The sequence below is a fragment of the Furipterus horrens genome, unplaced genomic scaffold, assembly GCF_987537825.1.
Source record: "Furipterus horrens unplaced genomic scaffold, mFurHor1.1.pri manual_scaffold_6, whole genome shotgun sequence".
NCBI classification, from domain to species: Eukaryota; Metazoa; Chordata; class Mammalia; order Chiroptera; family Furipteridae; genus Furipterus; species Furipterus horrens.
The window spans coordinates 185353141-185596626 of NW_028327176.1; the positions used below are offsets into that span (position 1 = coordinate 185353141).

Genomic DNA, 243486 nt, shown 5'->3' on the forward strand with positions numbered 1-243486 from the left:
TCCCTACCAGGGTGCATGGCCTTCCTAGTCCTCACGTCCAGGCTGGATAACCCTCAAGGCCAAGTCCACCAGCAAGGCTGTCCTGCTCTGCCCAGCCAGGTGTCACGTCGTCCTTGTCTGAACTCCCCTGGGGGTGGGGGTGGGGGGCTGCTCCCTGACCCTCGGTGGTGCTCTGGTGGGTGTCATTTCTGGGCACGCTCTCCTGACACCAGCCTGCTCTCATGCTGCAGCTGTAGTAACTGCCTTGATCTCTTTGGAAATAGCTTCCCCGCATCTTCCAAACCTTTTTTAGGGTGTTGTAGTTTGTTCCATTACAGAGGTTGATGTTTCTCTTTAGGTCTGTTTTCTCTTCGCTCTTCAAGCTGGGTCCAAACTGGAACTTTCTCTAGTTTGATGACTCAGTGGTGTTGCTGCTGAAAAGCTCTGTTTCAGATAGGTTTACTGGGCTTTTTGTTCTGTATTTTGGTGGGGTTTTTTTTTCCTACCGAGGGAAGTTTCACAGCACCTTTTTGCTATCATCCCAGATACAGTTTATAATGTCTTTCGTCTTTTCCCCCCTAACTCCAGGCCCTTAGATAAGCCATGCTGTGCCTGACTCCTCCGTGGGTCATGCATTCTTAGCGCTCAGCAATGCACCTTGCTGTTATTGGGACTCGTTACTAGATGTATGAGGGGGGACCCCCCAAAAAACCCCGAATTTATTTATAAAGAATTTATTCTTATGTGTTTAACTTCAGTCACCTTCAAAGTACTCTGCATTTGATGCAATACACCTATTGACTTTTTCCCACTGCTCATAACAGTTTTTGAACTCATCAATTTTGATGCCTTTTAGTGCTTCTGTGGTTTTTTGTTTTACCTCTTCCACATGGGCAAAATGTTTCCCTTTTAGGACTTTCTTTTCATCCAGGGAAACAAACAAAAAAAATTGCTTGGGGTGAGATTGGGTGAATAGGGAGGGTGGGGCATGGGGGTCATGCCATTTTTGGTCAAATACTGCTGAACACTCAGTGAGGTGTGGGCAGGTGCACTTGTAAATCGCCCATCATGAAATACACAAATGCTTTGAAAGAGTCTTTAAAAAAATTCACTGAAGCCAAATGCAGCCTCTCACAACACCACCAGTCGGCAAACTGATCCAGATGGGTTCCTAGAACACTCACCAAGCCGGGGAAGCCTGTACTCCAAGGGGCCTGCCCTCCAGATGATAATTCCATTTTGGGTGGGCTCCTGCCTTCTAAAATGACTTCCATGTCAGCTGCAGTCAGTACAGCTGGAGATTCACATGGTCATAGTGTGAAACTCTGGGCTGCCTTTGTATGGATCCGAGCATTTGCTTCATTCAAAAAGTTCCTGATGTTGGTTTGCTTTTTGGCTCATTTTGATTTGCCCCCAGAATGGAAGGAAACAGCAGCGGCTGGTTGACCTCTGCAAACTCTCACATGTGCTTCTTCCTGCAAAATTAATTGTTGAACCGAAAACCAAAGCAGCCTCCTGGCAGGTGTTTTTCTCACCTTCCAGAAAGGTATCCCTATCGGGGCAGCGACTGCACTTTTGCATTTGCTCACCTTGTTCCAACCCCTCTCTCTCGTTCCCCTCCCATCCCATCGACCCAGGAATCACATGGACCTTCTCGGAGACCTGGTGCTTCTCTCCCGCGCTGTGCTCTGGGGCAGCGGGAGGACATCAGAGCATGTAGGAAGCAGCGTGTTTGCAGGAGAATTTACTACAAAATCTACACATTATTTTTAGAAATAAGATTGCCACATTTTGGAGGGTGGCAGGTGCATAACCACAGGTTGTCTCTTTCCTAACTATTTGACCTGAAGCAGAAGTTTAGGTAAAAGCAACACAGCATCTTTAAATGCCACGGATGGCATCTTTTAAGTTAACGTGACATTCATGTGCCACGTCATCTGCTGCACCTGACTGGCAACCCCGGCTTGGGATCGTGGGTTACACTGTCTTTCTAAGTGAACCCTCTGGAAAAGCCCCCCAGCTATCCCATGTTATGCCACTTCTCAGCAGCTGACTAGCCACGGAGGGAGGTCAAGTTACCCTTTGGAAAGTGCACCTGGCTCAGTCACCTGACCTCTGAGGCGAAGGTAGGAGGCCCCTCGAGGAATGATTTCCTGGGAACACCGAGACAGCTCAGGCAGGGGGTGGGTGCTGTCAGCCCTGCCTGGGAGCTTCAGGTTGCCTGGGAGCCATGCATGCCACACGTGTTTGTTGACGCTGCTCAGTGTGTGATTCCTTACAGGTGGTTCAGACGTATTTCCTGACACAGAAGGGGTGGATGAATTAATTTTATCCTTGCATTTGCAGGTGGCCCACAGATGTCTATTTCCTACTCTAAGGCCAACAGGTCCCCTCATATTTCCCTCTTTCACTGAAGGAGCATTTGGGACAGCTGCTGGGTGTGATGATGGGATGGTTTTGAGTGCTGAGAGGCCTGGAAGAGGGAGGAGAGCTGGGCGGGACCGTCCCCTGGCCCCACCCGGTTTTGAGCTGCTTATGGAGGAGGCGATGCCTGACTGTTCTCTGTAGACCTGGTATTGTGCTGCCCGTGGGGTGTGAGCCTCCCGATGCTGAATGCGTGTGAGCCTTGCTCAGTGGGTGCAGTGGTTTGGGACATGGTAAGGAATTATTATACATTGCAGTTTCTCTAATGAAGGAAGTCACTGCCCGCCCACCCCTGGTCATTCAATGAGTTCTGCCTGTCACCTGGATGAGGGTCTTCCCTCAGTCTGGACGCCACTACTCAGCGGTGGCTTTAAGGCACCAATGCTGACTCAATTTCTTTATTCTTGGCATAGAATGGGGTGGGATTGTTTGGAGTGTCTTCTCATGTGCTGGAAAATATGGCAGTAGGTGTCAGGTGGATATAGGGATCCAGGAAACCAATATGGTGCGTCATATATACCACCTCAGTGGTTCAGGTGCCCCAAGAATGCCAGGTGTGAATTCTTGGCCTTTTCTGATCTGGCCTCAGAAGTCCTGCAGTGTCACGTTGGCTGTATCCTTATAGGTTGAAGCAGATTCAGAGGGAGAGGGAGCATAGACTGACCCAGCCTCCTCCAGATGAGGCATGTTGATGATGATGTAGACATATTTTAAAACATTCATAGGATCCTAGCGGAGGAAGATCCATTCTGCTTTACCTGAGACCCTGAATACAATGAATTTTTGTGATGTGTGCATTACTCTGATCATATTTGGGTCTTACCTGGAGACTGGACTTGAGGCCACTCCTGTGAGCTTCCTCAGCATCTTACCCTTCTGGACCACATTGTCCCCACATGATGTTGTGACTGATGGCTTTACGGTCTGTGTGAGATGGTTAGCAGGCTCTTGGCTACCATCATATTCCCAACACTTAGCATAGTGCCTTGCACCCAACAGATAGACAGATGTTCACCAGATACTTCGTGACTTGAATTTAATGAACTTAGTAAATGCCCTGCACATTGTCTATACTGTGCCTACTTCTACATCTTGAGTTTTGTCCCTGGATACATGAACTTTGTGGGAACTCTAAGGAAGACTTAGCTTAGACAGAAGCCAGCCTAGGCAATACAGTGGCCCAGATGGATATGCCCCATCCTATTCCAGCTGGTCATTGATTGTTTTTGTGTGTGTGCTCCACATGAGCTGTTTTAGAAAGAGCAAGGCCCTTCCTGTGCCTTGGTTCATCGTGAGCAGTCAGTACTGTGTTCCCTGTGCGTAGAAGTCTGTCATTTGGGGAGGATAGACTGAAACTTCCTATTTTCATTGTAATTAGTCTTTTATCCCAATTGTCTGACATTCTATAGTCTACTGGGAGACTGACTGCACAGTCTCCTTTTGTTAAGGGTAGCATCCGATGGCATTAGTTCTTTGTGCAGGCCGGGCTGCTAGTCACGGTGAGCGGCAGGGGAAAGCTGTTCTGTAATGAAGGCATGTAGCACATGGTGATACTGTCTTACCCAGTGGCTGGGACTGGGGGTCCCAGATTGGTCTGTTCATTATGTGTGTGAAATCTCCCACACCTGAAAGGCTGAGGTAGTAAATATTCCACCTGTGAATGGCGACCCCAGAGGGAGGGGATCCGTCCGACGGTGCAGACCTGGGTCGCACGAGGGGTTAAAGGAGACAGGAGTCCTATTTCTGCTCCCAATCCCTTTCTGGCTCCTGGAAAACTTCCCACTTAGCGTATTGTTTTACTACAGACACTGAGTTGAGTCTCTGATTGATATGCTATCTAGTTGATAGCAATGCTACAGTAAACCCAGAAACCTTAAAGCATTTTTTTTTTCCCAGAGAGATGGGGGTAACAAAGGGAACTTAAATTGAAGAAGGGGTAGATGTTAGAAATGTCTTCGTGAGCCGTGAGTTCTTTCCACCTAGCTGGAACAAGGGGAACCTGTTGTAAGGGTGTGGGGTTCAGCTGGGTTCACCTCTCTCCTGCCCAGCAGGGTCTCCTCGGCCTGTGTTGGCAGTTGGGCTGAGCACTGCAGCTCTTCCACCATCTCCGGCAGTTCAAGTGCCATAAACGCCGAATGCTGTGACCCTGGCCCAGGGCTTGACCGTTGGCTTCTAGGCTGATCAATGTAGCGTTCTCTAGGTGTGGCCTTCCTTTTCTGAACTGTCACGTAGCAGGAGGTCCAATTACATTCAGCTTTTAGGGAAGGCGTGGGGGCCGAATCTTCAGCATTGTGAAATCACACAGCTTTTCATCACAAAACTCAGGGGAGAAAATGTGAGGTAGAGTCATCTTACATTAAAATGATATCCTGGTGGCAGACAAGCTCCGAGGCTCTGGCAATGGCTGATTTTTCAGGCCGAAGAGAGCAGGCGTGAAACCGTTGATGGATGACTCTGTCCCCACATGGTACCTGTGTGCTGTCATGGATACAAGCACACTCTGTATGACAACATAGAGTTGCTCGAGCTTCATCAGAGGTGTCGTTTCCCTACCACTGCCTTGACTCTCGTAGACATCAGTAGGCAGCAGGCCCTGTAAGACCCTTCTGCAGTCTTACCTGATGCCTTGAGTAACAGAATAGTTTACTAATAACGCAGCTGAGAGAGTTTCTACTTGCTTCAGATGGGTTATATATAGTTCATCAACAAGGTGAGAGTTCATGGTTCATGTGACCCTGGCATACATTATTCAAAGTGGAAAAGGTGGTGAAGTGGACCCTGGGATCCAAGGAAGAGGACTTTGGCAACCACTCATTTGTCACTGGGACAGAACCACTGCCATCTATTCTGGACCAAGGCTGGTGTAGTTGTTCAGTGATCTGATTTTAGTCCTCATTTTTTCCTGCTGTTGGTGCGGCTGGTCTCATTTGTTCTTTCTGAGCCTCGCTTTCTTCATCTACAAAACGGACGGGTTCAAATCAGTGTGCTTGAAACGTAAACATTCTGTGATCCTGCCCGAAATGGTTTCAATCCAAAGTGATGAATAGTTGTGGTCATCAGGATTCGCTAGAGAAGCAGAACCAGCAGGAGCCTGCCTGTCTGTCTGTCTGTCTGTTGACCTGTCAACTGAGAGATTTTAAGGACTTGTGTCACATTATAGTGGGCGCTGGTAAGTCTGAAGTCCACAGGGCAGGCTGGCACACCGGAAATTTTGGGGGACGTTGATATTGCAGCCTGGAGTTCGAGTTCCGCATGGCAGGAGGAAAGGCAGGTAAGGTTTCCGTGTTGCATCTGGAGGTAGAATTGCTTCTTCCGACATGAGAAAAATATCCTGAGAAACCTCAGTGTTTGCTATTAAGGTCTTTACCTGATTGGGTGAAGCCCACTCACAGATAGAAGGTAATCAGCGTCACTCAGAGGCTACTGATTTAAATGTTAATAGCATCTAACAAATACCTTCCACAGCAACATCTAGACGGGTGTCTGACCAAACAACTGTGTACTATAGCTCAACCAAGTGGGCACATACCATTAACTCTCCCCATAGGTAAGCTGTAACTTCTTTATTTGTACATAAGTCATGGTGTTTTATGCACTGTAAGTCATGTGATGGAAAAGCAGACTAGTCTAAAATGACGTCATGTTGTCTTAGCGATGTGATGCATCCGTTCTGCTGTTGAGCCATTCACCATACATTTATTAAACAACCATGTGTATGGCACTCTGCTAGATATCCGGGAACCCAAGATAAATCAGTTGAGCCCTTTACTTTCAAAGCCCTTAAAATCTAGTAAAGAGACAGACGCGTGAGAAAGAAATAGCTACAATGCAATTTCCTGTATTAGGCAGAGTGGTGGGGTGCAGGAGGGAGGGGAACCCCTTCATATCTCTTTGGGAGGAAGGTAGCAGGTCACGGAAGACTACAGGAGAGGAGACATGTAAACTGGGTCTCGAGGGATAAGTAGGAGTTCTCCTGGGAGACATTCCCAGCAGGGAATAGTATAGGCAAAGGCATGGAGAAGAAAAACCGTCACCCTCATGAAATGGTGAAGTGTTCAGAATGAATGGATGGAAAGTTTCTGTCACATAGTAGTTGCATGAGCCGCAATGTCTGTTACTCTCATTGGAAAAGTTAAAATGTGGCAGGTCTTATATTTTATAGCTTGTTGGTTAGTAAAGCACTATCAATCAGGCCATCAGCAAAATAGGACAATTCTTAGCTTTAAAAAATGGTCAGTATTAAGGGATTTGGATGGAGTCTACTGAAATTTGTTCAATTTTGCATTTTTACCATTTAAACGTATTTTCCTATCCATGCTGGGTTAATTACAAAGTGAATTAAAAATTGATGTCTGTATAGGATTTACCTTACAAGGCAGGCATTTTTGACCGACTATATCTAAAAATGTTCTCTGAACCAATTCTATCACTTTGGGCAAATCAGTCTACTTCTAGCTTTAAATTCTCACCTGTAGTGACAGGGAGTTGGGCTGGATTTTAAAGGTTAGTCTATGATTCTATAAATGAAAATTCTCTCTGCTGTGCCTACTTATATAGGTGCATTTCTATAGCATGTATTATTGTAATAAGCAAACAGTTCCCAATAGCATTTATTTACAATGAAAGTAATATACTACTACGTTGAGCATTTCATGAACACTATTATTTTATGTGCATTATGTACTAACTACTTAGAATAACCCTGAAAAGTAACTAATGTCATTTCCTTCTTATAGTTGAAGAAACCAGAGGCTCGGACCATTTACATCACCAGGCTAGACTCACGTGGTAATGGGGGTTGAACCTCAATCTTTTGGTTCTAAAGTCTCCCTTCTTTATAAAGGACTGGGGTCCACGGTACACAATTATGACCATAATGTCTCTTGTGTACATGTGTACATAGCAGAAGTGAAATAGTGTCTTATAAAAAGACAGGCCTTATTCTCTGAAAGCAATCTAACATTGGAAACAATTCTGGTATGTTGGCTAATGGGGCTATCTCTGATTGTTATTATATCACGGGACATCATACCAAACAGAGGAAGAAGGTACTATTCTTCACAGTAAGAGAGGACTCAGAAACCTCCTGCTTAATGAGTGACAGAACTGATCCTCCACCGAACTCACTTGCATTTGGATTCTGCCCCAACTTCTGTGATGACTATCCTTGAATGCTGGTTCTTATTAGCGTCCTGGCTGGTCCCTCTGCCAAGGAAACAGTGCTCCCTCAGTTAGGAATCATTTCCTCAACTTCGAGTGAGCATTCTGATCTCAGCCTACTCGCCATTTCCTGAGCTTCCGACTTATATTAGCCACTTGTCACGACCTCATCATTCTGACTCTGCATTGCAGATCAGTTTAGGATATTTTCTTATTTGCTTATTTACCTGTTTGTTTCAACTGCTTCTCCCATTTGAATGAAGCTCAGTGAGAGCAGAGATTTTTCTTATTCACTGCTCTGTGCCCACCTCTGGATTAGTGGCTTGATCAGGGTAGGCTCCGTTCATCCATCCGTCTATCATCCATCCATCCATCCATCTGTCTATCCATCCTTCTTTCCTTTTCTTCCTTCCTCCCTCTCTCCATGGATCTGTTGATGAATGGCTTGGCCATATGAAGTTATAGGATGAAGCAGTAAATCTACTCCAGTTAGGATGTGGGAAGACCCTCATATTTCCTCTATAGTTAATGGCTTAACCCTTGATTTTTCTTTCAGTTGCTCCCTCTTAGTGTCCAACACAAGACAGGGCAGAATGCTGAGAAACTGAACATGAATTACAAAATCCTAATTCCCAGATCTTGTTTCTCACCCCTCTGTGTTTCTGTTTTCTTTTGCCAGGGCTTTGTGCTTGAATTACAAAGATCCCTCTCTTGCCAGCTCATTCGGGATGAATGAATGGGTGCATGAGTGCCCTCCGCATGTCCTCTAGGGGTAAGTTCCAGGTACTTGTGCATCTCAGAGGTGTTAACACACGTCAGTCCGTATTCCTTGTGTGTCTGTTTCCCATGTAGCTCTGTTGGCTGTTCTTTGTGTGCGGGCCTGAGTGGGGAAAGCCAAAATAGGGTCCCGAGGTGCTGGGCACTGAGGTTCCTGCAGAGAATGGGCTGCCACGTCTGCGTGACTTATTATGAACGCAGTTGTATCTGGTGATGCTTGGCGAGCCTCACTATGTGTGAAATATGGAAAACTGTGTGCCCACCCTCTCTGGGAGTGCAGGTGAGAGGTAGCAGCCTGGGAAGGGTTCACTGCCATCTCTTATGTGTCAAACACCAATAGAGCCTGCGCTGGAACTGCAAACCAGCCAGCACCTCCCGCTGAAGAGCAGATCTAGTCCGTAATTTCTAGCTGGAGTTGTTAAGATCAGGTAAGCTCAGGAGACCTGAGCGCTAAGAAGCTGCCGAGGAAAGGCGTGGCTCCACCCGTGATGTTAAGGCTGTCTCATTCCAACCGCGACGTTTTACTGGTAGCACGCTGGTGTGGCAGGTTCAGTGCTGACGCAGGGAAGCTGACCAGTTTCCCCGCAGTGTTGGGAGTGGTTGCGCGGTCCTCCCCGGAGGTGGGTGCGGTGTCTGCTGCTCATGCCGACTTTGCTGACACACAGACATGAGCTTTCCCACGGCGATTCGACCTGTCTTTCGTGGGCTGCTTTGGGTCCTTCGCTTCCCAGCTCATGGGGCTGTCTCCGAGAGACCAGCTCGACCACATACAATCTAAAGTGGCCGTCCAACAACCTGCTCCCATGTCACTGTATTTTAATTCTCGGCAAGGGACTGGTTTCTCCTTTGCGTATGTGTCCGTGTGCGGCCGTCACTGGAGCAGATGTCCCGCAAGCGTGGGACGCTTGTCTGCCTCCTTCCTCACGTAGCTCCACAGCCCAGACCAGTGTGTGGGCACAACAGCATTTTTTGACTAAGTATATAGTGAGTTTAACAGTTAAATGGAGCTCACACAGTGAGAAATTTGTTCACATTGGAGGAGATACTGAAGATTATTATTTCTTTTAAAATGTGTTTCAGGATTTAAAATTTTCCTATTTGCATTTTGTCTGTTTACTGAGTTTTTAAAAATGTGAGTTGTTCCTTCATATAACATTTGTATTCCATGTAAAGAGGATGTTTTCTAACATTTCTGGGCTAATCTGAAAATATAGTGCACACTACAGTATGAACTTTTGATGGCAGTTGTAACCTTTGTGTTGACTGACCTCAATGTCACCTACATTAGAATATTCAAAAGGAATGTCTAGTTAACCTTGGAGGGGCATTCATTCATGCCTTAATGACGTTCAAAGACCATGACTGAAGAACACCTATTTGAAAAGCCTGAAGTTTAGCTTTTTCTGGAGTCCGACTGCCCAAGTTCATGGAGTCCTGTCTCTGACATTTCCTGGCTCAGTGACCTTGGGCAGGTTATTTAACCTTCAGTGCCTTCGTTTCTTCTTCTTCTGTAAAACAGGGTAATGAAAGCATTTCCCTCACAGAGTGATTGTGATTGTGTTTATATGCATGTTGCAGACATTTCTATTTTATTTGGTATATACTCAGATTTTGGTATAGCAAATACTTCAGCTAGGTTTAAAATAATGTATTAGAAACTGTTGGTAAAGTGGGGACACAGCTCTGAGGATCTGTTTTTGCATCACATGGAGGAAAGCAGCAGTCCACCCCTGAGATGACCAGAAGGAATAGACTGGCCTGTAATAATTTGTCGTTTTAATAAGTTGTAACGATAAAACATTGCAAATATGCCATTTCCATGTATATAGCAACATCCTTTGTCTCTTGGGTAGCAGGCAGACGTGGTTTGAGTTTTTCAGCTGCATGGCTTTGTGGCCTTCAGCAACCCTTGGCTTTGCTTAGCCTCAGTTTCTTCTTCTGTGAAGCAGCGGTATTAACACAAATCAGAGAGGATTGCCGTGAGAATTAAATGTGAAACTATATGTCCCTCTCCTTGCACAGCGCTTCATAATCCGGTTTCCTTCTTTCTTTCCTGCCAGACCTTAGATTTAAGAAGGATACCGATATCCAGAGGAATGTGGTCAAGGTTAGGAGCGTTTGGAAACATGTAGTATCCTTGATTATGATGAAGGGGACAGAATATTTAGCATAGAAAGTAGTAAGCTTAGTGGACGCTCTAATACCTGTCCTCGAGTGCCTGAGAGTAGTCACAGGTAAGGGGAACAGGGATCATAAGGTGAAGCATTAGGACCAATGAGTAGCAATAAAAGGAAGCCACTTTGCGTGACAGGGAGGGGAGTCGTAGGCACTGGGTGGCCCTGTGTGGTAGTGAACTTCCCACCGAGGTGGTTGTGTCTGGAGGCTGGCTGGCTGCAGATCAAGAGTTCTGTTTGAAGGGGTCCTCCATGCAGCAGGAAGGTGGTACTGTGGCCCCTTCTATAGCGACAGCCCCTCTCCAAAGTCCAGCCTGCACATCTGGTTATCTTGGCCACGTTTATTGTGTAGACGCATGTACCTAGGGACCCAAGATTTAGCCTTTATAAGTCAAGGAGTTGGGGCAGCTCATTATTTTCTTCTAGAATATTTTTTAGGATTTCAGATTTTCCTGTTTTATCGTTGACATCAGAAGTTGCAAACTGGTGGGCTTCTGGCTGGTTCTGGGCTGTGGAGAAGCTGGCTTGGGTCTCCAAAATGTGTTTCTTACAAGCGTTTTAAGGCCATCTAAACTAGCTGTCTACCTTTAATAATGGAAAATTTTACATCAAAGCAATATTTTCAGTGTTTCTTAAAAATAGTGGTTTATCTGGCGACATAGGGCTCTGCATTCCCAGGAGGAGTTGGGTGGCCTCTGGCCCCTGTGGATGGGTCACGCGTGGTCCAGTGGCTACAGCCCCAACCACTGCCTGCAGAGTCACTGACACGGAGATTTTTCCTTGGCCTGATTTGTGCTTCTTACAGTAGAATTAGGAGGAAATAGAAAAAGTTGTATCTACTTCTGAATTAATAGTGGAAAAACTAGATATTTCTGTAGAGTCTCATGTTTCAAGAAAAATAGAACTGCAAGGGTGTTGTGTGCTGAAGAATACTTGCACAAATTCAATTTGCAAACAAATGGTTTTCTTGTCTTACAAATATGGCACTCAGGCCTGCTTCGTTCACAGATTTTACATAGCCCCGAAGGTTTGGGAGCGTGACCCCCACTCTGGACAGTAAAATTTTCTATGTTCAGCGAAGTTCTTTTGTTTTTATTCTCGACCAGTTCCTCCCTTTCAGCACCCAAAACTCTCTCTGTCCCTCAGATCAATGGGAACAGTGTGTAATTTGCACACGCACGTGCACTCTTGAACTAGGTTCCGTTCTTCCTTCTCCAGTGGACCCCCAATGCTCCCTAGACTTTCTGGCACCAAATAGGTGGGGGGGGGGGTGTCACCTCATTTACTCTGAGTGGGAAATGCCAAGGGTGCTGTGCATTTAGCCTGCCGAGGCAGAGACCGAAGTCTTAGGACTCTGCATGTGCGGCGGACTTTGAGCGAAAAACGTCATCTGGTTTTGTGTGTTTATTCTGTTTGGCAGGGGTGGTTCTGCCTTCATTGTGAAGATAAACTGGAGGGGAGGGAGGGGCAGGGGAGAGCCAGGAAAGTGGTTCTGTTCTTTGTCGGGCGATTGGCTGCAAGAGAGGAGTGGATGTGCCTTGATAACATGGAAAGACTGGGCTTAATTAGCGGAATGATTTTAGGATGAGTGATTGGAAGTCCCTGATTGGAAGGAGTCCTCATCTGTCAGTTGGTTGACAATGGCATCTGCTCCCTGATGGAGCTGGGAACGTCCCATCGCTCAGGGTGTGCAGGTGGGTAAGGGTAGCGCATCTGTCAGGCTATTGGGGGAGGCCCTCCAATTAGGAGCAAGATTGGACTGGATAGGTGACCTCTGGTCTCTTCGAAAACTCAGATTTAATTACTCTATGAATTAAACCAATTAGGAACCTTTCAGCTTAAATAGGCTCACTTCAGTCTATTAAAAACAAAGGATATTGGGGATGGAGTGAGAGACTGACTATAACTCTTTTTAATTACATTCAGTTCTGGGCAAGTGACTTGTGCTTCCTTAAATGTTGTGATATAACCCTTCAAGAATGTTGTACACAGATATGTCCAGTGGTTTACAGGCCAAGATTTTACCAGCATATTTCCTAAACAATTTTTTTTCTACTGAAAATGTTCATTTTTAATCTTAGCTGAAACTCATTTTGTTGTTTTATTTTTGTTAGCATTATTTTTAACACTGATTTCATCATTTATGTAAAAATATTACTTTTAGTTATTATAAATCGTCCTATTTAATTTCAAAATTTAGGATTTTATACATTGTCAGTAATGGTCTATTGTCAAAACGTACCTAATTTAGATATAATGACCTACACAGAAAACAAGTTCCTTTAAAGGAAAAATTTTATTAAGAATTTGTTTTAAATCTTAATATTTGTGCCACTTAATATTTTCTCATTCTTGAAAAAGTAACGAACCGGTCATTTGGACCAATTATTGGGGCTTGCTTGTAATGTAATGCAATGTGTCACTTGGACCTTCTAATTATTTATGTCATAAAATCTCTCATTTTCATTACTTTTTTTATTTTTTTATTTTTTTAACGTGATGCCTCTGAGACACGTAGGAAGAGCTGGGTGCACGTGCTACGACCTTCCGGTCCGCTGTGGCCGTAGAGCTGCACGTGCGGGCCAGCGCTGCGTTTTGAATTCTATCAAACTCGCTGTTGACTCCAAAGCCGCTTGGGCACGGCCGTGCGGGCGTTTTCACAGCCTGAAATGGGAGACGCGGCTGCAGGAGGGTTTGAAGCAGAAACTGTGAAGCTTTTTCTCCATGGGCATGGGTAACACACGGGGTGGCTCGTTCTCAATGAAGGTGTTTTAGAGGCTCCGATGCTGAGATGGAGACCGTGGCCGCTGAGCGCTTACCCGCTCCGGGTCACCACCTCTGCCAACGCTGCTCTCCTCTCTCTCTCTCTCCCTCCCTCTCTCTCTCCCCTTCCCCCTCCCTCTCCCCTCCCTCTCCCCTCCCTCTCCCCTCCCTCTCCCCTCCCCCTCCCCCTCCCTCTCCCTCTCCCTCTCGCTCGCTCGCTCTCGCTCGCTCTCGCGCTCTCGCTCTCTCTCTTGCTCTCCCCCTCTCTCGCTCTCCAGATAGTTATTGGGTATTAACCATGTGCCAGATACTTTGCAAATTAGTAGGCTCCACGGTTGTCGCTTTCAACAAGCTCCCTGCCTTATGGCGTTTGCAGGCTCCGGCAGGCCTTGTGTTAAACAGTCTACGTGTCTCACGTTGTTATCCCCATTTTACGCATCAAGGCACTGAGGAACTCAGCGACGCATCCAATGTCATACAGCAGGGCCTGAGGTCAGGGCCGAGGGGCTCTCATGCCCTGGCCCTGAGCTGTTTTGCTGGGCCCTGAGAACAGGGATTGGGGGTGGGGAGGGGGGCATAGGAGTTGCATGTGGTCAGTCGCACGTTTGCATGAGGGGCTTCAGCGTCGCGCATGGGAGGCAAAACCCTCAAACGCGGACAGTTGGAGATATGGAGGCCCACCCCGCGCTCTCTGGGCTCCCTGGGAAGCCTCTGGCTGCAGAAACGCACGTGCTAGACCTGGGCGTTTTGCTGAAACACGGAGAGAAGCTCCTTCCCCGAGTTGTGTCTCTGTGGATTTTAGGAATTTCACATGAATATTTTTCGCGCTTCATTTTCTTCTAGGATTACCTTCCTCTAGAACAGCTTTCAATGGGATGGCTCTCAAGTTCCACGGTATTGGAAGGATTGCCTTCCCATCAAAAACACACTAAAGCCCCTTTCGGCACAGGCCTGTGCTGCCGAGGCCTTTGCTCCTCTGTGTGATTTCACCGAAGGTGGATGTTTATCTTGGTGCACGTTTATTTACTCTTCTGTAATCTTGTTTGGATAACAGTAATTTATATTTTTAACCTCCGTTTGTTATTACTATTTTATAGTTATTTATTTATTTTGCCCTTAGAATTGACTATCAATAAAGAATCATGTTTGGTGGGACATTTTGGTCTGTAACTTTGCGTGTTTGACCTCAACAGCGAAGAATATGGGGAGGAATTGAGTTTCCTGAATTTTAAGCAGAGCGATTATTTCCAACAGCGTATATTACTTCAACAATGGTCTTTTTAATGTCAGTTTTTCTTATGCCTTTTAGATTGCTACATTTTTATATTTTTGTTTGGGATAGGCATTATTATCATCAACCTCATTTTGCAATGAAGGCAATGGGGCGTGGAAGGCTCCGAAGTTACGGGGAGGGAAATTGCTAACCGAGGTCTGTTGGTTTTCAAGCCTGGAATATTTCCCCTAGGCTCTGTGGCCTAGTTTTTGAATTATGATTTGTTATAGTAGAGTGTAAGGTAAGATATCCATGTCCTTGATTACAGTCAGGTTAGCAATAATTTTTGCTTAGTTTTTACCAGGCATGTAGTAAAACACGGTGTTTTTTTAAAATCTAGCTTAATTGAGGTATAAAATAGACATTTTAAGTGTAAATCATGGAGATTTTATATATGTATATATGAGAACATTTAAGGTTTATCCTTTTAGCAAATTATATAATATATTTGGCAACTATACTTACCGTGTTTCACGTTAGATCTTTGGAATGTATTCATCTCACAGCTGAAAGTTTGTACCCTTTTACCAACCTGTCCTGATTTCGCCCACCCACCCCCCAGTCCCTGGCAACCAGTTTTCTACTCTCTTTCCATGAGGTTGATTGTGTGTGTGTGTGTGTGTGTGTGTGTGACGTATGTCAATTCCCCCAAATCTTTTTATTGAGAAAATTCGCAAACATACAGGAGAGTTGAAAGAATCATACAGTGAACAAAAAACTCACCACTTGAGTTCTATAATCGTTAACATTTTGCGATATTTGCTTTTATATGTGTCATTTTGCATCGTGTGTTTGAGGACAGGGTACTTCTTAAGTAGTAATTTATGTAATTCTCAGAGGAATTTAATTTTAGATGTTAACACATATGTCCCATGTTATTATCTCAGAATGAAGCATTAGATAAAGTCTAGTTTTATGATTTGGAAATACACTGGTTTTTGTAATTTTAGGATGGAATACTAAACTGAGAGTATTTTACTGCAGTTGGGCAAAGTCTAAAGAACTCGAAAAGTCTTACATAGTTTGAAACCCCAAGTGACTTTATAGACTCACAGAACCAAAATTATCCGGGTGACCCCAGTGAGAGAAAACGGAACCAGACAATGCTGACCCATTGGCAGTGTCTGAGGACTGTCGGAGGTAATTACAATTACAGGCGCTTCTGGTGTACAGAGATGTACATATAAAATGCATCAGAAGGTCAAAATTGCCTTAAAATCTGGAAGCAGGAATAGAACAGGGGCAGGCAGATATTTCCATGTAGCCAATTGTTCTGATAGGTTTTGTAACCTTAGAAGCCTATCTCTTTATGTTTCCTGCTTTATTCTGACATAAACCCTCTCCTCCCTGCAGATCAAGGAGTAGTTCATGTCTCAGGGTTACATGGAAGAAATATGCTTGTTTTATGCTGGCTGCTATTTTATTTTATTTTATTGTCAGTAACAGAAATGATGTTGCTGGAGGTAAAGGAATAGGAGCTCAAATATCTTGAGTGTTCTTTATTCTTCAGTATTTACCCAGCGTATTTTTTTAAAGATACACACAGACACACGCACGTCAGATTAACATTTTGGGAATTCCCATGTTTTCTGTTATGTGACTTGGCTTCCCTGGCAACCTTCTGACTTCAGTCCTGGGGTTGTGGTTACTTGGGTGGCACGTCTGGCTCTGCTGCCTGCTGCTGACCAGCTGTGTGACCTGGAGGAAGTCACCTAAGGTCTCTGGTTACTTATCCACCCATTGAGGGGACTGCGTTAGGCAGTTTTACAAGTCTGCTCTACCAGGACTAAAAATTCCTTGCTTCTGTGTTCACGCTAAAATTTTTGTGGAGATCAGGTTAGTTTTTATAACTAGTAGACTGATGATCGTATGGAATGTATCTTATTATTTGCCAATTAAGATTAGAAAGTGTATGTGGAATACTCTATGGAAAAAAATCTGTGTGCATACACACGTATGTGTGTATGTGTGTATGTGTGTGTAATGATTCATTGTCATCAAGATAAGGAGGTAAAAGCTTATACATCTAAAGTAGAACTGGTCTTTAACATTAAATAAAAATCTTGTCTGTTGCATATACAGATCCATTCACATTTTTAAAGTAATAAAAATATTACCTTAAAAAGTTGTTGTCATGTGTTTAGCCAGGACAACTTGAAAACTTCTGCTTCAACTTTTATCTAGAATAGAATTCACACATTTGAACACTATGAAGATACAATCCTTTTTTTCCATTCAGCACCTCTCCCCAATAACTAATATAACATAATTTGAAAACGTTGCTTTATCTTTTGAGTATACTTTACATTGAAGGTCTTTCATCAAAACATACAGCGAAACTTAAGAACACTTGAACCTCTGTTCTTTCACTTTGTAAAAGGCAACTTCATGCATATTTTTGATAAACTAGTGGCCTGTGGAGATGATAAAGGACATCCAAAGTAGGCCACTGTAGCTCAGCTAACTTAAAAATGAAATCACTCCAGCAAGGAACATAGAGTAAGTCCACACTTATGTATTTTGCAAATCACAAAATTATTTTAAAGGGCTGCTCTTGAGGCCAGGTTTTTATGACTGTAACATTCCAGCTGTGGTTTTGGAGACAGAATGTTTACTACCGTTTTAAACACGAGGATGGTAGGTGTGTATTCTTACTGCTCAAAGGCTTAAAAAAAGCAGCTGAGCTCCCTTCAAGTGAGTAAACCTTTATTCAGTAAACTTGGGAGCCGCGTTCCTATGGAGCTTTGGTGGTCATTCTGGAATGTGGTTCCAACAGCAGGGCAGTCATGGGCCAGCCTGGCGGCTCCGAGGCCCGGTGGCAGGCAGTCCTGGCTGCTCACTTCAGGCAGCCCATGGAAAACCACTTTCTGGTTAAGCCTGCATCATACCCTTCCACCAATGGAAAAAATTGAACATGATGAGGGTGTGTAGCTAGCAGACAAAAATACATCCAGCATTGCACAGGGTCTGTTTTTAGCTCTTAACGGCCGAGCATTTGAAGTGTTAGACGCTGTTTCCTGCCCGGCCATGGGCAGACAGAAGAGAGAATTCATGGATGTGTGTAGAGACTTGGACTTGGTGAGACTTTTTCTACTCATTAAAAGAGTTTGAGAAAAACTGGCTACCTCCAAAGGTTTGGCAAAGGTAAGGTTATGAATGTTTATTCCCCCACTCCTGGAGTTGAGACCAAATTTCATATGTGAGATATAAATGGTTCTTAACAGGCTTCCTTTGGCAGTATTTTGTTGTGCGCTGACTTCTCTTTGTTTTACATTATTTTGTACACGTTGATGTACATAAGGGAATATTACCTTGAAATCGGAGCGTCTATACGATTTTAAATACCTACTGCTGATTTATTGTAGTTGCTCAACCCAGTTTACTAATTCTCTGAAAGCTGATGGTATGTATTGTGTGCATTTATTTTTCCTGATAATCTCAAGAGAGTACCAACTCTCCATCTGATCATGCTAAGACATTAATGACTATTACCTTATCTTTACCAGGAACAAAAGGAAATTAAAAAGCTGACAGAGCTTGCATTTTGTAGTTTCCTGGTGGTTATGTAACTTTAGGTTTGAGTTGTGTGAGCTACTTGGTTGAAGAGTTTCTTTTCAGCCTTGTAATTTGAGGTTCACTGTTCGTTCATGTTTGCCCTTAACTTTTGTCTCGGACTTTCTGAAAAAAGCAGTGGAATCCCTTGTAACCTGAGTGTGGGGGTGGGGGGAACTTTGTTTAAGCAGGATGATTGATTCCTGTTCTCATCCCTCAGAGGCTCCTCATTCATTAGGCATTTGTCTCAACACAGAGTTTCAGAGCTTATCAGCGGGGATTGAAGAAGCTGGGCTTGGCATAGTACTTACTGCCTTTGCTTTACGTTAATTTGGCCAAGCTTGTAATTCTCAGAAAATTGGTAGGTGGAGAGACAGGAATAGGAAGCTTTATTGAAGTTGTTGTAAGTTGGAGGATTATTTATAGAATTGCTGGAAAGTAAGGGTATAGCCGAATAGCTGCTGGGGTTTCTCCTAACACGTTGAAGCATTTCACCGTGGCCCTAAAGTTTTCAACTCACTTGCAGTAGGATGAGGTTATGAGTTATTTTGGGGGCGGGCAGTGTGTGTTCCTCTCAGTGTCTTTGGGTGGATGTATCATGCACCCCCAAGTCCTTCGTTTCCTTTACAGAAATGTCTTTTCGGGGTGGAGGAGAGGCAAGTGCTGTCCAGGAAGGTTAGAATTAGCAGATACATTGGGAATGTTTTCTTTGTTACTTTTCCTGTTGATCTAGAATGGGTTGCTGTGACAGCCGGCAGCCCAGTCGAGTGGAGACAGGGCAAGCATTGCCTGCCTGCTTCACGAGTCAGATGATCACTTGTCAGCTACTTTGAGTTTTACCAGAGGTCTCAGACAGAGACTCAAGTCTGTTGAAGAACCTAACGTCTCCAGTCCATACCTACCGGACTGTAAATAGTGTTTTGAATGCAAAGAGATAGCACCTTCGTTTCAATAGTTTAGTGCAGAAGGAGTGATTCGCAAAGCCCCCTCCTGAGACCAGGCCCGTTCAAGGATGCCTGGATGTGCAAGATAGGGATCAGGCTCCTTGCCAAGAGATTATGCGTCAAAAGTGGTCCTCCACGTAACCACTGAGTCAAACAGATGATTCTGTCTGGGTGGTCCAAGATTGTGTTTGAGAAGAGCCACGTTCCTTTCTCAGAGATTTAAGGCTAGGGCAGGGTCTTTATTACTCCTTCCTACCGTAGACACCGAATGGATGTGACAAGACCATGGAAGGAAGCCAAGGAAAAGCCCATATGGCTTAACTACCTGATGGCCCACATTGCTGTGTCTGCACGTGCCTCCAGGTCTGGCCCACTTTGTATGATTCATTGACGTGGAGATAGTGAGCCATGTTAGCAAGATCACTGAACTCAACTGAGGGTTTCTTTCTTTCTTTTTTTTTTTTTTTTTTATGTCCTTTTTATGGAATATATAGAACAAGTCTTTTGGGCATTCAAAATAATTTTAAGTGATAATTTGTATTTTTTCATTTGAAATTAAGTGTATCTTAGATAAGAGCCATGGTAAAAATGGCTTTACTGGTAGGACTTAAAAAAAAAAAGATTAGGGTATGGAATTTTAAAAAACAGCAGCAATATTAGAGGCAGGAAAAAGTAACAATCGTGGCAGATAAACCTAAATTTCTGGCTGTTGACACACAAAAGAACTCAATGTGTTTATAGTAGTGACTTCTCATAATGATGGGCTGGTGTCTTTTGATTACTCAGTCCTATCTAAAACGGGCCTACAAATGTCAGGAGGCTTTCACGCCAGCATCCGGGGAGGAGAGTCTGTACTCAGTTTCCAGCTCTGGATCGACCATGGTATTGTCGAGCTGAAAAGGGGCGTTAGACAGCTTCTCAAACGGGGAAACTGAAAAACTTCCAAACTGAAGTGGCCTGTCCAAAGTGACTAAGACGGTCAGTTGTTAGTCAGGGCTGAGGTACCAGGTATCTGTTCGTCCTTTCCTCGTGCTACCTGTTTCTTTAATTGCAAATACTTCGGCACATCCTGACACCTCTTTGTAAATTGACAGAGACAGGTATGTGTATACAGATGCACGTATGTGTGTACATATGTACCTATATCTGTATGTACACATGCATCTATCCATTCTGTTTCTTTTTCTCCCCTCCCTCCTCCGGTCTTTCCTCCGCTTACCTCCCTACTTACCAGACCAGACAGATTTGACCCTCTAATCAGAGACAACAGAAAGACCTTCTGTTTTTCTTGGATCCTAATGAAGTTCAAAGCCGTGCACTCAGTTGGTGGCCATTGTTCCCATGGACTGTTGCCAGAGAGAATTTTAGGTGCACGTGTGTTACTCTAACCGATGGCGAGGAGACCACTTCGATTAGACTTTATCTGTTACTCTGTCCTTGTTTCAGCCTTAGATTAGGAGGTTTTTTTTTTTTTTTTTTTTTTTCATGATCCTGTTCCAACAGAAGACTCTTTAGTTTTGGGTAGTTCCCAGCTTCCTGATAAGTGACAGGCTATGGAAGAGAAGAGAAAAACAGCACACAGGCGCTCAGTTTTAGTGCCGAGGTAATGTAAGGTACTTCTGGAAAAATCAACTTCCCGTATAAAGTGAGAGGGTTATCATCTGAGTCGAGGAAAGGGGCGGGGTGGGTGCCATGGATGGTGTCACGAAGAAGTTGATCCAGGGCGTTCCTAGGGCTTAAATAAAGGTTTCCAAATCCTGGGTATCTTTAGGACAACATTGGAAAGCAAAAGTGATCCGTATCCTGTTTTGGTACTTGCCCATGACACATCTCTGTAGCTGCTGAATTGTTAGGGGAGGATTTGTAAAGCAGATTTGCAGAAGGACCAGAGAAGTATGGAGTGTACAGGCTGCGGAGGCTAAAAACCCATATGACTAAAGGCAGTTAAAGGAAACTCTGAATGGAGAGGATAAAAATAGATTTGTTTTAAAGCTATCTGTAGCCACTCCTGGAAAGTGGAAAAGGGCATCTTGAAGACAAATGAAAGGCAGCATTATATAGAGACAGCTATAAACCAGGAAAGCCCATGATACGAGGAGGACAGAGCTCTATGACAAGTGTACCCAAATTTATGGAATACACACTCACTCACATATATGTCTCTGCGTATATTTTATTGACCACTGACAGGATATTCACCAACAAATCAAAAATAACCACCCCAAATAAATACAACAATAGCAGAACCCCAGAAATAACTGGAACCTAGCAAAAAACCTGCACTTTCCTTTTTCTTTTCACATGTGACATACAGGGAAAAAATGGAAGTGATCAGAATACACAATAATAAGCAATTTACCGAAGACTTGCTCATTGGAATTGATACTCTCTGGTGCCCTCCCACATGTGTACGTTGTCAGTTATTGGCAAATGTTTCTCCTGAAGTCCCTCTAATAATACAGGGTGATTGCTCTTGGGACAGTTCCTCCTTGTGTGCGTGAGAGCCAGCCCCCTTGGGCTACTGAAGGGCAACGCTAGCAATTGCCCCTCTCCACTGCCATGGCTGACTTTCTCTCCAAGCATTCCCATTCGCGTGCTGGGACGTCTCCTGTAGGTTCACATACACAAGACAACCACCACCACCATTTAAAAAACCAAATTCCTTTATCCTTCTATCATTCTGATTCCCTTGTTCCCCTTTGTAGGAGAACCCCTTGCGCACATTGTCCCTGTTCATCATCTTCACTTTCATTGATCTCATCTTCACACTTACTCCCACCCAGCTTTCTCCACCCACGTTGCTCTGGCCCAATTCACCACCAACCTCCAGGGCTCTGTTCTTGGTCCTTGTTCTTTGAACTGTCAACAGCATTTGACTCTTGCTGACACTTTCCTCCCTAGACTGACTTTTTCGATTGGCTTTGAGGGCAGCGTGTTCTCTTGGTTAATTTTTCATTTAGTCGCTGACTGCTCCTTCTGCTTCCTTGTGTGTTGCTCCTTATTTCTTTGACTGCTTCATGTTGGGGGGCTGTAGGGCCTCTTTGCACCTCTTCTATTTTCTGCATTTACTTGCTCCCTTGGAGAGCTCATCTTGTGTATGTTTTAAATAGTATCTTTATGCGGATTATAGCAAGACTGTACCTGAGGCCCACCTCTGCCTTGAACTCTAGGCCCCTCTTCCTGACTGTCCACCCAACGCCGCCACTTTAATGTTGAACAGACAACTCAAACACCTGACATATGCAGGAACAAACTCCTTGTCTGCCTCCCAAGCCTGCTCTACTTTGTCTTCCCCATTCTTACAGTGGCTTAGACTGAAAATTGTGTCATTGTCCTTGGCCTGTCCCCACTCACCCCCATCCACGTGGGAATCCGGTTGGGTATCCTTTCAACTCTATCCAGGCTAAGACCGTTCCCTGCACTCCCACCTGACTCCCACTCATACCCTCTGTCACCTGAGTTAGCGGCTTCCTCTTTGCTGCGCGCAGTCGGTCTACAGGGCAGCTACAGCGAGCTTTTTAGAATATGCCCCATGACGCACGTTCTCTAGTCGTTACCCTCTAATCATGACTTTGAATCTCAATGTGAAAGCCAGAGTCCTTGAAATGTCCCTTTGGGCTTCATTCTCTGGCTCCCTGTGCCCTCTCTGACCCCAGCTGCTCCAGCCACCTGGCCTCCTGCCTGCTTCACCTCTCTGGTCATTTGTACACTCTGTCTTTGTTTTAAATGCACTTTCTCCGGAATCTACATGGTCTCCCCTCCTGCAAGGTCTTGCTTAAATGTTACCATTCTGCGAGGCCTTCCTCTAATTTCCTTTCTAAAATGACAGCAGCTTCTCACATTGCTCACTAACCCCTTCCCTCCTTTATTTTGTTGCTAAAGTCCTTACACTTTCTAATATATTTTCCTTGTTTACTGTTTCTCTCTCCCCACTATAATATAAGCTCCATGAGGTCAGGAACTTAAAAAAAAAAACAAAACAACTTTGTATTCCTGTATCCCCAGAACCTGGAACAATATATAGCACAGAGTAGTTACTCACTAAATGTTTGTTGCATTAATCAGTGAAAGTGTGTCCTACATAGGACACCCGATGATGTAGCCAGAGCATCCTAATGTAAATGCTAAGTATCATTGAGCTGCTATCTTAAACAGGGAAATTACGTATTTTGTAATATATGTTTATCAGGGAAGCAGTTTTTAAATTACTTAGCATTAGATGACAGTGAAGCTTCAGGAAGATGTCCCTTGGCTTTTCTGTGTGCTGAGCACCCCGTCCACTTGACCTTGGCCACCTTGGCCGACCCCCACAGCCTTTGGGAGGCATATTTAAGTTCCAATCGATATTTAGGGTAATGGCACGAAGCTTCAACTATCACAAAAACAGAACTCGCGTTTGGGCGATGTTCTTTGTAAAGGGAAAAAAGGAACACGTTTTAACTTGGAGCGCCTTAGTTAACTGAGAACTTCAGATTATTTCATTCTACGCCGCACCCTCTGCTGTGGAAGGATTTTGCTGTCTGGAAAAAAGGCACCTCAAGAGAAAAGACTTTTTCAATGCTTTATTTATGAAAGGGGCATAAATCACAACCCTTCTTCTAAAAGGGGAGCCTGAAAGTTATGCTTTAAAAAAAAAAAAACATATGGGATAATTTTAGATTAAAAAGCACAGAAAATTTTAAAATTATTTTGATGTAATGCATTTGTAAAAAAATACTAAGAAAGAATTCTAGGTTTGAATCCTACCTTTGCCTTTAGTGATCAGGGTTAAAGGTTCCTTTCCCACTCAAGAGGGGTGATTATGGAATCTGGGGGGTCCTTGTGGGCACGCAGCAGCTCAGAATAATATTTTCATTAAATAAATCCTTACTTTTTCCTCTGCACGGCCATTTATGTAAGGAAGGAAAACAATTTTTTAAAATTCCTGTAAATTATGAAATTTAAACTATATCTACTAATACTTTTCTTCTCCTGAATGTTTCTTTAAAGTTGCTAGCTAAAATCTGAATCCTGTTTGTTGTGAATAATCATGATGTATGAAAAAATTCAGCTGTGTTTAGTTTACTTTTAAAGGCAGACCCGAGAACAACTTTTACTGTAGCCTTAAGACATAGACATACAGAAATGAACTCTCAAATCAGGCTCCCAGCCAAGCTGAAGTAGAAAAGTTACACATTTAGGGGTGCGAGGAAAGCATCTATTTAAAACGAGGGGGAAAATGTGTGGCTTCAGCCAGTTCATTTTGTAACTTAAATGGAACAGTGTATAATGAAGAAACATTTTGCCAAGAATAACTTGGTACAATTACCAGGGTGCGTTGTGGTCACAGACTGTGAATGAGGTTTAGGAGTCGGGTCCTGGCCCGCGCCCTGCCTCCAGGCCTCCGCGTCCACGAGAGGCCGTGCGGTCGCAGCCTGCGATTCCCGTGCATGGCCTTCTGTGTTCGCTGCGGTGTGGCACTCGGGAAGTGCCTCTCCGTGCCCAGTCTCACTTTCTGTGGAATGGCCATGTTCCTAAAAGTTAAAAAAAGGGAGGTTATTTAGAAGTCATGTTGACCCCTTTGAATCTCACGTTCATAAAACTTACACAAGAAGCATATTTAAAAGTCATGCTAATCATTGTGAATCTTGCAAATCTCCGGCTCCTGCAGTCAAAGCAGTTCAAGGTCTACAGAGACCAGGACATTGGCCAAATTCTGGGTGAGACTTGAAGTGGATTTGGGAGACAAGGCAGAGTGGGACCGAACATTTGATATATTTAAAATAAAATGCTAGGAAGAGGGTGTATAATTATGTGCGAAATGAAGGCACTTTGAGCATTTCTAGAAGAAAAATAAAAGCGTTGTTATCTTTACTAGGGTTTAAAAATTCTAGACTATGCCCTGACCGGGTAGCTCAATTGGTTAGAGCATCATCGTGATATGCCAAGGTTGAGGGTTCGATCCCTGGTCAGGGCACATACAAGAATCAATCAATGAAGGTATAAATAAGTGGAACACAAGTAGATGTCTGTCTGTCTGTCTGTCTCTCTCCCTTCCTTTCTCTCTTAAAAAAGAATTGTAGGCCATAGTAACTGTAATTTTGGTGGAAAAGGTGATTTAAAAACAATCCCTGAAATATTTTCAGTTTCTGTGATAGCTCGGATATAGCTGGGCCTCTCCACTTACTGACATTCCAAAAACATACCAGTAATATTTGTGGGATTGTTGGTCTCACCGCCCTCATAAACTCAATCCTGCTCAAGTTGCCATAAACTCGCTATTGATTCTACAAACGTTTTGCGTTCATAATCGCTCCCCGCCTGCACAGGCCCATGCGCCCCTTGGGGAAGAGATCAGATCGTACATCCTTTTTGTTTTCTTGTAGAGCCCAGCACACAGGTAGAGGAGGGTCTCCAAAAAGTCAAGTTGGTCGGTGGAACTGATTTCACTTCAGTCTCCCAAGTTTCACGAAGAACATTTCCTTCTTAGTCAATGCCGCCTCATGTACTTATCCTTGAGCTGTTGGATACTGTGGCTTCTTTCCCAGATGGTATAGGAGGATAGGCAGATACCAGGACACAGGTCACACTGCGGTGCTTCTGAGGGCGCTGGGGTGGGGGTCATGGGCAAATGATTGTCCAGGTTCTCCCCGGCCTTCTCTCCCTCACTCTGCCTTCCCCTGACCTCCCACTCCCCTCTCTAAACTTTGTCTCTGACCCCCGAGCTCAGACCCTGCTGCCCTTATCACATTCCTGAATAAGTGGCGTTGGGGAGGGGTGGGGTGGCTCTCTGCATTTAGTTCTCTTGTTGATTCAGTCAGTTATGAATTCAGCAAGCAGTATGGAGCGCCGTGTCTTTGTATGTCCTGTCTTCTGTTCCCGGGAAGGTCTTGCTTCTCTTTCTTTTTCTAGTAGAATCCCACGCATCCTTCAAGACCCAGTTCTTTGGTTAACTTCTTTTGGGGGGGGGGTGTCATTTTTAACTTTCATAGGAAGAATGTGACTGTCCACGGATTGTTTCTCTTAAGCTGTAGAACGCAAAAGGGTGAGGACCTCAGGCCTGTGGTGGTGGGCAAGGAATTGCAAATGTTTTGAGACTTTCTAGGCTTTGGTTGTCTTTGGATCTTATTAAAAGGAATGTGCCCTTCTGGAAAAACTGCCACTTGTGATTTTATGTCATTGTTTTTCAAATTCTTCTCAGGACCATTTCTCAAGATACATACTTTTATTTCACAACCCAATATAAATAACAGATGAATGTATAAACACATATAAGAATTTAGTGTCATAAAACAATTTTTACCCTTGCTGGAATGCTCTCTTGTATTTTATCTCATTTTATTATATTCTCTGCTATTTTGATTCTGTTCTATTCACTTAAAAGTACCAGTAGCAAGTCTTTAAATGAATTTCATGACTCAACAGTGGGTCATGACCCAGAGCTGGACAAACACTTCTGTAAGCGATGCTGCAGGTGCAAGAATTCTTGATAAAACAGGTGTGCGTGCTGAGACCCTGCCTGTGACAAGCTGGCTTACTAAGGTGGTGAACCCTGCGGAAAGCTGGGCTATTGTCTCCGTGGAATTTATTGCTTCCCCCTTCGAATGCCAGCCATGCCTGCCGCCTGAGCTCCTGTCCCTGGGCCTTCCTTGCTGCTCATTGTTTTTTCCATTCATCTGATAATAAGCATTTGGAAGGGGCTCTGCTGGACTGAAATAGAGCCAGTGGAGCTCCACAGCGGGCGGGCGCCTCGCTCTTCAGGCCTGGCCGGCAGCTTGCTCTCTGCCCACTTCATTCACAAGGATTACCCTCCCTAAGCACTGTTCCTGTGGAGAACAGATGTTCTCTTTGCCTGCCTCTTTATACAAATCGGTTCGAGTTTTCTAATGATTAGCAATGCGCTCCTTCAAGTCTTTGTATTCAGGTCGTGGTTCTGAGTGCCGTTCATTGATGCGAGGTGAGAGAAGCAGGCGTGGGCCATGTTTATAGAGTTGTAAGTTGGATGCTTGATTTGAATGCTTTCGTTTTAGCGTTTTAGGCATATTTGTTCTGTACGTCAGTGTTTTTAATGAGAAGGGCAATGAAACTGAGCCAGGGTTTCTCAGCCTTAATCTTATTGACTGCGGGGCCAAGTGGTTATTTATTGTGGGGGTTGTCCCGTGGGTTATAGAGTTCATCCCTGAACTCTGCCCATGAGATGCCAGTAGCACGACCCCAGTTGTGACAACCAAAAATATCTATAGATAGCGCCCGATGTCCCCTGGGGGCCGGATCATCCTGGTTGAGAATGGCTGCATTAAGGTAATGCCAGCTGTTCAATTAGCACTTAGGTTATTTTTTTTACATTTTCGAACACAAGTATCTCATAATACAAGTACATGGCTGTGTCATTGTTTTTGTTGACATTTGACAGATGTCTGACAAGTTAGGTAGTTTGTATGACAGCAGTAATTTGGGAAATGGATCAACATCAAACAGGTGCTAACACTGGAACTTGGAAAATTCCAGATTTATATTCATACATACTTATATGTATAAATACAAACATACATGGGGACAAAAGTAGTTTTACAGTTGTGAGTACACAAAACCGTTTATTCTTGTATTATTATTTATTAATTATTGTATTATTTTCCATATGAACTGTAAACCTACTTTTGTTCCACCCTGTGTATATATAAACATACAATAATTAATGTAATAGTTAATAAAATATCTGAAACAGCAGATTATAAGCTCTGATATTATAGTACATAAGATGAAATTTATGGATAAAAATTAACAGCACTGTAAATTTGTTTTGCATTTCAGTTTTTTTTTTTCTTTTCCAGTTTCACATATATTTTCACATGTGATTCTCAATCTATAAGGTAGGTAGGGTAGATATTTTTATCCTCACATTGCAGATGTGGAAAATGAGATTCAGGTGATACAAATAATTTGCGCAAAGACTTACATGCTATTTAAGACATGGAAGCAGGTCTTAAACCCAAATTCTCTGACACAAACCAGACTAGGATTCTGAGACTTATCTCCTTAATGATTAAAGTTCCCTCCAGCCCCCCACCCGAAAATAAGGGGAACCTGGTAGATATTGTTACAGCTAATGATGGTTTATCCTATTCTTATCTCTTTCCGAGCTCTTATCACTACCCGAAATGTTTGCCTGGGACAATGATGAGGCTTCTACTTCAGTATAAAACTCTCCGGAATTATGTTAGAAACCTTGTTGGGGTCTCGTGATGTAGAACTTGAGCTTCCCTATCTGCCCTGCGCGGCCGCCAGTCTGCTTTTGTGCAGTGTCCCTGCGCCTCTGCTCCGCTCCCTGCCACTGTGAGCCCCCAGCCCTCCGTGCAGCGCCGTCTGGCCCACCGGGGGTTGCCCCTTGGCCCCCCGCAGAGTTGCTCCATCTGCACAGCTGGCCCAGGGCCCGAGACAAAGCAGAGCGGGAGGATTTTAGGGTCCTTTGCTAGAAACTCCGCTGGTGCAAGTGGAGATTTTGGGAACCTGATACATCAGTTCAAGGCAGCCCGAAGGCAAGTGAAGAAAAGGTAAACCTTGAATTTCCTCCTGAAAGCTGTTTTGCTCTGGGATTCAGTAAGTCGCAGTGGCTGCCGGGATTGCGATGACATATTTGCAGAATTCCTCCACGTTGCTCCATGTTTCCGGGGTGGGTAATTGATCACAATGAAAAAATGTTCCATTCTTGTTTATGATTTTAGCTTAAAAGCTACATAGTACATTCAAATGATGGGGATTAAAAGGGATTTAGGAAAAGGAAAGACGAGGTTTTTTTTTTTTTTTTTTTTAGGTTCATGAGATTCTGGTCAATATTTTAATATTCTAATATTTTCAATAATTTAAAAATAATTATAGAAAGTGTGTACACAGCATACAATTTTTGCCAAGTTCACACAGTCTTAGTGCCATATAATTATTTATTCCGGAGAGACTTCACTTAAATTATCTCTTGGTCAGCTCTGGGCCTCAGGGCACATTAGTATACTTGATAATGCACTGTTATTGCAGGTTGGTATACCTAATGTGTGTGTGTGTATATATTTATATATATTTCTTTTTTCTATTTAAAGACATAGGGGACTTTTAACTATTTCTTTTTTAAAAAGGGGGCTCACAGAAAGTCTGTTGTTTAGATCTTTTTAGGCCCCATCAACAAAAGAAGTTTTAACTTGAATACCATCAAATTCCCTTCGGAAATGAATCCAGGGAACAGGGGTGCTGAAAATTTGACCTATTCATTGTCTTGCTTCCAGACAAAAATCCCAGCTGAGGCAGGACAGATAAGTATCTGTTCAATTTGCCAAACTCCTCGGGGACACCAATTCCATGGTTTCCCTCGGAGATGATGCTTCCCGTTAGTCAAGTCCTTGTAAATATCGGATGCATTCTTCTTGCCACATTTCAAGGCTGCTTTTCTTCGGCAAGGTTGACTGGAGATATTGAACAGCTGGTCAGCATTACCTGTAGGTAACACGCACATTGTTATCACCCCTCGCTCACCCGCTTTGGCTTTTCTGGGGGCAGCGCTATATTAATTACTGAGACATTTCCCTGTGGTTTTGTACATTGATCTTCCGGGCAGACTCAGTCAGGAGTGATTCCTGCGTAGGTCTGTGCCCAAATCAACCTCCTCACACATGAAGTTGCTCTCATTTAGGTCAACAGGTATTTACTAAATGCTTATATGTGCTCCCAAGTTGCTAGCCTTGAGTGACCAGTGCCTTGTCAAGACAGGGTCCAGGACTATGTTTTTGAAGTAGAACATGATACAGTAAAAAAAAAAATCAAACTCTGTAGTAGTAGTACAATGAGTTTTGGTTATCACCTGCTGCTCGGGTGTAAGCTTCCAACCCAGAGCCATTCGGTGGCTCTGAATGGGGCCTTTGTGTGTCCTCGAGTGCTGAACGCTGACACAGTGGGCTGCCCAGGAGCTTCTCACCTTCAGCGTGACCCCGTCCCTTGGTCTGGGCTAAGTAACCGACACAAAACTCACTCCGATCAGCTCACAGCGAGGGGTCTCAGAGGCAGCAGCCAGGAGTGTCTGGCCACATTTATTCAGCTCCCTAAGTTCTAAAGTGTAGCTCGTGTAGCTGGGGTTCTTGGGGTCAAGTTGCCTTGTCAGAAATGTCATGGGGCCAGCTTTCAGAGACAACTCAGCCAGTGACTCTCCAGTCTTTTATTCTTTTATTTTTCCTTTTTATTGAGTTTATTGGGGTGACACTGGTTGATACGCTCATACAGGTTTCAGGTGCACGGTTCCGCAACACATCACCTGTCCACTGTATTGTGTGCTCACCCCGCAAGCCCAGCCAGCCTTCCAGATGTTTGTGAGGGCAGTCAGCAGCAGAGCGGGCAGCCCTCGGGCCTCATTCGGTAGAGGCTGGTGTCAGTCTTCATGACTCAAATGAGCTATTAGATCTCCTGCTGATGCCTGAGTGGGGAATCTTGTTGACATCTATTCTTTTTTCTTTTTCTTTTTTTTTAAATTTAAAATGTATGCGTGTGGATAGTCTCAGGCAGACTTGTACCTTTGGCCTTACTGGAGAAACTTGGGTCGTGAGCCAGTGTTTCCTTAACTTTACAAGTCACTGTTGACCCAAAGAATCTATGCAACCGGCTAACTGGCCATGAAAACATGTTCAGTATCACTGACCATTAGGGAAACGCAGAGCAAAACTATATTAAGATGTCATCTCATACCCGTAGGATGGCCACTATAAAAGAAGCAGCAACAGAAAATAACAAGCGCTGGTGAGGATGTAGAAAAATCAGAACCCTGTGTGCTGCCGATGGGAATGTAAAACGGTACAATGGCCAAGGAAAACAGTATGCTGGTGCCTCACGATATTAAAAATAGAACTACCATACGATGCAGCAATCCCACCTGCGGATATATGCTCAAAAGAAGTGAAAGCAGGTCCTCCAACAGGTGTTTGTACATCCATGTGTATAGCAGCATCAGTCACAACAGCCAAGAGCAGAAAGCCATCTAAGTGCCGACCGGCAGATGAGTGGATAAACAGCACGTGGTAGCTACACACAACGAACGGCACATCATTCAGCCTGTAAAAGCCAGGAGAGTCTGATACAGGCTACCGCAGGGATGAACCTTGAAGACATTATATACAAAGTGAAGTAGTCCAGTCACCGAAGGACACATGTATGATTCTACTTACATGAGGGACCAGAGCAGCCAAACCCATGGAGACAGAAAATAGGATGGTGCTTCCCAGGGGCTGGGGAGAAGGAGACACAGGGCTGGGGAATTGCTATTTAATGGAGATCTAGCTTTAGTTTTGCAAGATAAAATAAGTTTTTGAGACTGATTGCATAACAACATGAATGTGCTTAACAGTACTAACTGTACATTTCAAAACAACTGAGGTGGTAAGTTTTATGTGTATTTTACCACAATTACAAATACTTTTTTTTCAGTTTTATTGTGAAGTAATTGACGTACATCACTGTGTCAGTTTAACACAAACAGCATGATGGCTTGACTACGTATATCGTGAAATGATTACCACAATAGGTTCTACTAATGTGTCTTCTGAGATAGATACAATAAAAGGAAAACAGGGAAATTTCTCCTTGTGATGAGAACTCATAGGATTTACTCTCTTAACAGCTTTCCTATATATCATACAGCAGTGTTAGTTACAGTCATCACGTGGTGCTTTACCACCCCAGTACTTATTTACCTTATAACTTGAAGTTTGTGCCTTTTGACCATCTTTGTTCAATTTCCCCTCTCCTCACCCTCTGCCTCTGGAAATAAGTTTGGTCTTTACTGTGAGTTTGCTCTTTTTTTTTTTTTTTTTTTCAGATTCCACATATAAGTGAGATCATACAGTGTCTGTCTTTTTCTGACTTATTTCACTTAGCATATTGCTTTCGAGGTCCATCCATGTTGTTGCAAATGGTAGAGCTTCATTTTTTTTATGGCTGAGTAATGTTCCATTGCGTGTGTGTGTGCACATGATACTGCTTCTTTATCCCTTCATCTGTCGGGGGGCACTTAGGTTGTTTCCATTTCTTGTCTTTTGTAAATGATTCTGCTATGAACATGGCGGGGCAGATATCTTTTCAAGTCAGTGTCTTCATTTCCTCTGGAAATATGCCCAGAAGTGGAATTGCTGAATCATATGGTGATTCTATTGTTGAGTCTTGAGGCTCCTCCATACCGTTTTCCATAGCAGCTGCGTCAATTGGCAGTCTCACTAACAGTGCAGAAGGGTTTCCCTTACTCCACATCTGTGCTCATTGTGGTTTTAATTTGCATTTCTCTAATGACTAATGATGTTGGACATCTTCTGTGGATCTGGTGGACTTTCTTATGTCTTTTTGTGAAGTGTCCGTCCAGGTCTTTTGCCCATTTTTAAATTGGGTTATTTTGTGGGTTTTTCCCCCTCTATTTTGGATATTAACCCGTTTCCAGGAATATAGATTGCAAATCTTTTCCCCGTTCTGTAGGTTGTCTTTGCATTTTGTTGATGGTTTTTCTTGCTGTGCAGGAGTTTTTTAGTTTGATATAGTCTCACTTGTTTATTTTTTATTTTGCTGCTTGTGATTTCAGCGTCTATGAAAAAAAAATTATTGTCAAGATCAATGTTAAGGAGTGTACTACTTATGCTTTCTTCTAGGAGTTACATTTGAGTCTTTAATTTTGAGTTAGTTTTTGTGAGTGGTATAAGATATGGGCCCAATTTTATTCTTTTACATGTAAACGTTAATTAGTCCAGAACCATTTATTGAAAAGACTGTCTTTTCTCCATTGACTGTTCTTGACTACCTTGTCAAATATTAGTTGACCTTATATACTGGGCTCTTTATTCTGTTCCATTGATCTATTTGCCTTTTTATGCCAGTATTATACTGCTTTGATGACTGTAGCTTTACACTATAACTTGAAATCAGGAATTGTGATGCCTTCTACTCTGTTCTTCTTTATCAGGATTTCTCTGGCTATTTGGGGTAATTTTTTCTACTTCTATAAAAGATGCCATTAGAAATCTTGATAGGGATTGCGTTGAATCTATAGATAGCTTTTGGTAGTATTGACATTTTAATAATATTCTTTTAGTTCCTGAACACAGGATACCTTTTCATTTCTTTGTCTTCATCTATTTCTTTGATCAATGTCTTGTAGTTTTCAGAGTAGAGTTCTTTCACCTCTTTAGTGAAATTTATTCACAAGTATTTTATTGTTTTTGATGCTATTATAAATTGGATAGATTTCTTCATTTCTTTTTCAGAAAACTTATTAGTGTATAGAAACACAACAGATTGTTGTATGTTAATTTCATATACTACAATATCTAAGTTATTTGGTTTAGTCTTTAGGACTTTCTATATAAAAAATCATGTCATCTGCAAATAGAGACAATTTTACTTCTTCCTTTCCAATTCTGATACACCCTGTATTTGTTTTTCTTGCCTGATTGTTTAGCTGGAACTTCTAGCACTCTGCTGAATAGCAATGGTGAGAGTAGCACCCTTTTTTTGTTCCTGATCTTAAAGGAAAAGCTTTCAACCATTCACCATTGAGTATGATGTTAGCTGTGGGCTTGTCATATATGGCCTTGATTGTGCTGAGACACATCATTCCTTCTGTGCCTAACCTGTTGAAAGGTTTAGTAATGAACGGATGTTGAATTGTGTCAACCATTTTTTTCTGTGTCTATTGAGATGATCATATGATTTTTTTCTTTGATTCTTTTAATGCAATGTATCACCTTGATTGATTTGTATATGTTGAATCACCCTTGTATCCCAGAGATAAATTCCACTTGGACATGGTGTATGACCCTTTTAACGTGCTGCTGAGTTTTGTTTGCTAGGATTTTATTAGGAATTTTTGCCTCTATATTCATCAAGGATATTGGCCTGTAGTTTTCTTTTGTAGTTTTGGCTTTGGCATCAGGGTAATGCTGGCCTTGTAAAGTGAGTTTGGGAATATTCCCTTCTCTTTGACTTTTTTGGAGGAGTTTGGAAAGGATTGATGTTCCTTCTTTTTAAATGCTTGGTAAAATTCACTAGTGAAGCCATCTGGTCCCGGGTTTTTATTTGTTGGAAGATTTTTTTTCTTAAATGATTCAATCTTCTTACTAGTAATTGGTGTATTTAGATTTCCTATTTCTTCCAGATTCAATCTTGGTGAGTTGTATGTTTCTAAGAATTTTTCCATTTCTTCCAAGTTGTCCAGTTTGTTGGTGTATAGTTGTTCATAATTCTTTCTTTACTTTAAAGAACAAAAAAAATTCACTATTGACTCCTCACAGCTCTGCTTTCTGTCTGCAGAGAAAATAAAGGCTTTGTGTCCTGGCCATGATCATTGCCAGATGGCAGCACCCCCAGCCCCTCTTCTCTCCTCAATGGCGGGCCTCCTGCCCCTACTTCTTGTGCAGTGTGGCCCAAACATGTGCTTCAGGAAAATGGTTAATCTTATTTATGGGGTCAACTTCTGTGAGCCAAGTTATTCTGGCCAAGGACTATTCTGCTGTGTTTCAGCATTTTGGGTTTTGTTTTTACTGCCTAGCCAAACAGAGAACAATGAAGTTTCTTGTCATGTCAGGGTGATGCTCCTGCAGTGTTGTCAGTGTGGTGAGTCTGTGAGCTGTTTTCCTAGTAGCGGTGACAGATGAGGCATGACTCACTCCAGCGCTTTCACCTGTTCACCCCTGAAACAAAGGCATGCCTTTGACTGCAGACTGTGTGTTGAGTTAATGGCCTTTATAAGACTGGATGGGCGGCTCTGGCTTCCCTTACGTCTTCCAAACAACCCGATGAGTCAGGCAGTTCACAGACATTTCATCTATTATTTTGACAGTGAATCTGTATAGAGCAGTCGTTTCTTTAGATAATTTACATTAATGCTTTGTTTTTGTTTTGGGGGAACCCGATGTAAAATGCTTGACAGAGGTTCTCACATTTCTGTTTTTCAGGGTCATTTCATGGACTCACTTGCTGCGCGTGTTAACCATGCTGCCTTGCTCCCAGGAGCACGTAAAGCGCACTGACCATTAATCTCCCTCGGAGCACAAGCCGGACTGCAGGTAAATGCAGCTCACTGTCAAGTTGCATGACTGTGATGAAGGTAATAAGTAAAGGTTTCAGTATTTGGTCTAGTTATTTTTGTTTTAAAATGCATTTGATAACCACCACCATAGAAAAGAAAGTCCATTTGACGTTGGTTTTGTGGCTGTACATTTTTGATAGAAAAGAATTAGAATCCTACTGAATATATTTGGAAACATAGCTGGGAGCCTCACCTACAGCTTTACTAAAACTGAGGGGGGAAGTTTTGGATCAAATTTCACATTGAGTTTGGATATACTAATAGACTTATTGGGAAAATCTTTATGAAAGGTTTAGAGATTCATTTTATTAAAATGTTTTTCTGCCCTAAATGAGGACTCCTATTTATTCTCCTCTTTTTCATCTCAGCCTAGATTTTGAGGACTTCTAGCCTTTGTGTGTGTGTGTGTGTGTGTGTGTGATATTTCTACTCTGTGTGACATATGAAAGCTAGAGTTATGTTATAAATGTAGTTTTTTGAGTAGTAATCTCCTATATTGGTATGCAGTAGATGTATCGTGAAAATATATCTCTCTGGTCATTGAAAAATCACTGATAGAATAAAAATATTTCCCCTCAATTTTTCCCTTCAAGAATCATTGACTCAAAGCCTCCCAACACCAAGCCTAAAGGAAGTCTCTGGTCTATACTACTTTTTATGCCAGTTCAATTTCTGGATTAACTCATACAACAAATTATGTGTTTAACTAGCACATGAGCATGCAATATTGTCTCTCTGGCTAATGACTTGCTTGCACAAGGTAGAGAACCAGTTCGCTTATTAAGTCTTGTCCCTGCTTCTCTGAGTACTCTCAGGCAGAGAAAGAAGTTGCTTGGTTCCTTTGTAAGGTGAAGATCATCCTTCTATTTTTAGAAAGTTGTGTCATATGGCATGTGATTTAGGTCATGACTCTTACTGATGCTCCTGTTCTTAATTTAGGTTAAAATGGGGAACTCCGAGAGTCAGTATACATTTCAAGGATCTAAAAATCATAGCAATACTATTACTGGTGCTAAGCAAAAGCCTTGCTCCCTGAAAATCCGCAGCATTCATGCAAAGGATGACAAGTCATTGCACAGCTGGGGTCACGGAGGCGGCGGAGCGGGTTACAAGTCCAGGTCGCTGGCCCGAAGCTGCCTTTCTCACTTTAAGAGTAACCAGCCTTACGCCTCGAGACCCGGGGGGCCCGCGTGCAAAGTCCCCAAGGGCAATGCCTACTCCAAGAACAGGACCAATGGCCCGGCCAGCGACCTGCTGGGCAACCGCGCTGCATTCCCACCTGAGAACGGGTTCCACTGTGTCGGCCAGGAGCGCGCGGACAACCACGTGGCCTCGAAGGACTGCAGCGGCCACCTCCTCAACTGCTACGGGAGAGACGAGAGCATCGCCTCCACCCCGCCGGGCGAGGACCGGAAGAGCCCCAGGGTGCTCATCAAGACGCTGGGGAAGCTGGACGGCTGTCTGCGGGTGGAGTTCCACAGCGGCGGCGGGCACCACAGCAAGGTGGCCCCGGAGGCGGCGGGCGGGCCCGTGCGGCTGCTGCGGTACTCGCCCAGCCCGGGCCCCCGCGCCCAGGCGCCGCCCAGCCCGCGCCTCTCTCCTGCCGACGCGCGCCCGCGCTCCAGCAAGGGCAGCTCCCTGAGCTCAGAGTCCTCCTGGTACGACTCCCCCTGGGGCCACGCCTGCGAGAGCAGCGAGGCCGAGGGCCCCTTCCCCGCCCCCGGCTCCCTGGAGCCCAGCCTTCACGCGGGCTTCCCACCCGGGGACGCCCCGAAGCCTTTCAACCAAAGCTCTTCCCTGTCCTCCCTCCGGGGGCTCTACCCAGAGGCCACCCTGGGGAGCCTGGCCCCCTCCGGGATCCGGCTCTCGGATGAGTCCATTGGCGCCCCCGCCAGCCTCAGCCACCGCGTGTCCTTCGCCTCTGACATGGACGTGCCATCGCGAGTGGGGCCCAGGGACCCCGGCCAGTACGCGTCGTTCACCCTCCCCTGCAGGAAGTCCAAGGCCTTGACCGAGGATGCTGCGAAGAAGGACACCCTGAAAGCCAGGATGCGCCGCATCAGCGACTGGACAGGAAGCCTCTCCAGAAAGAAAAGGAAGCTCCAGGTGAGTCCGCCCGGCAGCCGCAGGGAAGACGCTCCTTGCGTTTCTCTCTGTGAGACGGGAATGCGGGCAAACGGGTCCCGAGGCTGCAGCGGGCCGGGCCCGGCAGTCCTGTTGGCAGTGGTGAGATTTTACGTCCCCTGTTGCTTCAGATGTGCGTTTTCACTCCTAACCCACACCTTCAGTCCCAGATTCTGCTCCATCTCACCCATGGGCTCTGGTAGGAGCTCCTCAGCCTCACCCCAGGGCGCGGCCACTGTGTTCTTAGAAAGCGCAGCGTGGGAGAGAATCCCACAATGAGCTGGTCATCCGACAATTTTCCTAGGGCTCATTCTTGAAGCCCGTCCAAAAAGGAGGGGGTGATATGGCTGTTATTTTGGGAGCGGTAGCCTTCCTGGACTTGATATGACTTTGAGAAAAGTAAAATTTCTATACTTAAGTTGGTACATCAAAAAAAAAAAGTTGATGATCTATCTATATGTATGTCTCAGCACCTCCTTACGGGGGCAGCTCACGGTTGGTTTGGGAAACATCTTGTCCCTGAGAACATGTAATGGCGATGATATGATAGTGATGCTAAAATAAGAATCACGATGGTAAGAACAATACTTTTAATGGTTTGTGAAGCTTGAAGAGCGAAAAGAGTGGCTTGACCACCAGAAAAGAAAGGGACAATTTGCCTCTTTAGCTAACTAGTGGTAAGAGCTAAGTTTTTAGTTTATTGCTGTTGTGTGTTTTGTTTTGACTTTCAATTATTTAGAGGAGGGAGAAACCTGTTTTTAAAAAGCTCACTCTATGTCATTATTGAAGGGAATTTGGTGGACATTTGGTCTCTAGTAGAATTGCATTTTAACCACCCTGGACAGAAACATGATTATAAAATTTTATACAGCTTTAGGGGAAGAAAATAATATCGCTGCCCTGAGCAGATGGTTTCAGATCTGTAACATTGGCCACCCTTATCAATAGTTACTTCCTTCTTGTGTATGAGGTGCGCCCCTCCCCCACCCCTCGAATAGTGCAGGTTGTTGCCCTTTTCTCCTCCTTTGCACAGAGATAACAGAACAGATGGTCACCGTCCTGTTACCAACTCTCCGTAACCCTGAATGGACTAGTTGGCTTACTCCTTCATCATCACCTCTTCACGCCAAGCCCCTTAATGGTGGAGATTTCTTTGACCTTTTTCTCTCCGCTCTCATTTTCCAAACAACTGCCAGCAGCTGAGCATAAGGGGAGAGACAGTGCCCACTTTCTCTGGGGCTTCAGTCCCACACAGACAGCCTTGGTGTCCTTTCGAGTCAAGTGTTACATTCGCTGAGTTAAGCTCAACTGTCATCTACTGTGACCCCTAATTGATAACTGGCATTCAGCCAGTGATGGCACATCTCTTATTTGCACGGAGTGTGTCTGTCATCTACGCTGTGGCCTGGCTTGCACATGGCTCTGCTGAGTCTCATTTAGCGTCAGTTTCAATTCAGTTCAAAAGCAGACCCGTTGCCAGTGTGTATCGACCCCGCTGGGTCCCATGCAGGCCCTCCCTTCCCGGCCCCCGCATGAGAAGGGAAACTCCGTCAGTTCTGTATCACCCCAAGACTTAACTCTGAGTGATTTGTAAGCCTGTTTTGAGCACAGGCTGGTTAAAATCAAAGACTCTGAATTTGAAAGCTAGAAAAGACTCCCCCTCATTTTAAAAACGAAGACGCTAAGGTTCAAGGTGTTTGCGGGTCCTTCCTGAAGACACATGGCTCGTGAGTGGAGAAGCTGGGGCCCATGCCATTTCTGCTTAACCTTAGACATGTGCTTTTCCCGCTTAGCCAACTAGGGTGTTGTGTTTTCTTTAATCCTCATCTGAGGATATGTTTATTGATTTTTAGAAAGAGAGGAAGGAGGAAGGAAGGGAAGGAGAGAGAGAGAAAGAAAGGTGAGAGAGAAACATTGGTTGCTTTCCATACGTGCCCCGACCAGGCATTGCACCCACAAGCTAGGCATATACCCTGACCAGGGACTGAACCCTCAACCTAGCTATGTGCCCTGACTGGGGATCAAGCTGCCATCTTTTGGTGTATGGGACGACACTCCAACCAACTCAGCCACCTGGCCAGTTGTCCTAATGACCAGTAGTAATCCTGTTAGGGTTGCTGAATACGAAGGTAATAAACTATTTTGGATTTTTAAAAATGTGACCTATGAAGACAGCTTTTTAGTTTTGCTTGTGTTCCCACAATTGATAAACGATAAGGGTGAACAATTTGAACTTCTGTTGGCTGTACCTTTGTTTTTCTTTCACAATTTGAGGTGAGAATCTGGATTAGATCCTTAGAAAAGTTAGTGCATTGGAGCGAAGTTTATAACAATGTACTATAGTAAAGCAGCCCCACCTCCCAAAATGCGTGGTCTCTTACATATAAACTCTGTCTGCCGGCAGGGCTAGGGTTCAGAACGTCTTACCGTGATGGATAGACACACTTTAATTTTTTTTTCAAATGATGAAAATAGAGCAACCATTTCTTTATAGGACTTTCCATTCCTCTGGGGAGCTGGATCCTGAAAGCAGATTAGTCAGTGAAAAAATGTACACAGCGTGGGCGGGGAGGGGGGCGGAGAAGAGAGGGAGAGAGAGGGAACTTGAACATGAGAGGACTATGTGTTGGGGCCACAAACTCTCTACCCCTGTCCTAGGGAGACCCAGGTCCGTCCATTAGGGCAGGCTCGGTCATGCTGAGCAACCAAAAGGGCCTCAAACCTCTGCGGCTTAGCACAAGCCAAGTTTATCTCTCCTTCATGCTGTGACCTTTGTCTTCACTGTCCCCAAGACCACAGGAGCGGTTACCATCTGGAACATGACCAGCCGTTGTGGCCAAGGGGGAAAGAAACCCATGTGTTCGCTCTTCAAGTTCCACTCTGAAGTGACAGGGATCACCTCTGTTCCTCCTGCTTACCTAAAGCAAGTGACGTGGCCATGCCTAACGTGGAGGGAGGGAGTAGGAAGCAGTCCTGCCATGTGCCCTAGGGAGGGACCGGAAGTAGTGGTGGATAGCAGGATGGCAGAGTTGACTGCAGAGGAGACTTAGGGTGCAGACCCTGACTAGGGCACCTCTTACGTGCAGACCCTCACTGCCCTATGAGGGCCGCAGTCACCAGGAAAGTCTGCAGAGGCTGGTGCTCCTTCCTCTGTAAGGAAGGAAACTGGTGTGTGAACAATGACGCGGTGACACTGATACTCTTGCCTAGAAGGGGAGGCACGGTGATCAGAGTTTTCCTTCAGCTCCCAAGGAGTTGAGTGACACCTGGAGTCCCTCTCTTCTTTGGGCTCTAGTGTGCTCTGGTCATCACGTTCTGCTTAGTGTATGTGTGTTACATGGCGCAGCAGTGTCACACCCAAAACACGTGATCAGAGAATTCAGCTGAGAGCAGATGTAGGGACTTTCATTCATTCATCCCTGCAGGCATGCATTCATCCATTTCTGTTGCCAAGAACCAGTCCCTGGCTATTAGGATTCCAGATGAAAAGATTTAGAAATGTATTAGAGACTGGGAAAATTTATGTCTGTGTATAAGAATCAGTTATAAATACTAAAATGTAATCAGTCCTTTCCCGTTTCTCAAAGAGAAAAATTTTATCTTTGGTCGAACATTTTAAGGTTAGCACTACAGCCTGAAGCCTCTTTTATTAGAAACATGGTCGAGAGTGTTTATAGGTCATGTTTAAGCTCGGCATTGGAGCGCCTTTCTGACAGGGCTTTGCTTGTTTTGAAACACCCCATTATAGTTCTTGCTGAATATTAGAGGCAGCCTTCGTGTTTTGGGGGCTATGAGTCAGAGAGTCATAGTCCTTGCTGAAATCATGTTAATATTGTACTAGCTAAAGGCGAAGTATTGCTTCACTTCCTAAGAGTTTTTGAAGAATAACAAAGTGACCATTTACAAAAAAATCTTAATGTCTTTTGAAAGTTTCCTAAATGACTCAGCATGGCCGGCTCCTTTGCTCCGCTCTTGCATCCACATCAGTGTGTAAACACTTAGGACGATGAGCCGCAGTGTCAACACGAGTGGAAATAATGTTTTCTTTAGTAGGAGCCGGGTTTGGGGCTCAGTCGTGTATTGCCCCTGGGTATTTGGAAGTGTTCTTCCGTTGATGCTTTTCCTACAGAAGAGGGCAGGTAATCATGCCTTTGCTGCTTGCTCTCTGGGTGGAATTTCGGAAAAGAAAACCCCTCCACACGGTGCTGTATTCAACACAGGGCCATGAATTTGTGGTTCTTGACTCAGTTTTCTTTCATTTTTATTGTAATGGATAAGGAACTATAATGGTAAGCCCCTCACCAGCAGCTGAGCACGAGAGGGTGCATAGCACCTCTGTGCAGTTGCCATAATCTGAGCTCTGAGTTTGGAAGATCAGTATCCTTTGAGTCACAAGTTAAACTCACTTTCTGATGAAGAATTTAGTTACTACTGCTTACCAATGAATGACCCATATGGAAAGTACTTTTCTTGAGTGACTAGACCTGTGATCTAGGCATGAGAGGATGCCTTCGTGTCCTCACCTCTGTGCTGGCCATGTTCAGTACATGTCAGTGCATGTAGGCCTCATAGCGGGTAGTGGTTATTCTAGAAATATTAGTTTTATTTACAGCTGCCTGCCTCTGATTTTGTGTTGAAATAAATAGGAAAGCTAAGAATCATGTCTGTTATCTCAAGTGCCCAGAATAAAATAGATATTTAAATAAAAGGGTGAGAGTGAATAGTGCAGTCTTTTCGTGAAAGAAATTCCCAAATTAAGCAAAAGATATTAATTATGAGGGGAAAAAAACTGCCAGTTGCTAGCCTCTATCCTGTGTGGATAAGAATTTTCGGGTGCATGGTTTCACTATCTGAAATGGGGAAATTAGATGCTAGGGGTCCCCAGCTCTAGACCCGGGCAGGTGACGAGAGGCTGGAGGCTGTGTGTACCACAGGGACAGGAAGAGAAGTTTGTGCATTGCAGCCCTGAGTGTCTGTGTCTCTGCCCCTTGACCCTGGAACTATGACTTTCCAATTTAGCTTTTAAAAGGGTTCAGGAAAAAAACAGACTGTAAGGGCATGAATTTTTCCCTCCAAGTCTCCAGTTCACAGTTAGCCAAAAACATCGGTCTAGAAGTCTTCACTGAAGTGTTTTAAATACACTAGTTAATTTCCTGATGCAAAGCCTAAGTTGGCTTGAGGAGTGTCTTCGGTATTTTTGTTTATATTTTGAAGTGTTGACTCCCCTGGCTATAAATTGGGTTGGGAAACACTGTTTCTACAGTTCTTTCTGGTTCAGAGACTTAATAATTAAAGATGCACTCTGGGTTCAAAGAGTTGCTTTGTGGCGACAGCAGTAGCAGCCAGCGGTAGCACATGCCTGCGGTGTTTGGGGAGGGGATGCTCTGGACAGCCGTGGCCTCTGACGGGTGCTCCTCTGCATTGCTCCCAGGAGCCGAGGTCCAAGGAGGGCAGCGACTACTTTGACAGCCGCTCCGATGGACTGAACGCGGACGTCCAGGGACCTTGCCAGACGTCTGCCTCCCTGTGGTCCGGGGGCTCAGCTCAGCTGCTGTCGCAGAGAAGCGAATCTTCTCACGCAGTTGGCAGCGACTGCCTCCAACAGAACATTTATGAAAATTTCATGCGCGAGCTGGAGATCAGCAGGACCCACACGGAGCAGCACCTGGACACGTCAACCGAAACGGCGGACTCCAGCAGCGAGTCCCTGAGCTCCTTGGAGCAGCTGGACCTGCTCTTTGAGAAGGAACAAGGTGTGGTCCGGAGAGCCGGCTGGCTCTTCTTCAAACCCCTCGTCACTCTGCAGAAGGAAAGGAAGCTGGAGCTGGTGGCTCGGAGGAAGTGGAAGCAGTACTGGGTCACCCTTAAAGGTAAGCGCCTTGCTGTCGGCCGCGGAGGGCCCCTGGGGTCCTTGCTCCGCTGTCCCCGTTCCTGGGAACGCCAGTGGGTCTGGCACTGCTTTCAGCGAACGGGACAGGAGCTGACATTGAAACACCAGCGGGTTTCCTGCAAACACTTTCTCAAGCCTGTTTAACATGGCTTATGTAATCGTCACATTTATGGTTCTATCTGAAAAGCGATTGGGTTTAATAGTTATTGCTTATTATTTTAGAGGCATTTCTGTACCATTCTTTAATACCCAAATGAGTAAGCACATGAAGGTTAGTTATTTGGAATGTGGATTCTGAATTTTACGTTCCGCTCGTGTTCGGAACCCCGAGTAGGTGCTGCCGTTTGTAGAACAAAGAGTTTCACTTGGATTATTGGACCTGTGTCGTCCCCCCTTTATGAACTAAGAGAGTCTCATTGTTGTCATCTCAAATTAACACGTTGTTTTTAATATAAAGGAAATAGGAGTAAGAATGTGTTAAGATGAGAAAAGCTTCTCCCCACGTGCCCTGCTCACTGCGGGCAGATAGATTTGAAGGGACCTCAATGTCCTGGGGAACAGCGAAGCTTGACATCAATACATCGTTGGTTTTTACAGATGGAAACAGGGAGAGCAGCTTCCCAGCCCCTGGGATTTCTGCTCCAGCACCCTGTGACTTGTTCAGGGGGTTCAGAGTCAAACCTCATTATTGGGCAACACCCTTCCTCATCACGGGGAAAGCAGGCCTGCGGATCACCTCTGCAGGCAGTGTGTGCAGAAGGCCTGTGCCTCCCCAGTGCCCCTTGCTGGCTTTCTTTTGCCCTGACTTAGAAATTTTGAGCCTTCCTCCCCAAGCCTTGGGGTGCTGATGTCATTTCATAATGACCCATAAGCCCCTCTGGGAAAAGTGCACCTGGAAAGGCATTACCTCTTAAGTACCTTCCCCTAGCAAACTGGAGAGGTTATAGAACCCAAACCCAGCGTCCTGCCAATAGCTCCTCCCCTCCAACTCTGGATTTGGATCCTGTGACATTCTGTGGCTGAGGAAAGCATAGGGCTCTCCTAGTTTTGGCATCTGGGGACGCAGGTTCTCATGCTGAAGGATGGAAGGGATTTGGCAAGTTGGAATGATGGGTTGAATCTAGCCAGATGAAATGTTAAAGGGATAAGTTATCCTTTAAGGCTTAATAATCACATAACTACCCTAGTACACAACAAACAGGGAGATGTGGCTGCAGAGTATGACACGGGAAGACAATTTTGGGGTTCGATTTACAGGCCAGCCATTGAATGAGTTTCCGCTGGGGTGAGGCCAAAGTAAAAGAAAGTGTGATTTCAAAGAGCGAATGTGATGTCTGGCCACATTGTTAGAGATGTCATGCAGCCTGCGGCCCTGTCCGTCTCTGCTTCCTCTGTCCGGCTGGTTCTGTCTTTGGGGTGGGGCTTGTTTGTAAAATGATTCTCAGAAAGATTCTACCTGGAGAGGAGAGTACATACATCCCCTCTGGGGAGCAAGCATCTGGAATTGTTTGTGAGTCACAGTCTGATGCTGCCTCTTACTTGCATATTTAGACTGGATGTACTGAGTTCCATAAGGGTCATGTACCTGTTTATTTTTAATGTGAAATTTGTTTGTTAACATTGAAGTTATTCCCTCTTTATGGCTTTGAACCCTCCCCCGCTCCAGTGCCTGTCCCAGGGTGGTGGTGCCCTGTGATGCGTATGCGTGCGTGAGTGCGTCCATATCCTACTGTGAGAAGCAGGGCCATGGGTGACACCCAAGGGATTTAGAGCCATGCCATGTGGAGGTGACAGAAGGATCTAGGACTATCAAGCCTGGAGGAAAGTAAGCAACAGTCTTGTACAAGAGGCAGTGAATTTAATTTTGTTCACCAGAGGTCAGGATGGGACTTACAGATGGAAGACAAACTGACTGAATTTAATGTAAAACAAACAAACTACAACAAGAACAGTGACTAGGACCGTGGGCAAGTGGAAGGTACCACCTTGCTACGTTCCCTGCTGCCGGAGACATAGGGACAGAGCCAGACTGTTGGAGGCTCGCTGGGGGAGACCAGGCAGGTGTCATCTCAGGGTTCTCGTACCCCATCCTGGGAGCTACGGCAGGAACCTCTGGCTCTGGCTCCAGGGGAAGGGATGCTCCGGGGCTGTCTGGGATGATTACAAGGTCTGCAGTCCGGCCTGGGCCTTGCTGCCTTAGGGCTCGCTTGGAAAACGCTGCAAGGCCTCCGGATGAAGGGTGCTTTGTAAGTGTGAATGTTATCAAGCACACATGCCTTCCTTTCCTTCCCAGCCTGGGAACGGCGGGTGATAAGGACGTTTTCCCCCAGCCTAACCTTTTCCGTGTGGCTTTCTATACCTCTTTCCTCTGGGAATTCAGTATGTCGAGTTCAGCTTTCTTGGCTTCGGAGCCCAGCTGTGATGTTTGGACTTAACTGTTTGGTTTAATCTTAAAGACACATATGTGTCTATATGCACATGTGTTCATTGAAGCAGAATTTTGAAATTATCCCTGAAGTGTCTGTGTAAATATATATTGGAAACAGTGTTCTGGCAGGAGAAGCTATTAGCAAACCATCTGGGTGGCTACCTACCTTGAACGTGGAGGCATGCTAAGGGTGTAACTGTTGTTTAGGACTTGCCGGGTGTAATCCATTTTTAACACGGATGATTCTACTTTCCATCTGTGTTTTCCATTGAGTGGACTTTCCTGCGGTTCACCTGGGACTTCCTGGGCAGCTCCGTTGGCAAGGGCATTGAAGCTAGCCCTCAGAATGCACAATAGATGCCCGACGTCCCCAGAGGGGCTCATGAAGCGATGTCAGGATGCTGGTGCTTCTGCCCCTCGATAGGTCTGAGATAGGAATGGGGGTGGCGGGGTGGGTTGAGAGGATATCAACGGAAGGTGGATGTAGGGAGAACTGAGAATAACTTCTCCCCTTCGAAGCACCAATAATTTTTCTACTAATAACACGTCTCCTCTTCTCGTATGTCCGATCTGTTTTCTCTTTCTGCCCCCACGGCGAGAGCTTCCAGGGACTGCATGGGGGGCTGAGAGCCACAGTGCTGGGGGGTGCCGGGACCTCACCAACCCGGCTGCGGCCCCTTCCTATCAGCCTCCGCGCCCTGCATTAGAGACCCAGATTGAGTTAAACGTGCTGTGCTAGATTTACGATTGGTTTCCCGTTCTTTAAATCCGATAGCAACAACACTCGGCATATTGTTTTATATCCTGGCCTGGCTCTGAAACGGAACGTCCTGTTTTGGTTTCAGGCTGCCGCGCTAGAGCTGCATTCTGTCGTCGGTGGGGGGTGAGGCTTGGCAACGGGTTGGCAGCTGCCCAAGGTTGTGTTCATTTCCTCTGGATGCAGGGCCTCCAGTCACAGCAGCTGGGAGCACAATGTCAGGGAAACTGGAAAGGCACCGTTAACGCATTGGAAAGAATTTGGACTTGGGGACGACCGGGGTTGCTCTGCCACCTCTGTTCTCGTTCCTGGGCCGCAAGGTCATGGCATGTCCTGGGCGCGGCAGTAGGATCAGACCCTGAGGGAGAGATTGGGGGAACCGGTTCTCTGCGATTCAGGGGCTGGAGGAAGAGACCGGCTGAGCCCTGCAGCAGCAGCTCTGGTCATAAACCACCTGCTGTTCCCCTTGTTCTCGGTGCCCCTCTCAGCTTTCGCTGGGTTGAGTTTTGTTTGTGGGAAGAGAAGCGGCTCACTGCTTCTTGAAATCAGAGAGCCCTGCGGAGGGAGAAAGGGACGCTGTTTCCGAAGGCAGGGCGAGGGCAGGCACCTTGCTCTCCTGCTTCTGTGCTGCGTTGTGTAAACACATTCAGATTTGTTTTTAAAGGAAGAAAGAAATGACACTGGCAAGGGTGGCAGTGTTTTTAACTAATAATAATTACAGGACATTCCTATCTTAATTATCAAAGCAGACCCTTTATAACGTCTACCTACAGGGCTCGATTAGCTGTATACTTGCAGGTATATGTGGCAGCATTGTTAGAGTAATATTTTAAAATGCAGGGCTATTTAGTTTTGTTTTTCTCTCAAGCTAAATGAGATGATAGGAATATATCCTGTTGCTGTGAGACAAAAGAATATACTGAAATTATTTTACATGGCCTTTGGTACATTGTCACAAATAGTAAAGGTCCCCAGGTCTACTCGGTTTCACGCTATCGCACATCCCAAGTGTGGAAGCTCCTGTCGTTAATGAGCTTGGGATTGTCTTCTGCCTCCTGCATTGAGCCGTCTCCAGGGCCGCATTGTGGGTAAGAGCGAGGTGTCTGGGGCCAGAGGGTCTGGGGCCAGCTGTGGAACCTGCGCAGGTGGTGTGGCCACAGGTTTCACAGCTGGGAAGTGGGTCAGGAACGCCTGCCTTCAGGGGCTACTGTGGGGACCGACGAGCCAGTGCATGTGGAGTTCTGAGAGGTATTCCCGATGGGAGTAAGCAGCAATAAATAACAGTAAATGTGTGACGTCACCCCCCTCTAACGCTAATACATTAAGGCACGCTTTGGAAATGGGAATTTTCTTTTGGGTGACATGGTTGTTGCATTGCATTTTTGGTTTTCTTTCTTTTTAGATGTATGCCTTCCCTTCTCACTGCTTCCCTAGATCCTGTGCCCAGCCCACGTTGGTTCTGCTTCTCTCTTCACAGGCTGCACCCTGCTGTTCTATGAGACCTACGGGAAGAACTCCCTGGATCAGACCAGCGCGCCTCGCTGCGCCCTGTTCGCGGAAGACAGCATCGTGCAGTCCGTCCCAGAACACCCCAAGAAGGAGAACGTGTTCTGCCTCAGCAACTCCTTCGGAGATGTCTACCTTTTCCAGGTACTGCTGAGCTCTCTACACATGGACTTGAGGAGACAGCTCATGCGCTGTGAGATAGTGAGGGACCGGACTAAGAGGCACAACTCAGCAATGAAACCAAGTCAGGGCTTGGTTAGGCTTTGGATTGGGGCTCAGCCAGGAGCCTTGGCCTCCATGCAGATCAGTCATTCCGACAGCGAGCATTTCTCGGGTGCCCGTGAAGTGCCGGGCTGTGGCCCACGGGGTGCTCTTTCTAGGAGGAGAAGTCATGATCCCTGTCCGGGAGCAGTTCGTGATCTAGTGAGTGCAAGGTCCGAAATTCCTGGAGTGGAGGCTTTTCAAACGAAGTCTAGAGAATACAGACGGGAGAGGTTGAGGTTCTTGCTAAGAACCCCAGCGGAAGTGCAAGAAGCGGCTTTTCAGGAAACCCTCCTCGACCAAGGCTGTAAGGTCTCGTCCCCCAAGGGGAGTGGTCTTGGGACATGAGGAGTCAGGTTGTCTGCTGCTAGGATTTTTAGCAACTTTCTAGCAAGTGAGAAGTCACAGCGTGTGGAGGGGCCACGTCACTGATGTTGGGGGCAGGCCCAGGGGTGAACCCTGGTGCGGTTGCTGAGTACCTTGGGCATCTTGGAGTACCTGCTGTACCTTTCTGAGCTTTGGACCCTTCAACCAGGAGGATAAACATAGCTTCTAGGATAGTTTTAGGAGTAAGTGATTGAATATGTGTATGTGCTAAGTGCTAAAGACTGTTATTATTATTATCTAACTATTATTACTGTTATTATTATTAACACAAAAAAGGTGGGGGTGATATCCAAGAAGTGAAGTGTGCTTCTTAAATGCCTCCCAACCTGCACCCAATGATGCATATAGACACAATCTGGGCCCTAGACTGTACCTGGCCAAAGGTTCGTGGAAAACCTCATAGGTCCTGGGTTTAAGTCTCTGATGCATTTGGTCCTAGATGCCCCCATGAGCTCTGCAGAATGACATAGTGTTCTCTCCCTGACTCTGGGAGTCTAGAATTCTGTGAAGCATTCCCTGAAGCAGTATTTCCCAGTACCAGTACCAGTACAAGGTAAATGCCTTGGTCCCCACCTGACTTACAAGGGTCAGGGCCTGAGATTTGATTTTCCTTCTCTTAATGGAAAAGTTGATTAACCTTTCCTCATTTTAAAGCAAAGTAATGAATTGATATTCTTCTGAATTGCAGGGAAGGTAAATATATCAGATTAAGTCTGCACGGACTTCTTAGGGGCAAGTGTGAAATGAATATTTTATTGTGTGATTCAGGCAAAATAGGAAATTAAGAAGTTGTCCCAATAGGTCCACATGTATGATCCCAGAGATCATTGGATGTTGGCCCCGTAGGTTGAATGAGTGGCGTTACTTCTTACATTAGGCACTGAATCTTTGTCCATTCTACTTTATTCAGACTTTTCTTCATTGTTTTTAAAGTGAAATATTTTTCTTACATGACAGTGTTATGGCCTTCGTGTCTGAAGGTACTGAAGGGTAGAGAAAGAAAAAATATTTTTCATTGACATTTTTCATAACTGGGTCCATACTGTAGACGAAATTGCATATACAGGTTTCAACAGGCAACATTTTACTCCTAATATTTTCTCATCCTCTTTAAAATTATGAACATAAGCCACCTAGAGAGAGCGGCATCGCGCTCACTGCCTGGCTGTGCCTGGTTTTCTTATTTCTCCCTGTTGTTGGCTTACAGCTGGGTTCTGGCCTGTCTTCCCGGCATATCTGGGGCTACACGGTTATTTCTGCCCGGCTCTCCATGTTCTCATGGGCCCTCTGGAGTCAAAGAAGCTTGGGCCTGAGTCGAGGGGTCATGGGTGTGTTTGAAATTAAACAGTTTTCTGAAGCGAAGATACCCCTTAGGTATCTTCACCGAGAACCCTCTGTGGTGAAACAATGCCAGTTAGTTTTTTTGTTTTTCTTTTCTTACCCTCGGGTGGTCAGGCCACGAGCCAGACAGATCTGGAAAACTGGACCACCGCCATACATTCCGCGTGCGCGTCCCTTTTTGCAAAGAAGCGTGGCAAAGAGGACACGGTCCGGCTACTGAAGAACCAGACCAAAAACCTTGTGCAGAAGATAGATATGGACAGCAAAATGAAGAAAATGGCAGAGCTGCAGCTGTCCGTGGTCAGCGACCCAAAGAACAGGAAAGCCATCGAAAACCAGGTACTGTTTATTCACACGAGCGTTTTCGGCCCTGGCTCACGCCACGCACGGCACACTGGGGTGGGGGCGGTCTGTCTTCCATCTCTGGGGGAAACAGTTTCTGTGGCTTCTCATTCCAAGTCCTCAGTGGCTGCAACTGCTGTGATGTGTGGGTGATGTGACATATTTCCAACCGTTGGTCGTGTGCATTTATCACGGAATGTTTTGTGCCAAAATCTTTTTTCCTGATATCGAGCAGCTCCTTCTTGCCTAGCTGATTCTCATATATTGTCTGAGTAAAATGTATGTCATAAAACCACTAGAAGATCAGACAGGTGAGGGTCTAATACAAAGGATGGCTTTGGAAAGAGCCGTCGGTATGACAGCTCTTCCTATGTCGGCGGGTCCCCAAAAAGCCAGCATTTAAAAAAACGTGTTACGGATGAAGTGCTAAGCAAAATGCTTTCTTTGGTCTAATTTCACATTCATTTAATAATGAAACAGGTAGTTTTCGTGCTGTGTGCCTTTTAGGGGAGAAGCAGCACCTTTTTGATAATTATTTTTCTTTGCTCGGACAGCCTAATACTTAGGTAGGAGTCAGTGACTGTGGTGATATCCCCGTGTCCGTGAACACAGGGAAAGCAGAGTCTTTGGCACATGACTCGGGCAGAGACTTGGGGAGCAGACTGACGTGGGGACGGTTACCGGGCGGCTGGAGGGTCACTGGACTGAGCGTGCCGTTATGAAGACCTGGTCCAGAGTAACATGACAGAAGCTTAACAGTTTATATGGAAAATGAATTTCAGAGTATTTTTCTCGTCTTGTCTTCTCTTCTTTGAAATCTTTCTATTGGGCTCAGAAGCCTGTTTTCCAAACATCTTGTCAGCGATGCAACCTGACTTGACACGCTCCTGAATTTTCACATGTCACAAAGGCTCAGTTACCCTTTAGTGTCTGCGACGATTCTGGGAGGGATACACCATCCCCCAGGAGGTCGGATATTTTAAAGGTTCTCTGAGTCCACAGTTTACTAACGACTAATATATAAAATACACTTCATCATAAGACTGATTATGTAGGTTAATATTAATAATAGTAATTATAATGACAGTGATACTTTCCTGAGGTGGCATTACTAAATATGCAAAATAAAAACATACCTTTGGATCCCGTGATTCTGGATTTAAATGAGATTCACTATTAAATACTTGTGTGATTTTTTCCCATATGACTTGAACCCAGAGTATATAATTTCTATAATTCTGTAGAATCTTAGAGACAGTGTCCTACATGCTTGAATTGAATTGTTCCTCAGACAGACTCTGTGTTTATTTCAAGAGAACCTGCTAGCAAACTACAAACTACAAAATGGCTGTAATGAGGCGCTCAACGGGAAGTGGGAACTGCCTGGGAGGATGAAGGGAGGAGGAGGGGTGTCTGGCGTTTGATGGGAGCACAGGTGCCGGAAGTGCTGCTCCACCTGCTTCTGACCTGGGAGCGTGCGGGTCCTGATCTCCTGCCTCCCTGTTTGTGTGAAATGTAGTGATCTGGTGCTAGGTCAAGGGCACATGACAACTGAAAAGCCTGAGAGGAAGGAGAAAGGGTCATCCCAGCGTTTTCTGGGTACCACGTCTCCCCCGTGGTCCAGAATTTCCGGGATCCAGTATCCTCACTCTGTGTATCACCGAGGGGCATCTCGTGGATCAGGAGTCTCGGAGTTCGCAGAGTACCCCAACCAAAAAAATCTCATAGAGACTGTGATGGGGGAAGAGTATGGACTTTGGCTTTTCCTGGCTCTCTCAAATTTATCTGCGAAGCCGCACATCAGTCCTCTGGAAGGGATGCCCAGCCTGGAGTTTTCAGACCCTTCTGTATTGGAAGTGTTTAGGTCCAGGGAGAGAAAAAGAAAATTTTGTGACATTGAATGACTCCTGGCTCATTTTTTTTTTCCCTTCCCCCCCCTTCCCCTCTTTATGGCCACAAAAAGTCCAAGCCAACGTTCTTAGAAATTTCATATTTTCATTAAATGTCACCTTATTCCCTTGCCATCGTTGATAAATGCTTAATTTATGAGGTCATGATTGGTGTTATTCTCCAAGTGGGAGGTCGAGGTTGATGTTCACATAAATCCCACCCAAACGCAGAGGTCTGGGATGGCTGCATGGCCCGAAGAGAAGCTCTTTGACAGAATCAGGGTAATTGTTACTTGTGGCCCATTGTCCGCTGTTTGACAGAATCATCACCTCAATGATTTTAAGCACATGGTCGAAATACAACTAATTTTTCATTTCAATTCTCCCCCCGCCCCCACTTTGCTTTCCTCGCCCCTTCCACACGCCCACCCACCACCGCATGTTAACACTTGTGAGTTTTTGGCAAGAAATAATTTGGAGTGATCTTCACAAATTCCACCTGAAAATATTCTCACCATGTTGGCAGTTTTTAAGGTTGTAATTTAGTCATGTTTTCCCAGAGGGCTTTGCAGCGGGTAACGGGAACTACGTTTTCTGTGCCCACTGTCCTTAATTTGTTTGCCAGATGGTTGTAAAGAAGCTGTTTGCTCTTTACTCGCAGACACAAAGTGTATGAAATGTTAAGGGGGAATAAACACATGTTTGGAATTACTTTTATGAGATGGTCTTTAGAGAATATTATGTGAAGCTACAAAGGCAAAGGAATTTACAAATCAAGACCAATAAGAACATGATGTCTTGAATATCCCATAAGTATTGTTTTCTCTAAGCTACCTTCCAAAAACTTCTTTAAAAGAGCAGTACTTTATCCACTTACAATTTAAAAATCTCAACTTCACTATATTTTCTTTTACACGAAAGAAAATATTATTTACATAGCGCTTTCCCCCAGTGGGTCCCAAGAACTTCAGAAAAAGTCATTTATGGACTCATCATGGCGGAACTTCCAGGGCACATTACATCATGCAAGATAAAGTCTCCACAACAGGTTTTCTTTGAAGCCCTTGGGTGGAAAAGATCATTGTCAATGGCTTTTCCAAATAAAAAGACACCATGACAATAATAACATCTGAACTTCATTCTGTTGTGTGATGACATGCTTTGCTTTAAAAAGACCCACCATAGGGTCTAGTCCCAGGGTCTCTGGGGTCTCCACAGGGCAGGGTGATGCAGCTTTCACTTGAGCGTATCCAGCATGGAGCCAACCACGCAATCAGTCCATGTACTGGCTTCCTTTCGAAGTTCTGAGGCAGGAAGAGCTGTAAATTCAGTCCAGTGAGGCCTTCATTTTCCTTTCTGTTTATTATTTTAAGCAAGTAAACAGGGACAAATCTCACCACCCTTAGGCGGTTGTGGCCTCCTCCCAGATGGCTTCCCCTGTCCTTTCCTTGCATCCTGACTCACTCTGTGCCTTTCCCACTTCCCGTGGGTAATTCGGCCAGAGAGGGAGAGGCCGTTGGAACAGGGCTGATGTAAGGAGAGCACACGCTCAGCTGGTGGGCTTGCGTCTGTTCTGGGTTTGTGACACATGGCTTTCATCTTAAATATTTACTTCAAGGTATAAAATCATAAAGAGGTTGGAGTGAATACCTTAAATATTTACTTCAAGGTATAAAATCATAAAGAGGTTGGATATTGGTGATGGGGACAAAATGAACAAAGCCTTGAGGGAAATACAATACGGGGTGTGGGTAGGAAGCAACTTGGGGAATGAGCGTTGGAGGGTCTGTGAAGGGGTTTGAGGGAGACAGGACCAGATGACGGAGGTGCCCGGATGGAACCCGGGCTTTGTGCAGGAGGCAGCGTGGAGGTGCTGGAAGGATTTGGGGCAGGAGGTGAGTATTCAGTTTAGTCTAGTGAGCGCTTATGAAGTGCAAACTCTGGGCCAGGCTGACAAGTGGGCACAGACTGGGGTCTCCGTCACTGCTCCCACCACATTGTTTTATAATTATCTCCTGGTGTCAAGGTCGCTCCTGGTATCGAGTATGACCTCTTGAAGGGTCTGTAACTTTCCAGGTCTGCCCCCCTAGTACTTGGCTTGAGGTGGTCAGTGAATATGCCTGGGTCCCCTTTCCTCTAGATTGCGCACTTGGAGTCCCTCTCTGTCTCCACCCCAGTCCTCACCAGCTCTTGGCCTCTTTCCTTGAGACCTTCCCTCCTTCATTCCCCAGCTAGTATAACATGTCCTCAGGTGGTGATCAGGTATGATTTCCCAGTAACTCCATGAGGTAGAGTTGTGTATTATCACCCATTTGATGGATGAGTCAGCAGACTCTGAGAGAGGTTAAGTATTGTATGTTTTCTAATGTCACGCAGCTGCTAAGTGGCAGAGCTGGGATTCGAACACAAGTCCATGCTCCTAACCAGAGGGCACCACTGTGTCTCAGTAAGACTTCTGTGGATCGGATTATGTTCCACTTGCTAATTAACCTGGTGATGGCTGGTTTTACATACAATAGAAATTAATCCTTAATTTACTTGTTTCCATAACTTGGAATTCTCAGCTCAATTTGATGGGAGGTTGTATTTATTATAAAACTGAATTTTATGGCATGCAAATTATAATGTCAAAGGGAAAAAAAGAACAACGGATTCCCTAAACCTTCGCTGGTTGTTCTAACTACGCGTTAGCTTCAGTGTGGTCTGTGTGTCACTGCTGGGGTCCCTCTGTGAAGGCAGGTTTTCGTGCTTGGAGAACATTGCATGGGGGTTTTTCAGCTTCTTCTGTCAGAAAGGAAACATGACTCATCTTTTAGGACAAAACTGGTAATGGACAAATGGCCAAGTGCTGTGATCAAAGGATGGAACAGTAGAAAATGTTTTCCTGGGAGTGCTGGGCGTGGTGTGCCTGCGCTTGTCACCTTGTTTATGTGTCATTATCCATCTGCTCTGTTCAGTGTGACCCTTCATCTCCTCCAATTCCCACTCTCCAGAGCAGACCATGACCTTCTGAGCTCGTGGAATGAATGCAGCTCTGTTAGCAAGAGAGAGGAAGCTTGTACATTGTCTTTGGGTCAGCGCTTAAAAATGGGACTGCTGCTCCTTACTTTTGTTAATTTTTCCATTTACAACAAAAGATAACGAAAACCCCCGTAGAGTGAGTTGTGTTCGCCCTTGTAATTTTTAGGTTTTGTGCATGGACGTTAAAAGAAATGAAAGCGTAATCTACGTAGAAGTCGAGTTTTTATTCTCCCGTCTTGAGATTTATCTTAAAAACGAAGAAATGTCTGGAGACAGTTATCAGTTTTTCAGGAAGTTTGAAAAAAGGAAAAAGAACAGTGTTGGTGTAGGATAATTGATGTTGGCATTTTAGTTTTTGATAATCTTAGGGAAAGATCTCCAGAAATCCCTTGATAACATTACTATTTTAGTCACAATGATGATTGACATGTCCTAAGGTAGAGTGTGTAAATAGCTACAAAGCTGTCTTTTGGTTTCTTGTTCTATTACAGTCGTCCCAATTTGTGCCCCGTTGCTCTCCACTGACCCCGCCCCCCCCCCCCCCCAACTGTCTTCTCCTTCTCCCTTTATTTTTAGAAAATGCTGGGTTGGCCAAAAAGTCCATTTAATTTTTTTCCGTAAAATGAAAGACATATGTCATTTTCACCAATAACTATCTCCCACGTGGCATTGCCTGGCGAGAAATCTCCAGCACAAAACTTCACAAATTACTTTTTACGCATTTGGTCAGTCACAGCACCTTGTCCCCATACTGCACAGATCTTTTCTTTATGTTTCAGTTGCGTTTTTACCTTTCTTGAAATAATAAAGCCTAATACACCAAAAATGTTGTGCATCTTCTTCCATCTCCAATATTAAAATGGCTACACAAAAATTCACCAACTTTGATAAGTTTTTTTTTTTTTTTTAATGCTTGCTGTTAGGACAGCTTTCACAATACAATTAATGAAATTGTTTTGAATGAAGTTAAAGACAAGTGCTACTAGAGCCGTCTTACAGAAAAAAAATGCACTTTTTGGCCAACCCAATATCTCTTTACCTCCTTCCCTACCTCATCTTTTGAGGGATAATCTTAACATATATTATAACATTATTTTAAGTTTGGGCTCCATTTGCATATGGCTGGTAAGAAATTGAAGTGGAAAATGTTCAATATGAGTAGGGCACCCAAGGGAGAGCAGAGGTAGTCTTATATCCTCTACAGATTAACAGGACACGTGGGAGGCTGTGAGGCAAAAACAAGCCAATGACTGGATGAAAATGTAACAGTTGCCGAAGTGGTTCTTGGGTGGCACACAGGTACCGACCCTGGGAGTGAGACGGCCTGGGACTCAGGTTGTGTCCTAAGTATTTGGTGGAGGTTGGTCCCCACATATTGTTCACATTGGAATCAGCTTTGGGCCTGGGCCCGTTTGGAAGGGCTGGTTTATTATGTGACGCTGGTCAAGTCACTTCCCTTCTGGGCCTCCGTCTCTCCTGCTGAGGAAAAAGGTGTCGTCGTCCTAATTCCCCAGCTAATTCTTTGCCTCTGTTGCCAGACTCTCTCACTATTACGAGGTCTGTTTTGAACTTGGGGTTTGGCCTTTTTGCTGCCCTCTTCCCTGCATGTAACCCAAGTCTCTGACTCGATGCCCTTCCTCACTGTACTTTTACCTGCATATTCTCCCCAGTCCTTCTCTACAACTTCAGTGAGTCCGTGGAAAGAAAAGCCAAATATTTCATTGTTTCTTATCCAACCACAAATCCTCATTTAACCTCCATGACTGATTCTCTCTATAAAAAACCATGACCTTAAAAACAAGATAATTACTGTCTTTAGACAGGGAATGGAAGTGTGACTAATGACGGCTTACTCTGCCACAGAGATCTAAGGGGATGAAGGATGTATTAGTCAGGGTTCTCCAGAGAGATGGAACTAATAGGATCTAGGAAAAAATATATATAAAGGGATTTATTATAAGGAATTGGTTCCCGTGATTATGGAGGCAGGCACATCCCAAGGCCTGCAGAGTGACTCAGCAAGTCGTAGACCCAGGAGAGCTGGTTCCCATCGGAAGACAGGCAGGCTCAAGACACAGGAAAAGCTGCTGTTTCAGTTCAAGTCCAAAGGCAGGAAAAAGCCAACGTCCCAATGTGAAGGCCATCAGGCAGGAGAGATTCTTTTCCTTGGAGGAAGACTCAGCCTTTTTGTTCTGTGAAGGCCTTCGGCTGATTGGATGAGGCCCGCCCACGTTAGGGAGAGCAATCTGCTTTACTCTGTATACCCATTTAAATGTTAATCTCACGCAAAAAGACCCTCACTGAAGCTCCCAGAATAATGTTTGACCACATAACTGGGCACCCCGTGGCCCAGTCAGATGACACACACAATTAACCTTTGCACAATCTCGGTCAGAATAAGGATAGGAAGCATTGTTGGAATGGAGAAGTCATGAGGTCCCATCTCGTTAGTAGTTTCTAATAAATTCTGTTTTAAAATTAGCACTACAATGTGCAGTATGGATTGAGAGAACTAGTTTCTTGAAATGTAATCACATGTGTTAGCCAACTTCTTGACCTTTCTAAGACCTGCTTTGGGCTGTTGGGGTCTCTCAGTCCTGTCTCCCTCCAACAAACCTACTAACCCTTGAATCCATGCTCTTCCCATGGATTCACCTGCATTTTGTCCCAGGTTTTGGGTGGCGAGGTCTAGGTGTGCTGCAGATTACCACAGTGTTTCTGCCAAAATTTTACAATTCACTGTTTAGGACGGAACTGTCTTTACCTTCCAGTGGTGTTTTGATAGAGTCACAAATAAATTAAATGACCTTTAGAAACACGTTGTAAACTGCAGAATTCAGTGAAAATAGAAGAGATTGTCATCTTCCCTGACTGGTAGCGATTGGCATAGACCTGAAATTTATTTTATATTTTTTGGTTTTTTCATCCACTGTGGATGGCAGGGGCTCATCTTCTGGTATCCAGTGACTTACTGGTTTTCCATCTCTCATGCTTCCACCCCCAACAGAACTCCTAGAAAGTATTTCAGAAACTCCTTCACAAGAAAGTATAAATGAGGGAGAAGCTTTAAGATACTACCCAATCTAGAAATAGCTACACAGTATCAGAAGACAAAAGAATGCATCTGTAATTGTGGATTTCCAGGAATCTGCTAGAGAAGATATTTGTGAGACAGACTGGGAGTATAGTTTTCCCTGTGCCTTATAGCTTCTGGTCAGTGCCAGTTTATGGTTACATAATATCCATCCGTTACTTCTAGAATCTAGAATTCTCTAATATTGGTGAGATCAAGCAGAAATTTGCAGTTGCATTTTGAAGGGTCTTGTTAGTCTAGAACCATGCTCCTCACTAAGACTATACACCAGAGTTGCTGGAGGTGATTTTGAAATGTAAACTTCCCTAGGCCTCACACCCAATGGGGAGAGTCTTCAGGCCTATGAACCAGGCATCTTCATTTTCAAAAGCCAATAGGTCATTCTGGTATTCATTCAAGGGTGACACCAATAGGCCATTACATCACTAATAATGGGGTTACAGAATCTTAAATGAGGTTAAAATCCCTATGGAGATTGAGATATTTTTCAGTACGCTCTGGAAATTTGTTATTTTGCTGACAAAAAAAACGATGAATCATCAAATTATTTGTTTAGATCTTGTAGCCATTCTATTTCTTCCATGTAGAAAATTTGTACAGTAACCTTCCTAAGAAATAGAGATGGAGAACTTGGATGGGATCTGGGGAAGACCTCCAACTGGTTCTGCTTTTCTCTGGGAAGAGACTGAAGGGAGCCATATTATTAAATGTTGGGGGTCATGTGTATGGATATCAACCTTATCCAGGACTAAGGATTGACCTGGAAAGTTTACTGTGAAAGGTGGGGATCTGATTAGGTGGTAAACATGGCAAAAGCGGAGACGCAATGTTGCAAATAAAAACGACGTGACTAGTACCGACTCTAACAAGCCTTTGCCGCAGACCTTCTCTTGCGTTTTGAGCTTGCCCTCAACACTGTTTGCAGTCCCACTTTCTGTTCGGCCCGTGATCCCTGCGCTGGCCACTTCCTAGGGCCTTCTTCGCCTGCTAGTTTATCTTTTAATGAAGGCAATACTTGTATGTTACTTTGACATCCTTGGAGAAAGGGAGACTAGTCACTAGAGCAGTGGTTCTCAACCTGCGGGTCGCGACCCCTTTGGAGGTTGAACGACCCTTTCACAGGGGTCGCCTAAGACCATCGGAAAACACATACATAATTACATATTGTTTTTGTGATTAATTGCTATGCTTTAGTTATGTTCAATTTGTAACCATGAAAATACATCCTGCATATCAGATATTTACATTATGATTCATAACAGTAGCAAAATTACAGTTATGAAGTAGAAATGAAAATAATTCTGTGATTGGGGGTCACCACAATATGAAAAACTGTATGAAAGGGTTGCGGCCTTAGGAAGGTTGAGAACCACTACACTAGACTTCGCCTGTGTCTTTACCAGCCCGCTCACTTTTGAAGAATAGAAATTTCTGTTGTGTGTTTTACTTTTATTCAGGTGTATAGATGGTGATTATTCTCTAAGCTTCTGAAAATAGGAATAAAAGCTTTATTTGTCCTGATCCCTGAAGTCCATTTGTTTCTTATTATTTTGAGTTATTTACTCAGACTGTACAGAAATGTAAAGTGAACGCCTCTATTTATCCAGCGTCTGTTTGGGTGCCGTTCAGTTAATCTGGTTTAAGATCAGAGGCTGTAACTGTGAAGGGAAATGAAACAAAGTGAAATAACTGACTTACTATTGTGCATCCTGCCTTCTTAGGTCAGTGAGTTTTATAGCATTGGCATTCTCCAAAGGTCGGGCGTTTGGGCAAGACACCATATCAGGACCACCGGCTGTGTTTTGCTGACAGTAGTTACCGTCTGACCCACTGTGCTTTGGCAGGAGGGTGCTCCCTGAAGGCTAACGTCAGCCATGCCACACCAGCAGAGATGATTTTTTCCTTGTAGTCCGTGAAAGGGACCGCATTTTCAAGTTGATCCGTGAACGCTTCTCATTTTTACTTCCGTTGCCCCTGTTCTTGTGTAAACAGATTCAGCAGTGGGAGCAGAACCTGGAGAGGTTTCACATGGATCTGTTCAGGATGCGCTGCTACCTGGCCAGCCTGCAAGGCGGGGAGTTGCCGAACCCCAAGAGCCTCCTGGCCGCCACCAGCCGCCCCTCCAAGCTGGCCCTGGGCAGACTGGGCATCTTGTCCGTTTCCTCCTTTCACGCCCTGGTAAGTGCTCCAGGGAGGACGGTGGCCCTCAGCTCTGCTGCGACTTAACCCAGTGACTGACCAGGGCCCCCAGGGGCCGAGCACCTGGCGATGGAGGGTTGAGATGCTGCATATTAGGAGTCCTGGCTTCCCTGCTGCTGCTGCTTCTAGGAATCCAGCTACTAGTAGACAGTTATTAAACATTCACGTCTGCATCTACCTTTCTGTCATTCCTTCCTGACCAGGTGGTCTCAATGGGGTGAAGAATTAAAGGGCTGGTTGGAGATTGTGTGATTGGACTTTCTGAAATCGCTCCTGCGTGGGTGGTACCAGCTCAGCCTGGGGGAGGGGCGGCTCGTGGATTGTTCTGCTGATGCTTCTGTCCTCCATGGAGAGGTCTGAATGTTGTCATGAGGCCCGTATTACCCAGATAAGTGATGTCTCTGTGGCGAATCCGTTGCTGGCATGTCAGACATGCTGCAGCCTTGGTCTGGGCAGAATGCGTTTCGAGCAGGCAGGGCTGACCTCCGTTAGGGCAATAGTTCATTCTCTCTGTCACCCAAATCATGTGCGCCAAGACTTTTGAAAACTGTGTTTTGAATTAGGTGTGTTCTAGAGATGACTCAGCTTTCCGGAAGAGGACACTGTCACTGACCCAGCGAGGAAGAAACAAGAAGGGCCTGTTTTCTTCACTAAAAGGGCTGGACACGCTGGCAAGGAAAGGGAAGGAGAAGAGGCCTTCTATAACTCAGGTGAGTTCCTCCACGTGGGAGGGACCACAGACCAAGCGGGAAACCCTTGGGTTTGCACCTGCTGCAAACCATAAATGTTCATTGTCCGTTAAGTATGAGATGAAAGTTGGCTCAGAGGGTTGCAGTCTCAGGGTGGACCTTTTTTCCCAAATGAAACACACAAGTTGCTCGGTCTCCTTTTGCCACCCCCAAAGAGGTATTGACAAGTTGCTCACTTCTGGGGTGCTTGGTAATACACAAGTAAGAATATTCAGAAAAGAATCCACACTTTTCATTGTCTTCAGTACTGATGTTTATTTTTCCTGTAGATTTCATGTTAAAATGTGTAAAATTAATAATCAGGGTAAGTGCAGCTAAATTCTGTTGATGGTGCGGGATGCTTTGCTCTTAATCTTTGTAGGCGTTTTGTCATTATGTCTTATAGACGAGCAGCCTGAGACCTGGAGAGGTGAGACCACCTCCTTATCCCTGTTCACAGAGCACCCGAGGGGCTGGGCTAGGACTTGGTCATCCTAGATGCAAAACCCTAAAACACTGGCCTGTTGCTGCTGCTGAATTTCTTTGAGGAAGAGCAGCTTTTAAAACATTTTTTCAAGTAAAAATAGCCGGAGCACTCATTGTTGAAATGTGGCCCACGTACAGTAAACTGTTTTCAGAACATTTTGAGTACTCGTATCCAAAGTACTTCCTAACACTGTGAATACAGTATATGGTATGAGTTTTATGTTGCTGATTGACATGTTTTAGGATTATTATTTTTTTCAGAGGCTATCGAAAAGATGAGTTATCATGATGTAAGTGAGTAGGGAAAATGTTTGTGATTAAGTCTGAAGAGATTCTTGTTTTTATTTTTAACAGGTGGTTATTATTTTGAATATGCTTTCAATATGACCTGGAAGAGAGGGACACATTTTATAGAACTTTAGTTTCTAATTTTTCTATAGGTATTTGATTATGTATAACAGGTTTGTGAATTAGTGAGTAACAGGGATCGTATCAACTTCTTTGGCCTGCTTATAACTTTGGAACAACAAAGGTGAAGGTGATAGGGAGCTGGTTGGTTGACTGAAAGGCGGTAGAAACCCATGAGTGCACTTGTATGTGGCCGCTGTTTTTGTACATTCATAGAAATTGAAAAAGAATACCACATTTTTAAATTGTGTTTCCACTTGCACTTTAATTGTAAAAAGTAACCATTTGTTAGTTATACATGAAAATGCATTTCTTCATTATAAATTGTAGTTAACTGAAAACCATTGGACCGCTGGCTAATGCTGGGCTTATATTTTAAAATTGAACTTCTGTCATGTTTAAGTAACGTCTCTGAGGCAAATTCTGATTTTAATCCAGGTAGTCAGTTTTACATAATTAAATGATAATGATAAATAATTCTATAACCTGCTTATTTTTCTTAGATGTTGACATTTAGCTAATGAGCTATGAGCCTAATACGGTCTTTACCCCATTGTGTGTGGCAAATGTTCCCAGCATAAGATTTCTCGATAAACAAAAGCATTTGGTTGAACATTTCTGTTTTTAAAAGATATGAAACTAATTATAGTGTCGGTATTTATACAACTGAATGAGGCTGATGTGTAGTAGGTAGGTATCTATAAGTGTTTAAATGGCCTATTCTTTAATGTTTATTATTCTGCTACAAAATATAGAAGATAGAAATCAGAAAAAAATAAAGGAAATTGTTCTTAGTTCAAGCACAATGAATTTTAATATTTAGCCATATTTCTTACCATTATTTATTTCATGCACATTTAAAAAACAGTTATAAGCTTGATTTTGGTAGTTTTGCCAAGTTGAATTTGAGCTCTGACCCACTTCTTTGGAAACATGTGCATATTGATTAAAAGCAACATCAAGAAGATCCAAGATGACTTGAATAATGACATCACAGAAAAGTAGACTATGTAACCATAGGGGAAGGAGAAAACCCAACTTTTTCAATGTGGTGGAGTGGAAAATAGAACAAATTGTGACTTGAACTCTTATACAATGTTGTAGAACTGAAACTTTGAAGTACTGAAAAGGGTAGCTGCCAGAAAGAACATTGCAGAGCGATTTTGTTGGTCTTTTTCCCCACTGTCCACTGGGTGTTTGATTCAAGTGGCAGCCGTGGGTTTTCTGGACCTCAGCTACCTCCAAACTCCCGTAACTCCAGTGAGGCAGACACTGCTGTAGACGGCAGTCCTTGCGTATTACACGGTGACACTGGGGTAAGCTAAGTGGGCGGTGCAAGTTCAGAATCTTTACATGAACTGGTTCACGATAAATTTAGAATTAAAATAGTCCCTGGTAGGTAAATAAGAGATAGTCTTGAAATGCCGATTTTTTTTTTTTTTTTTTTGCAGGTATCTGAATTCATGACAACTCTATCTTAAAAGTGTCATGAGTGAGGTCAAAGTAGGAGCTTTTGTTTCTTCTTCCCTGTTCTTCAGCAATACTTACCCTCATTTGAGAGTTTAGTGAATTCAAAATTGCATTTTCCTCTCAGGCTGGTCAGGGGTCATCCCACGGATCTGTGCTGCGGTTCACACCTGTGCTGCGGATCAGCAGCTTTGAGAAACTGTGCAGGTTTCCACATGGGAGCTGAGTCTTCTTTTTTTAATCTTCACCTGAGGACATTTTCTGGGGATTGAGCCCACAACCTAGGTGTGTGCCCTAACTGGGAATGGAATCAACAACCTTTTGGTGTATGAAATGATGCCGATTAAAGCCACACCAGCCAGGGACCATTGTGTCCTTGAAGCTGTGTTTCATGTCACTGATCTGCCACCCGATCTTCTTCATCAAATTATTGTATCTTGGGTTTTACATCCAACAAACCTCTACATTATTTGGTGAGGTCGAAACCTGATATTTCATATGCTTTAGCAGAAGCAGGCAGTGTTACCAATGAATTATTTGGGATAATTCAGTGAATTGGGAATTCAGTTTGAAAAACTGAGCAACGGTGAAGTGTTAGACACTCTGATAGGTCCTGGGTCAGGGGGTGAGGGTTGAGCGAGGGACTTTCTGGTGACCCTAAAACATACAACTAGATGGCCACCTATTCTGCGTTCTCATGAGGTTGGCTCTGACTCATGTGGAGTCAGGTGTTTATACAACTGAGTGAGGCTGATGGGTTGTAGGTAGGTTTCTATAAGTGTTGAAATGGCCTATTCTTTAATGTTTATTATTCTGCTACAAAATCTAGAAGATAAAAATCAGAAAAAGTAAAGGAAATTGAGCTACTCATGTGCCATGGTTGTTGAAAGCACCTCCAGGTGGTAGCGCTGCCCGAACTAGGGTAGAAAACCTCTGCTCAAGCCCTGCCCCCTCCACCTCCTGTCCTCAGAGGTCAGGGGCAGACAGCCCGGGTGATGACATATTCAGCTTGTTCCAGGAAGCCCTGTCTGTTCTTGGTTCTTGACCAGTCACCGGGGTAAGGGAACCAAATCCAAACCTTCTTTAGAAATCATGCCATCAAAATGGTAGACTTTTCATAATAATTTCCAGTCCCTGCCCCATTATTTCTATACACTCACAGAACCTATTGCAAAATCCAGATCAAATCCCATCTTTCTCCAGGGATTTTACTTAATTTTGTATTTAAAAAACATATATATAACTATTAGTTGCTTGGTTCTCATTCCATATTGCCTCTTCCTGTCAGTCATCCCAGCAAGTCCCTGCTACATCATGTTTCCCTGGGCAAGCTCGGAAGCAGGACCAGTGTTCAGGTTGCTTATGCAGATCCTATGATTATGTGTATATTCTCAATACATAACACACTGCCAAGGAAACAGTCTTGCTTAATACGTTTGCCTATTGTCTATGTTAGATGTAGTCCTTTAATGGTTGAGAATTGTTTGATCTGAAATAAAAACCCATACTTTTGCCCTGGTGGCTGTGGCTCAGTGGTCTGAGCACCAGTCTGCAAACTGAAAGGTCGCTGGTTCGATTCCCCGTCAGGGCACATGCCAGGGTTGTGGGCCAGGTTCCCCAAAAGGAAACTGATTGATGTTTCTCTCATACATCAGTGCTTCTCACCTTTTCTTTCTCCCACTCTTCCCCTCTAAAAATAAATAAAATCTTTAAAAAAAAACCCATAATTTAAAAATTGTATCTTCCAGCATTAAATAACTTAAAAGTCTTACTTTGAAAGTTAAGAAATTGCATAATCAAAGGACTTTCTATTAACAGAACTTACGTTGGACTTTGAAAATAATTTTTTCTATAATAGCCATTAATGGTTAGAATTAATTATATAAGTTGGGCTCAAGTTACCAAAAGGTCTTGTGATTTAATCGGCAAGTCCCACTGATGCCGTAATGGGCCAGAGAGAAGTATTACAGCATCTGTTTCTTAAAGCATATGTATTTAAACAGCTCTCCCTATTTATTTTAACTAACCATTGCTGCTGATACGGGGATGCTAAAGAAATACCTTTGCCTTATATAGGGCTGTTTTAATTGTGTATTTACATTTCTGTACTGCAGACTCAGATAACTAGGTTTAAATTGAGTTGCCGATTGAATTAAGGGCATTTGTTTTTCTATATCTCTGGGACTTAAAATTCTGCCTGTCGCTGGTTGAATAATTAATATTTCATTTCACTAGTGTTCCTCTGCTCATCATTCTTGGCGTATGTTTATAACATGCACACACCATGTATCTGTATACAGTCAGTATATTGTTAGTATGTCCATTAGTGTAACACAGAAAGGCAGTCATTCCCGAGAGATAGGAGGGAGAGGTTCACGGGCACTTTAAAATATTCTGCTCTGATTGGGGCCGCATGTAACTGTTCCACAGTGACTCACCCCAATTTGAAATCTTTATTCCACCCTGCTTGGAATAAAGCCCATCTTATTTGAGCATTTTTTTAGAGGACAGTTTGGCTAGCCCAGAATGAAAGCTTTTTATAGGGACCTCTTGATGAGTAATAATGAGTCTCAGTGAGTGTTCGCAGGGAGGTGTGTGTTATGGAGATCGTGGTGACAGACCCCCCACTGCTGCTCAGAATGGGCAGCTGCTCCAAAGGCCTCATTGCAGGGCCTGTGGCGCCCCTGGGCCTTGGCCCTCACTCCTGGAAACTTGGCTTGGGGTGTCCCAACAATCTGTGGCATCGAGTGAAGGAAGTATTGTCGCATTAGTCATTAGCTCCAAACTGGAAAAAAATTTGCTGATGTTTTTAAAATGGAAAATATGAATGAAACCACTTATTTGTGACTATAACGTAGGAGTTTGTTTAAAGTGAATGTTAGTATGGAACCCTACGTAACATGCATACATATATGGATCGATGGGTAGAAGGAAGGACAGAAGGAAAGAAAGGAAGAGAAAGAAAGCAGAGACACGGGCCATTTTCCTTTCATTTTAACTGATGTTTGGAGAAAGAAACACTTTCTCCTCTGGGCCCATTTCCTCTTGTGAAGAAAACCCAGAGGTGCCAGGCCTTCTGTTTTCTGCTCATCTCACTTCCTAACGGACTTCCCTTTTCTCGGCCACCTGTGTGGCGCCGGGCGCGTTTGTGACAGCCCGGCTGTGATTCTGCCGCTCCCTTCCCTGCCCTGATCCAAGTAGTAACTGCAGGCCCTTCGAGCCGGCGGCATCTGCCCTGCGAACATGCGGGGTCTCTATGTCCTCTCCTTGGAATACGCTGAGCAGAAGGAATCTGATGCGTGCTTTCAGGACCATCCATGTAATAATGATGATGACGATATAATATAATACTAATACTAATAATAAAATGCTCTCTGGAAGTTGTGCTTCAAGGGTGGCCACAGTGATTTGCAAACCTTAACTAGCCAGGGCTGCCAGTCAGTGATGTTCCCATTTCGTGGGCAGCCAGTCAGAGCTGACCTCTCGGGTATCTGCCGTCAGTGGTTGCCCCGGTCCCCCAAGGTGATTCGCATTCAGGTCTTTATAGGGGCCGTCACAGAAGCATAGAGGCTAAATTTATTACACTGTGATGCCACCCTCCAGACTGAGCTTCAAAAAATACTTTCACATGGTTGTGGTCTTTCGCACAAAAAGGCACGGTTTCTATACCTTCCAGTGCCATTCCTGACACCCATCCCTGACCCCACCCTGACCCCAGAGGCTGCCATTTTCAGCCCCCTTTAAAGGTGAAGAAACTGAGGCCCAGAGCGGTTAGAGAACCAGCCCTGCCAAGGCTGGGATTTGACCCAGATTGTCTGCTGTGTTTCTACCGTCTCTCTGTGTCTTCTCCAGGGCCTGGAAACCCAGAATGGGTTAATTGGAAACTAATTTTCAGGGGGACGGTGTGGGGGAGTAGGAGGCAGGCTGAATCTCAACAGTCTTGACCGAGGCAGCCAGCCGCGTGCTTCGGGGTGAGTCGTTCAAGATTGAACTGGGAAGAGGGTTTTCCCGATGGCTCCGTTTGTTGTGCTTATTTTCAAGATTGTTCCTTTTATGACAAAGAATGTAGGAGAATATTGTATCCGGCTTATTGAAAATAAAGCGTGTGTATTTCCAGCGCGGAGAGCATTGCCCCTTGAGGAAATTAATCTGGTTTTGTCCAAATGGGCCTAGGAGAGCTGTCTGTACCTAACAGCTTTTTCTTTTTCTAGTTCAGATTAATTAATTTCACATTCTTGACACTCCCTTTGAATAACCAGGTTTTACCACTGTAATTGCATATATACTTCTGGGGCGTGTGTGTGTGTATTACACACAGTAAAAAATTATATATTTTCATTGAGGGCTCTCTTGGGAGGGTCTGACTCTTCCTTGGGTTGATAGGCACCTTGTCTGCGGTCATGCACTCCATCTTAGGTCAAGGGTAGACTCTGGAAATGATTCCCTCAGAGCTCTTGTAGGCACAAGGCCCTGTTTAATTGAGTTGAGTATGAATATTTCTTCTGTCCTTCTTTCCATCTCTCTATTTCCCTGCACCTAGTCTCTTGTTGAGGACTTCCTCCCTGGTAATAATCTGTTCATTTCTCCTCTTGAACTTTTAGGGAAGATTAAGAAGTTGACACTGTATACACAGATTTTTTAAAAAGATTTTATTTATTTATTTTTAGAAGGGAAGGGAGGGAGAAAGGGAGGGAGAAAAACATCAATGTGTGGTTGCCTTTTGCACACCCCCAGCTGGGGATCTGGCCCACAACCCAGGCATGTGCCCTGACGGGGAATCGAACCACCAACCCTTTGGTTCACAGGCTGCCACTCAATCCACTGAGTCACACCAACTAGGGTTGAACAGATTTGAATAAGATACTGAGAATGGACAGCTTTTACTTTGCAGGCCTATGTATGATAGTGAATTTCTAGTTGCTTCCACGTTAACACCCATGCCTTGGCTGTGTTCTGGGGTGCAGGATGCACCGTTTTAAGGGCTGAAGGAGACCTAGCACCCTCTGCGATGTCACGCATCTTAGCACCTGGGGGCGCCAGAGCAGCCTGGAAATGATTGTCGGGGAGCTGGGCTTAGCTCAGTGCTATACCAGGGACACAGGAGAGCAGGCTCATCGAATTGCATGGAATTGGGGTAATGAGGGAAGCGAGCAGGAGAGGCTTCATGCGGTGGGGGTAGCGTTTGAAATAAGGCCGCAGGATACACGCGGTTTCAGCGCTGAAGCTGTGTGGGAGGCAGCGGAGTGAAATGAGGGTCCGGGAAGCAAAGACAGCGTTCGCTCCATGGTGGGGAATTGGCAGGTGAGCCATTTTGTTCAACCAGAACGTGGTGTGTGTGTTATTGATGGAAAGGAACTGGGAAAGTTAGGTGTGTCCTTCTTGTGGGGAGGTGACTGCCTGGCTGATATTTCTGTACAGTGTCGTGGTGGTGAGCACACGCTCACGCCAGGTTTCTAGGGTTCAAATCCTCACAGCATCGCAGTCACAGCTGCCTCTGTGCACAAGGTCCCGGGCTTTTCCATGCCTCATTTTCCTCACCTGTTACATAGAGGGTCATGATGGCGCTGTCCTCGAAGGGCTGTGAATGGCAGCACCTCAAAGTGGGTTCCCTTGGGTCTGCGTGGTGGCCTCTGTGAGGGACAGTGAGGACGGGACAGGAGGGCAGGAAGGGGTGGGTGTGAGTCTGCATCTCTCATGCCCCTCCCCCACCCGCCCATCCTCAGTTGGGATTTTCCTGTTCTGTTCTGGAAGTGCAGGACGAAACTGCTTTGCTGCAGGAATGGGGACTCTGATCGCCTCCTGGCCCGGCTGCCGGCGCGGTTTCTTACCCCACAGTGACCTCTGCTGGGCTTTTAGTTAGATGCCGGGGAAGCGCGGTCTGAGAGCGGCTCAGGGCCTTGAAGGCAGGCGTCGGCATGGCACTGCCTCACCTAGTTGACATCACTGCTCAGATGACAAGAAGTACCTGGGAGGTTTCCCAGGGAAGGAAGTGGGACCCGCTGAAATAAGGACCCTTCAGGAGAGAGGGGTGTCCTCGTTGGTTCCCTCTTCCTTGGCCCCAGGCACCTGCTCCTCTGCCCCCTTTTTTCCCCTCGTCTTGGCACATGGGGTTCATATTCATCCTGGGCTGCGATCCTCTCTGTCCAGGAAAATGTACAGAAGTGACGTATCCATGACGGACCCAGAAATGCCACTCAGGGGAGCAGCACATTTACAAATGACAACCCAGAAAGATGGGCCTTCCTTGCTTTGCCTAAACCTGGTTTAAAAAAAATTTCTTTACTATACCTATTTTTATTTTAAATCTTACATAAGATCTTTTACTTTTGTTAATGCCTAGAATTGAAACTGCGAGGGAGGGACCCTCAAAAATCAGAATTTATTTATAAAAACTTGTGTATGTATTCTTACGTGTTTAAACTTGAGTCACCTTCAAAGTATCTCCGTTTGATGCAATAACACACCTATGGAGAGTTTTCTCCACTGCTCGTGACAGGTTTTGAACTTGTCGGTTTTGATGCCTTTTAGTGCTTCTGTTGCTTTTTGTTCCACCTCTTCCACATCAGCAAAACGTTTCCCTTTGAGGACTTTTTTTTAATCCAGGGAAACAAAAAAAAAAAAAAAAAGTCACTTGGAGGGAGATCAGGTGAATAGGGAGGGTAGGGCATGGAGTCAGGCCGTTTTTGGTCAAAAACAGCAGCGTACTCAGTGTGGTGTGGGCAGGTGTGTTTGTATATCACATCATGAAATGGGTAAATGTGTTGAAAGTCTTAAAAAAAGATTCACTGAAGCCAAAAGCAGCCTCTCACAACAACACCAGCTGGTGCACTGGTCCAGATGGGTTCCTAGAACACTCACTTAACAGGGGAAGCCTGCACTCCAAGGGGCCTGCCCTCCAGAAGATAATTCTGCCTTTTTTGGGGTCCCCCCTCATATAATTGTCCATCAACGGTAACTTGAATGTGGGATGAGTGGGCTATAATACTGAGAGGTATTGAATCTGTACAGTTTCTTCTGTGCAAGTTGTTTTTACATATATGATCTCTTTTGCTCACAAAAATTAGAATTTTAAATTACCAACTTTAATTATATTAGTAGTATCCACTTTCACAGAGCAGGACACGAGGCTCAGCAAGGTCAGTGTCCTGTCCTAGGTCCCTCCTTGCTGGCTAAGCAGTAGAGTTTGGGACATGAGCATCAGGCCTTTCAGATCCCCGCATCTTTTCTTTACCGCCAGACTCACGTCCAAACTTGGCCAGAGGAAAACATTTCTGAGTGGCTTAGTAAATGTTAACTATTTTTGTTAACTAAGCATAGAAGTACAAATAAGCACGAGGTCATTGAATTATTGCGGTGATGAAGTTCAGGAAACTCAGCTTGTTTGGAAAACACGTTGGGGGTTGATTTTTAAAATAATATTTAGATGTGAAACAGAAAAAATTTTCCCCAGGAAGAAGGGTCCAAATCAGTTGGGAAGAAAAGCATGCTTGGTGTTCAGTGCAGTTCAGGGTTAGGATGCAGGCAGGCATTGGGGGCCATGGATGGCAACGTATCTAAACGTCACCGGCGTCATGGCCTAGATGTAGATTTCACGGGGCCTCTTCTCCATCTTCACCTGGAGAGCAGTAAAGGTGGATACAAAGCAGTCCTTACACTGACTGCCGTGCCTAACCTGGGCTGCGAGGCAGAATGGCATGGCGGCTAGACCATGGAACAGGGGCCACTTGACTGCTACTCAGCCTCCTCGGGCACTGGTGTCACGTGGGTAAAATGAATATGGACACGCTGGCCTTGTCTGCCCCAGGGGGTCATGAGAAGCCAGACATAGAAGGAGTATGAAAGAGTTTACTATAAAATATGCCTTAAATTAGGGGATATTATTTTAGTAGCTTTTCTCATTTAAAAAAATCAAATCTGTCTGCACTTTCTTTTGGAACCCAAAATCAGGTCGATGAACTTCTGCATATGTACGGTTCAGCAGCAGATGGCGTTCCCCGCAACCACACGTGGGAGATGCAGACTTACGTTCACTTCCAGGACAATCAGGGAGTTACTGTGACGATCAAGCCAGAGCACAGAGTGGAAGATGTTTTGACTTTGGCATGCAAGGTAATGGATTCTGCTGCAGAAATATAGTTCTGAAGAAAAAGAATCATGTTGCATTGCTATGCCAGGGAACCTATTAACTTGTTCATTAACATATTTATTAAGTGGTATTTTCCTTCTCCATCTTTAGGAAGTAGGCATTGTTGTTAGGGCATGGCCGGCCCTCTGCCGTCATGAAGAACCTGAGCTATTTTACTGAAATTCTATATCCACCTTTCTATCTAGAATAAGTCTGAAGGGTGCTGTTATTTAAGTTGCCTAGGGCTGGTGCCCTAGAAGAAGGTGGCATACATTTTGAAGTAGTTTGATTTAATACTAAATAGTTTTACCAAGTCTCTCTAGATTAAACAAGTCACTTGAGGACTTGGAGTTTCCTGGAGACTGTTACAAGATGTTTTACTTATTATTCAAATTGGGTTTTCTTTCTGAAAAGGTTGCTCGGAAGCCTTCGAGAGACCCCACTGAGGTGGACGAGACTCAGCACCACCAGATTACTATTTTAGACCACCAGATGGAGCAGTAGAGCTGAAATAGTTTTAAGTTTTCAGAGGAAGTACCATCAAATATATGAAATGGTTAACAAAAAGCAGGCATGTAGCGTTTGGTCGCTCTTTGCCACGGACACTTAGTGAATGTAGACAATCCTTCATTTCAGTTCTCCTTTGTCACTTGGAGTTAAGCCTTAGCATACCTGGCATTTATATACATAGCTCCTATTCTTCTTTATTTAATTTCTTTTACTCAGTTATGTAAGGTGTTTATTCAGGCTGTCAATATGTTGTTTTGTAGCAATGGTATCAATTATTAACTTGATGAAGTTTCTAAGTGATAGCGGATGTCAGAAGGAGTGGGTGCAGTAGACCCAGGTAGAACATAGACCTGACGTAATTTCTTATTCTTGAAAGTGAGAGAGAGAAAGAGAGAGAGTTTGGGGGCAGGGTGGGAGAGGGGAGGGAGAACACAAGTATATGAGTGTATTCATTTTCCTTTTGAAAACCTTTATAGTAGGAAATTCCTAATTCTGAAGTCTGTAGAGCATGAGATTGTTCACATTTCATAAATTTCTCTACTTTAGTGTAGTGGGAAACAAAATTAGGTACAGCCAATATGTGAAGAGATAGCATTTGCTGGGAATAGTATGATACAGGGGTGGCCAAAAGTAGGTTTACAGTTGTAATAGAAATAAGTAATACAATAATTAATAAATACTCAAACAAGAATAAGCCCTGTGTTTCATGTACTCACAACTACAAACCTCCTTTCGCTCACCCCTATATAGTCTCTTGTCAGATATATGCTCCCAAAACCTCCTTAAGACATCTCTTGCTTTTAGTGATCAGTAGTATTTAGAGAAGACCTGGAAAATCATTGTTTGTCTCTTCCTACCTTTTTTGCACATTGAAATTTAATCTTTTTTATATAGGTTTAAACTGAGCAACTTACATATGGCATCCTTTTTAGAAATGTCCCCTTTGATTTTTTTAATGAACCAATGATGAATTTAGAAAGAATCTTTAAAGCCTGAATAATTATTTTTTTCCTTACAGATGAAGCAGTTGGAACCCAGCCACTATGGCCTACAGCTTCGAAAACTAGCAGATGAAAACATCGAGTACTGCATCCCTGCGCCACACGAATACCTGCAGGAACAGGTGAGGGCGTCAGCCCCAGAAAGAGAAGTCTGAACCACATCCGTGGCCTCTTAATTTTGGAACTAAGTAATTTGGGGGCAGAGTTCTGCTTAAATTTGCCATCTAGTTTGGAAACAATCTAAGTAAATTTCCAAGACATCATGACAGCCGATCCCTGATTTCGTTGTTTTTACCTTTCGCAGGTTTATGATGAAATAGAAGTCTTTCCACTAAATGTTTATGACGTGCAGCTCACAAAGACGGAGAGCATGTCTGACTTTGGTGAGCATCAGAACGCCCTGGTCTGTCCTTCCCTCCTTGGCCACCGTACGTTCGGACCTCATTGTTTTTCTTTAAACGTACATTTTCAGGAACTCTGATAGTAGTTTCTGAGCTTCATCTTTCTTCATTTTTATTTATTTATAGTAGTAGGCTAAAAAGATATATTAATATTAGGGAAAGATGCCAAAGCGTTGAAAAGAAATATAAAAGGTGATGAGACATTTGAAAAGATGATGATAACACTTACAGTGAATTCACTTTGTGCCGGGTCCTGTTCTAAGCTGATTAATTCGTGATTCATATGCGTCATGATGCTCTTCCTCTCAGTGTCTTCTCTGCCTTGGCTCTCAGCTTACTTTCTCCCACCTGGAGCGCTGCCCTTCGCTGCTCCCGCCTCGTTCCTTGTCCCTCCTCCCTGATTGTGTCAATCAGACCTGCCCTTCAAGAACTAACTGGGAGTCTAACTTTCTTGAAGAAGCCTACGTGATTGCTTTAGCCTCAGTTCAACAATTAGGGTCAATACTACCCAAAGCACTTGGTGATATTTAATCCTTGCATTTCTGTTTATCTGTATTTAAACTTGTCTTTGAGCTCTTTATAGACTATGTTCATGTGTTAAAATTCATTTCTGTCTTTTACGATGTCAACTCAATAAGTAGATAATCATCAATGGATATTGCTAGAGAGAGACTATTTCGTATCTTGTTAAATATATTATTATTACAATTATTTTTCTTAAATGATTCAAGCTGATCAAATTCTACTGACTGTTTATTATGTTACGATCTCCTTTTTATGATATGTTCTTTGTTTCTTAATTTTTGTAATCTGTTAGACCCAAATGTTATGTTAGGTTTTCCTTGAAAGCCTTCTTAACATTCTGTCTGTACTTGGTTGGCCTTCACTTGACTTCCGTGGCCGCCCTATGAATCTCCTTTGCACTCGAATGACTGAAGGACTAATGGAAGACAATTGCAAAGACTCTTTCTGGTGACCACTGTCTGCCAGGCTTTGCCCGAGGCACAGAGCCAAGAGGGGGACATGCCATTCTTCCTGTCATCAAAGCGCCCCAGGGTCATGAGACCAGGACATGGCAACATGTTCTCCTGACTGCGGAGTCAGAGAGGAGGGTGACCTCCGGGTCGGGAAGATGTGATGTGTTTACTCGAGGCTCTGTGTGTCGTCTATTTAGGGTACGCCCTATCCATCCAGGTGTTTTTGTACCTGCTTAAAACGCTGAGCCCCATATAGGGCTGTTTCTTAACCAATATTTATTTTATTGAACTGAATTTGATTCAATTCAATAAGAGGGTTGTTTTTTTATTTTTTATTGTTGTCTTAACTTTAAAGAAATTTAAATTGTGGTGAAATACACATAACCAAGTTTGTCATAATTGAATGGTTAAGAATGCCGGGTTAGTGGCATTAGGTATGTTCACACTGTTGGGCAGCCGTCACCATCATTCATTTCCAGGCCTGTCTTCATCTTCCTGTTGGTGCCTGTTAAAGAGGAGCACCCATTCTTCTTCCCCCCACCCCTGGCAGCCTCTGTTCTACCCTCTGCCTCTATGTATTGACGGCTCTAGTTACCTCATACAGTATTTGTTCTTTTGTGCCTGGCTTATTTTCACAGAGTGTAATGTGTCAAGGTTTTTCCCTGTTATAGCATGTGTCAGAAGGTCCTTCCTTTTTGAAGAATGAATAATATTCCAGTGTATGGATATACCACAGTTTATTCACCCAATCCTCTGTGGATGGACAGTTGAGTGGCTTTGGCCTTTTGCCTGTTGTGAATAATGCCACGATGTGCATGGGTATGGCCTCCACTCTTCAGTAAGGTCATGTAATCATGTTTCTTCCACCTTTAGATCTGACATGTTTCTCTTTCTCGGACCCTGCTAGATATTTATGCCTTCAAAATAGTTATAACTGAGACATTGTCAACATACTGTACTTATAAGAATAGATGTTTGAGAAAATACTGCTGATCGAGTTGGGGAAGTTCGTCAGTGTGACAAATTTAGACTTGCGTTTCCCTTTTATTTTTATTCCCAGGGTTTGCAGTGACAGCACAGGTGGATGAGCACCAACACCTCAGCCGAATATTTATCAGCGATGTTCTCCCTGATGGCTTGGCCTATGGGGAAGGTCCGTGGGGCAGAGAATCTCTCTTCCCTTTTAATCCAAAACTATGGAATGCAGTCTGGCTAGTGAAATGTCCTTCTTACAATTTTGTCAGAAAATGGGTTCTTCACAAATGTTAAAGGAAGTAAACTTAATAGTTTAATTCAAAATACATATACGTGTGTCTGCGTGTGTGTGTGTGTGTGTGTGTGTGTGTGTCTGTAGTGGGGGAGAGACTGTGTTTTGGAAGAGAGTGTATGTACATACACACAGAGAATACACATGCATATTTTACAGACAGGCAGGCAGACAGAGATAAAGCAAGTGTCATTTTCCAGGGCACTCAGATAAATAGAAGGACAATTAATTTCAATTGCTCTCAAATTGTTTCCTTTTCAAACTCTTGCTTCTAATCCCAGCCTTGAGAGAGCAGACGTTGGTTTTGCTGTCATTGGCATCTAAGTACATTCTGGCACTTTCTCTGACGAGAGCAACTGAGCAGCCCTAAGAATACACAGTTTGAGTTTGCAGCTTTCTTTCATCATGAGATATTTCAGTCATCTGTCTCCTTTTGTCTTCCTCTGTTTCCCCTTCCTTGTTTCAGGGCTGAGAAAGGGCAATGAAATCATGACCTTGAATGGGGAGGCTGTGTCTGATCTTGACCTTAAGCGGATGGAGGCGCTGTTTTCTGAGAAGAGTGTTGGGCTCACTCTGATTGCCCGGCCGCCAGACACAAAGGGAACCCTGTGCACTTCGTGGTCAGACAGTGACCTGTTCTCAAGGGACCAGAAGGGTCTGCTGCCTCCTCCTAACCAGTCCCAACTTCTGGAGGAATTCCTGGATAACTTTAAAAAGAATACGGCAAATGGTAAGCTTGGTTCTTTCTGCCTTCTTCACTGCTGGTAACCACAGCTAACATTTTTAGGCTGTTTTTTTTGCTTACAAATTTAGATTATTTAAGGTGTTCGGAAGATACGTGCTCATTTATAGGAGAAGAACACAAATGTCAACCAAGTAGATTTGGTCAAAATGCCATGTGTTTTAGTGTAATACATCATAACACTTCCATGGAAATAGAAAAGAGTTAATTTTGTACAAACTAACATTCTTTAAAATAGCTGAATCTTTTTCCAGTCACTCATGATATTTAGTATTGTAATTGCTTTGTGATTCAAGGTAGATGAAAGCCAAAGTAAATGCCAAGGTTGATTTTTCTATTCAGTTGAATCAAAGGCAAAAACATTTTGTGGAAATCCACTGGGTTCTTAGAATTGTTGATGCAATTCACTTCTTTACCTCTTTTGTTAAGTACTCTTTTCTCAGTAAACAGCAAACTTTCAATGCAGGTCATGAATTTTAAAATTTTGTATAGACCTAAAAATGAAAAATTGTTTGCCAGGTTATTTTTCTGAAGGTAAAATTTCCATATGAGGCGGTCATGTGAAGGTTTGGATTTCTGAGCTTATCATGTATGCATATTTCATATATTGTAGTCAACTAAATGAGGAGCTCCAGCTAATACTGAAAACCTGCAGCCTCCCTCTGTACCCCTGGAGGAGGCTGGTCAAGCCCCCACAGGAGACCGAGCTTAGGGTTTTACCCAGCAAGCCCACGATGTAATTTTTATACTTAATTACGATCTCCGCGTGATTGCCAAAAATGAATGAAGAACACAAATGAGAACTTGTTAGGATAGATTTAATTAAAGAGGAAGTTTATTAGCTCAATTTTTGAATTAGAAACTCAGGTAGTAAGATGTATGAATCAGTAAGGTGTACAGTGCTTTCTTCTCCTCTCTCGAGGCTTCACGGCAACTTAAAATACCATCAAATCGACTGTTGGCGTAGAAAAGTGAGTTTCATAAGCCAAAAATGATGGTGGAACTAATTAATTGCTTGGATCAGTGAGGGCCACATTCAGCTTCCTGGGGCTGCGCTGTAGGCTGAGAGTTCCCCAGAATACACACGCATGTCCCCTCTCTGGATTCATTATTCCTGAGGGATACGTTCCCTGCCTGTTATATCTCTGTGCATTCTGTCATCACACGAAATCATTACAATCATACCCCTTTTGGTTCGTGCGGGAATGAGTTCCTGTGGAAAGCGGCAAAAGCAGTACGTTTACCCTTTTATTTACCTGGGAAAGATCAAGCAGGTCAGTGAAGCTCATTTACCACTTTTTTTTTTTTCTAAGAAAGCAGAATAGAGCAGAGGTCCTGCATGTGTTCGCTCTGGCGTGGCTCATCCTAGGGAGCCGCACTGATGTCTCAACCTAGTCCGAGTGGGGCGGTGCTTGTCCATGGCTGCCCTTGTGACAGGTCCCTCGGCAGCTGCGGTGTCCCTCCCTTCCCCGGACGGTGCTTCCCCACCAGCCCGGCCAGAGCCGCTGACGGCTCCAGGGTCCCGGCCAGACCGCGTGCTCCGCGGGCCCGCTGCCGCCCTCTGCCCGGCTCTGACCGCGCCCTTCACCGTTCCGGAGTCGTGCGCTTGTGCTGGCCACCGAAGGCCACGCGGACTGCTTCCCCCAGCGCTCTGCCCGGGCGGCGTTAGGGTGTTTCCTTTTGGAAGTGATGGCGTAGCTCGTGAAGGAAGTGAAAGCCTCGTGGGAGTGGGCATCTCGGGAGGCCGTCTGTCCATTTCTAAGGCTGGGGAAAAGGCAGGCAGGGGTGGGCAGGTGAGAAAATGGGAGAGAAAGAGAGAAGTAAGAGTGAGGCTCTCATTTGTGCATGATACCGCAATTACATGAAAAGCCTGAGTGTGTCGTCACTGATGGAGGGCATGAGGTGGTGACAAGCATGCAGGATTTCCTTGGCCTGCCCTTTCCAGGCTGTGTGACTTTGGGGACACCCCTCAGCCAGGGAGGTATGGGCGTGGGTAATGCCACCCCAGTGTCCTGTCCTCTGTTGGACAATTCTTTAGGTGGCCCATGGAATTGAGCCCCATTTTCACGTGACAGCTTTGCTTTCACTCCTTTTATGGGCTTCCTACCCTTCAGGTCTTACCTTCCCTACTCCCTTGCTTGGACTTCTCAGGGTCACCTTCCAGGTAAACTTCTGTATGCACGTCCTGGACTCAGACTCTGCTTCTGGGGTGCCCAGATGAAGACACCGAGCCCTGGTTCTTCACCCAAAAGACAAGGCTCCCACCCCTGCTCTAGCAGGTCACCCTGAGGCTGAGGGGTTGGTGTCTGTGCGTGCCCAACCCAGCTCTTTGCACGGCAGGAAGTCTGCAAATCTGACTCTCCCCTTCCCTCCCCTGTGCTGCTGAATGTTTCATAAAAAATGACTTGAATTTACTTTGGCAATGAAGTAGAAAACAGCAATTTCATTGTATTGCTAAAAAATAAAAATTACACAAGTAAAATAATTTAAATGACTTTGAAAAACAATTTTTCGGCCCTGGCTGGTGTGGCTCAGTGGATTGAGCACTGGCCTGCAAACCAAAGGGTCACCAGTTCGATACCCAGTCAGGGCACATGCCTGGGTTATGGGCCAGGTCCCCAGTTGAAGGCATGTGAGAGGCAACCGTACATTGATGTTTCTCTCCCTCTTTCTCCTTCCCTTCCCCTCTCTCTAAAAATAAATAAATCTTAAAAAAGAAAATAAAAAAAATTTTCATACAACTTTGAATTATACTCAGGAGTGATCATTTCTGAGTCTGCTTTCATTAAATGTCAAGTACCCTGGGCATCCACTACCACAAGGCCACCTGGTATAGCTGTCCCTCTGTGTCCGTGAGGACTTGGTTCCAGGACCCCTGTGGATACCAAAACCCATGGGTCTTCCAGCCCCTCCTATAAAATGGTGTAATATTTGCAAATAACCTACACACATCCCCCCGTATACTTTAAGTCATCTGTATATTACTTACAATGCCTAATACAATATAAATAGTTATACTGTATTATTTAGGGAGTAACACTAAGAAAAAAATCTGTACATGTTCAGTACAGAGGCAGCCATCGAAGCCTTAACCACACAGTATGTGTCAGCAATAACATGACTTTTTTTCCCCTCAATATTTTCAGTCCAGGGCTGATAAAATCTGCAGATGCAGAACCCACAGATATGGAGGGCCAACTATACTTGAAAAGAAGGAATATTTTCCCATTTTGTTTTCCTGAGAAGCTAATCCTCTGCCTGTTAATAGACACCAAACAGTTGGCTCTCTGACAGGAAAGCCCTGGTGTTTATACACACACTGTAAGCATATCAGCTGAGGAAGCAGAAGCCTCAAGCAGTTGTTTTGAGTGTATCAGTCTCTTGACTATCCAAGCCGAGTATTTATTGAGGCCCTGGAAAGAAGCTACATGGAGTTCAAGGCTCTTGATCTACTTTTGGCTTTGGACAGGTATCCAGAAATTTGTATTTGTTAGCAATAGTCTCTTAGGTGTGACAAAAAACAACAGCGACACCCCTCTTCTTACTGGTGTCTGACTAAAACAAGTCTCTTGGCCACAGTGGCAGGTCCCAAGGAGCCAGGGGACTGATTATGAGCTGTGTTCAGGTTCTGCGCTTTTTCTAGAAAAGGAGCATCCTCCTGGCATTGGGGCAATGGTTCTCACACTTCACAGTGCCCATGACTCCGACTCCGCTGAGCTTGTGAAAATGCAGATTCCTGGATCCTGCAAGCTCTGGTTCAGTCGAGCTTATTTGTACGGCCCTGGGGCCATTGAGTCCAAGGCGGTGGGTCTGAACTGAAGCATAGGACCTATGATCTTCTGAACGCTTCTGTGCGAAGGTTTTGAGGATTAAATGGGACGGTATGTGTAAAGTTCTCAGTCATCACGTCTGTGGTGCCAGTGTGTTGCTGTTCTCTGCATTAGGGCTTGTATGCCCCCGAGGTCCACCACTGACCGGCCCGCTGACTTGTCAGCTCTTCTCTTTTGTGCCTTAGGAGACGCTGTCCCTTCAGCACGTTGAGTGCCCTGAGGAACAAAGCGCTTCCAGCCGTCACGGCTTTGCTGTGAGACTTTCATGATACTCCATGTAGAGCGGGACAAAAAATACAAAGGAACTGACGGGTGTTCAATATTAGGTTCCTCTGTTTCCCTAGGAGTGAATGACCATTTGACTCTCGTGAATGTCTGCCTTGGTGATCCCCAGCAGAAAGAGAGGAAATGACCATAGGCTGTAGTTGACTTGAGCGAATTATTTTTACCCCTGGAATTCCCTAAAGAGCCTGGTGTTATTTTTAAGCCAACAAGGCAACCATTGAAGGGATCGGACACACCAGCCCTGTTTATACTGGGCTCCTATTAATGCTGTTTTTGTGATTTCAGTAGGAAAATCCCTTTTCTAGTGTATGCCCTCTTTTGAAAAATTCCAACAGCTTTTAAGTGAGTTTCACTGGGCACGGAGTTCCCGAACAAAGTCTTTCTGTAAGCACTGAACTTGTCACGGCGTGCATACGTTTTCTGTCTGTAAACGGCTATTCGCATTACCATTGTTAAGACGGGGGGGTTATTTAACAGGAGACCAAATAGAAAAGGCCTCTGAGTTCCTTCTCCCATTTAGACACTATCCACCCAGCAAACGCTTCTGAGATGATGAAGGTAATTGCAGCCTGAGGTTCGTTTTTTAATCCGTCACTCCACTTTGAATCACTCCCTTTTTAAATTGATGTATGAGTCGTGTGGAGTCTCGAGCTACCAGAAGCCACTTAGATGCAAATTCGCTCTTTGGAATAAACTGCTCCGGAACGTACGTGTCTGTTACATACCTTTTCACCAGAGGAAGACTTACAGAGCCAGCTCTGATGTGGCAAACCCGCTCACTTCCTGTTTATGAGAGCTAGGGCATCTGCCTTCCACAGCCAGGTTGGGGATGACTAACAACATTTAGCTCAGCAAATGCTTTATTTGTGTATAAAATGGTTATTACTGAGTCTGTCTGGCTGACACCCCAGATCTCCAGATGTAAAAACGTGTTAGTGTTCCTAAAGATGGTGGGTGTACTTTTTTAAAAAAATTAAAAATCTGATTGGGAAATACTGGTTTTACCAGAACACAGAGAACTTTGGCCTCAGAATGCAGAGTCTCTTATAATTGCACTGAAGGGCGTTTTCAGTCTCAGCTGTGAATGTGGTCTTTTAAAAAAAAATTTATTTTTTAAAGCAGTCTTTTTTTTTTTTTTAACAATTTTATTTATTTATTTATTTACTTATTTATTTATAGGGAGAGGGGAAAGGAGAAAGAGAGGGAGAGAAACATCACTGTGTGGTTGCCTCTCACGCGCCCCCAAATGGGGGCCTGATGTGCAACCTAGTCATGTGCCCTGACTGGGAATCGAACCAGCGACCCTTGGTTGCCAGGCCGATGCTCAATCCACTGAGCCACAGCAGCCAGGGCTTTGGATGTGGTCTTATTAGCAAGGGAGGGATTAAGGTCTCTGGATCCCAATTCCCTTACAAAACTTAGTGTTGTTAGAGAATTTGATTTCCTTTTTCTCATTCCCACTCATTCATTTATTTACTTGTTTAATAAAATAACCAATAACATTTTGTTCAATGTCGCAGGCTCATAAAGATGAATTAGACATCATTTTCCAGAAGCTTATAGTCTAGAAGGAGCAGTGAAACACTTGTACGTAGTAATTCATGATGTACAAACACAACTTTGCAGTACAAAGACTAAGAGGTCCAACACAGAGGTAGAATTCCACTGATCTTTGTGTTTATTTTGAGCGACAGGGGCCAGAAGAGAGGTGTGAGAATCAGAGAGAGGTCTCTGGAAAAGTCAGATGAAGAGCATTTGATCTAAGCTGCAAATGGACAGGTTATAGGTCAGGAAGTGTGTGGTGGGGGATCAACTGGGGACAAAGGCCAGAAGGCAGTCACCTGGCTTGTGTGGGAAGATAAAATGGGGAAAAAATGGGGAGTCTGTTGGGGTCACATTGTGGAAAATTCTGACTTCCTGGAACTTATAATAGATCATGGCAGGTACCTGAAAACAACTAGTGAGTACTGCATTATTTCCCCTCACCTTACATGAAATACAGAAGATTTGTCTGGTCCTTTCATGACCACTTAAGTGTGGCTTGAGACGCTTGCAGGTAGATATGGTACCCCTGCTTATCAGCTCTGTCATTCCACTGCTCCAGTCTTCCTTTGGGACTTAAGGCTTGCTGTTTTTTATGACAAGAAGTATCGTGTAAAATAAATACTCAGATAAATGTTGGGGGGGGGGGGGAGAAGAAATTCCTGCAGGTGCCTTAGAAAACCCACATGCTCCTCAGCATTGTGAAGCCCTACCTGTTAATGGTGCGGTTGATCCTCACAAGTCCCCTGTAGGTGTAGCCAGCCCTGCTGGCTGGTGGTAGGGACAGCTGGTGGGGAGACACACCCTGTAGCAAAGAAGACGTGGCAATGTGGGAGCTGAGCAAGAAGCTGATAAATGCAGTTTGCCAGCATTCTGAGTTAAAACGAGTGCTCTATTATCTCTCCTACATTAATTGCAAATACATCTTCCAGGTAAGAATCTGCAGAATCTCTCCGAAGCACGCTGTGTGAAATTTCTATTGGCTCTGTCACTTCTAATAGCCCTCCGAGAGTTCAGGGTGCCTGGATCACAGGCAGCCACCTGGGCCTGCAGAAGGAGCGAGAGCCCTGGGAAGCAGCAGTTCTCTGAAGCTGTGGTCGCCGTCGGGAAGAAGACACTTTATGGCCTGTTCCGTAAAAGGGGGGAAACCAAGACATGACTATTCCTGTGGATGTTAGGGTACTGGTTGTCCAGTGATGCTTGTCTGCATTTCCATTTCTGTTCCCTTCTTTTGTAATGGGCTGAGAAATGAATCACATTCCTGGCTCATTTCTCTCTATGAAGGAATTGAGACCATCAGGAAGGATCAAGTGTGGACATCTCTTTGTTAACTCTTCCCTCTAGAGACAGCTCTCTTGTGACTGTGTCTTTAATTTTTGGGGTTGGTAATATAAGGTTGGTGCGAAAATAATGTCTGATTTCGAGGTCTATTTTAAAAATGAAAAAGCCCATGATTATGAAAATATTTATTCGTTAACATAACCTCCTTTGCTTTCTAGAATCTCATTCCATCCATCAACTAGCTTATAAATGCCACGCTTAAAAAGTTCTTTAGGTTTTGAAGCAAAATATGAATCTAGCTCATTTTCAACCTCTTCTCTTGATGTCAATCAACCTAAGACCATCCAAATGGTTCTGTAGTCCCCGAAACAAGTGATAAGCAGAAGGAGCAAGGTCAGGAGAATATGGAGGATGAAGCAATGTTTCCCAACCAAGCTCTTTCAAGAAATTTTTGGTGAGTCGAGCTGTGTGAGGACAAGCATTATTGTGATGGAAGATGACACCCTTCCTGTTGACTAAGGAGGATCGCTTTTGGTTCAAAGCTGCTTTCAAACAACGAAGTTGTTCACAGCAAAGATTAGCAGTAATTGTTTGATTATTGTCTAAGAGTCCGTAATGGACAATTCCTTCCATATCCCATCACATACTCAACATGATCTTCTCTGGATGAAGCCCTCCTCTTGGTTGTTGAACTCTCCTTCCTCCTCGACTGATCCATGATCAGTGGCGTTAACGTTATGGTAAAGGATCCACTTCTCAGCGCCTGTAACAAGCCGACCTAAAAATGGTGCCCAAAGGTGTCGTGAAAGCAGTGATTCACAACAAGCAACACGGTGTCTCAGAGTCTCTGGAGACGGCTCGTGTGGGACCCATTTCCCAACCACTGAAACCTTTCTGGTCCTTTTCAGTTGGCATAGCACAGTTGTATGGGCTCCGTTACATTGTTCTGCAAGGTCCCTAGAGGTAACGATGGGATTTTCTGTGACAACAGCTCCCAACACTTCGGAATCAAGTTTTTTTGGACGACCCTCTTTTGGCTTGTTTTTCAAACTGAAATCCCCACTTCGGAAATAGGAAAACCACTTCCTGCAACTTCTTTCAGTCACTGCATCGTCCCCATAAGTGCTCTGAATAGACTTTGCTGCTGTAGTTGCATTGGCACCTTTATGGAACTCATAGAGTAAAACATTTGTAATGTGACCTTTAGATGGGACGACCATGGGTACAAATATTGCGGACGATTATGAACAATACTTAGATAATCTGAAAATATAAGGTATAAATTAATCACTGTGACATCAAAAAATTATAAGAGGCACAAATTTAATAAATACTATCTAAAACGTTCTTTTAAAAAAGCCAGACATTACTTTTGCACCAACCTGTACTATACATGTGCATAGTACAAAAATTAGCAGCGTAAGAGGTTAAACAGTGACAGGTAAGTCCTGCTAAGCTATATAGTGAAGTGATTAAGAGTATGAACACTAACCAGACAACCTGGGTTCAAGTTTGGCTCCAGGTTTGCCCACTTAGCTGTGTGACATTGGATGGACAAGTCACTTGAGCTCTCTGTTCCTAGTTTTTGCAACTGTAAAGAGGCCTAGGTTTTTATGGAAAGACTAGATACTTCCTGGGACAGAGTAGAGGCCACATAAGTGTTTCATAAATAAAATAGGTAAATTTTTCTCACCCTGTCCTTAGCCGCCCAGTTTCTCAGAGGTAATCATTGTTCCTAGTTTCTTTCTCATCATGACCTGGAGACTTAAATTTTAGGGAAAATGGTGGGTTACTTTTCTACTTTTATTTTTACTGCATTATCCTAGTACATGGCTGTGGTAGGCAAAATAATGCCACCCCTCCCTTTGCCCCACCTAAGAGTGTCCACACTCCTAATCCCAGGACCTGTGAATATGGCCAAAGGGACTTAAAAGATGTGATTCCATTAAGGATCTTGAGATGGGGAGATTGTGCTGGCCTGCCTGGCTGGGTACAAGGCAGTCACAGAGGTCTTTATAAGAGGGAGGCAGGAAAGTCAGAATCAGAGATGTCACGATTGAAGCAGAGGTCCAAGTGATGCAAGCCCGTGAACCAAGGAAAGCAGGCGGGCGGCCTTGAGAAGCTGGAAAAGGCGTGGAAATGGTTTCTCCCTTAGAGCCTCCTGTGGGAGTGCAGCCCTGATAACTTAGTCTTCTACCCCTTCCCCCACCCCTAAACTGTAAGATAATACATTTGTGTTCATGTCAAGCACCGTGTTTGATGGCAGAGAAACAAAAATGAAAATCCCCATCTTTAGGGTGCTATAGTATGTGTGTGTTGGGGGGGGGGTGGCTAGACGTTTGAACAGACAAGAATCACAATCCATCATCCTTGTTGCTGTAGTTTGCAGTTCCTAAACATGTTGGCCTCCAGATTCTTTATTGTTAAAAATGATCAGAGCTGTAGTTATGTGGGTTATATTTATCAGTATTTACTATATTATAAATTTAACTGAAGTTTTAAAAGTATTTAACTTATTTTGAAGTAACAATAATGGATCTGCTTTGTGTTAGTACAATAAGCATATTTTTTAGAATACTAGTTCTGCAAACAAACAAAAAAACCTAGTGAGAAGAGTAGTATTGTTTTACACTTTTTTGCACATCCCTTTAATGTGCATTTAATAGAACAACTGGATTTTTATTATCAGCTTCTGCATTCAGTCTATTGTAATCAACTGTTTTGGCAGAAGTAATTTGAGGAAAATCCAAGCTCACATAGATATACAAGGTCTGTCCAGAAGGTTCCAGCCATGTAATATGAAAAAAACAGATATTTGTTGAAGAAGATACAAGAAACATTGTACATAGGACAGGATGCCTCAGTCCCCTCCAAAGCAGGTGCCTGGGGACCTCACACAGTTCTAGTCACCACTACCTGCCCCGTTATATTTTCCTGAATCTCACCAATGGCCTGAAATCTCTTCCCTTTCAAAGGTCATTTTAGTTTTGGGAAAAGCCAGAAGTCACAGGGCGCCCTGTCTCGGCCATAGCAGGGATGAGTCACCTGGGTGATGTGATGTTTCACCAAAAAACTCTGCATGAGACATGATGCATGAGTGGGTGTGTTGCTGTGATGAAGCTGCCAATCACCAGTTGCTCATAGTGGCAGCCTTCTGAGTCATCCAAATAGATTCTGTGGAGGCATGTTCAAGCTTAATGCAAAATTTGATACAAATTTGTTGCTCTCCTCGCTCATTTTGAATGTGACAGCCACACAGTACACATGCTCACTCAACAGCGTCTACCACCCTCACTGACTAGCACAGTGAAGTCGTCATTGTCATGCATGCGCATTCCAGTCCCCTCTCCTTGGCTGCCAGGTTACGTCGATGTCACGCAAACCGTTCTCATTATATTAACAATGGCTGGACTTTTTCCAGACAGACCTTGTATAGTTGGAAAGGGAGGAGTATTATATTCTTTAATATTGTACCAAAACTCAACAAATGCTATTTCCTTCAAGGTTAGTTGCAATGTGGAATCTGAAACATTATTGGTGGACTTCGCTTGGTAACATTGAAATCCATTAGCCTATCTTGCCCCTTGCATGGGTCTTTTTGTTGTGTATAATCTTGTAACATGCAGTAATTATTTGGAAATACAAGGTCACGAAGTCATGCCAAGTAGAGAGGGGTCAAATTTCAGTTGTAAATGGGGCAGCAGCGGTGGCTGTCAGTGAGCATGAGACATTGAAACAAAGGCTTGAAGGAGGAGAGGGACAGGCCACGCAGACGTCTGGAAGCAAAGCCTTCCAGGCAGAGGGCACAATCACAGGAGCCCTGAGATGGAGACAGAAGTGGCAAGTTTAAGGCTCAGCAAAGAGCCCGGCCTGCCTGGGGAGGCGCAAGGGTACCAGGAATCTGTGGGGAGCAGGCCCGAGAGGATGAGTGAGGATAGAGCAGGGAGGGCTTTACGGGCTATTCAGAGTCTGATGTTGACGCTGAGGGCAGCGAGGACCGTATCCTGCATTGGAGCAGAGAAGTGGCTTGAACTGACCGGTGTTGTAAAAACGTGGCTGTTGAGAACAGGCCAAGGTTGGGACCGAGGCTTTCACAGTGAGGGAGCTGGGCGTGAGGTGAGGCTGGCTTTGCTTTGGGTGGAGGCAGCGCCTGCAGGACTTGCTCAGAAGTTGGTGCAGCTCTGGGGAGACGGGGAGCAAGGATGACTCGCAGGTTTGGCTGAACAAGCGGAAGGATGGAGTTGCCATCAACTGTGTGTGTGTGCTTTGGGGGGAGCTGTCTGTGGGCAGCGCTGGGGGGAGACCAGGAGTTCATTCTGGGACATTCTGTGTTAGACTTCTGTATGTATAGAGAATATTCCACCTGCTTCCAAAATGGCTTTAAAATGGCTTATACTGAAAGCGCATTCACAAAATCCCACAAAATCCATCAAAATTAACAACATAAAGGAAAAGGGAGGAGAGCTGAATGACAAATTGCCTACTTGAAAGATTTCCACTCAGAGTGTAAGGCAAAAACATGTTTGTTTATAGGAGAAATCAATAATGTTTGAAATACAAGTACAGCAAATCAATGGCTTTCATTTCAGACCTTTCAGTTATGATTTGTTGCATCTTATAAATTTATTTCTGATCCTTCAGGACTCAGCTCTGATTAGCCATTTATAAATTGTCCATTCCCATATAAAGCCTTTTATGTTTTATTCCTTTTTTATTTTTTGGCCATTAACGTCTTTAACATGTTATGGGAGGTGACCGAGTTCAAATTATCCAGTTTTCTTACTTGTGAGTAGCTCTGGGAAGACGTATTTGGAAAGAGACGTATGGAATTGCTAGCAGAGTTGTTTTGTGTCTTGTGCAAGGAGACTGACAGTGGCCCCTCGAGGGTGGGCGGACGTTGGACCACGTGGAGCAGTTTCTAGAATGGCCTACCTTCCCGAGCCTCCCAGCGGGCTTCCCATGGGCTCTGGAATTCCCAGGGAAGCACTCAGAAGCTTCTAAACAGAAGGACATGCAGTTCTCCACCTTCCTACACTTACCTTCCCAACACCAGTTCTTTACTCCTAACGCACCACTTGTGACTCTAATTCTGGCTTTCATGTTTCAGCTGACAAATGGCCCCATCACGCTTCTGTGAAGTTTGGGCATCTTTGCATATCAGTATTAGCAAAATGACTGTTTGCTGAATTTCATCAGTATTATTTTATAAAGTGATTGAGGAAGATCGCAAGATGTCGATTCAACACGGGAGGAGACAGATACCGTGTCACTCCCGAGTCGGACTGCACAGCCATTCTCGGCGGTGCAGATAGACTCTTAAGAAGCTACACCATCGTCTCTCGAGACGGACGGCTGCCGACGATGATTGAGCAAGAAAGCGGGGGAGTTGACAATGTTAATGAGAGGCCTAGGTTTCATAAGTGACCTCAAGATGCCAGTCATCAGGTGAGCCCAGCCAGGGAGCCTGTCGCCCCATGAGGCTGCTCTTTGATCTTTAGCAGGCCCATATGCGTTCACTGGGGAAGGAGGAAGAGAAGATTGAGACTACCAGGTGTGTTTAAAACAGGAGTAGGTAGGAATTTTACAATGTGCTTAGGTCTCTGGGGTTAGAAGTCTTCACAGAGGCTATGAACTGAATTTGCGTACCTGTACCTCTGTTAGGACCGTATTACAAAAGAAGGAGGGGGCTGCCTGCATGTCACCTTGGAGTGATTGTGGGTTCTACCTCTTTTGAACTGAAAATATTTTGTTTGTATACCTGATATAGTTAAGACTTATTGCCTTGCACGATCACTATGGCTTTTGTCATAATTTATCTGCTAGGTTGACAATCCCTTGAAAAACAGGGACTTTGAGGAATACAAAGATGGATAAGACAGCAGCTAACACAATTCTTGGTAACAGCAGGAGTTTCACTCAAATATCTACTAAACGGAAGGGAAGTTGTTAGGAGTCACCGAACTCAAGAGTTCAAGTGGTGTTCTTGGGAGTGAATTCTGGGGTAAAAAAAAATCCTTGGAGCTTCCAGATCCCGTTTGATAACTCTGGTTGCAGACGAACTGGGCTGAGACCAGCACACGTGTGTAGGGGACTCTGGGTTGGCCCCTGACTCTGCTGGGATGAGAACCGTTCAGCCCAGCTCCAGGGTCTGGCAGGTGTCCTGGGAGAACACGGAGCCCAGCCCTGTCCCTTATCTGTGTTGCTTTCCAGCTCTCATGGGCCGGCTGACCATGGCCTAGGGTTACTGTGGCTGATCGATCCAACCCACAATGGAAAGAGGGCAGTAGTTTCTGTATCTGTCATCAGGGTAGGTCAGTGCGGATCTGAGACGTGTGTTACGTTTCACTGGAGAGACGTAATGGCAATGTCTGTGGATTTGGAGGAAGGGGATCTGGATTCTGGCTCCGGGGCCTCATGCTTGACCTTGGGCAGGTTTCTCAAACTCTTATTTCTTTAACTGTTCAAATGAAGGATTAGACAAAACAGGTTTGCATTCTCTCTCTCTCTCTCTGAAATGCAGTTATTTAACCAAAGCAGCAATTTATATGGCTATAGGAATGTGCATTTCTTACAAAAGTTTGTGGGGAAAAAAGGAGTGGGGCGCGCTTTATTTTGTAACAAATCACATTGCCTCTTTAAAGGAAATCAGGGGCTGACTGCCCGAGGGCAGAGTGAGTTAAGACTTCTTGATAATAGCAGGCTGTCTCCAACAGAAAGATCCCTGAGAGCCTTAAAAAACATTAATTACCCCTTACATCACCCTGATGGAGCAGAGATGTTATTAGCATTTGACTTACACAGCTGGGTAAATCAAGGCACAGCGATGCATTTAGGTGCTAGAAACCTGGACAAGGTCATGGGGATGTGGGTGGGCCTAGAACTACGCTGCCTTGTCTTTCCCTCTATGCAGGGGGCAGGGTCTGGATTTTAACCACTTCTTTTTTTCCTTTTAAAGATTTCTCTATTAACACACCTAGAGTAAAGTCCAGTAATCATGTGCCCTGCAGTGCAGCAGGATCAGATGTAACTCGTTTGGTGACGGCTCTCCTCTTATCTGGGGGCTGGGGTGGCTACCGGGAACGGGGGCCTTGCGAGCATCTGGGGCTTCCTCAGTTGAGGGAAAGGTGACTTGCTTAGCATGGGCTCAGCGCCTTAGTCATATTTCACACAGATTTTCATTAACCTTGCAGTAATGTGAACATATATTTTGTGTTATTGGTTCTTTGGAACCTACTTATGGTGGATTTTAACTGTAACTCTTTGAAGTATACAATTACCATTTTTAGTATATTCACAAGGTTGTACAACCATCACCACTATCTAATTCCAGAACATTTTCTTCACCTCAAAAAGAAACGCTGTCCTCGTTACCAGTCACTCTGAATCCCACAACCCCCCAGTCGCTGACAAATGACCTACTAGGCCCTCCTGTGGATTGGCCTAATCTGGATATTTCATGTGTGCAAATGGAATCACACGATGTAGCCTTTTGCGTCTGGCTTCTTTCGTTCACGTTGACGTCTTCTAGGCTCATCAGGGTGGTAGTGTGAATCAGTACTTCATTCCTCTTTCAATTGAATAATATTTTGTTTTAGCTTCTTTGAATCCCAAAGGACAACAGTGCTTCCTGAAAGGAGGAGTTAAAAGTTACCCTGGTTTTCTTTTCCTGTAGCATAGAATGCTTTCAGGTACTCTTTTAAGAGATTTTTTTCTCAGGGTCTTTGCACAGAATTGCAGCTAAGCAGTTTGTAAAGGTTTTGAACTTCAGTTGCACTTTATTAAAGTTCTTTAAGTCTCTCAAACACCATGGTGTCTGTTATATGCCCTTGCATGTAATTAAGAGCGGCATCTGGGTGGTCCTCCTAACTGGGGGTGGGGGGGTTAGTTTCTGCTCCACCCAAACCTTGACTAAAGATCCCTTTTACCGTGGACCTTGTATTTTTCATCAGGGACCTTGATAATGTGCAACGGGAGGCCCTTCACCGTCTGCCCGTGGTCCAAGCTCATGCCTCTGTCACAGAATTGTCCCTGCTAGATAAGGAGAATGTGGGCTCCGCTCATTTCCCTTCTCCCTCCTTCTAGGAAGGCCTCTTCCTCCACTAGGTTGTCATCAACAGGGAGGTGGCCTGCAACACTTTCCTACGCTGAAAGTAACTGCCATATTCCTGTCCCACTGAGCATCCTTTCCGAGCCTGAGGGTGTTTCTCACAAGATAATTGAGTCAGACCACAGCAGCATGCTATGAGGAAACATTTACTGCGGGTATTTGCACCTCTCTGTTTGTCACCGGAGATACTTCATTGTCCAGAACGTCCCCAGTCGGCTGTCACCTCAGGTTAAGTGGACATGGAAGACTTATGAAATTTACATTCTTCTGGTACAGTATTTGTGCTATTGGAGAGTTTACTTCTCTGCAAACTTTTAATAGTGACATTCAAACTACTGCCTTCAATTTCCCTGGCACAAGAATAATAACAATAAAGAAAAGGAGGTTGGTTTTTTTTTTTTTTTTTTTTTTTTTTAATACCAGAAGCCACATAATATTAATGGTGGTCTCTTTGTGAACGGTGCAGTTTGGACTTGACTCGCCTTTGAATGAGGTCGACTCAAAGTTATTTTTTTTCTCTTTTCCATCTATGTCTAGGATTTCATTTAACTGGTTTTATTTTTATTGTGTTTCACTGACTGGTGAAGGGTAATATTTACCTGGATGACAGAGCATAGCCCGTGTGCTTAATGAAAGATATCACAAACCATGACATTTTATCTAAAAGCCTGAGAAAAATTTAGGGCAATCAGAATTAATTATAAATGGTCATTGTTATACAAAGTTAGCAAATTCCCATTTTTAAATTTGGAGGTTTTAACCTCTGCTGTGCAAATCAGTTCCATGCTCCAAGTGCTCTTGGCGCCTGGATAAGCCACTCTGTGAGCATTAATGCAGAATTTCATACTGAAGGGGAGCTTGAGGAACTGAAAAAAATCCCAATTTTGCATTTACAAAATGCCGAGTCCTAGCCTTGGCACCTTTGCCTTACAAAAATCTTTCCCTTTCCTAACAATTGCGTTCACAATTTTTAAAAAACAAGTAAGAAGGAATTGAATTGGATAATTTCTAACTTGCTTTTCAGGTCTAAAATTCATTGATTCTCTATAAGCTGTTCATTAATGGAATTGCACAGGGAAGATTCTGAGAAAATGAACAGATAAATGGAATCAATCGAACAGGTTAAGAACATAATTTACACACACTATGTTATATGAATGTAAATAGGTCTAAAACTATTCAGTGTCAAACATGTACAATTCTAAAGCCACAGGTGATTATTAGATTTTTTTTTCTCTTCTTCATAGAAGACTTCTGTAGTTTTCACCTTGGGGGCTGGGGTCCTAGGGTCAATGATTTAATCAACTAAAACATTTCTGAACCCGAGATGACAGTCTCAGTTAAATACGCTGTGTTGTGTGTCTGAATGCTCTCTTTCTACATGCTGTAGTGAGCAAATTTCATTGTCTTCTGGAAGTGAGGGAGCTAGTAGTTCCTTTGCGCTTGCTCTGGGCTGTGTGTTTTTTGGTGCATTTTGTACCCTCTGACGTCACTCCACCCCCCACCCCCCACCCCCGCCCCCGTAAAGTTGAGGTCCTGGCCATGGACCGAGGCAGAGATGGCTCCCAGCAGCAGGGGCACCACCCAGCAGTGATATTTTGGAAGTTTATGGGTCTGTTTTTGATTTTCAAAATGAATTTGGGGAAAGTGGCATTTAGTGGTCAGGGACATGGTTACAGGATGTCCTGCTGGCTCAAGGGAATCCCTCACACCACATAATTGTTCTGCTGGACATTTGTGTAGGTGGAAAACACAAAGTAGAGCCCCAAACTAAGTCCTTTGTAAGAATAAACCCCCCCCCCTCCCCACAGCTGTGGGCTACTTAGAATCTTCTGGGAATGCAACAACCCAGTCCCTCTATGGGAGCTTTTTTTCTTCATTTTGTTCAGAACTTCGTTAAGAGTTTTTGTCCTTTTGGAAAATCACGGTACTGGTGGCGAGACCCCGGATCTCCACCAAGACGCCCCACAGCGGTCTGTGCTCCGGCTGAGACGTCGATCCTGTTCTCTGCAGCGCGGCCCTCGGAGGGCTTCCCACGGCTTCGGCAGTGACTGTGCCCAAGCATTTCTGTACTGAATCATATTTCTTTTAAACTACCAATTATTTTTTATTTATTTTTCTTTGTGTGTTGCTATTATTGCTTTTTGTGAAATTACATACGGAGGCAGATTACACTAGAAGTAGATTTTATTTCAGGATCGGAGAGCACTGCGGATCTGTGTGCTTACCGTGTATGCTCTGAAGCACAGAAAGCATAGTTAAAAAAATTTTTTTCCATCCTCCTTGTCTTCCTTTTGACTTCAAAGGAATCCTCAGCCTGCAAACGGAAGTCGTGTCTCCTGATGCTGTGACTACCGTCATTAATTTCTCAAAGTCACTCTTACTGCCCCTCAGAGGGGAAAACAAATGTTCCCTCTTTTAGGCTTCTTGATGCGGGCCTTCGTATTGATATGATCTTAGATTTTAACTCAGTTCCTCTTATAGTCGCTGTTTGTGAGACCACAGCCGGCAGTCTCAAGCCTTGGCAGGGGTTCTGGAAGCTTCTTTTCTAGGAACCAATTGTTTGCGCTCTGGAGGGAGGTTGGCACCTCCTCCAGGCAGACCCCTTAGTCCGAGTTCCTGGTGACCCAGCTGCCTGATGATGCCTCCAGGCCCCGCTGGCAGCCACCTGGGTGGTGTCCAGGGCCTGGGAAGAACTTGCTGCCTCCTCTCCTGCTACCTGGTGGAGTGAGGAGGAGGCAGCAGCGTGACTTCCTGCTGAGCAAGAGAGAGTCCCTGAGGCATAAGGAGCAGGCTGGAGACTGGCAGGGGTACCACCGCGTGCCTGAGCCCTCTCCCAGGCTCTCCTGTGCCCCCCACTTCCAAAGAATCCCCCTCGTGCACATGAAAGTAACACCTCGATATGCCATGCTGCGGGGTGGGGTGGGGTGGGGTGGGTGGCAAAGCCCGCGCTCCTGCGTGCTCACTAGGCGCAGTTGGACTTGGAAGTGATGGAGTTCTCGTTAGGAGCTGCGTAGGCAAGGCGACCTGAACTTCAGCATTTCCTGATGTTTCTATTTTTAAGCTGAAACCCAGGATGTTACTGGAACACAGGTTTTGCCCTTTACTTGTGGAGGATTTGGGGCTGCAGCCTGCTCGGCTGTGAGTGACGTGAGTGGGATCTGCGCTGGCGCTGACGTGCAGAACAGGAAGGCGCTGCCTTAGTAGGTGACGCCCCCCTGCTCCCTCGTGTCTCGCTAAGCTGTCCTTCGGAGCTGGGAGGAGTGTGGCAGCACAGGACACAGTCATCCTCCCCAGCAGCCTTCCTGGTGTGTCCTCACGCTCCAAAAACAGTGTTGGAGTTAAAGGAGAAAGCTGTCTGAGCCTGGTGGCATGGGTGGGCACCTGACGTGGTACCTGGCTGGTGGGTGCGCAGTGCTCAGCACCCATCTGAGGACAGAATAAATAATTGAATGAGTTTGCCCACAGGCAGGAACTGAGCAGAAGCTCTTGTGGGCTACCTGAGATGTTCGATGTTGCAGATTGCTGCCCCTCACCCCAAATCGTTAATTTCCCCAGAATAAGATGAGACAGCCCAGAGGGTGTATTTGTTAGACATGAATAGATGTCTTGACTTGATCTTGTAGTTGTCTTTTTTTTTTCCTTCATTATTTGCCATCAGATTGGCTGCAGACGCCTGAGGCAGCCTGGACATCCGCAGTGTGCGGGACGAGCGTGGGGCGAGTGGGAAGCACATGCTTTTCGTGGCCTGACGGCTAACATGGTCTGTCACATGTCCCAGGGAACACGTCTGCCCCGGGAGCTCTCCCAAGGTGGGAAGCCAGTTTTCCAGCTGGCCGGGGGAAGGATATATTTACTCACCTTAGCAGCTGGTGCTCAGGATGTGGGCAGAGTATGGGGGGGCACTGTATATAGGACAGCCTGTCAGCACCTGAATTTTACCAGCCCCCACCGTTTAAAGGTGCTTTGCTATTCTCCTGTAACCCACACTGTTCTCATTTCTCCTCTGGAAAGAATGCTAAGGGTACACTCCTGTTCACGGGGACATGGGTCCTGGGGAAGTTCGGGGCTCCAGGAACTGGGGTCCATGGCCGTGGACAGCGTCAGGCTCGGCTTATCCTGGGCTCTGCCGCCAGTGCATTGCTGGGGGCAGCCGGACAAGGAGGTGGTCCCCACGGAGACCGTGTGTCCAGACCGCCTTTGGCCTCTGTGGGCTTGGGCGCTGAAACAGCTCTGAGGACTCCCAGCTTGGCAGGGCTGAGGAGTGAAGCACCCCGAGCTGCCTCCTTCTCTCAGACCCCCAGAGCCCTCGGCCTCTCCGGGAGTCGGTTCCTGTGGCCCACTCTGTCCCAGTGAGCGCCTCTGAGAGGATCCAGGCCACACCTAAGGGCCGCTGAAGGCCCCCCGGGAGCATCTGTAAGCCACAGCGAAGCCTTTCCTCACAGGGTGGCAGGATTTTGGACAGGAAGGGCATGCGGGTACACATTTTGCCTTTGTAAGAAGGAAAAAGTGGTTTGGGGAGTTTTCAGCATTGGAGTTCCAAAGTTTTGTGAATGCGCGGAATAGATGATGCCGAATTCACGTGACGCCTGCTCTGGACTCACTGGGATGTTTTCCTGCGGCTCCATCCAAGTTCGTCCAGGTTCCCAGGCTCCCGATGCCCGAGTCGTCTCTGAGACCTCCAGGGGACTCGAGGTCCCCTTCAGCTTTGTGTCGCCACAGCTTAGTACCTACCTCACCTGTAGCAGGTGCTGTAGGAATCTTCACCATGAACACGTGTCCACGTGGGTCCCGTTTCCTGTGCTTGACCCGCTCTGCAGAAGTACAGGAGCTTTTAATTCACAAGGAGGCTCAGGCAGCGGCGGTGCAAATACGATCCTGTCTCCTAGGTGACATACCTTTCCTTGCAAGTATGGCTTCTGTGACATTGCTCTCCCTTGATTTCCTTACACTTCTCTGACGTCACTCCTCTGTGAAGAGAGAGGTGCCTCCCCTAAGCGCCCCTCCTTCCCATACCCTGTGCCTTGGTGATTCCAGGGTCCCCTTCATGGGTCGCTCTGTGCATTCTCCCTGGGGCGCCATCTGTCCCTGTGGCTTTCCTGCCAGGTGTCCTGTGAAGGCTCCACATCCATGTCCCTGTGTGCACCTGGGCTGCCGGGCTCCTGGCTGTATCCCCTCGGACGGCTCACGTGCACCTCAGACTCAGATTGCCAGAGCTAAGTGTGACGCCCGCCCCTTCCTGTCCCCCATCTACCCTGTCACCTAAAGCAGAAAACCCAGGCATCTGCCTTCTGACTGCTCTTCTCTGTATCTCCTTACGTGTAATAGGTGGCAAAGTGGGGACCTGTGGCATCTCACTTAGGTGCTCTGTGTTCTTTGCTGTTACTCTAGGCTGTGTGGGTTTGGGTCCTACACCTTGTACTGCAGTGTTCCTGTGACTTTGTGTCCTGATTTTCTGCCAGGGTCTTGATCTCCATCCATTGCTCCATCCTCGGACACCCTTCCCTCGCTGCCCGCTCCTGCTGCTGCGGCCACACTCAGCAAGGCCCCAGGTCATGCTGATCCTTCCTGTGATTCCGCTGCCTCCCTCCAGGAATTTCCTGTACCCGCTGTGCATCCTGCCTGGTCACCTTCAGCTTGAATGGCAAATAAATCCCCCTCAGATATAAAGACTTGGCTCAAGCATCTCCCTTTGCTGTGCAGACTTTCAGGGCCCCAGGGAGAACGATCCTCCTTCCTGAGGGTCCCCACATGTGGACTTTTCTCACATCATCTGTGACACTTGGTTGTCTCATGTGTCTGTCCCTCTCTCCCTCACCAGTCAGCTGGCCCCCGGACTGGACTCTCACTTGGCGAGCGGGACTGTGTCTTGTTCATCTTTGCGTCCCTAGCACCTAGCGCAGTGCCAGGAACACAGCCAGTGCTCAGGAGGCACCTGTCAAAGGGATGGCTGGAGGGGTGCGTTTGTGCTGAATGCACCGGGAGTGCGGGCTGTCTTTGGTGAATCCTGTCGTTAGGTGTCCCTTGAACAGAGGTGCACTCAGCAGTTTCAGGAGCAGTGAGGGGAGATCTCTGCAGGTTTAGGATCTCATCTTGCTTTCTATGCAGTTCACCTGCTGGAGAGCGGACTGCCTCTGTGGTGGGGGGTTTGGGGCCTGGGAGGGGTGAGTCCAGTATGCCCACCTGTCACTGCTTCCCAAAATTTGCCCTGGGGTAGCTCATGCTTTTGTGATCAGCACCGCCTTAACCGGGCTAACTTACTCTCCAACCAGCAACAAGGATGCGTACCTTGGGTTGCCTGGCTCTTTTCTGGGCGAGGCTAGGGTGTGGGAAGAAGTAAAAGGAAGCAGAAAATTGGCACTCCAGAATTCTGCAGACCATTAAGATGCTTTCTTTAGGTGCCCTCTGGTATGGAGGGCAAGAGCCTGTGTAAGGATTGGTAAGATCGGCATGGATCACAGACCGGTATTTCTGTCCATGAACCCCTCAGCTTCCTAGGGTTCCCACGGCCTCTGAAGGTCTCCTAGAGGGCACTGTCCTTGCCCGCACCAAGTGAAGAGTTCGTCAGTGTCACGCCATGGCTTTTCAGCCTAGATCGACTCAGGCAGGTATGAGCCTGTTGGCTTTCTGTCGTAGTTGCCTGGGGTCCCACACCACCTGGTTTCACCTAGTGGAGGGGACATTCTACCACATACAGGAGTCAGAATGAAAACTCGTGTTATGGTTTGATAGAGGATTGTCTTTCCATCCTTCTTGAATTTCTTACTTTGAGAACCACTGGAAAGGATTGTTGAAATGGCTCATAGTTATAGGTTGGAAATTCATGTGCTCTACTTATCTGTAATTATTATTTCTCAGTTCTTATGCTGAAAGTTAACAAAGTTTGCTGTTCCTCTTGGGACTTTCAATTTAAGAAGAAATTGTGTCAATGCCAGAAAAAGAAAAATTATACTTGTAAATGAGCATGTTGTGGGTTGAAATAAGAATCTATGACATGGCATCGTTGGTTTTCCAAGATGCCCTTGGTGATTTTGCCCTCACTTAGCCCAAAACAGGGAAGTGCCAATAGTGGTCGCTGCTGTTTGATTCTTGGTCCAAATAAATTCTGTGAGATCAGAGTTTAGTGAAGTACAGTTTGCACACAAATGATAAAGAGTGATGAGGTGTTTAAGCTTTTGTTTGGATTGGCCATTGACCTCCTTTGACCAAAACAGGCAGATGTTGCTTCTTCAGTTAGCGGGAGCCCAGTTCTGTTTTCGCCTCGCTCTGTGCGTATTGTCACTTCAGGGTTGGAAAGGCCACTGTGGTCTGCCTTCTAGGTGGCAAATTGCTTTTTTCCCTTTTCTTTTTCTGAGCCTTTCAGCCGGTCGTTACTGTTCCCTGCAGATGGCCAAACTCACAGATGTTTTTGTCACTTTTCCTACAGATTTCAGCAACGTCCCTGACATCACAACTGGCCTGAAAAGGAGTCGGACCGATGGCACGCTAGACCAGGTGTCCCACAGGGAGAAAATGGAGCAGACGTTCAGGGTAAGATGCGGTCCCAAATCTCGAACAAGGACCCAGCGGGCAAGCATTAATTCCCACCTTTACCTGAGGTGGGGAAAAAGATGGAGTTATCCCATTTCTAGGTCCAGCAGTTGTTACAAACATATTTTCCCCAAAGGAAACCATCTCCTTATTTGTTTGAAATGAAGTACTAATAGGGACCATCGACCATAGCCAGACTTCCTTCTGACTTCTGGTGGGCTACCAGGGAGCCCCGGACATGACCATCCCCATGTTAGGATGGTTTTGACATGAAAATCCAAGCTCTCAGGTATTTTGAAAGCCATGTTAAATTACTATTCTATTCCTTTCCTACATTACTTTTTTTGGCCAAAGATAAATTATTTTTGGAGTGTTGTCATTTTGTTGTGGTAAAATGTATAAAGTCTAACCTTTGCCATCTTAACCATTTTGAGTGTTCACTGCAGTGACGTCAGGTACAGTCACAATACCGTGCAACAATGACCACTGTCCATTTCCAGGACTTTTTCATCATGACAGTCAGAAACTTTTTACCCCTTGGACAATAACTCCACATTTCACCCCAGCCCCCCAGCCCCCTGGTAACTTCTGTTAGATGTTCTGTCTCACTTGCCTATTCTAGATACCTCCTATAAGTGGGATCATACGATATTTGTCCATTTGCTTCTGGATTATTTCACTTGGCATAATAGTTTCAAGGTTCATCCATGTGAAAGTGTGTCAGAACTTGACTCCTTTTTATGGCTGAGTAATATTCCATTGTATGGATGTACCACACTTGTTTATCCATTCATCTGTTGGTAGACATCTGGATTGTTTCCACTATGTGGCTGTTGTGAGTAATGCTTTAGTGAACATATGCATACAAATATCTGTTTGAATTCTTGTTTTCAATTTTTGGGGGTGTGCTGCTAGGGGTGGAATTGCTGGATCATATGGTAATTCTGTGTTTAGCTTTTCAAGGAATAGCCTGACAGTTTTCTACAGCATCGCTCCATATTACATCCCACCAAAATGTGTGCGTGTTCCAGGCTATCTGCATCCTCTCCTCACCAGCAGTCATCGCATCCCATTCTTTTCCTGCATTTTTTAATAAAGATTTTATTTATTTTTAGAGAGAGGGTGAGGGAGTGAGAAAGAGGGAAAGAAACATCTGTGTGTAGTTGCCTCTCACGTGCCCACAACTGGGGACCTGGCCCACAACCCAGGCATGTGCCCTGACTGGGAATTGAACCGGCGACCCTTTGGTGTGCAGGCCAGCGCTCGGTCCACTGAGCCACTCTTATTGACATGATTGATTTTAACTCACAGTCCAGTTTTAACTGATTTCGAAATGGTAACTGTTTTGTATTTCTTGCTTTTGTCTTAAATACAAAATAAGAAGGGAGGGGATATAAGCAATGGCAGCTATTTAAATAAAATTTATAGCAACACCATGCCCCAGTTGGGTTTAGACTCGTCCTACCAGGGGCCAGCCCCTGGGTGAGTGGCCATGTGGTACACCCCTTGGGGACTGGTGACATTCACTGTAAGGAGGATGGATCAGGTCGGAGCCTGCCAGCTTCAGGGTGGGTGCTGGCAGCCGCTGGCCCCTGGCCTCCCCTCTGCTCGGCTGTTCCCTCTCTCACCCCCTGTCTGCCTCTCCATGCCCTGTCCACCTCCTCCAAAACCTCCCTTCTCTTTCCAATTCCTCAAACCAAGCCAGCACTCAGCAGCCGTCACTGGTCTGGTTAGAGCCCCCAGGAGACAGTTTCTTTTACTAAACTGAAATCCTTGGTATTTTTAGCCTTACTACTCGGTTCTATCTCTGGTGAGTTATTTACTTTTGGAAACCTAATATTGGAGCTTGTATTCATCATTTGGTTTTGTTTTGTTTTGAAGTAATAGATGCTGGAGCGTGGAACAGATGTGCTTTGAGATTGCTTTGTCTTACAATTTTTATAAAAAGCAAACATGCCTGAAACACTCTAGAAGCCAGTCTGTCTATTTAAAGGAAGTGTGCCCGTGGGTACGGCACAGTGGGGCTATTTGGGGACATCACGTAACATCATTAGGGATAATCATTTCCTCTGTGTTATAATTGGTTTAAGTGACACATTAAAGCTCATAAGAAAAAAATTAAATTCCGAATTTTATTTTAAGGCTCAATAAAATATGCAGAAATCTACCATGGTAAGGCCATTTCCAACTCTTATTTAACAATACCTATCATAACGAAACATTCACAAAATGAACATTGAAGCATGCGTTAGAAGTTTAGGAGAGGCGTGAAAGCTGTGGTTCAGCTTGAAACGGGGACTGTCTGAACTTTAATTTTCATTGTTAAAACGATTAAAGGAGAAAATAAGTAAATACCAAAGAACATGTTAAAAAATACCTGAAGAGCCCTGGCCGGGTGGCTCAGTTGGTTGGAAGGTCGTGCCACACACCAAAAGGTCGCAGGTTTGATTCTCTGGCAGGGCCTGCAGCTAGGCGGCTGGGTCAGTCCTCTCTCGGGCATCCATGTAAGGCAGCTGAACAGTGTTTCTCTCTCACGTCCATGTTTCTCTCTCTCTCTTTCTCTTTTCCTCTCTCCATAGAAACAATGAACAAATCCTTGGGTGAGGATTAAAAAAAAAAATTTTTTTTGAACAGTGAAAGAGATTAGCATGTTAAGCATTTGCTGTCAAATTCCTGTCAACCCTAAAGTGGTTACCTTTTTCAAATTTGAAGATATCTATCTGTAATAATGGATTTCTGTACATTAAAAAAAAAAAAAATCCTCGTGACATGCCTAGCAGTCACTCAGTTCACATGTTCTTTGTTCCTAAGGAAAAAACATCAGTGACCTTCATAAGTAATCATTGTGACAGATAATAGTGAAAACAAAATTTTGAATTTAAGAATTAAGAATAATTTTCTGTTCTGTATTACCATTATTACTATTAGCATCCTAGAAACATGAGATTTTATATAAAAGCAATCCTTTTCTGTTTTCAAAAGGGTGATTTGGGAGCTTTATCCTGTGCGCCCCGCGTGTGCCGGGTGTGGATCTTTCGGGATCCCTCCCGTGCCATCTCGTGACACCTGCAGAGGGTGGTCACCCGGCAGAAAACACCTGCCTCTGTTTCCTGGGCTTCCTGCTCTGGCCCATCAGGTCTACTCAGGGGTCATTAACTTCTTTTCAGATCAGACCCTGCTTGAACCTGCGCTGTTTGGGATATTCAATGAACACTATTCTAGACTGAGAATAGGGAACAATTTTCCTTGGAAATCAGACACAGCCTGGCTTGACGCGGCACAGCTGTAAGCGGGGCTTTGACAGCCCCACAATTTCTGCAAATGGTTCATAATTGATTGCCTTCTTTCTCTTCAAGGGTGCCTATTACTGTCACGGCCTTTTGTGCGCCCCGTCAACCACTTCTGTGCGGGGGAGGCTTTTTTTTTCTTTTCTCGGTATTGTTAGCAATTAGCTTGCACTACTGTTTGGATTTTGAAAGGAATAAACAATTTCTCTTCGGTGAGGGGGTGGAAAGAGTTTCTGGTGTGTCCTGAAAACTTGAGCTGTGTTAAGCAGTCATCCCAGAAAGGCTGCTTGCGTTCCGTTTCCTGCTCTCCGAGCTGGCCGTGAAGATGTGGCTCCTAGCAGCTCTGTCATTTCTGCCTGTGCCCTAACCTGGTGCCCTCCCCGAGCGGTGTAGGGGAGAGGTCCAGAGGGAGGGGGTGAGCCTCCCCACCCCCGGGCGCTGCCTGGGAGGAAGAGCTGGGTGGCGCTAGGCTAGGACGTCCTTGTGAATGTGACTTGGAAGAACGTTTGGGATTTTTTTCATCGCCTGGGGATGAGAGTGAGGGAGAGCGCGCATCTTACTCATCCCCCAGCAGACGACTGGGGATGTAACCATTTCTGCCTGAGGGAGCAGGTGTCTGAACTTTTCCTCCTTCCGTGCAGCATGTAAGTAAACGAGGGTGCTCATTATGACCCCCACGGAGGTACGCTTGCATGGCTCTCTTTTCTCTGTCTTGAAAGTTGACTGTTATGCCGCTGAGAAGATATGCCTTTCTTCCCTGACAGTGATTCTGAAGCACCTTTGGCGGCTGAGGCTGAGAGAATTTCTTTGGGATATGGGTTATTCAGCGGCATGTTCAACTTTTCCTTTCTCCTTGCAAGGATGCATAGGTCTTTCCACTGATCTCTGATATCCTTTTGTCCTTTGAAATATCAAGAGCTACCAGAAAGCCCTAGGGAAATTTCAAAGATTGACTCTGGAGCATGTGTGAAAAGAGAGGGGAATAATTTGAAGACCATAAATAATTTGATGCTTTGTAAAATTTTCCTTGGAGTGCAGCACATACTTGTGTTGGGCTTAATGCTGTGAAGAAAATGCACAAGAATGAGATAGTTTTCTACAAGGTAAGCAGCATTTTTATGTAGCTCTGTCTGATTAAATACTTCTCAGCTTTTCAGAAGAATTTTATGTAATTAACTAGCGGAGCTTCGGCAGTGATTATTTTTATAGTTCGTGGGTGTTGTGTTGATGGAACGGAGAGCACTGGGAATCTGCAGAGGCAGCGTGGCCGCTGTGTGTTGTGCCCTTTGCAATTTCAGCACATTTAAGATCCATTTTGTCTTGTTTATTTATTTTTTTTAAGGTAGAATGAAGGGATATGCAGTAATCAGTTATGTGTTAGTACAAAGCACAAACGTAACTTGCATTTAATATTTGACGTCTGCTCACCCACTTCGCTTAACCTTTGGAGTTTTTCACATGAACTGCTTTAAGAGAGCTTGTGGAGCTAAGAAGCTAAAGGGGAAGAAAAAGATGATTGGGCATTTTTTACCCCAGCAGTCTCAAATTATAGATCTTTCTTACCTTTCTTCGAGTCTCCTGCATTATTTCAAGATCTGTTTAGCTTTAAGATTTTTTTTTGGTGGAGATATAATTTATTTATAAGGAGAAGCCTTTCTACCTGCTGTTCAACAGACTAATACGATTGGGATTTTTTAAAGGAAAAACTAAACATACTTATTTTTAGATGCACGTTATCTGACATAATCCCTACGTGAATGAACAGAGCGTTCCTCCTCCAAGCAGACCCCTGGCCCCTGAAAAATGACTTGGGATCTGACATCATCTGGGCCTGAGATGATCATTTCCCACAGTGTTCCCATGGTAGGTGGCCTTTTCTCGTTGTCACTGGTATGGTGGTTTGAAACCTGAATCTGTATCCTGGTCCACCAGGCTTTCCCACTGTGTGACCTGGGGCAAGGTCGCCAGCCTTTCTGAGCCTCTGTGCCCTCATCTGTAAGTGACAATAACAATGCCACCAACCCCGTGTTCAGAGGATCAGATGTGACGAGAAGCATGACGATAAGAGGTTATTCGGCAAAGAGTGCCCCTTTCCCATGTGTCTCGTAGACACGTGTCTGGGGCCCTCCCCTCTGCTCACCTGGTGTGTGACGTAACGGGCCCAGCTGCCTGCTTGTCTCCTTGAGGTCAGTGTGGATGGCAGATGCTGCTAAGCTGTCCCGTGAGATGAAAACGGGCTGGAAACCACAGGCCTTGGCCATGGGGTCCTCAGCTATTTACCCTCTGCATGAAGACAGAGCCTGCCCACGTCATGGCTGGTTTTCCTTGTGCCGTGGCCCATGACCTGGTGACCTGTGGTAAGGGGTGGCCTCCAGCGACCAAATAAGAGCTGCGTGTGAGGGATGCACTCACCCGTAGCAGGAGTGGGCGGCGCAGACTGAGGCGCTTCGGGAGAGACCGTGCCGGGTCTTGCAGACATTTCGCTTTTGGAATAGAGGCGTCATGTCAGGGCCTAGACAGGCGCCAAGGACACGGTTCGAATCAAAGCCGAGCTGAGTCTTCCATGAGCTCTCAAGTGCATTGTGCTCCTTTTCTAACACCGTGGTTCCCTTGCAAGGGACTTGGTGGCAAGTCTGTGGACTTGTTTAAAGGGACCATGCTTAGTTTTCCTTGGTGTCTGGAAGGCCATTTGATCTCTTTGAGGTTAGTTGGATATTTTTTAATTTCCCATTTTCATAGCTTCAAGGTATTAGTCCCTGCTCTTCCTGGCAGAGCCTGGATCATTAGGACTGATGTGTCGGGAGATGCCAGCTCTTTACTGGGTGTGGCAGGAAGGGACATCACTACAATGAAGCACACAGAGCCCTGTCCTCTTTGTTGTCAACCGTCAACTTACACCTCGTACTCAGCAGGGTGGCGATGTCACTCAGCCAATGAGAAGCAGAAAGAAAGAGAAAACCAGCTTCCCTGCGCGGGGCGTGGGGAGGGTGAGCCGTGAGCAGTACTGCACAGTGAGCCGGGAGCGTGGGGGCACCGAGGACTCAGGGTGAGCACCCGGATCCACGGCCACGGGCCAACTGGCTCGGGGAGGGGGGGCCTGTCCAGCGGAAGGAGGACAGACAGTGGAATCAACGAGGAGGCGGTGGGAAGGAATCTTAGGGAATCTTGCTGGTGGGGACCTCTCTCTACTTCCCCTGAGCCCCGTCAGCGTGGCTGCAGGTCAGGTCCTCCGGGCTTAGGTTAGGCCCAGTGTGTCCCTGGACAGAGGCAAAGGGAGTGTGGAAGGCGGGCCGTGGCCACTGGCAGAGCCGTGGGTGGAGCGGGGCCGCGACCCACAGACGCTGCCAGCACAGGGGTGCGCTCAGCTGTCTCCCTGGCCGTGCTGTGGGGACCACGGGGGGCTGCGGTGCTGTGGCTGCAGACGCGGCGCAGGCCCGTGTGCTCTGTGGGGACACAGGATACACGTTGTGTGCAGGCGGCAGAGGCTGCGGAGCCGACAAAACTGGTCTGCAAGGCGGGCAGCCCTGGGCGTCCTGGGGCCGCCACAGCCCCCTCCTCTCCTCTCCCCTAATCTGTGATGTGGGGACCGCCCTCTCCCCGCTCACAGTGAAGCTGGAAGGATCGAGGAGGTTGCGGAGTCCCCTTCTTCCCTTTTCTTCTGGGTAACGGGCTCTCTTGTTCACCGGGCTGGGTCCCTTCTAGCTCTTGCTTCCTCCTCCCTTTTCTGGCCTCAGCTCTCCCCTCCTTGCCTTCCTCTGGCCGCTGCTTTCTCGTGCTCCTCCAGATGGTCCCTTTTCATCCTGTTTTTTTGGGGAAAAAGAGAAAGAAAAAGTTGTCATCAGGAGCCCTGTTCGGAATCACAGAATGGAGAAGGAAAAGGAGGAAGTCAGGCAGAGGCGGCAGCAGACTGCCCTGAGTCACCTGCGGGCTGGGCCGGGGCTCCGAAACTGCCTGGCGGGGGCAGCAGCCCGCTGCTCTCGGGTAATGACACCCCCTTCCTCACAGTGCCGGGGCCGTGACTAACAGCAGAGTGACTGGGAGACTCCCCGGAGCGGAGGCCTCACTAAGGTCTGACCTTGACCAAGCAGAGACGCTTAGGGACAGGCCCGGCCTTATTCCCAAGTTTATGTCAGTGCTGACCTCTCCTCTCTGACCCTCTCCTTAGAAACCGCAGGGGGCCATGATTTTGCTCCCATCCTATCTGAGATGAGACGTCATGAGGGCTGCGTTTGTCCTTTTCAAGGCAAACAAAGGGCTACGGCCACCCAGCTTCCTGCAAGTCGGGTGGGGGAAGGGAGCTCCAGCTAGTGCTCCCTGAAATTTCACTTTTCCTTCTGGCACGTGGGCAGAACGGTCATGGTGGGGCTGGGCAGCAAGCCCCCTGTGCTCTGTGCTGCCTTAAGAGGGGCCATATGCGTTTGGATAGCGTCACGGGGGAAAAGCTGTAGCACTTCCCCGTCGCTCATCCTTGCCCTCGGTGGCAGTCAGCCCCCTCCCTCCCCATCTTTCTAAGCTTCCTGGATTAGAGAGAGAGAGTGAGTTATGGGGACCTCAGAATAATTGTGCTTCTTGGGGAGCCCCAGTAAACCCCACTGGCAGCCTCTGTGTATTCTCAGGGGAAGCTGTCTGGACCAAGGGTGATCGCCGAGGAAGAAGACATGGGGTTTGGCCCCGGGTCTCACACTGAAATCCCTGTGTCCTTGGTTAAGTCATGCGGCTTCTGCATCTGTGCCGTCGAGGGTGGAGCGGCCAGTCTAGGAGCCCCTGCTGGCTCTGACGCCGCTCCTGACCTGTCTTCCTGCCTCACGCCTGACAGGGTTTTGCTTGATGTAGCCCTTTTTCCTCAAGAATATGGGGAGCGGCTTAGAAGAACACTAAATTTTAGAAGAACCTAATTAGATGTAGCATTGCTCACTTGTTGTCCTTTAGACAGTTACTGAAGTTAAAACCTCTGAGGTTTATGGAGGTTTTTAAGGTGGTGGGAAGCGACTGTGAACATGGTTATGTCCTTTCTGGTCTTTCACGCTGACCTGGTTCATGAAAGTATTTACAGCAGCACAGTTGAGAATCTGACGAAAGCCACGACCCTCAGAAAATGGCTTGTGTACATACGTGAAAAGTGGTCTACAGTTCCAGGATTTCCATAATCTTAGAGCCTTTCTCCGTGGATTTCCTCCTTAGGAATCTAGAGACTCCAGGTTGATAATTCTGACTTGGAGTAAACATCCGGATGGTCTTCTGTCTTGACTTAGTATTAGGGACATTGCAGAATCAATGATCAGATACCTACAGTATAAAAAGCACTGTGTTCGTTTAGTCTGGTGGCATTTTGACCTTCGTTCTTCTGTCACGTCTAATTGCTTGGATGAGTTTGGCTGTTAATGCTGTATTTATTTATTTATTTTAGTGTGCTAAGAGACTCTGAGGAGCGATAAATGAAGGATAACTTCTCCCAACGTGGCACATAAATATTAGGTTGGGACCAGAAGAAACAGTATTAATGGTGGTGGTTAGACATCCCTGGATTGTTGAACACCAGTTGCAATGTGATGGGCTGGTGTTCTAGCATTTTAAAAAGTTTTATTTTCTGTAATGAGGGGAACAAGTGATTTTGGGGGGGAACAGGAATTTCAATTTTGATTGCCAAGCCAACTGTTACAGAACTCCCTTTGGTAAAGTAAACAGCTGTCAGACAGCCAGGGGGCGGGCTGGGTTTGCCATCTGAGGCCACGGTGAGACAAACCACCGTGGCCACTGTCCCCTCAGCAAGTGAGGTGAGGCTTTGTGGCTGCTCACCGCTTTCCTTTGGTTGTGAAAGAAAGAACAGCCGCAGTGACAATCTAATTCTGGTTGGCCACTGTGTGGGCGCCATGAATCTTTTCCACCTTATCTTTAATATTTTATCAATATATTAAAATATATTTGTGTCGCGGTCCCCCGTTCATTCATTCATTCCAATTTCTTGTTGTTTGCCACTGTCGGGAGGTCTGAAATAGTCATGCAGGTGCCTTGAAAAATATTTTGTGTACTTACAGATTGTAGTCTAAGGAACACTGGATAAATGAAGATGTATTTCAGCCTCAGTGTTTGGTGGTGGTGGTTCTTTTTAATGCCTTTCATTATTCATAGTTGAGTCTCAGCTTTTACTGAAGTCTCAGGCCCACAGTGTGGCTGCTTTGACTTTAAAAAAAAAAATTGTGAGAAGTTGTTCTGCATCATATTGCAATTTCCTCCCTGGTCTCTGCTTGGAGCAGACTTGTGTGCCACCCTGTGTTTGGGGCCAGCCAGCTGAGGGAGGACAGGTCACGGAGAAACTGCCCGTGAACGCGTCACCCAGGCGCACCCATGGGGCCTTCGCCATCTCACCTACCAGCTTCTAACTGCTGAGCGTAAAGACTGGATTGTTAGTCTTGCACATGGGTCTCCTGCTGTTCTTGATAACAGCATGAACAGGGCAACCAAAAGCACGTTTGTCACCAAGACGGGAGACAGGAGGAAGCTGAAGGTATGTGCTTACGGCCCGCCCCTCCCCCACCCAGTCTTTCCTCCTTTTCGTTCTTTTGCTGCTGTTGCCGCCCCCACCCTTGTTTTTTTTGCTCAGCTCGTGGTTCACCTTCCTTCGCACCCGACTCTGAGCTGCCACCTGAGCTCCCGTGTCTGCAGAAGACCAGTGCCAGATGAGGAAGCTCTTAGTGTGCAGTTGCTTCAAGCCCTGGCTCGGGCTCCGCGCAGGCTGGGGCTTTCGTTGCTAACTGCGTGGAAACCGCAGGCGTTGCATGCGTGCGGCCGCCTTCCCGCCTCTTCAGCTGCTCTGTGCTGGCCTTGGGATTCTCTAGAATCCATTCCCTTCATTCGGTCACAAGATAAAGAAGAGTCAGATGAGCAGACCGGCCTGGCTGCATCCGCCCGGTGACTCCAGGCACCAGGGTGGGGCAGGCTGTGCGTGGGGCCCCTCTCTGTAGCCCAGGGAGGTCTCGACTACGATGGTTTTATAGATGAGTTTCCAAGAGAGGGAAACTGATTATCAGGCCAGTAATGTCAGGTGAAATTTAAAAACAATTTTCTATGTCTGATGCCTTAAAAAAAAGTTTCAGCTGACATCCTGTCACGGTCACGTTGTCCCTGGTGTCTTCTGTATTTGCCTGCGTGTCTGCCCATCTGTGTGTCCGTCCTCACTCCTCAGCTGCGCTCACCGCCAGGCAAACGTGGCTCAGTTACCTTGTATTGATTAGCTTGCTTTTTCTAGAAGTCTGACCAAAATCCCCACGCCCTATATTGAAAAGAATCGTTGTCCTAGTTTAAACGCGATGGCTTCGTTTCTGAGTTAGTCGGTGTTAGGTCTTAGAGATGGTTGCTGGCGAAGCCTCAGAGAAATATGTATGAAGCAGACATCATCCCAGCTGAGATGAGTAGTTCGAGGCCACGTCAATAAGAAATAACGCTGAGTAACATCACAGGCTTGATCATCACACGGCTTAAATCTAGGAAAACAGCAACTGAAATGACAAAGAGACACGCAGGCTCACAGGCTGTGGCGGAGCTCACTCAAGGCCAACAACGCTTGGCCACACCCACGCCTAATTAGGGTTGTCAGGATATTGACAAATAATTTGATGTTTCACATTTTATATGATTTTTTTTTCCTCCCCAAAGCTGCAATTTTTTTGAAACCAAATTCTAAGCATTATTTTCAATTGCGTTTTAGAACTGGCCATCTAGTCCTTTTTAAGCGTGATGGGGATGTGGTAGGTTTCAGACACATCACTGCTCAGAGCCCGTCCTTACCCCCATGTTGTTCTTAATAAGTCACGGCAGGACATCCTTGATCCGTGACACCTCATGGACCAGCCGTCAGAAGTCAGTGCACCTATTAAGTGGGTCTCAAAGGAGATGAGCTCCAGAGGGGATGAGAGGAGCCCTCTCCCTGGAGCTACAGTGGGAGCTGCACAGCCGGTCAGGCCAGGTAGCCAGGTGGGCTTGCTCTGCGTCGTGATGGCTCTCCCTCAAGTGGCAGCGAGAGACTGTAAATGGCGACGTTTCAATGCTCAGAAAAGTTCCTTAAGGATTCGTAACTCGTCTGCATCCAGTTCAGTTAGGGGATGAGTCCCTGTATGCCCCTGAGTTGGAGCGCGTGTTTCCACCTAGCTGTCCCAGTAGGGAAACTGTGGCTTGGTATGTTCTGGAGAATGTTCTGGGGAGACACGCGCTGACTGCTTTGTGTCTCCTTCCTCCTGGCTGAGTGTTGCTGTCATCCGGGGTTGACTCTGATGGTCCCCGTGGCCAGGGCTATACCCAGTGGCACATGTGCAGTTTACATTTGGGGAGCAGGATAGAGAGAGCTGATTGAAGACGCCCAAGTATTACCATCAAGGACGTGGAATCGTTTTCTGAGCATCTTACAACTGCTTGTGGAGCTGAGTTCTTGGTCTGCCACTGAAACCAGGTGTTGCCCCACTTTTTGTTTTTCTAGGTTGGGGGACTAGGATCCCACCTGGGTGACCACTAGAAAGAAACTGTGCTCCTTAGGGAGCCAGAGGGAAGGACAGAGGAGTCAGCAGGGGGACAGTCTGGGCGCAGGTACTTGGGCAGAAATGTCCTGATCAAAGCTGGACACAGACTGAACTGTTTCACCTGAGTGAGCGGGATTTCCGTTTTCAGGATTCTCTGTATTGTTCTCAGTCTTCTGTCTACAGGATAGACTTGACCTGCCCAGAAAATTGGTGTCTAACAAAGGTTTGTCAGAGCTCTAGTCTGTTGAGAGTTGGAATCGCACTGGTATTATTGACACATTTTCTCTTCAGATAAAGTGACAAAGATAGAAAAATAGTCTCAACTCAGTATATTCTAAGACTTTCAAGATTTTTCCTGCAAAAACAGCTCAGTGATGTGTTATCAATTACCAGGAGTCAAGTCAAAGACATAACTCGAACAGAAATGTTGTGTTTAAGAAAACTGGCTGTAAATGTGGAAACCAACCAGAATAACAGTGTTAAATGAAACCATTAACCACTAAAGGGAGAATTATTGTAAATACACAAGTTCAGATGAATGCATGTGACGATGCTACCAAAGTTGGCTAGAAAAGTGGAGGGAAGAGAATAAAAACAGAGCTAAGACCTGAGGTAAATACCCGTGGATGGAAAGTGAGTGGAGGATAGCATTCATAAATGCAAGCCAGAGTTGAGTATATTTTCCCAAAAAAGTGAATCGAATGGTAATTGGTTGAGAGGCTTCTTTAGAGAAAACATATTTAGAACGAATGTTAAATGATATAAGGTAATTACAGAAAGAGTTTAAATATAGGTCTTCATGCCCACATCACAGGAAGAGCAAACTGAATCGTCCTCTGCATCCGAAAGCAACAAAGTAAAAACTGTTGTGAGAACTTGACTCGTTTCCTGGATCGGAGCCAGGTAGCGCACAGGTGTTTTGGTTTCAGTCCTGGCGCAGCTGGCTGAAAGCTCGCTACCTAAAAAGGTTTCTATCTTCTGTGAATTAAGATGTCATTTGTAGCCTACAGAAAAAGATATAAAAGTCAACTTTCAATTTATATTTTACTCACTGAAAAAGTTCAGAATAAGGTTGTATAGGTTATTTTGAGGTTTAATTCAGACTTAACTTCAAAAGAAAGAATCTTTTGTGTTCTGGGCTCATCTCTTTATATCAGAAGTTGGCAAACTTTTCCTGTAAAAGGCCAGACAGTAAATATTTTAGGCTCTGGCAACCACTCAGCCCTGCCTTTCGGTGCGGAGGCAGCGTGGACAGGAGGCAGATGATTGAACACAGCCCAGTGCTAATAAAACTTTATCTGCAACAGCAGATGGCAGCCTGGCTTCGACCCAAGGGTCATAGTTTACTGACCCCTGTTCTTATCTACCGTTAACTCACCTGTTTCAGGTGGTGGCACGAAAGTCTCTCTTATTCCAGGCGTGGCATGTTTCTGCATTCAGAAGTCAGGGACAGATTCCGGCCCTTGCCCATCCTCCTTGAGGGCAGGTCTAACTATATTTAACTAGGAAGCCGTATCTTCTTTTCTGGGTGAACAACAGGAGAGAGAAAGGGCAGTATCTGGCTCCGGATAGGTTAGGGCAAGCTGTGTTGAGTCAATTCTATAAGAATGACATCGAACGCCTGTTATTCTATGTGAAAGAGATGCCTGGATTTGTAGAACGCTGTCCTAGCCCTGGACACATCCTTGGTAGAGAGAGCATCTCTTACTCATCCCTGAATTCAGACCAAACTCTAGTTAAATAAAGAAACCAAGCAGATGGCAGGCAGCAGGCCTGCTCCACGCTGGCTCCAGATCGGCTGCTTCCTCTCCAAAGAGAGCACTGTGGTCCGGGAGCCACAAACTCACAAGTCCCTCCCTCCAGACACACAGCTCGATCTGCGCTCTGGGGCTGAGCACTGAGTGCTGCCTCTCGAGGGCCAGGCTCCCTCCCTCCCTCAGGCCTTTGCGCCAACTTTGCCTTCTCCTCTGTGCCCCACTCAGGGGCAGCCCAGCCGGCCGGCCCTCCCTGGAACCCTTACTTATCTGTCTGACATACTGTGCGTCCCACTCTCTGTCCTCTGTCCTTGTCACCTTTCTGCCCGTCCTCCAGCTGCTCATTGTACTCTTGTGTGAAGGTCAGGGTCTCCGTCTTGCTGAGTCCCCGGCGCCTAGAACAGAGCCTGGCATTGAGGAGGCGCTAAATTAAAGACCTGCTGAATACATGAGATTTTATTTTTCTGGCCTTTCCTTCAGGGAACACAGAGGAAATGTATTCTTCTATACGTCTAAAAATAACAGAACTTGGAGAACAAAACTCCCTGGACACATTATATGTAACTTTTACCAAGCCCTGGCCTTCCTGGGGCCTGGTGCTGTGCCAGGTCTTTTTACGTGTTTTACCCATTGACTCTGCGGCAAGACCTGATAAAGTACGATCCTTGCTGAACAGATGAGGAAACTGAGTCAGAGAGGCATTAGTCAAGGCCACAAAGCCGCTGTTGCCGTGGCTGGGGTTGTAATGCTGGGACCTGTGTGCTTCAATCTCCTGTCTTGGAGAAAGTAACCGTTTCGTGCAAAGCACGCACTGAGACCCTTGGTGGCCGTCTCACATGTGAAAGGGGCAGAGCTCAGGTGACGGGCAGGCTGTACCACTGAGGGTAATGTCGTCGTGACTACTATGCACCTTGCCATCACCTGTAAGGTGCGTACCCCCGAGGTGGCAGGGAGCGCCAAGGAGCCAGGTCAGGATGCTTGCATCCACCAGAGCAAGGCCCCTGCACCTCTCTCCTGCCCCACCTTGCTACGTGACCTGGCTCTCTGGTTGAAGCCTCATGACCTTCAGTTCCTGGCACACTCGGTGCTTCTGCCAGCCCCAAACTGCGTAGTTGACTTAACTATTTACCCTTGAGCTCATGGCTTCAATGTTCCCTGCCCGTGACCTTGTTCAGACCATAGCAGGTCTCTCTGTTCTGTTCCATGGAACCCCACACTGCTTTGGACAACGATCATACTCAAATGACCTGCTCAAAGCTGGTCTCTGAGCCAAACTCTGGGCACTGGGCGTGGAGGGATTGTGTCCTCATACATGCAGAATGCTTATCAGGCCTCTTCTGCATCAGATCATTTCTTTAAAGTGACAGGAAAGGATCTCATTAAAAATATTTAAAAAAAATCACTATAAAAAAATTCAGGTAAGCTAAAAAATTAAAATAACTTGAAGTGCAGTGTTAACACTGCATTTATGATACATGTAATTTTATTTTTAAAAATCTATGCATGTATGTTTATAAATAGTAGATATACAAAAAAGGTTACTTTAAAAAATGCAGACCTACTTTCTTCCCTTCCCAATAAATCATGTCCTTTTTTGGTCAGTAGACACTGATCTCTCCCAGCAGTGGTAATTGCTGCATATATGTCATTGCATTTTTGTGCCGTATTTATTTAGGTTAATCTTTTTTTTTAAAGTATATTTTATGGATTAGGTTGTTACAGTAGTTGTAATTTTTTCCCCTTTGCTCCCCTCTGCCCAGTACCCTCCTTCCCCCAGCAATCTCACCCCCCTTAGTTCATGTCCATGGGTTGTGCATATAAGTTCCTTGGCTTCACCCTTTCCTATATTATTTTTTTAAATTAATTAATTATTTTTTTATAACAAAAAATAACAATTACCCCCTCTCAGACTTAAGACCCTTTATAGTCTTATAAAGGACAATGGGCAAAGGTCTCGAGCTCCTCTAGCTGCTTCAAGCTGGACATGGTCGTCGTCCTACCTACCCTTGGGTCCAGAAATCCCTAATAAGAGTGGGGATGTAAGGGGAGGGTGGCCTTTCCACACGGGGAAGGATCGTGCAGACTCCAGGTCAGTTGGCTGTCCCCAGACCACGGCATGCTTGGTTTAACAGGCTGGCATCCTTGTTGTATTAGAAAACCACTCAGGTAATGAGATCATAGGCTAATGCCCTCTGGTTCGATTTTGCATATTTGTTTGTGCTGTTCATTAGTCTCCTGTATTAGGTGATATCATGTGGTATTTGTCTTTCATCACCTGGCTTATTTCACTAAGCATAATTCTCTCCAGTTCCATCCATGTTGTTGCAAATGATAGAAGTTCCTTCTTTCTCTCTGCTGCATAGTATTCCATTGTGTAAATGTACCACAGTGTTTGATCCACTCATCCACCGATGGGCACTCAGGCTGTTTCCAGCACTTGGCTGTTGTAAATAGTGCTGCTATGAACATAGGGGTGAATAGGTTCTTCTGAATTAGTGTTTTAGGATTTTTCGGGTATAATCCTAGCAGTGGAATCGCTGGTTCAAAAGGCAGTTCCATTTTTAGTTTTTTGAGGAAATTTCATAGTTTTCCACAGCAGCTGCACCAGTCTGCATTCCCACCAGCAGGGCACTAGGGCTCCCTTTTCTCCGCATCCTCGCCAGCACTTGTTGTTTGTTGATTTGTTGATGATGGCCGTTCTGACTGGTGTGAGGTGGTACCTCATTGTGGCTTTTATTTGCATCTCTCTGATGGCTAGTGATGTTGAGCAGTTTTTCATGTGCCTTTGGACCCTCTGCATGTCCTCTTTGGAGAAGTGTTTGTTCAGGTCCTTTGCCCATTTTTAAATTGGGTTTTCTGTCTTCTTGATGTTGAGTCATAAAAGTTCTTTATAGATTTTGGAGATCAATCCCTTGTCTGAGGTATCATTGGCAAATATGTTTTCCCATATGGTTGGTTCCCTTTTCATCTTGCTGATGTTTTCTTTTGCTGAGCAGAAACTCTTTAGTTTGATGTAGTCCCATTTGTTTATTTTTTCCTTTATTTCCCTTGCCTTAGGAGATATAGCAGTGAAAATATTGCTACGTGGGATATCTGAAATTTACCTGCCTATGTTTTCCTCTAGGACTTTTATGGTGCCACAGCTTACATTTAAGTCTTTGATCCATCTTGAGTTTATTCTGGTGTGTGGTGTAAGTTGGTGGTCTAGTTTCATTTTTTTGCAGGTCCCTATCCAGTTCTCCCAACACCATTTGTTGAAGAGGCTCTTCTCACTCCATTTGGTGTTCCTTCCCCCTTTGTCGAGTATTAGTTGACCATAGAGGCCTGGGTTTATTTCTGGGCTCTCTGTTCTGTTCCATTGATCTGTATGTCTGTTTTTATGCCTGTACCAGGCTGTTTTTATTACCATGGCCTTTTAGTATAGTTTGATATCAGGTATTGTGATTCCTCCTGCTGTGTTCTTCTTCCTCAAGATTGCTGTGGCTATTCAGGGTCTTTTTTGATTCCACATAAATTTTTGAAATATTTGTTCTAGGTCTGTGATATATGCCATTGGTATTTTAATAGGGATTGCACTGAATCTATAAATTCCTTTGGGTATTTAGGTTAATCTTTACATTTCAGCTTAAAATAAGGACCCTCATCTGATGTGAGCTCACATTTAATTTTACAGTTTCCATGGGACTGTCTTTGGAGATAGAACTCTCTGGTCAAGAAAAGAAAAATTATGAGTGTTTCCTCGTTCTTTTTTGTATCATTTGGGTAAACAGAAAAAATTCATGCCATTTCTCTAGTTTCTTTTTATCCAGGGGTTTTATCAGTAAAAGTTGTGTCCCCCAAATATAAAAGTAATGATCTTGAATCTGTTTCTTTAACACCCGCCACCCCCTGTGAAGGTGCTGAATGCTCCTGCCCTCTCTTCCTCTCAGTCCACCGTCCTCTCCGCTGAGACCCCCTGCAGACTGGGCCTCGGCCTCTGGGCCCCGCCAGTCCCTCTGAGCGTGGAGCCGAGGTCAGCCCCGGACTTCGGACCTGGCAGCGACGGGCGGCTGGCCAGGCAGGACCGGACCCGCCCTTGTTCCGTGTGGTGGGTTCCCCTCCCCTGGGATCCAGCCTGTCGATGCCACTGAACCCTGGGAAGTCACTGAACCCCCCCTTGCTCCTCAGATGCCCTCCGATGGCCATATTTGGGGTAGTTGTAGATTTTTCTTTAAGTTAGAGACTTGAATGAAGTGCAGACTGAATTGAGAAGAAGTCCTTTGTACAGTTTCAGAGACTTTTTTTTTTATTATTACAATTTTACTGAGGGGCGCTCTTCTGACGTCACTGATTGGCTAGGCTGTGGCAGCTGACCCATCACCACCTTCTGACATGATTCATCGCGGCTTCCGGACGACGAACGGGCAGATTTGTGTGCCCAGTGTGAGCGCACGCTGCCCCAGCCGCGCCTTCCCGGGGCCCGGCTGTCCTTCAGGACAACTGGCCATTTGCCCAGAACCTATAGCTTGTTTTTTCTTTCTCCCCACATTCTTTTTAGGGATAGAAGAAGTAGTAAGAACCTAGTCCTTCTGTTTCCCCTGCTGTGAGGACACTGTGGACACTGTCCGCACTTGGATTTGTCCATGCCAAGGGCCAGTATAGAGACGGTGTGTCTGGTGGAGGGAAGAGGGCCGTGGTGGCAGCCCAGGGTCTGCCGGGTTCATCCCATGTTGTGATGTGACCAGTTGCCAGACAGTGGAGGGTGTCTTCCCTTTCAGGCCCGCATCTGGGTGAAGTCCGTCACCGATGTTCTCCCTGAAGGCAGCGTCCTTTGCCTCTAGGCCAGGGACTCAGAAGGAGAGCCCCCTGCAGATGCTCTCGTTAACCTGCCAGCGTTTCTCCGTGAGCTAGTCCCCCAAGTCATGCGGTCCTTTAAAACCTTTACTCATAGACCAGAAGTGTTTAGGGGGCCCAAGTAGTACAAACAGAGGCCTCTGACAGAACAGTGTGCAGTACCCATGGTCCCCGAATAAGGACCCGGTGGCAAAGTGAGCAGGAAAGACAGGCAGAGCTCAGCTGCTGGGAGGATTGAAAGGAGGTCGGGCTTCACCCCACCCTCTGCCAGACACCTGCCCTGTGGAGAGTGAGACAGAAGATGGCTCCTGTGCCACCGGGGTCCTGCCGATGCCTCATCGCCCCTCACCTGTCACGTCTGGGCCAGGATTAGATGCCGGCAAGTCTGTGAGGCCACCTCCCCCCCCGTGTCTGTCTGGCCAAGAGCAGGCACTCAACTAATGCGACTTCCCTCTCCTCCTTGACCCAGGTGGTAATTAGCGGGGCCACGTGATGGGACAGGCCACAGTGCTTCCCTCTCACCAGTAAGGAAATGGAAGGCTCAGAAGTGCATCTTGCCCAGGAGTCCATGCAGGACTGGGGGTAGAGCCGGGACTAGAACTTGGGACTTCTGAGTCTTGCCTGTGCTTTCCACCCTCCTCAGAACACACATGTCTGAAACTATCGCAACCCAGAGTCACAATTCCTAGAAATTGCCTGTCAGATCCACCCAGACTTCCACCCTGAACAAGTTCAGTGTTTATAACCATCACTAAGAATGGAGGATCTGAAACACAACAAGTGAGTCTTTCTCACCTGCCTCCTTTTGATCCTAAGTGATCCTCACCATGTCCCTAGACAACAGCGGACCCGTTCAGGGTGAGGACAGAGACTGTGTCGCCCTTCAGCACGTCAGTGCGGTACCTCCAAAGGGACATTTGCTATGAAAAATCTCACCTAACATCGACTCTTCCAAGTGAATCTTACCAGAAGTGTTTGCAAAATGAATTCTCGCGTTCTAAAATGGCAAGATACTTTATTTTTAAAATCTCGTTGTCTTAACACTGCATTGCTAGGTGTGATTTTTGACATCCCAGTGTGGCAAAACTGTCATCTCACCAGCTGCCATTTAACGTACGGTGCATTTTGTCAGATCTTATTTTATACAATATATGTCAGTTTAATATAGATTCTATAGCTCTGGGGACTATTTTTCAGGATTGCAAAATCATGTTGTCTGAGATTGTGGTGCAAAATACGAGTATAGAGATTTCAAATAAGTGAGTTTGGAGGCTGAGTGTTATTATCTTGGACTGTTTTGCTCACCTAGTGGAGGGCCAGACCCGAATACCAGGGTCACAGGTATGGTTCCGTCTGCTTCCTCGTGTCTTATGAGCTCAGTCCACACACCTGTTACCTGGCCATCCTTCGGTGCAGACCCTGGGGACAGGGTGATCTGGCTGGAGAGAGCACCACTCCTGGGAGACCCGAGAAGAATGTTTGCTGTGCTGATGGGTAGACCAGTTGTTCTCACTTGGGCCCCATATGAGCATCACTTGGGGAATTTAAAAAATGCTCATACCTGGGACCCCAGAGATTCTGATTCAGTTGGTCCACGCATGTGTACTTAAAAAAGAAAAAAAAAAAGTTATTTTTAGAGAGAGGTAAAGGGGGAGAGAAACATTGACGTGTTAAGAGAAACATCAGTTGGCTGCCTCTTGCATGTCCCCAACAGGGGATCTGGCCTGCAACCAGGAATGTGCCCTGACTGGGAATCAAAGCTGGGGCCTTCCGGTTTGCAGGCCAGCACTCAACCCACTGAGCCACACCAGCCAGGGCAGGGCATGTGCCCTTCTTGAAGCTCCCAAAGCCAGTGTGTGGTCAGGGTTGAATCATCCCCTGGAGGAGGACAGGATTCGGAGTGGATTATTACATTACCTGGTGCTCCGTTAGGGTGCTCACATCCTGGAAGAGAAGGAGGCTGCCTTTTGGCTATGCCCTCCCCACCCTGCTTTGGCTTCTGCTGCAAATCATAGGCTTCCAGGGCACAACTGAACAGTGTTGGGATTTCTTGAATGATGACTCGTAAGATTTGATTGTTTTCAGCATGATGAGACATTTTGATAGATCAATTTGCATTGTTTGGTGTTCTCTTATTCTTTGAGAGTGTACCCAGAATGAACATCTTCTGACAGGCATTGCCAGAAATATGCTTGTGTTCATAGTTGAGGACAAAACCCTAGTGGATAATGTGTGTGTCCAAGGAGAATCATTGGTACACACACGTTTGAACTTTTGGATAAGTAAATTCTATTATATGTGTTTATATGTCTAGTTGGAGGGCTAAGTACCTGTATTGTGGTTGGTCTAAATTTTGTACCAAGGTTAGTGTGAAAATAAAAGAGAAGCAATTATATTTAAAGAACCCCAGGGCCCGGAAGGTTCTCCTTTTCATCCCGCGTCCGGCTCCTTACCGAGTTCATTCTTCCATTGCACCTTTGGCTTGTTCTGTAGGGTTCTCCCTTGGAACACAGGCCTGCCAGACCACTTCTTCACGGAAGCCTTCCAAAGGGATGCTCCACTCATGAATGCGTGTTCCGCTCCTCATTTGCTCCACACGAGCTCGTGTGGGTTTCCTGGCTGCCTGGCATGTCATCGCTCCCCTTGCAGAAACTGGCTGTTTCTCTGGAGACCGAGCAGGCTCTCAGCTGGTCCCCATCCCACTGAACTGAAAAGATGAGCCCAGAAGATCAGTGTTGAGTTTTAGTGCTGATGTCTGTTCCCGTCCGTTGGGGACACTGTTGTGGAGGGCAGGTAGGACAGAGAGGGAGAGACGAAGCGAGGGCAAATGCGTTCTGCTTTCTCTTTGAGGAACTTGAATTTGTTAGGAGACTGCTTTTGTAACAAGCATGTGTCAGGCCACCGAAGGTGACCGGTGCCCCTGTGGATGCTGTTAATGTTCTGAAATAACCAAGCAAAGAAGATGAATTAAATGAGTATTAGGAGGTACTCAACCCTAGACAGAGTGACAGAGATCAGGCAGGAAGGCCCTTAAACCGGAGAGTGTTGGCTGAGAGACTAAGTGGTCAAAGTAGCTGGCCGTTAGTCATTTGCATCAGGACGAAGCTGCTCTGTGAGTCAGCAGTATTCAGTGCAGCAGAGATGAAGCGAAGACTCACTGTGAGCCAGCCACTGAGATGGGCCCTTGGGGGGGGGGGGGGGCGGTGACGAAGAGAGGCATGGCCCTGCCCGTCACAGGCATACGTACAGACTGGCAGGCGCTAAGATGGGCTGGGTAGAGTGGAAAGAAAGGGAAATAAAAGACATTTTAAATGGAATCTGATGGTGCTCCAGGCACCATGTAAGCAGATAGGCGACCACTTGGGACCCGGTACCACCAGCCTCAGGGAGGAGGGTGCAGACAGTTCTCCCGGAGAAGGCGTGGCCACACTGTGCGTGAGTCTAACTAGGAACATGCACTGAAGGTTGTTAGCTACACCCCCCCCCCCCAAGACAGCCCTGCTCTTTTTTGCCTCTTAGTCTGTGTGATTCTGTTCCCACTCCTTGGAATGAGACTATCCCCTTCCTCCGGCCCCTGGGTCTGGCCCATGGCTGCTTACTGCCGAGGACCAGCTCAAGGGTCCCCTCTTGGGGGTTTCCCGCAGGACCTGTTCATCCCTCTCTCCAGTCCTCAGCAGGCTTTGCTGTGTCTTCTGCTCCCTGTCTGTGTCCCCATGGCCCTCTCTCCCGTGGGTCTCTTTCTCTCCTCCCATTTCTAGCTTCTACAACAGCTCAACTTTTGCACTCAACTCTGCCCCTTGGTGCAAGATTGCAGAGCGAAACGGGTGGATTTGAGAGCAGACCTTGGAGTCCACTGTGGACGGCTCTGGTGCCACGCCATGTCTGGGTCTCGCAGGGCTGTTCTGTATGGGAGACTGAGCTGTGTCAAGCCCACCACCGAGGGGACAGAGGGGACTCCCTGGGGCTGTCTCTTACTGGGCCTGTAGTGAGCCGGAACCATGATTTCAGAGCAGCCTCGACAGGATTGCGGAGGCTGAGCCCTGGGCCACCTTCTGTAGTCTCAGTGCTAAAGAAGCATCTGCGCAGCGGCCCTCTTAGCAATGAAGGAGCACCCGGTGTAGACACCGAAGGAGCGTAAGCTGGCACCTTCCCTACCGGCACCTTACCTGATTGGGTGGTTGTGGCAGATGCGACCATTTGCCCTGGATCATGGATACTCCCCTGTGAGATCCCTCCAAGGGTGCCGGGCAAAGGTGCAGGCTGCCTGTGTCCTTGGCGGGCGGTGGTGACAACGGAGAGCGTCCTGTACATTCTTTCCCACCTCCTGTCACCCCTCAGAGTGCTGAGCAGATCGTGGAGCTGTGCCGGAGTTTTAACGACACGCAGACCAACGGCATGGAAGGACCGAGGGGGAGCCAGGACCCGCCCCCGAGGCCCCTGGCCCGCCCCCTGTCTGAGGCCGAGCGCCTCCGCAAGGTCATCCAAGAGCTGCTGGACACCGAGAAATCCTACGTGAAGGTAACGAAGGTGCTGTGGGCTCTGCCCCGCTCTCCCTTCCTGTCGGTGATGGCCCGTGGCACCGCGGCGGGGGCCCCGGATCAGGCGTCTCCCCCGGGGCCCCACCGAGCACAAGGCCGGTGCCTGCCCCTTAAATAAGCGAATTGCTGCAGAAGACCGAGTGAGGCTGAGGGTGGAAATGCTTGCAGGACTTTGAAAAAATTAGATTCTCGGCTCATTTTGTTACCAAGGTAGCTTTCACTATGGAAACAGATGTTCCCGTTTGTCATTTGCAATCTGTGGGAAGGGAGTCGGTGCTGGAAGGGGATGTGGATCACTTTAGGTGATGAGGAAGGAGGGTACAACTTGTTTACAAGTGACAGCTGAGGCGGGCCCCAGGCCTGCCAGACCCTGCCGGAGGGTGGTCAGTGCAGGACACGGTCCCACAACTGATCTAATGTCATCACACGGGTGTTCACACACAGTCATAGGGGTGGTTCCGAACATCTTCAGAGCCCAAAGAATTCAATTATTTGCCTTGGAGGCTCCCAGCTAGTGTTTAAGAAACGTTCTATGAAGAACACAGGAGCCTGGGAAGACAGTTATTTTGCGTTAAGCACTTGCTGAAGCTTTGGGGCTATATTAAGCTCTCTTGGTTGGCCAATTGCTGAACACAGCGCGGCACAGGGTGCCAGGCTCGGCATCCAGGCGTGTGCGCTGCCCCGGTCTGCCCACATGGTGGGGGGCAGTCCCCTGCAGCGCTCCCCTCTGGGCTATGAGACTGGTGTGCCCTTGGCCTTGAACTAAACCTTGGGATGCACACACACACGCCTATTACCTCCTGTCTCTGCAAGACAGACCTGACCTTCACTTTCTGTTAATGTCACTATCATTTCATCTGGACCTGACCGAAGGCCTTATACACAGATAGCTCCGGAGAACTACCCAAATCCCCTTCTCTTGGTCCCACGGGGGAGAAAGGAAAGGTGTAGAGATGATATTTTCATTTCATTTCCCATTACATCTGGTCTTGCATCTATTGTGGGGAGAAGAAAATCCAGGGGGTTCTGTGCGCTGCGAGTGTGTGAGGTTTCCCAGCCTTCCTGTCACCTGGAGGATGGTCACTGAGCCCAAGTCCCTTTTTATGGGTGTGGTTGCATTTTACTGTGAGGTCACTTGGCACAGGGAGGGCCGCTTCTTCATGATGCTGAGCGACTAGGGTTGGGTCTGACGGGGGAGTGGACAGAAATGACCCTACTCTACAAGAAACCTGCACTTTGTTTCCTTAGGCCCCCAGTGTCGCAGCTCCGTGGCCCCCGCGGGTCAGCGCAGAGTGCGCTCGGTGTGTAAGTCCCCCTGAGCAGCATTAGCCGGCACGAGGAATGACAACAGCCTGTCACTGTCTCTGACGAAATAACCAGCACCTGGTGTCTCTTGTGATTCACACACACATCCGCCTTACTGTGTTTAGTCCTTTTGGTGGCTGACATTTAACATGGAATTTTACTTGTTCCTTCATCTAACCTGGATCTCTGCATGCGACTTGGAAATGTCGACCTCTGTGTGTCCCTGAGTTAGGACTCAGTCACCCCCACGCCTCCACCCCCCCACCCCACGGCTGGGAAGCAGCTGCTGAGGGACGTGGGAGCGAAGGCAGGGCTGGGAGATTTCACCAGGAGCCAGAAGGCACCACGGGCCTGTGCACTTGCTCCCCGGGCCTGGGGCGGGGCTCTGGAGACCCCAGGCTTTACAGCTAGGACTCCCCTGCTGGAAACAGGGGAGGCAGAGGAGCTGCCTTCACAGCCAACGACCCCTGGTACTTCAGCATCCAAAATTCTTCTGAATGAATGAAACAAGAAAAGGAAATCTTTTCTATCACTGAATTACCTCCCGGCTTTGGCTTCAAATTATTAAATAAAAATGCCTTTTATTTAAAAGAGTTCTGTGAATACAGCCAACTCCCACTGTTCTAGGCTGCGGGGGCCCTGCTGACTGGACGTGGACCTAGGGCCCAGCTCGTACACTACGAGACTGCTAGCGTTTGCCATTTCCCCTTGCATTTGAATATGGGACTTGGAAATTCTGTTATTGCTTCCACCCCGAAGTGGAAGACCTGCGCAGATCTGGTCGTGCCCCTCCTAGCTCCACTCTGAGCTGTCCCCGTGCTCCCTGAGGCAGAGGAGGGACCTGGATCAGCCAGCAGGAGGTCCTGGCTGACAGTACCTAGGCAGAACTCAGCTGCCTGCAGGGAGACGCGGGCTCCTGCTGCAGTGGGTGGGCAGGCTCTCAAGAAAACTGTGCAGTCCCGCTGCTGAACGCGTTGTGGTTTTAATCTCTTTGAATGAGGTGAGCAGTCATAACCACTTTTAGGGTCAAGAGTTTCAACGAGACATGAACTTCATCATTTCTAATGCGAGCCTGGAGCAGGGGCCAGGGTTGCTGGAGACTTTCGGGTCTGTTAGAGGCTTATGTAGTGAACGCTCTGTTTGTGTCTTTTAGGATCTGAGCTGCCTCTTTGAATTATACTTGGAGCCACTTCAGAATGAGACCTTTCTTACCCAGGATGAGGTAATCACATTCCCTCTGTCCCTTAAGCCATAGGCTAGTCTCTGTTTGCCCTTCAGCGGACCTCCGTGGAGGTTATATCTACTGATCTTCAAAGAACATGCGAGACGTAAGGGTCTTCAGAGAGGCCCATGCGTGGCCTCTTCCACAGCCATGAGTGTGGCCTCTGGCATGAAGCCAGGCAGCTCGAGTTCACACACGCAGGACGGTCCTGCCCTTTCTGTAGAAGGCGTGACCAACAATTACTTTTGAATGCGTGACATTTCAAGGTTAAATCACAGGAATTAGTTCCTCTCTCCTGACTTACATTTCCCCCGATTTGAATTCTGAAAATTTTACATCCACTGAAAAACTTATTTTAGAATTGTGGGGACCCGTGCTGTAAATTCTCTGTGTAGAAACTACACCCCGTAATGAATATGCTGTCTTCATTAAAGGACTTACTTCCGCCTGCTTCTTGGCAAATGACTCGTGGCTTCGCTGTGCCACTGAGAGAGAGGGGTCTGCATCTCTATTGCTAACACCCTCTTTTCAAATCCCGATTTTTCACATAGATGGAGTCACTTTTTGGGAGTTTGCCAGAGATGCTTGAATTTCAAAAGGTGTTTCTGGAGACTCTGGAGGATGGGATTTCAGCCTCATCTGACTTTAACATACTGGAAACCCCCTCGCAGTTCAGAGTAAGTATTTTCGGCTTCGGCTTAAAGCAAAGCGTGGTGGATACAGCGCAGAAGTCTCCCTTGAAAAAGAAACTGGTCCCTGGATTACAGATGAGAAAAACCGAGTGCATTCATTGCACCGTGTCCTCTGGCAGGTGGTACAAGGAGGGTACGTGTCTGTCTGAGAGTCAGTGCTCAGGTGACCGGGGGTCTGTGCGGCATGGCTGCTCTGGCACGTGCCCGGGTGGTGGCTGCTGCCTGCTTTCACTCATGTCCGCGGAAGGGGGTGCAGGGCAGTGCTCCTGCTTCTTTGTCTCCATGGTCACATGACCCTGGGATGAAGACATAGGCCAGTTCTGAGGGCTTGTCTCCTACGGAGCCCTGTCTCCTGCGTGAGCACCGGCGCCTGGCACGGAGCCCCTCCAGGGAAGGCAAAGCAGAAGGCGGTTCACAGGAGGGGCCCAGGAAGTACACAGACAGCATTCTTCATCCCAAGGAAAGCCCAGTCAGCTCCATTCATTAGCCCCTCAGCTTGTGGATAACCCACCTTATCAGGTGTGTTTTTAGAGAACTTTTTCTTGTCCTTTGATTGCTCCTCTGCCAGAAAGTTCTCCATCAGATTCCAGACCTGCTGGGGAATGCCTGGCCTCTTCTCCATCCGCTGTCCCCCCAGGGCAGTCTGTGGCTTATTTTAGTCCATGACTCCCCGAGGCAGGAGTGCTCTGAAGGGCAAGTGCCCCGGAGACACCAAAGCCATCAAATGCCACGCCAGGGCCAGCAGCCCCTGACTAGACCTCCTCTGACCTGACTTCTCCCTCCCCTTCTAGAAATTGCTGTTTTCCTTGGGAGGCTCGTTCCTTTATTATGCCGACCACTTCAAGCTGTACAGCGGATTCTGTGCTAATCACATTAAAGTACAGAAGGTTCTGGAGCGAGGTAAGGTGCTCCTAAAAAATACAAAAAACAAAACAAAAAAAAAAAAAACTGTGCTTTCTGTATTTTTAATGGCCAGCAAAGAATAAATGTATATTTACCAAGTAGGAAGAAGTGCAATTTTAATGGATCATGTTCCAATTTTGACCTCGAAACTGACTGATATTAAAGGGAAAGGTTTGGATTTCAATCTGTTGGTGAAAGTGAAGCTGTGTCCTAGGAGCAGTGATGTTGCTTTGCCGTGTGTCCCTTCACTGTTACGTTACATCCGGATTCTTTGTCACCAAGTTCCTTGATCTAAAAAACTTAGAACCATAAGCCCTGGGATGGGGGTAGAAGACATACACTGTTATCTTTCTTTCTAGTTACCGTTATTCTTAAGCCTGAGAAATCATTGCAAACAACCACCGTCAAGCTCACAAGGAGTGAGTTAACTAAAATTAAAACCTCTCTGATAGAACTGGGGGAAAATGCCCATTTATTTGAGCTCGTATCTGGTCACTGAAGTACCTCTCGTTCCTCCACACTTTTATCTTTGTATGTTATTTGATTGGCTTGAATGGAAGGCTTTTACTTTCTTAAGTCCAAGTAGACCTGGGGGGTCAAGCCTCACCCCTCTTTTCCTTCAACCAACTGCAGACCTGACCCCGTGGAGCCGAGAGCTGCCTGAGCCGTGGGCTCTGGATTACAGCGGGGCAGCTGTGGGCAGACAGCCAGCACATCGATGGCGTGGGCATTCAGTAGTGGGCAAGCCGGCCCGTCCAGCCCGGAAAGTGTAGTCAAAGATTTGATGACAACATTGACCTTCTTCAGGGGCGGAAGTATCAGAGGGAGTCTCCATCGCTGCATCGTAACATTGATGTTCAGTCTATTCCGGCCATGCTAGTAACCCAGGCATGTGTAACTGAGGCTCTTCTGTTTCTGAAGGCTTCTTTCACTCCCTGCAGACCTCTTTAGGTGCGAGATGAGCATTCTCACCTGTCCCTCTCAGAGGATATTTTCCATTATTTGGAATTCTCACTTCTGGTAGCAGACACAAGAGAAGGACACGCCAGTGATGCAGGCCCAGGACTTGAGCCCCAAGGGCTACGAGCAGCAGTAATCCAGTCCTCATGGAGAGCATCAAACAGATCCAGGTCCTCAGGAGTCCCCTTCTGCTTGGCTCCACAGTGGCGAACATCGTATGAAAACACATGTAATCCTGTTTAGGTTCACCTGAACTGTCCCCAGGAAAGGTCACCAGGCTACCCGTATTCTCTTAAGTGTTCTTGGAAATAAGATACAAACCTACCGAAGCTTGAACCGTTAAAATGTCATGAATGTCCAGGATAAAAATGACTTCCCCTAGGATGTGAACGCCTTCTTTGGAGTCCAGGATAGCCTCCTATGGTCCGTTCCTGTGATGATGTGCCACCTCTCTAGAGGCCAGGGAATAGGAGCTCTCATGTGTGACGAGGGCAAATGGTGGAGGGTTCTGTATTTGAATCCTTTTAGCTGTGTCCGCAGGGTATTAGCAGCCAAGCTCATTCCACGCCTCTTCTTCTGTCATCAGATGCTTTTTAACAGCATTGTCAGGATTCAGCGTTTGTTCTTCGATGTCATTTTCTTGAAACCAGGGGAAGGTCTCCTGGGACTTGATGGTTTATCCTGACACTGGGCGTGTGTTTAACCAGCGCCACTGACTCAGTTCTGCCATGTGGGGAAAATGCAGAATGAGGCTCAAGTTTAAAAATAGAGCCTTGCCCTGGCTGCTGTGGCTCAGTGGACTGAGCACCAGCCTGCGAGCCAAGTGTCTCTGGTTCGATTCCCAGTCAGGGCACATGCCTGGGTTGTGGGCCAGGTCCCCAGTTGGGGGTGCTCAAGAGGCAACCCCACACTGATGTTTCTCTCCATCTCTCTCTGCCTCTGCCACTGATTTTGCCTTTGTAACAAAACCCCAAAAGAAGGGTATCTCTTCTTTCAAACTGGCTGAATTCTAAACAGCTGGCCAACCCTGCAGGTGGTATCCAAAGCTGCAGTTGGTGTACCCACTGGTACTCCCAAAGCCAAGGGCAGGCAGATCCTGGGTGTGCCCTTCATGACGTGGGATGTGGAACACAGAGGCAGTCCTCCCTGCCCAGATGGTCTGGATGTTACATCCAGTGGCAGGTTGAGATTGCGTGGAGCTAGGAGGGGGTGAAGGCTGTAGGGCTCAGCAACTTATTTTAAAGGAAAAAAAGATAATTGCTTTATGAATAGCTCTTAAGTGCATAGCGTAGGTAACAATCTGTGCTCAGGCACTGGAGAAACTACTGGTTTATTTTACTCTATGAATCTTTTGGGGGTTATGGTGTAAGAGTTGGGTAATGTTGTGTGGCTTTAGGATCATTGGGATCCCACTCTTTAGGTACCTGCAACCATCTCTCCCATGGGTCGGTGTTCTTCGTTGGTGTGTGGACGGGGTTATTCTCACAGCCTTGTAAGCTCCCGTTGCCTGAGGGGCTTATCCCAGCTCTGATGCTGAATCCATGTTAACAGCTGGGTGCCTCACGCACTGATGCGCTGGGCATGTTATTCATGAATGGCGTGAAAAAGACTATAGGCCTGGGTGATGTGGGACTAAATGAAGTAGCAGTGCATTCACCCTACTGTGCTCTTCTAAGCGTCTTTTATCCATGCACTTGTAGCTAAAACTGACACCGCCTTCAAGGCTTTCCTGGATGACCGGAACCCCACCAAGCAGCACTCCTCCACGCTGGAGTCCTACCTCATCAAGCCTGTGCAGCGGGTGCTCAAGTACCCCCTGCTGCTCAGGGAGCTGGTGTCCCTGACGGACCACGACAGCGAGGAGCACTACCACCTGACAGGTAAGCCCAGGGTGGGGCCTGGCTTGTCACGGGGCTGCGGGCTGATGCGTCGTATTCTCAGACATGTCCCAGGACGGCTGCGGTTCATCTTCGATATGATCTTAATATTTGATAAAAGCTAGATCTGTATGGCTGTCCCTTGAGATGGGCCCACCTGGAGGCATGATTCTGTTTCCATTTCTAAAAGGAGGTCCTTTAAGCCCAGTGATCTGAAACGGATTAAATCAGGTCACTTGTTAGCCGACAGTGCTCTGACAGCTGAAAATATCAGGCCTGTTTCCCATCTCTGTGAAGTTCCGTGGCATTTGCCGCACAAAATGCTGCTGATCAAATATGTTGGGAGCGGCTCCACCTTGTGGAAATCTCCAGGCAGAGCAGGCAGAGTATGACTTGGAAACCATACTCCTAACGACGGATTATTCTCCCGAGACAATGCCGATGTGTCTTCTCGTCACCTCGGACATTATTGGCCTGAGACGTGCTTTGTCCAGGACACACAACTCCTCAGTTTGGTGGTAAGCAGAGGATCCCCTGAAGAGATGCCACCTTGGGTTAGAGAGAAATAGGGATTGATCTCCCCACGTCAACCCTAGGAGGTCCAGCTAGGCTGTATGTGATAAAACACCTGGCGACTGAAACACTTAATAAGTGCTACTTTTCCTGGGTAATAAACACTGAGAAGAGTGTCAATTAAACTGGCTTTGTTTTTTTAATATGCTTTATTGATTATGCTTAAACTGGCTTCTTACTGTGACAAACACTTTTATATCCTAAGTAACAAGGACAAAATATTACTTGTATGAAAGTCAAATTCTGTAAGAAATTGATACAAATTATGATTAATGTTCTAAATAATGTGTGTGAGGTTCATTTTGCATCACGATGATCTTTACAAGGGTTGTGTTGAAAGTACTGTATTGCAAACCTCCCTCCAGATTGAATCAAATGTTGAGTCAGGAGAACAAAGTATGAGGTGACCCGAAATTCTGTTTTTGAACTTTGACAAAATCATCTTGTCCCTCACTGTCCTGTGTTAAAAGTTATAAATAAACGCCATGCATAAAGGCAGGTGCTTTCTCTGGCAATTCAGCGTTGACAGAGACATTTGTGAGTTCTTGGTAGAAATTGTTATGGATCACAATTCCAGTAACTGGTGCAGGAGGAGAGGCAAACTTTAACCGTGGGTGCCCTGTGGCCAGTCTTGGGTTTCAGGACTGGCTCCACTCCTGATTTCTCTCTGTGGAAGTCTGGCACCTCAGTTTTCTCATCTGTGAAATGGGACTGATCACAGTTCCTAGCGCCATCACGTGGTTGTGGGGACTAAATGAGATGATTCACATCAGTTACCCATCATAGTACGTGCCCAACAGAAAGTGCCCAACTAATGGGGTAGCTGTGTTTATGAGGGATACTCTTACTTCCTTTTCCACTTCCTTATCTCAAAGAGAATCTGAGTTGGAAGGCAATTCTAGATTATAATGGGCTGTTTGAATCAACCATGAGTAATGCTGCTGTAAGGACTGGTCTTGAACCCTGGCTTAAATCTTGAGCTCTTTCAGTTCTGCTCTTGGGGGATTTGAGACAAGCAAGGATTAGAAAAGAAATGTGACTTCACGTTTTGCAGAAGCACTAAAAGCAATGGAAAAGGTGGCAAGCCACATCAACGAGATGCAGAAGATCTACGAGGATTACGGGACCGTGTTTGACCAGCTGGTGGCCGACCAGAGCGGGACAGAGAAGGAGGTCAGTGGACTTCTGCCTTCCGGGGCTCCGTGTGCTCACCGGCTCTGTGGGTGACGTCCGCTCTAGGCCACCCTGGGCCACCCTCTTAGGGCTTTCCTGGAGGAGAAATTGCCTGCAATTCTCATTTGGATCCTAATGCTTGTAATAAGCCAGCCACACAGTTTAGGTAGAAACAAAACAAATTCATTACATTGGTTTGAAAATGTAACTTTACGTCATGTTCACACTGTACAGAGGAGAAAAGAAAGGTCACTGACCTTCTCCTCTTTTCTCGGGGGAGGGGGTACAGGAGGTGGGAATATCCCAGAGGCGAGGACCAGTGTGGACAGCTGGCGCGGGCAGAGATGGGATGAATGGAGGAAGAGGAGGCCAGCCCATGGAGAGAACCTGGGGCTTTTCTCTTTCATTTTTTTCTTCTTTAGCATGAAATATTGGTGGCTACCTCCTGACTTACAAAAGTAGTTTAAGTGGAGTTTGACAATTTCTATTTTTTTTTCCAGCTGATTACTAAATTTTAGAATCTTGAGCTTTTCAAGTCTACGTATAAGAAGCAATGTCGTTTAAGTAGAGAAAAGGCGAGAACAGAAAACAGCTGGAGTTTAATTTTTTATCACAGTCAGCTTCAATGCTGGTACTTTATTAGCAGGCCTAGTGTAGTTTATGGATTAGAGATGGTAACTGTACTAGTTCCTGCGGAAATGTTAACAAAGGCACTTTGGGTGAACCTTGACACCGGTGGAATTTGTGCTGTGGTTGAGAGGCATGTCTTACCCATATTTTGCAGTCAGCCTCGGTTCTCGAACAATCTGATTCTCGAATAATTCAGTTTTCAACCAAGTTGTTCGTGGAAAGAACATCACGATTCTCTACCCAATATCCCTTTCATGCTGATACCTGTACGATCAGTCACGCAATAAACAAAGGAGATTTGGTTTTTGAACCAATTGCTTCTTGAACAGTTTCCCTGAATGAATTAAGTTTGAAAACAGAGGTTCCCCTGTATGTGCATTGAAGCAAAACGCCTTCACATTTGTTATGTTCTGAACAGCTGGACGCTTAGCTTGAGTTTTCCGAACCTCCACTCCTTGCCCTGGCCGGGGTGGTTCAGTGGGTTGGAGTGTCGTCCCGTAGCCCAAAGGCTGCAGGGTCAGTTCCCAGTCAGGGCGCGTGCCATCCGTGGTCCAGGGCCGTGTGTGAGGCGACCCATCGATGCTTCACTCTTGCATTCATGCTTCTCCTTTTCCATCGCCCCCTTTTTGTAGGTGAGGATAAAAACAAAAACAAAAACAAAAAAACGATAAAAGAAACCCTCCGCTATTTAAGGCCCCATGTTTACAGGGGCCTGAAAAGTCAAACTGAATGTACTTGCATGCTAAAAAAGACCGTGTACCTCTGATTCACCCTCCAACATGCAGCGACCCCGGGGGTTTCCCCGTCTCCCTACCCTGTCTTTCAGGTCACGGAACTTTCCATGGGGGAGCTCCTGATGCACTCCACAGTTTCCTGGTTGAACCCGTTCCTGTCTCTAGGCAAAGCCAGAAAGGACCTTGAGCTCACGGTATTTGGTTAGTATTCCTTTCCCAGGACTGTTAACCGGGAGAGGCTGCTCATAACGAAGCACTTACTACACCCACCAGTGCAGCTGACTCCCGACTTCCTGAAGAAATCATTGTTTGACCTAACGATTTAAAACTCCATTACCTTGTTCTTGCATGCTCATGGCCTTGTTCCCCTGTCTGCCGCTTGGCTTAGTGCTTCTCCCCAAGTGTTACTGGATAAGCGCTCCCAAGGCTCTCCTGAAACATGCTGACTTAACAGTTTGCTGCACTTAAAAGTGTCCTAAATTCTCACCGAGAGCCGGCACAGGGAGTGCAGACATGTTTTGTCCCCGAGACCAACGCCATGTCCTCAGGCTTCAGTGAAACAAAACCATAGTTTTTTTAATGTGCCAAGACCTACTTTAGATAACAGCTTTTAAATAAGCAGGTACTTCTGCATAATTCCAGTATGAACACAAGTACTGCTTGTTCACGCAGGTGCTGGCACAGTGAGATCTTGGAGGTTCATAAGTTTGAAGAGCTTTGTGCTATTAAAACATTCAGCCCTAGTCCGACCATGTCAGAGTTTGTAGAAAATAATGAAAGACTTTCTCTTTTCTTTTCTTTAGTTTTTAAGAGAGCCGTCATATTGGTTTATAAAGAAAACTGCAAACTGAAAAAGAAACTGGTAAGACAATTAACTGTAATCAAAGCTACTCTTTCATGCTGTATTTTCCTATCAATGTTGAACCGAGAGGCCAGCTAAGAGCCTGGGCATCACTAACCGACTGTGCTTATTCCCAGGGTAATAACCTAATCAAGTATCTGGGTGTTTCCTATTCTCCCCACAAAAGAAGTCTTTTCCAGGAAGATGTAGACAAATACCCATGGTTGGCCTACATAGAAAATCAGCTCTTATGTCTCTGAAAATGGTCCAGGCTTGCTCCATACACATGAGAGTCTGTGTAACTTTGGTGTGTTTTCAGATGACTTTTACCTTGACAAAAAAAAAAAAAAAAAAAAAAAGAAATAGAAAAGCTAGCTGTGGAAACTAGAAGCCATCAGTTTACCATTCAGAGGTAATGTGAGGACACAGAAGGCTTGGTTGTTCTTCTTGGCACCCTAAAACTCTCTGCTCCCCAAACCGTGACTCCGCCCAGTCCCCGCCCAGTCTGGGAGCCCCCGGAGAACTGGGAGCGCGCCTGAGCTCCTTCCTGCACCCCAAGCACCCGCACTGCACAGGGGAACTGCAGGCGTCCACGCTGGGCGCGCACACCCCTGGGTGAGGGCTTGCTTTAACCCTTTCCCTGGGGACCTCCCATTACAGCCCTCCAACGCCCGGCCCGCGCACAGCTCTGCTGACTGGGACCCATTTAAGTTTCGCTGGCTGATCCCCATATCTGCGCTTCAAGTCCGACTGGGGAACACGGCAGGTAACCGTTTCCTGTGGTACAGCACCAGAAAACTCCTTTTAGGAGGCTTATTTGGATTGTGGAAGGAACGTAAGACAGAACCTTAGGGATCATCTTTGATGTTTTAGAGACAAGGAAGACGAGGATGTTGCCTCATAGACTTTTGAAGAGTAAATGCCAGTGGCTGGCTTTTCTTAGCCAGATACTTTTCTCGTGTCCTTATTTTTACTATCAATACTTTTTTCAGCATTTTTCTTCCTAATATCCTTGATATCCTAAGATTTGTTACAAGAAACAAAGGTCCACCAATTTACATTTTTACAAATTTAGATATACCAGAAAATTCTTCAACGATTAAGCAGGACCGTGTAAATGATGTAAAAACAAGGAAAAAACCTTTGACCCTCTAAAACATTGAGAAACCCGTCAACCTCTCTGTTGATGGAAAGGACCACCAGGCAGTGACCTTCTGGGCCTGTTTAATTTTTGTCGGGGTGATTATGCTTCCCAGAACAGGGCTGAATTCGGGGTTGGCCTCTTGCACCCCAGGAACCCGAGTACTTTCCACGTACTGTTCCTTCCAAGGAACGGGGTTGAAAACAAGGCCCATTGGACCTCTTCCCTGGGGACATGGAACCCAGGGGGAGGGAGGAAGCACTACAATGGATGGCAAACTTTAGCAGGAAAGGTAAAAAGTAACTAAAAAATATTTAATGTTTTGTAAGTACTTGCAGAAGTCACACACAGAAATGAACCGCGGGATGAGAATCAGGGCTGGGAGTATCTGGTGTTTTCCGAAGTGACTAAATGATAGAGTTTCCCATTTCCCAAGTTCTCCCCAGCCTCTTTGACACAGCTGGGCACTGGCTTCTCTCGCCTTTCACACAGGGACAGAAAACAATTCCATATGGGAGCTGATCCACACCAAGTCAGAGACAGAGGGGCGGCCCGAGACCACCTTCCAGCTGTGCTGCAGGTATCACTGACTCAAAGATGGGAGACGTGGGAATAAGGTAGAATGAGGTGCTCTTACAAAGGGGGTTTATCTTAGCGCCCCCCCTGAATCTTGACGACTTAGGGATCACTCCCACCACCCCAAAGGGCATCTGTGGCTCTAGTACAGAATACACTGGTTAACACGGTGCCCCCATCCTAGTGCTCCAGGGACTTCAGTTCTCACTTCTTTTGTGAGGACACCAAGGCACACAGGGGTTGGTGACTTGCTGCCAGTCTGTCCTGAGAGCGGGAATGGGCCACAGGAGCACCAGGGTACAGGGACGCGAAGCACAATGACACTGGACGCTGATGCAGTTTTCCTCTCCTTCCCCGCCCGCGCCCCCCAGCGACAGTGAAAGCAAAACCAGCATCGTCAAGGTGATTCGGTCTATTCTGAGGGAGAACTTCAGGCGCCACATCAAGAGTGAGTTTCCCCTGGAGAAGACGTGCAAGGATCGCCTGGTGCCCCTTAAGAACCGTGTCCCCGTTTCAGCCAAATTAGGTGAGAGCTTTGCGAGCCTGCTGTGGCTTCACCAGAACTCTGAGCTTCTCCAAAGGGAGACATGCTCTTGTAGGACAGCGGCAAGTCCGCACTTGGCAAGTTATCGGGCGGAACTGTAAGCTCTAAACCAGACCCCCACGTGCACAGGGGTGCGAGACGGTAGTGGGAACCAGAGGCGGGTTTAACGGCGGGTGCACCAGGCATGTGCCCTGGGCCCCAACTGCTGAAGGGCCCCGCAAAACCATGTGTTTTTATTTTCCCTGTCTCTTTTTTTTTTTTTTTAAGGGGCCCAATATTTTCTTCTGCGCCCGGGGCCTCAACCAACCTTAATCCGCCTCTGGTGGCAACTTTATTTTCTTTTAAGAAACCTAAACACGCATCTTGCTCCCAGACCCCCTTTTATACAATATAACCACCTGAACCCCCAATCCCTGTCTTACCGCCAGCTGACACAGGCCACACTTACCACCCAATCGCTCTCTTCCACCAAGATGCACAGGAGTCCGGGGACTTGGCTTTGCTCACTCGGTATTCCTAGTGCTCAGAGCAGTTTCAGTCATTTAGGAAGGCAGCACTCAATGACTGAAGACCGAGAAACCGAGACCCTCATTCTCACCCATTAATAGGTCAGCAGGTAAACATTCCAAATCAGGCCGTTATTCATCTTTCTGCCTGTTTTAAACTCTGAGCTTAAGTTTTCAGAATCTCCTTTCTATACTATTTTGTTTATAGCTTTGATTTTGTTTTTACACTTACAGAACATATGTATGTCTTTTTCAGTCTGTTTGACCTCTTCAAATTAACTGTATATTTTTTACTTTTTTTCACTTGCTGAAGTAAGCTCTGGCCATAACAATATGATATTGTCTGCACAGACAGCACAGCTGAGCGTTCCTTTCCCCTTCATCCAGGAGAGATGAAGTAAACACATATACACACCAATGATTAAATATTCATAGTAAATCTCTGAAAGGTGGTTAGAATTTCCAGTAGAGGCAGTTCTAATGAGAGATGAAGAGCATTTGTCTCCTGTTAATTAAGCAGCAAGGGAAATAAACAAGGTGAGAAGGTAGGCATAGAAATACGGTGTAATCTTGGCTATCAAATTACACAGTTAGGAAAAGGAACCTAAATGTTGTTAACTTTTCAAGTTCCCCACTGGCAAAATATGAATCCTAGCCCTCAGTCGTTTACAGCTTCTTTTTCTCGCTAAATAATTGAGTTCTGATAACTGGCCATCTAAAAATACCAAATCCCTCAACATAAAGTTTCAGATAAAATGTCCATACTTGCAGTATCTACATGGAATTTTTTTTTTTTTTTTTTTGTCCAAGTTGCAGGACACTCGGTAACAGAAGTATAAATCCTAAGTAATTCAGATACTAAATTGTGTAACTTGCAGCGTAAACATGACACTGTGGGGCCCATTCCTCTGTCACAAGGGGCCATGTGCTTTTCTCCTTGCAGCTTCATGCAGGTCCCTAAAAGCCCTCAAGGGCTCCCCCAGCGGCGACTGGCCCGGCGACCCCGGCAAGGGCAGCTCGCTGGACTCTGACGACGGCAGCCTGAGCAGCGGCACCCAGAGCAGCGGCTGCCACCCGGCTGGGGGCGGGCAGGACGGCGGGCAACGCCCCCACGCAGGCCTGCCCGACTTCTCAGACAGTTTCATCAAGGAGAGCGACATTCTGAGCGACGAGGAGGAGGACTACCACCAGACTCTGCAACAGGGCAGCCCCACCAAAGACATCGAAATTCAGTTCCAGAGGCTGAGCATCTCCGAGGACCCGGCCCCGCCCCCGGCGGAGCGGCAGCCGGGCCCGGAAGGCCAGCCCGGGGCGCAGCAGCGCGGACTGGTCCGGGGGCACTTCTGTGCCATCAAACGGAAAGCAAACAGCACCAAAAGGGACAGGGGCACTCTGCTAAGAGCACAGACGCGTCACCAGTCCCTTGACAGTCAGTCCGAGAACGCCAGCCTTGATCTCAACTCCGTCCTGGAGCGAGAGTTCAGCGTCCAGAGTCTGACGTCGGTTGTCAACGAGAAGTGTTTTTATGAAACAGAGAGCCACGAAAAGTCCTAGTTGCAGCCCAACATGGGTTAAATCGCCCGTTTCACTTCTAAACTGGTGGTGAAGTGGAAGTTGCTGGAAAAACTGTTCATTATTGGGTTTTGTGCAGTATACATTTTCCCATAAAATAGTTGTAAAGATTTAAGTTATTTTAATTTATTGTGGATCAGAAAACTAGATTAAACTGGTCAGAATCTGTAAATTACTTAGTTTATATCCCTTTTGAGCAGGTATCAAAATGACTTAGAATACTTAAAACTGCAATCTATTTTAATTTATGTGGAAAAAGTAAGGCGGGGGAGTTGTGATTAATAGCTTTTTTAAAAAAGTAATTTTTTCAATCCTCTGGGCATTTTCTTTGAGCTGTTAGTTTTTGCTTTATTTAAAGCATATTTAAATTATTTCAACGTGGGTTAGGGGCACAATGTGCAGATATTTCATTTTTGTAAGGATGTAATAGATGCTGTTTATACTAAACATGTCTCATCTATGTAGTATATATTAAAAGAAACCTTGTACTGTAACTTGATTATGACATTTATTTTCTCTACCAAGCTGTACAGTAAACGGGAAAAAGCCGCCCCTGGTGGCTGGGACTTTTGTCCTTCTGTAGGAGTCAGTGTCCCCGGGAGAAGCTCGGTCTCGCGAAAGTCAGCGTTGGGTAAGCTGCTGGCCCCGCAGTGGCAGCTAGAGGCTGGAACTCTCCCTGTCGTCCTCTGTTTCCTGCTTTTTGTGTTTATTTTTGAGTTCTTCTCTGAAATTATATGCAAAGAGGTGTGGGTCTTCATCACACATTTTCCGGTACACGTCACAGAGGCTCTTAAAATGGGAGACGGAGAGCTGGGTGGGGCGGAGCGTAGGGTCCACGTCGGCCAGCTGCAGCAGCTTCCCGGTGCTTTCTAAGCGCTGCGCTTCGGGGAATAACATTCTAGGGAGAGAGACACAAAGTCAGTTGTACTCTAGTTTTACTTCTGCGAATCGCAGTGCTTCCTTCCGCCCTCACTTGCAAACGCCACGGCAGACGCCCGGAGCGAGCGGAAGAGGCGGCGGAGCCGTGGGGCTGCCGGCAGGGCCCCGAGCCCAGGAGAAGGGCTTCCGTTCGGCCACCGGGCCTGGCCGTGGCGGGCGGCGCTGAGCGGACCGGCACCGCGCGCGCACGGGCAGATGTTTCCCAGAGCTCGGGCCACACGTGCATCTTGAAGGTAAGTTTAAAGTAACATCTGTTAAGTTGCATTCTTAGACAAAAACAGAAGTTTCACGTGCCTCATTTTTTAATACGAAAGTTGTCTAAACACAGCTTTGGAACTCTTTACCCCAAAGAATGACCTTTCTTGGCAAAGTTAGAAAACAGTTGATGTGAAAATACAAATAGTTATTTCCCCTCTTTAAGATATTTTGAAGCATCTTTAGATGGGATTCGAGGCAATATTTTACATTTCATCTAACTGAGGTCATTGTTTTAAAATGAATAGCGACATCGATGCTGAAATACTATAAAGCTTCACCTGGGTTTTATTTTCTTCTCTAAAGTCTGAGAGGCTCTATAGCGGGCAGCGGGCAGCGGGCAGCGGGGCTTCTGACAGCTGACGGCGCTCTCGGTAAGACCCTGCGAGTTCCCGCACTCAGGGTGAGCGCGCTGAGGCCAGCCTGTGGGGTGACTGAGGTCAGAGTGGGGCACACCACGTGGTCCATATCTGCACAGGGATGGGACAGGTGGCATGAACGGGACCCACTGCTTAGCGAGGGGGGTGTCTTAGAAACACTAGCTGAGACCAATTTCAGAATTTCCAGAAGTAGGACATGCCTCTGAAAAGGACCCCGCGATACAGTGATCCCTCATTTACCGCGGGTATCACGTTCTAGACCCCCCCCCCCCCCCGCGACAGATGAGAATCCGCGAAGTAGGACCCTTACATTTATTTTAGTATTTATATATATTTTAAGGCTTTATAAACCCTTCCCACACACTTATGAACCGTTCCCACTCCCTTATTAACCGTTTCCACACTTCTATAAACACTACTTATGTCCTTAAACATATTCTACACTCTTAAACCTACGTAACTTTAACAACATACGTATACAGTACCGCAAAATCCCGCGATATAGCGAAAAATCTGCGATAAATAAATATATTTTAAAAAATCCCACAATGCAGTGAAGCCACAATAAGTGAACTGCGATAGAGGGAGGACTGTATAGCGAAAAATCTGCGATAAATAATTAAATATATTTTTAAAAAACCTGCGACACAGCGAGGCCACGATAAGTGACCCGCGATATAGAGAGGGACTGCTGTACGCCCCCCACGGATCAGGGCGATAGCAGGGAAGGGTAAGTGTAAGCTGAAGTCCAGCATCCTGGCTGGGGCTGCAGCCTCCCAGAGATGTACCTTCATTCTACCTAGCACCAGGTAGCCAGTGGCAGCCCTGTCATTAACCGGCGGCTTAAGTCTGTGCTGGAGAGGCAGTGACCATCTGGTGAAGTATGAAAACTGGCCTAACTATGGTCAACAAATGGCAGGTTGAAGATTGAACATCTGCCACCTTAAATCTTCAAGAATGAGTTGTGGATGGCGATGGTCTCAAGAGGCAGCTGCCCAGCTGTGCCTAATGTGTTCAAGGGACAGCTCCCAAACCAGAAAGAGAACCAAGGTGGGGCCACGTGAGACAGGTGTGCCTGTGAAGATTAGCCACTTTAAACACCTAAGTGTTGATTAAACCAAATAGAACTCTTACAAAACACACATTTTTTCTGCTTGCTTAATCAGACTATGGTTGGGCCTGATTTAACATTTTCTTTTCTGTCATGGTTTATATAATGTCAGCACGGTCACTTCATGGCCTGGGAGGCACAGGGACTCCAAGCCCGCAAGCTCTGCCTGCGTTTCCGACGGTGCCCACACGCCGGCGCGGAGCAGGTAAGCGTGAGGGAACAAGGGCGTTCTCCACTAGAGAGAGGGGCCGGCACGCACACTGTGACACCGCCTTGGCAGTGTCTACATCTGCTGCGCAGTTGTGTCCTTAAAGAAGAGATACAGTCACCAGGTGAAAAGAAATACAGGATAGGGCAGAAGAAGGTTTACAGTTGCTCATGTGAAAAATAACACAAGAATAAACTGTTCCGTGTACTCACAACTGTAAGCCTGCTCTTACCCCACCCTGTATGTATTTGATCTTTGTGGAGGTTTCTGACTCAGCTTCTAAAACCTTTGGAATTTCCTGAGTGACAGAGGTGGATAGGAGCATCTTTTGTTTTTCGTAACAGGCCCCTTTCAACCGGAGCTGCGTCTGTGCTAATGAGGTGATTCTTGGTGGGCTCCCAGGTAGTTTCAGGACGAGGAAGAGTTGCCAGAGGAACTAACCATGTGATGAGGGGTGGGACTTTCACTGTCGCCTCTAGACCTCCAGAGAGGTGGGATGGGCTGCAGATCGAGCTCACTGCCCAATGGCCAGTAACTCCATCAACTGCGCGTATGTCATGGAACTTCCATAGACTTAACTCTAGGGTTCCAGGTGGAACCCAGACAAGGCATGGACGCTCTGAGCACCCGGTGGCCCGCAAACCATGCTCTATCCATTTCTTCTGTTTGGCTTTTCCAGTTATACATTTTATAATGAACCGATAAATTAAAAGTATTTTTCTTGAATTCTGTAAGCCATTCTAGCAAACTGAACCCGAAGAAGGGTTATGGACAGCCCCGATTGATAGCTAATCAGTCAGAAGTACAGGTGTCAACCTAGGGCTTGAGACTGGTGTCTGAAGTAGGGACAGCCTTGTAGCACTGGTCCCTTAACCTGAGGGGTCTACAATAACTCCACATACTCACCAGCTGTGAATTGTAGGACATGTGGCTGGTATCCAGAAAAAACACCATACATTTGGGGAATTCCTACAAGATGGTGGCATAGGATGACCCTGAACTGATCCACTCCCGGAACACACCCAGCATACACCTGTGTATACAGCGATTCCTCCTGAAGAACTGAGGGGTGACTGAACAGCTTCTGCAGAAGAGAAACTGCACAGAGAAGCTGGGGAATCACACAAACCCTCCAGGACTGGAGATGCTGGTGAGGTTCGTCATGTTCCCCCCCACCTACGCTGCACGGGCAGGAGCCAGTCCAGGTGCTCTGGCCAACCTGCACGGCTGCCACAGCACGCCCGGGCCACCTCTGCCCAAGCCAGACCTGGACAGCTGGAATGCCAGGGTGCCGCTGCAGCTGAGCACCCGGGGGTGCCTCAGCCAGCTGGCCCCTCAGAGCACCCCAGGCATCACACCGGCCTGCTCTGGCTCCAGGGCCTGCCCGAACCACCTGGCACGCACGGTGTGCACAGAGGGAGCTCCCACACAAGGCCACTTCTTCGTGACTGGGAGAGAGCTGTTTTGTCTAATTCACAGAGATAAACACAGAAAGACAAACAAAACGAGGAGACAAAGGAGTATGTTCCAAATGAAGGAACAAGGAAAAACTCTAATGAAACCAAACAAGTAATTTATCTGATAAAGAACAGGTGTTGGTCATTAGGATGCTCACCAAACTTGAAAGTACAACAGAGGACTCAGTGAGAACTTCAAGAAAGGGTTAGAAGATATAATAAAGGATCAATCAGAGCTGAAATGAAAAACACTACAGGGAACCTACAGCAGATGAAATCAGTGATGTTTCAACCGGTACGCTGCAGGAAGTTTTAAAACATGCAGGGAAATTTAAAACTATTTAGACAGGGCACTAACCTCTTTTCTCTTAGATTGTAGAATTTTTAAAAAAATGACACCAACCAACCCACCCAGCAGCCATCCTGTATAAATGGATCAAAATTATACCTATTTTTTTTGTCAGGATGGCAAAAAAATACATTTTAGTAATTAGTCTCTATGTACCATGAGATGAAAGAGGTTGAAAAACTGCTGATTAGATAATATAGAAGAAAGGAGTAGTGAGCTGAAAGCTTTCCTACCCTGGGGAGGGTAAGGGACATCCAGGGCCGGAACGCCCAGAGTCCAAACAAGATGAACCCCGAGGGACCCATAGCAAGACATGTTCCAATTAACAGAACAAAAGTTAAAGAATCAATCTTGAACGCAGCAAGAGGATAGCTAGACGTGTACAAGGGCAAGTCTATAAGGCTGTCAGTTGGTATTTTCAGCAGAAGCTTTACAGGCCAGAAGGGAGGAGCAGGATATATTTAAAGCGCTGGGAAAAAGGAACCTACCAATTAGAATAGCCTGCCCAGCAAGGTTATCGTTCAGAATTAAAGAAGAGATAGAGTTTCCCAGAGAAGCAAAACAAGTTCATCAGTACTATCAGTACTAAATCAGCTTTGCAAGACATGGTAAAGGGTATTCTTTAAGCAGGGAAAAAAGGCCATAACCAGAAATAAGAAAATACAGAAAGAAAAACACCTCACTGTTAAAGGCAAATAGATAATAAACAGTGAATTAACCACTTTCAGAGCTAGTATGAAGGTTAAAAGACAAAAGCAGCAAAATTGACGACAACTATAATAAGTAGTTGCGGATACACAAAAAACAAAATCTGAAGTTTGCTGCCAAAAACAAAGTGTGGAGTGGGAATGGGGCAAAATAAAAATGCAGTGCTATTAAAATGTGTTCAAACCTGAATGCCTGTCAGCTAACAATAGTCTGCTATAACTATAGATCAATACATATGGACCTCATGGTAAGCACAAACCTACAAAAGAAACAAACAAGAGTAAAAGGAACCCAAACAAAACATGAAAAAAAAAAAAATCAAATCAAAACACAAGGGAAGAGATCAAGAGAAGGGACAGAGAAAAATTACAAAACAATTAACAAAACAGCAATAAGTACATACCTATCAATAATTAAATGTAAATGGACTAAATACTCCAATCAAAAGACATAGGGTGGCTGAATGAATGAAAGAAAAAGACTCATTTTTATTTTGCCTACAAGACGCTCATTTCAAACCAAAAGACGCAGAATGAAGGGATGGAAAAGATATTCCATGCATACGGGATTGCTTGGGTAGCAACACTCATATCAGACAAAATAGACTTTAAAGACTATAGAAAGACTCAAATGGATTACAGACTTAAATTTAAAACTGAAATCCCAGAAGAAAATATAGGCAGTAAACTTTTTGACATTAATCTTAGCAATATATTTTTTTGGCCATGTCTCCTCAGGCAAGGGGAATAAAAACAAAAGTAAACAAACAGGATTATATCAAACTAAAAAGCTTCTGCACAGTGAAGAAAACCATCAACCAAATGAAAAAACGACCCAGAGAAGATATTTGCAAATAATGTATCTGATAAGTGGTAATACCCAAAATATATAAGGAACTCATACAAATAATAACAAGAAAACAAGCCATCTGATTAAAAAATGGGCAGAGGACCTAACTAGACATTTCTCCCAAGAAGATATACAGATGGTCAACAGACATATAAAAAGATGCTCCATGTCACCAATCATCAGGGAAATGCAAACTAAAACCACAACGAGATGTGACCTCACACCTGACAGAAGGGCTGTTATCAAGAAGTCAACTAACAACAAGTGCTGGCGAGGATGTGGGGAAAAGGGGACCCTTGTGCCCTGCTGGTGGGAATGCAGACTGGTGCGGCCACTAAGGAAAACAGAATGAGGGTTCCTCAAAAAAATTAAAAATAAAACTACTGTTCATCCAAACAATTCTACTTCTGGGTGTTGAGCCGAATAAAACAAAAACACTAATTTAAAAAATATATATGCACCCCCGTGTTCAATTCAGGATTATTTACAATATAATAGTCAAGAGAACGGAAACAACTTAGGTATCCGTTGATAGAGAAAATATGATACAAATATTACTCAGCCTTAAAAAAAATAATGCCATTTTACCATCTGGGACAGCGTGGATGGCTGCTAAGTGAAGTAAGTCAGAAAGAAAAAGACAACTACCATATGACTTCACTTCCATGTGGAATCTAACAAAAGACAGACAAACAAAACAGAAACAGACAGAAAGAAAAACTGGTGGTTGCCAGAGGGGGAGGCTGTGGGAGGGAGGAGTGGAAAGGGGAAGGATAAGAAGAGGTCCAGACTCTCAGATCTGAAGTGAGTAAGCCAGGGGATGCAGTGTACGGCACAGGAAATATAACCAATCATATCATAATAACTTCGTATGGTAACAGACGGTTATTAGACTTCCAGTGGTGATCACATTGGAAGATACATGAATATCTAATCATTATGTTGTCCACCTGAAACTAATATAGTCTTGTGTGCCAATTATACTTTAATAAAAACGTTTTTAAACCCCATACATTTAGTGTCAGAAATGTTGAGAGAGTCAACAGTTCAGTGATCTAAGTCCTTATTGAGAAATCATGACCTTCCCAGTACAGGTCATCGCAAACTCTGTGACTTGACATCAGTTTTAGGTTGTACTTGCGATAAAACCAAACCAAACCTGTAAGTGGCATCAGGTTAAATCAAGGTCTCTGTCTTACCGCAGTGGCGGTCAAGGTTTGTGTAACATAGGATTGGAACTGGGAGTAATATTTATAGAGAGCTTGAACAATTATTTTTTTAAAAAGTTCTTAATTTTTACAAAAGTGATTGAGGATTTCATAACGAATGCTACTGAGAGGAAGAGAAAGCATCCTTACCCGAGTCCTCGATGGCAGTACTTCCTCCGGAAGTGGAATACGTTCTGCACGACTTTTTCCACCAGCTTGAACGGCTGCTCTATCCCGGGCTGCGTCAGGGGCGTGAAGTGCACCACGCCCACATCCACCTTCATAGTAAGCAAGCACACGTCACTTTGCTGCACGGTGTCACAGTGCAAACACTTTATCTTTGTAAAACACAGGAGGAAGGGCTGTCAAAAATCAGCCTTTGCACGGACTTCATTTCGTCTTCTCTGCACGCGTAAGATGCCCCGTATGTGTTCGAGCTGACTCAGGAATACCGGTTGGCTGCATTAGCTCCATAATGACATCCACTAGACCTGTGCCTGATGATCACTTAATTTTAAAATGCAGTTTTACAATGGTCTTCAAGATCAATCCAAATAATCATTAAAGGCAGCAGACAGATAACGTAGCCTGCGAATGTTTTATTTAGCTTCTGAATGAGTGAAAAAGAAGCTGCGGCAGCAGTTCTGACTATAAGCCTGGGCTTCAAAACACAGAGAGAAGGCTGATGGGCCCCCAAGGACCACTCAGTGTGAAACGCCCCGGAAAGTGAGTCAGTTAGGACGCCACTTATTCTGGGTACAGACACCGATTGATCAGCTGGATGGAATTCACGAGCAGCGTCTGCACAGCCACATAACTCTGTGGTAGCAACTTTAAACGCCCCAGAAAGCACAGGCAGGATCCGAAGAAAAAAAGGAAACCACCCAAAATGTCAGTGCTTCAGTGTGAAGCTGCTACCAGCTGTTGAGATCCTTTAATTATCAGAAAATAAAACTTTTCAGGCGTATCTGGTAAGAGATTTATAGCCTGACATTCTAAAAAGGGGGTCATGGTGATTCACAAAGATACGTGAAAACAACAAAGGAAAAATACTGAAGGTACAAAGGGAGAAAACGTGAGTTACATCCCAAAACGCCCGACAGCCCATGAGCTCTGAAAGGGGTCTGTTCGGAACTTAGACGCGTGCTCGCTCGCTAAGGAAGAGTTGCACCTGCCACTGAGCATCGCCCAGGCCCCACAGAGGCTGGGGGAGCACAGTGGTGGGGGTTGGGGGGGCTGTGCCGCTGCCTTTGAAAAAGAACTCTGCCTCTCAGATCCTGTGGGGGTTGTCCTGTTCTCTCCAGAGGACTTGCTTCTGAACAGTCTTGTGGCTACAAAACGCCTTCATGCTGGCCTGTGTTCTACAAGGAGGGGACCTGTGGTTTTGTTTTTAGGGTGGAGGCCCAATACTTGCATGACATGAGACCCTTTGGACAAGAAGATACAAAGAAAGTTCTGATGGGCAGCCTGGACGGGCATCTGGAGGAGGCAGCGGCGTCTGTCCTCAGGGGGTCTGAGCAGAACAGGCTGCGTCCTCTTGGAGCCTGGAGCCCCGTCTGGTCTGCGGGAGGACAGACGCGGGGGAGCCTCCAGCCGGGGAGAGCGGAGGCAGCAGCCCTGCCCACGCTGTGGTGACACTAAGGGTCTGAGCCTGCCGGGAAATGCTGGGAGGCCCACCCGCCTGTCCTGCTGCTGATCTGGGGCAGAGACGTAAACCCAGCTGTCCGGGAAGGTTCTAGACCGTGCTTAGGCTTCACCCCACCCCTTTACGCTGTGCCTTCCCACGTTGTTCCCTGGTGCTCCGGTCCCTGCCTCTCGTCTGCTACCCTTCATGGCTCACCTCCTTCAGCCCTTCCACTCCACTCCCTCCTAAGTACCCGAGTCGGTTCTGAGAGGAGTTGGTCCCGTCACCAGGTGTCACCCAATGGCCTCCCAGTCTCCAGAGAAAAGAGGCTTTTAGCACCAATATGAGAGAAATTTAAGCCCTACCTAACCCTAAACCCACGAAACATCAAAACCCTAATGTTCAGATGCTGTTAAGACCAAGCACACAAATATAGGGGTAGATGCATTCTCCTCGCAGCACAGAAACTGCCGCTTCCGGCTTCCCTGGATTTAAACACTTGGCCTCATCTTTATTTGCCTGATTTCATTCCTTTGAGATACAGCTGGTGTTTGCAAATACAGGAAATGCCTAACAGGTGCCTAAATAAAGTTTTAAAACCCCGGCCCAAATAGAGCAGCGCTCTCTGTGAGATACAGACAGACTTCTAAAGTCTGAATTATGGTACCCAGTTGGCTAGTGGTATGTTGCTACTAAAATTTCCACTCGTAATCCAACAGAGTTACACTTCGTGGGGGCCCCTGTAAACTCCTCGTAAAGAAAGGCTCTTCCAGTAACGTGTCCTGCTTCTCTGGGAACCCCTTTCCCCTCTCACCACCCTCTTCTCTACCCTCCCCCTGCCCCCCCCCCCCGCACGTCTCAGAATTACTCTGAATAATGGAGCCCATTTTTTTTCTGAAGCCATAGGAAAGCCACTTGGTAACCATGGTAACAGATACAAAAATGCTTTTTACTTATAATTGAATACTTAAAATTAAACCTTTTTATTTTCTTCCTTGATTTTAAGTCTATTAAAGGGTTTGATTATAAGAACAAAGTCAGTACACAGAACAGATGCACTTAAAGATTTGTTTCATGTTGCCAGCCCTTTTCCAAACTCAGTCTCTCAGTACACCAGGAAGACTTAACTAAAATTTCAAATTGAGGTAGTTATAATGAAGTTAGATCTTTGTCTCTCAAATCCACTCTAATGTCAATGCCTTTCCAAGCTGCAGTTACGTTTTTCAACATTAACAGCCTTGGCTACAAGAGGCTGGAAGCAGTGTTCCACTTTCTAGGCCAGGGTGTCTAGGACATGACTGATTATGAGCTCAGCACAGACTGTGGACTCATAAGAGACCCGGGTAAAAAGCTATTAAATCTCAAAGCTTATATAGTAACAACTCAGATCTCGAGTCAATATAATATGGGCAATACTGAAGAATGTATGGCCTGGCAACTAAATAACTACCACACAAAACAATATTTCCATTGTCTAGAAAAGGGTCTTCAACACCTCCCATGGTATTCAGGCCATTAAAGGACAAGCTAGTGGAGAGGAAAAATGATTAGAAAGTCAATTACAATTTAATCAGCAGAGATATAATCATAACTTGGAGATGATAGAAGGAATGATGAGAAAAAAAGAATGACTACAGGGAATAATTGTAAGACTTCAATAACAATACAAGAAGAATGATTCAAAGTTCAAGTGGAATTGTGTGGAATGGAAAGGGTCTACTGGTTCCGAGGCTATTGGTGCCAGCTGATGAAACAAGGGATCATGGGTTTGGGGGAGTCACGTTCAGTGTCAGGAGAAATGACCGAGTAAGGCGAGCACACTGGGGAACACATACTCCTCTACTCCTTCATCTTCAGGAGCCTACTCTGAGCTAATGACAGTCTCCAGTAGAACATCAAGACCCTACAGTTACTCTGAGCTAATGACAGTCTCCAGAAGAACATCAAGACCCTACGTTACAACTTTTCCAGACAAGAGTAACAAGTCATTAATGCCTGTGGTATTATAATTATGCATTTTGTAGAAAAACAAAATATTTACAAATCTAAATGTAGATCAGATCTCCTATAATTAGTTTATTCTACTTGTAATTCTCGTGCCAAGCCCAATTTAAGGACAGAATTTCAGTTGTACAACCTTAAAACTCAAACACTTTAAAAGCATTCCAGGTGTTCCAAACCATGTATTCAACAAGACTGACATAGAGCTGGACGCAAACTAGATGCATTCAGCCCGCAATCCACGTACTACCAGTGGATGGCCGTCTCCCCGCTCCACCCCCACCCCCACCGCCCCCGTTCTTCAAAATAACGTGCAAAGAGAATGCATGCAATGGTAAGGCCACAACAAATATATATATTTATATTATTTGTGAGAGTAGGTTGATCTGCTAATGTCACCACAATTCAAAGACAGTCTTAGTATTCTAAACTAAGGTGATGAAGACAGAAAACAAGCCCTCAGGACCCTTTCTCATGAAGACAAACAGAAGTAACAAGACGTAAAAATAAGGTAACAGATAATAGAGCAAAAGGAAGTACAACTTACATGCAGAAACCTGTACCCGACTTGCTGCAGAAGAAATCAGAAGCTAGAATGACCTCATTAGACATTTGAGAACAAAATACAAAATATAAACCCAAGAATATTCATCTTCATTTTCACGATTATCAACTCATCTAAAAACTGCCAATTTTAAAAGTTAAGGAAGTCTTCACTCTGACCTAAAACATTATATTAAAACTAAAATGACCATAAAGATAGAGGAAAACAACGGATTAACTGTTTGTTCTCCCAACTGATGCTGTTAACGTCCTGACTGGGTCAGAAGAGAAACATTACCTTAAGATTAAGCGAGTCACTTCAAATTTGCGGGCCTGGAACAAGACACTATTTTATCTTATTCTGAACTTCCAAGGTTGAACAGAAAGCAACTACAAAAAGACCGTGTTGCTTTTTAAAATCAGACCCCCAGCTTCTCACTGGAATGAAGCGGGCAGCATTTTGAACACACAACGACTGGCCGTCATCCCAGACCAATGAGACCAGAGCCTCTGGGCCAGGAGGTGGGTGGGCCTCGGGGCCTCTCCAAAGCTTGATGCTGCGCAGGTCAGGAGAACACCCTCACACAAAGGTATGGTGTTGTTATTTCCCAAATATTCGGGTAATTGACCGATTCTTTCAGAAAGCAAAGAGAAGCTTTTCTGAATATCCAGATTATCGTCACTAAGAGAGACGCAAAGGCAATCACAAGTAATTTTTCCTTAAAAACAGAAGAATGAAAACATTTTAAAGACAAAAGTACGTGGACTGCCAACTCCCTGGCCAGCTCCTCTGCAGTCACTTAGCGTGAGTGAGAAGTGCATGTTTACACGCACAGCTGCAGAGAGGTCAGAGTTCATTTGTGCCACAGCTTCACGCAGACTGCCCCAGAAAGAAGCGACTCATTATAGCGAAACTTAGAAATACATTCTGTTCTAAGTGGAGGCAGGCCAGTGCTCTGAGTGCAGAAGGGCTTCAGAAACCACAATGTTCTGGGCCTGACCCCCTACTTGCTCATTTTACAACCTTAGTTGTTACTTAACTTCTCTGGAGCTTAGATTTCTTATCTATAAAATGAGGATTCCTGTTATCTCGCAGGCTTGTCTTGAGAATTAAATTAACACTGTGCCGCAAACAGTATCCAGGTATAGGAAGCAGCTTATAAATGGCAGACATTATTATTACATAAAAGTTATAAAACTCAAAGAGTTGCAAAATCACGTAAAATGAGCCCCATTTAGAAAGGACGAAATTATATTTTTATTCGCGCAAAGGTAATGTATACTTTTGTTAATGTTATTTTCTATACTCAAAATCAGTTTCTGAAATTTTTCGTTCAATATTTATTGGACCCCCACTATAAGCCTGGCAGCAGCCAGGCCCAGGAGAAGCAGCAACAAACAAGGCAGACAGAAACCTTTGCCCTTGTCAGGTTTACGTTCCGAAGGTCTTCAACCAGCAGAGGGGCTCAGAGGTGGCAGGGTTCTTGATGTATTTGAAGTTTAGAAATAGCAACTGGTTGGTGGACTGGATGTGGGGTATGGAATCCAGGACGGTTTTCAGATCCAGGGTGTGCCCAACGGAAGGAGAAGTTTGCCACTAAGGGACATGGGGGAGCTGGGGAACTAGGTGTGGGGAAGGCCAGGGGCTCGGTTCGGTCCATGATAGGTGAGATATGTCTATCGGTGATGTCGCATGTGCACGTGGACATACAACCCAGGAGAGGGCCGGTGAAGAGACATAAACTGAGGAAAAGATAAACGAAGATAGCTTCATCTAGGGAAGTCTCTGGACATCAAAGATTTAATGCTCTTTAATTCTGTCCACGCTGGAAATAATAATGTTGATGAACAATATTTCTCTATATACCTCAACTTTCCAGAACCTTTTGTAAATAAGAAATTCTACCTGATTAAAGGTCTGCAGTTAATAAAAGTTACCTGCATTTCAGAAGTGGCCATTTTAAAACGGACGGTTAATACTGAGTACGGATCAAGGCAGAAGAATTATCAAAAGCATTTTGAAAACAGTAATGAACATTACAGCGAGCTGAGCCATTGAGTCTCGGCCGGCTGCGTTGTGCTGGGGTCCGAGGTGACAGCAGCAGCCCTGTCCCTTTCCCCACCACCTGTCAGCCTCGGCGCAGGTGAGCCTGTACCTGCAACCAGGGTAAGGAGCCAGACCGGCCAGGGCTCTAAAGATCGGGGGTCGGCTTTGGGTACAGCAGCAACAACGTACTGTTCCTGTTAGCGCCTGAGCTTCAGCTCTGCCTCGTCCAGCATTTACTCGGGGAATCGGTCATACATTTCCATGAAGTAAGAGAGGAAAGTAAGTTTCTGTAACAAAATTAGAATACTATGGCTGAAAAGTAACTCCATGGGCATTAGATTTCTAATATCTTGCAAAATGCCAGACTTAGAAAAGATGAAAACAAACCAACAAAAAAGAGCAAACAAAAAAAAAAAATCTAGAAAAACCCAGGTAAGTGAAACATGCATTTTATTATTCATTGCTTTTGAAGAAATGGCCAACATCTTGCATGGCCATCAGCAGTTTAAAAAATTTTTAAATCCAATCATAAAATCATCTTCCTTTCTGTACAGCAGATATCAATTTATAGTACGTAGAATTGAAATTACTGAGGAAGAAAAAGTTGAGAACCCAAAATATATGGAGGTTTAATATGTCTATACCATTATTTGTGACCTAGAACTTCAATACTTGATTTCACTATTTCATCTAATGTTTCATCACGTCATTTTGATGTAATTTCTTTATAACAGTTTCTAAAAGCTCTAATACTAATCTACATTCCAGAAACCTTTATCAGTGGAAGGAATCCCAGAACAAAATTCAGGATACCCCCCCCAAAAAAAATTACTGTAGTTTTACTGATCAAAATTCTAATCAACAGTTGTTGCTGGGTTTTCTTCTATTAAAAAAAATATATTTAGAACACTGTCTTTTGAATGTTTATTTTGAAAGCTACCAATTTTGTGAATCTCAATTTTAGACAAGTCACAAGCGACAGAATAAAAATATAGTCTCGCCCTGGCTGGTGTGGCTCAGTGGACTGAGTGCTGGCCTGCAAACTGAAAGGTCGCTGGTAGGATTCCCAGTCAGGGCACGTGCCTGGGGTGTGGGCCAGGTTCCCAACTGGGGACATTCGAGAGGCAACCAATTGATGTTTCTCTCCCTCTCTTTCTCCCTCCCTTCCCCGCTCCCTAAAAATAAAGTCTTTAAAAAATAAGATAGTCTCAACTACCATTTGCAAAGCACAATCTAGTTAAAAAATATTTCAGACTATAAAGAATATAATTGGGGCTATCAAATAATAAACTGTATCTTCCAAAACAGATAAAAATAAATTGTAACTAAAACGTAGTATTAAAAGAAAAGAACGTCTTTTTGTGAGCTCCCGGAGAATCCCTCCCCTGTGTACAGCGGCCCAAAAGCATTTAGATTTCAGGTTTCGACAAATCCTGTTGTAACAACTCCCTCCCTCCCCCACCTCTCCTTTCTTAATTCTCCCACAGCTCAAACCCTGTGATGGCGAGCCTGGTATTTATCTTCCAGCCCCATCAGCAGTTCTTCCCTCCCGGCTCTATGTTGCCCTTTATTTGCTATGTGCAGGCGAGCTTGGGGGAGCTTTGTCACTAACATTCAGACGCCGCAGAGTGAGCCTCCTGTGCGTGGCATCTCCTCCCCTCATCGCACCTCCCTGGGGTTCACGAACTTGAGACATTGAAGGCTACAGACAAAAGGTATGGGAAAACGAGAAGCTTGATGCTAAATATAGCATTAAGTACCATTTCGTTTGAATTTTAAGTTGCAAGTCTGTGTTTTAAAAATCAGTTTTGATAGAAATACATCTTGGCTGGCAGACCGACTTTACTCTTGAATGCTCTCTGCTCCAGACTTCGGGCGCACAGGTCACAAACGTAACGCTCGCAGGCTCTGTTCTGCATGCACTGCGCTTTAGAACCACGAGAGTTCTCTCCTTAGAACTAAGTCTGCTTACGGCCACGGCACTTCCCCACCGGCAGCACCACCACAGCCGTCTAAGACAAAGTATGCCTTTATTGTCTACCGGACAGAAATGTGAGAGAACAGGCCACACGCTGGGGCCTGCTCGTGACTGCAGGGGGAAAAACAAAAGCTTCCATAGCACTATAGCTAAGATGTCAGTGTGTTTTTACAAAAGAAACACAACAGTGACCTTGTTTTTGGAGAACAAATTCTTCCCGCCTAAGGTCTGTAGGCAGAAGAAAGCACTTAAAGTCCAATATGTAACGTAAGCGAGCGCTCTGCTAACTGAAGGCAATGTCATATTGTTTATGCTGATTTGGGCTGTCTGTAATTAATCACTGCCAGGGCTTGTTAATTAAGATGAACAAGCTGTCTGCAAGTTTGAATTACACTGGAATTTATAAAATGCATTGGCTAATGAGAAAAAAGAGGGTTATAATTGGGAAGCTGAGCATAGATTGATCAACACATAAAGGTTACTCAACCAAAATAAAAACAAAGAAAGAAATAAGATGCTGTCAGGGAATGTTAGCAGCAGTCTGGCTCTTACAGAATCCCTAAGCTGAAAACGGTCTGGGAAGGGAGTCCTTGAGTGAGCTGGCTGGAGCTCCCAGCCCAAACCTGAACACAGCTTTTATGAAACTATAAACATGCGCTTTACTTTTTTTCTAGAAACTTTAACTTCTGTTTTGGTCTCAGTATGTAAGGAAATGAAGTGTATGATGGCAGGTATCGCCTTACTTACAGTAAGTCTGACTCTTTTAAGAATTCAAAATCTCGGGGACATCCTCTCCTAAAATTATAAAATTTCACATAGAGCAATGGCATACAGACAGCCCAGGATTTAACTTCTTAGAAAAGTTCTTCCTTTTAGTACAGGCCTGCATTTCACAAAAGCGAGGCAGCTACCTCCTTGGCGAGGCTCCAAAGCTAAGCCATTTGCCAAACTGGTACGTTCTGGAATCTTTATTTTTTATCTTATTTTATTTTTTAGTGGGAAAGGGAGTGAGTGGAGCTGATAGTTAACGGTACTTTGTGCCTTCAGATATAACATGTTCCTGGCCTTCCACAGGAAGAAAGCACCCAGGGAGGGTTTCACCAGAAGTATTGTGGTAACCAGAAAAAGGTACAGGCTGCTAACCTGAAAAAAATGATGTATGTACAACATCATATCTACACTTTCAGTTCTAAGATTCTGCCAATGAATTAAATCAGCCTAAGAGAAAAAAGAAGCTGCCAAATGATATAAAGATCATATGACATTTATTTGTCATATGATATAAACTAAGTAAATAAAAATACTAATAACAATGCCAATTATAATTTATTCAGTACTTTCTACAGGGGAAGATATTGTTTTAAGCTCTTAAAATACAGAAATATTTTAACTACACGATATAGATATTATAATCCTCCCCGTTTTCCAGAAGAGGGTACTGAGGCACAGAAAGGTTCTGGAAAGCCAAGATTTGACCCAAACTGCCTTTTTTCATATATATATAAATCATGATAGGGGCACTTTAACACATCATTCAAAATTTTATTCGGAAACACAGAAAAGCGAGTATTGCTGTATTTCAGAAACCATTCAATTCTCAAAGAAGGCAGTTAAGTACTGCCAGATTAAAACACAGCCAAGCCACAAAGTGCTAACTTTTTCCTCTTAGAGAGAGAGAGAGAGAGAATGTCCAATTATCTTTGGTATCCCTTCACAGACAAGTAATGATGTGGCTATTTCTGTATTTTTGAGAGCCCATGTCCCTGCTCTGGAACTGTTCAGAATAACCGGTTTTGCAGCAGTCTGTGGCATTTGGGTCAGGAAGGATTCTGGTCCCAGCTGGAAAGGATCTCACATTGTCATAAAAAGGACAGCAGCTTAATTGCTCCGTTTTGAGTACCTTGTACCTGCAGTGAAAGACGCGCCCCCCTGGGTAAGGATATTGCAAATGCTTATTAACTAGAAACCAGGGATGATCGCGCAGGTGACTGACGTCTGTCCGCTGCTCTCCTCTCCTCCTGAGCTCACCGGGGCATGTGCCGGCACGCGGTGGGTGCTTCTTAAATCCTCATTTAAAGTAACATTTGTTTGAATACTTAAAAGTTTTACAGTATGTATTAATATTTCACTTTTAAGGGGTGGGGTTTAAATTATTCTTTTCTTCCTCATAACCTAGAGTATTTTAATTAAAAACAAAATGTTTTTAAAACCTGTAATGCTATAAAACCTTCCAGGTCTTATGGCTGGAATCTGGGGTGCCTCAGTCTCCTAACAAGGCTGCAGGGCCACTGTGCTGAAGTTCTAAAAAGAACGGAGTGGACAGCCCTTTCCTTTCCGCCAGGCCCCCAGCACCGGACACCCCGGTCGCCAGGAGATGGGGCCTCTGAAGGCCCGGGGTGAGCTCTGCCCCTGGCGGCAGCGCAGCGCAGCGCCCACCGCGGGCCTGGGCACCGGCTCCCCGCCCCCCGCACACAGAAGCCTTTGTGTTCCTTCTTTCTTTCCCTCAAACCCGGCTCTGTCTTCTCTCCCCAGCCTTTGTTACTCGGTTCTCCACTGCCCGGGAGCGGCTCCAGGTCTGACCCAGAGCCACTGTCACTCGGCATCCGGGTTTTCTGGGCGGGCAGGGCCGACGGTGCCGTCATGAGCTTGGTGGGCCTCCAGATCCTTGCTTTCGTCCTGGGCTTCTGCGGGGTCTGCGGAGTGCTGGTGGCCACCATGCTGCCCAACTGGAGGGTGAACTTGGACCCGGGCTCCAACATCATCACGGCCATCGTGCAGCTGCAGGGGCTGTGGATGGACTGCACGTGCTACAGCACCGGCATGTTCAGCTGCACCCTCCAGTACTCCGTGCTGTCCCTCCCCACCCACGTGCAGGCGGCGCGCGCCACCATGGTCCTGGCCTGCATCCTGTCTGCCCTGGGCATCTGCACGGCCACTGTGGGGATGCAGTGCACTCGCCTAGGAAGGGACAGAGAAACCAAGATTCGCTCCGCTTTTGCCGGGGGCGTCTGCCTCCTGTCGGCAGGGATCTCCAGCCTGATCCCGACAGTGTGGTACACGAAGGAGATCATCGCCACCTTCCTGGACCTGACGGTCCCAGAAAGCAACAAGCACGAACCCGGCAGCGCTGTCTACATCGGGTTCATCTCGGCCATGCTGCTGTTGACCTCTGGCACGATCTTCTGCCTGTCCTGTACGAAAGGGGACGAGGCCTGGCTCGCCCCTCCGAAGAAGCGGCGGCGCGGCCCCGCCACAAAGCTAGAGAGGGACTTGGAGTACAACCTGAGGGATTACGTGTAAGCCGCTGCGTAACGCCCGGGGACCTGTTAGATGCCTGCTGGGACTTCTGTCTTCATTTTAGATTTAAAAAATACATATACCAGAATGATGCTTAACTTCCTCTACAAAGGTTTGAAACACTTTAAAAAATGACAATGTCATTTAAAATGCCAACAAACTCTCACGCACAATTCTGTGTTAAGATTGTTCTTTCACGCCTGTTTTCCCGTTTTTATCTAAAGGTTTACCATTGAAAGCGGCTATGATTATATTAATAAGGCAATTAGTTGATGGCTTTTCCTTCCTTAAAATAACCCGTTGATACATTTCCCGAACTGGTACTTAACTGGGTTTCATAAAATGCCAAGTGGGAGAAGCACTGGGCCCTGGCGTGACTCCAGGCACCGCCTGCCTTCACCGTCCGGGTGGCAACACCACATGGCCTGCTTCTGTTTGCGGCCCCCACATGGCCCGGCTGCCTGACTGCGCCCCAGGGGCAGAAGGGATGTCCGCCTGTTTCAACACGGCCGAAACCGGCCACCCCAACCCCCCACCTGGGAGGAGCCTCCCTTTAGAAGAGTATCTCCATACACTTGTGAGAGCCGACAACATGACATTCAAACAGGAGGCGGAACTCCAGTGAATGCTGCCACAGCAAAGCAGGGCAAAGCGGCACAGACTCAGATCTCCAGGACTTTGATGAAGATGTGAAGAACAAGCCAAGGGATGGCAGTAAGTGTCTGACTGTGCTCAAGAAGGGCCCCCTTCTGCTGCCAACAAGAGGGTTCTCCAGATTCAGTCACCTGTCCACGACAATTTAGACGTACCCGTCCTCGTTTAGTCTCTCCTTGGTTAGTATCTGGACCATCAAGGTTACTTTTGTCATTTTATGCTCTAATTTGATCCACATACATTGTTGTTCTCTGATAAATGAACTGCTTCAGTGAGTTAATAGATGTGAAAGTAATTTTTAAAGTATAAAGAGTGCTTTTAAAAGTCTAAGTTTGTTTATCTTACATATTTCAAATATTTTTAGAAGAAAATTAGAAGTGGATTCTTTGAGGTGCAAAAGAAACAGTGCACACTGTTGTTTCTAATAATTTATTTGTTAAGTCAAGCTGAATCATTGCTCACAATGTACTGATAATTGGGAATAAAAAGCATTTCTTTATACATTAATAATTCAGGAATGGGAAGACTATCTTTTATGTGAGTAAATGCTTTTCATTGGTTCATACAGAAGGAGAGGTGAAAATATTTTATGTCCGTTTTACTCAGTAGATCATCATTCTCTTCTTCAACAATGTCATCAGCTATTAATGAATAGCTAAAATATACAGGTGCTGTTGCTTCATGTACGGATTAGAGAGGGAATCATTTAAACATAAGTTTAAATGACTGTTTAAAGTATGCATTCCTTTTGAATGGTCAAAATACTTTCTAAACAAACGTATTAAAGATAATTCTATAACAAAGAATATTTTAATGCCGATTAATGTGATAGGATTGCTTTCACACCTACGTGGGTCTCTCATTTTGCTTAATGTGACTGGCTTTTTATGTAGTCTACGTACCCTGTAGTCCTACAGACTAAAAGTTTACTTTATGTATTCTATATAAGTCTACGTATACTTCAAAATAATTTCTATTTTGAGAATATTTTCTTCCTAAATGCATACAGGAGTGTTTTGAACTCAGAAAAGCAACCACTTCATACAACGTATCGGCCCAATTCTATCCAGACTGGAAATGGCGATGATGAAAGGTGGGTGTCCCCCTGGGGCTCGCCCCCTGCACTGCTCCCCCAGACTCCTCCTCCCACACACACCGCTTGGCTGCCCAAGTGCCCACTCCTCCTTTGGGGTCCCCTGGGATCTCCTGTGTGACCTCAGCCCTGAAGAAGGCCGCCACCTCCATTTCTGCACTCTCAGAGAAGGGTCTGGGAAAACAGATCATAGTTTGTACAACTGCATCTCCACTAGACTCAGATACAAGGTGCCTTTCTTACCTTCGCATTCTCAGTGCCTTGCCAGTCCTGACCGCCACCCTCCACATGTGACAGGTCTCACCCTCCTAAGGACTCTAGGAGGCAGGCACTGTTCTTAGTAGCTTACAGGAAACTGAGGCAGAGAAAGGGCGTAAGTGACCTAGTCGGCCCAAGGTCACACCGCTAGAAGTGGGGAGATGGGAGTCAACCTGAGGGAAACTGGCTCCAGACTGCAGCCGCCGGGCAGGTGGGAGGTTACACAGTGCACGAGACTTACTCCAAGTCTTTGTTTGCTCGCATGAGAAAGGGGATTTTCAGTATCTGTTCAGAGTCGTGAGGAATAAATGAGAAAATAAAAACAAAATGTGTCAAGACACAGTGAGCACGCAATGGGTGCAGCCCCAAACTTCTTGGTCTAATCCAGTGGTTTTCAACTGGGAGGGGACACCTGATAACGCCAGAGACATTCTTAGTCGTCGCATCTGGGGGAACGGTCCCGGAATCTAGTGGGTGGGGGCCAGGAGTGCTGTTAAAGATCCTACAATGCACAGGGCGGCCAGGGAACAAAGAGTTACTTGGACCAAAATGTCGGTAGTGATGAGGTTGAGAAACCCTGTCCTAATCTATTTGAATGTTATTTAAACTTCATATTGGTTTGATAAAGAAGTTCCCAAGGACTTCCGGCCAAGATGGAGGCTTAGACGGACACTCTAGGTCTCCCTCTACAACTAGAGAGGAATACAACTACTTCAAAACAAAGGATAACTAGAAATTCCAGAAAATAAAACTACACGGAAGTCCAACATATGAAGTTATAAACCAGCGGTGCCATTTGGGCAGGTAAGAGTTAAAGAGGGCAGTGCTGCACCCGGAGCGGCGGGCAGCAAGGAATCCCGGCTGCGGTCAAGCCCCTGGCAGTGCGCGACCCCAGCGCTGGGGAAAGCAGCCACCGCATCGCCTTGAACAGTGAGGCCCAGGGGGGCGGGAGGACGGATCCCGGTCTCCTAGCTGAATAACTGTGTGAATCCATCTTGGACCCCCGCCCCCAAAGAAAGCACCACAGGGCTGCGAAATAGGACAGGCGCCGGTCGCTGACTTGTGACTTGTACATAGGCACTGCCCCCTACAGCCGGCCCAAGAAAACAAAACGCATCTGTCAAAATGAGGCAGACAACTATAGAAATCCCGGTGACACAACTCACCAGGCAACAGATAGAGAACCTGACAGATGAACAGATAAGAAACCTGTCAGAGGCTCAGTTCTGGGCCATTGTTATCAGGTGGCTTACAGAATTCACAAAAGAGCAGGAAAAAGATAAGAAAGAAGCGAAAAACTTTCATAACGAAAGAAACAAAACCGCATACGAGATAGTGAGAAAAAAAAATCCAGAGTTCATTTCAACAAACTGGAATATGGAGAAGGAACAAGCAGTCAACCAATGCAGCGAGAGGAAATGGGAAGCAACGATGAGAGGATCAGAAACCTCTGGGACAGCTATAAAAGGCCCAACATAAGAATTATTGGTTTGCCAGAGAATGAGGAAGATGAACTAGAACTTGAAAAATTGAGTGAAAATATAATAAAGGAGAACTTCCCAGACTTGGGTAAGGGAATAGACTTGCAGATCCAGGAAGCAAGAAGAGTTCCCAAGAGACTGGACCCAGGGAGAACCACTCCAAGACACATTATAATCAAAATGTCAAAAATTAAAGATAAAGAGAGAATCTTAAAAGCAGCAAGAGAGAAGAAAAGAATTATGTACAAAGGGGTCCCAATTAGACTATCAGCTGACTTCTCAAGGGAAACCCTACAGGCAAGAAGAGACTGGCAAGAAATATTCAAAGTAATGAAAATCCAAAACCTACAACCACGAATACTCTATCCAGTGAAATTGTCATTCAGAATAGAAGGACAGAGAAAGTGTTTCCAGGACAAAATAAAACTGAAAGAGTTCATTAGATCCAAACCACTGTTATATGAGATGTTAAAGGGACTGGTTTAAAAAAACAGAAGCTAGGGAGATGAAACAAAGGCAAACTAAATAGGCAACGAGAGTGGAAAAGGAACTGTGGGTACGGGAAGCATATTGGGGGGAGGTCAACAGGGAGGGGGAATGGGGAAAGGGAGGGAGATGATATAGGAATTGGGGATCAAGGTAGGAGGGAATGGAATAGACGGAGAGAGGTTGGGAGGAACTGTATGCACAACTAATGGACATAATCTAAAAGGGGGGGACAACTGGAGGGAGGGGGGCCACCGGGTGGAGGGGAGCAGAGGGAAGGGAAATTGGCACAAATGTAATATTTTAATCAATAAAACACATTAAATCTGAAAAAAAAAAGAAGTTCCCAAAAATAACTCCCCCAAAACACAAAATGCCAAAAACCTCCCCAGAATATCATGTTTATTTTACCTATGAAGCAGGTGTGTGTATATGTGTGTGTGTGTGTGTGTGTGTGTGTGTGTAAAACTGAAAAAATGATGAAGACTTCAATTAAGTCAGGAGAAAGGGTATAAAAGAATAGATTTAAGAGGTATGATCTAGGGGATGTCAGAAGTTGGTAACTAGTGGCTATTTGGGAGGGTAAAGGTAGGGGGGAGGGGCAGGGCATTTAAGACGACCCCAGGGGCAGGTCTGGAAGACCTGAGCAGATGAATATATGGGGTGGAGTGGGGGGGAGTTGGGGGGAGCCGGCCTGGGGTAGGTCGATAGACATAAGCTTGGTTTGGGATATGGATTCAATGTTTTCTCGTTTCTTCATTTCTCAGTGAAGGTGGCTAAAGCAATTTCTGTTATCACAATATTTTTAGCTGCATATTTTATTGACTCTGAGGATTTAGATCACAGCCTGTAACTGTGCAGTACCCTGTTGCATACCTCTTCACTACCTCCAGGAATGATTTTCTTCATTTCACTGTATTTTATATATAAAACTGTCATTTGCAAAACTGCAACTGTTCTTCTTAAGAGTTACAATTCTTATTGTTTATCTCATTCTTGAGTACTTATGAATGCATAACTAGTATTAAATTGTAATAGTAAATATACTTATTTTTATTCAACATTTATTTTTTGATTTTTAAAAAGGGTGACTATTACTTCTCTCTAATTATAAAACTGCCTTTTAGTGTACATATTTACTTTTATTTTAGACTCACCCATTTTCAAAAAAATTTCAAGGAAACTTACCGTAAGGACACTGGTGTGGAAAGTATAAAAGTCAATGACGAAGGGGAACGAACAAAGTTACAAAGAGGAGGAAGAGGGAAGGAGCGCCATTAAATAGTCCTGGTTGGAGGCGGCTCTAGCCATGAGACATGACACTTAGTTTAGAACTCCTCCCCAGCGAGCAAGGCAGAGAAGGCCACACAAGGAGCTGAAAGCCCTGCCGGCTGGCGGGAACCTCCTGGGCTCCTCTTGGTGCCTCCCCCGAGCTCCTGCCCCGGGCCCTGCACCCGTCTCCCGGCTGCTGTGGGTGCCTCTGCGGGCAGGGGTGGCACCACCGCCCCCAGGAGGAGCCCAGGAGACTGGCCCTGCCCTCAGGGAGGACTCCCTCTCGGGGTCAGTGTGTGCCCCAGGTCCCCTTCAGCCCCTCCCGAGGCTCCAGGGGGGACAGCAGCCTTGCTTAGCTCCTCCGGGCCTTCACCTGCTCCCCTCCCTGCCGCTCCCCGGAGAGCACCCCTCCACACATCACTTTCACAAAAATCCTAACTTCCGTCTCTGATTCTAGGAAGGCAAAATAATCCTAGTTAAGCGGGAAAGTATTAGTCTTCTGACTTTATGCCCAAAGAAGTCTCAGGTATAGGGTAATATCGAACAGAAATGACATCCTCCATAGTAGATTTCAGAAAAACAGAAAGGCATGAAAAATGGCTGTTTCTTAAGTGGACCCGTCTGTCCCCTGAGCTCAGGATTATCTCACTCGGAGGTTGAGGCCCACCGCTGTGGACCAGCACAACTGAAAGCCCCTAAAATGCTGCCCCCGAAGGGCAGGCAAGTCCCGACCCTCTCTTTATGTTATGGGTGCGCCATCATTCACCTAAAATTGTATTCACACAATTGGTGCTTTAAATCTGCACCATGTTTGGGAGTAACTTGCTCCATATGCTACACTTCAGGCAAAATTAGGTGTAAATTATATTTACATCTAAAAAGCATAATCCACACTGTTGTATTAAGATATCATAAATATTTGCTTATATTCATAACAGTAACATCTGTCTCCCACTGAGGGCCTCCTTGTGCCAGAGGCTCGTATTACACACTTTACACTGATTAGCTCAGTCCTTCAAGGGTGGCATTATTGCCCCAATTTGATGTATTAAAACTCAACCTATTAACCTGAGCAAGTTCTCAAAACTAGCAGCGCTGGAATCCCAACCGGTTTTGCTGCTCCACGGTACTTCTAGTTCTTCCCCTAGAGAATGCTCCCTCTACCCTGTCCATCAGAAGAGCCCGTTCCAATTGTCATGTTATATGTAAGTGACTTTCCTACTAGCGTGGAGGACAGGACACGGTCAGGCGCAACACCTGTCCATGCTCTGGGAAGGATGTTAGATTATCAGACCCATGAGAGAATACCTAAGAGCTCAGTATTTATCAAACCTGAATAATGGGCAAACTAGCTGAAAAAAATTTACTGTGGGACCCCAGAAATAATGTGAATTCTTGGGGATCTTTAGGTGCCAGTTTGAGAAACTTAGTATTATTCTCTCATGGAAGCATTTTCTAGTTGTGAATTTGAACTGAAAAAGGGACATTTTGTCTTGTGATAATAATTTTATTAACTGAACAGTGGAATGAAAATACAAAAATTTAAAAGTTCTAACTTAAAATCCATAATGCTACAAACTCTAGCAGTTTAAGAGATACTAGAGCAGACCAATTAATCTAATTTTAAGAACCTGAGAGGCTGTGTTTTCTGTAGATAGAAAAGAATTGGGGGTTCAGACTTTGGGGTCTGCCCTAGAGAAGTTAATGCGAGTGAAGGGTTTGGCAGGAATTCTGTCCAGCTACTCAGAGGGGAACTGGAATGGTTCCACACCAGTGAAAGTCCTGCCGGTAGAGGCAACTGAGCTGGTTTGATCTAAGAACTGATGAACAGAGGGGATAACATTCTTACAGGAAAAATCCTAAGGGGGTTAGAAATAAGCTCTTCTCGTCATATCACAAAAGACATTCTCTACATCTCATTCTGAAAGAGTTCTGGCTGAGAGGAAGTACTGAAATTTGGTAAGTTTCTTCAGAGAATCTGCAGGGAATGGGCTTCCCCAGGCACCTGCCCATGCCTCTGCTTCAGCACTGAGTGCCTGGTACCTTGTGCAGAAGTTATCTGACTTAATCTTTTTGCATTAAAAAAGGGTTTAGCCAGAGGGGCAGGCAGCCTTGTACGATTATTTTCACCTCTCTGTGAAAACTCTTCCCATTTCTTAAGAAAAAAATTTTTCTAAAAATTTGCTCAGTGTAACTATCAGCCAAATACTTTCTGGCTTTCCTCAAAGTATTCATAATCTGCGCTAATACAGTAAAACTACTTCAGAGCAAGGGAGAGTTATTTCAGAACTAATCCTTTGATTTATTGTTTTGCTTGATCATAATACATTCTCTGTCCTCCTCGATAACTGCTTTCCTAGATTACAAACAAATTCCCTGCATGTAATAGTTTCAACATGATGAAAAGCATGTAAAGAAAATTATTATGAATGTTTAATTTGCCAGATAGCAAACATTCCCTCAATAAAAGAGAGAATCAAAAACATGGCTAGTTCTTTTTCCCCAAATAATAAATATTTTCATAAGACCTTACTCCTAGAGGAAAAACTTAATTAACTAACAAGGGTACCTTATCCCTAAGTCAAAGATAAAGCTGATGATAACTTCTAAACACCATCAAACACCCTCAATAAGGTAACTAAAGCAAAGAGTTAGAAATGCTCCACTAAAAATATTCTAACATTCACTCTTAGAAACCCTTGGAACAATTAGGTAGCCTAAAGATTTTGGGTTATGGTAATGACCAAAAGTATAAAAAGCCTACAGATAAAGGCCTTGGTTTCTGATATAATTGGGTCTGACACTATTCAAAGTGTTACGTACACACGTATGCATGACAAGAAGCAAGCAAGCTGTATGATCACCTGCTTCTCTTCAATACAGTGGGCACCTGTTCTAGGATAGAAAATTCCCGAAAGGATGAATGTATTAAATTAGGTGATGACCTACAAGATATCCTGTTATCAAATCCCATACAGGATCTAACAGGCTCTACTGTTCTGAAGAAGTGACTTACAATGCCTGAAACCCTGAGATGCTGCACGGAGCTGGTGCTGAGGGTGAGTTCCCTGAGCTGACTTAGAAAGGGCTGACCATTCAGTCTGCTGCATAAACGGAAGACGGTCTGGATCCCTCCAGGCAGAGCAACCCCGGCTAACCCTGGCCGACAGCCCGGCAGAGGTAGCGGCGGTGGCAGCAAAGGACACGGAGCCTGCTCAGACGCACTTCAGCATGTAGGCCTCACACTCTCAGGGCCCCATCCTAAACCTAAAATCTGTACGTCTGCATCTAAACCTACAAGCCACATACACAAGGGCACTGTGCCATCTGCTTGAATGCCGGGTGACGTAAGGGGAGCCCTGCATCCTGCCAGGAGAGCTCCGCTCCTCATTCGCTGTGACTCCCGGAAGGCAGGCACCCCGTCCGCCTGGCGGGGCTCCCAGCCGGCCGGCTGCCGCCTCCTCCCGGCCTGGCCCGGGGCTTCCATGCAGATGCTCAGTGTGCATTCAAAGGAAGAACAGATGGGTTTTTATGGCACATGTGGTTCAGACACTAGTTTATTGATTTTAATTTCTGGCAGAGAAACTTTATTTCTGTAATTAGCACTTACTTAAGTTTCTGTAATTAGCATACAATCATCAAAGCCTCATTTACTATTCAGCTATTTTTCCCGAGATCACTATAAGTAACACTACCAAAATAAGGTCTCTCAACAAAGTCGAAAAAGATCACAAAAAAATAATGCCTGATGTAACTTCAGTGAGAAGTCTCTAACAGAAATCACAAAAAGAAACACTGATTTATTTATTTATTTTTTGAGGAATGTCTGACCATATAACTTATTTTGCATAATAGGAAAATTTAGGTGTAAAAAGGTATAATAATAATAATGGTGATGATGATGATAATATCACCACCACCAGGGTGACATGGATAAAACTGGACATTTGGTCATTCTAGATAAGGGGGAGAAAAATTAGAACAAAAATGGTAATTTTTAAATCCATATTGTGATTTTATGCTTCTTATTCAGGAGAGGTAAAGGAAAAGTTATTGTGTGGTCTGCATATAAATAAAGATCAGATCCTGGAGATAATTTCCTATGACACACTCTCAGAGGAGCAAAGAGTGCAATCACAGCCCTAACTCTGGAACAGTAAAACAAGTAAAGCGAAACTCACCTCCGGCTTGGGGACAAAGGCCCGGCCTGGGATTGTGAAGAGGTGCTGCACGTGGCAGACGTGCTGGGCCATCACGGAGAGGCGGCTGCGCTGCCGGCTGCCGGTGCTGGCTGTGAGCCTCTGCAGCAAGACGGGAAGGCATTTGAGCAAATCATCAACCCGGTCTGATCACAATCAGAAGACAAACAACTAATATAAAATATGAGAGTAACTCAAATGACTATGCTCAACCACATTACAAATCAGGGACATGCAAAGGAAAAGCATGAGCTACAATTTCATACCCATAAAATGAACAAAATTTAAATGACTCAGAAAAGGAGCGGGTAGGACCTAGTACTGGTGACTCTGGAGCACCAGGAGCTTGCACACCCTGCGTGTGAAATGGGTACAAGCACTTCCGTCCACAATCTGACAACACACAGCTGCCGGTGACAAACCCTCAGGATCCTTTAGGTTTCCCTTTAGGACTTTATCCTGGAGAAAGTTTATACAGTCACACAAGGAGGTATGTGTTAGAACGAATGGTCATTGCGACATTGTACGCGATATAAAAAAAGTGTGAAAACATGAAGGCCCATCATAGGTGACAGAGTAAGTAAATTGTGGTAATTTTGGCAATGGAATACTAAATAACAGTTGAATGACAAGGGTTACCAACACAGACCCCAAAACAGAGTAAAAAGAAATTAAGTGGCAGAAAATACAAGTTACATACACTATGGCTTCATTTATATAAAAACTTCAAAAGATCACTTCTTATTTGTGTGTGTGTGTGTGTGTATCTATAGCTGCAGTGCTAGTAAAAATCATGCACAGGAATGATGAATAGAACCTCATGGAAGGGAAATAAAGGAAATAGAAGGCCCCAAACATAGCTACATTATTTTATTTCTTAAAACATATCGGAAAAATAAACTCTTCCTCCCTAAAACGTGAAACCAAGAAACATATATTCTCAGCAAATATCAAAAAGATAGAGACAAATAACGGAAGTATAGATTTAAGTTAAAGAATAAGCTTATGCGTCAAGTGGTCAAAAATATTTCTACTTCTTTATTAAAAAAAAGAACTTAATTTTACAACTGGTAAAAAATAATTAATTGAAAATGCACATGCAAACTGGCACAATTCAAAGCAGTTGCATAAAGCTAAAACCTAGCACGAACATAATCACAAAATTAGAAAATAAACCAAAAGGAATGCCCAGATTTTAAAAATCATTATTTCATCTTGGATTTCCTTCCCATTAGCCATGTTACATCTGAAATACATGTTTCCACAGGTGAATTCAAGAGATTGGAAAATTACTTTTACCAAAAAGCCAACCAGTGAGGCACAGAGGGTAGGCTAATTTGATATAAAACCCTAAGTAAGTCAATTTCACCTAGCATGCTCTGTGTCTACTCCTGCCAGAGGAGGGCCTGTCTTGGCCATTAACTCGACGCCCCCAATCTTGGTGGCGAATGCAGCCAGGGTGTGGAAATGAACGCGTGTGAACCACATGGCTCCATTTAGAAGGAAGCAGCACACATCTACCCTCACTCATTAAGGAAGAATTTGGGCCACAGACCACAAAGCTCTGCAAAGACCTTCATTAACAGCCAGCCTAAGAGTTAAATGGTCAGTGAACCCTTTGAAGATGATTTGGTATTTCTGTGATACATATATTATGGATAAAGCTACGGAAATTCCAACTCCATCAGAAGACAGACGATTGTAACAGCCAAAGGCCAGGAAATCAAACCAGCTAATTTTTCAGTAAAAGGAAAGGTCTCACCTTTGAGCTTTTAAAAGCATTCTGTGTTGAAGGGGAAAAAAGGAGGTCAAAGAATGTGCAAGCACAGTGTTACTGAAATACATTTTTCCTCTTATTCATCTAAAATAATTTTAAGTACAAGTAGGAAAAACTGGCTTATACTTGAGAAGTGAAACAGCCACACACCGGAGGCAAAGAGAACTGCCTATTAACGAAGAGGTGACTCCTTCCCTGCCAGGGACGTGGCTGCTGGACAGCCAGGGTCCCTGGAGACAGCGGGAGATGAGGGCGCTGATGCTGGACCTGGGAAGAAAAGCCCAGAGGTCCAGCCTCATAGAGAAGCTGACCATCATGACTTCAGCAGAAAACATATGACTTGTGTTCAAGTTCCACTTTCCCTGGAACTTGCTCCGTGATCCTTTGGAAAACATTAAATTACTTTGAGCCTCAGTTTTATCATCTATAAAATGAGGATAGACGAGATTTGTTAAGGTCTCATTTACTGCTCCACAGCCTGATTCTGTTTTATGAGCTGTAACTTTATACTGTCTGTATGTCCCTTAATGTGTGTGAGCTGAATTCATATGTTGAGACCCTGCAGTGCTAGAGAGAAAGAAGAGGGCCATGCATGCTCCTTTGTTTGTTTTGTTACTCACATGGTCAAGCAAAGAAAATGTGTAAAATGCTTTCTGTGGCTAAAATACAAAATTACAAATAGGACAGTGTCAAGAGCAAAGACAGGATATATATTTTCCCACTAAAACTTCCCCTTGCAAAATGTGAAAATTAGTCAGAGGACCAGTGTTACCCATACTTCTAAGGTATTCCTTAAATTATAGGCTCAATATAAGCTCTTTTCAATATTTATACTAAAATTTAACTAAAATCATCTTTTCTGTTCAAGAAAAATAATTGCATATGGTGTTGGTGCGACACTATTATTAAAACCACAACTGACACCCTGAGTCACTGAAAATATTATTACACTTCTTGAGCCTCTGGTCCTTTGTTCTTCCTCCCCAAAGAATTAAGAGTACACAGTATTCTGCAACTCTCCTGTGTTATTCAAGAATGGAAACAGCATGATAATCATGTCAGCTGAGAAAAACGATCCAAGGACAAATCCAGAGGCTGAGAAAACCGTTAGCATGGCTTCATTTCCAACCAGCGTAAGTGAATGAACAGACTCACGAGCAGGATGTGATGAGGACCTCAGGAAAGCGGGGATGGCATCGCGAAGGGTCCTCCTACACGTTAGCGACGATTTTATGGCCAGATTCCCTGAATGCGGTCTCAGTTTCGGCAGGATTGGCGTTGTGCCGAGGAACGCAAAGTAATTCCCCATTGTGGGGGGTTGTCCTGGGCACTGAAGGATGTTCCCAGCAGCCCTAACCGCTACCTGCCAGACACCAGAAGCAACCCCCTGCCTTGTGACAACCGATAACACCCCTGAGGGACGTGTGTGTCAAAATCACTGTTGAGAATCACTGCTTTCAAGGGGAACAGGGTAGAGAGAGGGGTGGATCTAAGAAATAAAATTCTTAATATACCCTCATACACCATGTGATAGGAAGGAACCTAAAGTAGTGATCTAATGCAATTAGAGAGTCTGCTCCCAAAGGCATTGAAACGTTTCTTTGCTGAAGCAACATGAAGTTGAAAAAAACACATGAAACAACAGATTTGCTAACTGCACAGCAGGCAGTGAGGGGCTCTGACCACAGAGAGAGACGAGGCGGGCCAGTGACCGCCGGGCTCCCAGGCTGCAGGCCCTTCTCAGGCTGCAGCGCTAGGAGCAGAGCAGAGAGGCTGCGGTTCTAGGAGGCCCAAGCGGCCGGCACTCATGGGCAGGCAGCTGGAGACATGGAGCACACACAGGGGAGGGGGTGGGGGGTGGGGGGTGAGAGAGGAGTGGGGAGTAAAGTGAGCGAGAGCTGAGAGCTCCTGAGACCCGCTCGTCCAGTCTTTGGCTGAGCACAGACCTGGGAGTGCATGAGGCTGAGTCCTCAAGGCTTGGGAGGCTGGGTGGCTGGAGAAAGTTGCCTCGGAAAGCAGGACAAAACGGACTCACAAAGAATTGGAGAGGGTGTATCCCCAACAGCTGAAGTGGAGAGCCCTGGAATACCCAGGGAACTGGGTGGATTCCTCAGAAAGGGCATGACTTACAATGGGGCTGAATTATCCTCGGATTCATGGCTGCTCTGGACTAGTCATAACCAAGTTTAAGAGGAAGCCTCAAACCAATCTGCATGCGATTATCTATGGGCCAGAACAAAACCCGCCACTCAACCCAATACAACAAAATCCAGCCCCCGACAACATTAAAAAACCAAGAACCTCACAATTACAAAGCAGCAGAAAAATGAGAGCCATAGCAAAGAGGGGGCAAAAGTTGGCTGGTAAACAGTACAGAAATGACAGAGGCGATGAAATGAGCAAACAGAGATCTTAAGACAGCTCTGTGAATTATACACACGCACAAAGAGGCCAAGAAAAGCATGAACGTAATGAGAGAAAGGGGGGTATAAAAATACAAAACCCGAAATAAGAAATAAATTGAGCAGCATTAACAACAGCTGAGACACTGCAGAAAAGTGTGGTGAATTGGAAGACACAGTAATTGGAATGAATGTTGACGATTGGTGAATTATTAAATTTTTTCATAAGAGTTAACAACATATGCATGTATTTGGTAACCAATTCTCCCCGCTTCCCCCACACCCCTGATTTATAATCTGATCATTATCCTGTATTAAGCTATCAGATTCTGGGCCTGCTAGTCTGTCCCTGCTCTGCCCCGTGCTGTGCCCCGTGCTTTGAGCCCGACCTGGCATTTGCACATTTTGCGGGCAGGCCTTCCCTCAGCACTCTTCTTTTTCCAAGTTTCTTACCCTTTCTTACGGGTCCACTTCTCAAGGCGATCTCTGGAACTTAACTCCATTTCAAGGTGGCACAGAAACAATGCTATATCTCAGAATACTTTTTACTTTTCTTTCCAATAATGATATGTTTATTTGCTTCAATCCCTACTGTATTTCGTGTTCTGTGCATTTATCACTAATTCAATCTTAAACTCTCCCCAACATTCAATATATGCAAACGTGATAGGTATTTTATCAAATTTTTGATCTCCTCTGATGTGAACTGAATGTTCTCCCTGAAGAGTCCCTCCTCTACCTTCATTAGACCTTCCGTTTCCTGGATTTCACACCCTCTTTCTTCTTGGTGTCTCTAATCAGACCAGTGCTGATACAGGTTTTGGTCATATGTCGCAGGTGTTGATAAAGGTCAGGAAGATCAGTGAAAGGCAGACTTTTCAATAAATGGTGCTGGGTTCATTGGGATCATATGATAACAGCACTAAAACTGGCTTCTACTTCAATCGTCCACAAAAAGCAACCCCAAGTGGATTATAAACATACATTTGAAAGCTAAAACAATAAAGCTTCTTGAAGATAGCATAGAAAAATACCTTCATGATCTCAGGCTATAAAAGGATTGCTTCAGCAAGACACAAAAAGCACTAACTATAAATTTAAAATTATGAACATCAGCTCTTCAAAAGACACTGCAAAAAGACACAACACACCGCAGTGGAAGATCTGCAACACGTGTAACTACTAAGGGGCAGTGAAAAGAATATGTACCAACTCTTCCAGACCACTGAGAAAACGACAAGCAACCCAACAGAAAACTGAGTAAAAGTCATGCACTCCACAAAAGTGCTTACCCAAAAGGCCAATAAACATGTAAAAACAGTGCTCAATTTCATTAGAATTCAGCAAAAGACAAAATAAAACCACAATGTCACACCATTCTCCCTAGATTAACAAAAAAAGTGCAAATCTGGCAGAAGCAGGTACTGGCAAGGCTAGGAAGCAAAATGAGCCGTTGGTGGGAATATAAAAACAGGCATAATGACTTTTGAGAACAATTTAGCCTCACGTTGCAAGGGCAAAGATTTGCAGACTTCTCAGTCCGGCATTTCTGTGGGCCCGTGTGCTCCAGCTGGCCCACACAGAAGGATGCTCATGACAGTTTTATTTGTAGTAACACAACATGGGGACTCGTTCAGCATCCCAAAACAGGAGAATGATAACGGAGTCAAGGACTGGGTAGTGTAGTACTGCACACTGCTATACAAACTACACCTGTGAGCAGTGTGAGTGCATCAGGATAAAAAGGACACACCCTGCATGAATCATATGTATAAAGTTCAAAGTGGACAAAAGCTGAAGTATGTTAATTATATATAAGAATCTATGTGATAAACTGCAGAGATAATAAATCCCAAATCCATGGAACTGATTACCTTTGCCATAGTGTGGGGACAGGAGATACAACCTGGACGAAGCCTCCAAGACAGCGTCAAAGCTGTTGGGAATTTACTTAAGTTGACGTGGGTGGTGGGCATTCAGGTGTTCTTTTTGTTAAGCCATAGATACGAGGTCTGTCTGGAAGAAGTCCAGCCATTGTTAATGTAACAAGAACAGTTTGCACGACATCGATGTAACCTGGCAGCCAAGGAGAGGGGACTGGAATGCACAAGTGTGAACAGTGACCACGTCACTGTACTAGTCAGTGGGGGTGGTAGACCCCACTGAGTGAGCGTGGGTACTGTGTGGCTGTCACAATTCAAAATGAGTGAGTAGAGCAATGGATCCGCATCAGATTTTGCATTAAGCTTGAACATTCCTCTGTGGAAACTATTCGGATGACTCAGAAGGCCGCAGCTATGGGCAACCGGTGACTGGCAGCTTCATCACGACAATATGCCCACTCATGCATCATGTCTCATGCGGAGTTTTTTGGTGAAACATCACATCACCCAGGTGCCTCAGCCCCAGCACCGCCCAGATTTGGTGCCCTGTGACTTCTGGATTTCCCCAAAACTAAAAGGGAGGAGATTTCAGACCGTCTATGAGATTCAGGAAAATACAACAGGGCAGCTGATGGCGACTGGGAAAACTGTGTAAGGTCCCACTTTGAAGGGGACTGAGGTGTCATTGTCTTATGTACAATGTTTCTTGTATCTTGTATCTTCCTCAATAAATGTCTCTATTTTTCATATTACATGGCTGGATACCTTCTGGACAGACCTCAAATATACATTACATATGCTTTTGTACTTACACGTCACAACAAAAATTCAAAAAAACACAGTCTGCAGATCCCATCACCTATTTTCTAGGGAGTGAACCTGGAACACAACTGCCCTGGCAGGCAGGCGCAGCCGAGGCGGCAGAGTGAGGGAGTCCGCACTGAACAATGGGACACCAGTCCCCCTCCCTTTCTCAGCTCCAAATTGATCATCATGTTCTTTAACTGCCGTCTGACTGAGTTCAGCCCATCAGATGCCAATCCCTACGTGTCATGCACCACATGTCCCATGGCTCCACCTTCCCCTAGCTGTGCTGCGGCCATGTGTCCTGTACTTACTACCCCGCCTCCTCAGGGGACAGCACATCCTTTATGCTCCGCACGGAGAGCCGACAGCAGTTCCATCTGTCCCCGCCCGTCATCACAGGGTTCACTTGCGGTTGCGCTGCTGTTGGGTTTTCCTGTGCGCGTGTGTGATGGAGCAGTGACTTTAGAAAACAGAGTCTGTGATGGAAATGCAGCACTATTTTGTTTTGGAATTTGATCATGTGATAAAAGAGAGAGAAAAAAATTAAACCTTACCTCTGCCACTTCCTTCTGAAAAGTCAGTGTCATCTGGGTTCTGCCATAAGCAAAGGGTCCATTCCTCTGAGAAACATTTTCGAGCCACTTGATTATCAGTGGAGTTGACACATTAAAAGGCAGATTTCCAATAATATGTACATTTGGAGGATCTGGTTGGCAGGAGAAAGAAACAACTTGAAATGGTTTCATCAATATATTTTGCATACAGTTTTAGTTAAGAGTAAAGTCAAGCTAAATATTAATAGCATCCAATAAAAATATATGAAAAAACTATGCCTGTGTATTTTCCACTCCATTTAGTCTTCAAAAGCAATGTTTTTTCACAATCAGCCTTGAATTATTAAGGAAAAAAATCTACTTAATTAGTGTTTAGTCAGTGAAAGTCCTCCGATTTTTGACTTAGGGAAAATATAAAAAAAGAATTGCTTTGAAGAAAAAGATAATTTGCTTTGGACGTGAAGAGGTCAAAGTGCTCGTGGGCACCCAGATGGACCTGCCAGAGGGGCAGCTGCCCAGGAAGGGGATCCGGCCTGGATATACAGTTGCAAGTGTCTGCCATAAGCAGGCGGGGAGCGAAACCACAGGAGAGCAGTAATCCACGCAGGTCTGCAGCAGAAAAGAAGGTGCCCGAGAAGAAAAAAACCTCAGAAACACCATGTGAGAGGTGGGTGACAGAAGTAACCGCCGGCAAAGCAGAGTCAGAGAAGGCTCACAATAAGGTAACGGGGAAGCGGGAGGGCCTGGGGTCAGGGAAACCCCCCAGAAGAGAGCAGAAGCAGTCAAAGGAGCCTCGGTCAGGCAAGGCTTGGAACCGTTCGGCGTGGGCGGTGGTGGGCCAGGGCAGGGGCGGGAGGGCGGGCTGCTGAAGGAGGGGTGGGGGCCGGGGCAGCGGCCACGAGGCTGCCGGAGCCTGGCCACGCGGGCCGGACACGCACGCGGTGGGTGGCAGCTGGATGGCTGCACCAGAATCGTGCCTCCATTTGTCCTGGGGGGGCCCGTGGGCGGAAAGCAGCCATTTGTCTCTGCGCTCCCCCGAGCCGGAGCCCAGAGGTTCTCAGGACCACTGCCCGCGTGGAAAGGGCCTTCGCTGGGGGCTGAGAGGGAGCAGCCAGGAAATAACAGCAGGGGCTGCCTGGGATTGTTACTGAAACACTGCTTTCTTTCTGTTTCCCTTTTGGAAAAAGCAGCACCTCCTAGTTCACCCCATCCTGATGTGGAATCTTAAAAATGACAAGTTTATGTGAATACAACCCAAACCATCTGAGAAATAAGACATAATTAGAATGAAGAAAAAATAATTAGATGTAATATTTTGGGAGAAAGTGGAAAAGCAGAAAACAAGTACAATGCGTATTACCTATTCTGTTTAGATAATTTTTAATATGAATATATAATAACATTGAAATAAATATATAAATATTTCTAATATAAATCGTTACAAAAAATAAGAAAAGCAATCCAATGTCACTTACCATCCTCCCACTGTCTTTTAAGACTTTCTGGAAAAGCCCTTTCTACCTTAAATGTCAGCACATCTCCATGGACAATTCTCAGTTTCCCAGGGGCTGCGTCAGAGAGCATCTAGTTTACAGAAAGGTAAAAAAAAAAAAGCTCATGCACTTCGGCAAATACTGAAATTAAAGTTTTTTACTTCTAATCTGTGCATTATTAAATCCATCTGAAAAGCCAGAGACTAAGAGTGACTGGTAGTGAACTAATAGTAAACAGTATCCACTGCAATAGATTATGATAGTGTTTTACTTTGAACATATTAATGGTGGGGGCAGGAGCAGATGACAACATAAAAACAGCTTACAATTTCACCAGTGATTTATTAACATAATTTTGACCCTCAGAATGACTTGTATTTCTGTCTGCATTTAGCAAAAACTCAACTCCTACCTTTAAGTTTTTTAATGAGAGGCCAAACATCATCATGAAATACTGAGAATTAGGAGTAAATCACAAGAGACAAGCTTAATTCAACTCCCCTATTTTTCTCTCCATAAGACGCACCTAGGTTTAGAGGAGGAAAATAAGAAAAAAAAAAATTCTGAACCAAATGGTGTACTAAAATATTTAATAAAATATAACAGAATAATATTTCAACCATGTAAAGTGAACAGCAGTCAACAGCGGGATTAAGAACTATCGTCACTGTCATTAACAAATGAGGAGCGACTTTAAGGTTCAAGTCTCTTCTAGTTTTCTGGGAACCCCAAGAACTCATCATCACTAGTATAAGAATTTATGAAGCTCAGCTGCTTACAATCACTGATATCACTTTCTTCACTATCTTCATACTGAGCAGATGCCCTGAGATTCAGCAGTAAAGTGGGACATTTAAGCGTCCCCAGGGGTTTCACATGGGCCCACCGCTTCCTCTTCTAACAGCTGTCGCCACCGCTGACAGGTCAGGTGATACACATCACGGTCCGTGATGCAATATTCGTTCCATAAGACACACAGACATTTTCCCCCACTTTTGGGGAAAAAAAGGTGCATCTTATGGAGCGAAAAATACGGTAAATCTTGTTGGCGAAAATATACACACAAGGTCCTCTGTATTTCCAAGACCTTTAACTTAATCTATGGTGAGAGTCAAACCAGGTGGATGGCACTGATCATGGCCAGGTTGCAAGGGGTACCTGCGGTGCCCCCCTGAGCAGAGCATCCCCAATCTTAGTCTTTCCTGATCCACGGGCACTTAAAACCTAGTGAGTTATTATCCTGCATGTTTTAATAGGTACATCCCTGCCTATTTCTACCTCCTAATCATCTGCTTCCCTTCCTCTTCCTTGAATCTTTCTGAGTAAAAAAGAAAAAAAAAGGGGGGGGGCAGTGAAGTACCCTTTCCTCTGCCACCTTTTTTCCTCCCTTCACGCCGTCCCCCTCAGCACCACACCTTAAGAAACGCTCCCACAGCATCAGTGTTTGCACCCAGCTAAAAAGAGCCTTAGCGCTAAGCCATCTATAAACTTGTATCATGCTAAGTGCCCCTGTCTCCAGCACAAAACTTGATTCCTGAAGTCCTTGGTAAATAAAACCCAATACAGCCCCCGAGCTTACGAAGTTGAACGTGCAGGAGTGAGTATAATCAGTGAAAACAAACATTGCTGACGTGGATTACAAAGGAAGACGTGACTGTCTTCCATATTAAGCCTCAGCTCCTGAAGAACCTCGGAACCCCTTTCTCTTGCTTCTCCAGCTCCAGGCCAGGTAATTTTCTCTCCTAACTCTCTGCTTGCCTAACTAGGCAACTGGCAGGAAGGATGAAAGAAGCTCACACAAGTCAGAGAGAAGACAGGGAGGAGGAGGCAACCCGGTCCCAGATTGCTCCCACCTTTGGGTCCACAGCGTGCCTTGCACATGCTTCTTTGCAGCACTTAAAACACACTGGGTCACAATGATGCACCTACAGGGTTCTTCCCCCGTGACAATGTGGGCTCCCTAAAGGCAGCACCCATTTCTTATCTACCGCAATGTCCCCTGCAGTTACAACAGTACAGAGTAGGGGCTTCATATGTGTTTCGTAAGTGGAGGACCAGATGGTATTCAGGCTTTTGTGAAGCTGGAAACTTCTTCGCCTAGCTTGGGAGGTTTTGGGTTCCTCAAATCTGTAAGGTCAATTAACTTGCAAAGACTGATAACAGGCAGAATTATACAACTAATGTTTCAGAAATACAGAACTGAATTGCCTATGTTGGTAAGAGGCTAAACATTTTAAGTTTGGGAATCATCTAATTTGATATATTCAGCCATGGTAGTTCAGCAAAAATAACTGTGTACCTCTGATATTAAAGAACTTATGGATTATTTTAAATTACCATAATTTGTTAAAACTTAATTTGATAAGTTTCAGACAGTAAATCTTAGAAAACGTAATGCCCTCAATATACTCTATGGGACAGGCACTTACTACATAAACACTGTGTATTTTTTTAAAGCATATTTTATTGATTATATTGTTACAATAGTTAAAAACTGTGTATTTAATGACAGCATTTACCGTCAATGAAGGACATTAGAATTTTCACTATAATTACGCTTTACATAATTAAAACAAATTAGCATATGAAAAACAAAGAGGCAGAAGTAAAAGCCTATATTTCACAATGTTAATATACAGAAAGTAATTAAGTAATTAGCAATTAAGAACAAAACAATGTGAACTCGGCTCTTTGGCATTAATTTACATGCTCTGATAACGCAAAGATGTTTGAAATGTTAATTTTTCTACCCTGCTATACATAGCTGCATACAAGAAAACTGGTATGACACACATTTATCTTCCTTCCCTAGGTTTAAAGTTACACTTGAATTATATATTTCTTGGATTCTCCTTCAGGCTGAAGTCTCCATCAATGACGGACCAAACCCTCCCATTCTTTAAAAGGTCGGCCTCTTCCATGACTGCTGTGTAGCCTGATCTTCCACTTTCTGACCCCCCACTGCTGAAGGAATGAAGACTGGTGTTCACAGCTGTATGAGAAAGGTCTGGAGCAGCCGTGGGGGAAAAGTGCTACCCAATGATTACAGACAATAGCCATTTAAACACCTAATGATATCCACACAGACGGTCTAACTAACCACTTATAAAGAAAAATGCCTTCATTATCATTATGTTGGGCACGATGGAGTGGGAAAGGGCACTATGACGGCCCTTCAAGAATAACACTGGGCATTACATACACTTCAGAACCCTCCGAGTATTACCTCCTAATGTGCTGGAAGGCACAGCAGCCTATGAATGCAGGCAATTGATTACAGCCAAATGAGTACTTCTACAGACACTCTTAAATTGTTCTATCATTTTGTAGTGTTCAATCCTATAGCCTTCCAAACTGTGCCGTCTGTAAGCTTAGAGTAAAGGCATTCATTAAACAAGGCTGTAAGGTAAGAAACAAAGCCACACCATGAAAAAGGAGAAGATATACGTTTAACCACCCTAGAAATGTTAGCTCTCATGACCGCCGTACTGAGTTATAAAATTCTTACTCTCTATTGGGAGTAATTACACCAAATATCCAAGAGAGACAATGGTTTTGTTTTTTTCGCAGTATTAGGTCTGGCAATGGGTACGAGTCATAACATAACAGAGAACACCTTTATCGAAAGAGAAAACAGAGGCAGAGGTGTCCTCCGTGTCGTCATCTAAAGCTTCTTCTGACAAGTCAGGGGCTCACAGCACACTCTCCTGCAGGGAGAGAGTAACTGTGGTCCTACCCAGGCAGTCTGTCGGGGCTCTAACTTGATGACGAAAGAATTTATGCAGTTCTTGGAACCTGCATACAATTATAAGTTCCTTGAGAAGAAAAACCTCTCTCCGATAGCCACCTTGTGTACGTGAGGCCACCTTCTCACGGTGAGGGGCCACGGCAGCCGGCACCGCCCAGCTCGGCAGCACCGCCTTCCTCCAGGCTCAGCAGGAAGAAGGTCATACAGTTGAAATAAGGGCTGGGCAAAGCTGTCTGCCAAACTCTATGAGGATTTTTTAAAAATCTGTAATAGGGAACATGATAGGTGAAAAATAAAATTTTTGTTCTTATATAGAACACATAGAAAAGACTAATGCTGTTTTTCAAAAGGAATTCAGGATGTCACAATAGGCTTTTCTTAGGGTGAAGATGACTGCCTGATTTCCAAAAGTCAGCTTGCTTTGCTTTTTAAACAGGACCAGAAGACGAATAGTAGAGACTCATTTACTCAGCTTCGTGAAGGAATTAGGTGTCCGATTGAGTGAATTTTCTATTCAACCATGTTTACCCCTTTAAGTGTTAACATTTCTTAAAAAGACTTATATAGAGAAATCTTTCTAAATGTTATGGAGCAATTTTCTCCTGTAAGCCAAGTACAGTGAACCCAGTTTCACCCTTTTCTCGATGACTTTTTCACTTCTGCTTGTAGAGTAATGGCCTCAATGGTTATGCCCCTGACTATCACTACACTGCTTTCCGGTTTTATATTTCCTTTTATAGCTTTTCTGTGTAACGCTTCTGCTGTTTTCAGCGGGTTTGCTTCCAGCACTGGGTTCCATACTTGTAATTTGAGGTGGACCAGGAAATTACTTTAAAAAAACTTTTCTTTATAGATTTTAGAGAGAAGGGGGAGGCAGGGAGTGAGGTTGGGGGAAGGAGGGGAGATATCGATTTTGTTGTTTTACTTACTTATGCATCCATTGTTTGATTCCTGTGTGTGCCCCGACAGGGGATCAAACCCACAACCTTGGCACAGGGGGATGAAGCTCTAATCAACTGAGCTACCCGGCCAGGGCTAGGAAATCACTTTGGATGTAAGCTGGTTTTTGCTTACTTGTAGGGAGTGTCTGCAGTATGATTAACTGTGGTTATAGCTATATCAAGCAAGTTATGTGTGTAAAATACGATGTCATCATGTTACGGCAGAAAGTCAAACCATCATCCTTTTTTAACATTCGCTAGAGATAAAAGACTTTCAAAATTTTATTATCTCTGATTAAAAAAGAGCTCCTTTTACCAGGATGTCTAATTTACTTTTCGTGTCCCTTTATGAGATGATGGGAAGGGGAATAATTTTAATAGCAACAATTGATTGGCTACTGGCAGTAAACCAGCTCTTTACATATATTTCTGTCGATCCTTGCAATAACCACCAAAGATAACTATTATTCCCAGAGGAGAAAGCTAATGCGAAGAAAGGTTCAACAGTAAGTTCAAGGTTACAAAGCTAGTGGCATACCTGAGGTCTGAACATCAGCCCATTTGATTCTCCATCCTGTGAACTTTCTACTTTGCCTATCAAGTAGAGAGAATCACTCTGTTTACCTGTCATAAAAACGCAGAGGCAATGCTAGCAATAACCAATGTCTTACTATTTCCAGAGCCCTGGCTGGTTTAGCTCAGTGGATTGAGCGTCGGCCTGCGAGCTAAGTGTCGCTGGTTCGATCTTCCAGTCAGGGTACATCAGAGAAGGAAAACTCTGACTCCAAAAAACCTCCGCTGCCTTGCGGCATACCTCTTCAGGGGAAAGGCTAAGGGAGTAAACCCCAACAGAAAATCCGGAGCCGGAGTCCCTAAGGCGGTTTGACGTTGTAGTCAACACCGGCAACTCCTGCGGCACACCTGAACCCAAGCTGTATCGACTCCGTCTTTCCCTTGGACCCTTCAGCTGCGAAGAGAGGGGGGGTCTGCTGCATGGGCAACAGCAGACCCTCCATATCACCCTGCCCAGGCTCTGTAGCTTCAGCTCCACTGGAGAGGACACTCCAGCGTCATCGCAAGATGTCGATTCAACACGGGAGGAGACAGATGCCGTGTCACTCCCGAGTCGGACTGCACAGCCATTCTCGGCGGTGCAGATAGACACTTAAGAAGCTACACCATCGTCTCTCGAGACAGACGGCTGCCGACGACTATTTCCAAAATTCCACAAAATAAGCACGTAACTTAATGGTTCAGAAGAATCCTAGTACTTCTTACTGTGGCCAAGATGGGCTGTCAGGGACCAGATATACCCTTTTGCCTTCCATAAAAAATGGACAAAATAGTCAAAGTGACAATATTCGGACACTGCCCAACAGGGAGCACAGGAAAACCCGCAGATCCAAGAAGCTCCATAAGCCCCACGGACAGGAAACATGGAGAAAATGACACCAGGACCCATTGTGATGAGACTGCGCAAAGCCGGTGATAAAGAGAGAATCTGAAAGGCAGCCAGAGGGAAAAAGACAGAGGAGCAAAGATAAAGATGACAGATTTCTTGTCAGGAGCAACGCAAGAAGATAGCGTAGCAACATCTTAAAGAGTGCTGAAAGAACCCCGCCGATGTGCTTCTCAAAAAGTGAAGGCGCAATAAAACACTTTTTCAGACATGTAAGTGCTGAAAGATTCATTACCAACAGAGTCACACTAAAGAAAGTCTGGAAATGATACGAGGTGGAAGTACCGGTAAACACTTAAGAATTTTTGCTTATTTAAATCTCCAGCACCGAATTGACTTTGAAAACAAAAACACATTGTATTGTGACCTCTGTACCGTGTGCGGAAGTGTCAGCGAGCACGAAGGCCAGGCAGGGAGAGAAGCCAGCAGACTACCCTGAGTTTTTATGCTAAAACGGAGGTCGTACAAAACCGGACGGCAGGCTGGGATGCGTGAAGACGTGTACTGCGCACCTTCAGTACACCGTTAAGCTCACAGCTAGAGATAATAAGCCGCACAAAGAGGTCCAATCCAGTCCCTGGGACCTGGGGCTATGTCACCCATGTAAAAGGGCCTGTGCTGATGTGGTTAAGTATCTTGGGATGGGGAGGTGAGCCTAGATTGTCCAGGTGGATCCAACAAAGTCACAAGGGGCCTTGTGAGAGAGAGGCAGGAGGATCAGTCAACAGCAGCAGGTACAGAAGCAAGGGGTCCCCGAGCTCACGAATGGAGGCGACCTTAGAAGCTGAAAGAGGCAAAGGCACAAACTCTCTCCTGAAGGCTCCAGAAGGAATGAAACTCCGCTGGCCTTGATTTTAGAACCTCTTATCCCCCAAACTGCAAGAGAATAAATTTGTGTCGTTTTAAGCCACTGAATTTGTGGTAATTTGTTACAGCAGCAATAGAAAACTAATACATAAGGTAGAGATGGTCAGATTGGTGGTGGGGAAAAGGCAAGACAACTATAAGCTGCCTATGAGAAACCCACTTAAATATAAAAACGCAAATAGGTTAAAAGGATGGAAAATATACACCATGCTAACAGTAATCAAAGGCAAGCTGGAATGGCAGTATTAATATCAGATAAAGTAAATTTCGGAAGAAAGAATATCACCAGGGAATCTTGAGAATCATTTCAACTTTTTAAAAATTGAGATATAACTGACATATAACATTACGTTAATTTCAGGTGTATAACATTCGATATATCTGCACACCTTGTTTTATTGCACTTCACTTTATTGTGCTTCACAAATGTTGCATTTTTTTTGTTTTACAAATTGCAGGCAAAACCCTCCACCAGCAAAAAGATTACAACCCTAGTACTTACTGGCTTTATTGTGGTGGTCTGGAACGCAACCCACGATATCCCCGAGGTTTGCCAGTACGCATACATTGAGAACTGGTCACTATAGTAAGGCTACCTAACATCACCGTTTACAATTTTTTTTTCTGGTGTTGAGAACTTCTAAGATTCGCTCTCTTAGCAACTTTCAAATATACAGTAAAGTATATCATTAACTATGGTCACCATGTTGTACATGACATCCCAGGACTTATTTATTTTATAACTGGAAGTTTGTACCTTTTGACCACTTTTACCCAAGCCCCTGGCAATGACTAATGTGTTTTCTATGAGTCCTTTCTGTTCCTCTCCCCTCCTCTCCCCTCCCCTCCCCTCCCTTCCTTTTCCCTTCTTTCCTTGTAAAAGGATTGACTTCTAGAGTAAACATCTGGAAGAGAATGCAGGAGAAGGTCTAAGCCCCTGTGTTTCCATGGCACTGGGGACTCTCTTGTGCTCCAAAGAAATAACATTCCTTTTCTCCTACACCACTTTCCAGATTAGCAGTTTCCCGATCAATCCTTAATTAACAGCAGTGCACAGGCATGGGTTAATAATTTGATTGACTATATCAAAAACTGTATGAAATGCTTACTAAGTAGGAGGGATTCATTTAATCCTCCTACAATCCTCTGAGTAAAGGGGTGAATAGAGAGAGAGTTACCCACCCAAGGTCATACAACCAGTTAATGGTAGAGCCTGAAGTCAAAGCCTGACAGCTTGACCCTCCAGTTTGCTTTCTTTACCAAAAACCTGTGTTCTGCTGCTTTCACGTATTAGGTACGTTTTCTCACTTTACAACATGCTGAGAGTGAAGCCTACATGATCACTGCTGTTCTTTCCTCTAAGCTGCCTCATGATGACATTAGAAGAATTGAATTAAGCTACAAATGACATATTTTCAGCTAGAAGACACTTTATAAATTATTACGATTTCTTTAAAAAGTAATTCTATTAGCTTAGAAATCACTAAAATGGAATGAATCCTTAAAACAGATCACTCTCTTTCTGCCTTTACTCAGTTTTATGATTAATTTAGTAACTCTAAAAGAAAGTGCTATTACATATTGAAACATTCTTTATAGGAAAAAGAAGTATATTTGATATTTTAGTACCCAACACTTCTTTTTAAGGCAAATTCCTTTCCTGCATACAAGGCACTAAGAATTTTGCTTCCTCTACAGAAATAGATAAGAAATCAAATATATATTTCCTGCAGAGTAATTTAGCTTGAAATTAACCTCCTAATTCTTTTTTTTAAAAGCACAGAACTTTCACCTCCAACTGAGATACAGTTCTTAAGAAGCAGTTCAAAGCAAAAATCAATATTAAATTCCACATTTGATCACAGAATGTATACCATATCATTCCAAAATAAAATTACAAATCTGAAAACAATTCTGTCAATAAAGACTGGCAAAATTAGATAAAAGTAAATATTATATAATTTTTTAAAGCATAAAAACTGAATATAGCAAACTAAAAAGAAAACTATCACTAGGTTACTTTTAAAAAAAATCAGATGCATGCACACAAAGGCCTAGATTTTCAAACAAATTTTCTCAAACTGTTCTGGCAGAAAGTAAAGATTTTTCCATTAATACACATACAAATAAATATTAAAATGTACTAATTTTAAACCAATTTGTTCTCTAGTATAAAAACAATAATGCAGATAATTTGACTATTCTATTGGACTTACCTAATAAATTGCTAATGGCTCTTCTGAAGTTTTAGGATTAGGGAAGAATCAAAGGCCCTTCAGCCGTTAAGTGCCCCCAGTGAAGAATTCCCTTTATAAGATCCTGGTTGTACTATTTGCCAACATTTAAAAAATATGTCCCTTCTTATTTTAAATCCAAATCCGCCTCCCTCGCTTCTCACTTATTTGTTCTAACTCTTTCAAGAAGATCAAAACGAGTTTATTCTCTCCCCGCCAACCTTTGATAGGCAGCTCTGAATTCCCTCATTCAAGGCTTCTCTCCTCTATTAGAAATGTGCTCAGTTCCTGTAAATATTTCTCTTATAATAACAGTACCAACTGTTTTAAAGATGCACAAATCGCTTTGTCCACATCTCATCTTGAATTCCTATGTACCGTGGTACCACTTTATTCCTTCAATTAAAAAATTCTCTTACACAAATGCCTAAGGTTAGCAACTACTTTTTCAATTAAGCCAATGTCTTCTCCATCTTCTGCTTGTAGAAATGATGTTATGAACCTAAATGAAGCTCTCAGAAGTCATGCTGAGTCATTATTAACAATATTTATTTTTACTTATTTTTCAAGGAAAGGGCATGACATGCACAGTTTTTTTTTTGTTTTGTTTTGTTTTCTTTTTCTTAAGAGGGTGATACAAAACAGATTGTTTAGCATTAATGAATAAAGCAGATTTATGTAATCCTGGTCAACGGACCACGTGGAGATGCTTGTTAGAAATGCATCTTTCTAGACCTCTCCAGACTATGAATCAAAATCTCTGGCATGGGGCCTGGGGATGTGGCAATTTAATTTAATCCTTGGATACCGTGGGGTTTAAAAGTCATGACCTAAAGATTTAAACTGAGTTTTTGGAAAGACACCTTAAGCATCTCACCTGTAATCCAGGAATAAAGCGACTGTCCTTTTCAACCACCAGAAGTTCAGCAACATTGGCGTTGAGAATGGACCTTGTGATTCCCCCTGGCCCGGGGCCCACTTCGTACACGTAAGCATTGGACAGATTGCCAGCTTTCCTTACGATTTTATCTGGAGAAAAGAAAGTTATCTTGATGACCTTAGCAAATTTTGGTGTGTGGAATTAAAAAAGCAATCGATACAAATTCTTATCAGCCATTATTCAATCAACTAATCTTTTATATACCCCATTAATCCAATTATGTAACCCTCAGCCGAAACGAACATGCGGTGGCCATTCATCATTCTACCACATCGCTGTTGAGAAGTACCAGTCCTTGAACAAAAATAGGATTGCCATGACAAATTTCCTTAACTTAGATGTAGCCAGTATTGTATCTTCTGTTCCTCCTCCAAACCAATCAATCCCTATGAAGAATGGATGGGGTAAGCATGCACCACTTGTCAAAAGTTATTCAACATCGAATATTTGAATGAGCATGACCAGCTTCCCATTCAAAATTTTCAATGTTTCTGTTTAAAAATCCAGAAGCAGCAAAGGCTGGCATTCTCCATTTTTACCTCTAAACATCTGGCTGCTGCTCAGTATGGCAATAGTAACAAGTTCTTAAATCATCAGACTTGCAGAAATTTGGATTCTTGGTGGTTTTCAGTTAAAAGTTAAATTTAGCAGTGGAGGTTTTTAAGCTTTGCGAACATGCAAGTTGATATAGAGAAATTTTTTTTTAAATTAATTAACTTCTTCAAGTTAGCAGACCTTCAGAAATCATGGAAAAGCAGATTAATGAGGATTCAATGCAACCAATCGTCACTTCTTAAAAAAAACATACTAAGGGTTGGTATTATTGACTGAGATGTTAAAATCCAAGCAACTGGGCCTCTGGGCATAGCGGAAATTTAGTCACTAAAAACATACCAGCACTTCTTGGCAGTATTCATTGATATTATATAGTCCCATTTTTGCTTCTGCTATTGAGAACCTACCTTTGTAGGCTTAAAGGAAAAACAGTCATTGGACCATCCAAAAATAGTTTTGTCTATTCATGGTGCAGGGAGGCAATCAGCTTTATAGGCTTTCTCATAACAAATCCTTACAAGACTAACTATCCCAGCTTAACTCCTCTGCACTTTTCCTTTGCCTTGACTGTTTTATTTAGCCAAGGTCATCCAGAAAGCAATTGGAAGGAAGAGTGCAAACTCTAAAGCCAATCCTTCCTCCGATACAGACCAACGCCTCTCAGAGAGAACAGAGACGATACATTAAGCACAGGCGTTATGGGGTGAATTTAATATTCTCATTTTGAAAAGTGGAGCCGGTCAGTGGTGCCGCCCTCAAACTCTTCAGGCACATTCAAACACAAATGTCATCAAGAAGGCACCGTCAATCCACTAAGCTTTGCATTTTAGCCTCGGACAGGGACCTTAATTTCCCTTCAGTTTGTTCCCATAGAAGAGAGAATAGTATCTAGATTCTGGAACTTTCTCCTGGGGGTGAATAAAGGCTCAATGGGAAAATAGATATGAAGGATTTTTTTAAAATGTAAAGACCTGTTTTAGTCCTGAGATTGTTGCTTCATACCTAGAATCTGGCTAATGACTGGCAGAAAAGCTAATTCTGGTTACTTCCAGAACCAAAAAACTTCAGAAGTGGATAACCTTTTAAATTCTTGTTGTAAGACCTACCTCCAAATAACAGATTTAAAGAAAACCGAAGCAGAGTTAAGCTATTTACTCAAAGTCATATTGCTACTGGCAGAATAAAAGCTCCAAAGAAGTCTAAGAAACAAAGCATCGTAGTCGCGCTTTGTTGACGGTACTTCGTTGAACTGAAAAATGAACTTTTGGGGGAGTGATATACTTTCAGCTTCTAAAGAGAGGCCAAATAGAAATATCAAGACGTCAAAAGCACATCTGTAATACCTCTCACTCTTGCAACCTCATCTTTTAGAAGAGAAGATCACTAAGAAATGGTGGTAATGAATTGAACGAATGTATACATCTGCAAAACGCATCAGACTGTGCGCTTCAAACTGGTGACTGTCATCGCGCGGGCGCGGGCACGTAAACTTACTAAACTGTAAGCTCCCGCAGGCACTTTGCCTTGTTCACTGTGACCTCGTGGCTCCAACAGCAGCACGGTTTTTCGATATGCATTTACTGAATGAGTATTTGCACCCACGGAGACTTCTTAGATGCAAGTAAACGTCTCAGTACTGAGTCCTACACGTGACGCTCCTTTCCGACAAGTTATCGATAAAATCCCTGCCCTAATCTAAGTCCGGATAACGGTAAACTGCGCGGAAAGTCACCCTCGCCTGCACGTGCAGCACCATTTCAGTGCTAACACATCGAATTTGGACCGCCCACCGTCGCCGTCCCCAACACGCGCGCCTCCTGCCCTTGGGTCTCCCGGGCGCCTGCACAGCCCGCCCGCACCAGCCCTGCAGCAGCCCGAGCGCGGGATCCCGTGCGCACACAAAGCGTTTCACGCGCCTCCTGGGCGCTGATTCTTTCAGTACAAAGTGGACGGAGGATCTAAGGGCCGGCTGGTCAACTGTGCCCGAAGCTGGACACCCGCTCGCAGGATCCGCGCGAGACCCGTGCCCCACGCCCCCGGGGCACTGATAAACTATCCACCTGTCAGCTTCAAGTCCAGCAGAAAATTCTGGGAGAGCTGCTTCGCCGCCTGCAGTCTGAACAACTTAATGATTTCTCGAATCGTGGGCAATGGCGGGAGACGGAAAGTGCTGACCTTCCCGGAGGCAGCCATGAACCCGCGTGGAGCCGACCCGGCCTCCCGCGGGCCTTTTCCCCCCTGGCTCGGAATGCGGCCGGAGAAGGAGGAGCCTGGAGCACTATGGCCCGCCTTCGCGCGCACCTCATTGGTCGGCAGTATCCTGTCGGAAACGCAGAGAGTGGACAGGAAATCCGGCCGCTCTCCGGACGCATGCGCTACGTTCCGCTAAGTGCGGGGCAGTCTGGGTATATGTTTTTTTCCACACACGAGGGCAGTGGAAGAGCCCTGCGGGAGAAGACTCTCGTGGATGGGCGGGGCCTCTCATGGGTGGACGGAGCCACTCGGAGGTGGGCGGGGCTGGTCAGGAACCGGAAGGGGCGGGCCCGAGGTGCGCGGAGTCTAGCCAGCAGCCTGGGTTTCAGTGCACCTGGCTGAAGGACACGCCCACAGTCCCGCTGTGAATAATTGCGGAAAAGCTGGTGATGAAAGGATTAGAGGGAAAGCGTGGTTGCTAACAAGTCTCTCCTACGGTTAGATGTTTTTTGGGACCTAAGCGCTGCAGGGCCGGACGGCAGGTTTCTCACTTGTCTCAGCCTTAGTGTTTTCATCTCTTAAGTGGACAGAATGTCTCCCTTAAAATTGTGAACACTAAACGAACGAGAGCGGTCACCTGGTGGGCAAATTCAGAACGTAGTGCAGTGCGTGGCGTATGGTAAGCCCCCAGTCAATGGTTGCTGTCGCTACTCTAATTATCTAGCGGGTGAACGCTTCCAGAGGGGTTAAGCAGTATCAGCCCAGCTTGTTCGCGAGCGGCCGAGAAGCAGAATCCAGCTCTCCCGCCCCCTCAAAGTGTATCCACCCAGTGAGAAAAACTGCTTTGTTCAGTACGTTAGGCTTTAGGAAGTATTTTTGTATATATTGAATATTTGTTTCTGAACCTTTCACTAACAATCTTGTGTGATTGGATTAAGTTTAGAGCGGAGGAAACAAAACCTCAGGGAGGTGATACAACTTCATGAAATGTACAAAGCTAGAAAATTGTGGAACCCAGATCTGATCTAAGCTTCCTGAATTGCTCTTTTCTGTTAATCTGCTTATGTATTGAGTATTGGTTGCCACTCTATGTTTCCCTTCCCCAGATTTTCTTATTGCCCCTTCATGCTTCAAGTATTTCAGCCTCCCCTTGCAGTAATAGGAAAGCCAAGAATGAAAGGGAAGGAACATACTACTATGAGTAATAGCTAACATTGTTGAGCTTTTTCCCAAGTACCAGGCTTCACAGCTGATTGCTTTATCTCGTTAACTGTTATAAAACATAGAGTAAGGCTCAGGGAGGTTCTGCAACTTGCCCTAGGATGCACAGCTAACAAGTGGCGGATTTGGGATTTGAGTCCCCAAGTCTGTGTTCAGAGCCTTTAGAGACTTGCCTAGGACGTTGCATCCAAGTACAGAAAAAAGGCTCAGATATGAGTTCAGTCTCTCCGTTATATCGGAGAAAACAGCGAAGCAAAGAAAAATGTTAAAAATCTCTGACAGACTGGAGAATTTAGCTTTTCTAACCTGGCGTGTGTGTGCGCGCACAAATTGCATTGATCACAAGTGAATTTAAATTTTGTTAATTTCTCAGAGTAGTAGCCTAAAATAAAGCTAATGGAAAACCAAGTAACTAGGTATGATATGGAAAAGCCAACCACCTTTTGTTACAGCCATCTTAGAAGGAACTGTGAGATAATCTGATACACTTCTTGGCTTTAGAAATTTGGGGTATGATTCCCACAGAGGTAAGATGATTTGCTCAAGGTGGCGTGGAAATGTAGGTTGAAAGCCTAAACTCCATTCAGAGCCCTTATTGTAACCAAAACCTACTATGCCTGAGAAGGTGTTTATTCACAGTTATATTCATCGTTTCATTTAATCTCACAATGGTCCTATGTAGACGAGATTATTATCCTTATTTTACTGTGAAGAAATAGAGATGAGGTCACTTGACTTTCCCAGAGATGCACAGCAAGGTACAGAGAGAAGATTTAACCTGATTTCTTGCTTTTCTGAGTTCTGATCTCATGGGCCATACTCGTCAAGTACTACGTTTTAAAAAGTTAATTATTTAATTTATGTTAATTTTATAATGTTATTTAAATATATAGAATATAAATCTGAGTATAAACTTAAGTTTAAATTTTCATATGACTATTTAACTAAAACATAATTACAATAAGTGCAGTATAGGCAAAGGTACAAATCCAACCCAAATGATGCTTGATGTTAAATCACTGCTCCTAATGCCGATGGGCAGGGTTCTTTTCTACAGAGTTCAGGACCCATGTGAGTGTGCCATGTAATGACTACATTTTCTCATCAACTTTCTGGATCCCAGCTAACACCAAATCTTTGTTCAGAATTTTTGCCTTTCTCTTGGAAGAACATAGAAGCTTCTTAACACGTCTGCTTGCATCTGCTTTCATTAGCTTTGGAAGCAGCTGAAGTTGAATTACTTGGCACTAGCGCCATCATTGAATACACATGTTGTATGGCTATTATCAGGAGAATGTTCAGATGACTCAGAATGTGCCTACACGAACTTTTAAAAACAGTAACACCAATGTAAAAACAAAATATATATTTTTAAAATTTATTTATTTGTTCATTTGTTTATTTATTTATTTTATTTTTAGAGAGGGGAAAGGAGAAAGAGAGGGAGAGAAACATCACTGTGTGGTTGCCTCTCACTTGTGCCCCCAACTGGGGACCTGATGTGCAACCTAGTCATGTGCCCTGACTGGGAATCGAACCAGCGACAATTGGTTCGCAGGCCGACGCTCAATTCACTGAGCCACAGCAGCCAGAGTTCAAAACAAAATTTTAAAAAGAGCAAAAACACATTTACATGGAGAATTTGTCCCCAGATCTAACTATGACAATTATTGTCTTATACCATGACACCTTAAATAATCAACATGTGTGAGGTTGTGACCTATGTTTACAAAGCAATTTCCCACGTCACCCCACTTAATTCTCGCTTGAATTCCGTAAGTAGGTTTACAAAGTTATTCAGTGAGCACTGTTATAGTGCTAGGAAGTGTCCAGTTGAGTCTCAAGCTCTGATCTCCAATATTTTACCTCTGATGTCTGTTAAATAATCGTTGAGCTGCATACAAAATTCCACCTTAGGAGAATCTTCCAAGTTTTTGATAGTTCTTGAGATTTAATTTTTATCATCATAAATATCTGATTCTCAGTTTTTTAATTTTCAGAAAATTATGCCTAACTCCCCTCAAAGCCTAGGAAGTCAGCAGGAGGTGCTTTAGTAGTGCCTTTCATGTATTAATGCAAATGGTTTTATCCCTTAGAAGTGTACAGTTTCATCAGTTTGGAAGCTTTGAAGTATCTGCTTCATCTAGATATAGATTTTAATATGCTAAAATATTATAATTAATACAGAAATTACTAGCTCCACCTATCAGTGAAGATGAAGAATTACAAGTGATACTGAGTGATATTACGCTAGAATGCAAAATTCTAATTTGCACAAATCCCAGAATGGTTATCTGAGAAAATTACTTATTATCTTAGTATTTATTTCAATGTAAATGATATGTGACTTTATTTGGTATAAGTAATTTAGCAGCTATTCATAGAAAAAATGCTGCTTTCAGAAGGCTGTCATTTTACCAGTTCCTTGAAAGAGACGTGAAAGCCACAAAGAGCAATATCTTCCCGCCACGTGGGAATTTTCAGAGAAAATTAAATGTGGCTTGGAATTGCCAAATTGAACTTTATAAAATGACTATTATTCTATGTAAAGTGCCCTTTTCTGATAGTATTTTGTAATTCTGTATAATATGACTCAATGCTCCAGAGAAATATGAAGAGCTGCGTTTTACACATATTTAGTCTTTTTCAAATAGCTCTTTGATGCCCACCGTTCACAAAGGAACCTAGTGACTTACCTAGAGGGAAGAATAAAATACATGATAATTCTGAGCAGACAGACCAAATGCTTATTCTGTGGGGAAAGAAGAAGGGCAACTTATGGGAGCAACACAGGTTAATTGCTGGAGGGAACTATGTAACAGTTATACTATATTTTTAAATATAGTGTTTCTCACTAGCCCAGGCAGCATTTGAAAGCCTAATAATTATCCCCAAATACCTGTGAATTATTGTCAAGTATCTTAATAGGGTGATGAGGAGAGGAAAATCATTCTACTGAGGATGAGTTGACTCAGTTTTTCCCTACATAACAGAGCAAATCTTTTTATGGATGAAGAAAAAGTCAGCACCTGCCAAAGGTATTGTGAAAATAAATTAGCCTCTATTATATTAATAGTTCATTAGTTTGTCTCAACATTTAATTGATAAAAGGTTAAGAATATGTAAAACTATGAATATGAATACACTTTCATTTAAGGCTTTTCCATGTATTTAAAACTGTTCTGTGAATGGGGAGGCTCTGGAGTCAACAAGTAAATGGGTCTCCCTGGGTATCTTGGTGAAAGCCATCCCACCTGTCCCCAGCAAAGGGACTATGGGTGGACTACTAAAGAAGGCCACATCTATTCCCTTTTCTCTGTTCTAGGTCCTCTCTCCTTGCCCATCTCCACCTCAGTCCCCAGAGACCAAAGAGTGTAACCTAGGCCATAGGGGGAAGGGAGCGCTCCTGTGCACACACCTGGCCTGTGATCCACATTGTTCTACTGAAGTTAGTGAGTTGAAATTATTACACAGCAACTGCCTGCTTGCCCCTCCAGCTGAGAACAGGTGGGTGAAGAAGGATGGCTCAGCTTCCCCAACTTTGAGGAAGAGGGCCAGAGCAGGTTTGTTGGCACCTCCTCATTTCCCTTTTGCCCACCTGGAATCCAGTGCCTTCAGACTACTGTTGAATTGACCATATTCCTTTATCCTCCTAGACTTCCACTCCCCTAAATCATCCAAAATTAATACTCTCCTCACTATTCTCTAGAGTTCAATTTAAACCACAAGTTCCTTAGTGAATTTCAGATTATTGGGTTAAATGACATAGCACAAGCATGCTTATTATGTCCTAGAGATAGTTAGTTTCTCCAGTTTGGGATCTAGGACCAGGCCCATGTCCTGGTCAAAGTTTAGATTGGCAGCTTTCCCTCTTCACCTCAGATGAGAGTCTAGACTTAGGTAGTTTCTGCTTCAGGTGTCAGAGTGGATGCTCATAAGGAAAGGGAAGGCAAAGCTCTTGTGAACCCTCCCGCTATAGCTTTAGAAGAAGAGAGGAAGCCATCCTGGAAGGGGTGAGAAAAAAAGAATCTGTGGTCCCTGGTAGTCAACATGTCTCTATTGTAAATAAAAAAGAAAAAAAAAATCACACGCATAGAGTCAACAGGTCTTTTCAGCTCCTGCCCCAGTTCTAGCCCCTGTTTACAGCCAAACTTGTCCAAAGAGTCTGCTGTCCCTGCTGTTTTGGGGTTCTCATTTCCTTCAGCTCACGCCATCCTTCCTTCTAAAACCACTGTCAAGGTTTTTGAGGATCTCCATGTTTCCAAATCCAGAAGACACATCTATTCTCCTCTTACTTAACGTGTGAGTGACTATAATGGGTGGATTTATCAATGCTTCCTACATGGGATACTGAATTCTAGGTGCCTTGCCCATATGGACTTTTAAACATGCCCGACATACTGTCTCCTTTTACTAATGAGGAAAACTGAAGCACAGAGAGGCTGAGTGTTCAGGTTCGCACAACTCTTGACTCACAGGGAAGGAGCTTGAATTTGGGTGTCTGACTGCAGCATCTACAGGCTTCACCGCGGGGCTACGGTGACTTACACCGCTGGCCGGTAGCTAACCTCCCTTTGAAGGCTGTTCTCTCAACTTTTATCACAAACCATGTCTTTCTCTTCCTCTTCCTCAGGGCTCCGTCCAGATCCTCTCTTTTCTCTCCCCTGCTTCTTCCTGGGGGATGTCATTAATTTTCATGGATTTAATGCCACCTCTACATCAATGCTTCCTGACTTTATATTTCCAGCTCCAAACCTGCATGTATAACTGCCTGCTTTATATGCCAGTGGCATGCCTCTCAGATATCTAAAACTTAGTATGTTCTAACAGAACGCTTACTCTTCTCCATGAAACCTCATCTCCCCACAAACTTTCCCATATAGTGACTCTGGGAACCTGAGAGTCAGCCCCTCCCTCCCTTCTACACCCTTGTCCCATTGCCATGGTCAGATCCCAGAATTTCAGCTTGACTTCCAGTCTCCAGGTACACTGTCAGCACCTTGCACATACATTCTTACAACGGCCTCGGCCTTCTTGCTCCACAATCCACTCATAGTAAGCAGAAAAATGATCTTAAACATGTAAAGTGGATCATTTTTCTCGTCTGCGTATAATCCTTCATGGGCCTCCTACTGCATTTGAAATAAAAGTCCAATTCCTTGCCATGTATGACCTTCAAAAGCCTAATCTGACCCCTGCCTCTGTCTGCAACCTCATTTAGACCCACTTCCCCAGAAAACCACAACCATGCTGGTCTTCTTTGGTCCTCCGACACACCATGTTGTTCTTGCTTCCTCTCTTTTCTTGCCTGGAAGGACCACCTCCCACTCTTCGGTGGGCAACTGTGAATATATTAGGTTACATGGCAAGGGGAATTAGAGGGTGCAGATGGAATTTAGGTTGCCAGTTAGCTGCTTTTAAGATAGGGAGATTATCCTAGATGATCTGGGTGAGCCCAGTGTCATTACAAGGGTCCTTAAAAGGGGAAGAGGGAATTGGAAGAGAGACACATAGGGATGGCATGGGAAGGGTGTAGCCCGATACTGCTGAATTTGAAGATAAAGAGGGTGAAGAGCCAGGAGGGTCAAACTTCCAAGGCGGGCAGAGAGAGCTACTAGAAGACAGGAAGGCAAGGAAATGGTTCTCCCCTAAAGCCTCCAGAAAGAAACACAGCTGGGGTGACATCTTGATTTTAGCCCAGTGAGACTTCAGCCCAGTGAGACTTCTGAACTATAGAACCGTAAGATAGATTTGTATTGCATTGTTTTGAGCCAATATGTTTGCAGTAGTTTGCTGCAGCAGCCACAGATAACTAATGTAGTTTTCTAAAAACTGTGGCATAACTATAGTAATGGATAACTTCTGGCATCGCAAAACATTCTGTTATGTTAAAATATTACAAAACATTATGCATTGTTATACTGCATAAGATATATAATGGACCAAATATAGTGCCCAACACATTGAAAGGATTTTGTAAATGTTTATTCTCTTACTCTTTTCCTGTCTGGACATACTTATCTAGCAGACAGATATCTAGCTATATATAATCAACATATGAATTATTAATACTCTTATGGTATTGAAATCAAATAACTGTTAGGATGTAGTTCCCTTACTGTTGTGACATATGACAAAGTAAGCTCAGAGGATTGCCTGCCAATTTATTATTCCGTGGCCCTCATGAAAGATGACTTTCCCTTCTGCAGATTTTTATTGAGTGCGGCTGTTGCATATTAACTCTATTCTTTTGCTTCATTATTTAGAGGTGCTGACAACTTTAACGCCAGAGAATTATCTTAAGGATGGAATTACAAATGTTGTACCTTAAGATAAATGTGTGACTTGATCTTAGTATTACTCAGTTTTAAAACTGCATTCATTTTAGTCTATTCAATATCTCTCTTGCTCTTTTGGGGGAGGGAGGGTGAGGAAGGGCGAGTGATTCTAATTAGGCAGGTTCGGGTAACAGCTATTTATACAGAATCGAGCAGTAGTACAAACCACAGAATATTGAATGGTTATTTAAAAATATTATATTGTGTAGTGAAGTGCATACGTACATGACGTCGTGACTGAAATCCTGTAGTTTTAGACTGTCTTTAAAACAGTTTGCTCAGGACTCTTATAAATGGGAGGCACTGTGGGAGGAAATGGGAGTGCTGGCCTAGGGCTGTAATAGCTACACTAGTTAACTTATATTGAATTATGTTCAGGACATTACATCACATCATTATATTATCATATTTCTTATCACATTGAACCATATGATTTGTATGTTACTATGGATTAAATAAATTGTTGTGGTTTCATTCAGGAATCCAGTCATGTCTTAAATTATTATTTTTAAGAAAAATGTTTCCCAAATTCCAATTAATTTACAAATCATCTGCCACAAATTGTCAAATTGAACTCTGATAACTGTCCTTGTCATTCTTATGCGCTGGTGCTTCAATCTGCAGCCACTGCATGTTCTCATATGTAATTTTCAAACTTTTTAGACTGTGATCTACAATGAGAAATGCCTTTTATATTGTAACCCTGTACACAGAACTGCCCCAACACAAATGTTTCATAGAACACTTAACCTAACTGTGTGATGTAATCTATTCTCTAATCTATTCAATTTTAGTCATCCCCCCCAAATGATTGTTATAAAATATTATATTAGTTTTTACTACTTAGTAGTGGATTATGACCTGCAGTTTGTATCTGTCTTGTTCTCTTCTTGGCTATTAAGATTAAGAAGTGGAATGTGGTACGCTCTCTCAAGATCCTCACCAGTTTTCCTTCACTCACCTGCAATGACTGCAATAATTATAAGTCACATGACAATTTTTCCTTTAATGTTTTGGAAGTGCTAGCAAGGCAAATCACTAGCAAACATAGGAGTAGGTAATTTTTTCTTGAATAAATGTATATACTTTTAATTTATTGTAGAATGCAATGATTCATGTCATCAGAAAACTCATATACTGTTTTCTCACTCTCTTCTATGTATTGACATTGGGAGTCTCATGGTATACAGTATATCCACTTCTGGTATATTAAGCAAAACATGAGTACTTTGCTTCTTTTCTGACTAAAGCTGGATGCATCACCTTTACTGCCAGTGGAATTCTTAGGAAGGGATGGACTCAGAACTTATATAAATGATGAGACTCTCTTTAAGAAAAAGAATACAAAATGTGAATACAAAATTAGATGTGAAAGTCAATATTTATTTGGAATAAGGAAAAAAATCATAAGATATGACAAATATTTAATGACCAATGGCACAAACCTCACAACATACAGAAAAGTAACATTATATTTTTATTGACTTTCAGACTTCTTTGATAACTTTCCCCCTACGTTTTTGGGAAGCAAATTCTTTGGTTGCTTCTTCATATAATAATATTTAGGAATTTTTCCGTAGAGAGAAAAGAAAGATCATTTAGTGTTTGCACTATCATGATTGATTACAATTTAGTTTTTATTTTGATAGTTTAAAAATATTTCAGACAGTTTCTCTAATCGTTTTTATTTGTGTTATATACATTGTTAGGATTGCTGCCAGATTTGGGAAACCTCTATTAAGTTTTTTTGCATGTGTGATCTGCATGTTTTTGGAGCACCCCAAGTTTCTTGTGCAGTTTTAATTTTAAATACTTTAAATGGATGACACCCATTAACCAATTTGTCATAGGCATCCTCCTTGGAGTGATGCATTATGAGTTTATATTATATTAATTGATGTCAGTATTTGGTGTCAAATAATCAAGACATTTAATTTTTCCCAATGTCTTCATATGATTCACTCCCCTCTATGAATTGGGTTATCAAACAATCCATAAGCCTATTCATTACTTCTACTCAATTTATTTATTCTTTATAAATTACTGCATTTGATATGATGAATTTTTTATTGCATTTCACATCTTGGAATAGACATAATTTCTATTGATTTTATTGCTCTATATATCACTCTATTGCCTTTGTTTCTTATCCCATTACTTTTTAAAATCTAAAAGTAATGTTAGAAGTGTTCTAAAACGTCTTTCCAAATTTCAGTTAAAATTTTCTAACTCAATTTCCCCCTTCACCAAATTCCCAAAGTGTTCTCTGCCACCAGAATACCACCTGGAAAGAGACGATGGTCATACCCAGGCTTACCATTGCTTCACTTGGGCAAATTTTACAAATACAGACAACCATGGGAGTGAGTCCATTTCGGCTCCTCCCGGGGCCTGGCAGGCTTTCTCCAGGGAAAACTCTGGCTGTTCTGGACTTCATGGTCAATCTGTCCATTTACAGGAATAAATGGCCAGACTGAAGCACATCCGGGCGACAACAAAATTAGAGGCGCAGTAACTAACGCCTCCGAGGCTGAACGAGGGCTGCTTTACAGTGTGACGAGCATCGGAGCCTGTATCACCTCCAAATCCGATCCCGCGGCGAGGATGTGGATGTGGTTTACAGGGGAGGTGATCCCAGGAAGCACAGGTGAGGAAGTGGGGAAGGGAGAACGCCCATGAAACGTGGCTCCAGAGTGATTTAATGGCAAGGTTCCAGGACACCGAAGCCTCAGTGCCACTGAGGACTCTTTGAAAAAGCGTGGGAAACCCAACTCAGAGTTTTCCCACCAGAAACTGGGGAGGCACCTGAAGCCCTCAGCGTGGGAGCCTGCGGGGGGAGGCGGGAGTGGGGAGCCTTCCAGGAGCGAGCGCTGCACGTGAGCTCAGGAGCATGTGGGGTGTGGGCTGGGCAAGAACGGGCACCTGCTGCTCTGTGGAACCTCCATTTCGCCCCACAATCTAGCAGCTCAAAGTTATTTAGAATGTAAGGGAACGTCGCTGTTATGGACCTTTCTTATTTCAAGATGACCTTGAAGTTGGAGGGCAGGGGTTTGAAAGGCAGTGTGGTATCATTCCAACCTGCCAAGGAAAGTTCTCTAACCCACACAATTAAATTCTAGCATCAAGACATTTTGAGCTAGAGATAAATATTTTCTTTAAGCTAAATGACAGCATAGTTGGAATTTTTAATTCCCTTTATTTAAAATCATTACTTCTCAAGTCTAAAGAAAAGTGGTGAAACGTTTTTTGTATATGCTATCAAGGATCAATTCATTCATGAGATTGAATTTTTTTCTCCCTGGGGGTTCCTATGCTGTGGACTTACTCATTGGGAGGGAGGAAAACTGGACCACTTTATTCTCAGATATTGTGGTCACCTGTTAAAAACTGGAATTATGATAATTCAAGAGAGAAACACAAACCATTGAAGCTGAGGTTGGTCTAGTAGGAGAATGAGTGCCAGGCTAAGCGTTATGCCAGTGCGCTCTGTGAATCTCGAGAAGCCATTTCCCACTTTCTGTGTCTCCGTTTCCTCCTCTTTTTGACTGACCCTGAGTTGGTTGACCTTGAAATTCACTTTCAGCTCTGGGGTCCTGTGATCGAAAAAATTAAGGGTGTAGCATGTCAGGAGGCCTGGGTCTTACTGTAGCCCTGTGGGCTTGATCAAAGATGTTAACCTTTTTTGATCTTCAATTTTCTCATCTGAATAACGTTGGATATTCTCTGGGGATATAAGCCAATGGAAAAAATGTGGGGGAAAATCTGGAGGGATCCACAGAAGTAAGCCCAGTCTGGCCACTGGATGGCGATCTTGTCCCATGTTAAAAAGATTTTTATAGCTTTTACCAATTGTGCCAAAGTTTGCATTAACTAAGCATAGTGAGAAAAGATTTTTGAAGGGTTACTGAAATAAAACCAGGTCAGCAAAACCCCAGAATTATTGAGGAATGACAATAAACAGCCATGCTAAATAGGAGACATAACTTTCCTATCGTCGAGGCAGTAAAACGTGGGGGTGGGGGAGATAGATAAATTGTTCGGATGTTATAAAGAAATATTAGGAGAGTAGGACATTGTAAATTTATATAGTTTTCCAAACACATGGTTTAAAAGTTAACTCTGGCGTTTAAAGGTTTAACTTGTAGAATAGTCGAATACCTTAAAACTGTACTTGAGTATAAAAGTCTAAACCTGCAAAAGCGGAACCAAATCAATTGAACGTGTTACTTCTTCCATCAAATCGAAAAGAAGCTTGCAAGGCAATGGCCATGCTGTTTCAATATTTTAATATGAATGAAAAGGAGCCAATCAACAAGTTTTGAGCTTTTTCACGTTTTGTAGAGGAATATGGTCTCCATCAGGCCGTCTAGCTCCTGGAGTCAATGACCTGCCTTGGTAACTGCAGAGCTTCGAGTGCAGGTCCCTTTCTGTGGAGATAACGGGCCTCAGTAGGAGTGCGGGGCAGGACAAAGGCTTTCTGGTCACAGTGCTGCCCACCTCTTTCTCTAGAAAAGGTTCTATTCCAAAGAAAAATGCAATCTCCCCGGTAAAGCAGCAGTGAGAGTTAAGGGGACCCCCAAGGGCTAGAGGAAAAGGGTACTGACAGAGAAACTTGACTCTAGCATGAAAGCATAGTGTTCAGCGGGACTGCAATCCTGTCTCCTACGACAGACCAAGAGGTGGTGGCCAGAGGACTCGGAGGCCTTGGCCTGGCATTTCCCACCGCTGACACCTCTGCTTGCCTTCCCCAGGCTTTTCTTCCCGTTCTCCTCATCCTGCCGCTCAGGGTGGACACAGGTTTCTCCTGAAGGCCAAAGTGTTGCCATGGCTGCTTCTTTTCTCCCCTTTCCTTTGATACAGTTGCCATTAGTTTACATAATCCTCTCACAGGAGGATGTCCCCATTCAAAAGGGGAAAAAAAAGTTATATTGCTAAGTAACCTTTAACAATGAATAGCATTCATTATGCATTTGCTTAATGACATGAAGGCATTGTTTGCTCTATTTCAGGTGATAATAGCAAATCAAAGGCACCGAGACCAGAATGTACTTTGGAAGAGCCAGCAGAGACGGTATGGAAATAATGCTTAGCATTTAGGTTGCACTTTATACTCTCAATGGATTCTGCAATTATTAATTAATTATCCCACACAATAGCTCTAGGGGGAAGGTCAGTGTCATCAGCTGTATTTGACAGATGAAAAATCAGATAGCAGTTAAATGAACTTCCTCCCTCTCCCCCAAACATTTAAAGATCTCATGTCAAAGCAGACCTAGGGGTACCGACTGCAAGTAAATTATGAAGTGGCTAAAGGATCACCATTCTGGGGCTGCCCCTTGTGGAGATTCCATTTCCTTCGATCTGTCTTTTGAAAACCCTCTGAACAGAATTGTGTTCTGGACTTGCTTACTGCCTCCCCCTGCGGCCTGGTTCCTTCTGTGTACCTGTCTTTTCTGCATATCCACTATTTTATACGGACTGTCATTGCCTATTCATTCATTCATTCATTCATTCATTCATTCAATGAACCTTACAAAAGTGCTTACTGTATTTGAAATGGCGTGTGAAAAGAAAACAACTAATTTTTCAAAGGATTCTTGCCTTCAGGATTTTATTTCCTAGTACACACATACACCCCCCTACACGGGCCAGTGGAAGAGGAAGGAGTCGAGTCACCCTTGAGGAGTTAGGAAGGACTGCGCTGAGGGGGTGAGGCCCAGCCAGCCCTCTTTGTGCCGCGTTTGTGTAAGCAGGAGGGTCCCTAGAGGCATAGGGGCTAGAAGGTACATATAGTCAAGGTGTCCTGAATGCTGGCTACTTCTCATGTCTGCCTTAGGCCAGGCCTTCTATGAGCTAATCTGATAAACCTGTATTCCGCTTGTTTTAATTATTTGTGAATGTTTATAGTCCCTTTATACAGGACTATAAACAATTTGAAAATGTGAAATAATTCCTGTGGCCCAAGGCCTGCTGCAAGAAATAACAGCTCGAGTGCCCGCTCTGTTTGGTGCTGTGCGATGCTGACCTTACTCACGCCTCACAACAGCCTTTGAGGCAGGTATTGCCAATATCCTTTTCCTTTTTTACAGTTGAGGACAGAGATTCAGAAAGTTTAAGTAATTTGCTAAAGCCACATAGTTCTTTCAGCCATTAAAAGGAACTTAGTGACCTATGCTTTGTGCTAAGTACAGAGACCCAGTTGGTGAGCAGAATAGACATGCTCTCTTCCTATTTTTACCTTACTGTCCGCAGGGAAAGACAGACATCAATCAAGTAGTAACTATATGCCAACATATAATTACAACCTGGGATAGCGCCCATGAAAGAAAACTAAAAAGTACGACATAGGAGAAGCTAGCACAAATGTGACCTGATCAGATCACAGGCCAACACGGGTGGGGACAGATATGGAGGAAAGCCCAGGTCAAGAAGCCTGACCTTCCCTGGAGGCTCTGATGTGGACGCTGAGTTTTAAAAGAGTAATGGGTGTTAAAAGTAGGCCAAAGTGAGTGGCACATGAAAAGGCCTTAATTGTAGGAGGGAGCTGGGAGTATCTGAGAATCTGGAACCAGGTCTGCTGGGCAGAAGAGGGATGTGGGGCCTGATCTTTTAGGACCTTGTAAGCTAGGGTAGAATTTGATGTTTAGGAACAATAAGTAGTTAAGGGTTTTCAGTGAACACATGCCTTGATCAGATGAAGGTAGTCTGGATGAAGTAGGGAGAACACATTGAAGAAGAGCCAGAGCATTGAAAGGAAAACTGGGTGAGCAGGTGTTAGCGCAATTCTGGTGTGAGATGAGGGTGAGTCCAGGGTGACCGTGGTAGAGATGGAGAGAAAACATTGTGGTTTGTGAGATATTTGGAAAGTCAAGTGCACAGTTCTTGGTGATGGGTCAGGAGAGGCAGGGTGGAGAGGGAAAGGTAGATGTGAGGGCTGATCCAAGAAACCTGCCTCGGACAAGTAAATGGTTGGAGGTGTATCCTGGAGGGAACCAAGGGCTTGGAGAAGGCTCTTGAGGAAGTTGCAGAGGCAGAACTAGAATCTAAATCTGCTTCTCATCAAAATACACGCTGTCCCGTGAGGGGAAGCAGAGTTTGCCATCCCCAAATATGTCCTTTTAAAGATATTGATTATATTTAAGAAATGGAAAACCTTTGACCTTCCCTCTAACTGCCTGAAAGAATTTTAGGGACCTGCTCCAGGAAGGGACCTATTATTAAAATTAACTATAATTTAATATGAACTAGTGTAATAGACAGAGAGGAGCCTAGCAAAGCCTGTTTGATCAAAATCCTCTCTCTCTTCTTTGTTTACCAAACATTCACTTTCTGTTTCCATGTGAATTGCCTTGCTGCCTTTGAAGTCTCAAATCCTAGCCCCAGACTCCTTCACCTTAGCTCAAGATGGCATATAAGCCTTAACTACCCTGTAGTCTTAGGGGATCCCTGGATATACATACATAGTACATTTGGTTATTCTCTCCTGTTCATCTGTCTTAGATTAATCTGATAATTTGACCAGCCAGAAGAAACTAGAAGAGTAAAAGAAAAATTATTTTTCCTCCCCTACACCCTACAAAAAGCACATGTTTATGGAAATCCAATGTTGAGCTACGCTTCTAGTTTCCTATTATGATCAGCTTCCATTGCCGTCACTGTGATCTTGACCTTTGTTTTCTAATCAAGTGACATCAGTAGAAACGTCCATCAGGCAGGAATGCAAGGGGCATCTTTTTGGGGAAGGGATACCTATGACTCCACACCCTTCGCTGTTGAGCAGTTGGGCAGGATGGCTCCAGTTCAGGGTGTTAGGCTTTAAACACTTGCCCCTGTGACTTGCTATCTCTGTAAATCTGGGCAAATTAGTTGACATGTCTAAGCCTCCTTTTCCTCTCAGTAAAGAGGAAATTATAAGAGTATCTTCTCCATCCCGAGGCTGCTGGAAAAATGAAGGCTGACGCGAGCTTACAGGACACGTGTGCGTGAATGAGACAGAGGTTGCCATTCTCAAGTAAAAAATCTTTTTGAAGTTAGTAAATTATATACTTCTTATTAATTACAATTATACAAACATAAAACCATTCTGAGTAAGAAAAAATCATCAAACAATATAATATACAATTTGAATTTTTAATCACAATAATTAGAAAATCAAATTTAAAAATAATAGATATGTAACAAGTCAAAAATTTTAATAACTGTTAATTATGGAATTTCCATAGCAACAAATAAACAAGCCCTCTAATGTAATTAACAGATCATTATGTAGTAATCTCTAATTTATGTCAATTTAATACTTATTTTGTATATTATTAATGCTAAATTAATATTAGTTATTATCAGTTATTTGTATCACAATGAAATTGCCTGTATTTTAAAATAGGTGCTCTGCAATTCCTCAATACAGAACACAGAGTATATAATCTACAGTATATTGACGCCAATAGATATATTTTTTAAAAAGTTAAAGATACTAATCAGCCACTCCTTTACTGAGAAAAACAACTTATTTAGGAACACAAGTTATTTTGAAGGCTGTTAGAGCATCAAGATCTTTTAATCAAACATAGTCTTCCTTTGTCAATCCAAGCTGAAAGTGATACACATAATGATCCTATTGAAAAAAGACACTTTGCAGTCATGTGCTACAAAACTATCTAAACAAATATATGGTTTGCTTATCTTTGAAGTTAACAAAGTTATGGTATAAATACAAAATAGTTCAGAATTGTGAGATGGTTGTGACGTGACAGCCTCCCGAGATACCTGACATTTGCGCAGTATACAACCTAAACCTCTGGATGCAGTGATTCTGGGAAGCCTTTCAAGAGATAATTCTATAAAGTACTCAGCATACATGGGAACTGTCACACTCTGACTCGTCAATAATGCTAGCTTTTTATCTTAATTATTAAACCTACATAGTAATTGCGGTGCTTTAGGGTTGCCATGCTCTTGCCCAAGGCCTACTGCCCTGTATGATCGGAACTGGATGTGCATCATCAGCGTGGATGCCGTAGTGATGCTCAGCTGCCTTGCGCAGAAGCTTGCTCAGCGCACACCGCTTCTGTCTTCACCAGCGCCCATTACAGCAGGTGTCACTCTGGCTGTGGGAGGTACGGTGCTTTGCTGTCAGCGGGCGTTGGGGCTCATTCTCAGATTCACTACGGAGCAAAACCCACATTGTGGTTTGTTTCCCTGTTCCTCTCCAGGCCTCTTAGTGGCAGCAGGCTGGGAGGGGATCCCCAATGCTGATTGCTAACGCAGAAATAACTGGTGGTCCCAGTGGGCATTCTATATGCGGATAGTCAAGGGAAAGAGGTGGGAATCACTGAATTCTCAGAGGTAAATATATATATTTTTAAAAAGGTGACAGTAGAACTTAGCAACATTATTTTAAATGATTTAGGAGAAAAAAGAGTCGGAGATATGGGAGAGATTTTTTTTTCAGGTAGACAAGATGGTATTTGGCCAAAATGCTTCCACTCTGATCAGAAGACTGTGAACGTGTGAACGGAAGGAAGCAGCAGGAAGCGATATGCTCAAGGTCAGGGGCACCGGTTGGGCGGGCAGCAGTAGTAAGGCAGACAAAGGCGGGAAGTTCAAGTTGAAATTTAAGGTTGAGGGCATTGAAATGAGAGGAAAAGCAGAGAAACAGCTAAGTTGAAAGTCAACCATGACACCCTTTCCTTCACTCCAGCGTGGGTGGAGGATGGATTCGGGAGCTCAGGGGTCACTTTTTGCAGGAAGTTGAGAGGGAAAGTAACTAGTTGAGAGAGAGACAAAGTTCCTCAATCTTGTTTGTGTTTATTTTTTAAAGAGTTATTTTGTTTTTGATACCATGCTCTAGTATTTTCAAAGGCTTTTCTTTGCCTTTTAACCGAAAAATACCGAAGCTCTCTCTTTGCCTTTTAAAGAAAAATAACAATTCAAAGCGTCATTAGGTGTGTCGGGTTAGTTATGGACAAATGTCTCAAATGTTTCTGAGGAAGGTGAACATGAAAGAGAGGCGGGGAGAGTCCAGGGGACACAAAGCGAAGGGAGGTGCAGGGTGGCTGCTGTGGCAGCATGAGAGGGAAAAAGTGACAAGTCTCAGCTCCGAGGAAGCGACTTCCCCAATAGTAGGAACAGTTTTTCTAGTATAGACCTGAATTTCCAAACTTGAACAGCTGTCATTCTATATTTACACAATCAAGAACAAGTAAGTCTGCCCTGGATGCTGTGGCTCAGTGGATTGAACGTCGGCCTCTGAGACAAGTGTCACTGGTTCAGTTCCCAGTCAGGGCACATGACTAGGTTGCATGTCAGGTCCCCAGTTGGGGGTGTGAGTGAGAGACAACCAGATAGTGATGTTTCTCTCCCTCTCTTTCTCCTTTCCCCTCTCTCTAAAAATAAAATAAACAAACACACGCAAATAAATAAATAAATAATTTAAAAAGAAAAAAAGAAAACGAACAAGTAAGTCTGGTGAGGGCAAACGTTTCCTGCACTTAACAAGGCTTGGTGGGCCGCACCTCTGCCACTGCGGACGGAAAGCAGCTGTGGACTACACGTGAACCCAGGAGGGTATCTATGTTCCACTAGTACTTTATTATTGTTATTTATTTCTGCCTGAGGGCATTTGCATTTGTTCTTTCTTTCTTTCTTTATTAAGAGAGAGAGGGAGAGGAAGAGAGAGGAGAACACTGATGCGAGAGAAGCATCGATTGATTGCCTCCATACGCACCCCAAGACTGGGGATGAGAGATTCGTGCTGGGACAGGGGTTGCACACCCCCATGTCTGGACTGGGGATGAACCCACCATATTTTGGTTACAGGACGATGCTTCAATCACTGAGCCACACTGGCCAGTGCAACCTGTAGCACTTTATTTACAAAACACACGTCAGGCCGGATTTGGCTTGTGGCTATAGTGTGCTGACCCTCAATGTAAGGACTTTAGTCCCCTCATTTCCACATGAAAACAGGACATCCAGAGCCACTTAGTAAGCAACCCCAAGCATCATAGCTCAGCAGTGAGTGGTACAAACTGGTGAATAAGAAGTATGTAGGTATGTGCTAATTTTGGAGCGATCCTGATCTTTTTAAGCAAAATCATATTCAGTTGCACTGAGATTTGGGCTCCCAGGCACTCTTTGAATGCCTCACTATGGACAATTGAAGCCTCTGAGTAGCTCAGTGGGTTTGCTCTTGAAGCATCCAAGTCTTTCTATGTTCATTTGCAGGGCCATCTGTTACATATGGCCACACCTTTTAAAACAGCATATAATCTCACATGTGCGGAAAAGAAGATTCAGTTTCATCATTTAAAACTAACTTCAGAGATCAGAAGCCTTTGATAGCATCTAGCCTGGTCAGCCCATGCAGGTCCCTGGTCTCGCGCATTCACGGGTGCCTGTCACTTGCCTGATACCAGTGGGCCAGCCACTCTCTGGCTGAGAGAGTACTGGCTCCGGCAGCATCCCGTTCCCCGCCCACAGTCAATAGCCAAGGGGATCAGATGGTGAAGCTGGTCAGGAGTAGGGTTCCCCTGGGGTTTTCCATTCTGACCTCCTTCTTCCTGCCTACCTGCAACTGCTGGAGATCTCCCCCTAGCTGCTAGCCCAGCAGACATCGGAAACATCAGTCCTTGGCTTAGAATTATTTTCTGAAATCTGATATCTGGTCCTCTGGTCATTAGCCACATGAATGCCCCAGGAGCTGCTGCTTGCCTGTAAGGTCCCACCACACATACCTGTTCTAGGTCCCTAATTGTTTCCTGTGTCCTGTTTAGCTGTGTTCCCCTCTGTTGGGATTGGGGGTTGCTCTGAATTTTAGTGCTCTTGTCCCAGACTGACCTCTTTTTTACCCCTCCTGACCAATCCCTGTAGCCCACCCCCTTCTGAGAAATACTGTGAACAAAGCTTTGAGACCAGGACTCTTCTGTTGCCTGAACTCAACGTCTGGGCACTGCATTTGTCCTCAGGAGTGATTTGACATTTGAATTGGCCATTAGCCACTCATTCATTAAGTTGTCCTGATCGTTCTGATTTGGACCATTGGCCTAAGTCACTTGTATTAGACTCCTAAGTCCAACCCTGCCCTTCTAGGCTGAGTCTGAGCCTCCTCCAGGTAGCGTCACAGGGAAGACGCGTCAGCCATATCCAAAAGCAAATAAGCTCTGTGGGAGGGTCTGAGGGCTTGCCTACGCAAACATGACACAGCTGGGAGCCACTGTGTCTCTAGGGTGGCTGAGCGTGTTCGGTTTGCCTGGGATCGTTCCACTTGATCTCTGTTGTCCCGGCACCATTCTTCACAGTGCCCGATCGTTGTCTTGATGTAGATGAAATGTGATATGATAACCCTACCCTTCTTATCTGAAAAATAGGGGCAATATGCCAACCCTCTCTTTCTTCTAATGTTGTTAAGAAGACCAAATGCAATTAGGCTTATAAGAGTGTTTTCAAATGACTCAGAGAACACCTGTCCTGGCCACATGAGGTGGTGGTATTACTCTTTGTTGTTACTATCTATTTTATTTCTCATGGACTTACTAGTTCAATTCCATTTTCTTGGATATGTTTTAGATTGTTGAGGTCATGAAACAAGTGATCTCCAGATTAGAGTGGTGTTAGTATATATAGGTTCCATTAGCAGTAAAAAATCTCATTTTTTCAAGTTAACACTTCACTTAAAAATAGAATTGATTTTTAAGTGAAGTGTTAAAAAATAGAAATGCTATCATCATGATTTCCCCCCCACTATTCAGGCTGAACTTCTAAATGATAAAAAAGGAAAAAGATACACAAATAGATTTTTAAGCAAAGAATAAGCAATAAAGCACCCATGGCAGCAATAGCACACACAGACACCACACACAGAAAACAAAACACAGAAATCCTAACCCTGTATGTATGGTGTGTGCATGCGTAGTTTTAATTCAGTTACAAAAATAAACTTGTTAAGTGTACATTTTCTTGTATCTATGCATATTGAAATGGATAAATATTTTAAGCAAGAAAGGAAAAAAAACCATTGGAGCTGGGTAACCAATAAGATGATGAATCAGATCTTAAATAACAGAGAGTTGACTGCCTTTTAGGCAGTGACATTTCTTCTTGTTAGCAAAACAGGCAAACAGTCACATTGGTAACTAAACTCTGGTCTGGTTCTGTTGCTATAGACGGTTGCCTCTGGTATAACAATGCTTTTTCAAATGGGGTCGCTTTTCTATTGCTCTTTATTCCTGAATGACTCGATCTTTCCTGAACAGGGAGAAACTATACTTATCTGAACAAAATAATTATTTCTTTCAAAGTGTGACACATTATTTGGTAATATATTCCTGGGCCTCTGATGATGCCTCCGGGCAATGGAGGAGTTAATTTTTCTCAGGTGGACGGCGTGGGTTCATTAAAAGGGGGGAGAGCTTTTGTGGATTTCATGGGACAGGATGATTCTTGGGTGCATCATATAGCCACCCCCGCGTTTGGTAGAATTGTGTTTAACATGGTGAGATGCGCTCTGTACTGGAATGCCCTCTGAAGTTGAAAACTGGTAGCCTGTATGTTCTGTTTGACCTGCAGTACTAACCATATTAAAAATTATGAAATTTCATATGAAATATAGATTTCTGGCTTCTCCAAAAAAATAAATAAATAAATATTTCATGTCATCAAGTTGGCTGGAAGCTGAGTAGTGACTGGCTGGGACCTTTGCCAACCTCCTCTTCTCCAAGAGACTTGGTGCTAGAGTTTGAAACTCTTGGTCGGTATCTTCAATTATTTAACAGATTAGAAAGACCTATTGTGTGCAGAACTCCATTCACGGAGCTAAGCCGAGGTGCACGCGGCTCCTTTACCCAAGGGGTCTTATGGATGGCCAGCCCCCTGAAATGCTCCATGCCGAGCACTCCATGGACACACCAGTTGGGGTGTGCTGCGTATTTCTCTCTCTCAGAAATTTATGATGCATATTATCGTACTACAAGTTCTGAAAAGCCCTAATAAGGAAACTTGTTAAATATTGCTTAACCATTCTTTCTTTACTCAAAAGTATTTTTTAAAAGTGACATCTATTACCTTCACAAAGGCTGGTTCTGGGGAGGGATATAGTTTAGAAAAATAGCAATCTGTACTTGGCTCTAAATGGAAGACTGTTAACATTTACATATTAATACAAGTAAGAAGTAAATTAAAAATCTAGGAAAATTTCTTGCACAAATAGTCAAAGGGGGAAAAATAACTGAATTAAAGACTATTCATATGTAATCTGAAATAAGATCCATAAGATGTAAGGGTTCATATGTCTTTTTTTTTTTTGGTGAAATTAAAGCTCCCAATGGAGCTTTAAACTTTGTCTTTTGTATAAAGAATTTTTCTCAAATTCAGACAGAATGGTAAGTGAGGAGAATAAATAAGTGCTACCTGTCTTGAGGACTGATTCATCTATTCATTTAACAAAGCTGAGCCTTGTGGATTTTACCTCCTAAATGTTCCTAGAATGCACACCCCCTCTCTACCTCTCAGGTATCCCTATAGGAGCACTACTGTCATCTGTCTCAGGCCGGCCAAAGGGCCTCCTTACTCTAATGCATTTCTTACATTGTACCAGGATGAGCATTTTAAAATGTGAATCTGGAAACCTTCGAACGGCTTCTAATAGCTCTTGAAGATCAGACTCTGTATGAGGTTGGCAAAGTCTTACCTTCTTTGGGCCCAGCTCCCTGCAGCCTCATCTCACTCAGTCTTGCCACTCTTCTTCTGTGCTACATTCTTTTAAGCCTTTCAGTTCTTGAATGAGAAGTCTCTCTCCCGCCCCAGGGCCTTTGCACATGTTGTTTATGTTCTTGTCTGCAACCTCCTCCTCTCCATCTTGATCCCTCCCTGCAACTTCTGCTGGGTTAGTGTCTAGTTATGCAAATCTCAGCTCAAATAGTGCTTCTTTCTCGACTCACCACCACCACAGTCCTACAACTGTGTCAGGCTTTCCTTTTTGATCCTTTCATGTAGCAAAAGTCATCCTGATTTGTAATTACATACTCTTTCTAATTATTTAATCAACATTTACTTTCTTCTTTTGTTTACTAGTTTCCGAGCACCTGGCACAGTGAGGAACAGTGAATAAATATAAATGAAGAGGTGTGTGAGAGAAGATAGAATTTTTATGCATATTGGCAAAGGAAGTGACAAAATTAACCTTTTGGGAGATTTAAAAATAAGCCAAGATTGTTTATAAACTGGGGCCTTGATCTATATGTTTTGGTATAATATCTGTTGAGGCAAATGAGAGATGGGAAGCAACTAACCTAGCAGCAAAGGAAAACAAAATTTCTTCTGGTGAAATAAGTAATGGTTTTCAGGTTGGATAATTCTACACATAGAAAATGATTGATTAAAGCCTCCTGCAAGCTTGGTCTATGCAAATATAGCAGGTGTCTATGTATATGCAGGGTCTGAACAGCTTCAATTATTTTTTGGAAAAGCTGCCCCCAGCTGAATGTTGACTCACACTTCTATACCTGTCAGTACATTCCAATCACTACCCAAACAAAAGTCAGATGTGGCCAACAAGGCCAAAAAATAATTAATTAATCACATATTTACTAAAAAAAAAAACAAGAGAGAAGAAGAAGAAGAATATATGAAAGGGTGAAGTGGGAAAGCTTGTATGTATGAACCAGGGGTACGGACTTGGGGGGGGGTTGCTGGGGGAGGGGGATGCTGGGTGGAGGGGAGTAAAGGGGAGAAAGTTGGAACTATTGTAACAATATAATCAATAAAATACATTTAAAAAAATAAAAGAAAATAAATAAAAAGAATTGGGCTGCCTAGTACAGAATGAATGTTCCAACTTCTGTTTTAATGAAAAGAAAAACGGGTAGGATGCTCATGAAGGCATCGGTATTGTCTAACAAATTCACAGGAGTCTTCATAATTATGTGTTCCAGCGGATGAATGAAGGAGCCAATGAGTTAAGCAGGCAAAGAGCTCTGAGATTCTGTGGCAGGCTTCACTCAATCCCATGTGACCTAATACAACCCAAACCTCTTTTGGCAAATATCGGTTACGTAGCATTAAGTGATGCTCTACGGAGCTGTTAAGAAGTTGATGAGAAAAGGGCCACTTTGTTCCAGGGAACGTTTTACCTTCCAGGTCGGTCAGTGGATCATTGTTTCTGGCCCATTTCAGCCTAATGCATTCCGTCTGCAGTATCACTGTTTATGGCCATCTTCTGGTCTGGTCTCCGAGGTCCCATTAGGAGGCTCCTCAAGAGGTCTGTGACTCTTCAGAAGTGACTTATGCCAACACATTCAACAGCAAAAATTCATTCTGACTTATGATCATGTTATCGCTCAGTTCCCCTTCGTCCTGTACTGCAAAAACAAAGTAAAACCAAATGAAACGAAACAGACAAACCCACAACTTTGACCATTTAAATAGAAATTGCTGAAAATAGCCAGTGATCAGGAGGAGTCACATATGACTGGCACTCTTTCTTAAAATCCAGTTTTTTCATTATTAATAAAGTTTTCAAATTGACATGTATTTATTAAGGGCCTCTGATAATTCAAGTTTCTTTCTAATTCCAAGAAAATTTAATTATTCTCCTCTTGTACAAGCCATCTTAATTTCTGATCCCATGACCTTGATTTATATGTGAGTCTGTGTTTAAACTATGCTCAATTTAGGAGAATAATAATATCTATTCCTAGTAGTACAAGCTAAGGAAATGAGTCACATTACATAAATTAAATAATTATATTCACTTTAGAAACTGAGGTTAATATTTTGAATTTTTAAAGTTAAGGGTAGTAACAATATCCCACGAGCTCTCTCAACACCTGGACTGCTTCAGATCTACAGGAGGCAGACATGAAAGGAAACCCAGTTATTCTCAAAGGGAAGAAATTTGACAATATTCATGCCCACCTTTGATAATTAATTCCACTAATATGAGTGACTCCTTAAATTCCTACTTAAAATATGATTCTCAGTTAAATGTTATATATTTTTAAAAAGGACAAATCTATACTACTTATCTCATGGGTTTCTTGACAATTTAAAATGAAACGTGGCTCACTAGGACAATTTTAAATACATTTATTTAAATGTGCCATAGTTAATATGCAACTTGAAAGTCTCTGGGCTGACATCAAATTTATTTGTCTAGCTATGACTTTCTCTTCTGAAGCTCGGCCATACTTCTTAGTTTTGCTTCTCTGCCTCTCAGGGAACTGATTGAAAATTCCCTGGGTCTTAGGATCACTTTCTGTAATATAAACTCTATTCTGAAACCATCTTTTGTAGTTACATATCTTCAAGCCTGAGAGTGATATACCTTTAATTATTTTAAATGATTGCTTAGTGTGTTCTTAGGTTTATCACAGTATTTGTCTTAAAAAGTGGTACCTTTTAAAGGAAAAATGCCTTACATTTATTAGTGGGTTTTGATAGGTAGGAAGTAGATTGTGTCATAAAAACAATTGAAAGAATGGAGAGAGTTTTGGGGTCCTTTGTTCAGGGCCATTTAAATACCTCTCGAATTCTCAATATTGATTCTGATTGTTGCAAGTGTAGTGTAATTGTGTTTTTTTTGTGTGTGTGTGTGTGTGCACACATGCATAATCCACTCCCTAGTGTGAGGTCCTCAAGCCCTGTTTTTTTTTCTTTTTTCTTTTTTAAATCTTAAAACCCAGCTAACATGTGACTCCTTCAAAGACATCTTGAATGAAGCTAAGTTGTCTCCATCCTCCGGAGTTCTGAAATTTCTCTTACTCTGGTGTCAGGGGACCCTACTATTTAGCCAGCCTTACCCCCATTACCTCAATTGTTCTTTTTTCCTGAGGTCATTAAAATGACCTCTAGACTTCTTAATGTTTATTTTAATTAAAGATAATTTTGTTGCCTCACTCAATCGGCCAGAGAAAAAGCAAGGTATTTTATATATTGAAAAGTGGAAAACTTTTACTATTTCTGTTCTTCACTACTAAAGAGAAATGGGGCTGGCATGACTTCCTGGTGTGTATAGCACAATCACAGGGATTTTATTATATTTTTCTGGCAGAACAAGAAGAGGAAGGAAAGTTTCTATAATGGGTTGGGAACAATGCCGGGCAACAGAGAATGTTTTTATGTCATTAGGAGCCATATATATATATACAGGAGGCTCCTGGAGCTCCATCCATTTGTTCGTTCATTCATTCATTCATTCATTCCACAAATATTTTTAGAATGCCTTCTCTGTGTCATGTGGCTGGATAGAAAAGGCTGATTTTTGTGCACTGGAGTTTTCTTTTCCCTCCTCTAGGTTAACTAGTTTTGTTTCCTGATTTGTCTTGGTTTCTCTTTAAAGAGGCTTTGTGTTCTCCCTACCTGTGTCTGCTGGGTTCAAAGCGAGTTCAATCAATCTTTGTTATTGACAATGATGTTTACAACAAGGCTTTTAACCTAATTTAGTAACAGAAAATTTCTCATATAAGAGCTTTTCCTTTGCCAAAATCATATGTTTCTTTTTTTTCCATGTTCTTTTTGCTAGTGTCATTTAATTTCTTATATGACTGTTTGTCACTCCTTTTCTTCTCTCCCCATCCTCTTGAGCTCATATTCTTCCTTGGCTTACTAAATAGAAATGCTTGGAGGATTTTTTTTTTATCCCAATTTTTAAAAATCTCTTTTATCTCTACATGACACTGTTCCCTTTCTGATAGCTCTTTCATTTTGGTGCTTTTTTCTCTTGCCTTTTATTTGGCATTGCTTTTTACTCCTGTGCTCAGTGAAGTCAGTTTTTTTTTTTTTTTTACACATTCTACTGTTTCTTTTAAGTTAGATTGTATCTGCTCTCAGTTTTTCTCTTCTCAATAAATCCCTCTTTTTTTTTTCTCTCTGATCTTTTCCTCTCTCCACTTCTTATTCTCTTTCCTCATTCTTCACATTGTCCAAGATGCCCTCATCTTTGTCTGTGTGTGCGTGTGAGATTGCCTTCTTCCTTTTTTCGGTTCTTTTAGTCCTACTTAGTACTTTAGGGGAAGAACAATTTGGAACCTTTAAATTCTTTTAGCTATTGTCAGGAAAGGATACACTTTGTGGGCCCGACTCCCCAAGAACAACACCAACATGGGAGGAGCTGGCTTAGAGAACCTGGCCGGCCTCCCGCGGCCCTGTAATCAGAGCATCGTCAGGGCCAAAGATGTGCCCACGTGCCCCCATCTCAGCCTTCGCGCAATAATGCTCTTCCATCCCAGATACACAGAGCTGTTCATCCTTTTCTTAAAAACACTCACGATGACTCTATGGTTTCATCACCCTTTCCACTTTTCAAAGTACCTCTTCCTCAGTTCATGCCCCGCACGCTGAATGGTCATCTCTCCTGGGTGAGCGAGGCGAGCGAGGACCGGAGCGCTTCCTGGGGTCTCCCGCTGCAGCGGCCATGCCGGGCTGGGAGGCGCATGGGGTGTTGTGGTCCTCGGCCGTGCCCTCCAGACTCCAGTGCTCCCCCACGGCTCTCGCCACAAGGCAGTGCTTGGCGCCCCGCTTCACTCCCCTTCCTTACACTCCTCTTCCCTTCGCTCTCCATTCTCTGAGAACACAGTCAGTAATGCCCAGAGCTTGTCCTTCTGTTCTCCGTCTGGATGGGAAGGCGTTGCGCTCCGCCTCCCTCATCTCTTTCACTCCAGGCTGGGCCCTTGGCTCAGAAAGGCTGGGAAAGAGGTTCTTGTCGCAGTGGCTGCTGAAGGAAGATCATGTGTTTTACCTTTTTTTAAATTTAAATTTAAATTGTTCAATTGCAGTTTACATTCAATATTATTTTGTATCAGTTTCAGGTTTACCGCATAGTGTGGTTAGATAATCATGTACTTTACGAAGGGTCCTCCCTGATATTTCCAGTCCCCACCTGGCACCATGCATAGCTATTACAGTATTATTGACTGTCCCCATGACCGTTTTGTAACTCCCTATTTGCACTTCTCAATCCCCTCACCTCTTCTTCCCATTCTCCCACCCATTCTGCCCTTTGGCAACCACCAGTCTGCTCTCTGTGTGTATGGGTCTGTTCCAATTTGTTTGTTCATTTACTCTGTTCCTTAGATTCCAAGGAGTGTGTGTTTTTCAAGTCCTTTCAGGAGGACCATGTGATTCACCAACGTTTCCTTGGTAATTCTGTATTGTGCATGCTTGTGTTAAGAGTTTTTAAATGACAAATGTACTTTCCTCTTGCTTTTATTTCAATAGATAATTCATTTTGTAGTTTCTTGCCCTGTTTTCACTTTCCCTGTGTTTCACAAATAACTTTCCATCATCACAGATATTTGGATGTGGACTGTTAACAAGTACTAGCCTTTTCTTGTTTAGGTCCTCACTCAAAATAATACAGATTTCCAGGTTGTTAGAATGAGAGGTCCCCATAAATAGGATTAATTTACATTCAAGTTGGAGGACAGATTCTGAATGTAGTAATACAAGCATACCAATGATCTATTTTCAGTTTTAAAAGGGGAATATTTACCAGCGATAAGTTGTACAAACTATAAAAATTTAGTTTTTCAACTCTTGGCAATAATCATATTAACTTAGTGTGTTAACGGCAATTGTCTCTAAGCAAAAATATTTTGTAAATTGCCCAAAGACAGGGATTTGGCAATCCAAAAATTTCCCAGTACAGTGTGAGCTCAACATAGGGACAAGTGTTAAATGTGGTCCTTTGTGTTCAAAAGGTAAGGGACTCCTCATTGGAACTTACTCCACATTCAAATACAGTAAGTGACTGAGGTGGGATTAGAATTCAGGACTTTTGACTCCCATTCAAGTGCTTGTCACTGCAAAATAGAGCATTGATTTGTTCTTTCATTCAACAGACATTTACTGAGTGCCTGTTGGGGGCCAGACAGGTAGGAAGTGGGAAGGCACGAGGAACATATACCAGAGCCACGTCATTCAACAGAGTGACTCCCAGCTGAGTGACCCATGGGTGCTATGGCAGAAGGCTTAGGGGAACCCCATAAACCTTATAGTTTCTGCTTTTATTAATTATTAATTCCATGTCTATGTTATACTTACAAAATGTGCCAATGTTATATCCAGTTATGTCTAACTCATTTGCTTTTAACTTAGGGTATCACATTTTTCTATGACGAGCAGTCCTTTTGCTACTTTCAAACTTCTTACACCAGTTAGAGCTCCCCCAGCGTGACCAGTGTTCAGCAAATGTTTCTTCAACAATAATGACTCAAGGTATGCTGTTCTTCAGCTTTGGTGACAATCTCCATATGTTCCCATTGAATGTGATTCTGTTTAGAATTGTCTACTTTTCCAACTTGCGAGCCTTACTCATTTTAACCAAGATTTTAAAGGTGTTGAGCAGCTCCTATAAATGTAGTTAACACGTTCTCAGTTCCCTTATCTAAGTGGCTTTAAAAAGTGTAAGATAGAATTTGACCTGGGGCTAACCTTGTTCTCAGCCATCGTCCCCGCTCACCAGTGTGCTTTGTAAAGAGGCTCAGCTTGCCCAATGCTTCCCTAGAAAGTTTTTCTAAAGTCAAGGAAAGCAAATCAAGTTATTGTTAATTAAATGTTTAAATTCATTATAGATAACACAGGGGAACAGTTTTTAACATAATTCCAGTTGAGTTCAATTTTTCAGCTGTTTTAGACTTAAATAGGCATGCTGATTTCAAAACTGCAGTTAGTTTTCTTCTATCACATCAAGTTTTTCTCTACAGCTTATCTTAATGCGACCACTCTAGGCTGGATCAAGCCTGGATCGAGGGAAACACTAGTGCTCTCCTATTGGCTGAGAGCAAGCCTCCCTTGAGTGGGGAGGGGTGGAGGATGACCTTGGAGACCAGCAACAGGTTCATACTTGTCTAGGCTATTCAGTTAGACAGTGTGGTGAGAGGTTGTGTGCCGCTCTATATAGTGAATCGTATTCCGAAGTGTAGTCCGAATTCTTGTCTGTATACAAGGAGTTAGCAGAATTTATTTTTTTATTTACATATGCACTTATTTCCTTTCCTTCAGATCATGTCTGCCTCTATTTCTTGTCGTAAGTGCCTAATCAACCCTGATTCGGTTTGTGTTATCTGTGGCAGTTTCACCATTCCCAGCCAAAGGACAAACATCAGTGCATTTGTCAGGCAAGCCTATTTTGCATATTTTAAAGTAAAACTTGGTGATCAAGATAAGTATTGGGCCCCTCACAAAGTGTGCAAGCAGTGTGTTCAGAGTTTACAGATGTGGATGGATGTGGATGAAGGGAACATGTGATAAATTGCCATTTGGTACACCTATGGTTTCACGAGAGTCCAGAGATCATTCAAGTGATTGTTACTTTTGTATAGTGAAAACGTCAGGATATAACAAGAAAAATAAATGTAAAATAGCGTATCCTAGTCTACCATCAGCTATACGCCCAGTGCCTCATTCAGCTGAAATCCCAGTGCCAGTTTTCTTTGAACTACCCTCTTTCAAAAAACAGGAGTATGGTGAAGAACTAAGTGACAGCAACGAGGAAGATTTTGAAATTGAAGATGACTCAGTACATAAGGGATTTGATCAGCATGAGTTGAATGATTTGGCACGAGATTTGGGACTATCCAAAAAGGCTTCAGAACTCCTAGCATCAAGATGGCATGAGAAAAACTTGCTTGAAAAAGGAGCGAAGGCATCCTACTTTCGATGAAGAGAAAGTGCATTTCTGCAGTACTTTCGAAGTGATGGTGGCTTTGTGTATTGTCGTAATATACATGATTTAATGGAGCAATTGGGAATTCCAATCTGTAATGCAACTGAATGGTGACTGTTCATCGATAGCTCAAACTGGAGCTTGAAGTGCGTCCTCCTCCACAATGGCAATTTATTTGGTGCAGTCCCAATTGGCCATTCAGTTTGTTTTTGTGAGGAATGTGAAGACATAAAGAAAGTCATTGATCTGTTGCAGTATCACAAGCACAATTGGATCATCTGTGTTGACCTTACAATGGTCTGCTTCCTTCTTGGTCAGCAACGTGGACACACCTAGTATCCCTGTTTTCTGTGTATGTGGGACAGCAGAGCTCGTGAGAAGCATTGGGTGGAGTCGAATTGGCCTCCAAGATCTGATCTCAAACCTGGTGATCCAAACATTCTACATGAGCCACTTGTTGACAGAAAGAACATTATATTCCCACCTCTGCACATAAAACTGGGTCTCTTGAAGCAATCTGTTCAAGCTTTGCCACCTGAAGGAGACTGTTTCAAGTCATTTTGGCATTTCCTAGCCTGTTGTTTGAAAAGATAAAATACCTTAATATGTATGTTTGGTAGCAGAACTTTACTACTTATACACAATTTGACTTATAGTGACAATGTATTGCCTTTATATGAATAAAATAACTCTAAATAAACAGTATATTCAGGTAATTTTTTCTTTATTTTTCATCGTATGTACATTTTGTATGATTTTTGGGGCAAAAGTAAGGTATCCTGTACCTTAAAAAGTTGACGTGATAGAGAAAAACTGGCACCATTTCTCGATTCAGATGCCAAAAGTTAATCAAAAACAAGTGTCAGATCTAACTCAACAAAAATTGTCTTCCCCAGTGTAATATATTAAATTTATGACAAGGTAGAGTTGCATTTTTATGCAGTCAATGTACTTAATAATAGGTTAGGGCCCTTTCATAGTCATTGTGCATGTTCTATTTTTGCTCATTTTACAAGATCTAGGGCTTAATTTTACTATTTCAAATGACTATAAAATGTTATAATTGCAACTTTTTCTTTATGACATATTGTTGGTCATATCTGTGATTTATTGAGTTTGAGTCCTTGATCTAGAACACAGCTTCTTATTACAAATTGATTTCTGTGGGAAAATGTAACCTTCTTTACAATGACATGTTTTCTGATGAAGTTTTTGAGGAATTTACTGTGGCAACAATTGTAGACTACTGTCACTTAAAACTGCTTTGGTTCCAATTCCTATCAAGGGCCCCTGAGGTATAAATTTTTTATTATTATTAGATTAAATAAAACAAGCTAGTTTCATTTTTTTGTTTGTTTGTTTTTGGTTAACATTTGTAAATTGATTTAGTTTCGATGCTTTAAGAACAGAGAATTTGACATCTCATTTATTTCACATAAGTGATATTGGAATGTTTTGATCCAAAGCCATGACTTGAAAGGGAAAGGGAGGGGGATGATATAAAAGGGTGAGAGAAGGAGGGAACTACAAAGGAATGGAGAGAGGTTGCAGAAAGGGGAAATATGGAAAAGAAAGAAGGCCCAGAGCAGGGAAAGGAAGATTACAGAAAGGAGAGAGTGCCGAGCCCTGTAGAAAAAATAAACTAAACGTGGGTGCTGTCGGCCACTGTTCCTTTATATTGTCTAAAGGTCTCGGGTACAGTGACTGCCCCAGAACCACTCTGCACACATCCACCGGCTCTGTAGGGTTTACATCCTGGGATCTGGGGCGGGGCACTCAAGCGGTCCTTCTCTGGGATGGAGTTCCACAATGTGGCAGATAGGGTCAGGCTGAGTGTGGGGCTTGGCCCTTGATCGGTGAGATTCTCACCCCTTTTTCTCAGGAACAAAGCCACCCATGAAGGACATCAGAACAGACCCCAAACCTGTAGCACTGTAACTTCTGGAGAGGCTGGACAGCGAGCACAGCACGAAAGGTGACCCTCAGAAGCATGCGGGCGTGGGGTGGACACCGCCAGGTTGGAGCACGTGCAAGTGGGATGCAGCTGGAGGAGACATGCTGCGTCTACCAGAAGCGTTCGGTCCCAGGTTCTCGGGAGTCTGCGTGCATTCAGAAGGGGCGGGCCACTAAGGGGGCGCACCCAACAGAAAGAGAATGAAAGCCACAGAGACGCATGCAACACAGCCAGCGGGCCAGCTGCACGCTCGTCAGAGACTCCACTTCTTTTCTCTCTGCGCGTCCTCGCCAGCGGGCATTCTTGTCGAAGTCTCTTTAATGGGCTAAGAGAACATCGAGAAGAACAAAAATTAAAGACTATTTAATGACAGAAATAAATGCTTGGTACTGAGTCACCAGGTCTCAGGGGCTATTTTTGGCCATCTGGTCCTGGTTAGCTGAAGGTTCCGTCCCCAGACCGACTCTGCCTCTTACATTTCCTGCGTGTCCTCATCTGACTTCAGAGATTTTATCTCCCGCCTCAGGTCCAGCTCAGGACAGACACAACTCTGAGATATTTCACTTGGATGGTTTCCATTCATCTCCAGCCCCACTGGACAAGACTGAGTTTGTCCGCCCCAGTCCTGGCCTTGCTTCCCCTCTGGGAAACGGTTTTCCTGATCCAATTCACGGCAGTATGACCTTCCCAGACACAGAGGCTCAAGGTCACCTTTTAGTCATCTTGCTCATTCTCATATCTAGTCACTTTCCAAGTTCTTTCAAGTCTTCCTTGAAAAGCTTCTTTTCTTCTTCTTTTCTTTCAGTTTCTACTGTTAATCCCCCTGGAATTGGTTATACTTCACCCTATATGCTCCCCTTTACAACCTCACCCACTCCGTTTTGTCTGACATACTGATGCCAGAATATCATTTGTTAAATACTTAAAAAATTATATTGAAAAACTTGCAAAGGCTTTGTTTTGCCAATGGAGTAAAGATTGCACAAGACCACACAGTTCTTTAGGGACAGAGTTATGGCTAGAGCCCAGGGTTTTTGACTTCAGTTCTGGTATTTTTTCTAATAAACTATACTGTGTCTTATTAATTAATTCCAGCATAGAAATGCTTTATCTGTCCTATTTTATCCCTAAAATCTTTAGTTTTCTGTGCTTTGTTTTAATCTATAATCTTCCTTGGCCCTTTTGGAAGCGAGAGGAATCTTAAATTTTAAGTAAATCAAAACAAATGCTGGCCCAAATAAAAGTGCTATTTAAGTAGGTGAAAGTACATCAAGTAGGTAGAACCCAGGTGTGTGTGTGTGTGTGTGTGCTTTATCTGTTCGAGACAAATCATAGTGAAAGAATTTGGTTTCAGATGCTACTGGCTACTGATTTCTGATTCTGAATTCTCTCTTCACTGACTCTTTCTCCAGGGAGTATACCTGTTCTGATCACACAAGAGAAAGGTCTCCCTTGTTACTGAACTCTGGCCCTTGTCATGCTGGGTTTCGAGACTATCTGACTAGCTCAGTATTTCAACATTGTTAAAATATCATCTATCCAGGGAATGGGGCTAAAATCTCACTTAAACAAAATCTAAATTAAGGTTGGAAGCATGTGACGAGGCCAGGTATAGTCTTCACTTGGTCCTAAGGGGATTCCTATGAGGAACCTATAGCTGACATCAGGCCCAAGAGGGTCGGGGGACTTGGCAAACAGAAGCAGAGAACTGCCAGGAGGGGGTCCCCACAGCTGTGACCTCACAGACACTCTGAGCGCGTGTTACTCAAACCCTAGTGAAGGAGCTGTGCTGGACTCAGCCTCCTGAGGGCCAAGGACCCTCTACAGCCCCTCTCGGCAAGACCTGTCGCTCTCGCAACCTATTATAACGAAGGAGTTACTGGTCCAATCTATCTTATTGGGCACTTTTCATCTCCAGTACACTTTCCAAATGTTGACTAATTAATCTGCTTGACGGTGTTCCACTTAACAGTACATGTTTTATGTTCATAAACTCTTATCAACTTTTTATTGCTTTGATGTTTCATTTCTAGTTTTTTTTTCTGGGCTCTTCCAAGGCCAAATTAGCATCATTCTTTGCTGACATGGCAGGCAGCATATTCTCCACAATCTGCCTTCGAAGTGGGAGATGGTCAAGCAAGAATACAGGATTAGGATGTGGGACGGGGAGGTGGAAACAGCCTCATGCTTGTGAATATCAGAAACACCACCAGAAACAGATCTGCCTCCGGTGATTGTGCCACCAAAACCGACCTAGCTCTTCAGTGAGCAACACGTATTTACTGAGTGCCTTCTATGTACCAGGCCTTGTTCTAAGCACTGCAGATAGAGCAGAGAACAAAACAGACATTAGTCTTTGTCCCACAAAGCCCCAATATCATAAGCTTAGAGCTCATCCTCAAATAGGCCATAAAAATGCCTTCTTATTCTATAGAATTTCCCAGGGAAATGAGTTCTACACATTTATTTTCCATGGGGTAAATACAACGTAATTTGTTCTAAAGCTTTTTTTTTTTCAAATTTCAAGGTCTGCTGCTAGGAATTTGTGACTAAATCCACACTACTATCATCTAGACCACTAGTTCTTGAGATTTTTGGCTATGAATCCCATTAAGAATATGATAACAGTTATACATTCCCTAAACAGAAATTATATATATATATATATATATATATATATATATATATATATAACAAAAATATGTAAGTTATATGCAGATATGGAAAAACACGAATGTTATTTTAAGGGGTTTACAGACCTTCTAAAGTCCATGCACCCCAGGTTAGGTAACATCATCTAGTTCATAAATACCACTCTATTATAGACTTTATCTCATTTAGTTTTCAGTTATAACAATCAGACTTCACATATTGAAGAATACGATTATTAATACTGATTCTAATAGGCAGATGTGTTCATTTCTTTGACCTCTTTAATCACTTTTTTTGAAATATTTTGGCCCTTATTAAGGCAGAATTGGAAATATACAGTGCATTCTAGCTATGGACATAAGATTATTTTGGAGAATAGAATATTGCCTTCTTTATCATTTTAAAATCTTTTTGTTGAATCAGGACATTGTCTTTAAGTATAGTCTATAATGAGGGCATACTCCATGTTCTAGATGGTGATGGGAACCTCAGATTCCATAATTTTTTCCAGAATAATTGGTCTTACAGTCCCCTGGATGTATTCCCTTAACACTTGTCTAGAAGGAGTTTCATCTGCCAGTTTTCTGCTCCCATATGCAGACTTGTGAAATTTTTGGTTTTCTCTGCATAAATGGCATGATATTTCATTATTAAAAAGAACTTAGCCTCATATGCAAACCTGAGAGTTTTATTGCAGACAGTCTCTTGTTACATCTTAGTATCCATTTATGAGTCGGAACCATTTAAAAAATATTTATTCTTGCCTTTCTCTCTCTCTCTCTCTCTCTGAACTAGTGTTAGTTCTTTTCTAAGATAAAAGTTAATTAAATTCTGTGTTTGATCCCAAATAATATACAGTGACATATTAACAGTGTACATTTCTGTGAGCTACATTGTGGATGATTTCAATTTTATTCATTTTGCTTCTCTGTATTTTCCACAAAGAATAGATATTGCTTTTGTAGTTAGAAATATTATTAAATACACAGTTTTTTTTTAATGGAATCTTATCCAAGTCTTGCTGAGTATTTAAATTGATCTTTCTACACAAGTTTCAGTGGATCCAAAATTTCACCCTTGAGGTTCTTCTAACCTCTTGGATAGAACCCATTTATTTCCAGTGTTTATTCAAGTCTGGGAAAGAAAATTGTGACAAAAAGACATTATTGAGCTGGCCAGGAACATATCATTTTTTTAATGCTCTTTGATTTTTATACTTGTGCTGACATGCTTCAAAAGTTAATTGAGGAAGAAACAAGATGGCGGAGGAGTAAGTGGAAGCTACACTAACTTCCTCCTAGAACTAGTCTGGATTTACAATGTAATTTTGGAGAAATCATCTGGAATAACGAACCGAACACCAGCTGGAGAGAAGTCTTATAACCACGGAGAGACAGAAAAGGCCGCTACATCACAACGTGACCGGTAGGGAGTGCGGAGACGTGGAAGGGCTGGCTGGGCTCCCACGGGTGGCAGCTGAAGGGGCTGAGAAACAGCTCAGCAGCCGGGGATTCCCCCTGAGAAGGGCAGGGTCTAAACCCCCAGCTGGGCTTCCCAGCCTACAGCGACAGAGTGGAAAGTAAAATAGTATCAGCTGTGAAAAGCGAAAAGCCACAGGCTTTCTTGCTAGCCGGAGAGAAACAGCAGGAGAAAAAGAGCTCTTAAGTGGATCACATACGAAAATATTTTGGCCACCACTTACCCTGGGCTCAAGCAGAGGGAAGGCAGAGAGGACTGGAGACACTTGGGGAGAATTTGGCACGGTGGCTTTGAGGGGAGAACTGGAGGAGCAGCTGACTGGGTCCCAGTGCTGACTCATCCCCAGTACTGCGGGTAGACCATTCCCCTCCAAGTGGCGTCAGCCTGAGGGGAAGCAAAAGCCCTGCCTACAGGAATTAAGCTGCCACACCCACAGTCCTTAAGCCTGACAGCTAATCACAGATTGAATAGATTAACAATCAAAGAAGACAGACAACAGCAGTAGATCCCTGGAAGTCTCCAACAGGCTGCCTAGGGCCAGACTGGTACATGATCTGATGCCACCAGAGGCAGATCCAGGAAGTGCAGATCATTCCAAGAAGCACCAACAAACAATAGGAGTCAAAAAAAAATGGGGAGACAGAGAAACAACCTCCCATCAAAAGGAAAGGTAGAATCCCCAGAAAGAGTGCTAAATGAAATAGAGGGGAGCGAACTATCAGATATGGAATTCAAAACATGGATTATGGAGAAGCTGAATGAGCTCAGCGGAAACTTCAAAGAACTCCAGAAAAACTACAAGGAACTCACAGAAAATTACGTGAGCATGAAAAAGGACATAGAAGCTATCAATAAGAGCCAGGAGGAAATGAAAAATACGATCTCTGAATTGAAGAACACAGTAGAAGGAATTAAAAGCAGGCTAGAGGAAGCAGAAGATCGGATCAGCGAGCTGGAGGACAACCTACACAAAAACTCCCAGACAATGCAACAAAATGAAAAAAGACTGAACAAGACTGAAGAGGTTCTAAGACAGCTGCAGGACAACATGAAACGTAATAATATCCGTATCATAGGAATTCCAGAAGGAGAAGAAGAAGAGCAAGGGATAGAAAACCTCTTTGTAAAACTAATGACAGAAAACTTTCCTAACATGACGAGAGAAAGAGTCACGCAAGTCCAGGAAGCACAGAGGGTCCCAATGAAGATGAACCCCAACAGGCCCACTTCAAGACACATCATAATTAAAATGCCAACATTCAAAGACAAAGAGAGAATCCTAAAAGCAGCAAGAGAGAAACAACTAATAACATACAAGGGAGCTCCAATAAGGCTATCATCAGATTTCTCAGCAGAAACACTACAAGCCAGAAGGGAATGGCAAAAAATATTCCAAGCAATGAAAAACAAAGGCCTACAACCAAGAATACTCTACCCAGCAAGGCTTTCATTCAAAATGGAAGGTGAAATAAGGAGTTTCCAAGACAAAAGAAGGCTAAAAGAATACATCTCCACCAAACCAGCATTGCAAGAGATGCTAAAGGGTCTGCTTTAAGAAGATGAAGAAACAGAGAGACAGAGAGGAACACGAGTACAAAGGGGGAAAATGACAATGAATAAGTACTGAAAGAAAGAAGGAACTTCTACCATTTGCAACAACATGATTGGAACTAGAGAGAATTATGCTTAGCGAAATAAGCCAGGCAACAAAAGAAAATTACCTTATGCTGTCACCTGTTACAGGAAACTAATGAACAACACAAACAAATGAGCAAAATTGAACCAGAGGTATGTAAACAAGGAATAAACTAACAGTAACAAAGGGCGAGATGGGAGGGAGAGAAGGGGTAAGAAGGGGAAGGGTCTAGTCAAAGAACATGTATGAATGACCCATGGACATGGACAACTGGGTGGGGACTGACTGTGGGGGGGGGCAGGGTGCAGGGAAGCAAGAGGGGGAAAAAAAGTGAGACAACTGTAGTGGAAAAACAAACAAACAGAAAATTTTTTAGTGGGGGGGGAATAAAAATATAAAGAATAGAAATGCAAGTTCAGTGAATATTAGAAGGACAAGGATTTTCCTTCCGATAAGACAGTCCTACAGATTTAGAGACTTGTATGTGGGTTATGTTACATAAATTAACATGTGTTTTCTGTTTTCAAAGGGCATAAGCCTACAATCTCATTACCTGAGTGATTATCTGTATGCATAGGCCTCACTTAATCCTGTCTGCATTGCTGCCTCCTGAGACTCAATGGTTTGGCTGAACTAAGTGGCTGGGTTGGTGAAGAACGGGGTGGTCTGTGGGCTTCACTTTAAAACTGGTTTCTCTTTTCTATCCTAATGGCTTGGACAGAAAAAGCCCAGAGGCCTGAGATGGGGGAAACCTAAAATATTTCCCTCAGTCCAAAATAAGTATAATGGGCAAAAGGGTTTTGGACAGGTGACATGTACCTGGCACACCTTCCTCCAAAGAAGCCCTTCTTTTCCCTAATGTGGGACATTGAAAAATTAATACCTGTCTTTTGTCATCTAGTGGTTACGGATTAAATGATGTCCTTTAACCCTGTTGCCCCCAGAATACAACAAGGATGCCAGCCTGTCAAACCAAGCATGCCGTTGTCCAGAGACAGCCAACCAACCTGGAGTCTGCACGATCCTTCCCCTTGTGGGAAGGCCACCCTCCCCTCCACATCCCCACTCTTATTAGGGATTTCTTGACCCACGGGTAGGTAGGACGACGACCATGTCCAGCTTGAAGCAGCTAGAGGAGCCCGAGACCTTCATCCATTGTCCTTTATAAGATTGTAAAGGGTCTTAAGTCTGAGAGGGAGGAATTGTTATTTTTTATTGTTAAAATATTTAACTAATTAATTAATTAATTTTAAAAAAAGAAGAAGAAGAATATATGAAAGGGTGAGGCGGGAGAGCTTGTATGTACGACCCATGGGCATGGACTTGGAGAGGGGATTGTTGGGGAAGGGGGGTGCTGGGCGGAGGGGAGCAAAGGGGAAAAAAAAAATTGGAACTATTGTAACAATATAATCAATAAAATATACTTAAAAAAAAAAAAGTTAATTGAGGGGGCAGAATGTCACTAATGCCTTCTTTTATACACTGATTCACTCTGTGATCTCCCTTTCACACCTGCATGGACTTTTTTATATAGTGACCATCCATCAGTTGGTCTCATTGATCCTCTTGTTGTCTTTCTGCCTCCCATGATCCTAACAAAGATTTTAATATTAGGATTAGTCTCTCAGAAATGCCTCCCCATTTGTTTTAGCTTGAAGGAAAATTTAAATTTGCATCTGTTCAACGTATGACATTCCTTATGTTTTTCTACTTGGGGACATTTATTTTTAATATGGTGTCTTTTCAAACAATACTTTAAAAAAAAAAAACAAACTCCACTTAGATTGCAGGTTACACAGAAATAGGTTATGGGCTGGATTTGGCCTATCGGCCATAAATTGGCAACCTCTTATCTCGATGTTTAAATACAGGAGTCCCCCCTTGCCCATGGTTTCCCCTTCCATAGTTTTAGTTACCCATGGTCAACTGTGGTCTGAAAATATGAAAGGAAAAATTCCAGAAATACATAATTAATAAGGAGTAGTGCTATGAATATTTCACATCCCACCCCACTGGGCCCAGGATGTGAATCATCCCTTTGCCCAATGGCTCCACACGTATATTCTGCTGGCTATTAGTCAGTTTTCAGGTGTTTTGAAGGTAGGGAGGGGGAATGGCCACACTTACCTATCTTTTATTACAGTATATTGTTGTCATTGTTCTATTTTATTATTAGTTACTGTTGTTAACTTCTTGCTGTGTCTAATTTATAAAGTAAACTGTATCACAGGTATGTATATATAGGAAAAAAAACATCATATACACAGAGTTTGGTACAATCCATGGTTTCAAGCTTCCCCTAGAGGTTTTGGAACATGTCCCCCACTGATAAGGGAGGACCACTGTTTGGCATTTCTACCCCCAGTGATTCCATTGTAAATATTTCCTTTTCCCATAAAATTAAGTAATTTGTTTTCATTTAAGACAGCGGTTCTCAACCTGTGGGTTGTGACCCCTTTGGGGGTCGAATGACCCTTTCACAGGGGTCACCTAAGACCATTGGAAGACACATATATAACTACATATTGTTTTTGTGATTAATCACTATGCTTTAATTGTGTTCAATTTGTAACAATGAAAATACATCCTGCATATCAGATATTTATATTACGATTCATAACAGCAAAATTAGTTATGAAGTAGCAACAAAAATAATTTTATGGTTGAGGGTCACCACAAGATGAGGAACTGTATTAAAGGGTCGCGGCATTAGGAAGGTTGAGAACCACTGACTTAAGATGTCCTAAAATACAAAGCCACACCCACTCCTGTGTGCCTGCTCCATAGCCTTCATATACAGAATTTTTATTTGGCAGCAAGTCTATCTAGTCCCTTACATGCTAATTATATCCCAGTCCGCACTTGTTGCCAAGTGTTCCCATCTGGCCATTTGGCCTGGTGAGTCTTTAATGTTTATTTGAAACAGTTCTGCATACTAGATTGGTCCTTCACCACATCTTCTATCCATTAGTTCTTAGATTCGGGCATCCTTATTTTATTACCCTCATTTTTCTCAGATGTATTCTCCACTTCCTCCCTGATTCTTTTAGCTGAGCCTTAGATACCTCAAATACTATGTTTCTATCCAGCTTCCTCCTCATTCCTTAATGTAAAACTTTCTGAAACTTGAAAAATATCTTTAACTGTCTGCTGCTATTTTATCTCAGCCTACATTTTTCTCTGAAGACTACTTATCCAAAAATTTTCTTGGTTCTTGGTAAACTGCGAATGTCTTCCTTATACCATTATCTTACCTACACATTCAAACCCTTGTCTGTAAAGTTCTTCACGGCACCTGCCTTACTTCAGGAGGTTGGACTGAAGTTGCTTGCCTTGTAACTGAAATGTGACCCAGACATGATTCAGATGGAGTCCCTATAATTGTTAACCATTTATCTTCCTCAACACCAGCAGCCTAGTCCATAAAGGTCACAACAGGTGTTTTTACAGGCAGGTCAGTGTGTGCATCATGGCCAACACCGTCTATTTATAAAAGTTACCCAACCTACTAACAAACCCAGCTTCTCTGTACGCAGTAGCATCCTCCTTCCTGAAGAAGTTCGGTTAGGACAAGTGACTCAGAGAATCTCTTAGCGGTTGGATTCCAAATAAAGATCACTTAATTTTCTTACTATTTAGATATTTATATTTGGTGTGATGAAAATAGCACTGAAGTGAGATCTAGGAGATTTGAATTTTTCTTCTAGTTACATACCTTAACTGAGTTAAGTCATTCTGGACCTAAGTTTCTTCAACTGAAAAACAAAGAACTTAATTGATTAATTCTTTAATGTATTTTTGCCCAGTGATGATGAAAACGATGATGTGTCAGTCAAAGAACTGGTGGCAATTTCATATTCCACTCAGCTTTACTCAGAACGTACTCTAACTCGAATATTTCTCAAATATAAAACTCACATGAAACTTTGTTTGCCAGTTCTTTAAGTTTGCTAGCTAGCAATATCTGGTATATTGAACTTATTTAAAGCACATAGACACAAATCCCAAACCAAATGTATTTTCTTAAAATTCAGCTATGTGCAGGCATATCTGCATGACCCATTTGGCAGGATGTATATCTATTTATAAAAAAGAACCTGAGAAAAAACTTAGTAAAAAAATTAGAAGCTTATATGTTTGGCCCAGCATGTTGGGGTTTAAGGAGGTAAACACGTTACACTCCCTTTGTCTTCTATCTACATTCAAAGCCAAACAAGGAAGTGGAAGAAAGGGGGCAGATGAAACTTGGCAGTTTTATGATACTCCACCACACGGCTTAGGAGTGGCTACGTGGGCTTTTGTCTTGAATCTCGGAATTAGATGAACTTACCCATCCAGTCCCAGGCAGCATGCAGGCCTCCCCTGTAGGCACTGAGCCTCCGCCATTAAGCTTTGGCGTACAGAGCACGTGTAAACCAGACAATGCGTCCCACACAGGCAGGGGTGAACCGTCTGTCCTGGCCTAGTGCTTCCTCTCAGGGTTGCCATAACTCAATGCCCCTCCTTTAGAGAAGAGGGAGTTAGCAGGTGTGGCATCTGCAAGACTGTCTTCTCACTGCTGTCCCTTCCAGTGGGAAGGTGAAGTCGGGGTCAGGGGCCTTCTTACTCGGACCCTCATCCCACCCCAGCATGGCTGGCTTGTGAATATCTTCAGGGTCTGCTGCGCAGGCTCTTCTCTGGTCCCGTTCCCATGAAAGAAGCTGCATGAAGAGTGACAAAAAAGCGAAAATAAAAATAATCTGGGTTATTGAGATTTATTCATTCAGCAACACTGGCTTTAGCAGCCTCGGCTGGGACTGGAGGCTGCAGTCCACAGTGACACTAATGCTGTGGCCTTTGGGTGGTGGTGGCCTTTGAGGGAGTGTTGGCAGGGACACACAGCAGAAATGATAAAAGTGATAGTGATGATAAAGACCAACATTATTGAGCATTTATGTGTATCAGGAAATCTATTAAACAATGCACATGCATTAGATCATCCTTTAAAAAATTTTAAATGAAATTTATATACTAAAATATATAGCATATGAATAAGCATTACCCATAAATCCATCATCTAAATTCAGTATTCATTTTGTCTGTATTTGTGTCATTGTTTTGTTGAAAATACTTGAAGTTACAGATATTATGACATTACTCCTTAATATTCCAATATACCTCTCTGAAATATAAGGACATTTGTACAACGTAACTATAACATCATTATCATCCCTGGTAAAGTGAACAATAGTTCTTAATATCTAACAGTCTACGTTCACATTTCTCCAATTCTCCCCCACAAATGTCTTTAATAGTTCAGTTGTTTAAACTAGAGTTAAATTGTCACATTTATTATATCACTCAAATATCTTTGGATCTAGAAAAGTTCTCCTTTCCATTTTTTAAAACAGTACAATGTTGTCTCCCCTCACCCCAAATCAAGACATTGGTTCGTTCACTGAGACCAGGACTGTTATTCTTTATAAAGTCCCTTCTTCTCTATCTGTCTGTTACCTTGGGGTGTCATTTAACCTATTCCTCTATCCCCTGCATTTCAAGGCCCAGTTAGACTTAGGTCAAACATTTTGGCAAGAACACGTCCTAGGCATTGCTGCGTATGGTGTCCTGCATTGCATTGGGAGGTACCTGCTCTGTGGTTGTCTCACTATTAACGGCGCTAACATCGATCACTGGAAAACGTGGCGATAGCCTGATGCCCCATTTTGCATGACATCATCTAAGCCTCACAACTGGGGTTGTTTTACACATTTGACGGGCATACAAATGGCAGCACGTGACCCCAGATCCTATGTAGTTAAGCAGTTCCTCAACCCGCCTCCTGTTATCCCACGCAAGAGGCATGGCTGACCTTTTCTAAGTGATACGTGTTCCCATTGTGAACTGGGGCAAGCAAAGAAGAAAATGACAAGGAACTGGGTATTCCCAGAATCATCTGATAATAATTTATGAGACTAGAATCAGAAAAAAAATTATTTAATAACCTGGTTTATATTTAAAATTTTTATTTGTTTACATTCTTATTCTTAGATTCTTTAGAGCTGGAAAAAACATGGCTAGATAACACCAAGTGGGTTAGTTGTTGCTGTTCTTTCTCTTTGTGACGTGGATGTGGGAGTGAGTGGGTTAGGGGCTGCAGCCAGAGACGGGGCGCTGGGCTGTGGTGAGCGTAAGGAGGGGTCAGGGGAGCCGCAGGTACCAGGGCTCACTGTGCCCATTGCCTTGAATCACAACCTGCCTTGGGCTGTTTCTTGTGGTCTCTGCAGCCTAAGTGCTGTTTTCCTCTCTGATGTTAAGCCCTTCAAGGGCAGCCTTAACCCTGTCGCCTTTCGGAAACAATGTCAATGTGGGAAGAACCTGGTCTTGGAAGTCAGACCTAATTAGTTAAGAATACTGGTGACTATGAATTTGTTGTGTGACCATGTGCAGGTGGTTCGATCTTTGAGTCTAAGTGTCCTCGTCAATGAGACCGGGTGAGGTGATGACGTGCTTCACAGGTTTGCTGTACAGCTTCTTTCATTCACTCATCCATTCGGCACAGATTTCCTGAGCAGGTCCTAACCTGCCAAGCCCGGCTCTAGGCAGGAGGACACAGCGTGGACAATAAGACAAGACCCCTGCTCTTGTTGACCTTCGGTGTATCCGGTGTGATAATACGTGAAACCTTCAGCGTTGGTCAGCACAGAGTACAGCTTGCCGCTGATCGTTTTCCTTGCTCTCCCCTATACCGTGCTCAGCGTCCAGCATTAATGGTCGTCCACGCCACGCAGCTGGAGCAGACAGTCTAGGGTCCTATCCGCACTGCGGGTGGGATGGGAGCGCAAAGGCTTCCACTCTCGTTCAGTTCGGTGGTCCCTAGTGTAGCCTTGGCATCGGAGACTTCCTAACTTTCTTAGGAAAAAGAGGTAAAAAATATATATATCATGTATGTAAAACATGTAAATATAAATACAAACTCTGGAGAACGGCCAAATTTGTAGAATACTTTTCGTATGAGTTAGATCATTTCAGCAACCCATGTGAACTTCCTGCCTTCCATCTTTATTGTCCTCTCTGCGTGTTTCCTGAGCTGCCCAACTGGACTGTCAGCTTCTCGCAGATAGCACCCTGTCTTATGCAACATTTCACCCAACACAGCATCTGTGGGATTGATTCTCACTCAAGGAGTGTGTGTGCCAGAATCACAGTTCAGGCCCCCACACGAACGATTCCGGGGTGTGATCAGCAGCAGCTCATGGCTGCAGATGGGTATTCCACTTCCACCCAAGCCTGCGTGGTTCTTCAAGACTCTCTATTTTGGCCGCTGTTACTTGTCCATACCTCCAAGCATCTTCTGCTGCAGAAGCTGACTGAGCAAACCAATGAAGATATTTTTCGTTTCCTCTGATGGAGTCTCATGCCTTTGTATATAAACACCCTAACGCGGTCATCACGTAGGCACTCCCATTATCTCCGCGGCTGGGCAGTCGGCAGCACTCCGGGCCGGGCATGGAACCCTGTTGGTCTGTTTTCCATTCTGATCTAAATTATGTTCATAATAAAAGAGTTTTCAATCAAGGTAAATATGATTTCATCCCAGCATACCATCTACATGCCTGCTCGTTCTCTCTCTCTCTCTCTCTCTCTCTCTCCCTTCCTTTTATTCTGAGCCGCCCACCCTGATATGCAGGAGATGCTCTTCTCTTGAGGATCACAGCCCTGCTCCTGCATGAGCTATAACAACAGCTCTAAATGCCTCTCCTGTAACACACTTCTGTGATCTGCAAAAGTGGGAATAAATCAAAGCCGGGAAGAGATGCCACGTGAAGCCAGAAGCTCAATGTCACATCATGTCGCACGAGGCCCGGGGAAAGGAGAGCCTGTGTTCCCAGGCAGCGCAATCTCGGTGCTGGTTACCTGTTACCTCTGCCTCAGCCCCATTAAAACAAGCATTCTGAGTCTGCGGGAAATTGCTGCTGCTTTCCTTCTGGCCTTGGCCGCTGGGATTGGGGGCTGCAGGCACTGTTCAATCTCTTCAGGATTCTTAACACAGGCAAAAAAGGAAACGAACCTTAATTTGTTAAAAATGGAAAGAAAAAAAGAAGTGTCAGCTTACCCTGAGGCCCCGCGCAGGTATCGGGGGAGAAAAGCAAAGATAAATACGTCTCGGTGAAGGGGCGCAGGCGCTCATTCTCTGCTCACTCTGCTGCTCCCTTGTTTCCATCCCATTTATCATGCTGGGTGGGGAGGCCTTTCAAAGGCGTAAGCAATTTTCGGACAAAGGTGCACCACTTTAAACATCCAATCACACGACTTTATTTTGTGTGGCTTTCTTTGTACCAGCAATGAATCTGAAAAACGTGCTGCAGATGTTAGTGTCAATAATGAATTCCCGGGGTCAGGGGGTGAGTGGGTGGGGACAGGGGAGAGAGACGGGAGGAAATAGACAAGTGACAAGCATAGACAGGAGAGGACCAGCCACTGCCCTTTTCTTTCTCTTCCTGTGACCTTCCCCGGATCGAGGGGGCTGGGCCAGGTCTTCCCACTCAGCACAAGGCTTAGCTCTGCCCTGGTTCCTGGACCAATTCAGATAACAGACGGGGCAGTACTGAAACAGCTCGGTCATCTCTGTCGTTTCATCTCAGGGAATTTAAAACGCGAGCTTCCCAGACCCCAGGGCCCTGTCATTCCCCTGGGCTCCTGTGTGCTCTGCTCTGGGAACTGAACTCTGTTTTGGTTCTCACTACCCTTCCAGCCTCAAGAGAGCCCAGGGATCTCTGCCTCTGACACCCAGTCCTGCAGTTTGTACCCTGATTCCTGGGTTTGAAGCGTCCTGTTGATGACAATGGCGGTTCTCAGTCCAGTATGTTGCCTTAGCCCAGATTTCTGTTACGCTGGTCTACTTTTCTTTCTGAGATGTGCCTCCTTCATTTTTTCTTTAAAGGAAGAGATTTTTTTTTTTTAAGTCAGATTCTTTACTTGATTTGTTTTTATTTTTTATTTTATTTATCTGTTTTTAGAGAGAGGGGAAAGGAGAAAGAGAGGGAGAGAGACATCACTGTGTGGTTGCCTCTCACTTGCGCCCCCAACTGGGGACCTGACGAGCAACCTAGTCATGTGCCCTGACTGGGAATCGAACCAGCGACACCTGGCTCGCAGGCCAACGCTCAATCCACTGAGCCACAGCAGCCAGGGCTCTCCTTCTTCTTGGAGGTCTTAATGCTCGCTCTTACCTGCCCCACAGGTCTTCTTCAGGGACTGGCCTTTATCTTGCAGGCCCCGATCTGCTGTAGTTGGGAATGTGTGTGCCAGACCACTTCTCGCCCTTCTCGTCTGTTCTGTCTCTACTGTGTTCCTACCATACTCCCAAGTTTGAAGACATCAGCAAACAGAAGGGGAGAGGAGGCTCCTAGAACTCCAAGATACTGAGCTCTAGAAAAGTACATCTTAGTGGACTGCAAGATATTGGTGCATGATCCTCCAAGTCTGAATCTCAAAGTGACTGAGACACGTGGCTGTGTGTTGAGGGATGGCGGTGGTGGGACAGGCTAAAAGAGCCTGGGTCTCTTTCACCGCAGACTTTTAAAAAGACTGTAGACATCTATTGTTAGGAGGACAAGACAGGCTTCCTTGTCACAGACACAGGGACAAATTAAGCTGGCTCTCTTTGGTTCTAGAAAAGCAAATGTTCAAAATCTCTTCTTTAATTTATGGGGTAGGTGTAAAGAACCCTCAGCTATGATGAACTTGGAAAACACCTTCCACTGAGGAAAATCTCTTTGTCCCCTGCTAACTTGAGGAATCATCCCTTGCCTAGCAGAGCAAAAATCTACCAAGGATGTTTTAATATTACAAACTATATCAGATGCAAAATTGCAGTGTATGTAATACAAATTTAAAAATCCAGTTTAATCAATAAATATCATTGAGACAATGGAAGCCTTCAATCTGGGCCCTCCCTTTCATCAGAAATAAGCAGTGTTCTGAATGTGGGATTTGTAATTTAATTTCTGTATACTTATATACATGTGATTATATGTGTGTATATAAGAATAAATAATAATGTTTTGCATGTTTTATAGTCTTATTTGAGTAGTTCCATGCTACTTGCATTCATCTATAACTTTTTTTCCCCTCAATATGATTGTGAGGCTTATTCATGTTGTTCTAAATCCAGAAATGGCAAACTAAGGCCTATGGGTCAAATCTAGCTGGTAGTCTGTTTTTATATATCCCCTGTGCTAAGTATTTTTTTTATATTTGTAAAGAATTGAATAATAAACAAAATCAAAGTAATAGTCATGACAAAGGCTGTATGTGGCTGACAAAACCTAAAATATTTATTGCCTGGCTCTTTATGGAAAAAATATAATTCTTGTTCTTTTATTTTGTCTTGGTTATTTTTATTTCTACATTCTTCTAAATACACTTATTACGATAGCCTGTCAAGCTTTATTAAAAACCTTTTCAAAATTCTGACTGAAATGACTTTAAATTTATATATTATTTTGAAGAGAATTGATATATTGATGCTACTGTGCCTTTCTATCTGTATTAACTTCTCATTGCCACTGTGGTAAATTATCAAACATTTAGCAGCTTGAAGCAACACAAACTTTGTCATATATATTTTTAGGTCAAACTCCAACGTGAATCTCATTGTACTAAAATTCATGTGTCAGCGGGACTGGGTTCCCTTCTGAAGAGTTTAGGGCAGAATCCATTTCCTCGCCTTTTCCGTCTTCTAGAGGTCATCCACATTCCTCGGCTTGTAGTCCCTTCCATCTTCAAAGCTATAAATCACATCATTCCGATCCTGGAGGTCACCGCGTCTTCTCTGACTCTGACTGACTCTTCTACCACCATCTTCCACTTATAACATCCTCTGTAATAATATTGGGTCCACCTACAAAATCTAGGATGATCTTTCCCCCTCAAAAAGTCATGTCAAAACAACCATAATTGCATCTGGAAACTTAGTTTCTATTTGCCCAATAACCCCACATATTCACACGTTTCAGGTATTAGGATGTGGACATCTTTAGGCCATTATTATGTCTACCACAAGCCCATCTATTGCGTTTTTCTTTCATTTATTGTAATTTTAAATTCTCAAACTTTATTTGGTTCTTTTTATACCTTCTATTTCTTTGCTGAGACTATTTTTCCATTTGTTTCACAAGTGATTGCAGTTGTCTATCAGAACATTTTTATGATAGCTGCTTTAAAATTCTTGTTAGAGAATTCCAACCTTCATGTCATCTTTGTGTTGGCATTTGCTGGTTTTCTTTTTTCATTTGAGTTGAGATTTTCCTAGTTCTTTATATAAAAAAAAATTGGACTCTATCCTATATATTCTGGGTATAATGTTATGACACCGTGGTTCTTATTTAGATCTGCTATTTTAGCTGGCACTTAACAGGTTTAGTGAGGTTCAGAACATACATCCCGGCCCACTTTTGTGGTTTGTGGTTCCAAAGTCAATTTAGTTTTCAAAGTCTTTGCAGTACTATTCTGATATATTCTACTTGTGTGCATCCAGAGGCTAATCTGGAACTTGGGAGGTATTCCTCATTAGAGTTCAATACTCTAATCTTTTGCTGCATTGATTCTGGTTGGTTGCCCATGGTAGTCTCTTGGGAATTTGCCCAGGACTTCATACAGAGATTTCAGAATCCCTTTCTTCAGCTCCCTTCTTTCTGCATTAACCCCCAACCCCCAAACTCTCTCTAACCTCTGTTAGACATTTGTTTAGTGCTGGGCAAGAATGATTGATAGGTCTCCACCCCACAGAGTTAGGGTGTGATCAAGGAAAAGTGAAGGAATAACACCTCTGATCATGGTAGTGGGGGGCAGATAGGGTTGATAGGGTTTTATAATTTTCTCACGAGACTTTTCTCATATATTTTGCTGGAATTATTTATTGGCAGCTAATATTGTTTGGTGCTATTCTTACACGTCTAAACATTTAAAAAACAAAATTTGAAGTTTGAAGTAAGTTGGTTGGAGATTTGGAAGGCGTGGCACAAGACTGTGACATAAAAATCTAATGGAGAGGGTACTTTCCTTCGCTAGAGGGTTACTTAATTACATCAGTAAATTGAGACTGGATCTTTATTGAGCTGTAATCTTTAAGATCCATTAGGAATCTTTATAGTAATTTGAAGGTGTTTGGAATTGATGAGTCTTCTGTTCAGTCTGAGGGGAAGAACTGGGAAAAAGTAATTTAGAGTACTGCAGATATTCTAATGAAGGTTGGTAGGAAGAACAACTGAAGAATTGAAGAAAAGAAAAACAAAGAAAAAGAAGAAAAGCTCCTGCATGATAATGGTCGGGTGATGTCTAAGAAGCCACGTTATTTGGTAATGAGGTGAGCTGTGGAGGTGAGAACGTGCCCCACAAGGATGCCATCCACCTCTCAGAGAAGGAAAGATGAGCAGACCTGATGAACAGGTTTTATCGGTGCCAATCGCGTGGACTAGCTTTGCCTACAAGTTTGGACTGTTTGCCTGAAGTTGGAATATACATAAGCAATGGCCTTAACTTGGAAACTCTATTGTGCATACTGACAGCCACAAAAGCGCAAGTCACACTTTCCTGAAATATTGACAGGGAAAAGTGGAATAGACAAGATGACCAAACAGGGGTTTGAGAGTGTGGTGAGGGAAAAAAAGGAATTAAAGATGACTCAGAGGTAGTTAGCATTTTCAGCCTAAGCATTTGGGGAGATGACGGTGTCCTTCACTGAAATGAGAAAGATTGGACGAAGAGCAGAATTATGAGAAGAATAACAAGTTTGGTTTTGCATATGTAAAATTTGAGATGCCATTATATTTCTAATGGGGTAGGCAGTTGGATGTATCAGACTGGAATCCAGAAACAATTCTATGCTAGAGCTTTACATTTTGGAATCCTCAAGGAGCAAACAGACGGCACTTGAAACCCCGAGAATGCATGACATGACTCAAGGGCAGGGAGTAGATGGAAAAAGAGAAGAAGGGCTATGACTAAATCCTAGGACGCTGCAACATTTTAAAGCTGGACAGAGAAGCCTGAGAAGAAAACAGAGAGCAACCGAAGTCAAAAGAAGAGTGTGTTTCAGGAATGGAGAAGTGGTCAACTGTCTCAGTTGCTGCTAACAATAAAAAGAAGTTGAATTTCACACCCTTGGGAGGCTGTGGTGGACCTTGGAAATAGGTACACGTATGGGGATAACAACCCAGATGGTGTGTGTTAGAGAAAATGTTGCGGACATTCAGCGATGGAGAGTTGATTGATTTTGCAATGAACACACATTCTCCCATAGACAGGATAAAGGACGCATCAAATGTGATAACTTTTAACAACTTGTACACAGGAAAAGGAACAGAGGATCACGGAGCAGAACGGAGACCGGCAGTGTGATGTGGGTTCCACATGGTCCTCCTGCTCCTCGAAGTTCCACTGGCGAGTCTATGATAAGGACTCTCTCTTGTAGAAAAAAGTGAAGGTGGTTGTGCTCTTATCTTTTTCCTCTTTTGCTGGGAACTTATGGATGAGTAGGGGAAGAAATCAACAGATCTGACTTACCCTGTTGGAAGAGTAGGATTCAAAATTTACATTTAATTGAGGGAAAGGGTCTTGAGATGGAGAGTTGTGTCATGGAAACACATTGTATCTTTCCTCTTGCACCGAGTTAGTTAGAGTGAAACCAAGGTACAGGACAGCCAGTGTAATCTCAGAAGACAAAACAGAGCCACGGAGTCTAATAGTCTGCACACCACCCGATCTGAGCTTCCCTCCTCCCTGCACCCCACTCTATCCCAGCTGCTCTTCTCACTGGGGACAGAAAAATGAATAAGACGTGAACTATCTAGGCTAAAATGAAGCTTTAGAAGAGAAAACATAATTCACTCAAAAATCTGCACATGAGTGTAGAGTACACTTTAAATGGGTTAATTTTATGGTATGCGAATTATATCTCAATAAAGCTTTTTATTTTGGAGACAGAGAGGGAGGGAGAGAAACATGGTCTTAGAGATGATGTGGGAAAAAAAAACCTCAAGAAATTATTCATAATATGGAAGAGCCAATAAAATGATAAAATGTCTGAACAGAGTCAACTAATGTGAGCAAGGTGAAAAAATATGAGGAACAAAGCAACTGTGCAGATACTACAAGAAGAAAGGGAAAATAACCACGCAGAGTAAGAAAAACTAACCCAATCCAGTAGGAATTATAATTCAGGTAATTCCTCAATATTGCTGTATGTAATGGAGAGTGTACTGAGAACATTAATTGAATATGGTAGGGAAGAAACAAAATTATAAAACAAGGGAATGAGATCTACAGGGATATGGCATGCTTAACCAGCAAATCAGGCTCCAAGCAGCACCTTGACGGAACTCATTACAAATAGTAAGCGGTATGGCACAGAATCAACTACTGAAAGCTGAATTCCCAGTCCACGCTCTCTCTCTAAGATGAAATATCCTAATCCAAAAAAACAAAGAAAAATTAGAAGATTTTTTTGGTACCACCCACCACCATCAACATAATTTGCCCTGAACAGATGTAAAGTTCTCTATAATCTTTGTTTATTCTACTTAAGTTGAGTATTCATTTTTATACTTTTCATCAAAAAAGAAAAATTAAAGATTTTGAGTATGGGGTACTGCCCCAGATTGGGAGTATTATGCAATATATGGAATATACATTTGTCGTTTTCTAAAATGTGAAATCATTTTGAATTCTAAAATATAGCTGCTTCTCAGGTTTTAGAAAGAGGCTGTGGACCAGTGATAAAATAAGAGAAGTCACAAGTTAATTAAAAAGAAAAGAGATTGAAGGGATTAGAAAAACTTGAAAACTAGAAAAGAAAAGATCCAATATAAGGATAACAATGTCTCTGAAATAGGGAGACAAACAAAGGAAACAACTGTATTCAAAGACCTAATACAAGAAAAATTTTCTGAAATGAAAAAAAAATGTTCAAAGTAACATACTAACTATCATGGAGGAAAAAATTATATGAAATATTTAATACCGGAAAGACATGAACTTCAACTATAAAGAAGAATTATTTAGGCAGCCAGGCAAAGAAGAAAAGTAAGTAATTTATTCACAACGGGGAAAGAATGAAATTGGCCTTAAACTTCACACAGCAATATTCAATGACAAAAAATACTGGAATAATATCTCAAAGTTCTCAGGAGAAGAGAATGTTGTCCAAAAATGCCATATCCATTTAACTATCAGTTAAATGAATGAGCAACAGGCCGACATTCTCAAATATAAATTATATCAGGGAATATAACACTCATGAGTCTCTTAAAGCATATTGTTTGACAATGAACCCAACAAATTGGTAGTTTAGCCTAATAAAATTTCAGAATAGAGAAGTTAGGTTAAAAGGAATAGAGGTCATGGGGTGGAGGGATGGAGCAAAAAGGAAAAAGGACTCATGGACATGGACCACAGTGTGGTGATTGCTGGGGAGAGGGGGCAGAAGGGGACTAAATGGTAATGGGGAAAAATACAGTAAAGGTTTTTTAAAAAGGAATGGTGGTGAGCAGGGAATCTATTTAAGGTGATTTCTTTGCAGTTATTTATAGAACTTACCAAAGGCTACATTAAACCAATATTTCTTTTATTCTCCTGAGCAATATATGGACTTTAATTCCAGTGCCTTCGCCCTGTCTTCCCTCTTATTGTTGTCCAGTATTTTAGTTTTTCTTCTTAAAAACACACTGCCTAGAATAATCATTCATTTTCTTTTAGAGTCCCTGTTTAAAGATTTTGACGAAATGTTTAAAAGTTCTTTGCTTATCACTGTCTCCTGTATCCCCTTAATTATAGCCTTTTGTAGTTGTTTCAGAGAGGGACGTGAACTTCAGCTTTCTTTTGTTTGAAAATATCTGTATTTTGCATTCAGTTTTTAATAATAATTTCACCGAGCACAAAAGTCTCAATTGATGTTCCTTCAGCACTTTGAAGACGTTTCAGTATCATTTGGTCTCTGCTGATCTCTTTGAGAAGGCAGATATCAGGTTTATTGCAGGTGATAACTTTTTTCTCTCTGGTTGCTTAAGAGTCTTCTCTTTCATGACGATGCTTCTGAACATTGAATTCTCATTTTCTTTCCTTCTTTTCTTTCCCCTCTTCTTCCTTTCCTTTCCTTTATTTTTCACATTTTTGCTTCTTTATTATTCATACATATTCTCCTAGATGAACTTTAGAATATCTATCATTTCAAAAAATTTAAAAGAGAATTTAAATTTTAATTGGAATTTTATTTAACCTATTGATTGATTTGGAAAACTTGATTTTTTCAGTATGTTTAAGGTTCCTATTTAGAAACATATTATTGCCCATTAAAAATCTTTCTTTATAAATATTTTTTCACTTATCAAGTAATCTTGCATAATTCTTGTTAAATATATATACAGGTCCATTACAAATTTGTTTCTATTTTTAATAGATTCTTTTCTTTTTTTTTAAATTACACTTTCTGTTTGGTTATTGCTACATTAAACTAATATACTGATTTTTTGCTAGTTTTTTTTTTTTTTCTATCTGGATAAGTCAAACTCTTCATAGTATGTAGGCAAGTAGCCTGAAGGCCAAAACAAAAAAGGATGTGACAGTAGAGATTTAAAATAATTCAGCAAAGCCTGATTATTTATTTTTTTTAAAAGACTTTATTTTTTAGAACCATCTTAGATTTACATCAAAATTGATAGAAATGTACAGAGCTTGAAGTCTTTTTTTTTTTAAGGACAAGTATACTCTAATATAATAAACAAAACTAGTTAACAACAAAGTACATTTTATTTTTAAATACAGTATACAGGGAAAGAAAAGTAATAATTGAAAAATAATAATTAAATACAACTAAGAGAAAACCTTTCACTATATTTAACTTTCCTGCAAAATAAAGATTTAGTATATATCTGGCTGCAGAAAATTCTAGTTGTAAAGACTGAATCAAACTTAAATGGGAAATAAATATACAGAAAGACTGGGTTTGTTAAAATCAGTAGAATTGGAATGATATGCATCAAGCAATACTTAAAGACACCGAGAAATTGCAGTAGAGAGTTAGTAGTGATAATTTTTGAGACATTAGGGAATGTACCCAACTTTTCTCCTAAAGTATATTTAAAAATTATAGAGTTAATGTTAATATCTGAGGCTGAAGTAAAAGAACTTATTAATTTATAACTTAAAAATAGCTAAAAGAGCTTAACTGGCTTGCCTGACTGTAAAAATAAATCATGTCAGACTGGTTTAATTCTCTTTTATGGGAGAACGATCTATTTTAATTTCAATAAATGTTTTGTTCTCTTATATATGGCATGCTATTTATAAGCTAAGAAATACGAAGTGGTGTACTGTTCTCAACGGCTAGTTATTACTAATTTGTTCCCAACTGGAAGCTCATAGTAAGCAGCAGTCGTTAGAATTCATGGTGGAGTTCTTTGGGTTCGATAGCATGATTACAAATCTAAAGAAAAGTTTTAAGATATTACTAATTAAATTTGTAAATATAACTAAGCTAAACACTTGTATTTATCTCTGATGTTAAACTTCAAAATAATCTTGAAATATTAAAAGGAAAAATTCCAAAAAAATTAAGCAGTGTTAATAGAGAAAACTATAAGACATGAAGAACACTTTGGGAACAGTTCTGGGGATAAAACAGCTGAAGGATAAGGACAGACTAGCTCAACAGAAGTACAGAAATTAAAATAATATCCCAGTATGTCTGTGCGGTGGAAAGTGAGTTGAAGTCTAAGTGTCAAAATGATCATAGATCAAAATGTAATAGTGATTAAAAGTATTTGTTAAAATAAAGTGAGAAAGAAATAAGAAAGGAAGACAAAAGAAAGAAAATGAGAGACAAACAGAATTTAGTTGTCTTGGAAAGCATAACGGCATACAGGATCTAAAAAGTTCCTCTGCTCAACACGAGTCATGCCTCTATTAGAAATTTGTCTCGTTTTAGTCAGCACATTTTAGAAACATGTGAAGAAACAGAAATGGATTTACAGAAGAGCAACAAGAATGACTGCAGGGCTACAAAACGTATCCTAGGATGAAAGGTTAAGAATTCAGTCT

At 44.1% G+C, this 243486-nt stretch overlaps 3 protein-coding genes across 4 annotated transcripts; 2 read left to right on the forward strand and 1 right to left on the reverse strand.

The window, feature by feature from the left end:
- Positions 1-17571: 17571 nt before the first annotated feature.
- Positions 17572-137715, forward strand: TIAM2 (TIAM Rac1 associated GEF 2). Its single transcript, XM_090280011.1, has 26 exons — positions 17572-17694; positions 34991-35101; positions 36064-37230; positions 42680-43118; positions 47801-47973; positions 49933-50157; positions 60157-60342; positions 60927-61073; positions 71400-71561; positions 73106-73210; positions 73393-73471; positions 75527-75619; positions 76200-76463; positions 98947-99050; positions 121773-121952; positions 124431-124499; positions 125051-125176; positions 125983-126091; positions 128755-128934; positions 130559-130677; positions 132134-132242; positions 132845-132903; positions 133543-133648; positions 134516-134603; positions 134971-135125; positions 136593-137715. Exons 3-26 carry the CDS (start codon positions 36070-36072, stop codon positions 137201-137203), a joined length of 5049 nt encoding a protein of 1682 aa, XP_090136137.1. The 5' UTR covers positions 17572-17694; positions 34991-35101; positions 36064-36069; the 3' UTR covers positions 137204-137715.
- On the reverse strand, positions 137711-187556 carry TFB1M (transcription factor B1, mitochondrial). 2 transcript variants are annotated; one of them, XM_090280008.1, is made up of 7 exons: positions 187339-187556; positions 184661-184812; positions 174517-174625; positions 173042-173193; positions 165601-165720; positions 144836-144963; positions 137711-138119 (listed from the first exon to the last, which is right to left on the reverse strand). In XM_090280008.1, the coding sequence occupies exons 1-7, from the start codon at positions 187469-187471 to the stop codon at positions 137879-137881; spliced, it is 1035 nt and encodes a 344-aa protein (XP_090136134.1). In that variant the 5' UTR covers positions 187472-187556; the 3' UTR covers positions 137711-137878. The 2 variants fall into 2 exon arrangements, with proteins under 2 accessions (XP_090136134.1, XP_090136135.1); XM_090280009.1 differs by lacking the exon at positions 165601-165720.
- Positions 155414-156274, forward strand: CLDN20 (claudin 20). Its single transcript, XM_090280010.1, has one exon. The coding sequence runs from the start codon at positions 155519-155521 to the stop codon at positions 156176-156178; it is 660 nt and encodes a 219-aa protein (XP_090136136.1). The 5' UTR covers positions 155414-155518; the 3' UTR covers positions 156179-156274.
- Positions 187557-243486: the final 55930 nt, after the last annotated feature.

Bases quoted from the DNA above. Each gene is read 5' to 3' on its own strand.
- TIAM2 (XM_090280011.1), top strand. From the start codon at position 36,070: ATGGGGAACTCCGAGAGTCAGTATACATTTCAAGGATCTAAAAATCAT. The intron at 99,051-121,772 runs GTAAGATGCGGT...GTCACCCCTCAG, and splicing joins AAATGGAGCAGACGTTCAGG to AGTGCTGAGCAGATCGTGGA. The intron at 125,177-125,982 runs GTAAGTATTTTC...CTCCCCTTCTAG, and splicing joins AAACCCCCTCGCAGTTCAGA to AAATTGCTGTTTTCCTTGGG.
- CLDN20 (XM_090280010.1), top strand. From the start codon at position 155,519: ATGAGCTTGGTGGGCCTCCAGATCCTTGCTTTCGTCCTGGGCTTCTGC.
- TFB1M (XM_090280008.1), bottom strand. From the start codon at position 187,471: ATGGCTGCCTCCGGGAAGGTCAGCACTTTCCGTCTCCCGCCATTGCCC. The intron at 184,813-187,338 runs GTGGATAGTTTA...TCTTTTCTCCAG, and splicing joins GCTGGACTTGAAGCTGACAG to ATAAAATCGTAAGGAAAGCT. The intron at 165,721-173,041 runs GTAAGGTTTAAT...GTCTTGCTGCAG, and splicing joins TTCAGAAGGAAGTGGCAGAG to AGGCTCACAGCCAGCACCGG.